General features: G+C 43.7%; 1 protein-coding gene and 1 long non-coding RNA gene across 2 annotated transcripts; both read right to left on the reverse strand.

The window, feature by feature from the left end:
• Positions 1-22148: 22148 nt before the first annotated feature.
• epha8 (eph receptor A8) lies at positions 22149-141237 on the reverse strand. The gene is made up of 19 exons (XM_090205752.1): positions 140914-141237; positions 86850-86914; positions 68110-68307; positions 61458-61607; positions 60399-60714; positions 31957-32112; positions 31316-31720; positions 30953-31077; positions 30309-30471; positions 29528-29702; positions 28134-28201; positions 27576-27701; positions 26361-26546; positions 26109-26170; positions 25316-25525; positions 25013-25162; positions 24627-24817; positions 23753-23911; positions 22149-23658 (listed from the first exon to the last, which is right to left on the reverse strand). Exons 1-19 carry the CDS (start codon positions 141002-141004, stop codon positions 23544-23546), a joined length of 3111 nt encoding a protein of 1036 aa, XP_090061878.1. The 5' UTR covers positions 141005-141237; the 3' UTR covers positions 22149-23543.
• An 85824-nt stretch (positions 141238-227061) lies between these two features.
• Positions 227062-229919, reverse strand: LOC149976065 (uncharacterized). Its single transcript, XR_016487992.1, has 2 exons — positions 227600-229919; positions 227062-227478 (listed from the first exon to the last, which is right to left on the reverse strand). It is a non-coding gene; the product is annotated as an uncharacterized LOC149976065 (long non-coding RNA).
• Positions 229920-233984: the final 4065 nt, after the last annotated feature.

Below are 233984 nucleotides of genomic sequence, written 5' to 3' on the forward strand. Positions count from 1 at the left end.
ACTCCCTTCACAGAACAGCGCAAACTGGCACTAACCAGAATAGAAAGAGAAGTGGGAGGCCCCGGTGCAGAACTGAGCAAGAGGACAAGTACATTAGAGTGTCTAGTTTGAGAAACAGACACCTCACAGGTCCTCAACTGGCAGCTTCATGAAATAGTACCTGCAAAATACCAGTCTCAACGTCAACAGTGAAGAGGCGACTCCTGAAAGTATCTCATCCGAGTGAACGAAACAGTGCCCCCTCTGTCTCAGTATGTGTAGCCCATCTATCTGATTCTGTCTGGTCAAAAAGAGTATGACACTGTTGTCGCCCGCAGCATAGAATGCAAGGGAAGCCAATGAGCGTGGTCTCCCTTGATAAAAATATATTACATAATAGCCCATCAGCATTGAGCTAAACTGAGTGAGCTCAGCTGTGAATGGTCCTGGCGCACCAAAAAAAAGTGCCAAAGGAATCCTGTTGGATTTGGCGTCACACCAATCACATCACAACAGAGGCCAAACGCCATGGACAGAAAAAAACTTGAATTGTTGCATCTCATTGTGTTGTTGGCCCCCGTTGGCTAGCTAGCTAGCTAAAATCACCACTTTCCTAAATTCACCATGGATGGAGATAGGGATATTTAACCTTTTATTTAACTAGGCAAGTCAGTTAAGAACAAATTCTTATTTACAATGACGGCCTACAATGACGGCCTACAACGCTTGGCCAATTGTGCACCTCCCTATGGGACTCACAATCATGGCTGGATGTAATTCAGCCTGGAATTGAGCCAGGGTCTGTAGTGACGCCTCTAGTGCTGAGATGCATTGCCTTAGACCGCTGCGCCACACGGGAGCCCAAAATTTGGACTTGTGGTTTTACTTAACTATCCGTACTGGCCAAGGATTATAATGGCAATTCTGATCCAACCATAAATTCATATATTGTGCCCCTTGCCTGAGAGGATGGAAGTTCAACATCTAGCTACAGTAGATGTAGTAGGCTGATGTTAGCTAGCTAGTCTGCCGCATTGTTGCCCATAAAAGGAAGTTAGGCTAGCAAGCAAGCATTTTAGCCAGGTAGCCTAGGACAACAAAAACTAAAAGTGTGTACTGTGTGACAGAGTCAAAGACCATTTAGGCAACATGAAAGAGGCGGATGGCATTGGCATTTCTCTAAAAGTAGGGTGTTAAAATGTTTTTTATACTTGCTCGTGTGCACACACACACACGCACACACAAAGTCTTGTGCAACTAACCTTGTGGGGACACACAATTCAGTCCCATTCAAAATCCTATTTTCCCTAACCCCTAACCTATACCCTAACCTTAACCCTTAACATGAAAACCTAACTTAAAACCCCAACTTTAAACCTAACCCCTAGCACCTAAACCTAAAACTTACCCTAGCTCCTAACCTTTAACATAATTCTAACCATAACACTAATTCTAACCTTAACCCTAAATCCCCTAGAAATAGCATCTGACCTTGTGTGGACAATCAAAATGTCCGTAGTTGGTCAAATGTTGGTTTGTTTACCATTCGCAACAATAGTTATACATGTCCACGCACACACACACAGAAATCCGTACCATGGACAGCCACATTATATTTAACTTACATTGACTGGACTAAATTGTTTTTGGTACCTTTTAGTTTCACTGGTTTTGTCTAAGCATAGGTGATTAGATGTTGAAGTTGAAATGGTGCTGGAATAGTGGAGGCAGTGCCTATTTTCTTTGCGACTTGCGGAATCTCTGTGGTTCTAAATCAATAGTTGTTTAGTTGTCTTATATCAGAAACATTAACTTGCTTGACCATGCTGTAGGTCATGTCACTGTTTGTTACATGCAATATGTTTTGTGGACTCCACCAGACAGATGTTGTGCTCCGGTTTTGTGATGAATTTATTCAGCCACTGTGTCTGCTTATTGTCTTGGCCTCAGACCTATATTTCACGGTCGCAAGACATATGAACTAACAGGTTATAGAGGAAACAATGCAATTATCACAACACATACTGTAATGAACACGATGGGAGACAGAGAGCTGGTTTCAAGCACAGGGCGCAGCAGGTGTTCATTGTAAAGGACCACAGGAGGAGGCAGGTAGCTCGGTCCAGGGGCAGGCAGAAGGTCATACACAGGGGGTCCGAAAAGGTAACTATACAGGCAGGGAAAAGGCTAGTAACGTCATCCGAGAGATCAGGAAATAGGTTGATAACAAGAAATCCGATCCGCTAAAGTACAGGCAGGGAATAGGCAAAAGGTGTCGTTAGTGAGGCAGATCAAAAACTATCATACAGGGGAGGAGTAAATTACAGGGAAACCAGAGCTCTGAATAGAAGTGCATCACAAAACAAACAATACCTCACAATGATGGATGCAAAGAACTGAACTAAATAGTGTGTGATAATGACATACAGGTGTGTGAACAGGTTATCAGAATTCAAGTGATTGGGGTCTGGAGAGTGAGCTGCGTTCAGGGGATCTACGTGTTTGAGAGTGTGAGCTGGAAAGGGGTCTGGAAAGTGAGCCGCGTTCAGGGGATCTACGTGCTTGAGAGTGTGAGCTGGAAAGGGGTCTGGAAAGTGAGCTGTGTTCAGGGGATCTACGTGTTTGAGAGTGTGAGTTGGAAGCAGACGTTACATGCAGTTGAAGTTGGAAGTTTACATACTCTTAGGGTGGAGTCATTAAAACTAGTTTTTCAACCACTTCACAAATTTGTTGTTAGCAAACTATAGTTTTGGTAAGTCGATTAGTACATCTACTTTGTGCAAGACACAAGTAACTTTTCCAGCAATTTTTTACAGACAGATTTTTTCACTTATAATTCACTGTATCACAATTCCAATGGGTCAGAAGTTTGCATACACTAAGTTGACTGTGCCTGTAAACAGTATGGAAAATTCTAAAAAATTATGTCATGGCTTTAGAAGCTTCTGATAGTCTAATTGACATAATTTGAGTCAGTTGGAGGTGTACCTGTGCATGTATTTCAAGGCCTACCTTCAAACTCGGTGCCTCTTTGCTTGACATCATGGGAAAATCAAAAGAAATCAGATAAGACCTCAGAAAATAATTGTAGACCTCCACAAGTCTGATTCATCCTTGGGAACAATTTCCAAACTCCCGAAGGTATCATGTTCAGCTGTTCAAACAATAGTACACAAGTCTCTAGAGTAATGCAAGGTCTCTTTCATGATCATGTGAAACGTCAATTGCTATGGAAATGCTGGGATGTGTTTTTCAATTATGTTAAAGGTCATTATGATGCAACTATGATGGTGATACGATATGGATTACAATTATGAATATTAAGGCTATACGCACTACATGTTACACACAGACACTCAAACATGCAAATTGGCAGAGTTATTACTTATTTGGACATCACACATTATTGTCTTACTCTTATACAGACATCATACACACTCTCATTATATCATATCCAATATCATACACATCAACCTACTCAGATTTGCTACACACACAATTGGTCTCAATCTTCTAACATCTGTGGCATTGGCTCACAGGCAAACAGGCAAACAGGCAAGGGAATAAAAAGATATTTCTGGAACCTATTTCTTGAATTGTAAATATCAGACATTTGAAAGCTCTAGTTTGACCTTCATAATACCTCTGATGGCAGTAACTTTACAAGCACTAATTATGGTCAATTTAGCCTGAGAATAGTATCTAGTTATGGTAAGGGGTGAAATAAGTATAGCCAGTTATAATTGTAACCATTTGGCAGATTATAAAAAAAGATCCGTTCTTACATGGCTAAAAGAAAAGGAATATAATATATACTGCTTACAGGAAACTCACTCTACATCCTTAGATGAAGTTAGGTGGAAAAGGGAATGGGGTGGTGAAATAATTTTCTGTCATGAACAAAGGAACTCAAAGGGTGTGATGATATTAATTAACAAAAATTTCGATCTGAATGTGCAAATAATCAGGAATGATTCGCAAGGAAGGTGGATTCTTTTGAATATGAAAGTGGACGAAAAAGAGATTTGGCTCATTAATCTATATGGTTCAAATCAGGATGACCAACACTTCTTCGAAAACATTTATACCAATTTATTGAACTTACAGGCAACAAATGTTATAATCATTATGGTAGGAGACTATAACACAGTGTTAAGTACCTCAATGAACCGTAAAGGTAATCACTCTACAAACTATCATCACCGTGCCCTTAAGGAAATCACAAATATTATGGACACATTAGAAATAGTGGATATTTGGAGACTAAAAAACCCAGACCTAGTGAGATATACATGGGGGAGACTTAATCAAGCTAGTCGTCTTGACTACTTTCTTGTCTCTTTCTCTCTTGCATCAAAGGTTAAAAAGGTTTTAATAGGAGACAGAATGCGATCGGATCATCATCTAATTGGCCTTCACATAACTCTTACAGATTTTCCACGTGGACGGGGATATTGGAAATTTTATCAAAGGTTAGTGGAGAACAACTTATTTTTAACTAAGACAAAATAGTTCAAACTGAATTTTTCCAGTATAATATAGGTTCAGCAAATCCCCTTATTGTTTGGGATACCTTTAAATGTACCTTCAGGGGTCATTCAATTCAATATTCATCAATAATAAAAAAGCAGGGAAATCTATGAACTAATAGTACAGGTAGATAGCAATAAAAACAATATTACAGGGATACAAAATAAGGTAAAGGAAAAACAAAAAGAACTTGAGGAACTCATTTACGAACGATCTAATGTAATCTATTACAAAAATAAAGCAAACTGGGTGTAATATGGAGAAAAATGCACAAAATTCTTCCTGAATCTCCAATACAGGAACGCTAACAAAAATAATTTGCAGAAACTTGTTACTGAAGATGGAGTCATCTATGATTCTCCAAATTATATTTTAAAAGAGGAAGCTAATTATTTTAGGCAGATTTTCTCTGTTCCGTCTCATCCTCTCCCACTGAATGAAGATTACGGTTAGGAATTCTTTCCAAATAATATAAAAAATGGAAAATTAACAAATCTACAGAAAGATCAGGGCGAAGGCCAAATTACAGAAGAATAACTTTTTGAGACTATTAAATCCTTTCAGTCTGGAAAACCCCAGGGCTTGATGGCATAATGGTAGAGGCATATCATATTTTTTTATATACTAAAAGCTCCGTTGTTAGATTGTTTTAACTACTTGTATAGAAATGGTAGTCTGTCAGGTACTCAGCAGGAAGGTCTGATTTCTCTATTATTAAAACAAGACCCAGATGGCAAATATAAAGACCCGGTCTATCTAAAAAACTGGAGGCCCCTTACACTTCAATGTTGTGATGCAAAAAATACTAGCAAAATGCATAGCACTCAGAATTAAAAGGGTTTTACCAGGTATTGTTCATCCTGATCAGACATTTTTTTTAACATAGACGATACATTGGAGATAATATACGACAACTACTAGAAATAATAGAACATCATGAAACATATAAGAAGCCAGGAATGGTATTTATAGCGGATTTTGAAAAGGCATTTGATAAAGTAAGACTGGATTTTATTTATAAATGCCTGGATTTTTTCAATTTCGGGGCGGCAGGGTAGCCTAGTGGTTAGAGCGTTGGACTAGTAACCGGAAGGTTGCAAGTTCAAACCCCCAAGCTGACAAGGTACAAATCTGCCGCTCTGAATCTGCCCCTGAATTTGTTCTTAACTGACTTGCCTAGTTAAATAAAGGTGGGTAAAAATAATGTATAGCAATCCCAGGTGTAAAATAGTAAATAACGGCTACTTCTCAGAGAGATTTGAATTGTCAAGAGGAGTTAAACAAGGGTGTCCGCTGTCACCATATCTATTCGTTATGGCCATCGAAATGCTAGCTACTAAAATCAGATCCAATAACAACATTAGAGGATTAGAAATCCAAGGCTTAAAAACAGAGTTGTCCATGTATGCTGATGACTCAAGTTTTATATTACGTCCCCAAGCTAGATCCCTGCAATGTCTCATTAAAGATAACTTTTCTGTACTCTCTGGACTAAAACCTAAAAAAAACCTCTCTGGACTAAAGTGTGCAATATTACATATTGGATCCTTAAAAAGTACAACTTTTACATTACCTTGCAGCTTACCTATAAAATGGGCTGATGGTGAAGTAGACATACTCGGTTTTCATATCACAAAATATATAAATAAGCTCTCCGCAATGAATTTCAATAGAAAACTTGTAAAAATAGACAAGATCCTGCAACCATGGAGAGGTCTATTTATGGAAAAATTGCCCTGATGAACTCCTTAGTCATATCTCAGTTTCCTCACTTACTTATGGCGCTGCCTACTCCTGATTCGATTTTCAAATCATATGAGCAAAAAATATTTCGCTTTATCTGGGACGCTAAACCAGACAAAATAAAACGAGCCTATCTATATAATGAATATGAATTCGGTGGGTTGAGATGATTAAATATAAAAGCACAAACCCTCTCTCTAAAAGCTTTACTCATTCAAAAGGTATTATTTGAACCCTAAATGGTTCTCAAGTAGATTAACAAGAAAATCTCATCCATTGTTTAAATTTTTTATTTTTGCCTTTGTGCAGATTTCCATGTCTCATTTTTGATTAATTGAAAATGATACTTTTTTCAAGTATCTGTCATTTTCAAACAAGCTTTGCAGAGCTGGCTACAATTTAAATTTCATCCCCCTGAAAAGATAGAACAAATATTATGGCTGAACTCAAATGTGCTGGTTGATAAAATACCTGTATTTATGGGAAAGATGTTTGAAAAGGGTATTTTGTTCTTAAATTATATGGTAAAGTGTAATGGTAGAGTTATGTCCTTGGAGTTGTCATGGAGTTACCAAAATTGTACGGGAAGGTCTGCTCATTCCAAGAGTACAACCAATTGATTACAGCATTGCCCCAAAAAGGCGGGTGGCAGCGGGGGAGGTAGGGAACTGGTCTGTCTGCCCAATATAAAGGTTCAAAACTGGTGGAGGAATAAAAATAGCATAAATAGGAAAGTATACCAGTTTAATTTGAGGACCAGGATGTTGACAACTGTGCCATACAGATTGCAAAATAGTTGGGAAGAGATTTTTGTTGTACCGATTCCATGGTACAGGGTGTATAAGTTGATATATAAAACAACGCAAGATTCAAGACTTCGTGCTTTTCAGCTAAAATTATTATATAGAATTCTTGCCACCAACAAAATGTTCAATATTTGGGGCATAAAATCATAGAAGCTTTGCAGATTTTGTTGTGGGGATACAGAATCAATAGACCATTTATTTTGGTATTGCCCTCAGGTAGCCTGTTTCTGGTCTCAGGTTCAGGAATGGCTACAATGCATAGCATTGATCTAAAATTGACCCTAGAAATAGTACTGTTAGGAGATCTGGAGATAAAGTGAAAATAAAGTGGTGATCCTAACTGACCTAAGACAGGGAATTTTGACTAGGATTAAATGTCAGGAATTGTGAAAAACTGACATCGTGGACATCATGGACATCGGCAAACCACTTGCTCACATGACGCCGTACATGCTGTCTGCAATCTGCCCAATACAGTTGAAACCGGGATTCATCCGTAAAGAGCACACTCATCCAGAGTGCCAGTGGCCATCAAAGGTGAGCATTTTTCCACTGAAGTCAGCTACGACGCCAAATTGCAGTCAGGTCAAGACCCCGGTGAGGACGACGAGCACGCAGATGAGCTTCCCTGAGATGTTTCTGACAGTTTGTACAGAATTTCTTCAGATGTGCAAACCCACAGTTTTGTCAGATAACCTGGTGGCTGGTCTCAGACGATCCTGCAGGTGAAGATGCCGGATGTGGAGGTTCTGCGCTGGCATGGTTACATATGATCTGCTGTTGTGAGGCCGGTTGGACGTACTGCCAAAATCTCGAAAATGACTTTATGCAAGAGGCTTATGGTAGAGAAATGAACATTAATTATCTGGCAACAGCTCTGGTGGAGATTCCTGCAGTTAGAATGCCAATTGCACACTCCCTCAAAACTTGAGACATCTGTGGCATTGCGTTGTGTGAGAAAACTGCAAATTTTAGAGTGGCCTTTTATTGTACCCAGCACAAGGTGCGTCTGTGTAATGATCATGCTCTTACATTTTTTAAATGTAACCTTTCTTTAAACGATGCAAGTCAGTTATTAAGAACAAATTCTTATTTACAATGATGGCCTACCCCAGCCAAACCCTAACCCGGATGACGTCGCCCTTGGGACTCCCAATCAGAGCCGGTTGTGATGCAGCCTGGAATCAAACCAGGGTCTGTAGTGACGCCTCTAGCACTGAGATGCAGTGCCTTAGACCGCTGCGCCACTCAGGAGCCCAATCAGCTGTCAGGTGGATGGATTATGTTGTCAAAGGAGAAATGCTCACTAAGAGGGATGTAAGCAAATTTGTGCACAAAATGTGAGAGAAGTAAGCTTTTTGTGTGTATGGAAAATGTTGGGGATCTTTTGTTTCAGCTCATGAAACATGGGACCAATGTTTTACATGTTGCGTTTATATTTTTGTTCAGTACAAGTTATGGGTCAAAAAATACTTGTTATTTTTATTGTATATCATGAGATTCAATGGTTGAACAGAGGTTGAAAAACAAAGATCAAAGGATGTTTGACATGTAAGTCCCCTGCTGATGTAGCATATATCTACCCTCTCTGGGATCTGATAAACTACTCACAACAGCACTCTGTACCCCCCAAGTCAACCATAACGCAAGCCGGCCTGTTCACCCGCTATCATCCAGAAGGCGAGGTCAGTACAGGTGCATCAAAGCTTGGACCGAAATAAGTAAAAACAGCTTCTATCTTAAGGCCATCAGACTGTTAAATAGCCATCACTAGCCAGCTTCCACCCGGTTATGCAACATTGCACTTTAGAGGCTGCTACCATATATACATAGACTTGGAATGACTGGTCACTTTAATAATGGGACACTAATAATGTTTACATACTGCTTTACTCATCTCATATGTATATACTGTATTCTATTCTACTTCATTTTAGTCAATGCCACTCTGACATTGATCAACCTAATATTTCTTAATTCCATTCTTTTACTTTCAGATTTGTGTGTATTGTTGTGAATTGTTTTTAGATACTACTGCACTGTTAGAGCTAGGAACACAAGCATTTTGCTACACCCGCAATAACATCTGCTAAATATGTGTATGTGATCAATAACATTTGATATGATTTGATTTGGACAGGCTGTGCAGTAGTTCAGAAATGACACAGGTTGAACTGACAGTGACGTGCAATTCTAGGCTAACTGTGACTAGCTGCCATCTAGTCACAGCTAGTTATTCACACTTCTTCTTTATGCTCTCTGACGTACAGTATTCTTCAAGTTATGGAGGTGGAAGTCAGGTATTTGTTGCTTGTTGTCAACAAACGCCTACACAATACACTTGTATACCGTTTTTATTGGATTCCACCTCCTGTCCCCTCCTTCCTTCATCTTTAAGGGCCCGATTCCGACCTCTGTTAAACACAAGTAAATGGAACGGAATTCCCTTTTTAATGCACTTTTCTCTCAATGCGTATTCTGACCTTGAACTTAAGCATGAGAATAGCATGCTATTCACCCACTATTCATTTTAGGTGAGATCGAGTAATTGAAGGTGTGGCGGATGTGTCTACAGATACCCGTATTCTGACCTTTACTTAATTCTCTAATATTGCCACTAAGGTGTAGTGAACCTACCAGTGCCAAGTGGGAAAAGTATCTACTTTATTTTCCGATAGAAATAACACCATTATCCATGCACTGTAATTTACAACTTGATAAGAGCTATTGAGAAGAGCTAGGTAAATGAGTAATCCATTTGAATAAGGGAATTGAAATGATAAATTAACCTTGTTTTAGATCTATTTTACCTTATAACCACTGGAGATAAATGTGAAACAAGTCATATGGCAGCAAACTAAAGTATATCAACATATCAACGTTCCCACAGTAAAGTTCATGAAATGCTGTGCCATTATCAAATTTGATTGGTCACATACACATGGTTAGCAGATGTTCATGCGAATATAGCGAAATGCTTGTGCTTCTAATTCTGACAGTGGAGTAATACTGTATCTAACAAGTAATCTAACAAATTCACAACGACTACCTTATACACACAAAATGTAAAGGGATGTTTAAGAATATGTACATATAAATATATGGATCAATGATGGCCGTGCGACATAGGCAAGATGCAGTACATGGTATAGAGTACAGTATATACATATGAGATGAGTAATGTAGGATATGTAGACATGATTAAATTGCGGTTATTTAAAGTGATTAGTGATACCTTTATTAAATCCATTTATTAAATGTACTGTATTAAAGTGGCCAGAGATTTGAGTCTGTATGTTGGCAGCAGCCACTCTATGCTAGTGATGGCTGTTTAACAGTCTGATGGCCTTGAGATATAAGCTGTTTTTCAGTCTCTCTGCCCCTGCTTTGATGCACCTGTACTGACCTCGCCTTCTGGATGATAGCGGGGTGAACAGACAGTGGCTTGGGTGGTTGTTGTCATTAATGATCTTTTCTTCTTCCTGTGACATCGGGTGCTGTAGGGGTCCTGGAGGGCAGGTAGTTTGCCCCCGGTAATGCTTTGTGCAAACCGCACTACTGTCACGCCCTGACCATAGAGATCCTTTATTCTCTATTTTGGTTAGGTCGGGATGTGACTACGGTGGGCATTCTAGTTTCTTTATTTCTAGGTTGGCTTGGTATGGTTCCCAATCATATTTAGGCAGCCTTTTCCCACCTGTTTGTTGTGGGATCTTGTTTTTGTATTGTTGCCTTTGAGCACGACAAATCTGTACATTCGTTTCTTTGCTCTTTATTGTTTATGTGCCGGTTCTCATAGTAAAAGATGATGAACCCAAATCACGCTGCAATTTGGTCCGATTCTTATAACAATGTTTGTGACAGAAGATCCCACCACAACAACACCAAGCAGCGTGCCCAGGTGGAGAAAGTATCATGGACTTGGGAGGAGATTTTGGATGGGAAGGGATCCTGGACTTGGGCCCAAATTATTTTTTGGGGGGTGGGGCACACAGGGTGGTCGGCGGCGGAGCCGAGGAATGAGCCAGAGACCGTCAGAGAGTCGAAGGAGGAACTCTACGAAAGAGTGGGGGGGGGGGTGTCGTACTGTCACGCCCTGACCTTAGAGATCCTTTATTCTCTATTTTGGTTAGATCGGGATGTGACTACGGTGGGCATTCTAGTTTCTTTATTTCTAGGTTGGCTTGGTACGGTTCCCAATCAGAGGCAGCTGTCTATTGTTGTCTCTGATTGTGAATCATCCCACCTGTTTGTTGTGGGATCTTGTTTTCTTTGAGCACGACAAAGCTGCATGTTTGTTTCTTTGCTCTTTATTGTTTTTGTTTCGATTCTCATAATAAAAGATGATGAACCCAAACCACGCTGCATTTTGGTCTGATTCTTATAACAACGTTCGTAACAACTACCCTCTGGAGAGCCTTGCAGTTGTGGGTGGAGCAGTTGCCCTACTAGTTGCCGTACCAGGCGGTGATACAGCCCGACAGGATGCTCTCGATTGTACATCTGTAAAAGTTTGTGAGTGTTTTAAGTGACAAGACAAATTTCTTCAGCCTACTGAGGTTGAAGAGGCGCTGTCTGTGTGGATGGGCCATTTCAGTTTGTCTGTGATGTGTATGCCGAGGAACTTAAAACTTTCCACCTTCTCAACTACTGTCCCGCCGATGTGGATGGGGGATGCTCCCTCTGCTGTTTCCTGAAGTCCACAATCATCTCCTTTGTTTTGTTGACGTTGAGGAGAGGTTATTTTCCCGAAACCACACCCCGAGGGCCTTCACCTCCTCCCTGTAGGCTGTCTCGTTGTTGTTGGTAATCAAGCCTATCACTGTAGTGTCGTCTGCAAACTTGATGATTGAGTTGGAGGTGTGCATGGCCATGCAGTCATGGGTGAACAGGGAGTACAGAACATGGCTGAGAACGCACCCTTGTGGAGCCCCAGTGTTGAGGCAACAGCGGGGTGGAGATGTTGTTTTCCTACTCTCACCACCTGGGGCGGCCCATCAGAAAGTCCAGGACCCAGATGCACAGGGCGGGTTTGGAGGGTACTATGGTGTTAAATGCTGAGCTGTAGTCAATGAACAGCATTCTTACATATGTATTCCTCTTGTCCAGATGGGACAGGGCATTGTGAAGTGTGATGGCGATTGCGTCATCTGTGGACTTACTGGGGCGGTAAGCAAATTATAGTGGGTCTAGGGTGACAGGTAGGGTGGAGGTGATATTATCTTTGACTAACTCTCAAAGCACTTCATGATGACATAAGTGAGTGCTACGGGATGATAGTCATTTAGTTCAGTTACTTTAGCTTTCTTGGGAACAGGAACAATGGTGGCCATCTTGAAGCATGTGGGGACAGCAAACTGGGATAGGGATTGATTGAATATGTCCGTAAACACACCAGCCAGTTGGTCTGCGTATGTTCTGAGGACGTAGCTAGGGATGCTGTCTGGGCCGGCAGCCTTGCGAGGGTTAACATGCTTAAATGTTTTACTCACGTTGGCCACGGTGAAGGAGAGCCCACAAGCTTTGGTAGCGGGCTGTGTCAGTGGCACTGTATTGTAGTCAAAGCGAGCAAAGAAGTTGTTTAATTTGTCTGAGAGCAAGACGTCGATGGGACTGGTTTCTTTTTGTAATCCGTGATTGACGGTAGGCCCTGCCACATACATCTCGTGTTTGAGCCGTTGAATTGTGACTCTACTTCGTCTCTATACTGACGCTTTGCTTGCTTGATTGCCTTGCGGAGGGAATAGCTACACTGTTTGCATTTGGTCATGTTTCCAGTCACCTGGCCATGATTCCACTGCCAATGTTTGTCTATAGAGATTGCATGGCTGTGTGCTTGATTTTATACACCTGTCAGCAACGGGTGTGGCTGAAATAGCCAAATCCACTAATTTGGAAGGGTGTCCACATACTTTTGGCAATGTAGTGTATTCAACTGGCAGTTTACTGTTGGTTCCATTCAGTTGGTATAGCTGACGTTGTAATTTCACTTAATTATATTGTTTCGTTTACCTTCATTTGCTTCCTCTGTAAAAGCTGTCACAGTCGTGTGGTTGTTGCTGAGGAACATTACTAACAGTTGAAAATATATAAGAAACATGTGGGCTAATTAAATTGTTATGGAGTGGCGCACAGACCAAGCCTTAACAGTTTGAAACTGACGCATGGAGCAATACTTGGCGGTGTCATCACACAGTTCCTTGGTTAGTATAGGCAATAGATGAGGGTATAGTCTACTCCCTATTATAATTCTATGCACGCTAATCTTCATTACCACGGGTTGAAGAACTGAAGAACTGAATGTGGCAATTTTCAGAGTGAATCAAACCACCATTTGACTTATTTCGTGTGTAAAGGCTCTCCAAACCTGTTTTTTTAATGATTCATACATACTATCCTAAACCTAAATAATCTACAGGAATAGTATTTTTAAATCAACCAATTGGTGCTGAAACGGAGAAGAAAATGCATATATTTAGATGGTTTTCTTTCATTGATCCCTAATATTCTGAACCTGTTCTTTAGGGTCTGTTGACAAAAAAAAAAAAATACACCGTATTTACTCAAAACCATATTAAAACAAACCTCCAAAAGAAAACATTTTGGCCAGCAAATGTGAGGATTTTCCGCTGTTGAATGAAATGTATTCAGAGTGCGCAAATGATCCACACCTGAAGATCGCGTTACGCGACTGAATAAGGTAACACCCATTCACATTGACCAGAAGCACTTCGTTACGTTGCGCCGAATGTCATTAATTTGAATGGGGACCGTCCACATCTGAGTGGCCTCCTTGCGGTTGAAGACTTCGTTGAGAGACAGACACCGCATACTTAGAATACTTCCAACCTCTGCGTCTTCGACAGTCCAGCCAGAGTCTATCTAAGAACAAGAAGTTACCAAACCAAAGAAGATGAAAATATCAAAGTTTGGTTTATAGTATAGCTAGTAACTTGTAAACAAGTAACGTTACCCTTTCATAAGTGAGTACTATTTTAATAGTATATTAAAATATAATACACATTTATACTTTGACTTTGACACATTTATACTTTGACAAATGGCATTTGTTTTTGATGATACTTGTTAGGTGGAGGCCGCTAGCTACAGTATAGCCTAGCTTTTAGCTAGCTAGATAGCTAGCTTGACTTGAAACAAGTTGAGTTTAAAGTAATTGCAGTTTCTGTACAGCACTTTGAGATATCAGCTGATGTACGAAGGGCTATATAAATAAATTTGATTTGATTTTGATTTTAATTAAATGAAACATGTTTTATCCTCAACTGAAACAGTGTTATCCTGTCTTGGAACAAAAATGTCATATTATACTATGTCAAATGTATTTTTTTCTCATAAATAAATGCGATCACCAGACACTAGGCGGCCCTCCTTCTTGTATCGTGAAACCCTCCCCATGCTCTCCGTCCAGTAGTGGAACGAGATTGCATGAAGATGACATACAGCAAAAAAAAAAAATACGTTTGAATACCAGATACTGAGATGTGCGTAGGAACGTCTTAAATTCCTAAATCGGTATTGGCCTCTAGCTGCCATGCAGCAACACTATTCAGTTCCAATGAAGATTCCCTACCTTTTACAGTACATTCAGTAGGGGATAAATCCTAACTCTAAATCTGCAGTTTATTGAATGTGAAAGTCTGAGTTAGGAGCATATACTTAAAGTTTCAAGAGGAGTGAGCTGAAGAGAAGAGGAGGGAGAGGATGGAGGGAAGGTAAAACAAGTCCAAAAAGCGTCTACCTCCCCCTCCTCATCCGTCTCTCTCTGAGCCCGTTAGGGCGACATGCCCACGCTGCTGAAAGAGAATCGGGTTTCTGATTAAGCCCCGTGAAGTTTAATCTGCGGTCAGGGTCTGTTTGTGTGTGATGAACATAGTAATCCACAAACAGGAGCCATTTCTTTTCCATGTCCCCTTCTCATCTCCATCTCTCCATCCTGCCCCTCCCCTTCTCATCTCCACCTCTCCATCCTGCCCCTCCCCTTCTCATCTCCACCTCTCCATCCTGCCCCTCCCCTTCTCATCTCCACCTCTCCATCCTGCCCCTCCCCTTCTCATCTCCACCTCTCCATCCTGCCCCTCCCCTTCTCATCTCCACCTCTCCATCCTGCCCCTCCCCTTCTCATCTCCACCTCTCCATCCTGCCCCTCCCCTTCTCATCCACACCTCTCCATCCTGCCCCTCCCCTTCTCATCCCCACCTCTCCATCCTGCCCCTCCCCTTCTCATCTCCACCTCTCCATCCTGCCCCTCCCCTTCTCATCCACACCTCTCCATCCTGCCCCTCCCCTTCTCATCTCCACCTCTCCATCCTGCCCCTCCCCTTCTCATCTCCACCTCTCCATCCTGCCCCTCCCCTTCTCATCTCCACCTCTCCATCCTGCCCCTCCCCTTCTCATCTCCACCTCTCCATCCTGCCCCTCCCCTTCTCATCTCCACCTCTCCATCCTGCCCCTCCCCTTCTCATCCCCATCTCTCCATCCTGCCCCTGCCCTTCTCATCTCCACCTCTCCATCCTGCCCCTCCCCTTCTCATCTCCACCTCTCCATCCTGCCCCTCCCCTTCTCATCCACACCTCTCCATCCTGCCCCTCCCCTTCTCATCCCCACCTCTCCATCCTGCCCCTCCCCTTATCATCCCCATCTCTCCATCCTGCCCCTCCCCTTCTCATCCCCACCTCTCCATCCTGCCCCTCCCCTTCTCATCTCCACCTCTCCATCCTGCCCCTCCCCTTCTCATCCCCATCTCTCCATCCTGCCCCTCCCTTTCTCATCTCCACCTCTCCATCCTGCCCCTCCCCTTCTCATCTCCACCTCTCCATCCTGCCCCGCCCCTTCTCATCTCCACCTCTCCATCCTACCCCTGCCCTTCTCATCCCCACCTCTCCATCCTGCCCCTCCCCTTCTCATCCCCACCTCTCCATCCTGCCCCTCCCCTTCTCATCTGCACCTCTCCATCCTGCCCCTCCCCTTCTCATCCCCACTTCTCCATCCTGCCCCTCCCCTTCTCATCCCCACCTCTCCATCCTGCCCCTCCCCTTCTCATCCCCACCTCTCCATCCTGCCCCTCCCCTTCTCATCCCCACCTCTCCATCCTGCCCCTCCCCTTCTCATCCCCACCGCTCCATCCTGCCCTCCCCTTCTCATCCCAACTCTCCATCCTGCCCCTCCTAGTCACCCAATTGTCTCACCCCTCCTCCCTATTCCTCTATTCCATCACCTCTTTACAGCCAATTACCTCCTCTTCTCGCTCCTTCATTACCACTCACCCCCTACCTCCTATCCATCCTCCCAATCTCTCATCCCCCTCTTTCTCTGATTCAGCATTGCCCCTTGGCTGGTTTATCCTCCTTATTATCATCATGTTCACTTTAGACTCTTATCTCCTTAAAGAGTGTGTTTTGGTTTTGTGTGCTCATAACCCCGGGGTGTGATCAATGTAACACTGAGTAGAGCGACGCTAGCTTGTGTTTAGCGTTTGCCTGCATCAGCCCTGTGCTGCACTGAACTATGCTGAGTGTGGGATAGCATAGCTTGCATCAGCCCAGTGTTGCTCCGAACTATGCTGAGTGTGGGGTGGCTTAGCATAGCTTGCATCAGCCAAGTGCTAGCTAATAGGGGCGTCGGTGGCAGGCTGCAAGGGGGAACATCAAAGCGATCGTTCCCCCCCCCCCCCCCCCAGAATGGAAAGTGAATGGAAAGTTGGGTGCACACAGCGGGGACACACACACACACACAAACTGAACACGTGCTGAGTGCATACAGCGGGTACGCGGGGAGAGGTGGCTGCTCACAACCACGCAGCATTTACATTTATGGAAATGATTCCTGATTAAACTAGAGAAACAGACGGTGTTGTTATTAAGTCATGAGGTATGGTTGCAGGCTCAGAGAGAAATGGGGAGATCCACACAGGAGAGGGGCAGGGAAATGGGTCACCCTCAGAGGAACACACGCAGGCAGAGTGATTGCTGAATCTTCTTCAAGTCATTGATTTACACGTCCCAACCTGCATGAATGTACATAATGTAGGCACACATGCACATACACTCACACACACACAATTGATTTTCTGCTAGTGCCCGTGTTTACACTGATATGAATGATGGCTTTGATATGTTAGGATCTTGGTCGGTTCTTTGATGTGTGTGAAAGCACATGATTACCCTGTGAACATCTTATTAATGTGATGTCTCTTCTTAAACCTTGGCAAATGCGACATGAATTATGAGATGTTCAAAGAGTCACACTCAAGTTGGATTAATAGTTTATTTGAAACAATGCCGCTTTTGGCCAGATATTGATCTCCTTTAGTGTCTGTGAAGAATCATTTGTCTTGCCTATGGCGTGCTGTGACAAAAACAGCACATTTATGCTATCAAAGCAATCACATTTTGGGAGATATTTGCTCTGAACAAGGACATGGAGGAGAGAGAGAAACGGTACAGCTTATTGACATGTTAATAATTCATAATGCAGTGCTGTTTTGGTAATATGTTTTATAAGGGACTTAGAAACCATGATTCCTCTCCAGGGGGTTCATTCAGCACAAATACTTATTTAAATGGATCAATAAATAAGTAAGCAAATAAAAGGAGAAAAGTGTCTTGTGCCATACTCTTGTCTTATCTTATTTAGAGCATTATTGAAAGTCATACTAAAGGTCTTACTGATGGACCTCCTGGCCTAAAGCAGCCATTATGGTGCCTCAAATAGAGGAAAGAAAACGGTCAACAAGGTTAACACCATTTCAATCTCATGCGCATGAATACAGAAGGCTACGGCTAGAATAGAATGGAGTAAAATAGATGACCTTAAAGCAATTTAGCAATTTCCCTTTTAGACACAATCCCTACTGCTAGAGACGGCAGCTGACAGAATGACGAAGCCCATTCGTTTTTAATGGAAGAAAAGGGTCTCGCGCCGAACTGAGCAAATCATCAGTGGCATTTGACCAACTGAGAAAACAACGTAGAGTGTCGTAATAAACTTAAAGGTAATCTGAATGAGTTCATGTGATTTTGTTCTGCACAAATATTAGAATGATTGGACATGGCCAACTGGTTAGCGCTTCAGTCGCTTATCATAGAGTAAATATTTAGAGAGCAATTGCTATTTATTTCAGGACAAGCATCATGTACTAGGTAGACACAGTAACCTACAGCTTACATCCTAGCCGTCAAGAGCGTGTTTACAGTATAGGCTGTTACAGAGAGGATGAGTGACAGAACGTCTTTGTGTATAGAACTTGGTGCTAAAAAGACATCTGCTTTTGAATGAAGCTTGTCTTGAGAAAGTCCTTGCAGCTCTAACATTGACAGTATAAAGTCTCCTTTCAATCTCCTTGCTATTTGATCTTCTATATGGTATTGACTGATACTGTACTACAACCCTGATCACACCTCATCTCCTGTACCTAGGCCACTGTCAGGAAATACAATGGCCTCACCACTGTGTACATACAAATGTTTATGTATTCATTTTTATATTTAAATGTAAATTTATATATGTATATTTACACTGTCAGGCTCTGTGTACCTCATGCATATACCATTAGGTCATGAATCCATAATATTTCTGTTTGTGTATAATGGTGCACATCTGTTTTCCTTCTGTCCTGCGAAGACTGTTAGTCCTGTTAGTGGTTAGAAGTTGTCTATAGGCACAGATCTAGGATCAGTTTATCTTCCCAGATCGCTAAACTTAACCATTATGCCTGGAGATTCGCAAAACTGATTTTAGTTCATTATTTTAGGGCAACTACTTCTTCTGAGAGAGAGAAATCGAGCGAGTGAGAGAAACAAGCGGAGAGAGGAGAGAGAGAGCAGACTTCTCCCTTCTAACAGTGAGTCATTGGGTTGTTTACTATGCAGAGAAAAAACTATTTTGAAGAGGAGAGGGAGACATGAGGAACTAAAACTGAACTGGTGGAGGGCTGTAACAATATGTGAGTTATTTTTACATCTCCCCTTTGCTCTGTTTGTGTATCAATCCCATTCTGAATGTGGTGACTATTCAGTTCAATCTAGCATTGCAGTTTTTTAACAGTGCCACTGATGAAGCCAGCAAAGTCTCTCGTAGTCATTTAGGTATTTAAAAATAGAAGGTATACAGTATTCTTTCAATTTTCAAAATAAGACTGATGGAGGAGCATCCCGAGTGGCGCAGCGGTCTAAGGCACTGCATCGCTGTGCTTGAGGCGTCACTGCAGACCGGGGTTCGATCCCGGGCTCTGTTGCAGCCGGCCGCGGTGCACAATTGGCCCAGCGTTGTCCGGGTACGTGTACGTGTTTTCCCTGACACATTGGTGTGTCTGGTTTCCAGGTTAAGCGAGCAGTGTGTCAAGAAGCAGTGAGGCTTGGCAGGGTCGTGTGTCGGAGGACACACAGCTCTCGACCTTCGCCTCTCCCGAGTCCGTACTGGAGTTGCAGCAATGGGACAAGACTGTAACTACCAATTGGATACCACAAAGTTGGGGAGAAATGAAGTGAAAAAAATAAAATAAAGACTGAGATGGAGGCATCAGTAGGAGATGAGCGCAGTTATTGAAGTGGTAGGAGATTCACACCCTGACCTTGTACATCTCTAAGCCTCCCAGCACTCTATCATGTACTGAACTGTCTCAATCTCCCCATTTGTCTTCAGATGTCAGACGAGGCTAGTGCAGCAGCCAATTAACACAACAGCTAACCCACAATCACACCCTGCTGCCAAATATATATACCTTGACAATAACATCTGAAACAACCAGCTAACAATACACAGTATTGTACAGTCCCTTCTGACTCTGTGTCTTGGCAAACATAATTGTTTCTTGGATGTGATGCATTGACAGCAGCGCATTAGGATACACGGTAATCTATATTTAGAGTTGCATTGTTCCAAGGTTGTTCACAAAGACTTCATTATATAGTGGATTAAATTTACATTGAATGCTTGCGCATTTTAATGAATCTGCATTGTTGATGGGCAGTTTTACATTAAATGCTTGAGGATTATAATGAATCTCTATTGTTGGCGGTTTCGTTTGCGATGAGAACCTGGGTATTAGCGATAACAAACAGCAAACACTCCCGTCATGACTCATGGCCCCTCCGAGAAGTCAACCAGGGGACAGTGTAGAACACTCACAGTCATAATGAGTGGGAGGGGCACTGCGTCGTCATGGGGATGGGTCAGCGACTGATAATTGGGCGTGGGACTCCATGGTAACAAAGCACATGGCCGTATTAATGAGATTAATAGTGTTCTGTTCAGTCTCGTTTCACCAATGAGAGGATTAGCTCCATACAGCTCTCCCGAAGGTAAACGAGAGGACAATTACTCAGACACCCTGACCAAGATTCAACACTGATTTTTTTTTACATTTTCTGTGGTTGAAATTAAGTTTAAGGGCAAAAGGAAGCACATACACACTAAGCAACAACAAGTCAAGCAGTATTGTTTCCGACCTGCAAACAGGCAGAGCTTTGTTCCAGCAGGCCCAGTCAGATAAAAGCATTTAAGACCACAATGTTGTGATTTTGCCACAGTGTAGGGGCTCGATTCAATCCGTATCACAGTTCCAAATTATACTGTAGTGCAATTGAAATGTAAAGGTAATTTCCGATAGAGTCGATCTAAGCAGCGTTTAAAGGGAATGCAGTCTCTGCCATCGTGGGAACATTACCTTTTATATTTCTACCACGCTATAAGGCGGAACTTTGGTGATAGGTATTGAATCGAGCCCTAAGATATGCCAGACCTTTAATTAGTGTCAATGTTGACATTTACCCTAGCCCTAGGTTCAAGTGAAATGGTTTTAAACGTACCTCAATCCAGGGATGGAAGGTGTAACTTCAAGGCCACATCCCGGATCAACCCTAACCCTAGCCATTACTGTAACCCTAACCCTATTCATTACCCTAACCCTATTCATGACCCTAACCCTATTCATGACCCTAACCCTATTCATGACCCTAACCCTATTCATTACCCTAATCCTATTCATTACCCTAACCCTATTCATGACCCTAACCCTATTCATTACCCCAACCCTATTCATTACCCTAACCCTATTCATTACCCTAACCCTATTCATTACCCTAACCCTATCCATTACCCTAGCCATTACTGTAACCCTAACCCTATTCATTACCCTAACCCTATTCATTACCCTAATCCTATTCATTACCCTAACCCTATTCATGACCCTAACCCTATTCATGACCCTAACCCTATTCATTACCCTAACCCTATTCATTACCCCAACCCTATTTATTACCATAACCCTATCCATTACCCTAGCCATTACTGTAACCCTAACCCTATTCATTACCCTAACCCTATTCATTACCCTAACCCTATTCATTACCCTAGCCCTGTCAATGTTGACATTTACCCTAGCCCTAGGTTCAAGTGAAATGGTTTTAAACGTACCTCAATCCAGGGATGGAAGGTGTAACTTCAAGGCCACATCCCGGATCAACCCTAACCCTAGCCATTACTGTAACCCTAACCCTATTCATGACCCTAACCCTATTCATTACCCTAACCCTATTCATTACCCTAACCCTATTCATGACCCTAACCCTATTCATTACCCTAACCCTATTCATTACCCTAACCCTATTCATTACCCTATCCCTATTCATTACTGTAACCCTATTCATTACCCTAACCCAATTCATTACCCTAACCCTATTCATTACCCTAACCCTATTCATTACTGTAACCCTATTCATTACCCTAACCCTAAGGCCGTGATTCAATACGATCGCAGGTTATAGTCATTGCAGCTTTTAAAGGCAATGTTGGGGAGATCCCTTTCACGGTAAACTCTGCATATGTCAGATCAATTGGAAATTGCCCTTAAAAGCTGCAATAACCCATGATCGGATTTAATCTTGGCCTAACCGCTTCATGTTTACATCGTGGATATACCCTAACCCTAACCATGAACCCTATCCATTACCGTAACCCCAACCCTGTTGTGTTAAATCAATTCTATTAATTCCTAGATTAGTCATGGTGTTGTGTTCCGAATCGCAATGTGTCAAATTCTGCAACATCCCAGGCGAGACAGGTCAGTTGTTGTGTTAAACCCGTTTTTATTCATTCCCAGATCAGTCATGGTAGTGGACTCTATCAGCATTGAGCTATGTATACAGAAGTGTACCGCTGTTTCAGTCACACACACACACACACACACACACACACACACACACACACACACACACACACACAATTGTTTTTCTTTATTGTGTTATCATGGACTATTTGCACATTTTATGATTCAACATTAGAAACAAGGATGATCCATCAATCTTTGCAAAAAGCCTGTGTCTTTTGAATTTAGTTTGACAGTTGTATTGCTGTGACTGTAGGTATGTAATGGTATAGACAAACTGAAGGATGTTTGTCAATTAATTAATCTAATAAAACATACTTTTATAAAATATGGAATTCAATATATATTTTTTAAGCATCTCCATAAAGATCCGGAAACATTATTAAAATGACACCATAGTTATGCAATGCATATTCAGGGAATATGAGGTTCTTCTCTAATAAAAAGAGACACAACCACCTATTAAGTCCTACAGAGTTGTACAAGAAAAACATTCTCTTGATTGCACAGAGAAACTAGGACCATAAATTAATATTGTTTTTGGGGTATTTAGATAAAAACATTCCACATACAGAACTTTTCCTATTCTTAGTTTTCCCCTTCTAACCACCACAGAGTCAAAACAGTGACACATCACATTAAGTCATCATCCATACATCTTCTCTACAGTAGTTGTGCGCTATGCAGCTGTAACAGGGAGAGAACACAATGCTTCTCTCCCATGGTCATTCAAAGGTTTACTGTGTGAGTTTGTCTCTCTTGTTGAAACTGGTCTCCTCCTCGATGGAGGAGACTTGGGACTTCTGAGTTTTTTGCTGTTTGTCCATTGTCAGGTGCAGGGTCTTCTTGTGCCATGTCGGTTTTGGAGTCGGGGGCCGGTTCTCAGGGGAACCATAAGAGAAGCTGTGTGTTCGGGGACACAGCTGAATGCTCCAGCCCCTGTCAGTCTCTCTCTTACTGTATGCTAGGCTATCACTCAGATCCATTATAACATATTCTTCTAATAAATTCATATTCATAAAATCTCTCTTTGTATACAACAAAATTAAAATTGTCTGTGGAGATTAAGGCAGTCCATCCATTTTTACAAACAAGACACAGAACTCACAAAACATATCTGAATAGGAAAAACAATGATGAAAATGTCCCATGGACTTGATAGGCTACTGTACTCGAGTCCCTTCATATCCGTCCTCTGGAAGTTTCAACCTCTCAAAGAAGAAGTCTTGAAAAGTTCACCAAAATGTCACCCAGACAATCTTATAGTAGTCATAGATCTATTCCCATGAAGTTCCACTAGGCCTCAGAAGCCTGGGGCTAGATTTGACATTCGGCTGGCTGGAGAAGCCTGGAGGCTGAAGTTACACATGCACTGAGGGCACACTCCTGTTGAGCACCTGAACACGCATCAGCTGTACACTGGTAATGATCTTCTTCTGGTGGCCCATCAGTGTCACCCCCAGTCTGTGTATATCCCTGTAGGACACAGAGATGGAACAAAGTCACACACACATCAGTGATCAGTGACTGTAGTGTGGTGTCAGCGTGGAGCTGTGGCCTGACCCCTTACCCTTGGTTCATGCTTATGACGTGGCCCAAGGTCTGGTAGCCTCCTACAGCAAAGTGGTCCTTGTATCGGCCCATCTTGATGGTATCCAGCCACTCATCCACGGAACTACAGCTGCTGAAGTCTGGGATACTTCTGTCCATCATGGGAGGTGTGCCTAACCTGGGGGATAGAGAGAGACAGAGAGAAAAGAGGGCGAGAGAGAGCGAGAGACCGCGAGAGACAAAATGGAGTGAAAAAAAGTGAGAGAGAGAGAGAGAGGAGGAAGAAAAGGTGGTAGGAAAAAGATAGAGAAAAGGGAGAGCGGAGGCATGAGGAAAGAGAGAGAAGAAAAAAAGGGTCTTGAAATGCAATAGCAGCTAAGGCAGAAAATCAATAGCAGTTAAAATGATAGAGAAGAGGTGGCTGCTCTGATTGCAGGATGGCTGGTTTGGCTAGATTAATACAGGGAGAAATCCTTAACACCCCCCCTTCCCTCCATCTCCCCTTCTTCCTCCTGACATGCACCAGGGATCCGGGACCCGGGATCTGAACGGAGCGATTTAACACGGGTCCAACTCTAGCTTCAGCCGCTATTCTCTCTGCTCTCTGATTCCCAAACGATCAATGTCAATATCACAGGCTCTTATTTAACCGAGAGCGCGTCAATCAGAGATGAGCTTATTGGAAAACGAACACGGCCGTTCCTTGCTCCCCTAAGGCAACCCGTCTCCCTCGCGTCAGCCGGGGAAGTTTGGGGGAAACTTTGGGCTGTAACTTTATCCCACAGCTTATGTATGACAGATGAGCTGAGAGTGGATTTGCAGCCCTTTGTCCAGACAATGGCTCCCAAGCAATCTGTATTGCCCAGGCGATGGTGGCCTAGCAGCCTGCTCACCTGCACAGCGTGTCCATGGACTTAAGGTTCTCCGGGTTCCGGATAAGCTTGTCTAGAACCGTAACAATCTGGCAGAAGCGAGGCCTCTCGTTCCGGTCCTTCTGCCAGCAGTCCAGCATGAGAGTGTGTAGAGCACCTGGACAGCTCATTGGAGCAGGCAGCCTGTAGCCCTCCTCTACTGATTTTATCACCTACACACACACACACACACACACACACACACACACACACACACACACACACACACACACACACACACACACACACACACACACACACACACACACACACACACACACACACACACACACACACATATATATACAGGTATCATTACACACACATACAGTACATGTGTTTTTTGTGTGTGTGTCCACTGTACTCACATCTCGGTTGGTGAGGTTCCAGTATGGCCTCTCCCCGTATGACATCACTTCCCACATGACCACGCCGTAGCTCCACACGTCACTGGATGAGGAGAACTTCCTGTAGGCGATGGCCTCCGGTGCTGTCCAGCGGATCGGAATCTTACCACCCTGAAGGGAACAGCACCAGACTAGAGCCGACACTGGCATTTCACCACGGAATAGAAAACAGAACCTGAACTAGAGAACTAGGGCTACAACAGTATTAGAACCTAGTGCATATTAGAGTTTTAGAATGTAGCTATCATGAGAGTGTGAACTCACGCTGGTGGTGTATGCTGCATCAGGATCGTCCTCCAGGACTCTAGACAGGCCGAAGTCAGACACCTTACACACCAAGTTGCTGTTGACCAGGATGTTACGAGCTGCCAGGTCGCGGTGGATGTAGCCCAGGTCTGCCAGGTAGGTCATACCCGCAGCGATGCCACGCAGCACGCCCACCAACTGGATTATAGTGAACTGACCATCATGTCTCTGAGAGGAGGAAGGGGAGAGAGGAGAAGAACAGGGTTGAGATGTAGAGAAAGATTGTAGTATTCGTTACAGGCATATGGATTGAGATCTCTGATGTCAAGTCTTTCAAAAACATTTTTTTAATGTGTTCACAAGAGAAAGAAAGTGAGGGAATCTGATAGAAAGAGGGAAACTGTATGTGAAAAAGAGATGAAATCCAAAGAAAGCGTTGTTTTATTTATACTGCACATTTCAGACATGGAATGCAACGCAATGTGCTTCACAGGAAAATATACTGAACAAAAATATAAACGCAACATGCAACAATTTCAATGATTTTACTGAGTTACAGCTCACTTGAGGAAATCAGTCAATTGAAATGAATTCATTAGGCCTTAATCTATGGATTTCACATGACTGGGAATACAGATATGCATCTGTTGGTCACAGATACCTTTAAAAAATGGGCTTCAGGAATTCGTCATGGAATTTTTGTGAACATTTTGGGGATCTTTTATTTCAGCTCATGAGACATGGGACCAACACTTTACATGTTGCATTTAGATTTTTGTTCAGTATATATAAAAACAGAAAATCAACAAACCCTCAGGAAAGAGTCCAGAGATCCATTCTCCATGTACTCAGTGATGATCATGACTGGTTTACCTGGAGGAATGGAGGGATGGGAGTAAGGGAGTGTGGGGGAGGGAGTGAGGCAGGAACCACAGTAACTAAACAGGAGTAACTTACACCAGATAATTTACTTATTGCATTTAATTGAATTTAGCTGAAAATAAATGTAATTGCACCAAACTGGAAATGGAGTTGAATCAAATCAAAACAAATGGAATCTTACTGCGTGTTACCACTCCCTCCAGGTGGATGATGTTAGGGTGGTCAAACTGGGCCATGATTGATGCCTCAGCCAGAAATTCTCTCCTCTGCTTGTCACTGTATCCTGCCTTCAGCGTCTTCAGAGCCACCGGGATGTCTCTCTTCCCTGGGAGACGCATCCGCCCGTAACACACCTCCCCAAACTCACCTGGAGACACACACAAACACACACACAATTAAGGTTGAGATATAGTATATGCCTCCCTGACAACACTAGACGGATGTATCCATTGATTGAAAAATGTATTCAAACAAAAACAAACAAATATTTGGTCACTTAGAAATGTCCTTGTTTTTGAATGAAAAGCTATTTTTTTTGTCCATTAAAATAACATAACATTTATCAGAAATACAGTGTAGACGTTGTTAATGTGGTAAATGACTGTTGTAGCTGGAAACGGCTGATTTTTTTTATGGATAATCTACATACGAGTACAGAGGCCCATTATCAGCAACCATCACTCCTGTGTTCCAATGACATGTTGTGTTAGCTAATCCAAGTTTATCATTTTAAAAGGCTAATTGATCATTAGTAAACCCTTTTGCAATTATGTTAGCATAGCTGAAAACTGTTGTTCTGATTAAAGAAGCAACAAAACTGGCCTTCTTTAGACTAGTTGAATATCTGGAGCATCAGCTTTTGTGGGTTCAATTACAGGCTCAAAATTGCCAGAAACAAAGAACTTTCTTCTGAAACTCGTCAGTCTATTCTTGTTCTGAGAAATGAAGATGCGAGAAGAAACTGAAGATCTCGTTCAATGCTGTGTACAACGAAATACTGTCTACACTGTATTTCGGATCAATTTCATGTTATTTTAATGGACAAAAAAATGAGCTTTTCTTTCAAAATCAAGGACATTTCTAAGTGACCCCAAACTTTTGAATGGTAGTGTATGTACGGTATATTTCTCCTTTGTGCTCTGAAAAGTCCTGGAACATGTCATTACATGTCTTTCCCTTTCCTCTTCTGTGTCTTATCAACAACTGCCATTCTAAAGGTCATTGTTAACAGACGTGATTATGACGCCTGTGTGTTGCCATTTCCTGCTGTGCCAATATGATGTTAGTATTCCCTGTGTGTTTGATTGATAGCCCCATGCGACGCTCTGATTCCACTGTGCCATCCCTCTCCACTGCACACCTCAGCATTTACGTCAGCCAATGATTTTCAGTTTACCTGAGCCAATGATTTTCTCCAGTTTGATCCTGGAAGCTTCAATTTCTCTGGCAAACTCATGGACGGCCTGGCAGGGGTCCTCGTAGGTGTGTGGGTCGATGTAGAAACGTGCGTCGGGGAATGACACTAAAATAAACAACATTAGCATCTGGTCACATACCACTGGATGGAAACAATATGCTTCGCGTGAGTGAGTGATGAGTGAGTGATTGAGTGAGTGATTGAGTGAGTGATGAGTGAGTGATGAGTGAGTGATTGAGTGAGTGAGTGAGTGAGAGAGAGGGAGGGAGGGAGGGAGGGAGGGAGGGAGGGAGGGAGAGAGAGAGAGAGAGAGAGAGAGAGAGAGAGAGAATATGCCATTTAAAAGTATGAACTTGGATACCCACATAAGCTTTGCAAGCATCTCTCAGAGAGAGAGAGAGAGATCATTTCTACCTGAACAAATCTGAATCAAAAGGGAAGTGAACTGTGTACATTGAGGATGAACATTATTACCACTTGAGTGAAGACTAGGAAGGGAAATATAATAATAGACTAGTAATAATAATACAAACGCACCATGGCCATTCTGGTAGTGCATCTTCTCCTCATCAGAGTCCTGGAAGGCCTTGCTATAGCCACAATGTCTGTATCACAAACACACAGAAACATGTAAATGTCACTATGTTGTGATGCTGTTTTCTACTTTGTATTTCCAAGTCTTCTCTGGTGTATGGTTTATATAGAGCATCACATTGTATGTTAAAACTCTTCAGTCTTGTCATAGCAGTTAAATTCACTCTAAAAGGCCTTTTTCACATGTAAGTCTTCAGAATAGTTCAGAGTCTAGACACTTCTCACTGTTTTCCTCTCTTTCTGTCTTCCAGCTCCAAACCAACTCGGCTTGAAAATGTTAACAAGTTGGAAAAAGTTAAACGCAATTAAATCAATTATTTGTGGAAGAGTTGTAGAACTCAGAAGAGGGAATTGAAGGAGAGGGATATATATGTAAAACACATTTGCATTGTTACTTAACCAAAATGAATTGCCATTATAATTAAACTCACTGTTTAGAACACTGAGGTATAATAAGAACTGGAGACTGTGTCCAAAATGTCTGCCCGTTGTTTTCAAGGTAATCTACTCACTTTCACATATGCTGATTCACCCACCGTCTACTGTAAATCCGAGTTGCTTTTTGTTTCTACGTACCAACATCACATGTGCACTAGCGCACAGGGAGCAGCATGAGCAGCGACAACATCATTACGTCATCCAAAAACATGGCAGACATTTTTTTAATACAGTATCTTCGGCTGTGAGTGATGAACATTTATTTTTGCCTCAATTATTATGTTAATAATTAAATTGATATTTGGTGCACAAAGGTGATGACGAAAGTGACTTACTAGGAATTTTCTAATCTGACTTCTAATCTGTCTTTCTGGGGCGGGCGTCAGTTAAACTGCAGTACTGAGGCAAAACTGTAGGTGCAGTCGAAACCTTGCTTCTCGACAGGAACCCTGGCCCCTTGGTTTAGAATGACAAAACTCAACTGGGTCTGAACATTTCCTGCGCAGAAACTCTGTGAGATGACTTGACTTTCCACTGTAAACGCAGGCTGTAATCTAGAGTGAGAACTACTCTGTAGTAATTTAAACCATTAGTGGAACAACGTTAGAGAGATTATCTCCTTACGTTTCCTGTTTGATGGACATATCACAGTGCTGTTGGGGTTTGAGGTTGCAGACAGACACACCATGGAAACAGTTACCGTAGCATAAGAGCCTATGGGGTTTAGAGGTGATCATATGGACTTCAACGCATAAGGTTAGTGGACATCACAGGCAGATAAAGAACAACAAAGTAATGCTAATATAAACATTTACCCTACTACAAATGAATCCTATGGAGATGATGGTAACATTTACTTGAACCCTCCTTGAGGTAGTGTAAAAAGATATCCCACATACATATGTGAATGACGTAGAGTCAGAGAGGACTCGTCCACATCACGGGTTGTGGTGTAGTGTAAGAAAGGGTTGCCTTGCCGTTTCCTGCAGATGACGATGGCCAGGAAGGTGACGAGGCCAGAGACCAGGACCATACAGATCCAGATGATGGTCATAGTGTCGTAGCGCAGAGGAACTGGACACACAACAACACAACCAGTTAGTGTCAGAGTGAGAGACAAAGACAGTGTGTGTGAGTGTGTGTGTTAAAACGTGAAATGTGTGTGTGTGAGACTGCATGCGTGTGTGTGTGTGTTCTATGCTCTTTGAGGCTTGGATCAGCAGCAGGTTTCCTGACAGGGGTGACCCTCACACAAATCACAGATCAATAACATTAAGGGATTGTCTGAAGACTTCCTGGTCCCACTGACACTGACGGCTCTTTAACCAGTAGCATGCTGTGCTGTCTGGGTTAAATACAACTCCCCTGTGGCTGACAGGTTTACACAGTAGTCCACATATCTAACAACAGACACTTCTATCAAGCCTCTCTATAGTTACTAGGAATGTGTACAAATACTTGTGCATCACTGGGTGGGCCCGGGTGGGTCGTGCATCGCTGTGTGGGTCCAGGTGGGTCGTGCACCGCTGGGTGGGACCAGGTGGGTCGTGCATCACTCAAATAGGTGGTGTTGGGTGAGGTGCGTTTTCACCCATAGAAATCAATGTACTTTGAAACCTCAGTGTTTTGTTGTTTTATTGATGGTCACTGCTCCATGGTGCTCTTCTCTGATTATCTTACTTGCTTTCCCGGTCTGGATCTCCACGTTCTGGCTGAAGCGTCCGCAGCCTGCCGAGGTTCTGGCCCGGACCTGGAAGATGTACCTGGTACCGGGCTTCAGACCAGACACCCGGGCCGTAGTCCCCTTGGCCTTCAGGGTGGAGTAACTCTGCTGCTCCTTATCCTGGTGGAGGAGAGAGGTTAGGGAGGAGGAGAGGAGGGTAGGAAGGGGTGGAGCACAGGAGAGATGATAAAGGCTGGTTATACAAAGCTGTGTTTACATTCCTGACTAACATCCACCTTAGCAGTAACCCCGGGAGTTTGGCCAAATTAAGACATTAACACAGCAGCCACACTAATCTGTCTGTACTATCAAGATGTGTGTGTTCATGACATTATTACTTCACTCTATACACACTCCCCTGTCTCCAGGGACCACTCCGCTGTGTGGTGTGATGTGGTATTTACATATGCCCTGGTCTGGTGTGTGTGCCTCCTGTGCTGGTCAGATCACTCATACCCCATTAGCTGTGTGTCAGAGCATGCAGAACAACAAAGCAATTAGCTTGTCTCCCTCCGCTTTCAGGCTTACCCACACGCTCACTGTCACTTTCACCTATCAGCCCAGATCAGCCACACCCACACACAGTATTTATCTACTGTACCTTCTCGTAGTATTTGATGTCATACTCCAGTATGACTCCGTTGGGCTGGTCTGGTTCGTGCCACAGCAGAGTGACACTATTCTGACTTGCGTTCTCTTGACGAATCGCAATTACCTGGGATGGGGCTGAACAGGAAGCAAGAAAAAGGAAGTACACAACACATAAATTAATAGAGAACCAGAACAGACAGGGCAGCCCTACATGTAAACAGCAATAAAATCCAATAGAGATCATACAGGATAATGTAACCTACTGTAGCTGTTGAGATGTTGTTTTTAATTCTAGGTAAACTATTTATTTTCTATGTAAATTGACCTTCATGAGTAAAATGTTATGTAATAAATCCATACAGGTATCCCCTACCTGCCTGGTTCGTAGTGATGTTGACAGAGGCGAAGGGCGGCGGCTCATTGCTCAGATGAGTCACTGCATTCATCGCTAGGATGCGGAAGGTGTAGTTGGCGTGGGCAACCAGGTTTAGAACAGTCACCCAGGGTTCGGTCAGAGAGCTCTGCCGGGGAACGAACCGCACCGGTACCACACCGGCACGGTCCACTGTCACTCCACCCCCTCCTCCCATCCCCCCTCCACCACTGGTTGTCCCTGCTGTACAGTCCTCACACTGCCCCCCCTCCCCAGAACACTTCTGACAGAGCACACTGTACAGCAGGTCACTGCGACCCCCAGAGTCCAGCGGTCGCCCCCATTCCAGATTCACTGACGTCCCATTAACTGATGATATCACGTTTACTGGAGTTGTTGGGGGGCCTGGGGAGAGGAGAGATGGGAAGAGAAGAATTAGAATTAGAAGGGAGGAGAGAAAGTTACGTTTCCATATGTTTTTTTCTTGCCTATCACCTGAAAAAGTTGGAGGTGCTTCTATTACCTCGTTCAGAAATCAAAATAGTTATTACAGATAATTATGTCTAAATCACCCAGGGCATTCAGAGAGATAGGTGCAGGATGCAGCATGTAGGGGTGTTGTGTGTGTGTGTGTGACGTACGTGTGCAGGGTGCAGCAAGGGTGTCGGTGGGGGCTCTGTAATGACTGGAGTCACAGGGGCAGGAGAGGGCAGCTCTGGTCTCTGAGTGGCTTTGTAGAGGACACTTCCCACACAACCCATCACCTGCTACTGGCTTATAGAAACCCACCTCACACGCTGTATGGGGAGAGAGGAGGAGGGGAGCGGGGTGGAAAGAGAGAGAGAGGATATGCCATTTTAAAATATGCTTTGAAAATATCAGCTTTGGTCTACCACACTATTTCTAGAGCAACCCCAACAGTCAATATGTAATTGGAACCCTGCATAAAAGCCCTGACTTGAGAGGAGGGGGAGAAGAAAGTTAAGACTTTTTCACACACACATTTGGGCCAAAGAGGCTGTGCACTGTTGATACTCCCGTAGGGAACATTAGAATCTAGACCACGTTTCAACCTTATTCAGCACACGTACTACATATTCACTTTCAACTCTGCACTGATGAATAATACAGGCTCCTCTGATAAATATATTCTCTTTAGAATGCAGAAACAGGGTGTATGGAGCTGTGGAAACAGAAACTTTCTAATATATCTGGCAACATCATGGGTTCATCTTAACTGCCTCAGTAAAACATTTAAAAAGGTTTGGCAAAATGTCTCTTATAGGTTAAGGATGACCTTCGTATAACCTTATTTTGACCATTGGCTCCAATAAATAAATAGATCAAAACATGTGTATTACACATCAAAATGTAAAAACTTTGGTAGTGTAGTTGTATTGTTCTGCACTCAATGTTGTTGATGATATTTCTTTATGCCTTTCCATAATTTATGAGTCTCTAAATACGTCTTAAATTTCCAATGAACCCTGACATGTAAGAGTGTCAGTAGCATATTGATAGTGTATACCATCTGGATTACACACACACATACACACACGGACGCACGCACACACACACACACACACATATGGACGCACGCACATACACATTCAGACACACACACATACAGAGACACACACACTGTCTGGATCACAACCAGATTAAAAGGCAGGGGCTGATATCGCACCTCTCTTTCACCGTCAGTGTCCCCCAAGGAACCAGAAACTACTTCTATTTGCAATATTTATCCCAGACTGCTTTCTCTCCTCCCTTTTATCCCGTTAATCCCACCATCCCTTGATGTTTTTTGTGAAGCTCCTGAGTTGAAAAGCAGGTCAGGATAAACATCGGAACAGCTCGCTCATCAAGGAGGGAGGCTGCTGACACTTTGAAGTCTCTGACAGATTTACCAGCTAGCACACTCAGCAACACACACACACTCACACACACACACACACACACACACACACACACACACACACACACACACACACACACACACACACACACACACACACACACACACACACACACACACACACACACACACACACACATGCATACACAGTTAGCAAAAATGATAATGCTATACACATGACACACAGCACATGCACCCAATAACACAAATAATTCAACAAGTACAATTATAAACTTGGTAACACACACACAGATAAAGTAGAATTGAAAGGAGGGCTGGTGTGGATGACCCCTGATGACCTTTCAAACCTGACTCACATTGGTCTGGCACTCTGAATAAAGTGAGGAAATGAGAGAGAGAGAAGAGAAAGAGAACGAGAATGGAAAGACTAGAGACAGCGCACTGTGTGTGTGCGTGTGTGTGTGTGTGTGCGCGCGTGTGTGTGTGTGTGTGTGTATTGTGTGTGTGTATTGTTTGGCACATCAGAGCCTGTCAGCCCAGTGCTGCCGATGCAGGAGTATTTGCATTACAATGAATCTTAATGGCTGTGTGCTGGCTTTGTGTGCTGACCTTGATTTATTCTCAGTATAAGTGGGTAAATAAACAACACGGTATAGAAAGAGGAGTTGGGAAAGCAAATCACAGACTTGAGGAGACTGAGGGGGAACGGGACTGGAGGAGAGTCTTCAGTGCCACCTGGTCTTCTGGCAAATGGTCATAAAGTGCTTACTGACATACTGTACATAGCTTTAAACAACATTGAGTTAGTCAAAAGCTGGTGTGGCCAAACTCAAGCAATTTAGCCAGGCACATGTACATGCACGCTTTCTAGTTCTCTTCTGGGACCAAACAGCGGTAACTAATAAGCAGGTAATACTGCCATGCTGGTAGGAGTGATGGATGATTGTGTCAGTAAAGTCATGTGGAAATGGGCCACTGGTGTCTGGTGTGAATATCTCCAAACTCCAAACTCCTAGATGAGGCCTGTGTCCCACTCTCTGAGTTACTAATCTGACCCCATACTGGAGGCTTTAGAATGATACACTACACCCTCTACAGCTCTGGACACAAGTACTGTATTGCACTATATAGAATGGAGAGTCATTTTAAATACAGACATAGTCTCGAATGAGATGTCCCGCTTTCAATTTAGATAAGCCTTATTGATTCAATGACTGAATCTGTCTAGGTACTGCTCAGAGCCAAATGACTGTGGACAGCGGAATGGATGGAGGGATGGATGGATTGTTGGGGAGTGATAGAGAATGGATGGATGGGATTGTTTTCCCTCAATGGGGGTCAGTAAAGGACAAAGAAGCTGTGATCATATCATTAAAACACAACCATTTCACTCATACATTAATATAACAGGCGGTAGCACAAAAACATTCTGAAGATATTATATTTGAAGGTAGACTGGACCATAAAAAATAAATTGGGAGTCTTATTGAACTGGGGTGGCAGGTAGCCTAGTGGTTTGAGTGTTGGGCCAGTAACCGAAACGTTGCTAGATCGAATCCCTGAGCTGACAATGTAAAAATCTGCCCCTGAACAAGGCAGTTAACACACTGTTCCTAGACCGTCATTGTAAATAATAATTTGTTCTTATCTGACTTTCCTAGTTGAATAAAGGTAAAAAAATAAGATAATCTCTGTCAATTTGCTCATTATTTAAATGCTTTATCATTTTGGAATAAACATTAGATCGGGTAGAATTACAGTATATACTGAACATGCAGGTGTTGAAATTGCATTCTGGGTGGAAAACAAAACCAACACTATTCAAACAGTCCATTAATAACGTATACTATACGCTAGTGTTAGAAGCAATCGTGGCAGCAGTACTCTGACATCAGAGCATGACTTCATTTCACCAAGAGCTTTGCATTCCCTTGAAGAGAAATTACACATCTGAAATTGTCCAAGTGGAAAACATGTGTTTATCCCAGAGGCTGAAATATGACCAGAATATATCTGTAGAATCATTTCCCCAGCTAATTAAATGTCCTAAGTATAATAAACAGAAACACAATAAAACCAACAACTTAGAAAAAGGAGGAAAGAGAGAAACCTTTTTCTTTAAATGGCAACACAATTTTCAAAGAGTGAGAAAATGTACAGACATAATCTGATGCACAGGCCAGGAGAGTAGGCTACAGTAATTGCTGATAATAACCCATCCGATAACTCCTGCTTTCCCAGTAGGTTTAAATCAATGGCATTGATGAAGTCATCACAAAAAGAGTGCTACACAGATCTAAACGTGTTTTCCTTTGAAAACGCCTCGTAATTACAAATCAAACTAGACCAATGCATGGTGGGTAATGAGCATTAAACTGGTGTTAATTATCCGATTGAATGGCTGTCACCATTCAACCGTGCCTGATGGAAGAGAGAGTGGAGAGAGAGATGGGAGAGGGGTAACAGGAGAGAAAGAGAGAGAGAAAGGGGTAGAAGACCGAGAGAATGATACAAAGAAAGAGGTGAGGACAGTCAGAAAGAAAGGAGCGAGAGAGGTGCACAAGGAAGAGGAGGTTGAGGCGGAGAAAGAGAGAGAGAAACTGGCTAGTTTCAATACCTCACAAACAAAAGGAGACTTTCAAAGAAATGTAGGGAGAGAGAGTAGACTAATGCCTGAGGCACACAGCAGGCAAATAAGTGAGGGAGAAAGAGAGAAGAAGTGAGAGAGAAGCCTTTGTCTCCTCTTTTGAGTCTGTTTCATGACTCGCTGTGAAGCATCAGAGAGGAAATTAATCAAGTGTTTTTGATTATTAATTTAATTCAAAAGGACAAAGTGGGCTGTGAGAGATGGAACAAAGACAAGAAGCATGTACGTGTCACAGCTGCCTCAACTGAGCATAAAAACTTATATTCTATATATTAAGTCATATTCATTCAACATGACAGTCTTTGATAAACAGTCTGAGTCCAGAGCAGTCCAGTCTAAATAGAAATTCAGGTGGAAATGGATGCTGTGTCGCATTGTCTAGCTATTATCTATCTATTGCACACAGCTACTCCCCGTATATTAGTTTGACAGCCTCAAAAGTGAGCGTAGTACAGGAGTGGATGCAGTACAGCACAACCATGTACAGTTGAAGTCGGAAGTTTACATACACTTAGGTTGGAGTCATTAAAACTCATTTTTCAGCCACTCCACTCATTTCTTGTTAACAAACTATAGTTTTGGCAAGTCGGTTAGGACATCTACTTTGTGCATGACACAAGTCATTTTTACAGCAATTGTTTACAGACAGATTATTTAACTTATAATTCACTGTATCACAATTCCAATGGGTTAGAAGTTTACAAACACTGAGTTGACTGTGCCATTAAACAGCTTGGAACATTCAAGAAAATTATGTCATGGCTTTAGAAGCTTCTGATAGGCTAATTGACATCATTTGAGACAATTGGAGGTCTAACTGTGGATGTATTTCAAGGCCGACCTTCAAACTCAATGCCTCTTTGCATGACATCATGGTAAAATCAAAAGCAATCAGACAAGACCTCAGAAAAAAATTGTAGACCTCTACAAGTCTGGTTCATCATTGAGAGCAATTTCCAAACACCTGAAGGTACCTCTATCATCTGTACAAACAATAGTATGCAAGTATAAACACCATGGGACCACGCAGCCGTCATACTGCTCAGGAAGGAGACGTGTTCTGTCTCCTAGAGATGAACGTACTTTGGTGCGATAAGTGCAAATCATGGGCCAGAATTCATCCAACTTACTGTGGGAAGCTTTTGGGAGGCTACCTGAAAACGTTTGACCCAAGTTAAACAATTTAAAGGCAATGCTACCAAATACTAATTGAGTGTATGTAAACTTCTGACCCTCCGGGAATGTGATGAAAGAAATAAAAGCTGAAATAAATGTTTCTCTCTACTAATATTCTGACATATCACATTCTTAAAATAAAGTGGTGATCCTAACTGACCTAAGACAGGGTATTGTTACTAGGCTTAAATGTCAGGAATTGTGAAAAACTGAGTTTAAATGTATTTGGCTAAGGTGTATAATCTTCCGACTTCCACTGCATTTCAAAACCTCTCAGTACACGGCATCCTTGGTGAACCGTAGTTATTCATGCAGGTTTGAAATCATTAATTCCACTCAACACATATTTCAATGTCCATAAAGGGCAATGTGTACCTGTTGCAACCCAACTTTGTTTTGAAATAGAGATACAGAGAATATTCAAGGTGATATAGTGACAGTGACTGTCAAAATGTCACCCTCTATTTCTGTGATGATAGTGGGTGACTCACTTGTCCCCTGCCCTCCAAGTGTGATACAAATACAGCTCCATCGATCACATTTCAGCACACGCTCACACAGGCCATTTCAGCAGGCAGGGGTCTGAAAGAGGAGACAGCTCCTGTGCTCCCATCAGTTTAACTCAACACAGTAAAGTCAGGGCAGGAAATCATTTCATAAAGTTCTCTAACTCCCCCTAGACCCAGGCTGGCTGGCAGTGCCTCAGTGATGTCTTGTATCATGTTTTTGTACTGTCATCTTTAATAGCTGTTAGATTCAGGGCTGGACTTGGGTGGACAGTATTGTTTAGGCCAGAGGTGGCACACACTCCATTAATAATTTACCCACTACCAACCACTCTTTATGACCAGTGTGTGCATGTCCATCCTTTAATACGAGATATATTGAATCCAGACAGACAGAGACCTAGACCGACAGAGTATTAAACATTAATAACATGGACTTCACTGTCAGAGAACAACGGGGCTTTGTGTGTGTGTGTGTGTCTGCACTCTGAGTAAGCCCTGTTGCTTTGTGCCATGATCTGAAAGCCTATAGCTGTCCGTACCTGCTGAGGAGATACGTGCCTGACCAATCAGAATGGAAATTGGGGGGAAGTTTAAGTGACACGACGTTGCCTCCTCTGGTCCAGTTATGATTAATTCTGTTATTGCTGCTCTCTCTCTCTCTCTCTCCCTCTCACCCACTCTCCCTCTCTTCCTCTCTCCCTCTCTCTCTCTCTCTCCCCCCCTCTCTCTCTCCATCTCCCTCTCGCCCTCTCTCCCTCTCCCCCCCTCTCTCCCCCCTCTCTCTCTCTCGCCCTCTCTGTCTCTCTCTCTCTCTCTCTCTCTCTCTCTTTCTCTCTCTCTCTCTCTCTCTCTCTCTCTCTCTCTCCCCCCTCTCTCTCTCCTCCCTCTCTCTATCGCTCTCTCTCCCTCTCTCCCTCTCCCTCTCTTCTCCTCCTCACTTACACTGCTTATGTCACAATGGCCCAGCAGTGAGAATCTTTTAATCTCCTCATCCCAGTTTAAAATGTTGGCCATAAAATAAGCGTCACACTTCTAACAATGAGGACCAGACTAACAAACAAAGACGGCTAATTAGTCCTGGCAAAATAACAACATTCCCAACCATGACACACACAAGCACACACACAAACACACAGACACACGCCCTCCCAATGCCCCCTTCTCTCCTCTCGCTGCTAGCAGCTGCTGTGGTTATCAGTGAGAATGGTGATTGTTGTTGCTGTTTTTGTTTTCTTGTTGTTTTGTTTTTGCACAACCCAATCTGTCTAATGGGGGACTGCACAAATTGGTATTGGCATGTCTGTGATATGTGTTCGTGTGCGTGTGTGTATTTGAGAGTGTATTTGAGAGAGGGTGAGAGGGTGTGTTTGTTTGGGTGTTTGTTTGCATGAGTGAGTTTAGAGTTGAGGGTTGAATAATTCCAACCGAACTAATGGTATTTGATAGGTTTATGATTAAATAATGACAATTAATTGATGAAATAATAATTTCCTTCCTGGGAGTTCACATGGAGGCGGAACACAGTTTGTATCGTGATGAAAGACTCTCTCCAAGGAGATGTTGACAGCTACTTGAGATAATGAGATCATACTGTATGTGTGTGTGTTTGTGTGTACTCCCCTCCATGTGCATTAGAGAGTGATTTCCTGCCCCAAGGGCATCACTGTGTGTGTGGGAGTTTACGTGGCCATGTGTCAGCTAACTCAAAACAGAAGCACTGCTGATGATCACCAGTTGTTTACACGCTCACAGAAGGACACATCTAATTTGACAAGTTCATATTCCATTTCTCAGGAGATTTTTTTCAATTTGGGCTCGTATCATCGCAACTCTGCATTCCCCCTCCAGTTAATTTCGACAGTGATTATAACTATATGATACACTCAAGTGGACCTGAGCCAGAGAGTAATGAAGTTCTCACCTAATTATCTTTCGCTCTATCTATTACCTCATTTTAATGATCAGGTTTTAGGCCCTGGAAATACGACAACCATGATTATATCAGCCATTTATCTAATGTCCTCGTTTAGATTTTAGGGTAAAGTGAAGATCATAACAGATCGAACTAGCTTCCCAGTCTGGTCTCACAGAAAAACATGATATTTAACAGAAATCTGTGCCACTCCATTTAGTATATGTTACTTTACGATACGTTACATTACATTGAACAGACGTTACATATTACACTAAATCCGGGACACTCAAATTAGTATGATACGTTACGTTTGGTATGGACAGTAGGTCACTTAAGGTAAAACCCAAAGGCTGAGTGTTTGAATCTCATCATGGACAACTTTAGCATTTTAGCTAATTAACAACATAGCATATCATACTTAAGCAATTGAATGTGGCATATCATACTAAAGCAGTCGAACGTAGGTTATCATACTAAATGGGTAAATTGCAATCAAGACGTTGTAGGACGTATAGGATACCGCTATTACATTGGTAGGCCAATGTAATGTATCCTAACGTAAAGTAAGATATCATACCAAATGGAGTGGCATGAAGTTTTGTAAAATATAATACACTTTCCTCTGAGACCAAGTACAATTTAAAGTCCAATTTATCCTAAAAATATACAAATAGAGGTTATATTGTTCATCAGATCTGAAGATATTGCCACATTTGTCCGCTCTATCCTTTCTGTCAAGTATCAAGCGACTACTTATACAACAATAGTGCCCCTCTGATGTCCCACTCCCAGCTGACTGTCAGGTGTTCCCCTCTGGAAGGACCCCAGGGACCCAGAGGTGCTTCAGGTGCTCCACCTTGACTCCCTGTCAGAGCAGGGCACACACAGCTCTTTGCCTGCTGTCTGACAGACTTGAATGTGTGAGCGTGTGTGTGTGTGTGTGTGTGTGTGTGTGTGCTTTTGTGCATGTGTGAGTGTGCGTGAGAGAGAGAGAAAGAAAGAGACACAGAGGGAGGAAGGGAAATGTTGACAGGCCAGTGAAAGGACAGGCAATATGAAAGGCCCCCTCCAGGGGGATTCGATCGTCTTTGTTTGATGAATTTAATAAATAATAAATGCATATTAAATTCTCGTTGTTGACTCGCAGGTCCTTTCTGTGATATTTTCTACAGAGGCACATTGACAGATAACGATCACAATATGTGGCCAAGTGTCATACTGTCTCCCTCTTTCTGTCCTTTCTCTTTCCCTTTTCTTTCCACCACACCCTCGCTCTCTCCCTCTTTCTCCCTCTCTACCCTACAAGATCTCACGGTTTTACCAATTTGACTTCAGATTCCAACGTTTGTCTACGTTTCTCCAAAATGTAAAATGTTGAAGTTTCAACAGTTTAGTTTGAGATAGGGTTACGTTTACAACAGAAACAACTTGACTGTTAAGTTTAGGCATTAATTCCAAAATGGTTAAGGTTTGGGATAGCGTAAAAATAAAAAAACAGGAGCCGGAGCTCGTGGTTTAGTGCTCACCAGTGCCCCTAGTGGCTGGTTTTAATGTCATCTCCCAACGTCCTGGGTACCTGGACAGACGTTGCATTTCATTTTGGATCTTGAGCGTTCTCTCTCTCTCTCTCTCTCTCTCTCTCTCTCTCTCTCTCTCCCTCTCTCTCTCTCTCTCTCTCTCTGTGACAGGGATGAGATTGTGCTGACAGGAGAGTCAAACAATCCCTCAGTGTCTGAAGGAGCCAATAATTGTTGTCTGCTTAAGAGGGAGAGCTGCCAGCCGCTGTGACACTCACACACGCACTCACGCACACACACACACACAGAGAGAGAGAGAGAGAGGACTGAAAATGCAGTTCAGTCTGAGAGGAGCTGTCGGAATTGCCTGACAATTTATGTAAATATGAAAAATGAAATCTTTCACTATTATATTTTTAGGTCCCTTGGAAAGGGTAACCACATAAAGCATTACCAAAAAAAGGCATACTCGGAACGTATACAGACCCCTTGACTTTTCCCACATTTTGTTACGTTACAGTCTTTTTCTAAAATGGATTCAATCTACACTCAATATCACATAATGACAAATTGAAAACAAGTTTTTTGAATTTATAGCAAATATATTAAACATAAAAAACTGAAATACCTTATAATCATAAGTATTCAGACCCTTTGCTATGAGACTCGAAATTGAGATCAGGTGCATCCTGTTAACGTTGATCATCCTTGAGATGCTTCTACAACTTGTTGGAGTCCAGCTGTGGTAAATTTAATTGATTAAACATGATTTGGAAAGGCACCTACAGGTATAAGGAAGACGGTGCATGTCAGAGCAAAAACTAAAACACGAGGTAGTAGTAAATGTCCTTAGAGCTCCGAGAGAGGATTGTGTCAAGGCAGAGATGTGGGAAAGAGTACCAAAACATTTCTGCAGTATTGAAGGTCCCCAAGAACACACTGGCCTCTATCACTCAAGTTTGGCACCACCAAGACTCTTCCTAGACTAAGCAATCGGGGGAGAAGGGCCTTAGTCAAGGAGATGACCAAGAACCCGATGGTAACTCCAGAGTTCCTTTGAGCTCCAGAGTTCCTCTGTGGAGATGGAAGAACCAGACAGAAGCCACTCCTCAGTTAAAGGCACATGATAGCCTGCTTGGAATATGCCAAAGGGCAGCTGAAGGACTTTCAGACCATGAGAAACAAGATTCTCTGATCTGATGAAACCAAGATTGAGCTCTTTGGACTGAATACCAAGCGTCACGCCCGGAGGAAATCTGGCACCATTCGTGAAGCATGCATCATGCTGTGTGGATGTCTTTCAGCGGCAGGGACTGGGAGACTAGTCAGGATCGAGGGAAAAATGAACAAAGCAAAGTACAGAGAGATCATTAATGAAATCCTGCTCCAGAGCACTCAGGACTGGGGCGAAGGTTCACCTTTTAACAGGGCAACGACTCTGAATGTCCTTGAGTGGCCCAGCCAGAGCCTGGACTTGCACCCGATCAAATATCTCTGGAGGGACCTGAAAATAGCTGTGCAGCGATGCTCCCCAACCTGATAGAGCTTGAGAGGATCTGCAGAGAAAATGGGAGAAACTCCCCAAATACAGGTGTGAAGCTTGTAATGTTATACCCAAGTAGACTCGAGGCTGTAATCTGCCAAAGGTGCTTCAACAAAGTACTGAGTAAAGGGTTTGAATACTTACGTAAATGTGATATACTGTATATATTAATTTTTGTACAAAAATGTAAAGAAATCTGTTTTTGCTTTGTCATTATGGCGTATTGTGTGTCAATTTTAGAGTAAGGCTGTAATGTCACGTAACAAAAGGTGGAAAAAGTCAAGGGGTTTGAATACTTTCTGAATGAACTGTATATAGAGTCCCAGTCAAAGGTTCGGACACACCTACTCATTCTAGGGCTTTTCTTTATTTTGACTATTTTCTACATTGTAGCGTAATAGTGGCGACATCAAAACTATGAAATAACAGATATGGAATCATGTAGAAACCCAAAAAGTGTTAAACAAATCAAAATATATTTTAAATTTGAGATTCTTCAAAGTAGCCATCCTTTGCCTTGATGACAGCTTTGCACACTCTTGACCTTGTCTCAACCAGCTTCATGAGGTAGTCAGTCACCTGGTATGTGTTTCAATTACAGTGCCTTGCGAAAGTATTCGGCCCCCTTGAACTTTGCGACCTTTTGCCACATTTCAGGCTTCAAACATAAAGATATAAAACTGTATTTTTTTGTGAAGAATCAACAACAAGTGGGACACAATCATGAAGTGGAACGACATTTATTGGATATTTCAAACTTTTTTAACAAATCAAAAACTGAAAAATTGGGCGTGCAAAATTATTCAGCCCCCTTAAGTTAATACTTTGTAGCGCCACCTTTTGCTGCGATTACAGCTGTAAGTCGCTTGGGGTATGTCTCTATCAGTTTTGCACATCAAGAGACTGACATTTTTTTCCCATTCCTCCTTGCAAAACAGCTCGAGCTCAGTGAGGTTGGATGGAGAGCATTTGTGAACAGCAGTTTTCAGTTCTTTCCACAGATTCTCGATTGGATTCAGGTCTGGACTTTGACTTGGCCATTCTAACACCTGGATATGTTTATTTTTGAACCATTCCATTGTAGATTTTGCTTTATGTTTTGGATCATTGTCTTGTTGGAAGACAAATCTCCGTCCCAGTCTCAGGTCTTTTGCAGACTACATCAGGTACGGCCAGGTCTTGGTAGATTTGCAGTGGTCTGGTACTCCTTCCATTTCAATATTATCGCTTGCACAGTGCTCCTTGGGATGTTTAAAGCTTGGGAAATCTTTTTGTATCCAAATCCGGCTTTAAACTTCTTCACAACAGTATCTCGGACCTGCCTGGTGTGTTCCTTGTTCTTCATGATGCTATCTGCGCTTTTAACGGACCTCTGAGACTATTACAGTGCAGGTGCATTTATACGGAGACTTGATTACACACAGGTGGATTGTATTTATCATCATTAGTCATTTAGGTCAACATTGGATCATTCAGAGATCCTCACTGAACTTCTGGAGAGAGTTTGCTGCACTGAAAGTAAAGGGGGCTGAATAAGTTTGCACGCCCAATTTTTCAGTTTTTGATTTGTTAAAAAAGTTTGAAATATCCAATAAATGTCGTTCCACTTCATGATTGTGTCCCACTTGTTGTTGATTCTTCACAAAAAAATACAGTTTTATATCTTTATGTTTGAAGACTGAAATGTGGCAAAAGGTCGCAAAGTTCAAGGTGGCCGAATACTTTCGCAAGGCATTGTAACAGGTGTGCCTTGTTAAAAGTTCATTTGTGGAATGTCTTTCCTTCTTAATAATGCAGTTGAGCAAATCAGTTGTATTGTGACAGGGTAGGGGTGGTATACAGAAGATAGCCCTATTTGGTAAAAGACCAAGTCCATATTATGGCAAGAACAGCTCAAACAAGCAAAGAGAAACGACAGTCCATCATTACTTGAAGACATGAAGGTCAGTCAATCCGGAACATTTCAAGAACTTTGAAAGTTTCTTCAAGTACATTCACAAAAACCATCAAGGGCTATGATGAAACTGGCTCTCATGAGGACCACCACAGGAAAGGGAGATCCAGAGTTACCTCTGCTGCAGAGGATATGTTCCGTAGAGATAACTGCACCTCAGAAATTGCAGCCCAAATAAATGCTTCACAGAGTTCAAGTAACAGACACATCTCAACATCAACTGTTCAGAGGAGACTGCGTGAATCAGGCCTTCATGGTCGAATTGCTGAATAAAAAATCTTGGCTAAAGGACACCAATAAGAAGAAGAGCATTGCTTGGGCCAAGAAACACGAGCAATGGACATTAGACCAGTGGAAATCTGTCCTTTTGTCTGATGAGTCCAAATGTTAGATTTTTCGTTCCAACCGCTGTGTCTTTGTGAGTTGCAGAGTAAGTGAAAGGATGATCTCTGCATGTGTGGTTCCCACCGTGAAGCATGGAGGAGGAGGTGTAATGGTGTGAAGGTCAGTCATGATGGGCTATTTGTAAGGGCTATTTGACCAAGAAGGAGATTGGTGGAGTGCTGCTTCAGATGACTTGGCCTCCACAATCATCCAACCTCAACCTAATTGAGATGGTTTGGGATGAGTTGGACTGCAGAGTGAAGGAAAAGCAGCCAACAAGTGTTCAGCATATTTGGGTACTCCTTCAAGATTTTTGGAAAAGCATTTCTCATGAAGCTGGTTGAGAGAATGACAAGAGTGTGCAAAGACATCATCAAGGCAAAGGGTGGCTTTATGGTTGTGTATATTTGTATTTGTTTTTAACAGTTGGTTAGTTACTACATGATTCCATATGTGTTATTTCATAGTTTTGATGCCTTCACTATTATTCTACAATGTAGAAAATAGTAAAAATAAAGAAAAACCCTTAAGTGATTAGGTGTGTCCAAACCTTTGACTGGGACTGTATATATTTATATTAAAAAGATACAAAATGAATAAGAAAATTCAGACACTTAAACTTCAAGGGCCGGTTTTCCAGATACATATTAAGCCTAGTCATGGACTAAAAAGCACTTTCAATGGAGATTTTCTATTGAGCTTGCTTTTTAGTCCAGCACTAGGTTTAATCTGTGTCTGAGAAACTGGCCCTAAATCAATGATGTATTGCCCTTATTTGGCAGTTACTTTAAACTCACATTGAAGGGATGCAGTCTGTAATGTTTTAAGCATTTAGCTCATTATCTGAATAGGCAATTGTTCTCCATAATCAATAGTTGAATTCTTTGGCCAGGCAAGCCTAGCCAGGATTGTTATTCTATATGCTAAATATTTCATTCAGCGAAGGGTCAATTGTACAGTATGTCCCTGTGTTCTGTTTCCTTATTAAATGAAGTTTTCCTAACTACAGTACTAACCCTCAGGGAAACCGGTATCCTTAGAAAAAAGGAAACTAGATGAAATTCCACAACACAGGATTTTTAAACAGATGGTGATCCACTAAAATAAGACCTCACCAATTAGATTCACTTAAAATATGTGAAGATATGTTTGTCTGAAATAGAAGATAATTTCACTGTTGCAGACATCATGCATTTTTTCACCATGTTTTCTGTCCAGCGTGGAAATCAGTGATGTGTGTACTTGATCTCTTTCATAGATTCATAGATCTAATGCCATGCCTGTCTGTGACAAACAAAAACACTCTCACAATGTGTTTACTATTGCAGTGAGCTAAACAACTGAGGTGGGCCGGTGGGAGGATAAGGATCTCTTGCTTTCTCTCACTCTGCCCCTTTCTTTCCCTCTCTCTCTCATTATCTCGTTCTCTCTTCCTCCGCTTTTTTGTCTGTCTCTCTCTCTCTCTCTCTCTCTCTCTGTCTGTTTCACTTTCTCTCTGTCTCTGTCTCTCTGTCGCTCTGTTTGTGTCTGTGTGTCTCCCCCCACCCTCTGTAACAAGGTCAGATAGGCTGGTTGACTTGAGTGAATGTAATCAGGCTAAGTGTGTGTGTCCCGTATCAGTGTGTCCTCAGTCGCTCTCTCTGTATCTCTCTCTATCTCTCTGTATGGGATTGAACCACTTTACTTCATTCTCCCCTAGCAGTCAAAAGCCCTGGGGCGGGCTTGCACACACACACACACACACACACACACACACACACACACACACACACACACACACACACACACACACACACTGCAGTGACATGCTCTATTTTGAATGTCACTTTTAGCGTGACAAGGGAGCTGTCGACCAGCCTTCTATATCGAAGTGAGGGATCCGTCTCTTCTCTCCTCTTCCATTCTCCTCTTTCTTCTCCCTCTATCTTTCTCTTCACCCTCTTCTATTTCCTCCCTGACACTTTTTTAGTGACATCACACAATCCTTCACGTAGAAGATCTCATGCACACACACATACATGGTGCATACAAACATACACACAGTTCATACTTTTCTCTTGTGCACGCACACATACTGCTTAACCACTTAACCCATCTCTCTCTCTGTCTCTCTGTCTCTGTCAATTCATTTAAGGCCTTTATTGGCATGGGAAACATATGTTTACATTGCCAAAGCAAGTGAAATAGATAATAAACAAAAGTAAAATAAACAAGAATAAATGTACCGTAAACATTACACTCACAAAAATTTAAAAAGAATAAAGACATTTCAAATGTCATATTATGGATTTATACAGTGTTTTAATGATGTGCAAATAGTGATGTGCAAAAAGGGAAAATAAATAAACATAAATATAGGTGGTATTTACAGTGGTGTTTGTTTTTCACTGGTTGCCCTTTTCTTGTGGCAACAGGTCACAGATTTGCTGCCGTGATGGCACACTGTGGTATTTCACCCAAAAGATATGGGATTTTTATCAAATTTGGATTTGTTTTGGAATTCTTTGTTGGTCTGTCTAATCTGAGGGAAATATGTGTCTCTAATACGGTCATACATTTGGCAGGAGGTTAGGAAGTGCAGCTCTGTTTCCACCTCATTTTGTGGGCAGTGAGCACACAGCCTGTCTTCTCTTGAGAGCCATGTCTGCCTTCGACGGCCTTTCTCAATAGCAAGGCTATGCTCACTGTGTCTGTACATAGTCAAAGCTTTCCCAAATGCTGCCACTGTGTACTCTCTGTTTATGGCCAAATACAATTCTAATTTGCTCTGTTTTTATGTAAAATTGTTTCCAATGTGTCAAGAAAATTATATTTTGGTTTTCTCATTTGGTTGGTGTTACGCCCTGATCGGTTTCACCTGTCCTTGTGCTTGTCTCCACCTCCTCCAGGTGTCGCTTATTTCCCCAGTGTATTTATCCCTGTGTTTCCTGTCTCTCTATGCCAGTTCGTCCTGTATGTTTCCAAGTCAACCAGCGTGTTCTTCCCGTGCGCCTGCTTTTCTATTCTCTTTTACTCGTGTTCCCGGTTTTAACCTTTGCCTGTTTGTCTGGACTCTATTCCCGCCTGCCTGACCATTCTGCCTGCCCTGACCTCGAGCCTGCCACACTGTATCTCCTGGACTCTGAACTGGTTTTGACCTTTTGCCTGTCCACGACCATTCTCTTGCCTTCCCCTTTTGGATTGTTAATAAACATCTTGGACTCTAACCGTCTGCATCTCGGTCTAGCCTTGTGCCTTAATAGTTGGGTCTAATTGTTTTGCTGTCCTGGGGCTCTGTGGGGTCTGTTTGTGAACAGAGCCCCAGGACTAGCTTGCTTAGGGGACTCTTCTCCAGGTTCATCTCTCTGTAGGTGATGCCTTTGTTATGAAAGGTTTGGGAATCACTTCATTTTAGGTGGTTGTAGAATTTAACATCTCTTTTCTGGATTTTGATAATTAGCGGGTATCTGCTTAATTCTGCTCTGCATGCATTATTTTGTGTTTAATGTTGTACACTGAGGATTTTTTGCAGAATTCTGAATGCAGTCTCAATTTGGTGTTTGTCGCAATTTGTGAATTCTTGGTTGGTGAGCGGACCCCAGACTTCACAATAATAAAGGGCAATGGGTTCTAAAACTGATGGCAACTGGACCTTTTTTGGAACACCATTATTTTTGTCTTACTGAGATTTAATGTCACGGCCCAGGTCTGACAGAATCTGTGCAGAAGATCTAGGTGCTGCTGTAGGCCTTCTTTGGTTGGGGACAGCAGCACTCATCAGCCAACAGTAGACTTTTGACTTGAGATTCTAGTAGAATGAGGCCAGGTGCTGCAGACTGTTCTAGTGCCCTTGCCAATTAATTTATATGTTGAAGAGGGTGGGCTTAAGCTGCATCCCGGTCTCACCCCATGGCCATGTGGAAAGAAATGGGTGTTTTTTTTGCCGTTGCAACGATGTGCCCTGAGAGTGTTACGGTGCGTGAATGAGGACCCAAAAGCGAATCAACTTAAACAGAGCTTCTTTAATTACCAAACATAGGTAGGCTCAGATGGACCGGCAGATTCCGACAGGACAGGACAAGGTTACAGCAAACATGACGACAGTCTGGTTCAGGCATGAATGACACAAACAAACAAGAATCCGACAAGGACAGGAGCAGAAACAGAGAGAGATATAGGGACCTAATCAGAGGGAAAAAAGGGAACAGGTGGGGAACGGGGTGAATGGGTAGTTAGAGGAGACAAGGGACAGCTGGGGGAAAGCGGGGGAGAAAAGGTAACCTAACACGACCAGCAGAGGGAGACAGGGTGAAGGGAAAGGACAGAGACAAGACAACATGACAGTACATGACAGTACCCCCCCACTCACCGAGCGCCTCCTGGCGCACTCGAGGAGGAAACCTGGCGGCAACGGAGGAAATCATCAATCAGCGCACGGTCCAGCACGTCCCGAGAGGGAACCCAACTCCTCTCCTCAGGACCGTACCCCTCCCAGTCAACTAGGTACTGATGACCACGGCCCCGAGGACGCATGTCCAAGATCTTACGGACCCTGTAGATAGGTGCGCCCTCGACAAGGATGGGGGGGAGGGGGGGAAGACGAGCGGGGGCGCGAAGAACGGGCTTAACACAGGAGACATGGAAGACCGGGTGGACGCGACGAAGATATCGCGGAAGAAGAAGTCGCACTGCGACAGGATTAATGACCTGAGAGATACGGAATGGACCAATGAACCGCGGGGTCAACTTGCGAGAAGCCGTCTTAAGGGGAAGGTTCTGAGTGGAGAGCCAAACTCTCTGACCGCGACAATACCTAGGGCTCTTAGTTCTACGCTTATTAGCAGCTCTCACAGTCTGCGCCCTATAACGGCAAAGTGCAGACCTGACCCTCTTCCAGGTGCGCTCGCAACGTTGGACAAAAGCCTGAGCGGAGGGGACGCTGGACTCGGCGAACTGAGATGAGAACAACGGAGGCTGGTACCCGAGGCTACTCTGAAAAGGAGATAGCCCGGTCGCAGACGAAGGAAGCGAGTTGTGGGCGTATTCTGCCCAGGGGAGCTGTTCTGACCAAGACGCAGGGTTGCGAAAAGAAAGACTGCGTAAGATGCGACCAATAGTCTGATTGGCCCGTTCTGCTTGACCGTTAGACTGGGGGTGAAAGCCGGAAGAGAGACTGACGGAAGCCCCAATCAAACGGCAAAACTCCCTCCAAAATTGAGACGTGAATTGCGGACCTCTGTCCGAAACGACGTCTGACGGAAGGCCATGAATTCTGAAAACATTCTCGATGATGATTTGTGCCGTCTCTTTAGCAGAAGGAAGCTTAGCAAGGGGAATGAAATGAGCCGCCTTAGAGAACCTATCGACAACCGTAAGAATAACAGTCTTCCCCGCTGACGAAGGCAGTCCGGTGACAAAATCTAAGGCGATGTGAGACCACGGTCGAGAGGGAATAGGAAGCGGCCTGAGACGGCCGGCAGGAGGAGAGTTACCGGACTTAGTCTGCGCGCAGACCGAACAAGCAGCCACGAAACGACGCGTGTCATGCTCCCGGGTGGGCCACCAGAAACGCTGGCGAATGGAAGCAAGCGTACCCCGAACGCCAGGGTGGCCGGCTAACTTGGCAGAGTGAGCCCACTGAAGAACGGCCAGACGAGTAGGAACGGGAACGAAAAGAAGGTTCCTAGGACAAGCGCGCGGCGACGGAGTTTGAGTGAGTGCTTGCTTTACCTGCCTCTCAATTCCCCAGACAGTCAACCCGACAACACGCCCCTCAGGGAGAATCCCCTCGGGGTCAGTGGAGGCTACTGAAGAACTGAAGAGACGAGACAAAGCATCAGGCTTGGTGTTCTTAGAGCCCGGACGATAAGAAATCACGAACTCGAAACGAGCGAAAAACAGCGCCCAACGCGCCTGACGCGCATTAAGTCGTTTGGCAGAACGGATGTACTCAAGGTTCCTATGGTCAGTCCAAACGACAAAAGGAACGGTCGCCCCCTCCAACCACTGTCGCCATTCGCCTAGGGCTAACCGGATGGCGAGCAGTTCGCGGTTACCCACATCATAGTTACGTTCCGACGGCGACAGGCGATGAGAAAAATACGCGCATGGGTGGACCTTGTCGTCAGAGAGGGAGCGCTGAGAAAGGATGGCTCCCACTCCCACCTCTGACGCGTCAACCTCGACAACGAACTGTCTAGAGACGTCAGGTGTAACAAGGATAGGAGCGGATGTAAAACGATTCTTGAGGAGATCAAAAGCTCCCTGGGCGGAAACGGACCACTTAAAGCACGTCTTGACAGAAGTAAGGGCTGTGAGAGGAGCTGCCACCTGACCGAAATTACGGATGAAACGACGATAGAAGTTCGCGAAGCCGAGAAAGCGCTGCAGCTCGACGCGTGACTTAGGGACGGGCCAATCAATGACAGCTTGGACCTTAGCGGGATCCATCTTAATGCCTTCAGCGGAAATAACAGAACCGAGAAATGTGACGGAGGAGGCATGAAAAGTGCACTTCTCAGCCTTCACAAAAAGACAATTCTCTAAAAGGCGCTGGAGGACACGTCGAACGTGCTGAACATGAATCTGGAGTGACGGTGAAAAAATCAGGATATCGTCAAGGTAAACGAAAACAAAGATGTTCAGCATGTCTCTCAGGACATCATTGACTAATGCCTGAAAGACAGCTGGAGCGTTAGCGAGGCCGAAAGGAAGAACCCGGTATTCAAAGTGCCCTAACGGAGTGTTAAACGCCGTCTTCCACTCGTCCCCCTCCCTGATGCGCACGAGATGGTAAGCGTTACGAAGGTCCAACTTAGTGAAAAACCTGGCTCCCTGCAGGATCTCGAAGGCTGAAGACATAAGAGGAAGCGGATAACGATTCTTCACTGTTATGTCATTCAGCCCTCGATAATCTATGCAGGGACGCAGAGACCCGTCCTTCTTCTTGACAAAAAAAAACCCCGCTCCGGCGGGAGAGGAGGAGGGGACTATGGTACCGGCGTCAAGAGCTACAGACAAATAATCTTCGAGAGCCTTACGTTCGGGAGCCGACAGAGAGTATAGTCTACCCCGGGGGGGGGTGGTTCCCGGAAGGAGATCAATACTACAATCATACGACCGGTGTGGAGGAAGAGAGGTGGCCCTGGACCGACTGAACACCGTGCGCAGATCGTGATATTCCTCCGGCACCCCTGTCAAATCACCAGGCTCCTCCTGTGAAGAAGAGACAGAGGAAACAGGAGGGATAGCAGACATTAAACATTTCACATGACAAGAGACGTTCCAGGAGAGGATAGAATTACTAGACCAATTAATGGAAGGATTATGACAAACTAGCCAGGGATGGCCCAAAACAACAGGTGTAAAAGGTGAACGAAAAATTAAAAAAGAAATGGTTTCACTATGATTACCAGAAACAGTGAGGGTTAAAGGTAGCGTCTCACGCTGAATCCTGGGGAGAGGACTACCATCCAGGGCGAACAAGGCCGTGGGCTCCTTTAACTGTCTGAGAGGAATGTCATGTTCCCGAGCCCAGGTCTCGTCCATAAAACAGCCCTCCGCCCCAGAGTCTATTAAGGCACTGCAGGAAGCTGACGAACCGGTCCAGCGTAGATGGACCGACAAGGTAGTGCAGGATCTTGAAGGAGAGACAGGAGTAGTAGCGCTCACCAGTAGCCCTCCGCTTACTGACGAGCTCTGGCCTTTTACTGGACATGAAGTGACAAAATGACCAGCGGAACCGCAATAGAGACAGAGGCGGTTGGTGATTCTCCGTTCCCTCTCCTCAGTCGAGATGCGGATACCTCCCAGCTGCATGGGCTCAGCACCCGAGCCGGCAGAGGAAGATGGTAGTGATGCGGAGAGGGAGGCGACGGAGAGCGCGAGCTCCTTTCCACGAGCTCGGTGACGAAGATCAACCCGTCGCTCAATGCGAATAGCGAGTTCAATCAAGGAATCCACGCTGGAAGGAACCTCCCGGGAGAGAATCTCATCCTTTACCTCTGCGCGGAAACCCTCCAGAAGACGAGCGAGCAAGGCCGGCTCGTTCCAGCCACTGGAGACAGCAAGAGTGCGAAACTCAATAGAGTAGTCTGTTATGGATCGATTGCCTTGACATAGGGAAGACAGGGCCCTGGAAGCCTCCTCCCCAAAAACAGATCGATCAAAAACCCGTATCATCTCCTCCTTAAAGTCTTGATACTGGTTAGTACACTCAGCCCTTGCCTCCCAGATTGCCGTGCCCCACTCACGAGCCCGTCCAATAAGGAGAGATATGACGTAGGCGACACGAGCAGTGCTCCTGGAGTAAGTGTTGGGCTGGAGAGAAAACACAATATCACACTGGGTGAGGAACGAGCGGCATTCAGTGGGCTCCCCAGAGTAACACGGCGGGTTATTGATTCTGGGCTCCGGAGATTCGAAAGCCCTGGAAGTGGCCGGTGGATCGAGGCGGAGATGGTGAACCTGTTCTGTGAGGTTGGAGACTTGGGTGGCCAGGGTCTCAACGGCATGTCGAGCAGCAGACAATTCCTGCTTGTGTCTGCCTAGCATCGCTCCCTGGATCTCGACGGCTGAGTGGAGAGGATCCGAAGTCGCTGGGTCCATTCTTGGTCGGATTCTTCTGTTACGGTGCGTGAATGAGGACCCAAAAGCGAATCAACTTAAACAGAGCTTCTTTAATTACCAAACATAGGTAGGCTCAGATGGACCGGCAGATTCCGACAGGACAGGACAAGGTTACAGCAAACATGACGACAGTCTGGTTCAGGCATGAATGACACAAACAAACAAGAATCCGACAAGGACAGGAGCAGAAACAGAGAGAGATATAGGGACCTAATCAGAGGGAAAAAAGGGAACAGGTGGGGAACGGGGTGAATGGGTAGTTAGAGGAGACAAGGGACAGCTGGGGGAAAGCGGGGGAGAAAAGGTAACCTAACACGACCAGCAGAGGGAGACAGGGTGAAGGGAAAGGACAGAGACAAGACAACATGACAGTACATGACAGAGAGTCGGGAAACAAGTTCAGGGAGTGAGTGTTTAAAAAAAAAAGTGAACATAACACAAAACAAGAACCTCGAACAACGCACAGACAGGAAACAGAAACAAAAACAATGACACCTGGTGAAGGAACCAGAGGGAGTGACATATATGGCAGGTAATCAATGAAGTGATGGAGTCCAGGTGAGTCTGATGACGCGCAGATGTGCGTAACGATAGTGACAAGTGTGCGCCATAACGAGCAGCCTGGTGACCTAGAGGGCCGGAGAAGGAACACACGTGACAACCGCATACTTGTTTGTGTACATGGATTTTATAATGTTGTATATTTTTCTCCCAACACCACTTTCCATTAATTTGTATAGCTGGCACTCATTCCAAATTGAGTCGAAAGCTTTTTTAAATTCAACAAAGCATGAGAAGACTTTGCCTTTGTTTTGGTTTGTTTGTTTGTCAATTGGGTTTGTAGGGTGAATACGTGGTCTGTCGCACGGTAATTTGGTAAAAAGCCAATTTGACATTTGCTCAGTACATTGTTCTCGCTGAGGAAATGTACGAGTCTGCTGTTAATGGTAACACAGAGTATTTTCCCAAGGTTGATGTTGACGCATATCCCATGGTTGTTACTGGGGTAAAATTTGTCTCCACTTTTGTGGATTGTGTTAATCAGTCTTTGGTTACAAATATTGAGGAATATGCCAGAGCTGAGGATGATGTTAAAAAGTTTAAGTGTAGCCAATTGGAATTTGTGGTCTGTATATTTTTCACTTAATTTAGGATACCACCAACCCCACAGGTCTTTCGGGTTGGAGTGGGTTTGTATTTTGTCCTGTAGTTCATTCAATGTAATTGGATAATCCAGTGGATTCTGGTAGTCTTTAATAGTTGATACTAAGATTTGATTTTGATCATGTACAGTACCAGTCAAAAGTTTGGACACAGATAATCATTCAAGGGTTTTTCTTAATTTTTTACTATTTTCTACATTCTAGAATAATAGTGAAGACATCAACTCAATGAAATAACACATATGGAATCATGTAGTGACCAAAAAAGTGTTAAACAAATCAAAATATATTTTATATTAGAGATTCTTCAAAGTAATCACCATTTGTCTTTGACAGCTTTGCACACTCTCTCTCAACCAGCTTCACCTGGAATGCTTTTCCAACAGTCTTGAAGGAGTTCCCACATATGCTGAGCACTTGTTGGTTGCTTTTCCTTCACTCTGCGGTCCAACTCATCCGAAACCATCTCAATTGGGTTGAGGTCGGGTGATTGTGGAGGCCAGGTGAGCTGAAGCAGCACTCCATCATTCTCCTTCTTAGTAAAATTGCCCGTACACAGCCTGAAGGTGTGTTGTGTTATTGTCCTGTTGAAAAACAAATGATAGTCCCACTAAGCGCAAACCAGATGGGATGGCGTATCGCAGCAGAATGCTGTGGTAGCCATACTGGTTAAGTGTGCCTTGAATTATAAATAAATCACAGACAGTGTCACCAGTAAAGCACCCCCACACCATCACACCTCCTCCTCCTCTGTGCTTTACGGTGGGAACCACACATGCAGAGATTATGCGTTCACCTACTCTGCATCTCACAAAGACACAGTGGTTGGAACCAAAAATCGTAAATTTGGACAAAATCAGACCAAAGGACAGATATCCACTGGTCTAATGTCCATTGCTTGTGTTTCTTGGCTCAGGCATGACTCTTCTTCTTAGTAGTGTCCTTTAGTGGTGTTTTCTTTGCAGCAATTTGACCATGAAGGCCTGATTCACGCAGTCTCCTCTGAACAGTTGTTGAGATGTGTCTGTTACTTGAACTCTGTGAAGCATTTATTTGGGCTGCAATTTCTGAGGCTGAACTTATCCTCTTTAGCAGAGATAACTCTGGGTCTTCCTTTCCTGTGGTGGTCCTCATGAGGGCCAGTTTCATCATAGCACTTGATGGTTTTTGCGACTGCACTTGAAGAAACTTTCAAAGTTCTTGAAATGTTCCGTATTGACTGACCTTCATGTCTTAAAGTAACGATGGACTGTCTTTTCTCTTTGCTTATTTGAGCTGTTCTTGACATAAAATTTACTTGGTCTTTTACCAAATAGGGCTATCTTCTCAGTACCACACCTACCTTGTCACAACACAACTGATTGGCTTAAATGCCTTAAGAAGGAAATAAATTCCACAAATGAACATTTAACAAGACCCACCTGTTATTTGAAATGCATTCCAGGTGACTACCTCATGAAGCTGGTTGAGAGAATGCCAAGAGTGTGCAAAGCTGTCATCAAGGCAAGGGTGGCTACTTTAAAGAATCTCACATATTTGCATACTACTAATTTGCATACTACATGACTCCATGTGTTATTTCATCATTTTGATGTATTCACTACTATTCTACAATGTAGAAAATAGTAAAATAAAGAAAAACACTTGAATGAGTAGGTTTGTCTAAACATTTGACTGGTACTGTGTATGTGTTTGCTGTTTGTACTTTGTTATCGAGCCAAAAGGATTGGAGAAGTGGTTTTGGATAGATAACGTTTCGTGTTAGTGTTTGTTTAGAGTTTTCCAATTTTCCCAGAAGTGGATAGATTCTATGGAATCTTCAATTACATTGAGCTGATTTCTGACGTGCTGTTCCTTCTTTTTCCATGGTGTATTTCTGTATTGTTTTAGTGATTCACCATAGTGAAGGCATAGGCTCAAGTTTTCTGGGTCTCCACGTTTTTGGTTGGATAGGTTTCTCAATGTCTTTCTTAGGTTTTTGTGTTCTTCATCAAACCGTTTGTCATTTTTGTAAATTTTCTTAGGTTGTCTGCTTGAAATGTTTTGATTTGATAGAGAAGCTAAGAGGTGAAATATACTGTTTAGGTTTTCTACTGCCAAGTTTACACCTTCACTATTACAGTGAAACGTTTTGTCCAGGAAATTGTCTAGAAGGGATTGAATTTGTTGTTGCCTAATTGTTGTTTGGTAGGTTTCCACACTACTTTCCCTCCATCTACAGCATTTCTTAATATTATTATGTTCCTTTGTCTTTGATGCCTCATTATTGAGTATTACTCTGTTCAAGTCAAGTGTGATTTTGCTGTGATCTGATAGGGGTGTCAGTAGACTGACTGTGAACTCTCTAAGAGACTCTGGGTTGAGGTCAGCGATAAAGTAGTCTACAGTACTACTGCCAAAGGATGAGCTATAGGTGTATCTACCATAGGAGTCCCCTCAAAGCCTACCATTGACAATGTACATACCCAGCGACCGACAGAACTGCAGGAGTTTTTGTTGGTTATGTTGTCGTAGTTGTGTCTAGGGGGGCATATGGGGGAGGGAATGCTGTCACCTCCGGGTAGGTGTTTGTTCACCTGTGGGCTGAGCGTGTCAGGTTCTTGTCTAGTTCTGGCATTTAGGTCGCCACAGAGTAGTACATGGAGAAGCTGTCATCGTTAAAGTATGGGGAAGTATGGGGATTCTATTGGTACCCTTTTCTCTGTTGAGATCATTTCCTTATTAATTTTTAGCCAGATGTAAAATGTTCCTGTTTTGACTCATTTAAAATAGTGGGTTAGGTCTGCTCTATACCAAATGAGCATATCCCCTGAGTCTCTTCCCTGTTTCACACCTGGTAGTTTGGTGGATGGGAATACCAGCTCTCTGTAACCTAGAGGGCAAACTGTGGGTTCGTCTCCTTTATACCATGTTTCTTGTAGGATGACAATGTCTGTATTTCCAATTTCTTTGATGAAGTCTGGGTTCCTGCTCTTTAGGCCAAAGGCAGATGACCTCAGACCTTGTATATTCCAGGATGAGATAGTAAAAGCTTTGAGTTCCATAGTGTCTAGTGTTGTTTTTGTGTGGTTTAGGCCTGGACCATCACAGTAGCTGTGAGCAGAGCATGTTGAGCATCTGATGCATACCTCTTAGGTCGCAGGATGGGGCTTGGGCGGGTGTAATAGTGGGGTTGGGCCTGTTGCTCTGCTCATGGCCTGGGCATATGTCCTGCTGTCATGTTGAGGTCCTTGAAGCAGGGGCGGAGTGCATGGGGTGGGCAGAAGAGGCATAGGTCTGATATGGGGGGGCCTATACAGGGTGTGGCCAGGGTTTGCTTGAGGTGGTATTTTAAATTTTTAAATTTACATTTTTTAAATTTTACCCCTTTTCCTCCGCAATTTCGTGGTATCCAATTGCTTTTTAGTAGCTACTATCTTGTCTCATCGCTACAACTCCCGTACGGGCTCGGGAGAGATGAAGGTTGAAAGTCATGCGATACACAACCCAACCAAGCCGCACTGCTTCTTAACACAGCGCGCATCCAACCCGGAAGCCAGCCGCACCAATGTGTCGGAGGAAACACCGTTCACCTGGCAACCTTGGTTAGCGCCCTGCGCCCGGCCCGCCACAGGAGTCGCTGGTGTGCGATGAGACAAGGATATCCCTACTGGCCAAACCCTCCCTAACCCGGACGACGCTAGGCCAATTGTGCGTCGCCCCACGGACCTTCCGGTCACGGCCGGTTACGACAGAGCCTGGGCGCGAACCCAGGGGTTGTACTGGTCTGTTTTGCGGGTTTGTTCTGTTTGGATTGTGTGGAATAGCTCTCTGTGCTCCACCATGTCTCTCTCCTGCTCTGTGGATGTATCCCTCTCAATGATGGAGTAGCTGGGAAGTTGTGGACCTGGGTGTGTTCAGTGCTGGTGGGTGACTATCCTCGTCTGCAGAATAGTTTGAGGAGGTGTGATCAGACTCACTCAGGTTGGGGAGTCGTCACAGAGAGAGAGCTTTCTCTCTCTTTGATCCCGTAAATGTCTTGCTGGAGCTGCATGAGGAAGCCCTGCACCATTACTGTCCCAGACTTGTACATGTTGACAGAGATAGAAAACTATACATTGAGGAAATTGAAACTGAGTTTCCACCCTGGGCCAATAACCTCTCTCTTGATATACTTGATATACTCTTGATACTGTGCCATGCCAGGTGATGGTCTGTGTGGAAAATAAAGTTGCTTACACTCCCCTCTTTGTAGCAGTCAGCAAATAGGTTCTCTAGATTGTCCTTGAGAAGCTTTGTTTTGTGCTCTCTCTCTCTCTCTCTCTCTCTCTCTCTCTCTCGCTCTCTCTCTCTCTCTCTCTCTCTCTCTCTCTCTCTCTCTCTCTCTCTCTCACACAGGGCTGTCAGCTTGCTCCGCATCTGACTACAATATCCGATAAACGTCAAATTTTGACAGTTAAGTTGATGCGTTAATTCAGAATGGTTATGGTAAGGGTTAAAGTTTGGGACAGGGTTAAAATGAAGGGCTGCAAAAATGAGTGCCTAGAACTGGGATTAAACACACAGCCCTCGGGGCCGGAGCTCGCAGTGTACACCCATCTGCCATTTCCGTCCACAACGCCCTAGCAAACCGCAACCCTACTTGATGGTAATAGCGCTCAATGTTTCCCCTTGCGGGAGGTTTTGAAGGTATCTCCTGACGTCCTGGGACCTGAAAGGACGTTGAATATCGTCTTGGATCTCGAGCGACCTGGCTGGTCTCGTGTCCTGGGATGTGCGTGACTGGAGAATTAGCACAATGACCCAGTTAGGTCACAGAGAGAAGAGTCCTCTGCACACACAAATGCAGCACACATGCACAGCAGCACACACACATACACGTCAGCCCACTACTACAGCTACTGCAGCTACCAAAAGGACTAGGCACTACTGTAATGCTATATGTTTATGTCTTGACTATACACAAATGGAGAGATTCACGAGACAAGCATCTAAAACATAAACTAAAACATTTTCTAGCTGACTGCTTTTCTGCATACATATTGATCTGAGTGCTAATGGGAGCCGCCAACTAATTATGGAAAGCGTGAGTGTCTACACGCCGCAACTACACACAAACACATAAGTTCCCTTCATCTCTCTGTGTGTGTTTGTGTGTGTGCCAAGAGCCGTCAATGCCTTGCTCCCCAGGAGAGTGTGTTTCCTTCAGGGCGTAAACAGGTATGTAGATGAGAGAAGATGTGTGTGTGTGTGTGTGTGTGTGTGTGTGTGTGTGTGTGTGTGCCTCAAATCGTGTTCTAACTGGACAGCACACAGAACCAAAACCAATCAGAATTAAGTAGAAACAAGACAGGTGAACCAGTGTTCCGTACCTCATTCGCCTCATTTGGCACATTTAGCCGACGGAATATTTAATGTTTAATTATCCAGGGGAAGTGATTAATAGTTTTTAATTACCGTAACCCTGGTCACCTAAAATATACACTGGTCCCTAAATGAGGTCAGTCCATCAGAGAAAATAAACAACACAAAAATTAAAAAGAGTCAAGAAAATAAAAAAAGACAAGATATTTTCCATGACTCACCATAGCTTATCATCTTAAAAGTAGTCAGGACTTGAGCTATTCAACCAAACCATCCATCAACTCAACCACACAAAACACACAGAAAACATCCAAGGCTGAAAATTGACCAAAAATGCACAGATTGAGCACAGGTAGGGCAAAGTATAGATAAAGTACTGCAGTACAGTAACATAATGTAAAACAAGTTAGTCTAACACAACATCAGTGACCCAGAGTGTAACTCACCGATGCAGGACTCCCTGTGCTCCTCGAACCCTGCACTGCAGACACACCTCCCGATGGGCACCAGCCACTCGCCCTCGGCGCTGCAGTACATCTTGGGCGTGTCTCTCTCCTCGGCGTGATCCACACACTGACCCCTGACCTCCACCAGGGAGGAGGAGTCAGCGCCCGTTACCACGTCAGTGAACACGGCCAGGTTGCGGCCCACACCCGAGCAGCGCTTGTAGTACACCCTCACAGAGGTCAGGGCGATGCACGCCCCAATGTCCTGGAAGGCCAGGTAGAAGCCTCGTCTAGTGAGGGGGCCCACACCTCGAACCTGGAGGAGAAGGAGATGACATTACCTCTCAATGTTTCATAAAAAAAAGTAAATGTGGGAGCAAAGTAAAATGTGGCACTGTGAAAGGCACGAGATCAGGTGAAGAGAACTACTTTCAGCACCATGGAGAGCTCCACTCACTTTAGCACCATGCTGGCTAAAATGTAGAAATCAACACTGCTCACTCAAAACAAGTCATTTTCCAAGTCTATATAAACCAACATAATTTTGCACTTTGGTTTCTTTTTTTAAGATATTTTTTTTTGTTTGTTGGTATTTTACCCCTTTATTTGTGATATTCAATAACGATCTTGTCTCATTGCTGCAACTTCCAAATGGGCTCAGGAGACGCGAAGGACAAGTCACGCGTCCTCCGAAACATAACCTGCCAAACCAGGCTTCTTAACACCTCCCACTTAACCCAGAAGCCAGCTGCACCAATGAGTCGGAGGAAACACCGTCCAACTGACGACCAAAGTCAGCGTGCAGGCACCCGGCCCACCACAAGGAGTCGCTAGAGCACAATGAGCCAAGTAAAGCCCCCTCGGCCAAACCCTCCCCTAACCCGGATGACGCTGGGCCAATTGTACGCCGCCCTATGGGACTCCTGGTCACGGCCGGTTGTGACACAGACCGGGATAAAACCCAGGTCTGTAGTGACACCTCAAGCACTGCGATGTAGTGCCTTATACCGCTGCGCCACTCGGGAGGCCTGCACTTTAGTTTCTAATAAGTGAGCGAACCTCAGTGTTGAGTTTGAGTCTCCTGACTCCCAGGTCCACTCCAGTGAAGCTCTCATCAGCAGCGATGGTGTCGATCTTGGTGAACTGGGTCTCTTTTATGGCCGTGCCCACCGCTCGGTCTGACTCATAGTAGTACAGGTTAAATGTCTCCTGTTCATCAGATAACAGAACACATGCACACAATTGTTTACAGGTTAACTGGGAGAAGAGACATCAAATTGTCAATGATGAGGAAATAAAGGACTGTACTCCTGGAAGTAAGGTTATTTCAAATAAATCTGTTTCTCTTTGATGAGACATAGAAATGACCAAGTCAACAAGTTGCATTTTAGGTGTCAAGGTCTAAATCAGGGATCATCACTTAGATTCAGCCTCGGGCCACATTTTTTCTTGAGTGGATGGTCAGAGATCCAGAACATACAGTGGGGAGAACAAGTATTTGATACACTGTCGATTTTGCAGGTTTTCCTACTTACAAAGCATGTAGAGGTCTAATTTTTATCATAGGTACACTTCAACTGTGAGAGACGGAATCTAAAACAAAAATCCAGAAAATCACATAATGATTTTTAAGTAATTAATTTGCATTTTATTGCATGACATAAGTATTTGATACATCACAAAAGCAGAACTTAATATTTGGTACAGAAACCTTTGTTTGCAATTACAGAGATCATATATTTCCTGTAGTTCTTGACCAGGTTTGCGCACAATGCAGCAGGGATTTCGGCCCACTCCTCCATACAGACCTTCTCCAGATCCTTCAGGTTTCGGGGCTGTCGCTGGGCAATACGGACTTTCAGCTCCATCCAAAGATTTTCTATTGGGTTCAGGTCTGGAGACAGGCTAGGCCACTCCAGGACCTTGAGATGCTTCTTATGGAGCCACTCCTTAGTTGCCCTGGTTGTGTGTTTTGGGTCGTTGTCATGCTGGAATTCCCAGCCACGACCCATCTTCAATGCTCTTACTGAGGGAAGGAGGTTGTTGGCCAAGATCTCTCGATACATGGTCCCATCCATCCTCCCCTCAATAAGGTGCAGTCGTCCTGTCCCCTTTGCAGAAAAGCATCCCCAAAGAATGATGCTTCCACCTCCATGCTTCAGGGTTGGGATGGTGTTCTTGGGGTTTTACTCATCCTTCTTCTTCCTCCAAACACGGCGAATGGAGTTTAGACCAAAAAGCTCTATTTTTGTCTCATCAGACCACATGACCTTCTCCCATTCCTCCTCTGGATCATCTAGATGGTCATTGGCAAACTTCAGACGAGCCTGGACATGCGCTGGCTTGAGCAGGGGGACCTTGCGTGCGCTGCAGGATTTTAATCCATGACGGCGTAGTGTGTTACTAATGGTTTTCTTTGAGACTGTGGACCCAGCTCTCTTCAGGTCATTGACCAGGTCCTGCCGTGTAGTTCTGGGCTGATCCCTCACCTTCCTCATGATCATTGATGCCCCACGAGGTGAGATCTTGCATGGAGCCCCAGACCGAGGGTGATTGACCGTCATCTTGAACTTCTTCAATTTTCTAATATTTGCGCAAACAGTTGTTGCCTTCTCACCAAGCTGCTTGTCTATTGTCCCGTAGCCCATCCCAGCCTTTACACAGCTTTCTGGTCTTGGCCATTGTGGAGAGGTTGGAGTCTGTTTGATTGAGTGTGTGGACAGGTGTCTTTTATACAGGTAACGAGTTCAAACAGGTGCAGTTAATACAGCTAATGAGTGGAGAACAGGAGGGCTTCTTAAAGAAAAACGAACAGGTCTGTGAGAGCCGAAATTCTTACTGGTTGGTAGGTGATCAAATACTTATGTCATGCAATAAAATGCTAATGAATTACTTAAAGATCATACAATGTGATTTTCTGGAATTTTGTTTTAGATTCCGTCTCTCACAGTTGAAGTGTACCTATGATAAAAAATGACAGACCTCTACATGCTTTGTAAGTAGGAAAACCTGCAAAATCAGCAGTGTATCAAATACTTGTTCTCCCCACTGTAATTAAGCAACAAGGCCTGAGGGGTTGTGGTATATGGCCAATATACCACAGCTAAGGGCTGTTCGTATGAACAATGCAACATGGAGTGCCTGGATACAGCCCTTAGCTGTGGTATATTGGCCATACACCACAAACCCCCAAGGTGCCTTATTGCTATTATAAACTGGTTACCAACTTAATTAGAACATTTGTTTTTTCATACCTGTGGAATATGGTCTGATATACTACAGCTTTCAGACAATCAGCATTCAGGGTTCGAACCACCCAGTTTATAACTACAAATAATTTGTTGACTGCACAGGAATTTGTAGAGACACGGGAAACTGTTGCCCATAAAACCCCAGCAACGTTGCAGTTCTTGACACACTCAAACCGATGAGCCTGGCACCTACTACCATACCCCGTTCAAAAGCAATTAAATATTTTCTCTTGCCCATTTACCCTCTGAACAGCACACATACACAATCCATGTCTCAGTTGTCTCAAGTGTTAAAAATCCTTCTTTGACCTCCTTTTCATCTACACCAGGTATTCCCAAACCAGGGGTACGCGCAATGCCGTTGGGGGTACGCGCAATGCCGTCGGGGGTACGCCAAATATATTTTTTTTACATTATTCTTCACGTTTTCAAACAGTACATTTATATTTTCCAACAGAGCTATACATTTGTTTTTTTTTCTCGCCTGAGTCGCCTCGTTTCACTGCCAACAAACAATATTATTAAAACCATGTAGTATTCAGCGAAATAACAACACAATGTCAAATACAGGTCGCCTAGTCAAAAAATGTAACATCCAATTACATTACAGTTACTCTCTTGCAGGAAAACTTCACTCTTTAGAAACGAAACATGACAATTTGAAAAATAAGCCACGGGAGTATTTTGAGCAAGAATAAAGACGACTTTCGAGTAGTAAGACATGTAGAAAAGCAACAGATACCATTAATATGAAGGGGCTAGAAGCTTCTTATATGGTGAGCTACCGAGTGGCTAGGACAGGCAAGCCCCGTACTATTGTGGAGGACTTAATTATTCATGCTGCCGTGGATATGGCTGGGACAATGCTGGGGGAAAAGGCCCCAAAAAACTATACAGACAATATCTTCATCAAACAACACTGTTTCACGACTCATCAGTGACATGGCAGGAGATGTTTTGAAACAATTACTGCTTCGGATACAAGCCAGTGAATTCTTTACTTTACAGCTGGATGAGTCAACAGATGTGGCGGGCCTGGAACAGCTCCTGTTATATGTCTGTTATCTTTATAGGGGATCAATTAAGGAAGACATCCTCTTCTGCAAACCACTGGAAACCAAGGTACTGGACAGCTTTGTGTCATCAAATGGACTTTAGTGGTCAAGATGTGTTGGTATCTGTACTGATGGCACAAAAGTCATGACAAGGAGACATAGTGGAGTGGTAGCGAGCGTGCAAGCAGTTGCTCCTGACGCCTCTTGGGTACACTGCAGCATCCACCAAGAGGCTCTTGCTGCCAAGGGAATGCCTGACAGCTTGAAATACGTTTTGGACACTACAGTGAAACTAGTTAACTTTGTCAAAGCAAGGCCCCTGAACTCTTGTGTATTTTCTGCACTATGCAATGATATGGGCAGCAACGTTTTTTTGAATTGATAGACGAGCTTAAAGTTTTCTTAACTGACCATCATTTTCACTTGTCTGACTGCTTCCATGATGATGAGTTTCTCACACGACTGGTTTATCTGGGTGATGTTTTTTCTCACCTGAATGATCTGAATCTATGATTACAGGGATTCTCCGCAACTATATTCAATGTGTGGGACAAAATTGAGGCTATGATTAAGAAGTTTGAGCTCTTTTCTGTCGGCATTAACAAGGACAACACACAGGTCTTTCCATCATTGTATGATTTTTTTGTGTGCAAATTAACTCAAGCTTACGGACAATGTCAAAAGGGTTATAGATATATTGAAGCACCTGAGTGATCCTGGGTGCGCAGTTACGCAGGTACTTTCCCGAAGTGGACGACACAAACAACTGGATTCGTTATCCCTTTCCTGCCCTGCCTCCAGTCTACTAACCGATATCTGAACAAGAGGACCTCATCGAAATTTCAACAAGCGGTTCTGTGAAAATTGAATTTAATCAGAAGCCACTGCTAGATTTCTGGATAGCGCTGCGCTCATAGTTTCTTGCCTTGGAAAATTGCGCTGTTAAGACACTGATGCCCTTTGCAACCACATACCTATGTGAGAGTGGATTCTCGGCCCTCACTAGCATAACAACTACAGTGCCTTGCGAAAGTATTCGGCCCCCTTGAACTTTGCGACCTTTTGCCACATTTCTGGCTTCAAACATAAAGATATAAAACTGTATTTTTTGTGAAGAATCAACAACAAGTGGGACACAATCATGAAGTGGAACGACATTTATTGGATATTTCAAACTTTTTTAACAAATCAAAAACTGAAAAATTGGGCGTGCAAAATTATTCAGCCCCCTTAAGTTAATACTTTGTAGCGTCACCTTTTGATGCGATTACAGCTGTAAGTCGCTTGGGGTATGTCTCTATCAGTTTTGCACATCGAGAGACTGAAATTTTTTCCCATTCCTCCTTGCAAAACAGCTCGAGCTCAGTGAGGTTGGATGGAGAGCATTTGTGAACAGCAGTTTTCAGTTCTTTCCACAGATTCTCGATTGGATTCAGGTCTGGACTTTGACTTGGCCATTCTAACACCTGGATATGTTTATTTTTGAACCATTCCATTGTAGATTTTGCTTTATGTTTTGCATCATTGTCTTGTTGGAAGACAAATCTCCGTCCCAGTCTCAGGTCTTTTGCAGACTCCATCAGGTTTTCTTCCAGAATGGTCCTGTATTTGGCTCCATCCATCTTCCCATCAATTTTAACCATCTTCCCTGTCCCTGCTGAAGAAAAGCAGGCCCAAACCATGATGCTGCCACCACCATGTTTGACAGTGGGGATGGTGTGTTCAGGGTGATGAGCTGTGTTGCTTTTACGCCAAACATAACGTTTTGCATTGTTGCCAAAAAGTTCAATTTTGGTTTCATCTGACCAGAGCACCTTCTTCCACATGTTTGGTGTGTCTCCCAGGTGGCTTGTGGCAAACTTTAAACAACACTTTTTATGGATATCTTTAAGAAATGGCTTTCTTCTTGCCACTCTTCCATAAAGGCCAGATTTGTGCAATATACGACTGATTGTTGTCCTATGGACAGAGTCTCCCACCTCAGCTGTAGATCTCTGCAGTTCATCCAGAGTGATCATGGGCCTCTTGGCTGCATCTCTGATCAGTCTTCTCCTTGTAGGAGCTGAAAGTTTAGAGGGACGGCCAGGTCTTGGTAGATTTGCAGTGGTCTGATATTCCTTCCATTTCAATATTATCGCTTGCACAGTGCTCCTTGGGATGTTTAAAGCTTGGGACATCTTTTTGTATCCAAATCCGGCTTTAAACTTCTTCACAACAGTATCTCGGACCTGCCTGGTGTGTTCCCTGTTCTTCATGATGCTCTCTGTGCTTTTAACGGACCTCTGAGACTATCACAGTGCAGGTGCATTTATACGGAGACTTGATTACACACAGGTGGATTGTATTTATCATCATTAGTCATTTAGGTCAACATTGGATCATTCAGAGATCCTCACTGAACTTCTGGAGAGAGTTTGCTGCACTGAAAGTAAAGGGGCTGAATAATTTTGCACGCCCAATTTTTCAGTTTTTGATTTGTTAAAAAAGTTTGAAATATCCAATAAATGTCGTTCCACTTCATGATTGTGTCCCACTTGTTGTTGATTCTTCACAAAAAAATACAGTTTTATATCTTTATGTTTGAAGCCTGAAATGTGGCAAAAGGTCGCAAAGTTCAAGGGGGCCGAATACTTTCGCAAGGCACTGTACATACAGGCACAGACTGTGTGTGGAAAATTATTTAAGGCAGACTCTCTCCAATACAACCCAACATTGCAGAGTTATGTGCATCCTTTCAAGCACACCCTTCTCATTGACCTGTGGTGAGTTATTCACAATTTTTGATGAACAAATAAGGTTTTATATGTAAGATGGCTAAATAAAGAGCAAAATGATTGATTATTATTATATTATTATTTGTGCCCTAGTCCTATAAGAGCTCTTTGTAACTTCCCACGAGCCGTGTTGTGACAAAAACTCACACTCATTCTTAAGTTTAATAAATGTATTGTTTAGCTTGTGTGTGGCAGGCTTACAATGATGGTAAAAAAAAAAACATTCGAGAGTGTGCTGACCCTGGTGCTAGAGGGGGTACGCAGCTGGAGGTTGAATGCTTGAAGGAGTACGGGACTATAAAAAGTTTGGGAACTACTGATCTGCACTGATGGAAGTGGATTTAATAGGTTACATAAATAAGGGATTTATCTGGACAGTCTATGTCATGGAAAGAGCAGGTGTTCTTAATGTTTTGTATACTCAGTGTAGATCTCTCTATTATGTGAGGGAATACTTTGGAACATACAGTATTTCCAACATTAAAATCACTTGGAGCTGATTTTCTGGTGTTTTTACAATCTTCATGTCCAACAATAAAAAATATTAAAAATTGGGGAAGTTGGTGAACCCTTGTCTAAATCTTCTCCCCCTCTGTCACCTGTCTTACTCTTTCCCCCCTCCATCTTGTACCTTGCAGGTTCCCAGTACTCCAGGCATGCTGTTACAGTCCCGGAGGGTGAACTTGACCTCAATGTAGATCCTCCTGGCTCCGTCACGAGCGATCCAGCCTGTCCTCAGCCAGTTGTTCTGACTGGGACTCATCACGTTACACACCTGGTAGGTGTGGATGGGGCTGAAATACTCATCCATCTCATTGATGGAGTCCCACTGCAGGAAGAGGAGAGGAGGATGCAGGAGGGAGAGAGGGGTGAGGAGTTAAGAGAAAAAGTTAGACAAGAAGGGAGAGGGAAACAGTCCTGTTCAATCTAATGTAGAGAATACCCACACTCCATTTTCTGTGTAAGTAGTTACTAAAATATATTTAGATTGAAACTTGTTTTTCTCTGAAAAAAATATATATTCATGACTTATTCCAGAAAACATGTATAAAACAGTGCAGGCTGAGTAACATCATAGGATGAACAGCCATGTCAGTCAGGCAGATCTGCTACAGTAACAGCATGGTTATGCTTACATCCACAGCTCCCAGTAATAGCATCAGTCAGAAACACATTGTGTCTGTGACAGTGTTGTTTGTGTTGTAATATGGAGACAGACATCTATACAACGGGCATATCAATTGCATATCAGGTCTAAGTGACTATTTCCGTAACGAGCGGTATGTCACTCTGTGTTTGATACACAACAACATTCACTCTCTAAAAGCAGGATGTTCCACTGTATATCTGCAGCAATGCATCAATGCTTTCTCTCAGTATAATGTATGCGTTATACAGTGGGGAGAACTAGTATTTGATACACTGCCGATTTTGCAGGTTTTCCTACTTACAAAGCATGTAGAGGTCTATAATTTTTTATCATAGGTACACTTCAACTGTGAGAGACGGAATCTAAAACAAAAATCCAGAAAATCACATTGTATGATTTTTAAGTAATTCATTTGCATTTTATTGCATGACATAAGTATTTGATACATCACAAAAGCAGAACTTAATATTTGGTACAGAAACCTTTGGTACAGAAACCTTTGTTTGCAATTACAGAGATCATACGTTTCCTGTAGTTCTTGACCAGGTTTTCGCACAATGAAGCAGGGATTTTGGCCGACTCCTCCATACAGACCTTCTCCAGATCCTTCAGGTTTCGGGGCTGTCGCTGGGCAATACGGACTTTCAGCTCCATCCAAAGATTTTCTATTGGGTTCAGGTCTGGAGACAGGCTAGGCCACTCCAGGACCTTGAGATGCTTCTTACGGAGCCACTCCTTAGTTGCCCTGGCTGTGTGTTTCGGGTCGTTGTCATGCTGGAAGACCCAGCCACGACCCATCTTCAATGCTCTTACTGAGGGAAGGAGGTTGTTGGCCAAGATCTCGTGATACATGGCCCCATCCATCCTCCCCTCAATACGGTGCAGTCGTCCTGTCCCTTTTGCAGAAAAGCATCCCCAAAGAATGATGTTTCCACTTCCACTTCACGGTTGGGATGGTGTTCTTGGGGTTTTACTCATCCTTCTTCTTCCTCCAAACACGGCAAGTGGAGTTTAGACCAAAAAGCTCTATTTTTGTCTCATCAGACCACATGACCTTCTCCCATTCCTCCTCTGGATCATCCAGATGGTCATTGGCAAACTTCAGACGGGCCTGGACATGTGCTGGCTTGAGCAGGGAGACCTTGCGTGCGCTGCAGGATTTTAATCCATGACGGCGTAGTGTGTTACTAATTGTTTTCTTTGAGACTGTGGTACCAGCTCTCTTCAGGTCATTGACCAGGTCCTGCCGTGTAGTTCTGGGCTGATCCCTCACCTTCCTCCTGATCATTGATGCCCCACGAGGTGAGATCTTGCATGGAGCCCCAGACTGAGGGTGATTGAACGTCATCTTGAACTTCTTCCATTTTCTAATAATTGCGCCAACAGTTGTTGCCTTCTCACCAAGCTGCTTGCCTGTTGTCCTGTAGCCCATCCCAGCCTTGTGCAGGTCTACAATTTTATCCCTGATGTCCTTACCCAGCTCTCTAGTCTTGGCCATTGTGGAGAGATTGGAGTCTGTTTGATTGAGTGTGTGGACAGGTGTCTTTTATACAGGTGACGAGTTCAAACAGGTGCAGTTAATACAGGTAATGAGTGGAGAACAGGAGGGCTTCTTAAAGAAAAACGAACATGTCTGTGAGAGACGGAATTCTTACTGGTTGGTAGGTGATCAAATACTTATGTCATGCAATAAAATGCTAATTAATTACTTAAAATCATATAATGTGATTTTCTGGATTTTTGAAGTTGAAGTGTACCTATGATAAAAATTATAGACCTCTACATACTTTGTAAGTAGGAAAACCTGCAAAATCGGCGGTGTATCAAATACTTGTTCTCCCCACTGTATGTAATGACTGGGCTGCCGAGTGGCGTAGCGGTCTAAGGCACTGCATCTCAGTGCAAGAGGCAACACTATAGTCCCTGATTCGAATCCAGGCGGAATCACATCCGGCCTTGATTGGGAGTCCCATAAGGCGGTGCACAATTGGTCCAGCGTTGTACAGATTTGGCTGGGGTAGGCTGTCATTGTGAATAAGAATTAGTTCTTAACTGACTTACCTAGTTAAATATAAAAATGTGATAAATGTGTTATGATTAGCCTAGCTGTCTAGAGGGAATACAAGCAGTAGCTACAAGTCATAACAGAGAGGTCTTCATCCACACACCTGTAGATTACTGTAATGACACCTAGATAGGGTTGTATAGGCTTTCTGCTGCCAATTAACTCATAACCCCTGGTATTCGTGCGCACCTGCCTGCCTCTATCCAGCAGTGACCAGGAATAGTAGACTGGTAACAATTAACTACCTTACTGTGATTGTTTTCAATTAAAATTGTAAAAAATAAACAAAAATAGGTTCTTAGCAAAGAGCCATTTCTCAAGCAAACATTTTGCTAGGGCTGTCTGGGAGTGGTCTAAGTGAGGAGAGGAAAACTGAAAATTAGCTGTCATTGGCAGAGAGATTTGGAACTCATTCTTATTGGTTTATTATCTAATTTATTACCTGGTTATGTCACCAGGCAGGCCAAAACTCCATCCCACCAAAACATGCTGAAATGTCAGGCAGTCTTTTCACACAGTTCCTATACTAAAAAGGTATTATCATAATTTTTGCAATTTCACAGCATTATTCTAACCTCATAATGTGGAAATATATATAAAACACAGGCAAATCATGTTTTTGACTGCAGTGGGCCTTTAAGGTTGCCTCCAGATAACATATATATACCACTGCAGCATTGGTCCAAATCCAGCCCACTGCTATTTCAGCACATGAAGACCGGGACTGCCCCACACTGCTGCTACTAAACACATACACAACCGCGGACACACACAGTGCTACAGACAAAGTACTATTCCAAGTCCGCATTCAAATGTAGGCCTGTTCCTACTTCAAAACGTTCAAGAGATGTAGATGTAGAACCCAGGTCAAACAGAGTAATTGACAATGAGGTTGGGAGGTAGTTTTTGTCCTATTTGGTAGAATTCCTCAACGGTTAGCAAAAATGATTATTTTTATGTAACAGTTTGAGAATCTAGAGAGTATAGATAATAAAAGAGAGAGGGAGAGCGAGAGTGAGAAAGAGAGAGAGAGGGAGAGAGAGAAAGAGAGAGAGAAAGAGAGAGAGTGTGCATGCGTGTGTGTCCATCCCTGGGGCTTAGCGGGTTCCTCCTGAGCTGAATGCATTATGTGAGTGTCTGAGTAATTGAAAGGGAAAGAGTTGACCTGGGCAGAGCTTTTGGCCGGAGTCAAATGAACTTGGCTCCAGCTAAGAAGACTGGGCTTCCCAAAGAGATCCACCACCTCCCTCCTCACCCCTCCTCCCCCGAGGCAGCACCACAGAGAAATCAATGCAGTAATTAAGATCTTGGAAGTCTCACCCGTCTCACCCCTTTCACCCCCTCCTCCCCCCCATCTTATCTGCTAAATTAAAATCGTCCTTGAACTCATGAAGCCCTGCTCTAATTAGCCGATCTAGGACCTCTCTATCTCTCTCATTATCCCTCCTTCCCATTAACATCTTCTTTCACACTCTTCTTTACTTGGGGAATGTATATTTCTGCAGGAGAGAACTTCGAGCAGAAGGGTGTTTTCACATAATGAATCAGACACACCTGGGGCGGTTCCTTGGCACGTTTGTGGCACTTTGAGAACCAGTGATGTGAATAGATTATGAGCCGTATGGGATAAATGAGAAGGCAATATGTTGTGACAGTAGGATAAAGGGTTAAAGAGACTGGCTGCTGTCAGCTCTACTTAGTTTTCCATGGACTGTTTGTTTGCCTTAGTAACAGGGAGATGAGATAACTATCGCCACGACAAAACATGTATAAACGGCCACAGAGACGAGTGGTGCTGGGTTTTTGAGAGAGAGAGAGAACATTTCCTGCCTGCCAACCCAGACAATTTCCCATCAGCATACATCAGCTGTGGCAGCCACAGACAACACACTTGTCCCATTCTCTCTCTCTCTCTCTCTCTCTCTCTCTCACACACACACACACACACACACACACACACACACACACACACACACACACACACACACACACACACACACACTGTCAGCTCACTAAATTACTTTTGTTGACACTAACATTGTATCTATATTACACAACAACATCAACATGTGCTTGTTGATTAAGCCGGGTGCACCAGAGACACAGACATACAGTACATGTAAAACCACATAGAACCACAGGCGATATTTTGATGGAATTATTACACTTCTGATCTATAATCATAATATCTCTGATTCATCCTTCTTCTTTTTCTGCCTTGGATTGTATTCTTTCATGCCTTTGTTTTATTCCAAGTCATTTAGCATTTCCATTTAAGCGAAATAATCCCTTTAAGCACAAAGAGCTAGGCTTGTGCTGTCTAAGTGACTGAGAGGAGGAGATGAGCAGTAACAAACGCAACACAAAGGCACTGTGATGAGATCTAATACTGAGAAACACTATCTGTCCATCTGCCTGGCAGAACAGCAGTACTGGTATAGATACAAAGTACAGTATGCACCAAGGAGAGCGAGAGAGAAAGAAAGAGAAAGAGAGAGAGAGAGAGAGAGAGAGAGAGAGAGAGAGAGAGAGAGAGAGAGAGAAAAAATACCTACACAGATTGTCAGAAAGAGTGAGGACCCAGTCTAAAGAGACTGATCACCTACACAGTGAGAGAGAGTGAGTACCTACACAGTGAGAGTGAGTGAGTACCTACACAGTGAGAGTGAGTGAGTACCTACACAGTGAGAGTGAGTGAGTACCTACACAATGAGAGCGAGTGAGTACCTACACAGTGAGAGTGAGTGAGTACTTACACAGTGAGAGTGAGTGAGTACTTACACAGTGAGAGCGAGTGAGTACCTACACATAGTGAGAGAAAAGGATTACAGGAAGTGAATAGTGTGAGAGTGAATAACTACAGATTGTCAGAAGGACAATGAGCACCTACCAGTGCCCTCAGAAAGTATTCATACCTCAGCCTCAAAACATGTTTTTAGAAATGTTTGCTAATTTATTGAAATAGAAATACAGAAATATCTAATTTACGTAAGTATTCACACCCACTCCTGAATTGTGCAACATTTGCCCATTATATTAAAAAAAGCTTATAGGTTATTGATTATTGCTAGGCAACCATTTTCTGGTCTTGCAATACATTTTCAAGTAGATTTAAGTCAAAACTGTAACTCGGCCACTCAGGAATATTCACTGTCTTCTTGGTAAGCAATTCCAGTGTAGATTTGTCCTTGTGTTTTAGGTTATTGTCCTGCTGAAAGGTGAATTGATCTCCCAATGTTTGGTGGAAAGCAGAATGAACCAGGTCTTCCTCTGGGATTTTGCCTGTGCTTAGAGAATGATACTCAGTGATGTGTTGTATTGGATTTGCGCCAAACATAACACTTTGTATTCAGGACAAAAGGCATTACTTTAGTTGTTTGTTGCAAGGATGCATGTTTTGGAATACTTGTATTCTCTACAGGCTTCCTTCTTTTCACTCTGTTCATTAAGTTAGTATTGTGAAGTAACGACAGTGATGTTGATCCTTCCTCAGTTTTCTCCTATCACAGACCTTAAACTCTGTAAGTGTTTTAAAGTCACTATTTGTCACACCCTGGTCAAAGTATTTTGTGTTTATCTTTATTTATTTGGTCAGGCCAGGGTGTGGCATGGGTTTTTGTATGTGGTGTGTATGTGTGGGGATTGTAGCTAGTGGGGTGTTCTAGCTAAGTCTATGGCTGTCTGAAGTGGTTCTCAATCAGAGGCAGGTGTTTATCGTTGTCTCTGATTGGGAACCATATTTAGGCAGCCATATTCTTTGAGTTTGTCGTGGGTGATTGTCCTTTGTGTCCTTAGTGTCCTGATGTCATTGTTCTGTGTTAGGATACACAAGTATAGGCTGTTTCGGGTTTTGTTAAGTTTATTGTTTTGGTAGTGTTTGTGTTTAGTGTGTTAATTCATTAAACATGGATTGCAATAGACACGCCGCATTTTGGTCCGACTCTCCTTCTCATAAAGAAAACCGTTACAGAATCACCCACCACAAAGGGACCAAGCAGCGTGTCAACAGGCAAGAACAGCCCAAAGTGGAGTACAGTATGGACTATACTTCTTGGGAGGAGATAGACAGGTGGGCGGTCGACCCAGGGAGAGTGCCGGAGCCCGCCTGGGATTCGATGGAGCAGTGCGCGGAAGGATATAGGAGAATGGAGTTTGCGAAGCAAGCAAGGCGGCGCGGACGGAGGCCCCATAGTCAGCCCCAAAAATTTCTTGGGGGGGGGCTCAGGGAGAGTGTGGCAGAGTCAGGAGCCAGACCTGAGCCAACTCTCCCTGTTTATCGTGAGGAGCCAAGGAGGAGACCAGAGCCGGTGTTGGAGGTGAGCGAAACAGAGACTGTGAAGGAGTTAATGGGGAAATTGGAGGAGAGAGAAATGAGGGAGTTGCTGTGTTGGTGTTTTAAACATGGAATTCGCCCGACGGAGCGTGTCGGGGATTTGATGGCACCTGGGTCAGCGCTCCATACTCGTCCTGAGGTGCGTGTTAGTCGGCTGGTTAAGATGGTGCCAGTCTCACGTACCAGGCCTCCTGTGCACCTCCCTAGCCTTGCACGTCCTGTGCCAGCACCGCTCTCAAGATCTCCAGTACGCCTTCACGGTCTAACCCATCCTGTGCCACCTCCACACCCCAGCCCTCCGGTAGCAGCTCCCCGCACCAGGCTTCCTGTGCGTGTCCTCGGCCCAGTACCACCAGTGCCAGCACCACGCATCAGGCCTACAGTGCGCCTCGCCTGTCCAGCGCTGCCAGAGCCTCCCTCCTCTTCAGCGCTGTCGGAGTCTCCCGCCTGTTTAGCGCTGTCAGAGCTTTCCGCCTCTACAGCGCTGCCGGAGTCTCCCGCCTGTTCAGAACTGCCAGTTAGCATAGAGCTGCCAGTTAGCATAGAGCTGCCAGTTAGCATAGAGATGCCAGTTAGCATAGAGCTGCCAGTTAGCATAGAGCTGCCAGTCTGCAAGGAGCTGCCAGTCTGCAAGGAGCTGCCAGTCTGCATAGAGCTGCCAGTCTGTAAGGAGCTGCCAGTCTGCAAGGAGCCGCCAGAGCTGCCTGTCTGCAGGATGCCGCCAAAGCTGCCAGTCTGCAAGGAGCCGCCAGAGCTGCCAGTCTGCAAGGAGCCGCCAGAGCTGCCAGTTAGCATGGAGCAGCCAGAGCCGCCAGTCAGCATGGAGCAGCCAGGGCCGCCAGTCAGCATGGAGCAGCCAGGGCCGCCAGTCAGCATGGAGCAGCCAGGGCCGCCAGTCAGCATGGAGCAGCCAGTCAGCATGGAGCAGCCAGTCAGCATGGAGCAGCCAGAGCAGCCAGTCAGCATGGAGCAGCCAGAGCTGCCAGTCAGCATGGAGCAGCCAGTCAGCATGGAGCAGCCAGTCAGCATGGAGCAGCCAGAGCTGCCAGTCAGCATGGAGCAGCCAGTCAGCATGGAGCAGCCAGAGCTGCCAGTCAGCATGGAGCAGCCAGTCAGCATGGAGCAGCCAGAGCTGCCAGTCAGCATGGAGCAGCCAGTCAGCATGGAGCAGCCAGAGCTGCCAGTCATCATGGAGCAGCCAGTCAGCATGGAGCAGCCAGATCTGCCAGTCGACCAGACTCTTCCAGATCTGCCAGTCGACCAGACTCTCCCAGATCTGCCAGTCGACCAGACTCTCCCAGATCTGCCAGTCGACCAGACTCTTCCAGATCTGCCAGTCGACCAGACTCTTCCAGATCCGCCAGTCGACCAGAATCTTCCAGATCCGCCAGTCGACCAGACTCTTCCAGATCCGCCAGTCGACCAGACTCTTCCAGATCTGCCAGTCGACCAGACTCTTCCAGATCTGCCAGTCGACCAGACTCTTCCAGATCTGCCAGTCGACCAGACTCTTCCAGATCTGCCAGTCGACCAGACTCTTCCAGATCTGCCAGTCGACCAGACTCTTCCAGATCTGCCAGTCGACCAGACTCTTCAAGATCTGCCAGTCGACCAGACTCTTCCAGATCTGCCAGTCAGCCAGGATCTGCCAGTCAGCCAGGATCTGCCGAAACCACCAGCCAGCCGGGTAGATTCATCAACCTGCCTGAGCTTCCTCTCACTCCTGAGCTTCCTCTCACTCCTGAGCTTCCCCTCAGTCCCGAACTGCCTCAGTCCCGAGCTGCCCCTCAGTCCCGATCTGCTCCTCAGTCCAGTGGGGTTCTGGGTGAGGACTACTAGGCCATGGTCGGCGGCGAGGGTGGACTATCCAGGGACGCGAGGAGAAGGGACTAAGACATTGATTGAGTGGGGTCCACGTCCCGCACCGGAGCCGCCACCATGGACAGACGCCCACCCGGACCCTCCCTATTGTTTTGAGGTGCGTTCGGGAGTCCGCACCTTAGGGGGGGGGTTCTGTCACACCCTGGTCAAAGTATTTTGTGTTTATCTTTATTTATTTGGTCAGGCCAGGGTGTGGCATGGGTTTTTGTATGTGGTGTGTATGTGTGGGGATTGTAGCTAGTGGGGTGTTCTAGCTAAGTCTATGGCTGTCTGAAGTGGTTCTCAATCAGAGGCAGGTGTTTATCGTTGTCTCTGATTGGGAACCATATTTAGGCAGCCATATTCTTTGAGTTTGTCGTGGGTGATTGTCCTTTGTGTCCTTAGTGTCCTGATGTCATTGTTCTGTGTTAGGATACACAAGTATAGGCTGTTTCGGGTTTTGTTAAGTTTATTGTTTTGGTAGTGTTTGTGTTTAGTGTGTTAATTCATTAAACATGGATTGCAATAGACACGCCGCATTTTGGTCCGACTCTCCTTCTCATAAAGAAAACCGTTACACTATTGGCCTCGTGGTGAAATCCCTGAGCGGTTTCCATCCTCTCTGGCAACTGAGTTATGAAGAACGCCAGTATATTTGTAGTTTTTGGGTGTATTGATACACCATCCAAAGTGTAATTAATAACTTCACCATGCTTAAAGGGATTTTCAATGTCTGTTTTTTATTGTTCTGCCTATAGGCATTAGAAAACCTCCGATCTTTGTGGTTGGATTTGTGTTTGAAGTTCACTGCCTGACCGAGGGACCTTACAGATTATTGTATAAGATGAGGTAGTCATTCAAAATCACGTTAAACACTATCATTGCACACAGAGACTCCATACAACTTATACTTACTGTATGTGACTTGTTAACAATTGTTTTACTCCTGAACTTATTTAGGCATGCCATAACAAAGGGGTTGAATACTTATTGACTCTAGACATTTCAGCTTTTCATTTAAAATCCATTTGTAAAAAATTTGAACAACAGATTTCCACTTTGACATTATGGGGTATTGTATGTAGGCCAGTGACAAACAAATCTAAATGTAATTGATTTTAAATTCAGGCTGTAACACAACAACATGTGGAAAGAGTCAAGGGGTGTGAGTACATCCTAAAGACTGTACACACACCGTCAGAAAGAGAGTGAATATGGCACACTTTCAGGATGTCTATATAACATCCATTCCCAATCCCCTCGTAGCGGATGAGTCAGAAGTAGAGTCACGTTTAGTACACTTGTCACCCAAAGACCAGCCCTAACAGTCAGAATCCTGCTCAGTGTCATCAAAGCTTCCACAGCCTTTTTTGAGTCGTCACATACACTGCTGCTACTATTTGTTATTCCTAGTTATATGTACTGTACATATCTACTTCAATTACCTCGTACCACTGCACATCGACTCAGTACTGGTACCCCGTGTATGTTGCCAAGTCAGCGTTACTCATTGTGTATTTATTATTACGCGTTTTACTTTTCTATTATTTCTCCATGTTCTTTCTCTCTGCATTGTTGGGAAGGGCCTGTAAGTAAACATTTCACAGTTAGTCTGCACCTGTTGTTTATGAAGTATGTGGCAAATAAAAGGTATTTTATTTGAGACTGCAGAAACACATAGGCTCCATCACAGAGGATAGAAACCACAGAGAAAAAGACTCTCTGCTCTTAGAGAGATTTCATTTCAGATTAGTGTGTAGCATGGACTAACCCTTTAAGCCAGTTAAAGAGAGAGGGATAGAAAGACAGAGAGAGACAGACTGACAGCGAGAGAAATGGTGAGGGAAAGAATGAAAGAGAGAATGAGCGGGAGAGGGAGAGAGAGAACAGGAAAATAAGAGAGGGAGGGGGAGAGAGAAAGTGAGAAAGGGAGAGAAAGATAGAGAGATGATGAAAGAGAGAGAAGGAAAGTATTCTTTCAGAAAGTATTCCTTGACTTATTCCACAAGTTTTTGTTACATCCTGAATTCAAAATGGATTCAATCGGGTTTTTTTCACCCATCTAAACACAATACCCCATAATGACTAAGTGAAATGTATTGAAAATTAAATATCCAATTTACATAAGTATTCACACCCCCTTTGCTACGACACTTCAAACTGAGTTCAGGTGGATCCATTTTTCTTTGATCATCCTTGAGATGTCACTACAACTTCATTGGAGTCCACATGTGACCAATTCAATTGTTTGAACTGATTTAGGAAGAAACATACCTGTCTATATCAGTCCCACAGTTGACAGTGCATGTCAGATCAGAAACTATAACATGAAGTCCAAGGAACTGTCCGTAGATCTCCGAGACAGAATTGTGATGAGGCATACAGTACCAGTCCAAAACATTGGACACACCTACAGTACTCGTTCAAGGGTTTTTCTTAATTTGACTATTTTCTACATTGCAGAATAATCGTGAATAAATAAAACTATGAAATAACATGCACGGAATCATGTAGTAACCAAAAAAGTGTTGAACAAATTAAAATATATTTTAGATTTTAGATTCTTCAAAATGGCCACCCTTTGCCTTGATGACAGCTTTGCACACTCTTGGCATTCTCTATTCTATAGATATGGATAAACTAATCTCTGTGTGGGCATGGTGACAGCGATAACATTAATTGCACAGGTCTAATATCAATGCGGTAGAAGGTGTAATGGTGTGACTCTGATATCCAGTGTGTGTGTGTGTGTGTGTGTGTGTGTGTATTCTTTAGATATAGATAAACTAATCTCAGCCTTAAAGCTCTCACGATCCAAGCCCATTTCAGAGAATGAAAACACTGTTTGTACTGTACACTGGTATTGACAGTATTCAGGAAGCTATACGTTATCTACAATGGAAGGTCACGCCATGTTCCCTCTCTCTCAGGTCTCTATCCCCTTCGTTCTCTCTCTCTCTCTCTATCTCTGCTAGTCTGTGTGTGTGTGTGTGTGTGTGCACGTGTGTGCCAGACCTGTGTTTTGGCAGGATTCATCTCTACTGTCCCATCAATCACACACTGTTTCAGGTAACAACTGCACCTGCTTCAGACCGATGGGGGGGGGTTCTCTCTCTGTGTGTGTGTGTGTGTGTGTGTGTGTGTGTGTGTGCACAGTTTTTTTGGGGAAAAGAGAAAGAAAGATGTATGAGAAAGATACAAATAGCATGTGTGATGATAATGACTATGGGGGGTTCGTGGGTTTTTGACACTTGGGCAAATCATCGTTTGTGCTTTGCGAGTTCATCACCTCCGCTCTTCACAATCCCCCCCCCCCTCACACACACACACACACACACCCAGTCCTGTCAGTGGTATCGATCGCATCATGGGTCGGCCGGTGGATGAACCTGTCATGGCCGATAAGGAGTGGACAGCAAGATAATAAAGTCTTCCTGCTCTGCCTGATGGCTCCTGACATCTCTGTGTGTATGTGTGTGTGTGGTGTGTGTGTGTGAGAGAGAGTTTTGCAGCTCTCTGCGGCTCCTGGGGCTGCCCACGGGCGTCCTCAGTGCAGCCTGACTAAATTGGATAGTAGGAGGCCCCCTGACGGGGAGGCGTGATACCTCATGATGTCATATAAATGAGCCGCAGACAGGGAGAGAGCTAGGGGCGCTAATAAAGACCTCTCAATCTGTCACGCACACGCACACTCACACACACACACACACACACAGGGCTAATCAGCAGTCTATTACAGTTTGTCATACATCCCATCGGTCAGTCCTGATAAAATCTATTTTAAGACCTTTCTCCTGTCAATCTAGATATTAGGCCCAGTCTTTTCCATGTACCTAATATCTCCATTCTGAGGTTATCTATTTCTGTCCTCTTTCTACGGGTATGTAGCCCACCGTACTGAACATCAACCATTCCCTCTCTGCAGAAGTGTAAGATAGCGTTCACACTTTGGCTGTTCTACACGCATTCTACGCTTCATGTTTCCTGGACACACAGTCAGCCACAAGCTTTGGAATGTTCCCCTCTTCCTCTATCTCTCCAGTGCTTACCTCTCCATCACTCCCTCTCTCCTTCCCTTCATCTCTGACTGGCGCTCACACATACATCGGTATGCTCTCTTTCCCCTCCCCTCTCTTTCTCTCTGTCTCTCTCCCCTCCCCTCTCTTTCTCTCTGTCTCTCTCCCATTCCCTCTCTTTCTCTCTGTCTCTTTCTAGGTCTGTCCAGGATTTCACAATCGATGAGCAGCAGGGAGACAATTTTAATCCATACCACAAACGCAGTAACACAAACACACACACACAAACCAGACACACACGCACGTGCACACACACAAGCATGTGTACAGACACACACACATCCACTCACACACAGACTAATCTACCAGGAGCCCAGCCATTGCTGCTGTTATTCCTTTTCCTATAGGCAGTGGGCTACCTCTCTATCTCTGCACACCTCACTCTCTGTCCATAGTCTCTTTCTCTCTCAATCTCTCTCGCTCAATCTCTCTCTCTCTCAATCTTAAGAAATTACCAGAGTTTTGTTTGTATGTATATGTGTGTGTGTGTGTGTGTGTGTGTGTGTGTGTGTGTGTGTGTGTGTGTGTGTGTGTGTGTGTGTGTGTGTGTGTGTGTGTGTGTGTGTGTGTGTGTGTGTGTGTGTGTGTGTGTGTGTGTGTGTGTGTGTGTGTGTGTGTGTAGTGGCCTATCAGTCTGCTTCGTTACAGAAGCTGTCATGACTCCCGTTTATCACAGATCCCATGGGGTGAGCCTTCCCTCCACAAGGGCATTGCTACCACAGCTCAGCAACTCACCACTACTGCCAACATACACCACGTACACACAAACACACACACACACACACACACACACATACACCAAAACACAGAAATGTCCACATATATATGTATTCCCATACTATCACAAAGTTACATTTTCTGCCAGTCATCTCTTTCTGTCCCTCTATTCCTCCAGTTTATTTATTCCTCACACATGTGTGTGAGAGGCATCACAATAAACATGCCACTGCAGGGATGTGAACACATACACAGGAATTCAAGGAATACCAAGTGATGAATATCAAGATAAATCCTCACATCTATCAAATCAAATGATCCAGTACATTTTGATTATACAGGTATCTCAAATGTTTTTAATTACCCAGGCTTACCCAAGTCTTGAGTGCAGTTATGTGTGGTAGAGAGGTCTTTGCTAAGCACTGCTATGGTTCTGACTAAGAGCCCTTCTAAGAGCCTTCTTAAACTGAGCTTTTAAGGGTATTTTCACCACTGAGAATGGATGAGACTTACATAACATATGTGATGCGGAGTAGAACTCCCTATCTGATAAACAGCTTCTATCTCAAGGCCATGTGACTGTTAAATAGCCATCACTAGCCGGCTTCCACCCGGTTACTCAACCCTGCACTTTAGAGGCTGCTACCATGTATACTGTACATAGACATGGAATCACTGGTCACTTTAATAATGGAAGACTAGTCACTTTAATAATGTTTACATAATGATTTACTCATATCTATATACTGTATGCTATTCTACTGCATTTTAGTCAATGCCACTCGGACATTGCTCGTCCTAATATTTATATATTTCTTAATTCCATTATTTTACTTTTAGATTTGTGTGTATTGTTGTGAATTGTTAGATATTGCTGCACTGTTGGAGCTAGAATAACAAGCATTTCGCGACACCTGCAATAACATCTGCTAAATATGTGTATGGGACCAATAACATTTTATTCGATTTCATCGCTTTTGATAGTTGTCTTGGAACGTTTATGCCAACTTCAAACTGACATCTCACATAGTTTGCCCAACTCAAGGTATTCCGTCGGGGGTACGCCAAATAAAAACGTGATTCACATAGAAAATGTAAAAATTCAAACACTACATTTATATTTTCTAACGGGGCTATACATTTGGGTGAATTTTCTTTCTCACCTGAGTAGCCTCGTTTCACTCCCAAAAATCTAATTAAACCATCTAGTGTTCAGCGAAATAGCAACACAATGTCAAATACAGGTAGCCTAGTCAAATAATGAACATACAATCACATTAACCGTTACTCTCTTGTGGGTGAAACCTTCACTCTTGTGGGTGAAACCTTCACTCTTGTGGGTGAAACCGTCACTCTTGTGGGTGAAACCTTCACTCTTGTGGGTGAAACCTTCTCTCTTGTGGGTGAAACCTTCTCTCTTGTGGGTGAAACCTTCTCTCTTGTGGGTGAAACCTTCACTCTTGTGGGTGAAACCTTCACTCTTGTGGGTGAAACCTTCACTCTTGTGGGTGAAACCTTCACTCTTGTGGGTGAAACCTTCTCTCTTGTGGGTGAAACCTTCACTCTTGTGGGTGAAACCTTCACTCTTGCGCAGACATTTAGAAACGAAACATGCCAATTTGAAAAATAAGCCACAGGAGTTTTTTGAGCGAGAATTAAGATGACATTTGAGTAGTAAGACATGTAGAAAAGCAATAGATACCATTAATAAGAAGGGTCTAGAAGCATCTTATATGGTGCGCTACCGAGTGGCTAGGACAGGCAAGCCCCATACTATTGTAGAGGACTTAATTCTTCCTGCTGCCGCGGATATGGCTGGGACAATGCTGGGGGAAAAGGCCCAAAAATCTATACAGACAATTCCTTCATCAAACAACACTGTTTCACGACGCATCCGTGCCTTGGCAGGAGATGTTTTGAAACAATTACTGCTTTGCATACAAGCCAGTGAATTCTTTGCATTACAGCTTAATGGAGTCAACAGATGTGGCGGGCCTGGCACAGCTCCTGGTATATGTCTGTTATGTTTATAGGGGGTCAATTAAGGAAGACATCCTCTTCTGCAAACCACTGGAAACCAAGACAACAGAAGAGGATATTTTTAAAGTACTGGACAACTTTGTGACATCAAATGGACTTTAGTGGTCAAGATGTGTTGGTATCTGTACTGATGGCACAAAAGCCATGACAGGGAGACATAGTGGAGTGGTAGCGAGCGTGCAAGCAGTTGCTCCCGACTCCACTTGGGTACACATCCACCGAGAGGCTCTTGTTTCCAAGGGAATGCCTGACAGCTTGAAAGACGTTTTGGACACTACAGTGAAAATGGTTAACTTTGTTAAAGCAAGGCCCCTGAACTGTGTATTTTCTGCATTAGGCAATGATATGGGCAGCGACCATGTAACGCTTTTACAACATACAGAAGTTTACTGGTTATCAAGGGGCAAAGTATTGACACGTTTTTTCGAATTGAGAGACGAGCTTAAAGTTTTCTTTACTGACCATCATTTTCACTTGTCTGACCACTTGCACGATGATGAGTTTCTCACATGACTGGTCTATCTGGGTGATGTTTTTTCTGGCCTGAATGATCTGTATCTAGGATTACAGACTGTGTGATCTGTATCTAGGAGTTGGAGCTCTTCTGTATCTAGGATTACAGACTGTGCAGAACAACATTGAGGCTATAATTAAGAAGTTGGAGCTCTTCTCTGTCTGCATTAACAAGGACAACACACAGGTCTTTCCATCATTGTATGATTTTTGTGTGCAAAGGAACTCAAGCTTACAAACAATGTCAAATGTGATATATTGAAGCACCTGAGTGATCTGGGTGAGCAGTTATGCAGGTTGTTGGGGAATAATCAAAATTAGTTGGTAACATAGGTAAGATGTTTTATATTCATTATATGTGTGTAAGTTACTTCTCATCAGGATGTTTATTTTTGTATAATACTGTGGCCATTTGCAGTCATCTGTTCTCTGTCAGGACTAAGTTACTTGGGCCGCAGAGAGGGGAGAGGTCAAGCGTGTATCTCTTGGCTCCACAATGTCTGTGTGCCAGTCAATGTGTCTCTGTGATCTTGTCAAGGAGGGGTGGATTTGATATATGCCTGTTGATATGAGGATTTGTTTTATGGTTCTGAGTTTGAGAAAAGAACATAGTTTAGGAGACAAAGCTGAACGATAAATTATGGCCAATGCTGTCTGGCTATGTGTGTCTTTGCTATAAAGGATCTCAGTTGCAATGTGTAAGGACTCTCAGAGAATTCATTTATAGACACTGAATTGATCTGAGAGTCACAGGGTTGTGATGGAGCTCATATAATTAAAGATGGACTTTATGATAACTCTGACTTGTGTGTGATTTGCTCTCATGATTTGGTAAATAAAAGACATTTCCACGACAAGGTACTTGGACGACACAAGCAACTGGATTCGTTAACCCTTTCATGCCCTGCCTCCAGTCCAGTTACCAATATCTGAACAAGAGAGCCTCATCGAAATTGCAACAAGCAGTTCTGCGAAAATTTAATTTAATCAGAAGCCACTGCCAGATTTTTAGATAGGGCTGCGCTCAGAGTATCCTGTCTTGGCAAATTGCGCGATTAAGACACTGATGCCCTTTGCAACCACATACCTATGTGAGAGTGGATTCTCGGCCCTCACTAGCATGACAACTAAATACAGGCACAGACTGTGTGTGGAAAATTATTTAAGGCAGACTCTCTCCAATACAACCCAACATTGCAGAGTTATGTGCATCCTTTCAAGCACACCCTTCTCATTGACCTGTGGTGAGTTATTCACAATTTTTGATGAACAAATAAGGTTTATATGTAAGATTGCTAAATAAAGAGCAAAATGATTGATTATTATTATATTATTATTTGTGCCCTAGTCCTATAAGAGCTCTTTGTCACTTCCCACGAGCCGTGTTGTGACAAAAACTCACACTCATTCTTAAGTTTAATGAATGTATCGTTTAGCTTGTGTGTGGCAGGCTTACAATGATGGCAAAAAACAACATTTGAGATTGAGCTGACCCTGGTGCTAGAGGGGGTACGTAGCTGGAGGTTGAACGTTTGAAGGAGTACGGGACTATAAGGGTTTGGGAACCACTGACCCAACTCTGCAGCCGGAGGAGTCTATTTTCTCATGTCTGTTTCTTATCAATCACATCATCAGACAATGAGCTGATTGGTTGATTGGGTAATTGTGTCCCAGTGGGGATTGAGGCATGCTGGGTAAATCACCATGGTGACATCTCTGACAGGAGCGTGGAGAGGAAAGTGACAGTTCTAACGCACATTCACGTGTGTGTGTTTGTGTGTGTGTGTATGTTTGTGTGAGCGTGTGTGGCAGGACAGGGACAACTCACTGCCCTGATCACTCTGAGAGTGGCTAATTCAATACCCCACGCATCATCCCCCACTGTTACAATATGCTAATTTACTGAGGAGGAAACAGGGGAGAGCTCTCTCCTCTCCTCCTTTTTCTTTCACTTCTCTTTCTCCTCCCTCTTCTCATTAGCTTCTCCTTCTCCTCCCTCCACCAGTTCTATTGGTCTCTTCTTTCTGCTACTTCTACAACATTTACTACTTATATTATTCATCCCCTTTCATCCTTTCCTGCTCAACCCCCCTCCCCCCATCGTCGTTCTTCCTCTGTCTTTTATCTTCCCCCTCTGCCTCTTAACAATAACTATATAAATGGATCGCATTTCTTCCCACTTGTCACTGTGTCTCAAAGTGATTTACACTTGTCTCCTCTTCCTTCCCCTTGTTCTCCTCCTCCTTCTCTCTGCCTCTGTCTTCCCGCTCCTCTTTGCTGTATTGTGAGATCAAACAATGTGTCAGACTGACGAGATAGGCGGAAAGGACGCTGATGGCAGAATAATGAGGACATCAGTGTACCAGTTCCATGCATTGACAGCATTTCACCACTGGGCACACACTGGTTGAATCATCGTTGTTTCCACATCATTTCATTTCAAATAGGCATTGAATTGACGTCTGTGTCCAGTGGGTCATTATTACACTTTACATTACACAAAAAGTTCTAGTTAATACACTTTACTACTCCACTGTATCTCTGCTTCAGTCCTGAAATGGAATACACGCCCGCCCGCACGCCCACACGCACGCACACACACAGGATAAATACTTACCCCATGTGATGGGTATGTTAGCCATCCCCAGTCCCCTGATATTGAGGATGTGTCTAGTAGATTCACTGCAAAACAGAAAGAACATCTGTGAGGATAAATATATATGAAATGTGTGTAGTACTCACAGTCACACACACTATAATGAACAGAGTGCATGGACAGCTGCAAAGACATCTGTGATACGTATTTGTACATTTGGAGACATCATTACATGGCTTTGTGTCTCCCACAGGTAGCTATCGTTCCCATTCCTGAGCTGAAGAATATTACACATTGGTAACAGTGAGTGTGTCTGAGCGCCAAGGTTATTATAGTTGTGTTTTATTTTGATTCGTTTTTCAATTTTTATTCGAAAATCAGTTTTTCTGACCTTATTTGCAAGTTTTATTTAGTTTATTTTCAGTTTTATTTTCAGTGTTAGGGACAGAAAGTACAGTCAGGTCCAAAACGATTGGAAACCTTGATAAAGATAAGGAAAAAAGACTGTATAAAAGAAATAATACAAATAGTCCCATGTTTGACAGTAGGTGTGGGGTTCTTCTCAGCTTATGCATCCTTATTTAGACCTCAAACCCACCACTGGTCTGCGTGGCCAAAGATATCTATTTTCATGTCATCTGATCATAGAACCAGTTCCAATCCAAGTGTCAATGCTGTTTAGCAAACTTCAGGTGTTTACATTTGTTGGATGGCATGACAATAATAATACGCAAGATGATGGGTTAGGTCATAGGTTAGGTTAGGTACTCTCTCTTGTCCATGCTACCACCAATCCAATGCTTTTTAACTTTAGTAGTACATGTAAGAAGGGTCAAGTACTGTCACCTCTATCTGACAGAAAGTACTCAAAGTAATCCCATAAGGGGTTTTGCTGTTTTCGACCGACCACTGGAAGTTTAGAGTTTAATGTTTGTATTGCTATTTCTCACACTCTGAAATTGCCCTTTGGCTACGCTAGCTACGTAGCGAAAATACAAAGTTAACAGGTGGAAGAGGGGATTTTTTGTAAGGAGGTCAATGGGAGAGTGTCAAATTTAGTGAACATGAAATAGAATTTCTGATTTGCTATGTGAGGCTTATTTGATTGAATAGAAGTTTTGTAATGTTCAGGTTGTTACAAATGTATAAGTCGACGCATGTGGCATCCCGGCAACTTTGAGAAAAACAATGTTATATCGGAGTTGTGCCTGTTGTTCACATGTGAATCTGCCCTCTCATTGGCTAGAATGTTATCGCCTGCACTTGCCTGCCTTCCACATTTGTGGAAAAGTATTCCCATGAGTCCAGTCTCTTGTTAGTATATACAATTTAGAAAAATGATTTTAGTTAGTTTTGTAGTCAAATATCATCGTTTCAGTATAGCTTTAGTTTAGCTTTCATTTTTCAAATGGTTTAATTATTTTATTTCAGTTAACATAACTAGTTTTAGCCTTACTTAGTTCAGTTTACTATAATAACCTTGCTGTGCACACACGTGTGTGGCTGCTGGGTCAGACTTTAATGGGCTAACTAATCACCTTCCCACTGTTGACGTTTCTCACTGGGTGATCAATAAAGTCGATCAGCACACACTCCCATTTACAACTCATACTTCTCCATTCCAACCCCAGCCTCAGCCATCCATCCAGCATGGAGACACATCCCAGCCTCAGCCATCCATCCAGCATGGAGACACATCCCAGCCTCAGCCATCCATCCAGCATGGAGACACATCCCAGCCTCAGCCATCCATCCAGCATGGAGACACATCCCAGCCTCAGCCATCCATCCAGCATGGAGACACATCCCAGCCTCAGCCATCCATCCAGCATGGAGATACATCCCAGCCTCAGCCATCCATCCAGCATGGAGACACATCCCAGCCTCAGCCATCCATCCAGCATGGAGACATATCCCAGCCTCAGCCATCCATCCAGCATGGAGACACATCCCAGCCCAGACAGCCATCCATCCAGCATGGAGACACATCCCAGCCTCAGCCATCCATCCAGCATGGAGACACATCCCAGCCTCAGCCATCCATCCAGCATGGAGACACATCCCAGCCTCAGCTATCCATCCAGCATGGAGACACATCCCAGCCCAGACAGCCATCCATCCAGCATGGAGACACATCCCAGCCCAGCCATCCATCCAGCATGGAGACACATCCCAGCCTCAGCCATCCATCCAGCATGGAGACACATCCCAGCCTCAGCCATCCATCCAGCATGGAGACACATCCCAGCCTCAGCCATCCATCCAGCATGGAGACACATCCCAGCCCAGACAGCCATCCAGCATGGAGACACATCCCAGCCCAGACAGCCATCCATCCAGCATGGAGACACATCCCAGCCTCAGCCATCCATCCAGCATGGAGACACATCCCAGCCTCAGCCATCCATCCAGCATGGAGACACATCCCAGCCTCAGCCATCCATCCAGCATGGAGACACATCCCAGCCCAGACAGCCATCCATCCAGCATGGAGACACATCCCAGCCCAGACAGCCAGCCATCCCCCGGGCTCATGTTAATGCAGGCTCCAAGGTGACCCGGAGAAATGTGGAGGCGTAGGTGAGTTTGTTTGGGAAGGTTTTGTATCTCTGTGTCACGCTGCTTTGTGTTGCACAGCTCAGCTCACACTGAATTGGGCTGTGACACCAGACATAGACACACGCACCTTTGTGACAGGTGTGATAGATGAGGTAGGATGCCTGAGGCCGGGGCCGTTGTCACAGCAACCTGGAGCGGAGCATCACAGCAGGTGATGTCACCTTGACCCAGTTTACCCTCCGAGCCCTGGGAGCCTAAACCTCAGTATGGTCTGTATAATATAATACATGCAATTCAGCAGGGAAGTGAGGTGTGTGTGTGTGTGTGTGTGTGTGTGTGTGTGTGTGTGTGTGTGTGTGTGTGTGTGTGTGTGTGTGTGTGTGTGTGTGTGTGTGTGTGTGTGTGTGTGTGTGTGTGTGTGTGTGTGTGTGTGTGTGTGTGTGTGCCTCAAATCGTGTTCTAACTGGACAGCACACAGAACCAAAACCAATCAGAATTAAGTACTGGTGGGTGAGGACATTCACAGCTGACTGCTCAGACCGATGGGATAAGCTCCATCCTGTCTTCGAAGTTCAGCCTGTGGCCACAAGGACTCAGACCGTTCCTGCTGGCCCATCCCTGTTAGCCTCTGCCTGATGGGACCTGCCGGTCTCAGGCCTGGGGTCCCTGCTGGCCCTAACTGCTAGCACCCTGTTATTTCCAAGCTCGAGGACCCCAATAACTACAGATCTTACAGACCTCAACTCAGGGAACCCTCCAGTCCGCTCCATGATGGACCCATCCAAAATCACCCCGGGTGAACCACCAGTAGTCACCCCCAACCTACCCCCTGACCTAGACATCCAGTTCCCCGCCACCACGGTAGGGTCAGGGTACCCCGCGACCACGGTAGGGTCAGGGTTCCCCGCCAACACGGTAGGGTCGGAGTGCCCTTCCTTCCCAGCAGGGTCAGAGTTCACTTCCTTCCCGGCAGGGTCAGATTTCCCTTCCTTCCCAGCAAGGTTAGAGTTCCCGTCCTTCCTGGTAGGGTCAGGTTTAGAGTTCCGTGGCTCTCTGCTAGACCTTCAGTGCCCTGCCCCTCAGGTAGGCTTTGAGTATCCTGCCCTTCAGTAGGTCAGACGTACCCCTACACCCCCCCTCCCCCCTAAGTGTGCTGCTCTGCTTAGAGCCCCCTATAGAGCTAAGACCTGAGTTAGTTGCCCCGTCTGCAGGTCTGCAGTCTCTGGCCCTGTACGGATCGCAGCCCCCTGCCTTAGTTGGTAGACAGTTGCCAAGCCCACCAGGTTTAGAACCTCCTGTCCTACTTGGCCCAACATTTGCTGCATCAGGCTTGCTGTCTCCAGACCTACTTAGCCTGCAGCTCCCTAGCCTTTCAGGCTTAGAGCTTCCTGTCTTGATAGGCCACACGTTTCCTGTGCTAGGCACTCAGTCTATATAACGAGGCACTCAGTCTATATAACTAGGCCCTCAGTCTATATAACTAGGCCCTCAGTCTATATAACTAGGTCATCAGTCTATATAACTAGGCCCTCAGTCTATATAACTAGGCCCTCAGTCTATATAACTAGGTCATCAGTCCTCAACACTAATAGGTCTGCTGTCCCCAGCCCTAGTCAGCCCTCAGTCCCTAACCCAGGTGAGTCATCAGGCTCTTACCCCACTAGGCTCAGAGTTCCCTATTCCTCCAGAAGGCCCAGAGATCTACAGTTGTTCTAGCTCTCAGTTGTTCTACATATCAGGTCAATAGTCAGTTTCCCCTCCTGCACTGGAAGACTCTCCTGCCCTTGCACCTGGGGAACCACCTGACCTCATCTCTGGGGCCCAGCCAGCCCCTGCCTCCAGATCCCTGATGAGCCTCGCCCAGGGGTCTCAACTTGCTCCACCATGGTAGCCATCGCCTTCAGCAGTGGTGAGAGAGTCACCAACCCCAGCAGCAGCCAGCCAGCAGCCAACGACAGTTGTGGCCGGTATACCACATTCCTCTGCCGCAGTTGGCGAGCCACCTCCTCCAGCCAAGGCCAGCCTCTGGCACCATACTCAGTGCCAACGGATGGATCCCAGGGGCCCTGCACCAGCTGAGTTACAGGGTCCCCTAGATCTAGCCCTAGCCAGGCCCAGAGAGAGCTATAAATCTGTGCCAGCTAGCTTCTCACTCTCTCTGGCAGTGTATTTCCTGTTTCAGTATGTGTAGATGTGCCAGTATTCAGTGTAATATTATTGCACCCTCTCTCTCTCTCTCTCTCTCTCTCTCTCTCTCTCTCTCTCTCTCTCTCTCTCTCTCTCTCTCTTTGTCTCTGTCTGTTTCTCTGTCTCTGTCTGTTTCTCTGTCTGTCTCTCTCTGTCTCTCTCCCTCTGTCTCTCTCCCTCTGTCTCTCGCTCCCTCTGTCTCTCTCCCTCTGTCTCTCTCTCCCTTTCAAATTCTTCAGCAAATAACACAAGCATTAATTGAGAGTCAGGTGAACTGCTGTTCGGTGGTCTGGGGAAATGCATCATCTAGTGAAGTTAGGAGGCTGCAGAATGCACAGAATAAAGCAGCAAGGATTGTTTTAAGGCGGAGATATGGTTCTTCTGTTGCAGTCATGCTCAGTGGTCTTGGTTGGTCATCAATCGACAAGATAATTGAAAAAAACATGCTTATTTTATTTTATAATATACATAATTTAAAACGGCCAAGTTCTATTCACAACGTTATTCAGTTGGTAAGAGACAGACATTCCGTAAATACTAGGAATAGATTGTCCACCATCTATGCGTTATCCAGACAAGAGAAATAGGCAAAAGAACATTTCGATTTAGAGCAATAAAGAAATTGAATAAATTAACTGAGCAAACTAGAAACCTTTCAATATATAAATTTAAACATTATTTTAAAACAATTTAAATATAGTATATAGAAATGTAGGACTATAGTAGATGAAGAATCAATATTTTTTAGATTGAGTATTTATTGGGTCATTATATTATTATTATATTATGTTTGTAATAGTGTGTTATATGTGAAAGTGTGTTTGTATTATAAATTGTATTTTAATGTTTAAGGACTCTTGGAAGATTAGTCCAAATGGGGCTAAAAAAATAAAATAAAATCTCACTCTGTCTCTCGCCCTCTGTCTCTCTCACTCCGTCTCTCTCCCTCCGTCTCTCTCACTCTGTTTCTCTCCCTCCGTCTCTCTCACTCTGTCTCTCTCCCTCCGTCTCTCTCCCTCCGTCTCTCTCCCTCTGTCTCTCTCCCTCCGTCTCTCTCACTCTGTCTCTCTCCCTCCGTCTCTCTCACTCTGTCTCTCTCACTCTGTCTCTCTCCCTCCGTCTCTCTCACTCTGTCTCTCTCCCTCCGTCTCTCTCACTCTGTCTCTCTCCCTCCGTCTCTCTCACTCTGTCTCTCTCACTCTGTCTCTCTCACTCTGTCCCTCTCCCTCTGTCTCTCTCCCTCCGTCTCTCTCACTCTGTCTCTCTCCCTCCGTCTCTCTCACTCTGTTTCTCTCCCTCCGTCTCTCTCACTCTGTCTCTCTCCCTCCGTCTCTCTCCCTCCGTCTCTCTCCCTCTGTCTCTCTCCCTCCGTCTCTCTCACTCTGTCTCTCTCCCTCCGTCTCTCTCACTCTGTCTCTCTCACTCTGTCTCTCTCCCTCCGTCTCTCTCACTCTGTCTCTCTCCCTCCGTCTCTCTCACTCTGTCTCTCTCCCTCCTTCTCTCTCACTCTGTCTCTCTCACTCTGTCTCTCTCACTCTGTCCCTCTCCCTCTGTCTCTCTCCCTCCGTCTCTCTCACTCTGTCTCTCTCCCTCCGTCTCTCTCACTCTGTCTCTCTCCCTCCGTCTCTCTCACTCTGTCTCTCTCCCTCCGTCTCTCTCCCTCCGTCTCTCTCACTCTGTCTCTCTCCCTCCGTCTCTCTCACTCTGTCTCTCTCCCTCCGTCTCTCTCCCTCCGTCTCTCTCACTCTGTCTCTCTCCCTCTGTCTCTCTCCCTCCGTCTCTCTCACTCTGTCTCTCTCCCTCTGTCTCTCTCACTCTGTCTCTCTCCCTCCGTCTCTCTCACTCTGTCTCTCTCCCTCCGTCTCTCTCCCTCCGTCTCTCTCCCTCCGTCTCTCTCCCTCCTTCTCTCTCCCCCTCTGTCTCTCTCCCTCCGTCTCTCTCCCTCTGTCTCTCTCCCTCTGTCTCTCTCCTTCTGTCTCTCTCACTCTGTCTCTCTCCCTCCGTCTCTCTCACTCTGTCTCTCTCCCTCCGTCTCTCTCCCTCCGTCTCTCTCCCTCCGTCTCTCTCCCTCCGTCTCTCTCCCTCTGTCTCTCTCCCCCTCTGTCTCTCTCCCTCCGTCTCTCTCCCTCTGTCTCTCTCCCTCTGTCTCTCTCACTCTGTCTCTCTCCCTCCGTTTCTCTCCCTCCGTCTCTCTCCCTCCGTCTCTCTCCCTCCGTCTCTCTCCCTCCGTCTCTCTCCCTCTGTCTCTCTCCCTCTGTCTCTCTCCCTCTGTCTCTCTCTCCCTTTCAAATTCAAGACGCTTTTTTGGCATCAAAAACGTTGCTTCAATATTGCCAAAGCAACAATTTATACAATATACAATGTAATAACAATAATGAAGAATAATAAGATAACATGGTAGTAAATAATAATACAAATAAATAAATAATGGAAATAACAACAATAAAATGGTAACATTGAATAGTAAAAATAATAAAACAATAAAAGGCTAAACATGGAAAATGAACATGTTACTATTATTACTACTAAAATGAATGCTACCACCACTATTATTAACATTAATACTACAACTAACCCTACTACCACCACTATTATTAACATTAATACTACAACCAACCCTACTACCACCACTATTATTAACATTAATACTACAACTAACCCTACTACCACCACTATTATTAACACTAATACTACAATTAACCCTACTACAACCATTATTATTAACATTAATACTACAACTAACCCTACTACCACCACTATTATTAACATTAATACTACAACTAACCCTACTACCACCACTATTATAAACATTAATACTACAACTAACCCTACTACCACCACTATTATTAACACTAATACTACAACTAACCCTACTACCACCATTATTATTAACACTAGTACTACAACTAACCCTACTACAACCATTATTAACACTAATACTACAACTAACCCTACTACCACCACTATTATTAATATTAATACTACAACTAACCCTACTACCACCACTATTATTAACACTAATAATACAACTAACCCTACTACCACCACTATTATTAACATTAATACTACAACAAACCCTACTACCGCCACTATTATTAACACTAATACTACAACTAACCCTGCTACCACCACTATTATTAACACTAATACTACAACTAACCCTACTACAACCATTATTAACACTAATACTACAACTAACCCTACTACCACCACTATTATTAATATTAATACTACAACTAACCCTACTACCACCACTATTATTAACAATAATAATACAACTAACCCTACTACCACCACTATTATTAACACTAATACTACAACTAACCCTACTACCACCACTATTATTAACACTAATACTACAACTAACCCTACTACAACCACAACCACTATTATTAACACTAATACTACAACTAACCCTACTACCACCATTATTATTAACACTAATACTACAACTAACCCTACTACCACCACTATTATTAATATTAATACTACAACTAACCCTACTACCACCACTATTATTAACACTAATACTACAACTAACCCTACTACCACCATTATTATTAACACTAATACTACAACTAACCCTACTACCACCACTATTATTAATATTAATACTACAACTAACCCTACTACCACCACTATTATTAACACTAATACTACAACTAACCCTACTACCACCATTATTATTAACACTAATACTACAACTAACCCTACTACCACCACTATTATTAATATTAATACTACAACTAACCCTACTACCACCACTATTATTAACACTAATACTACAACTAACCCTACTACCACCATTATTATTAACACTAATACTACAACTAACCCTACTACCACCACTATTATTAATATTAATACTACAACTAACCCTACTACCACCACTATTATTAACAATAATAATACAACTAACCCTACTACCACCACTATTATTAACACTAATACTACAACTAACCCTACTACCACCACTATTATTAACAATAATAATACAACTAACCCTACTACCACCACTATTATTAACACTAATACTACAACTAACCCTACTACAACCACAACCACTATTATTAACACTAATACTACAACTAACCCTACTACAACCACAACCACTATTATTAACACTAATACTACAACTAACCCTACTACAACCACAACCACTATTATTAACACTAATACTACAACTAACCCTACTACCGCCACTATTATTAACACTAATACTACAACTAACCCTACTACCACCACTATTATTAATATTAATACTACAACTAACCCTACTACCACCACTATTATTAACAATAATAATACAACTAACCCTACTACCACCACTATTATTAACATTAATACTACAACTAACCCTACTACCGCCACTATTATTAACACTAATACTACAACTAACCCTGCTACCACCACTATCATTAACACTAATACTACAACTAACCCTACTACAACCATTATTATTAACACTAATACTACAACTAACCCTACTACCACCACTATTATTAACACTAATACTACAACTAACCCTATTACCACCACTATTATTAACACTAATACTACAACTAACCCTACTACAACCACAACCACTATTATTAACACTAATACTACAACTAACCCTACTACCACCACTATTATTAACATTAATACTACAACTAACCCTACTACCATCACTATTATTAACACTAATACTACAACTAACCCTACTACCACCACTATTATTAACATTAATACTGCAACTAACCCTACTACACCCACTATTATTAACACTAATACTACAACTAACCCTACTACAACCACTATTATTAACACTAATACTACCACTAACCCTACTACCACCACAACCACTAGTAGAATGTCTACCTCTAATATCTCTACCCCAATACTACAACCATCATTACTACTACTACTACTACCATCATTAAACTACTACTCTTACCATCACCCATGCTACCTGTACCACTACTATTTGGAATAATAATCACAATAATGCTACTAATAATAATACAAGTAATATGTAAGTTACTGCTTACTATGCAGATGTTATTATTCAGTGTCCCTTGGGCTATGGCAAGAAAATATATATTTTGCTGCAAGAGGAGCCGTTGCTCCTTCGCCCATTAGTAGTTTTTGTTTTTCCTCTGGGTTTAATAAGATACAATTTGGAATAAATGTAGTAATTTCTGTGAATAATGAATCTCTTTGTGTGGAAAATTTCTCACAGTGAAGGGGAAAATGCATCTCTGTCTCTACCTCCCCTGTTGTGCAGTGACCACATGCACACTCCTCTTTGGGTAGCCGTGTCTTTTTATGTCTGCCGGTTTCTATTGCCAATCTGTGGTCACTCAGCCTGTACTTGGTAAGGATCTGTCTCTGCTTCGTATCTCTGACAGAGTAGAGATAAATCAGCCAATTCATATTCCCTGTATAGGGTCAGATAGCAATTTAGTCAGCTTTGAGATTTTGTTTCGTTCTCTCTCTCTCTCTCTCTCTCTCTCGCTCTTTGTCCCTCTCCCTCACCCTCTCTCTTTCTTTCTTTGTGTGTGTGTGTGTGTGCGTGTGTGTGTGTGTGTGTGTGTGTGTGTGTGTGTGTGTGTGTGTGTGTGTGTGTGTGTGTGTGTGTGTGTATGTGTGTGTGTGTGTGTGTGTGTGTGTGTGTGTGTGTGTGTGTGTGTGCATTGTTTGTGTTCCAGCCTCCTTATCCAGAGGAATTTATGTCTGCCCCAGGGTTCACTGTCACAACAGCTGATGTTCCAGACATTAAAATTAGACTGTTTACACCCTCCTATCTCTGTATCTCTGTATCTTGTTTTCTACTCTCTCTCTCTCTCTTTCCGCATCTCTACTTTCTCTCTCTCCCTCTATCTCTCGTATTGTAATTAGTTTGTGTGGCGATGGTCCTAATTTGGGCTTGCTGGTGCTGAGGAGGGCAGTGGGTCAGAACACTGTCACTGAGACAGATGGCACTGCCACCTTCCCCTCCCCCCTCATGCCCCTCTTGCTCCCTCCATCTTCTCTCTCCCTCTCTTCCTCAGGGGGTCTCTTTCCCATCGTCTTGCGCTGATGATGCGTTGGGCCCCTCTCTCAATCCAAGGTCACAAATGGATGTCACAATTGACCCTTTGCTAAGCCCACTTCACAATAACAGCACTTACAGTTGACCGGGGCAGCTCTAGCAGGGCAGAAATTAAACAAACTGACTTGTTGGAAAGGTGGCTTCCTATGACAGTGCCACGTTGAAAGTCACTGAGCTCTTCAGTAAGGCCATTCTACTGCCAATGTTTGTCTATGGAGATTGCATGGCGGTGTGCTCGATTTACATAAGTACATACTTGGGTAAAAAACTGTTTTTGCTTTGTCATTATGGGGTATTGTGTGTAGATTTATGAGGGGGGAAAAGCCATTTAAACCATTTTAGAATAAGGCTGTAATGTAACAAAATGTGAAAAATGTCAAGGGGTCTGAATACTTTCCGAATGAACTGTATGTTAAGATATCCTGTGGCATTAAAACGTTGCTCCACTTTTATCAAGGGGCCCAATGTGTGTCATGAAAACATACACCACACCATCACACTACCAACACCAGCCTGCAATGTTGACACGTGGTATGATGGATGCATGTTTTCATGTGGCTTTCTCCATACCCTAGTCTTCCCATCAGTATGAAACAGAAGGAACTGGGATTCATCAGACCAGGCAATGTTTTTCCAATTCTCCAGTGTCCAGTGTTCCTTAGCCCACTGCAACCACAGTTTCTTGTTTTTTGTTGAAAGAAGTGGAACTTCATAAGGTCGTTGGCTGCCATACCCCATTCGTGTCAAGGTACGACGACTTGTCCATTATTTTATGGGTCTTTGTGAACCAATGTTGTACTGGACTATCAGTTGACTAACTGTAGCCCATCTGTTGCTCTGCACGATGAGTCAGCCTCCTTTGTCCTCTTTCATAAATGTCAAATTTTTGACCACTGGCCGGCCGTTGGCTGGATATCCTTATGTTGGTGGGCCATTCTTGAAACACACAGGAAATTGTTGAGTGTGAAAAACGCAGCAGCAAAGCAGGTACTTGACAGACTCAAACTGGTGTGCCAAGCATCTACCACCATACCAAGCATCTACCACCATACCAAGCATCTACCACCATACCAAGCATCTACCACCATACCGCGTTCAAAGGCACTTCAATCCTTTGTCTTTCCCATTCACCCTCTGAATGGCACACATACACAATCCATGTCTCAATTGTCTCAAGGTTTATAAATCCTTCTTAAACCTGTACTCTCCTTCATCTACACTGATTGAAGTGGATTTAACAGGTTATATTAATAAGAGATCACAGCTTTCACCTGGAATCCCCTGGTCAGTCTGTCATAGAAAGAGCAGGTGATCCTAATGTTTTGTACACTTAGTGTATATACTGTATGCGACAGATCAGAGTGGCAGCAAGTCTCAAACCTTCAATGGTTGAGTGGCCATGTCATTTTGATCTGTTTTGCCCTGTCACTAAGTTAAGTTGAAGTGTTATACAACACTACATAGCAGTTTGTATAGTGAAATATATAATAAAATATTCACTATTACCAATTGCTGATTTTATTTTCAATGCAATTTAACCCTCCTGCTGTGTTCCGGTCGAATTGGACCGATTTACAAGTTTTCTCTCTGGAAAATGTCGTTAATTGAATCTGATTGTCATAAGGTTGCATGACTTAGTCCACACAGGGCATCTGAACAGACAAATACATTTTGATGATTTTCATTACATTTTGGATGTTTTATTTACCTTTTGTACACCTGTGGTGTTCCTGGTCAAAAATGACCGGTCGTTAGAAATGAATGGGTAAGACAACAATTATTGTATAAAATGGAGTTCATGGGAACCTTTCCCCAATATAATCTTTCCCCCACGGGAACCACACCTGTTGGCATTCTCATAAACAATCGCAACATTGGTTCAATAATATATAGAACTTTTCTCGCAGCTCTGGAATATAAAGCTTTTTGAGGCCTTGCTCACAATTTATTCTGTGGCAACACAATGACCAAACGATATACTGTATGTGGTGAGGAGGAGAGACTCCTTGTTAAACTGACACAAAGTAGTCTGTGATAAATACCACAATATGTTTCATCTGAGTATTTGTTGTAGTCAAAATAATAATCCTTACATTATGCTTTTTTTTTTTTAACTCAAAAACAAGTTGTATGAGCTCAGGTCAATGAGTCCTACAGGCCATAACTAGCAAATAGAAGTTGAAAACGTTTAATGTTCACAAGAACTTAATAAAAAGATCTAACACAATATTAGGTGATAATATATATATTATTATGGATATATAATCAGCTATAATGGGGTGCTCATTTTGAATTAATTAACATGAAGCGAACACAACAGGAGGGTTTTAACAATAAAGTACTGTATTGCTGTTTTGCTATATATGTAATACAGCATACTGTAAATTATGATGCATTGTGGAGAAATAGTGTGGGAGTAGAATGAATCACTGGCTCATTAACATATTTTAAGGCGTGACTTGTAAGTGGCAATATTTGTTGCACCAGTTTATGAGAGTCCTGTGTCAATTTAAGGGATATGTGGTAGTATTTCCAAACAATAAAATGGGACAGCACTCTGGCGAATAAACTTAAATGTACATATTTTTGATTGCCGCACAAACGTTTCAGGTATGACCCCTTCTTCAGCGTGCAAGGCAATGGCAATCAATTTCACAACAACACCAAACACAGGTGTGCATAATTATACATTCACAGTTAGTATTGGCCCAATTAAGAGAACCCAGCAGGGGGAGCTGTGGGGAACATGAACATCAAATAAAAACATATACAGACTCAATAAAGATACATTATGATGTCATAGCCTAAATGTTAGGAGGGTATTTTTGGCCAGTATATGTATAGCCTTCTACAAAAAAACAAGAAAAGGAACATTCCTCATTGAGGCCTGCTGCGGCAAGATTTCCCAAGCAGTCTATATGCCTCTCTTTGGAGAAGTCATTTATCCCTGTCTCCTCCTCTGTGTGGTTCCTTCACCAATTCATTACACATATAACGTAAGACACTTAGTTCATTGTTATTGCTATTGAAATGCATGGCAACAGGAGATCTTATGCTCACGTCTTAAGTTCACGTTTGGTCTCACCCACATAATCAAAGTGACAGGAACACTTAAGGAGATACAGTATGCAACATATTTTGTATGACATGTTATTCTACCTCAAACCTTTATCCTCTCACTGGAATGGGGATGAATAAGCCTGTTCGGGTATTTTAGACCCTATTTCTCCCCAATTTCGATCTTGTCTCATTGCTGCAACTCCCCAAAAGGCTTGAGAGGTGAAACATGACCCGTCAAACTGTGCTTCTTAACACACGCCCACTTAACCCGAAAGCCAGCCGCACCAGTGTCAGAGGAAACACTGTTCAACTGATGACCAAGGTCAGCCTGCAGGTGCCTGGCCTGCCACAAGGAGTGATGAGCCAAGTAACTAGCCCCCCCGGCCATACCTTCCCCTAACCCGGATGACGCTGGGCCAATTGTGCGCCGCCCTATGGAACTCCTGGTCACGGCCGGTTGTGACACAGACCGGGATCAAACCCAGGTCTGTAGTGACACCTCTTACACTGTGATGCATTGCCTTAGACCACTCCGCCACTCGGGAGTCCCACGAAAGGAGTTTTCAATGAAGGGGTATGATAACTACGACTTGTCCATTATTTTATGGGTCTTTGTGCACCAATGTTGTACTGGACTATCAGTTGACTAACTGTAGCCCATCTGTTGCTCTGCACGATGAGTCAGCCTCCTTTGTCCTCTTTCATAAATGTCAAATTTTTGACCACTGGCCGGCCATTGGCTGGATATCCTTATGTTGGTGGGCCATTCTTGAAACACACAGGAAATTGTTGAGTGTGAAAAACGCAGCAGCAAAGCAGGTACTTGACAGACTCAAACTGGTGCGCCAAGCATCTACCACCATACCAAGCATCTACCACCATACCAAGCATCTACCACCATACCAAGCATCTACCACCATACCAAGCATCTACCACCATACCGCGTTCAAAGGCACTTCAATTCTTTGTCTTTCCCATTCACCCTCTGAATGGCACACATACACAATCCATGTCTCAATTGTCTCAAGGTTTATAAATCCTTCTTAAACCTGTAATTAACATGAAGTGAACACAACAGGAGGGTTTTAACAATAAAGTACTGTATTGCTGTTTTGCTATATATGTAATGCAGCATACTGTAAATTATGATGCATTGTGGAGAAGTGGCAATATTTGTTGCACCAGTTTATGAGAGTCCTGTGTCAATTTAAGGGATAAAAAGGGATGAAATTGATTTTATTTACACAACTAAACGTGTATAGGGAACAGATCAGTGTAGCATCGAGTCTTAAACCTTTTAATGGTTGAATATTTACCCATATCCATATGATCTGTTTTGCCCTGTAATCGCGGCCAGTTTGGAAGCCTTTGTTTAGGCCTCTAGAAGTGCAAGTGATATGAAACACCTAGTATTCATTAATATGCTGTAATATGCATATGCATAAAGCCAACCTGCTAGCTCTTATCCTTATCCTAAAATACTGTAGAAATAATTTTCCTACAGTTTAATAGTCACTTTTATTGTATTGTACTGTCTTTCATTGCTCTGGTATCAAGTTACCGTGAACACCTCAGTAATGTATTGGCACTATCCAGAGACAGTCAGAGACATATGACAACATTTTCACTTACAGTTACAGAAACGGTTTACTTGCTAGGACTGTGATATGGTTTTTATCAACCTTGGTTGAATGCAATGACTGTCAGTTTGTAAGGATAAGAGCACCTGCTAAATGACCAAAATGTAAATGAAAAAATGTGACTTGCAAAGAACACTGGGTATATCGTTGGATATGTCGTTGCATGGATAATTCCAGTAATATAATGTAAATTAGATTACAGTAGCTGTACTGTAAAATAAATTATAGTTACTTAATGGCCAATTGCTGCCAGTAAGTTACTGTCAATTTTACAGCTGAGCTAACAGCTGAGCCAGCTGAGCTAGCAAACAATGTAACAAAAGTATAATTTGGGATTTGAAAAAAAACGTAATCATTTCAGGAATCACAGTAGCAAGTATCCCTGGTGCACTGTTCAATTATTTAGCCATTTAAACATTTATTTTTTAAAGAATACTCTCAGTTTTTGCCATAGCACTCATTGGCTTCCGTGTGATTTAAACATGAGCTTGTCCGAAGGGGTCGGACTCAATGACAATTGGTTGATTGGTTGCCCAAAATTCTGGGGTGGGGCTCATTTACCCGCCTTTAAGTATTAGTCAGCTCAAGTACATAGTGAACATATCAGCCCAACATGACTGGATCTAATCATTCTGCCAGGCACTGAGGGAATACTGCTGTTCCGTTGTTAATAAAGAACAAAAAACAAGACAAGTTTCTCTGCCAGACTTTCAGACATCATATCACGCCAAAGCCTTTGAAGACATAAGGCGTCTCAATGGTATTAATTTAATTTCCTCTCAAATGAAATATCCCTCTGTCTTTGAGGATGGTACAAGTAATTTAGTTAATTTGGTCTACCTGTCTGGAATATGACTTATACACAACAACCAACACTGTATGTTTCTCTTTAAAGTGACATAGATAGTGTGGAAGGAGCAGGCAGTGAGACAGTAATTAGAATGATTTGTTCCTGTCTACTCCTCTGGTTCTACTCCTGACTCAAAGAGAAGGCATAGAGACAGAAGATGTTAACTCTGATATATGAGAGAGAGAGAGAGGTCCAGAAAGACAATATAGAGACCAGATAGTAATGGGAAATAGCTAGCTCTTGACTGGTGCAGACACCCAAACATGCCCTGGAGAGTACCCTAACTCAATGCCAGGTCTGCAGACTGTTTCCCGAACACTGCCATGGAGAGAGTGAATAAGCTTGGATACTACTTGCAGTAGTTGTGACAGTAGTAGCGGCTCTGGTGCAGGTTCAATATTGTTATAGTAGTAGTATTACAGTATATTATGCTATTGTTATTTTCCAAGTACAACCACTCCAGTAGTGCCGACAGCGAGAGAATGCAAATTTAGCTTGAGGGACCAGGGTGCTTCTCCTAAAGGGCTCTCCGCTTGAAATTGAGTCCGTTCATCTTTCACGGCTCTCTGTTTATAACAGAAACACACAAAAATAAACCCTTCCCTCGTTCTCGCGTTCTCTCTCTCAATTCAATTCAATTTAAGGGGCTTTATTGGCATGGAAAACATGTGTTAACATTGCCATAGCAAGTGAAGTAGAATATAAACAAAAGTGAAATAAACAATAAAAATGAACGGTAAACATTACACTCACGAAAGTTCCAAAATAATAAAGACATTTCAAATGTCATATTATGTGCAAATAGATAAAGTACAAAAGGGAAAATAAATCAACATAAATATGGGTTGTGTTTACAATGGTGTTCGTTCTTCACTGGTTGCCCTTTTCTTGTGGCAACAGGTCACAAAATCTTGCTGCTGTGATGGCACACTGTGGTATTTCACCCAATGGATATGGGAATTCTTCAAAATATGTGTCTCTAATATGGTCACACATTTGGAAGGGGGTTTCCACCTCATTTTGTGGGCAGTGTGCACATAGCCTGTCTACGGCGGCCTTTCTTATTAATAACAAGGCTATGCTCACTGAGTCTGTACATAGTCAAAGCTTTCTTTAAGTTTGGGTCAGTCACAGTGGTCAGGTATTCTGCCACTGTGTACCCTCTGTTTAGGGCCAAATAGCAATCTAGTTTGCTCTGTTTTTTTGTTAATTCTTTTCAATGTGTCAAGTAATTATCTTTTTGTTTTCTAATGACTTGGTTGGGTTTAATTGTGTTGCTGTCCTGGGGCTCTGTGGGGTCTGTTTGTGTTTGTGAACAGAGCCCCAGGACCAGCTTGCTTAGGGGACTCTTCTCCAGGTTCATCTAACTGTAGGTGATGGCTTTGTTATGGAAGGTTTGGGAATCACTTCCTTTTAGGTGGTTGTAGAATTTAACATCTCTTTTCTGGATTTTGATAATTAGCGGGTATCGGCCTAATTCTGCTCTGCATGTATTATTTCACGTTTTACATTGTACATGGAGGATATTTTTTTTACAGAACTCTGCATGCAAGTCTCAATTTGTTGTTTGTCCCATGTTGTAAATTCTTGGTTGGTGAGCAGACCCCAGACCTCACAACCATAAAGGGCAATGGGTTCTATAACTGATTCCAGTATTTTTAGCCGGATCCTAATTGGTAAGCTGAATTTTATGTTCCTTTTCATGGCATAGAAGGCCCTTCTTGCCTTGTTTCTCAGATCGTTCACAGCTTTGTGGAAGTTAACTGTGGCGTGAATGTTTAGGCCAAGGTATGTATTGTTTTTTGTGTGCTCTAGGGCAACGGTGTCTAGATTAAATTTGTATTTGTGGTCCTGGCAACTGGACCTTTTTTGGAACACCATTATCTTTGTCTTACTGAGATTTACTGTCAGGGCCCAGATCTCGCAGAATCTGTGCATAAGATCTAGGTGCTGCTGTAGGCCCTTCTTGGTTAAGGACAGATGCACCAGATCATCAGCAAACAGTTGACATTTGACTTCAGATTCTAGTAGGGTGAAGCCGGGTGCTGCAGACTGTTCTAGTGCCCTCGCCAATTCTTTGATGTATATGTTGAAGAGGGTGGGGCTTAAGCTACATCCCTGTATCACCCCACTGCCCTGTGGAAAGAAATCTGTGTTTTTTGCCAATTTTAACCACACACTTGTTGTTTGTGTACATGGATTTTATTATGTTGTATGTTTTTCCCCCAACACCACTTTCTATCAATTTGTATAGCAGACCATCATGCTGAAATGAGACAAAAGCTCTTTTGAAATCAACAAAATATGAGAGGACTTTGCCTTTGTTTTGGTTTGTTTGTTCGTCTGTCAATTAGGGTGTGCAGAGTGAATACGTGGTGTGTCGTATGGTATAGACATTTGCTCAGTACATTGTTATCACTGATTTTCCCAAGGTTGCTGTTGACGCATATCCCACGGTAGTTATTGGGGTCAAATTTGTCTCCACTTTTGTGGATTGGGGTGATCAGTCCTTGGTTCCAAATATTGGGAAATATGCCAGAGCTAAGGATGATGTTAAAGAGTTTAAGTGTAGCCTATTGGAATTTGTGGTCTGTATATTTTATTATTTCATTGAGGATACATCAACACCACAGGCCTTTTTTGGGTTGGAGGGTTTGTATTTTGTCCTGTAGTTCATGTAATTGGAGAGTCCAATGGGTTCTGGTTGTCTTTAATAGTTGATTCTATGATTTGTATTTGATCATGTGGATGTTTTTGCCGTTTGTTCTTTGTTATAGAGCCAAAAAGATTGGAGAAGTAGTTTACCCATACATCTGTTCGTGTTTTTGTTTGTTTAGTGTTTTCCAATTTTCCCAGAAGTGGTTAGTTTATGGATTCTTCAGTTACATTGAGCTGATTTCTGACGTGCTGTTCCTTCTTTTTCCATAGTTTATTTCTGTTTTGTTTTAGTGATTCACCATAGTGAAGGCATAGGATCTGGTTTTCTGGGTCTCTATGTTTTTGGTTGGATAGGTTTCTCAATTTCTTTCTTAGGTTTTTGCATTCTTCATCAAACCATTTGTCATTGTTGATAATTTTCTTTGGTTTTCTGTTTGAAATGTTTTGATTTGATAGAGAAGCTAAGAGGTGAAATATACTGTTTAGGTTTTTTACTGCCAAGTTTACACCTTCACTATTACAGTGAAACATTTTGTCCAGGAAATTGTTTAAAAGGGATTTAATTTGTTATTGCCTAGTTGTTTTTTGGTAGGTTTCCACATTACTCTCCTTCCATCTACAGCATTCAGTTCCTTTGGCTTTGATGCCTGATGATTGAATATTGCTCTGTTCAAGTAGAGTGTGATTTTGCTGTGATCTGATAGGGGTGTCAGTGGGCTGACTGTGAACTCTCAGAGACTCTGGGTTGAGGTCAGCGATAAAGTACTACTACCAAGAGATGAGCTATACTGTAGGTGTACCTACCATAGGAGTCCCCTCGAAGCCTAGCATTGACTATGTACATACCCAGCGTTTGAAAGAGCTGCAGGAGTTGTGACCCATTTTTGTTCATTGGTCTCCTTTCTTTGTCTCTGTCTCTCTCGGTCTCTGTCTCTCTCTGTCTCTCTCTGTCTCTCTCTGTCTCTCTCTCTCTCTCTCTCTCTCTGTCTCTCTCGGTCTCTGTCTCTCTCTGTCTCTCTCTGTCTCTCTCTGTCTCTCTCTGTCTCTCTCGGTCTCTGTCTCTCTCTGTCTCTCTCTGTCTCACTCTCTCTGTGCTAGATAAAACCGCTGCCTATGAAGCTAGCGGTTGTTTTGGCTCGTTGAGGGATATGCAACATATTTCCCAGGGCAGTGGTCAACTTTTACCTGCCATTACTTTCCCTCGCCGCGCAACACAATGAGTGTGGTGTGTGTGTACTCCTCTGGATACACACTGCGGGACAGGAGAATGTATCAAATCAGCAGGCGAATGCCGACCGGTCACGGCCTGAAACAGCCCCTGTTTCTCCTGAGACATACGCCTCTCTCTCTCTCTCTCTCTCTCTCTCTCTCTCTCTCTCTCTCTCTCTCTCTCTCTCTCTCTCTCTCTCTCTCTCTCTCTTTTTTTTTTTAACAGCCCTGGTCACGGCAGGCCGAGCAGAGACGTGCGTCTCAGGAGAAACAGGTGAATTATAGGCTGGGCAGAGGGAGATGAAGTTAGGTTAACGCCTGCAGCGCAGAGTCCCCAGCACAACAACACGGTTAAAACCAAACAGGGAAAAAACATAAAGGAAAAATTACCTCAAAGAGTGAGCGTTATAAAGCAAATTTCCTCCAAAGGTTCAGGTTTCCTACAGAACATTGTTTTTCTTAAAACCTCCAACTTTTGAAAGTCTTCTGGAAGCCTCTCAGAAATACACAATTTCTCACGCTTTCTGTGCGATTTTATTGTTTGTATATTTTTAAATAAATGTCGACAACAGATCATCAACATAACGATTTTTGACAACTCAATTAGAATAGTTATCCAGAAAAATGTATTTAATGTTATGTCAGGTACAAAATTATTGGCAAGAAGAATGTTAATGCAGATTTAATTTTGCTTGATTTTATTGATATGAATCTTTATGGGTGGCAATCATTTTGATCATCTTAAAAAATATATATATATTTATATCTTTCTCTGACCAATTGTATTTGTCTAAAATAATATAATTTCCTCATATCTTTGAGCAGACAATATAGCTAAGTATTTGTTTTATTTATTTGATACATTCTTTTCTGCTCATCTTTATCGAGGGTACAAATAATTATGGACCTGACTGTTTATAGCTGGGATAAGAACAGCTGTGCACACGTGTGTTTTATTACCTGCTATGTCATCTCTGTAATGATTTAATCAACAACCCCCTCCCTTCTAACAAGCCTCTCTCTCCTCTCATCATCAGCAGAGCTCCTACCAAAGAGGAGGATAAAAGCTTCCTCACAAGATGAGAGAAAGAGGAATCCTACCATCCACTTCAAACAGGTTAGCGATGTGTTGTGTTTTTTCTTCTCTTGTTTTGTAAAGTGTTATTATTGTACTGTAGTCCAAATCTAATTCCCCACTCCCCAATTATGAGAATAACTCCACATCGCAAACTGCATTTCAGGTGACTCATACTTTACTTCAACTTCACATCACCACCCTTTCTCCACAATGTATCCATCTACACCATCTCTTACTCCTCTCCCTTTCCATCCCCATCCTCTCTCACTCCTCTCCCTTTCCATCCCCATCCTCTCTCACTCCTCTCCCTTTCCATCCCCATCCTCTCTCTCCTCTCCCTTTCCATCCCACATCCTCTCTCTGCTCTCCCTTTCCATCCCCATCCTCTCTCTCCTCTCCCTTTCCATCCCCATCCTCTCTCACTCCTCTCCCTTTCCATCCCCATCCTCTCTCACTCCTCTCCCTTTCCATCCCCATCCTCTCTCTCCTTTCCCTTTCCATCCCCATCCTCTCTCTCCTCTCCCTTTCCATCTCCATCCTTTCACTCCGCTCCCTTTCCATCCCCATCCTCTCTCACTCCTCTCCCTTTCCATCCCCATCCTCTCTCACTCCTCTCCCTTTCCATCCCCATCCTCTCTCTCCTCTCCCTTTCCATCCCCATCCTCTCTCACTCCTCTCCCTTTCCATCCCCCATCCTTTCTCACTCCTCTCCCTTTCCATCCCCATCCTCTCTCACTCCTCTCCCTTTCCATCCCCATCCTCTCTCACTCCTCTCCCTTTCCATCCCCATCCTCTCTCTCCTTTCCCTTTCCATCCCCATCCTCTCTCTCCTCTCCCTTTCCATCTCCATCCTTTCACTCCTCTCCCTTTCCATCCCCATCCTCTCTCACTCCTCTCCCTTTCATCCCCATCCTCTCTCACTCCTCTCCCTTTCCATCCCCATCCTCTCTCACTCCTCTCCCTTTCCATCCCCCATCCTCTCCCACTCCTCTCCCTTTCCATCCACATCCTCTCTCACTGCTCTCCCTTTCCATCCCCCATCCTCTCTCACTCCTCTCCCTTTCCATCCCCATCATCTCTCACTCCTCTCCCTTTCCATCCCCATCATCTCTCACTCCTCTCCCTTTCCATCCCCCATCCTCTCTCACTCCTCTCCCTTTCCATCCCCCATCCTCTCTCACTCCTCTCCCTTTCCATCCCCATCATCTCTCACTCCTCTCCCTTTCCATCCCCATCATCTCTCACTCCTCTCCCTTTCCATCCCCATCATCTCTCACTCCTCTCCCTTTCCATCCCCATCCTCTCTCACTCCTCTCCCTTTCCATCCCCATCATCTCTCACTCCTCTCCCTTTACATCCCTATCCTCTCTCACTCCTCTCCCTTTCCATCCCTCCATCCTCTCTCACTCCTCTCCCTTTCCATCCCCATCCTCCCTCACTACTCTCCCTTTCCATCCCCATCCTCTCTTACTCCTCTCCCTTTCCATCCCTCCATCCTCTCTCACTCCTCTCCCTTTCCACCCCATCATCTCCCACACCTCTCCCTTTCCATTCCCATCCTCTCTCACTCCTCTCCCTTTCCATCCCCATCCTCTCTCACTCCTCTCCCTTTCCATCCCCATCCTCTCTCACTCCTCTCCCTTTCCATCCCCATCCTCTCTCTCCTCTCCCTTTCCATCCCACATCCTCTCTCTGCTCTCCCTTTCCATCCCCATCCTCTCTCTCCTCTCCCTTTCCATCCCCATCCTCGCTCACTCCTCTCCCTTTCCATCCCCATCATCTCTCACTCCTCTCCCTTTCCATCCCATCCTCTCTCTCCTTTCCCTTTCCATCCCCATCCTCTCTCTCATCTCCCTTTCCATCTCCATCCTTTCACTCCGCTCCCTTTCCATCCCCATCCTCTCTCACTCCTCTCCCTTTCCATCCCCATCCTCTCTCACTCCTCTCCCTTTCCATCCCCATCCTCTCTCTCCTCTCCCTTTCCATCCCCATCCTCTCTCACTCCTCTCCCTTTCCATCCCCCATCCTTTCTCACTCCTCTCCCTTTCCATCCCCATCCTCTCTCACTCCTCTCCCTTTCCATCCCCATCCTCTCTCACTCCTACTCCCTTTCCATCCCCATCTCTCTCTCCTTTCCCTTTCCATCCCCATCCTCTCTCTCCTCTCCCTTTCCATCTCCATCCTTTCACTCCTCTCCCTTTCCATCCCCATCCTCTCTCACTCCTCTCCCTTTCATCCCCATCCTCTCACTCCTCTCCCTTTCCATCCCCATCCTCTCACTCCTCTCCCTTTCCATCCCCCATCCTCTCCCACTCCTCTCCCTTTCCATCCACATCCTCTCACTGCTCTCCCTTTCCATCCCCCATCCTCTCTCACTCCTCTCCCTTTCCATCCCCATCATCTCTCACTCCTCTCCCTTTCCATCCCCATCCTCTCTCACTCCTCTCCCTTTCCATCCCCATCATCTCTCACTCCTCTCCCTTTACATCCCCATCCTCTCTCACTCCTCTCCCTTTTCCATCTCTCATCCTCTCTCACTCCTCTCCCTTTCCATCCCCATCCTCCCTCACTACTCTCCCTTTCCATCCCCATCCTCTCTTACTCCTCTCCCTTTCCATCCCTCCATCCTCTCTCACTCCTCTCCCTTTCCACCCCATCATCTCCCACACCTCTCCCTTTCCATTCCCATCCTCTCTCACTCCTCTCCCTTTCCATCCCCCATCATCTCTCACTCCTCTCCCTTTCCATCCCCATCCTCTCTCACTCCTCTCCCTTTCCATCCCCATCCTCTCTCACTCCTCTCCCTTTCCATCCCCATCCTTCCTTTCCCTTTCCATCCCCATCCTCTCTCTCCTCTCCCTTTCCATCTCTCATCCTTTCACTCCTCTCCCTTTCCATCCCCATCCTCTCTCACTCCTCTCCCTTTCATCCCCATCCTCTCTCACTCCTCTCCCTTTCCATCCCCATCCTCTCACTCCTCTCCCTTTCCATCCCCCATCCTCTCCCACCCTCTCCCTTTCCATCCACATCCTCTCTCACTGCTCTCCCTTTCCATCCCCCATCCTCTCTCACTCCTCTCCCTTTCCATCCCCATCATCTCTCACTCCTCTCCCTTTCCATCCCCATCATCTCTCACTCCTCTCCCTTTCCATCCCCATCCTCTCTCACTCCTCTCCCTTTCCATCCCCATCATCTCTCACTCCTCTCCCTTTACATCCCTATCCTCTCACTCCTCTCCCTTTCCATCCCTCCATCCTCTCTCACTCCTCTCCCTTTCCATCCCCATCCTCCCTCACTACTCTCCCTTTCCATCCCCATCCTCTCTTACTCCTCTCCCTTTCCATCCCTCCATCCTCTCTCACTCCTCTCCCTTTCCACCCCATCATCTCCCACACCTCTCCCTTTCCATTCCCATCCTCTCTCACTCCTCTCCCTTTCCATCCCCATCCTCTCTCACTCCTCTCCCTTTCCATCCCCATCCTCTCTCACTCCTCTCCCTTTCCATCCCCATCCTCTCTCTCCTCTCCCTTTCCTATCCCACATCCTCTCTCTGCTCTCCCTTTCCATCCCCATCCTCTCTCTCCTCTCCCTTTCCATCCCCATCCTCGCTCACTCCTCTCCCTTTCCATCCCCATCTCATCTCTCACTCCTCTCCCTTTCCATCCCCATCCTCTCTCTCCTTTCCCTTTCCATCCCCATCCTCTCTCTCCTCTCCCTTTCCATCTCCATCCTTTCACTCCGCTCCCTTTCCATCCCCATCCTCTCTCACTCCTCTCCCTTTCCATCCCCATCCTCTCTCACTCCTCTCCCTTTCCATCCCCATCCTCTCTCTCCTCTCCCTTTCCATCCCCATCCTCTCTCACTCCTCTCCCTTTCCATCCCCCATCCTTTCTCACTCCTCTCCCTTTCCATCCCCATCCTCTCTCACTCCTCTCCCTTTCCATCCCCATCCTCTCTCACTCCTCTCCCTTTCCATCCCCATCCTCTCTCTCCTTTCCCTTTCCATCCCCATCTCTCTCTCCTCTCCCTTTCCATCTCCATCCTTTCACTCCTCTCCCTTTCCATCCCCATCCTCTCTCACTCCTCTCCCTTTCATCCCCATCCTCTCTCACTCCTCTCCCTTTCCATCCCCATCCTCTCTCACTCCTCTCCCTTTCCATCCCCCATCCTCTCCCACTCCTCTCCCTTTCCATCCACATCCTCTCTCACTGCTCTCCCTTTCCATCCCCCATCCCTCTCTCACTCCTCTCCCTTTCCATCCCCATCATCTCTACTCCTCTCCCTTTCCATCCCCATCATCTCTCACTCCTCTCCCTTTCCATCCCCCATCCTCTCTCACTCCTCTCCCTTTCCATCCCCCATCCTCTCTCACTCCTCTCCCTTTCCATCCCCATCATCTCTCACTCCTCTCCCTTTCCATCCCCATCATCTCTCACTCCTCTCCCTTTCCATCCCCATCATCTCTCACTCCCTCCCTTTCCATCCCCATCCTCTCACTCTCTCTCCCTTTCCATCCCCATCATCTCTCACTCCTCTCCCTTTACATCCCCATCCTCTCACTCCTCTCCCTTTCCATCCCTCCATCCTCTCTCACTCCTCTCCCTTTCCATCCCCATCCTCCCTCACTACTCTCCCTTTCCATCCCCATCCTCTCTTACTCCTCTCCCTTTCCATCCCTCCATCCTCTACTCTCCTCTCCCTTTCCACCCCATCATCTCCCACACCTCTCCCTTTCCATTCCCATCCTCTCACTCCTCTCCCTTTCCATCCCCCATCATCTCTCACTCCTCTCCCTTTCCATCCCCATCCACTCTCACTCCTCTCCCTTTCCATCCCCATCCTCTCTCACTCCTCTCCCTTTCCATCCCCATCCTCTCTCTCCTTTCCCTTTCCATCCCCATCCTCTCTCTCCTCTCCCTTTCCATCTCCATCCTTTCACTCCTCTCCCTTTCCATCCCCATCCTCTCTCACTCCTCTCCCTTTCATCCCCATCCTCTCACTCCTCTCCCTTTCCATCCCCATCCTCTCTCACTCCTCTCCCTTTCCATCCCCCATCCTCTCCCACTCCTCTCCCTTTCCATCCACATCCTCTCTCACTGCTCTCCCTTTCCATCCCCCATCCTCTCTCACTCCTCTCCCTTTCCATCCCCATCATCTCTCACTCCTCTCCCTTTCCATCCCCATCATCTCTCACTCCTCTCCCTTTCCATCCCCCATCCTCTCTCACTCCTCTCCCTTTCCATCCCCCATCCTCTCTCACTCCTCTCCCTTTCCATCCCCATCATCTCTCACTCCTCTCCCTTTCCATCCCCATCATCTCTCACTCCTCTCCCTTTCCATCCCCATCATCTCTCACTCCTCTCCCTTTCCATCCCCATCCTCTCACTCCTCTCCCTTTCCATCCCCATCATCTCTCACTCCTCTCCCTTTACATCCCCATCCTCTCTCACTCCTCTCCCTTTCCATCCCTCCATCCTCTCTCACTCCTCTCCCTTTCCATCCCCATCCTCCCTCACTACTCTCCCTTTCCATCCCCATCCTCTCTTACTCCTCTCCCTTTCCATCCCTCCATCCTCTCTCACTCCTTCCCTCTCTCTATCTCATCATCTCCCACACCTCTCCCTTTCCATTCCCATCCTCTCTCACTCCTCTCCCTTCCATCCCCCATCATCTCTCACTCCTCTCCCTTTCCATCCCCATCCTCTCTCACTCCTCTCCCTTTCCACCACCATCATCTTTCACTCCTCTCCCTTTCCATCCCCATCATCTCTCACTCCTCTCCCTTTCCACCCCCCATCATCTTTCCCTCCTCTCCCTTTCCATCCCTCCATCGTCTCTCACTCCTCTCCCTTTCCATCCCCATCCTCTCTCACTCCTCTCCCTTTCCATCCCCATCCTCTCTCTCTCTTCTCCCTTTCCATCCCCATCCTCTCTCACTCCTCTCCCTTTCCATCCCCCATCCTCTCTCACTCCTCTCCCTTTCCATCCCCATCCTCTCTCACTCCTCTCCCTTCCATCCCCATCCTCTCTCACTCCTCTCCCTTTCCATCCCCATCCTCTCTCTCCTTTCCCTTTCCATCCCCATCCTCTCTCTCCTCTCCCTTTCCATCTCCATCCTTTCACTCCTCTCCCTTTCCATCCCCATCCTCTCACTCCTCTCCCTTTCATCCCCATCCTCATCACTCCTCTCCCTTTCCATCCCCATCCTCTCTCACTCCTCTCCCTTTCCATCCCCCATCCTCTCCCACTCCTCTCCCTTTCCATCCACATCCTCTCTCACTGCTCTCCCTTTCCATCCCCCATCCTCTCTCACTCCTCTCCCTTTCCATCCCCATCATCTCTCACTCCTCTCCCTTTCCATCCCCATCATCTCTCACTCCTCTCCCTTTCCATCCCCCATCCTCTCTCACTCCTCTCCCTTTCCATCCCCCATCCTCTCTCACTCTCTCCCTTTCCATCCCCATCATCTCTCACTCCTCTCCCTTTCCATCCCCATCATCTCTCACTCCTCTCCCTTTCCATCCCCATCATCTCTCACTCCTCTCCCTTTCCATCCCCATCCTCTCTCACTCCTCTCACTTTCCATCCCCATCATCTCTCACTCCTCTCCCTTTACATCCCCATCCTCTCTCACTCCTCTCCCTTTCCATCCCTCCATCCTCTCTCACTCCTCTCCCTTTCCATCCCCATCCTCCCTCACTACTCTCTCTTTCCATCCCCATCCTCTCTTACTCCTCTCCCTTTCCATCCCTCCATCCTCTCTCACTCCTCTCCCTTTCCACCCCATCATCTCCCACACCTCTCCCTTTCCATTCCCATCCTCTCTCACTCCTCTCCCTTTCCATCCCCCATCATCTCTCACTCCTCTCCCTTTCCATCCCCATCCTCTCTCACTCCTCTCCCTTTCCATCCCCATCTTCTCTCACTCCTCTCCCTTTCCATCCCCATCCTCTCTCCTTTCCCTTTCCATCCCCATCCTCTCTCTCCTCTCCCTTTCCATCTCCATCCTTTCACTCCTCTCCCTTTCCATCCCCATCCTCTCTCACTCCTCTCCCTTTCATCCCCATCTCTTCCACCTTCCTCCCCTTTCCATCCCCATCCTCTCTCACTCCTCTCCCTTTCCATCCCCCCATCCTCTCCCACTCCTCTCCCTTTCCATCCACATCCTCTCTCACTGCTCTCCCTTTCCATCCCCCATCCTCTCTCACTCCTCTCCCTTTCCATCCCCATCATCTCTCACTCCTCTCCCTTTCCATCCCCATCATCTCTCACTCCTCTCCCTTTCCATCCCCCATCCTCTCTCACTCCTCTCCCTTTCCATCCCCCATCCTCTCTCACTCCTCTCCCTTTCCATCCCCATCATCTCTCACTCCTCTCCCTTTCCATCCCCATCATCTCTCACTCCTCTCCCTTTCCATCCCCATCATCTCTCACTCCTCTCCCTTTCCATCCCCATCCTCTCTCACTCCTCTCCCTTTCCATCCCCATCATCTCTACTCTCTCCCTTTACATCCCCATCCTCTCTCACTCCTCTCCCTTTCCATCCCTCCATCCTCTCTCACTCCTCTCCCTTTCCATCCCCATCCTCCCTCACTACTCTCCCTTTCCATCCCCATCCTCTCTTACTCCTCTCCCTTTCCATCCCTCCATCCTCTCTCACTCCTCTCCCTTTCCACCCCATCATCTCCCACACCTCTCCCTTTCCATTCCCATCCTCTCTCACTCCTCTCCCTTTCCGTCCCCCATCATCACTCCTCTCCCTTTCCATCCCCATCCTCTCTCACTCCTCTCCCTTTCCACCACCATCATCTTTCACTCCTCTCCCTTTCCATCCCCATCATCTCTCACTCCTCTCCCTTTCCACCCCCCATCATCTTTCCCTCCTCTCCCTTTCCATCCCTCCATCGTCTCTCACTCCTCTCCCTTTCCATCCCCCATCCTCTCTCACTCCTCTCCCTTTCCATCCCCATCATCTCTCACTCCTCTCCCTTTCCATCCCCATCTATCTCTCACTCCTCTCCCTTTCCATCCCCCTATCATCTCTCACTCCTCTCCCTTTCCATCCCCATCCTCTCACTCCTCTCCCTTTCCATCCCCATCATCTCTCACTCCTCTCCCTTTACATCCCCATCCTCTCTCACTCCTCTCCCTTTCCATCCCTCCATCCTCTCTCACTCCTCTCCCTTTCCATCCCCATCCTCCCTCACTACTCTCCCTTTCCATCCCCATCCTCTCTTCACCCTCCTTCCCCTCTCCATCCCTCCATCCTCTCTCACTCCCTCCCCTTCCACCCCATCAGCTCCCACACCTCTCCCTTTCCATTCCCATCCTCTCTCACTCCTCTCCCTTTCCATCCCCATCCTCTCTCTCTTCTCCCTTTCCATCCCCATCCTCTCACTCCTCTCCCTTTCCACCACCATCATCTTTCACTCCTCTCCCTTTCCATCCCCATCATCTCTCACTCCTCTCCCTTTCCACCCCCCATCATCTTTCCTCTCCCTTTCCATCCCTCCATCGGTCTCTCACTTCTCTCCCTTCTCCATCCCCATCATCTCTCACTCCTCTCCCTTTCTCTCCACCCCCCATCATTTCTCACTCCTCTCCCTTTCCACCCCCATCATCTCTCACTCCTCTCCCTTTCCATCCCCCATCCTCTCTTACTCCTCTCCCTTTCCATCCCTCCATCCTCTCTCACTCCTCTCACTTTCCATCCCCCATCCTCTCTCACTCCTCACTCCTCTCCCTTTACATCCCCATCCTCTCTCCACTCCTCTCCCTTTCCATCCCCATCCTCTCTCACTCCTCTCCCTTTCCATCCCCATCATCTCCCACACCTCTCCCTTTCCATCCCCATCCTCTCTTACTCCTCTCCCTTTCCATCCCCAATCCTCTCTCACTCCTCTCCCTTTCCATCCCCATCCTCTCTCACTCCTCTCCCTTTCCATCCCCCATCCTTTCTCACTCCTCTCCCTTTCCATCCCCATCCTCTCACTCCTCTCCCTTTCCATCCCCAATCCTCTCTCACTCCTCTCCCTTTCCATCCCCATCCTCTCTCACTCCTCTCCCTTTCCATCCCCCATCCTTTCTCACTCCTCTCCCTTTCCATCCCCATCCTCTCACTCCTCTCCCTTCCATTCCCTATCCTCTCACTCCTCTCCCTTTCCATCCCCATCCTCTCTTACTCCTCTCCCTTTCCATCCCCATCCTCTCTCACTCCTCTCCCTTTCCATCCCCTATCTCTCTCCCTCTCCCTTCCATCCCCATCCTCTCACCCTCTCCCTTTCCATCCCCCATCCTCTCTCACTCCTCTCCCTTTCCATCCCCATCCTCTCACTCCTCTTCCTTTCCATCCCCCATCCTTTCTCACTCCTCTCCCTTTCCATCCCCATCCTCTCTCACTCCTCTCCCTTTCCATCCCCATCCTCTCTTACTCCTCTCCCTTTCCATCCCCATCCTCTCTCACTCCTCTCCCTTTCCATCCCCATCCTCTCTCACTCCTCTCCCTTTCCATCCCCATCCTCTCTCACTCCTCTCCCTTTCCATCCCTATCCTCTCTCACTCCTCTCCCTTTCCATCCCCATCCTCTCTCACTCCTCTCCCTTTCCATCCCCATCCTCTCTCATTCCTCTCTCTCTTTCCATCCCCATCCTCTCTCTCTTCTCCCTTTCCATCCCCTATCTCTCACACCTCTCCCTTTCCATCCCCATCCTCTCTCACTCCTCTCCCTTTCCATCCCCATCCTCTCTCTCCTCACTCCTCTCCCTTTCCATCCCTATCCTCTCTCACTCCTCTCCCTTTCCATCCCCATCCCCTCACTGCTCTCCCTTTCCATCCCCATCCTCTCTCCCACCTCTCCCTATCCACCCCCATCCTCTCTCACCCCTCTCCCTTTCCATTCCCACATCCTCTCTCACTCCTCTCCCTTTCCACCCCCCATCATCTCTCACTCCTCTCCCTTCCATCCCTCCATCCTCTCTCCTTCCCTTTCCATCCCCCTCCTCTCTCACTCCTCTCTCTTTCCATCCCCATCATCTCTTACTCCTCTCCTTTCCATCCCCCATCCCCTCTCTTCTCTCCCTTTCCATCCCCATCCTCTCTCACTCCTCTCCCTTTCCCTCCCCATCCTCTCTCACTCTCTCCCCTTTCCATCCCCATCCTCTCTCTCTTCTCCCTTTCCATCCCCATCCTCTCTCACTCCTCTCCCTTTCCATCCCCCATCCTTTCTCTCCCTCTCCCCTTCCATCCCTCCTCTCTCCTCCTCTCCCTTTCCATCCCATCCTCTCTTACTCCTCTCCCTTTCCATCCCCATCCTCTCTCACTCCTCTCCCTTTCCATCCCCATCCTCTCTCACTCCTCTCCCTTTCCATCCCCCATCCTTTCTCACTCCTCTCCCTTTCCATCCCCATCCTCTCTCACTCCTCTCCCTTTCCATCCCCATCCTCTCTTACTCCTCTCCCTTTCCATCCCCATCCTCCTCACTCCTCTCCCTTTCCATCCCCATCCTCTCTCACTCCTCTCCCTTTCCATCCCCATCCTCTCTCACTCCTCTCCTTTCCATCCTATCCTCTCTCTCTCCTCTCCCTTTCCATCCCCATCCTCTCTCACTCCTCTCCCTTTCCATCCCCATCCTCTCTCATTCCTCTCTCTTTCCATCCCCATCCTCTCTCTCTTCTCCCTTTCCATCCCCATCCTCTCTCACACCTCTCCCTTTCCATCCCCATCCTCTCTCACTCCTCTCCCTTTCCATCCCCATCCTCTCTCACTCCTCTCCCTTTCCATCCCTATCCTCTCTCACTCCTCTCCCTTTACATCCCCATCCTCTCTCATTCCTCTCTCTTTCCATCCCCATCATCTCTTACTCCTCTCCCTTTCCATCCCCATCCCCTCTCTGCTCTCCCTTTCCATCCCATCCTCTCTCACTCCTCTCCCTTTCCACCCCCATCCTCTCTCACTCCTCTCCCTTTCCATCCCACATCCTCTCTCACTCCTCTCCCTTTCCACCCCCCATCATCTCTCACTCCTCTCCCTTTCCATCCCTCCATCCTCTCTCCTTTCCCTTTCCATCCCCCATCCTCTCTCACTCCTCTCCCTTTCCATCCCTCCATCGTCTCTCACTTCTTTCCTTTTCCATCCCACATCATTTCTCACTCCTCTCCCTTTCCACCCCCCCATCATCTCTCACTCCTCTCCCTTTCCACCCCCCCATCATCTCTCACTCCTCTCCCTTTCCATCCCTCCATCCTCTCTCCTTTCCCTTTCCATCCCCCATCCTCTCTCACTCCTCTCCCTTTCCATCCCTCCATCCTCTCTCCTTTCCCTTTCCATCCCCCATCCTCTCTCACTCCTCTCCCTTTCCATCCCTCCATCCTCTCTCGTTTCCCTTTCCATCCCCCATCCTCTCTCACTCCTCTCCCTTTCCATCCCTCCATCGTCTCTCACTTCTTTCATTTTCCACCCCCCATCATCTCTCACTCCTCTCCCTTTCCATCCCCCATCCTCTCTCACTCCTCTTCCTTTCCATCCCCCTTTCTCTCTCACTCCTCTTCCTTTCCATCCCCCTTTCTCTCTCACTCCTCTCCCTTTCCATCCCCCATCCTCTCTCACTCCTCTCCCTTTCCATCCCACATCCTCTCTCACTCCTCTACTTTCAGCCAGGCCGTTCAAGATTGACTTCGACATTGGACATCTATCCATGTCTTGAGGACGTTGGGAAATGCCTTAAAAAACGGCCACTAGGGGCATTAGTGAGCGCTATTACTATCAAGATGGCTTGGGCTTTGCTAGGGTGTTGTGGATGGGGATGTATGATAATTGTATGATAATCCCATGACTCTGGATCCAAAGGTTACGTGCTCAATCCCAGTCGTGGACATTTTTTATTTTATTTGGGGTTTTAACCCTATCCCAGACCTTAACCCTTACCTTAACCATTTGGAATGATTGTCTAAACTTTATGTTTTAACCCTATCCCAAACATTTGGAGCAACTTCGAAATTTGATGTTTCGAGAACATGGATTAATGTCTAATTTTGTAGTGAGACTGTGAGAGCATGTTGCTACTTTTCCGTTCCCCATTATTTCATAATCATCTCCTCATCTCTCCTTCCCTATCTCTTCATCTCCTAACTCTTCCTCCTTCTCCCCCTCATCTACACCCCCCCCCCCCTCTCTCCTAGTGTAAATGTGTTGTCCTTGGATCGCTGTCTCCTCAGGAATAAGAACACTACCCCAGGAGAGCTGGAGAAACAGAGGGATAATATGTGGGGTCTGTTTACCTCTCTGACTTAAACGTCCCCCAAACTGTCATTTTCATCTTTAACATTTAAGTCTCCTCCTACTCTCTGTCATAAGTGAGAGAACCAGTACCTGGAGGGGGTGAAGCTGTAAACAGAATGAGCAACTCCAGCCCTAAAACATTGCTCACAAGCCTGCATTAAAAATAAAAATAAATTATATCTGTGAATTTAAACAGGTCCTGTAAACTGTGAATATCATTCATGTTGTTACATTTTGTAGCGTCTCATCAAACTAGTGTCCGGGTTCCTTGTATGATTTCCCCTGCTATTGACCTTTAAATGATCTGCTCATGAAAACACTTCTGTACTGTACGTGAAGTGAATTGGGACAGGCACCTGGATACCATAACCAAACAAACACTCTCTCAGATACAACTCTCTATGGCCCTTCTATCTTCTACTGCTTTAACAGTGGTAAGCAGATAGAGACGAAGCTTCTGTGTGCTTCTGGGTGTGTCTCACTCTCCCTGGCTGCATGGCATTAGCTTTGCTGCAGGATGGAGGACTGGGGATGCTACAGGAGAGCCAGGCTCCCTCTGTCCCCAGAGAGAACAGCGAATAGCTGGGCATAGTACCGCCGAGGCCCTTAGGGAACACCTCCGTAAAGGTGTGGAGAAGAGGAGGAGAGGTATGCAACCCTATTTATAGACCAGGTAGAGATGGAGAAGATGGGAGAAAGATATGGAAATCCAGAGAGGACATATGAATAAAAAAAGAATTCCCGTGTTATGTCAGGATCACAACTTATTTATCTCATTATCACGTCATAACAAAAGGTGTTTTGTTGAGATCACGAGATAAACTTTATAAATCGGAGTGGACGTATTGATGATAGATTGATGGCTGAGGCGGCTGATCCCACGGTGGATCAGTGCATACATCTGTTTTGATTGCAACACTAAGGCATGGTATATTTCATGCTAACATCATGCTTCATTTGTGTTTGGAGCTCATGATCAGGTTTCAGTTCATATGTTAGCAAGCTAAATGTCAATCAACTTTGGTTATGTAGTGGTGATCTCGACATAACGGGGGAATCATTTGTTTTGTCCACTTACTGTAGAAAGACGAGAGAGAAAGAAGAGAGAGAGGAGAGAAGAGGGTGAATAATATGTACCAAATAGGGATGGAACATATTGACAAACTTAATGACATAATACAGGTACATACAGACATAGGAGGCTGCTGGTTGGTGAAAGTTTTAAGAGGTGTTCCTTAAGAGTTTTTTCATCACGATATTGTGTCTGTCTTAATAATAAATAGATTAACGATTAAAACAGTCACCTCAGACAGTTTGGATTTGATCCAACACAGGCCCTCGGAAGAAACTGAGGTACCGTGTCCAAAATAATACATGACATGACTCTTGAGACAGCTAGTTACATAAGCTTTAAAAAATATATATTTTAACCTTTATTTAACTAGGCAAGTCAGTTACGAACAAATTCTTATTTACAATGACTGCCTACACATCCCCATAAGCTAACCAAGTGCAGCCCAGTGTATTGATTTAACAGGGGAGTTCAGCGAAAGGTTACATGGTCTCAGAGAGAGGTGAGGAGAGTGGGAAAGAGAGAGAGAGAGAACAGATGAAAGATGACAGCAATCTTTCATCAATACAACCCTGACTCTCCTCCAAACTCTTTGTACTGTAACTCAGCTCCCCTCAGTCTATACTCCTCATCAATAAGTCAAAGTAAATATCTCTCATTTCTTTTCTCGATCTCGTTCACTTTCAGCCCATGGCTCTGCTGTTATGTTAGTTCAGACTGGGGAAGGTTTACTGTATGTCTCTGTTTCACATAGAAACCTTTCATCAGTTCAATGAATCATCGTATCACACAAGGACCTTTCAAAGTGTAGACCTGCCCAGACATGATCTAACACATTATGCTCCTGTCTACTGATGAGCCTTGATAATTGCTTTCAGCCATGTGTCTATGGTGTCACCTGTATAAGCCTATCCCTGTCCCCATCGAGACCTGTATCTGTCGCTGTGTGTGTGTGTGTGTGTGTGTGTGTGTGTGTGTGTGTGTGTGTGTGTGTGTGTGTGTGTGTGTGTGTGTGTGTGCGTGCATCCGTGCAGTATTAAGTCCTGCTGCATAACGCCCGACTGAGCCCACGCATGCGACACACCGCCACCAGCTGTCCATGTGCTGACACCATGACACAGAGGGACGCCATCCATTATTAGGAGGACTGATAAAACAGGGGAGGAATGAACAAGACAACAAATAGAGGAGAGAAAAACAGTGAAGCATGGCAGTGGATCAGAGGATAAACTCTTATCCGGTCTGTTATGACATGATGTCGGATTAATGCATTCCTTTTCCATCAGAGACAAAAGAGTTTCAAACTTAAAGTTGAATTCTGAACGTAGTTCTCAATTTTGTTGTCATACTGTGCTGGTCAATCAATATTATCTGCCCAACCATGAAGAGCTTATGTGCTGTCTGTTTCTAAAATTGTTTCAGGAGTAACCACTATGTTGAATGCTGAAAAAATAAACATTTGTTTGTGCTTCTTAAGAATTTGATCTTTATTTGATCTGATACAAGACAGGGTTTTGATTGTGTGTCTATAATGCTATGTAAAATGTCAAAACTAAATTATTTTGATACAATCAAATATTAAATGAATAAATGTATAGGTGCTGGTTCTCCGCATCGCCTCATTTCAACTAATAGTAAAGACAGTAAGAGGGTTAAAGGAATTAAGGGAATGTTACGTCTCTGCTGAGTTTCTCTCTGTTTCTCCGTCTCAGAGTGTGTCGTTTATAGGCTACCCTAGTTGGGTTTATCCTCCTTACAAAAAATAACAACTAACTAACACACTTGCCTGTCGTGAACTAACACTCACACTTTACTTTTTCCTACTAGCACTGACTTTTCTGATACCTACTTGATTGAGGAAAAATGTACTGACTATGACTGAGACACACTACATGACCAAAAGTATGTGGACACCTGCTCGTCGAACATCTCATTCCAAAATCATGGGCATTAATATGGAGTTGGTCCCCCTTTGCTGCTATAACAGCCTCCACTCTTCTGGGGAGGCTTTCCATGAGATGTTGGAACTTTACTGCAGGGACTTGCTTCCATTCAGCCACAAGAGCATTAGTGAGGTCGAGCACAGATGTTAGGCGATTAGGCCTGGCTCGCAGTAGGCGTTCCAATTCATCCCAAAGGTGTTCGATGGGGTTGAGGTCAGGGCTCTGTGCAGGCCAATCAAGTTCTTCCACACCAATCTCGACAAACGGTTTCTGTATGAACATCGCTTTGTGCACAGACCTTACCCAAACTGTTGCCACAAAGTTGGAAGCACAGAATCATCTAGAATGTCATTGTGTGCTGTATCATTAAGATGTGCCTTCACTGGAACTAAGGGGCCCTAACCATGAAAAACAGCTCCAGAACATTATTCCTCCCCCACCAAACTTTACAGTTGGTACTATGCATTGGGGCAGGTAGCGTTCTCCTGGTATCCGCCAAACCCAGATTCATCCGTCGGACTGCCAAATGGTGAAGCATGATTTATCACTCCGGAGAATGTGTTTCCACTGCTCCAGAGTCCAATGGTGGAGAGCTTTACCCCACTCCAGCCGACGCTTGGCATTGCGCATGGGGATCTTATGCTTGTGTGCAGCTGCTCGGCCATGGAAACCCATTACATGAAGCCTACCGACGAACAGTTATTGTGCTTTCAGGGGCAGTTTGGAACTCGGTAGTGAGTGTTGCAACTTTTTATGCGTTATGCGCTTCAGCACTCGGTGGTCCCATTCTGGTCCCATTCTGTGAGCTTGTGTGGTCTACCACTTAGCGGAGGAGACGTTGTTGCCCCTAGACGTTTCCACTTCACAATAACAGCTCTTAGAGTTGCCCCTGGCAGCTCTAACAGGGCAGAAATTTGACGGACGGACTTGTTAGAAAGGTAGCATCCTATGACGTTGCCACGTTGAAAGTCCCTGAGATCTTCAGTAAGGCCATTCTACTGCCAATGTTTGTCTATGGAGAATACATGGTAGTGTGCTCAATTTTATACACCTGTTAGCAAAGGGTGTGGCTGAAATAGCCGAAACCACTCATTTGAAGGGGTATCAACACACTTTTGTAGTGTTAGGGCAAAAACCAAAACGTGCTCCAAGGGGGGGATCAAGGACCAAGTTTGGGAAACCCTGCACTAAATGACAAACATATAAATGTTTTTAAAAGTCCACAGACAAGTGTAATTCCCCTGGGAACAGGTGTAATTACAGACAAGTGTAATTCCCCTGGGGACGAGTTTAATTACAGACGAGTGTAATTCCCCTCGGGAACTGGGCTACTAGGTAACTTAGGGGCCGAGCTTTGATGCAAGAGCGTGAAATAGACTTTATGAACCCTTTTCCCCAAATTCCCTGAATCCATTTCATTTATTCATATCTCTCTCTCTCTCTCTCTCTCTCTCTCTCTCTCTCTCTCTCTCTCTCTCTCTCTCTCTCTCTCTCTCTCTCTGTGTGTGTGCGTGTGTATAGGTTATGCATTATGAATGCTTTGGGTGCGTAAAGAGTAATGGTTGCGTGTGCCAGGCATTAATATCATTGTGCAGATATAGTCATGTGTTTGCTCCCCTCCCTCCCTATCTCTGTGTCTTAATTACATTAGCCTGGTGATTTATGGACAGATTACTGGCTATAAAATGCATTACTTCCTCATGGAAACAGTCCCAGTGAGGAATCCATCACACTGGATCACACTGAGTTTGTGGATCACTACATCATATCTGAGTAGTCAGCTTAAAAGCCAGAAAGATAAAGCATCTCCATACCTATTCTACTTTACATATTGCTTGTTGTAACAAGCACACATATTGCTTGTTGGAGTATTCAAGGACACATTAAGTGGACAAAGCAGCTCTTAACAAACAAACTAAAAGTTTGAGATGGGTTACGGTTGTCCTGTTTGACCTTATTAGTGCCAATGCGTCTCTGTCGTCGCAGCAAATGGAGCAGGTTGCCAGGTTTGCAGACATTTATCAGAGGGTATTAGACCTCCGCTAGGCTTCTATTAAACTTAATGAACATTTAAATCCCCTAATAGATTGGGCGGAATTGAGAGAGTCACAACTTATCAGGCAAGCGTTGTTGATAAAGACACTGACAGAATGGAACTTGTGTCTCCCTCTCATTCATTCTCTCTCACCCTTTCTCTCTCTCATTCCTTCTCGCCTACTCCTTTCTTACTATTTATTTCTCTCTCACTCTCTCTCTCTCTCTGTGTCTCTGTCTCTGTCTCTGTCTCTCTCTCTCTCTCTCTCTCTGTCTTTCTCATACTGTCTCTTTCATTCTCTCACTGGATGTTTTCCTCTCCTTCTCTGTGGTGTTGTGAGACACCATACAGCCCAGTCTCAGTCATCCATCAGTCCCCATGAAGGGAGCATCAAAGGCTCCTCACCAGGAGGGATGAGTTAACACAAACACAACAGCAGCCCATTATGGAACTGTCATAAACCGCCTCCAACTGTTTCTCTGCCTCGCTTTAAAATGTTCAGAGTAAGGCATATCACACCCCACAAGCTAGCGATGATGAGAAATAAATCACAAACTACAATGAAACAGCATGGAGGAGCAGCATAGCCCAGGCCCATGGATGCTGAACTTAGCATCAGCCCAGGCGCAGAGACCTCTCAAGGGAGTCTCTGTCTCCTCCGGCCTACACGTGTCAGAGCCAGGCTGAGGCCACATCTCTCAGGGTCTAAGGCCTGCCTGTATTGATCTGTTAGCTCCTATAATCCATCTGACATGCTGCTAACAAGGCTGATCTCTTAATAAGGGGACCCGGAGAGATGCGACCTGTGTTAAAAAACAATAGATAATTCTGTTGGACGGAAAAGTTCATGCCCTCTCTGTCACTGTATATTTGCCTGATGTTACCATGTTTGTGAGAAGGCAGTAATGATTCTCACAAAAGTTTAAGAAAACTGCACAGAAATGTGTTGCATGCAATGCAATTGCTTGCTGTCGTACTTAAACCTGCCGGAACCCTCTGACTTTGCAATACATTTCAGTATTGTTGGAAGGTCACTTGTGAAGGCCAATGCCTTTTTTCATATCTAGCTATATATAACTATTTATTTTCACAAAGAGAAACATTTTCTCAATCTATTATTAATATAATTTACTAGGTCCACAATTGTTTGTCAATTACCTCTTACATAATAAGTATCCTGTAATTGTTCCAAAGTAAGTGATTCAAAATAGAAAACGTTTAACAAACCATACATTAATTGATAGGTATTGCACCACAGTTGTGTTTTGTTACCATAGCTCCCAATGCAACTTCAGACCAAACTCTTTCTAGACTCATTCTTTATTGGCTGTACCCAAGTGCTCGCCAATATACAGTGAACCCTTTGGAATTACCTGGATTTCTGCATAAGTTGGTCATACAATTTGATATTCATCTAGGTCACAACAATAGACAAACACAGTCTGCTTAAACTAATAACACACATCAAACAATTATATGTTTGCATGTCTTTATTGAACACACCGTGTAAACATTCACAGTGCAGGGTGGGAAAAGTATGTGAACCCTTGGATTTAATAACTGGTTGACCCGCCTTTGGCAGCAATAACCTCAACCAAATGTTTTCTGTAGTTGCGGATCTTCTGGTCGTTTGGGTTGTTGTTCTGTTGCATCACATAACTTCTGATGTGCTTCAATTAGGTGGACAGATAGCCTTACATTCTCCTGCAAAATGTCTTGACAAACTTGGGATCTCATTTTTCCGTCGATGATAACAAGCTGTCCAGGCCCTGAGGCAGCAAAGCAGCCCCAAACCATGATGCTCCCTCCACCATACTTTACAGTTGGGATGAGGTTTTGATGTTGGTGTGCTGTGCCGTTTTTCATCCACACATAGTGTTGTGTGTTCCTTCCAAACAACACATCTTTAGTTTCATCTGTCCACAGAATATTTTGCCAGTAGCGCTGTGGAACATCCAGGTGCTCTTTTTGAACACTTCAGACGTGCAGCAATGGGTTTTTTTGGACAGCACTGGCTTCTTCCATGGTGTCCTCCCGTGAACACCCTTCTTGTTAAGTGTTTTACGTACCGTAGACTCGTCAACAGAGATGTTCGCATGTTCCAGAGATTTCTGTAAGTCTTTAGCTGACACTCTAGGATTCTTCTTAACCTCATTGAGCATTCTGCGCTGTGCTCTTGCAGTCATCTCTGCAGGACAACCACTCCTAGGGAGAGTAGCAACAGTGCTGAACTTTCTCCATTTATAAACAATTTGTCTTACCTTGGACTGATGAACATCAAGGCTTTTAGAGATACTTTTTAGTAACCCTTTCCAGCTTTATGCAAGTCAACAATTCTTAATCTTAGGTCTTCTTAGATCTCATTTGTTCGAGATGTGGTTCACATCAGGCAATGCTTCATGTGAATAGCAAACTCAAATGCTGTGAGTGTTTTTTATAGGGCAGGGCAGCTCTAACCAACATCTCCAATCTCATTGATTGACTCCTGACTCCAATTAGTTTTTGGAGAAGTCATTAGCCGAGAGGTTCACATACCTTTTGCAACCTACACTGTGAATGTTTAAATGATGTGTTCAATATAGACAAGAGAAATACAATAATTAGTGTGTTATTAGTTTAAGCAGTCTGTGTTTGTCTATTGTGGTGACTTAGATGAAGTTCAGATCAAATGTTAGGACCAATTTATGCAGAAATTCAGGTAATTCTAAAGGGTTCACATACTTTTTCTTGCCACTGGAGTCTCCAGATCATTGTTGTTCTCCTTCACTCATATACATTACTCAATAGTTTCTCACAGTAACTGACAGTTTGCAGAAAGAGATACTTTATCGACAAACTGGTGGATTATGAATGACATCTGAAAGGTGGGATTTCAGTCAACATCGATACTTCCTGCCTGGCCAGGTGGGATTCACACTGACAACTTTACAACTCAATCAAAGTTATAGTGGTGGATTTTCATTTTTGTGTATTCTGCCTCCTAAACAACATAATGAATATAGAAACAGCCATTATACAGAGAATGTTGCTGCCACATGCTGTAATTAACAGTTATCTCAATACAGACTTCTTTCTTTACTTCTAAAACCACTATTTGTTATTATTGGTGGAAATGTGGAATGTTCACATCGGTATTCTGTCACACACATTTCAGAATTTCATGACATATTTAGTGTGCATCCCTCTCAGAATACACACTTCTCCAGATGTTCAGCTAGTTTATAGGCTTTCAACAATATAAGCTGACATGAATAAGCCAATGTGTAAAGCTCAGTTCACCGTCCACAGCCACATAGTTATGGTAGTCTGGCGGCTCATTTTGACATATTTACAAATCTCATTCTAATAATAATAATGTTTATTTTATATGGCGCTATTCATTACAAAGAGAATCTCAAAGACGATGTAAAAAGAAACAAAACAAATGTAGAGATCAGGAGTTGTTCATCAGGCACATCGTTCAAATCAAATCAAATCAAATTTTATTTGTCACATACACATGGTTAGCAGATGTTAATGCGAGTGTAGCGAAATGCTTGTGCTTCTAGTTCCGACAATGCAGTAATAACAAGTAATCTAACTAACAATTCCAAAAACTACTGTCTTGTACACAGTGTAAGGGGATAAAGAATATGTACATAAGGATATATGAATGAGTGATGGTACAGAGCAGCATAGGCAAGATACAGTAGATGGTATCGGGTACAGTATGTACAAATGAGATGAGTATGTAAACAAAGTGGCATAGTATAGTATAAAGTGGCTAGTGATACATGTATTACATAAGGATACCGTCGATGATATAGAGTACAGTATATACGTATGCATATGAGATGAATAATGTAGGGTAAGTAACATTTATATAAGGTAGCATTGTTTAAAGTGGCTAGTGATATATTTACATCATTTCCCATCAATTCCCATTATTAAAGTGGCTGGAGTTGAGTCAGTGTCAGTGTGTTGGCAGCAGCCACTCAGTGTTAGTGGTGGCTGTTTAACAGTCTGATGGCCTTGAGATAGAAGCTGTTTTTCAGTCTCTCGGTCCCAGCTTTGATGCACCTGTACTGACCTCGCCTTCTGGATGATAGCGGGGTGAACAGGCAGTGGCTCGGGTGGTTGATGTCCTTGATGATCTTTATGGCCTTCCTGTGACATCGGGTGGTGTAGGTGTCCTGGAGGGCAGGTAGTTTGCCCCCGGTGATGCGTTGTGCAGACCTCACTACCCTCTGGAGAGCCTTACGGTTGAGGGCGGTGCAGTTGCCATACCAGGCGGTGATACAGCCCGCCAGGATGCTCTCGATTGTGCATCTGTAGAAGTTTGTGAGTGCTTTTGGTGACAAGCCGAATTTCTTCAGCCTCCTGAGGTTGAAGAGGCGCTGCTGCGCCTTCTTCACGATGCTGTCTGTGTGAGTGGACCAATTCAGTTTGTCTGTGATGTGTATGCCGAGGAACTTAAAACTTGCTACCCTCTCCACTACTGTTCCATCGATGTGGATAGGGGGGTGTTCCCTCTGCTGTTTCCTGAAGTCCACAATCATCTCCTTAGTTTTGTTGACGTTGAGTGTGAGGTTATTTTCCTGACACCACACTCCGAGGGCCCTCACCTCCTCCCTGTAGGCCGTCTCATCGTTGTTGGTAATCAAGCCTACCACTGTTGTGTCGTCCGCAAACTTGATGATTGAGTTGGAGGCGTGCGTGGCCACGCAGTCGTGGGTGAACAGGGAGTACAGGAGAGGGCTCAGAACGCACCCTTGTGGGGCCCCAGTGTTGAGGATCAGCGGGGAGGAGATGTTGTTGCCTACCCTCACCACCTGGGGGCGGCCCGTCAGGAAGTCCAGTACCCAGTTGCACAGGGCGGGGTCGAGACCCAGGGTCTCGAGCTTGATGACGAGCTTGGAGGGTACTATGGTGTTGAATGCCGAGCTGTAGTCGATGAACAGCATTCTCACATAGGTATTCCTCTTGTCCAGATGGGTTAGGGCAGTGTGCAGTGTGGTTGAGATTGCATCGTCTGTGGACCTATTTGGGCGGTAAGCAAATTGGAGTGGGTCTAGGGTGTCAGGTAGGGTGGAGGTGATATGGTCCTTGACTAGTCTCTCAAAGCACTTCATGATGACGGATGTGAGTGCTACGGGGCGGTAGTCGTTTAGCTCAGTTACCTTAGCTTTCTTGGGAACAGGAACAATGGTGGCCCTCTTGAAGCATGTGGGAACAGCAGACTGGTATAGGGATTGATTGAATATGTCCGTAAACACACCGGCCAGCTGGTCTGCGTATGCTCTGAGGGCGCGGCCGGGGATGCCGTCTGGGCCTGCAGCCTTGCGAGGGTTAACACGTTTAAATGTCTTACTCACCTCGGCTGCAGTGAAGGAGAGACCGCATGTTTTCGTTGCAGGCCGTGTCAGTGGCACTGTATTGTCCTCAAAGCGGGCAAAAAAGTTATTTAGTCTGCCTGGGAGCAAGACATCCTGGTCCGTGACTGGGCTGGATTTCTTCCTGTAGTCCGTGATTGACTGTAGACCCTGCCACATGCCTCTTGTGTCTGAGCCGTTGAATTGAGATTCTACTTTGTCTCTGTACTGGCGCTTAGCTTGTTTGATAGCCTTGCGGAGGGAATAGCTGCACTGTTTGTATTCGGTCATGTTACCAGACACCTTGCCCTGATTAAAAGCAGTGGTTCGCGCTTTCAGTTTCACACGAATGCTGCCATCAATCCACGGTTTCTGGTTAGGGAATGTTTTAATCGTTGCTATGGGAACGACATCTTCAACGCACGTTCTAATGAACTCGCACACTGAATCAGCGTATTCGTCAATGTTGTTATCTGACGCAATACGAAACATCTCCCAGTCCACGTGATGGAAGCAGTCTTGGAGTGTGGAGTCAGCTTGGTCGGACCAGCGTTGGACAGACCTCAGCGTGGGAGCCTCTTGTTTTAGTTTCTGTCTGTAGGCAGGGATCAACAAAATGGAGTCGTGGTCAGCTTTTCCGAAAGGGGGGCGTGGGCTCCTCCTCTGTCGGTAGGCTGATTAGTCCACTACTGAAGGGTAGCACCCACCTGGGTGATGCTTCAGCAGCTAATAGTGGAAAAAAGAGCAACACACCTTGGCAGTAGTCAGGAAATAGTCCCCCACGAGGTGAGCCTCTCTCAACCCCTCACACCTCAGACCACGTTGTTCATGGAACCAGGGCAGGTGGAAAAAAGTTGGGGGAAGCCAGTGCTGTATTGATACATCAATGAAATGATCTCCAATAACTACCTGGTCAAGCCAAACAAACTTGGCATTAGTACAGCAATTCCATGGGTCAAAACCATGTAAAGCAGGTCTCAATAGTGTGCAGCTATGCGGCTTTGCGGCTCTGAACTTTGTAGAATATCCGTAACAATACATTGCGTCCCTATGTCGTTAACATTATGTATCGTTTCCCCTGTCCTTCTGTAGAGTAGTGGACTGTAATAAACTCACTCATTGCCTAACTAGGTATATGGCCCATTCTCTGTGGGGGTTTTCATGTCCTGCAGTTTACCAGGCTGGAGGGGAAACTGCGCGCTTGCTTGCTGACAGACAGACAGACAGACAGACAAACAGACGTTGTAGGTGTTAAGGCAGACACACCTTAAACACAGACATGACGCGGATATTTTCATCTGATGTCAATGCTAAGTTTCCTACATCCCATTACATCCCATCCTGTCCTGACCACATTTAAATTCCAACCGTGGTACACCTACAGTAGGATTTACTAAATCATGCAATTATGTCAATGGGAGATTTGCAAGAAAATTGGGATCTCAAGTCAGGAATTTTCCAGGGCGTATACTGCTATTCAAAGGAAGAGAGAGATAAAGAGATGCATACAGATTCTACACTCATGTCGTAGTGGAATCCATTTCCCATTTCCTCTTCGCTTTCTCCTCCCCTCCCAACTGTTTCCTTGCTCCATGTCCTCATCTCTCTCTCTCTCTCTCTTTTTCTGTCATTCCTCTCTCTCTCACTAACACAGAAATACGCAACGACATTCTACAAACATGTAGTGATATTACTGCCTCTCAGGGGGAAGAAGGAATTTGATTTCAGATTTCACCATCTGCCTGCTTTTATAGAAATACACAAGTTAGTTGTCAGTAAAAGTCAAAATATGAACACACACATGCAAGTATGAACACACACACACGTATGCGTGCACGCAAGCACACAAACACACAGCCGCTACAGACTTTGATGGACACACTTATTATGGTGCCTGACTTCTCAGAAACGCACGCAGCATTTACTTCAGTGTGCACTGAAACACAGTAGGCCTGTGCACCTTTTAGGCCATGTGTAGATGATTGCTTCACTAGCATTCCCACAAGGAAACATTTGACAATATGCTGCCAGGCAAATACCATGTCAAACAATATTGCTGAATACAAACATTCATGCCTGTCAAAATAGCTGTACAAATTTAAATGAGCTGTCAGATAACAGTGTCAAATAACACTGTAACATGTCTGATGGTGCCTGTGTGGGCTATTGCAGGAGTCTGGAGACCATGGAACCAATTTAATCACAAACACGGGTAAAACACTGCCAAGTCTCAGTCTGCATCACGGTCGTGTCTGAGTTTTGATAACAAATTTACACCAGATGCTTTTAGAATGAAGGGTTCAGTATGTTCTGCAAATGAACTTGCGTCGATCACTCTCTTACCTGCAGAATGTCTGTTTTGTTTAAAAAATGGCTGCTAACATTGTTGATGTGTGTGTGTGTGTGTGTGTGTGTGTGTGTGTGTGTGTGTGTGTGTGTGTGTGTGTGTGTGTGTGTGTGTGTGTGTGTGTGTGTGTGTGTGTGTGTGTGTGTGTGTGTGTGTGTGTGTGTGTGTGTGTCTCGATGTGCACTGACAGTATAAACCATTAGGAACACCTTCCTAATATTGCCCTCAGAACAGCCTCAGTTCATCGGGGCATGGACTCTACAAGGTGTCGAACGTTTTCCACAGGGATGCTGGCCCATGTTGACTCCAATGCTTCCCATATTTGTGTCAAGTTGGCTGGATGTCCTTTGGGTGGTGGACCCTTCTTGATACAGACAGGAAATTGTTGAGTGATAAAAACCCATTAGCGTTGCAGTCCTTGACACACTCAAACCGGTGTGCCTGGCATTTACTACCATACCCCGTTCAAAGGCACTTAAATAATTTGTCTTGCCCATTCACCCTCTGAAAGGCACACATACACAATTCATGTCTCAATTGTCTAAAGGCTTAAAAACCTTTCTTTAACCTGTATCCTCCCCCTCATCTACACTGAAGTGGATTTAACAGGTGAGCTCAATAAGGGATTATAGCTTTCACCTGGATTCACCTGGTCAGTCTGTCATGGAAAGAGCAGGAGTTCTTAATATTTTGTACACTCAATGTATATTCAGTCTGTGTGTGTGTGTGTGTGTGTGTGTGTGTGTGTGTGTGTGTGTGTGTGTGTGTGTGTGTGGAGGATTAGCAAATTGGAGTTGTGCTCCTCATCAGAAGCAGGTATACGCTTGATTGAGTGCTAACTGTCATCTCTGAGAGCTTTAAACTTCCTCACTACATTTCATTTTCTCCGTCTTACTTTCATTTCTAAGGTTATCTGCTTTCCCGTATACTTGTAATATTTGTCATTGCCCTTAAGCTAAACCCCAGCAAAAAGTTAAATTAATTTTTCCAAGCAATTGTCGTCTGAAACTCTCAGAACATCCAACATAAGTGTTTTAAAAGGAATCTGCTCTCTGGGGGACATCTCTTTAGATGAAATACTGTTTTTTAATTATCAAATTATAATTATCCCCTAAAAAAGATTTGGTGCCATTGTAAGATGTTTATCAGAAAATATTTTACAGAATTAATGTTAAACAATATTAATAAGTTGGATAATTGCAAAACCACGTTCTATATTTGATCTCCTCTCTTTGTATATTCATACATAACTGTGTGCATTGATGATACGTGGTTTATGATATACATACATAACTGTGTGCATTGATGATATGTGGTTGATGATATACATACATAACTGTGTGCATTGATGATATGTGGTTTATGATATACATACATAACTGTGTGCATTGATGATATGTGGTTTATGATATAACATCACTGTGTGCATTGATGATATGTGGTTGATGATATACATACATAACTGTGTGCATTGATGATATGTGGTTTATGATATACATACATAACTGTGTGCATTGATGATATGTGGTTGATGATATTCATACATAACTGTGTGCATTGATGATATGTGGTTGATGATATACATACATAACTGTGTGCATTGATGATATGTGGTTGATGATATTCATACATAACTGTGTGCATTGATGATATGTGGTTTATGATATACATACATAACTGTGTGCATTGATGATATGTGGTTTATGATATAACATAACTGTGTGCATTGATGATATGTGGTTGATGATATACATACATAACTGTGTGCATTGATGATATGTGGTTTATGATATACATACATAACTGTGTGCATTGATGATATGTGGTTGATGATATTCATACATAACTGTGTGCATTGATGATATGTGGTTGATGATATACATACATAACTGTGTGCATTGATGATATGTGGTTTATGATATACATACATAACTGTGTGCATTGATGATATGTGGTTTATGATATACATACATAACTGTGTGCATTGATGATATGTGGTTTATGATATACATACATAACTGTGTGCATTGATGATATGTGGTTGATGATATACATACATAACTGTGTGCATTGATGATACGTGGTTTTTGATATAACATAACCGTGTGCATTGATGATATGTGGTTTATGATATACATACATAACTGTGTGCATTGATGATACGTGGTTTATGATATAACATAACCGTGTGCATTGATGATATGTGGTTTATGATATACATACATAACTGTGTGCATTGATGATACGTGGTTTTTGATATAACATAACCGTGTGCATTGATGATATGTGGTTTATGATATAACATAACCGTGTGCATTGATGATATGTGGTTTATGATATACATACATAACTGTGTGCATTGATGATACGTGGTTTTTGATATAACATAACCGTGTGCATTGATGATATGTGGTTTATGATATACATACATAACTGTGTGCATTGATGATATGTGGTTTATGATATACATACATAACTGTGTGCATTGATGATATGTGGTTTATGATATACATACATAACCGTGTGCATTGATGATATGTGGTTTATGATATACATACATAACTGTGTGCATTGATGATATGTGGTTTATGATATACATACATAACTGTGTGCATTGATGATATGTGGTTTATGATATACATACATAACCGTGTGCATTGATGATATGTGGTTTATGATATACATACATAACTGTGTGCATTGATGATACGTGGTTTATGATATACATGCATAACCGTGTGCATTGATGATATGTGGTTTATGATATACATACATTTGGGTCAAACATTATTGACACTCTTAATAAAAATGAGCAAAAGTAGCTATATAAAATAACTAATTCAAAAACTGAGCTATATTGCATGTTAATAATATAATTTCCCAATAATGTTTTTGTACTAATACAATTTCTCAGAGAAAAAAATGTAAAAAGCAGGGGTCAAAATGATTGACACCACTGAAGATTCTTATGAATAAAGTAGTCAAAAGTGTAGTATTTGGTCCCATACTCCCAACACGCAATGCCTACATCAAGCGTGTGACTCTACAAACGTGTTGGATGCATTTGCAGTTCGTTTTGTTGTGCTTCAGATTATTTTGTGCCCAATAGAAATTAATGGAAAATATTGTATTGTGTCAATTTGGAGTCACTTTCATTGTAAATAAGAATATAATGTGTTTCTAAACATTTCTACATTAATGTGGATGCTACCATGGTTACGGATCATCCTGAATGAATTGTAAATAATGATGAGTGAGAAAATTACAGAGGGTCAAATATCATATCCCAATGCTAACCTCTCACCATTTCAATATCATGGGAGGTTAGCATGTCTAGGGGGTATGATAGATGACCCTCTGTAGCATTCTCACTCATGAATTAATTTCGCTCCCCACTGTATATAAATCAATCCATTGTCAACTGTAGGCCAAATTAACATCGTCATAACTATCTATGTAACATTTCACAAAATGACATAGATATTTATTTGTAACCCTTATTTAACTAGGCAAGTGTTTTAACTATTTGACAGTATGGTTTGTAGTTACACAGAATTACATTGAGATGCATACAATTATTATAAAAAAACATGATCATGACCATAAGATTATTCACATTATATTCATAATCTAGCAATTAGTTAATACAATGTAATCAGAATTACATGAACCCACTGCATCGCAGCGCTAGCTGTGCCACCAGAGACCCTGGGTTCCGGCCCAGGCTCTGTCGCAACCGGCCGCGACCGGGAGGTCCGTTGGGCGACGCACAATTGGCCTAGCGTCGTCCGGGTTAGGGAGGGTTTGGCCGGTAGGGATATCCTTGTCTCATCGCGCACCAGCGACTCCTGTGGCGGGCCGGGCGCAGTGCACGCTAACCAAGGTTGCCAGGTGCACGGTGTTTCCTCCGACACATTGGTGCGGCTGGCTTCCGGGTTGGATGTGCTGTGTTAAGAAGCAGTGCAGCTTGGTTGGGTTGTGTATCGGAGGACACATGGCTTTCGACCTTCGTCTCTCCCGAGCCCGTACGGGAGTTGTAGCGATGAGACAAGATAGTAATTACTAACAATTGGATAACATGAAATTGGGGAGAAAAAGGGGGTAAAATGTTTACAAAAAAAATGTATTCTTTTTATTTTTAAGAATTACATGAGCATGTATTCCATAACAGGACATTTTCTGATGAATAAATTAAATGTTCATATGTATAATACATTCTATATAGTAATATTCCATCTCAAAGAACAAGTTGAATATTTCAAATTAGGATATCTGTTGAAATTAACCATAATTGAGAACAGTAAAGTAATTGAACAAGTTATGACTTGAATAATAATGTGAATGTAGATGAGAAACACTAATTATGGATCTGACTCAGAGTGGTACTTATATAGACTGGAACTGATTCAGACTGGAACTGATTCAGACTGGAACTGATTCAGACTGGAACTGATTCAGACTGGAACTGATTCAGACTGGAACTGATGTAGAGTGGAACTGATTCAGAGTGGAACTGATTCAGAGTGGAACTGATTCAGATTGGAACTGATTCAGACTGGAACTGATGTAGAGTGGAACTGATTCAGAGTGGAACTGATTCAGAGTGGTACTTATTCAGAGTTGTACTTATTCAGAGTGGAACTGATTCAGAGTGGAACTGATTCAGAGTGGTACTGATTCAGAGTGGAACTGATTCAGAGTGGAACGGATTCAGAGTGGTACTGATTCAGAGGGGCTCATCATTGGAACGTTTAAATGAACTTCGAACAAATACAGAAAACAACAATTGTGAGTTATTTGGATGTTGATCAACAAAATAAAATGTATTTAAAATAGAACATTTGACAGAAACATTATGAAAGGCCTCTTTTTCCAGGCAATTAGGGGTTCCATGATCCATGTTTATCTACCTTAGATATATAAATAAACTATTTTTCCTAAAACCACATTTACAATGAAAACTTGTTTAAATTAAATGAAATATGCTAATTCTGTAACCCCCTATTCTCTTTTTGTATATCCTGTTGCAATGTACAGTAGTACAGTATTATAAGGAGGTGGCGTGCTGTGTGTGATTGAGCAGGCCAATGCCCTGCAGCCAGCCTCCACTAGTGTGATTGGGGTCACGGGGGTTGCGTGATCAGCAGGTGAGTATTCAGACTAGATCACAAACACTGCATCTCCAACTGAAAGCAGGAACTTGAAACTAGTAGTGGAACAATGAGTGGTTATAGTCTATGTACTGTATATGGTATCATTTAAGTGGAGGAACAGATATACACATATGTCTGTTGTGTTTTTGTAATCATTGCTAGCTTCTAGACAGGGATATGGATGGAAAGAGAAGGGGGGCTCCTACTTTGTTGTCTCAACATCTTCTCTCTCTTTATATCCTCACAGCCTATCACTGACCTTAGAGCTCTCCTCTCTCTTTCTATCCACACAGCATATCACTGACCTTAGAGCCCTCCTCTCTCTTTCTATCCTCACAGCCTATCACTGACCTTAGAGTTCTCCTCTCTCTTTCTATTCACATAGCCTATCACTGACCTTAGAGCTCTCCTCTCTCTTTCTATCCTCACAGCCTATCACTGACCTTAGAGCCCTCCTCTCTCTTTCTATCCACACAGCCTATCACTGACCTTGGAGCCCTCCTCTCTCTTTCTATCCTCACAGCTTATCACTGACCTTAGCGCCCTCCTCTCTCTTTCTATCCACACAGCCTATCACTGACCTTGGAGCCCTCCTCTCTCTTTCTATCCTCACAGCCTATCACTGACCTTAGAGCCCTCCGCTCTCTTTCTATCCACACAGCCTATCACTGACCTTAAGAGCCCTCCTCTCTCTTTCTATCCACACAGCCTATCACTGACCTTAGAGCCCTCCTCTCTCTTTCTATCCTCACAGCCTATCACTGACCTTGGAGCCCTCCTCTCTCTTTCTATCCACACAGCCTATCACTGACCTTAAGAGACCTCCTCTCTCTTTCTATCCACACAGCCTATCACTGACCTTAGAGCCCTCTGCTCTCTTTCTATCCACACACCCTATCACTGACCTTAGAGCCCTCCGCTCTCTTTCTATCCACACAGCCTATCACTGACCTTAAGAGCCCTCCTCTCTCTTTCTATCCACACAGCCTATCACTGACCTTAAAAGCCCTCCTCTCTCTTTCTATTCACATAGCCTATCACTGACCTTAAAAGCCCTCCTCTCTCTTTCTATCCACACAGCCTATCACTGACCTTAGAGCTCTCCTCTCTCCTTCTCTCTCTGTCCTTTCTTCACTGCGCTAAACTGAGGATAAACTGCCATCCTTCCTTTCCCCTGTCATCCCTCTCTCTTCTGTGCTTTCTCTCTGTTCTGAGATAAATACTGAAATCTCTCCACCATCCTCTCTCCCTCTCTCTCTCCATCACTCTTTCCTGGGCAGTGTTAAGCTGATGCTGCCAGCGGGGCAAGAGCTCTGACAGTCACGCCAAGACCTGCTCTGAGTCTCAGGAGACAAGACGCATGACAAGAACAGACCCTTCCTGTCACACACACACGCACGCACACGCAGACACACACACATACAAGCATGCACGCGCGGACGTGCGCACACACACACACACACACACACACACACACACACATACTAGGTCAAACACGCACGCTCACACCCATGCACACAGGGGACACAGAGGATGAGCGAAACAAGTTTAACAAGTGAAAACAAACAGATGCTGCCACGAGATTGTAGGACGGAGGACAAGAAGAAGGACAAAAACAAACCCTGATATTTCTCACACGGTTATGGATGGAATTGTTTTTCCTAGCATCTGTTGTTGTCTTGGGACACCGTCAGAAACACAGTGATTCAGCTCATAGTTTTATCATGAATAGATTTCCAACTAAAGGAAAACTGTCCTTCAGTCCTGCAGACTGTCAAACAAAAGGAATTCCTGATTCCTCTCAGGTGATTTGGTCATCATCATGGTCTATTCTACTGAGGACTCTAGACTACGGATTTGAGGCATGATTATTGTAATCTACTGCATGTTGTCCCTGTGTCATTTAGAGCACAACAATCAATGTCTCGGTAATCTTCTATCCCTGGCCTACTGCCCATTGCTGATTGGTTTACATGCTTTTTCCAAGAAAACGTTTTGTTGAGGAAATATTGTACTTAGATGGCATGCGACGCACATATCCAATCTCTCTCATGCAGATACTCACTCATACACCAGCTCATGCATAACCAAGCAATATGAGCAATCTCTGCATGTGCGCAAACACGCACATAGACTCAACAGCACACACACACCGAGCATCCCCATAAGGTATTGCCTTCAGGGGAAACTTTCATCAGTTTGCCAGGATGAACTTTCTAACAGATAGGAAGTTCAGATAGGGCTTGACGGCATGTTTGTGTGTTTGTGTGTGTGTGTGTGTGTGGGGGGGGGGGGGTGTGTGTGTGTGTGTGTGTGTGTGTGTGTGTGTGTGTGTGTGTGTGTGTGTGTGCTTCAGGTAGTCTTGCTTTCATACTTCAGCTCAGCTCCACATGTGATAAGTTAATCCTGGCTGAAGGCATGAGACACAAATAATTCACGCCTGTCCACACGAATGAATGTGTGTGTGAGTGCCAGTGTGTATACACGTGATTCCCCTGCTGCCCCCCTCTCATTTTCGTACACAAGCACAGGCACGCACGCAGGCACAGACACACATACAGACACACACACAGACACACACACACCTGCTTTACCTTCATTGTTATTGTTGTTTCCGGCGTTGCCCAGTACTTGTAGTGGTATAGTCCATAGAAGCAGTGCTACGAGCCCTGGGTCTAAAGCCATGGTGCTCTCTCTCTCACACACACATACACACTACCGATCTCCCGCTCTTCCTCTTCCTCACTCCCTCTCTCTTACTCTCCTTCTCCGCCTCTTGCTGCCTCTCTCTGTGTCCCAGTGTTGAAGCGGAGCCTGAGCCAGCGCTGAGAGAGAGTGTGTGTGTGAGGGGCTGAGAGCTCATTGGGCTAGAGTTAGAGACTGCCTCTGTGCTTCTCAGCCTCTCTGTCTGCTCTCACACATACATACACACTCACCAGGCAGTGGGAGGGAGGGAACAGGCTGTCACTAAAACGTCATTAACCAATTAGAGCACAGGATTCGGCAGGTCCACTAAAGAAACACTCACACGATACCTCACCTTTACCCATCTCACTTCAGAGCCTCTCTCTCTCTCTGACACTCCCGCTGTGTCTCTCTTTCTTTTTCTCTCTCCCGCACGCACTTTTGACCATCTTTTACTCTCTGCCTCTGAATCTCAATCTCTCCTCTTTCCCTCCCAGCTATGTCGCCTTCCCGTCTTGGGCTTGCTTGCTCTCCCTCAACTACACCTCTCTCCTCTCTCTGACATCTCTCTTTTTTTCCATTTTCTCCTACAAATTCTTTTTTTTTAAATGCACGGAAGTAATTATCATTATATTTGTACATACAAATGTGTTGCTCTATTGTATATCAAGAAAACTCCACAACATAGAACATATTCCTTAAGCATTTCTTATTTTGGAAAAAGGTTGCCAATTAATATTAAAGGCCCAGTTTAGTCAAAAATGTGATTTTTCTGTGTTTTATATATATTTCCACACTATGAGGTTGGAATAGTACTGTGAATTGGGAAAATTAGGATAATGCCTTTTTAGTGTAAGAGCTGTTTGAAATGACTGGCTGAAATTTCTGTCTGTTTTGGTGGATGGAGTTCTAGCCATCCATTGTGATCACAATGCTGTAAATGAGTTAAGAAAGACAGGTCCAAATCTCTCTGCCAATAACAGCTAGTTTTCAGTTTTCCTCTCACTACTCAGATCACTCCCAGACAGTGCTAGCAAAATTCTTGCTTGAGAAATTGCCATTTGTTAAAAAGCTATTTTTTTTAAATATATTTTTTACAATTTCAATTGAAAACAATCACAGTAAGGTATTTAATTGTTACCAATAAATGATTTGATTATTGAGGTAAAAACAGCTGCATTGGACCTTTAACAGAAATCACAATTCACCACGCAGTATTTCTTTCAACTCTTTGTTTAAGTTGAGACAGTGGAATATAGTAAAATGCTCAACTGAAGGTCATCGATAATCAGTGGTGTGCCTACCAGCTCTCACAGTCTCACGGCAGAATTTGACTTTCATCCATGTTTCTCAAATGTGAAATTTCAAGGTGTTTAAGGCAAGGGTTAAGGTTAGGTATTAACTCTGAATGGTGTAGGTAAGGGTTAAGGTTAGGTATTAACTGTGAATGGTGTAGGTAAGGGTTAAGGTTAGGTATTAACTCTGAATGGTGTAGGTAAGGGTTAAGGTCAGGTATTAACTGTTAATGGTTAAGGTAAGGGTTAAGGTCAGGTATTAACTGTTAATGGTTAAGGTAAGGGTTAAGGTTAGGTATTAACTGTTAATGGTTAAGGTAAGGGTTAAGGTCAGGTATTAACTGTTAATGGTTAAGGTAAGGGTTAAGGTTAGGTATTAACTGTGAATGGTGTAGGTAAGGGTTAAGGTTAGGTATTAACTCTGAATGGTGTAGGTAAGGGTTAAGGTCAGGTATTAACTGTTAATGGTTAAGGTAAGGGTTAAGGTTAGGTATTAACTGTGAATTGTTAAGGTAATGGTTAAGGTTTGGGATAGGCCTAAAACCAAAATATCAAAACCAACTTTCAATCGCTGGATTCAAACTTGCAACCTGAGGCAGGTGTTTACGGCCAACCACCATCCCAGACCACAACACTGACACCTACATTGTGGTAACAGCGCTCAATATTGCCCCTAGTAGCCGGTTTCCACATCATCTCCCGGTGTCCTCAGACATGGATGGACGTGGAATACTGACGTGTATCCCGGGTGACCTGTCTGGGTGTGTAGGCTTGTTGTTGCTTCCTACAGCTTAATCCTAAATGTTCCCTATGGCATATATCTGATTCAGATAGTCAGACGTTCTGGTGGGAGTGTGTGGGAGTGTTAGATTCAAGGACAATGATCAGATATTGATCCCTCTGACAAAGGGAAACTTGGCAATGACATTATCACTGAAGGTTCACAAAGGAGTAAAACAGAGAGATAGGTGTGTGTGTGTGTGTGTGTGTGTGTGTGTGTGTGTGTGTGTGTGTGTGTGTGTGTGTGTGTGTGTGTGTGTGTGTGGGTGTGTGTGGGTGTGTGTGGGTGTGTGTGGGTGTGTGTGTGTGTATGCATCTGATTGCAGACTGAGTATTGTGTTTGCCCTGTAGCTAAAGGGTGACTGGATCAAGGGTTTTGGCTCCCCATCAATCACAGCATAACTTTTTGAGGACACTGCTCTGGGTGAAAGCGATGTAGCCTTTGTTTTAACCACCGCAATGAAGTGTCACCAACTTGTGTGTGCGTGCGTGTGTGCGTGTGTGCGTGCGTGCAGCTGGCCTTGCGAACGGGGAGACTGAGCAGGAGTAAGGGGGAGGGAAGGATGGAGGAGATGAGTGTCACAGCCAAATGCTGGCAGTGGTTGTGCCTGCCAAACGCTTCCCCTGGCAAATGGACACAGGGGGGGGTTGTGTGAGGCTACAAAGGTTCCCGCTCATCGTGTGCAGTGTGCCTACGTGCAGCATCCTGTTCTCTTGTACAAATATAAACACACACACACACAACCGTAGCTGTGCTGTGTGTGTTTGTTCTTTGTTCCTCTGCCACTAGGCTGCACTGTTATCAGTCTGCTTCTCTCCTAACTGTTACTGTACATATCCATCTAACTGCCACAACAGGAAGACAGTAGACTACTTCTCACGGAAGACAGCTCCCCTGGAGGATGGTTAGTCAATCTCACCTCAATCTGATCTTCAAACCTCTTCTTCATCTCTTCTCCAACCTTTCTTAATTTCACCTCAATCCCAGTCAAATACAATGCTCACTGTATTCACTGTGTCAACTAAGCTTATACCGTTCCCGCTTTCAGACCACAGTCAGTGTATTTTGACTGTTTCTGCTTGTCTTGTGTGAGACATACACAGATATTTGACACGTGATACACAATGGCTATTCTTAATAATCCATCCCATAGCACCAATGTCTCATTTGTCTGCCATAGAGAGTTTAGTACAGTATACTTCCATATATACCAGGATGAAGGCATTAAAACCATGAGAGTCCCGTTTGTTATCAGTGCGGGAATGTCTAGGAGTGTGAGTGCTGTCAGATATAATCTGTGTGAGTGCATCTGCAGGCACAGTGAGGTGAAGACTTTTGGAGGATGGCCTGGTGTCAAGAAGGGCAGCAAAGAAGCCACTTCTCTCCAGGATAAACATCAGGGACAGACTGATATTCGGCAAAAGGTACAGGGATTGGACTGCCGAGGACTGGGGGTAAAGTAATTTTCTCTGATGAATCCCCTTTCCGATTGTTTGGGGCATCTGGAAAAAAGCTTGCCCGGAGAAGACAAGGTGAGCGCTACCATCAGCCCTGTGTCATGCCAACAGTAAAGCATCCTGAGACCATTCATGTGTGGGTTTGCTTCTCAGCCAAGGGAGTGGGCTCACTCACAATTTTGCCTAAGAACACAGCCATGAATAAAGAATGGTACCAACACATCCTCCGAGAGCAACTTCTCCCAACCATCCAGGAACAGTTTGGTGACGAACAATGCCTTTTTCTGCATGATGGAGCACCTTGCCATAAGGCAAAAGTGATAACTAAGTGGCTCGGGGAACAAAACATCGATATTTTGGGTCTATGGCCAGGAAACTCCCCAGACCTTAATCCCATTGAGAACTTGTGGTCAATCCTCAAGAGGCGGGTGGACAAACAAAAACCCACAAATTCTGACAAACTCCAAGCATTAATTATGCAAGAATGGGCTGCCATCAGTCAGGATGTGGCCCAGAAGTTAATTGGCAGCATGCCAGGGCAGAGGTCTTGAAAAAGAAGGGTCAACACTGCAAATATTGACTCTTTGCATCAACTTCATGTAATTGTCAATAAAAGCCTTTGACACTTATGAAATGCTTGTAATTATACTTCAGTATTCCATAGTAACATCTGAGAAAAATATCTAAAGACACTGAAGGCAGCAGACTTTGTGAAAATTAATATTTGTGTCATTCTCAAAACCACGACTGTACACAGGGAAATACACTGTACAATAATTTCATGAGGGAGACTACACAGGGAAGTGAGAAAGAGGACGGTGGAAGAATTTATGTGTGAAGGGGGTGGGGAATACATAAGAGTGTGTGTGTATGTGTGTGTGGACTCAAGCCACACTGTGTGACGGGCATCTATATAAGTGCACCTGCGCTCACCTGGGGTGGTCGGTGGACAGCAGCTAGCATGATAACCTTGAAAGTGTGTGTGTGTGTGTGTGTGTGTGTGTGTGTGTGTGTGTGTGTGTGTGTGTGTGTGTGTGTGTGTGTGTGTGTGTGTGTGTGTGTGTGTGTATGTGTGTGTGTGTGTGTGTGTGTGTGTGTGTATGTGTGTGTATGTGTGTGTGTGTGTGTGTGTGTGTGTGTGTGTGTGTGTGTGTGTGTGTAGGGGGGCAGATGGTAGGGGGTAGTTTGTTGTGGTGTGTCGCTGTGCTTGCTGATGTGTGTTGGCTCCATATAACCAGTGACAGATTTGTTTAGAGCACTCTATGCCGATGGTTCAAATCAATTCATTCAATACAATTGCCATGGTGTAACAGCCTACCCAGGGTTTAGTTGTTTCCCCTTTGACTGCACTACTGACACTTCCTTGACCTTTTCTGATAAATATGCCATTCATAGGGATAGAAATGGTTTTGGAGCTATCAAACACTTTCCACTCCTCTCCTTTCCTTCTCCCACTACTCCTGTCCCATTCATCTCCCCACCCTCCCACCTCTCCTCCCCCCTCTTACCCCCCCCCCCCCCCCCCCCCCCGTAATCTCCGCAGGAGTCATTTTAAGCTGCTTACCCCTCCGCCGCTCTCATGTCAGGTACTGCCATCCCTCTCACCTCTCATCCGTCCCTCCTCTGATCCTTAAATACGGGGTCAGTGACACACTTATCAGGTAGCTCCAGCTTCAACATAGAGCTAGACCAAAGGTGGGGTGTACTACACTGCCAGTGACACACTCTTAGAGACACTCACACTCTATGAGGAACTCTCAGTGACACAGACACCATGATATACACAGTCTCAGTGACACAGACACCATGATATACACAGTCTCAGTGACACAGACACCATGATATACACAGTCTCAGTGACACAGACACCATGAGATACACAGTCTCAGTGACACAGACACCATGAGATACACAGTCTCAGTGACACAGATACCATGATATACACAGTCTCAGTGACACAGATACCATGACATACACAGTCTCAGTGACACAGATACCATGATATACACAGTCTCAGTGACACAGATACCATGATATACACAGTCTCAGTGACACAGATACCATGACATACACAGTCTCAGTGACACAGATACCATGATATACACAGTCTCAGTGACACAGACACCATGAGATACACAGTCTCAGTGACACAGACACCATGATATACACAGTCTCAGTGACACAGATACCATGATATACACAGTCTCAGTGACACAGACACCATGATATACAGTCTCAGTGACACAGATACCATGATATACACAGTCTCAGTGACACAGACACCATGATATACACAGTCTCAGTGACACAGATACCATGATATACACAGTCTCAGTGACACAGACACCATGATATACACAGTCTCAGTGACACAGACACCATGATATACACAGTCTCAGTGACACAGACACCATGAGATACAAAGAGATGCAGGTGTGCCACTGCAAAGATAAACAGAGACAATTGATTGTTTCTGATCATGTCAATGTGATCAGTGTGTCAAACTGCATCATGTCTGTTCACTGGGTAACCGTAATCCAAATGGCGACATTTGCACACGACATTTGCGTGTGCAGTCAGTCCCATGTAGGGCTCTAAATCAGCATTTTACATAGCACTGGTGCTCACAACTTTTTTCAATTTTTTTTACCCCTTTTTCTCCCCAATTTCGTGGTATCCAATTGTTGTAGTAGCTACTATCTTGTCTCATCGCTACAACTCCCGTACGGGCTCGGGAGAGACGAAGGTTGAAAGTCATGTGTCCTCCGATACACAACCCAACCAGCCGCACTGCTTCTTAACACAGCGCGCATCCAACCCGGAAGCCAGCCGCACCATGTGTTGGAGGCTACACCGTGCACCTGGCAACCTTGGTTAGTGCACACTGCGCCCGGCCCGCCACAGGAGTCGCTGGTGCGCGATGAGACAAGGACATCTCTACCGACCAAGCCCTCCCTAACCCGGACGACACTAGGCCAATTGTGCGTCGCCCCACGGACCTCCCGGTCGCGACCTGCAGTACAGCGCCCTTAACCACTGCGCCACCCGGGAGGCCGGTGCTCACAACTCAGTAGAATTTAGGAGCATCAGAAAATATATATTTTTAATATATATATTTGGAACCACCAAGACTCTTCCTTCATCTGGCCGCCCGGCCAAACTGAGCAATTGGTGGAGAAGGGCCTAGGTCAGGGAGGTGGCCAAGATCCCGAAGTTCCTCTGTGGAGATGGGAGAACCTTCCAGAAGGAATCTCTGCGGCACTACACCAATCAGGCCTTTATGGTAGAGTGGCCAGACGGAAGCCACTCCTCAGTAAAAAGGCACATGACAGCCCACTTGGAGTTTGCCAAAAGGCACCTAAAGAATCTCAGATCATGAGAAACAAGATTCTCTGGTCTGTTAAAACCAAGATTAAACTCTTTGGCCTGAATGCCAAATGTCACGTCTGGAGGAAACCTGGCACCATCCCTACGGTGAAGCATGGTGGTGGCAGCATCATTCTGTGGGGATGTGTTTCAGTGGCAGGGACTGGGAGACTAGTCCGAATTGAGGCAAAGATACAAAGATACAAAGTACAGAGAGATCCTTGATGAAAACCTGATCCAGAGCGCTCAAGACCTCAAACTCAGGTGAAGGTTCACCTTCCAACAAGACAATGACCCCTCCCCATCCAACCTGACAGAGCTTGAGAGGATCTGCAGAGAAGAATGGGAGAAACTCCCCAAATAAATGTGTGCCAAGCTTGTTTCATCATACCCAAGAAGACTCGAGGCTGTAAGCGCCGCCAAATATTTTTCAACAAAGTACTGAGTAAAGGGTCTGAATAATTAAGTAAATGTGATATTTAAGTGTTTTTATTTTTAATAAATTTGCTAAAATTTCTGAATCTGTTTTTGCTTTGCCATTATGGGGTATTGTGTGTAGATTGATGAGGGGATGGGGGAATTCATCAATTTTAGAATAAGGCTGTAACGTAACAAAATGTGGAAAAAGTCAAGGTGTGTGAATTCTTTCTGAATGCACCGTATGTAACCCTGTAAATACATTTGTTTATTATAAAAGATAAAATGTTGATAAAAATACCTGTCATTGAAATTACAAAGTAATTTGTGGAATATTAGGTTTCTACACTGAGTGAATGAGAGATGGCTGAGCTTGCTCTGTTGGAAGATTTGGCCGATGCTGCATTTTGCAGAGAGTGTGTTTTTAGAGATTTCAAAGTCCTGCATTTATCAGTCCCATCAGTAGCCTGATTTAAGATGTGGCAATGTAAACAGGATTATTTGGGAAATCATTATTCTTGCGAAGCATGTAAACGTTTTAAACAAACTATCCACAATAATCTCATTACTGTGTCCATGTAACCGTGCTCATTGTGTAAAAGCACTACTTTCCTATTGAGATGCATTACATAGAAATGTGTACACTGTCTCTTTAAGAACATAATTTTTGAGTGACAACATGCTAGAGATCAGTCATTCATTCTTTCTGTGCCCCCAAATGCTGGGATATAGTCTATTAGTTAAGTTACCAGGTTGTTAGCTAGCCCTTGATCATGACTCTCAGTTCCATTACATTACACACAACAGTCTTTGGACGAAGGCGTCTTCTGAAAAGGGGAGTTTTGTTAAGAGCCCTGACGCTCAATCTGAACATTAACACACGTCGCTTGTGGTACAGTTCTAAAGCATAAGGACCTTAAATTTGATATATTAAAAAATAATAATTGATACATACCTTGATAGGGTTAGTGTTCCCACACTAACCCCATCAAGGGTATGCTCCATTTTACAGCCTATCAAGGGTATGTGCCATTTTACAGCCTATCAAGGGTATGTGCCATTTTACAGCCTATCAAGGGTATGCGCCATGCGCCATATGCGCCATGTTACAGCGCTTATTTACGGATAACAGACGGAAGACAAGAGGCGAACGACCACCTGTGCTAATTAGCTATCTAGCATGCTCCGAACACCTCTGTGTAAACTCGGGAAGTCTAGCGAAAGTGTAGTTTCTTCAGATGAGCACTCGGAAATAACGATAGAGCGAAGCCCAATCATTACAACAATTATTATCTGGGTGATTGTGTTTCTAGGTACACTGATGCTCGCAAATTAAAATTCCAGGTAGCACAGCAAAATATTTGCGAGCATATGCAACCAGAATGTTTGTACTTTAGAGCCCTGTGGCCTCATTTATCAATCATGTGTAGTCATTTATCTGTGAGGAAACCATGTGTGGGATCATTTCCACGTAAAGTGGGACTTGTATCAATTTGAACATTTGCTTGAGAGTGCGCATAAATGTACGCACAGCCATGACCATGCGACAGTGCCAAGTGGTGGAATAACGGAACTGCTTCTCAAGCATAGAATGGGAAGTAGAAGTATAGAAGTAATCCTTTTCGATTTCTTTGTATTTCCATTGTGAATTCATGCAACATGTCTTTCTTGACATGCAATATAATTTTAGCACACCAGTGCATTTGTTAAGATAATAAAGTACAGTGATTTGTTAAATTAGAGGCGAGCGTGAAAGTGAAATGGAATGAGAGATGGCTGACCTTGCTCTGTTGGAAGATTTGGCTCAAGCTGCATTTCAGTGTGTTTTTCGTGATAGGTGGGACTTTTTCTGCAGCAAATACAGATTGGCTCATCATACTGTATATAGTTTCCCAAAACCAATCTTTTTTTGTGAGGATTTAAGACCTACTTTAATGCTGATCAGCATGTCACAGCGCTGGATGAGCCAATGTTCTGGATTCAATCATCAGCTAAATTAACAGTAACATACCATTTCCATACACCATCTCACAACGGGTTGAAGTCAAGAGCGGTATCTTTGCCATGATACCATCAATGGGCTCCCAAACACAAACAGCAATAGATGGCACCCACCCCATGTGAGCAGAAAAGGCTTCCACTCTTAATGTGCTGGTTATGTGATGCGCAAAAGATGCTGCTGAATGTGGTGGTGTAACGGACCATAGTTGATCCGTGATCCGTACACCCCTCCCCCCCCCCAAAAAAAAAAAACACACACAGTTCGGCACGCATGTGAACCGCTGATCATTTGCAAAGTTTAACCATCATAGTGTGAAATACAGTTTTACTGTCGCTGTTACTTTTTAAAGTAATAATTCCCTAAATATCGATGCAGAGTTGCAGTGAGAGGATAAAGACAAGACAGATGTATGCTATGTTTTACTCTGAAGCCTGAAGGTTTGATTATTTTTTTAAAGCAGTTGTGTGTACTGTTCACGTGAACGAGGCATGTTGAATCCCAACGAATCACTCACGGATGCTCACGTTGCAAAAAGCAAAGAAGAAATAACAGTGACAGCCATGGCTAGCGGAGGAGCTGAAGAACTGGAAAAGCCTCCTGCTTCATTCAAGTCTCATGCATGTTGGCTTCCCTGTCAAATATGATGATGGAAGAAGGGTGGTGGACAACACCATTACAGTGTGTAGGCATTGTGCCACAAGAAAGCCGTATGATCATGGAAATACATCGAGCATAGCCACATATTTATAGCGTCATCACCCTGGTGTTTCAGTGACGGGAGCCAACTCAGCCAAGATACAACTTCTCACCGCGCCATTTAAGCCCTTTGCTGCAGAATCAGACCGGACTAAAGCCATCACCAAATCAATTGGGATGTTTATCACTGCAGACATGAGGCCATACTCTGTTGTGGGAAAAAAGGGTTTAAAAATATGGTGAAAGTACTTGAGCCACGCTACGAAATCCCCTCATACCCCCACTTCAGTATGGAGATCATGCCAGATCTTTATGAACAGGAAAATATCAAAACTGTCGACAAATTATCCAAGGCATCCTCTGTTTCCCTCACCACATACAGGTGGACCTCCAGGGCAACGGAAAGCTACGTGACTGTGACTGTTCACAACACCACAGAGGAGTGGACCTCCAGGGCAACGGAAAGCTACGTGACTGTGACTGCGCACTACACCACAGAGGAGTGGACCTCCAGGGTAACGGAGAGCTACGTGACTGTGACTGCTCACTACACCACAGAGGAGTGGACCTCCAGGGCAACGGAAAGCTACGTGACTGTGTTGTTCACAACACCACAGAGGAGTGGACCTCCAAGGTAACAGAAAGCTACGTGACTGTGACTGCTCACTACACCACAGAGGAGTGGACCTCCAGGGTAACGGAGAGCTACGTGACTGTGACTGCTCACTACACCACAGAGGAGTGGACATCCAAGGTAACAGAAAGCTACGTGACTGTGACTGTTCACAACACCACAGAGGAGTGGACCTCCAGGGTAACGGAGAGCTACGTGACTGTGACTGTTCACAACACCACAGAGGAGTGGACCTCCAGGGTAAGGAAAGCTACGTGACTGTGACTGTTCACAACACCACAGAGGAGTGGACCTCCAGGGTAAGGAAAGCTACATGACTGTGACTGTTCACAACACCACAGAGGAGTGGACCTCCAGGGTAACGGAAAGCTACGTGACTGTGACTGTTCACAACACCACAGAGGAGTGGACCTCCAGGGTAACGGAGAGCTACGTGACTGTGACTGCTCACTACACCACAGAGGAGTGGACCTCCAGGGTAACGGAGAGCTACGTGACTGTGACTGTTCACAACACCACAGAGGAGTGGACCTCCAGGGTAAGGAAAGCTACGTGACTGTGACTGTTCACAACACCACAGAGGAGTGGACCTCCAGGGTAAGGAAAGCTACATGACTGTGACTGTTCACAACACCACAGAGGAGTGGACCTCCAGGGTAACGGAAAGCTACGTGACTGTGACTGTTCACAACACCACAGAGGAGTGGACCTCCAAGGTAAGGAAAGCTACGTGACTGTGACTGTTCACAACACCACAGAGGAGTGGACCTCCAGGGCAACGGAAAGCTACGTGACTGTGTTGTTCACAACACCACAGAGGAGTGGACCTCCAAGGTAACAGAAAGCTACGTGACTGTGACTGCTCACTACACCACAGAGGAGTGGACCTCCAGGGTAACGGAGTGCTACGTGACTGTGACTGCTCACTACACCACAGAGGAGTGGACCTCCAGGGTAACGGAGAGCTACGTGACTGTGACTGTTCACAACACCACAGAGGAGTGGACCTCCAGGGTAAGGAAAGCTACGTGACTGTGACTGTTCACAACACCACAGAGGAGTGGACCTCCAGGGTAAGGAAAGCTACATGACTGTGACTGTTCACAACACCACAGAGGAGTGGACCTCCAGGGTAACGGAAAGCTACGTGACTGTGACTGTTCACAACACCACAGAGGAGTGGACCTCCAGGGTAAGGAAAGCTACGTGACTGTGACTGTTCACAACACCACAGAGGAGTGGACCTCCAGGGTAACAGAAAGCTACGTGACTGTGACTGTTCACAACACCACAGAGGAGTGGACCTCCAGGGTAACAGAAAGCTACGTGACTGTGACTGTTCACTACACCACAGAGGAGTGGACCTCCAGGGTAAGGAAAGCTACATGACTGTGACTGCTCACTACACCACAGAGGAGTGGACCTCCAGGGTAACGGAAAGCTACGTGACTGTGACTGTTCACTACACCACAGAGGAGTGGACCTCCAGGGCAACAGAAAGCTACGTGACTGTGACTGCTCACTACACCACAGAGGAGTGGACCTCCAGGGTAAGGACAGCTACGTGACTGTGACTACTCACTTCACCACAGAGGAGTGGACCTCCAGGGCAACAGAAAGCTACGTGACTGTGACTGCTCACTACACCACAGAGGAGTGGACCTCCAGGGTAACGGAAAGCTACGTGACTGTGACTGCTCACTACACCACAGAGGAGTGGGAGATACAAAGTCCGATGCTACAGACACGCCCCCTCTATGAGAGGCACACAGGCACAAATCTGGCGCAGGTACTGCTCAGAGCAGTAGCAGAGTGGAAGCTAGAGAGGCCCATAGCAATATCCCAATCACCACAGATAATGCCAGGTAAATGCAGTGATAGAAGCTGGACTGGGGCCACAGATAGCTTGCTTTGCACATGTGATCAATTTAGCATCCAAAGGGGAACCGCTTCCTTGGGAGGATCAGGAAGTTCAAGTCATTGTCTGTTCAAGTCCCTGTCTGCTCAAGTCCCTGTCTCACCTAGACCCTGCCCTACACCGGAGGACATACAGTGATCTCACCACTGACTTTGAGGCCACTGAAGAGGTAAAATTAAAGGGAATTAGTTAAATAATAAATATATTGCAGTCTAATCTAAGTCTATGCTATTGCTATTATAATCATCATTTTTGATTGGAATAATAATGGCTTTTATTAAATGTTATTGCCACAATTATAGTTCTATAAAATATGAAAATAACTAATTAGTTAGTTAGTTTAATAGATCAAATATTATTTTCTGCAGGGTCAAGCCACAGAGTCGACAGGAGCAGACTCAGAGGCATCTCCTCCACAAAATAATTTGGCCATGAAGGAGCTTTTTGGGGAGACCTCGTGAGTAAGGACACAGGCAAGACGTTTTCCAACACCATCAAAGAGGAGGTGGCTTCCTACAAGGCAGCAAGCGACATTCCAGTGGATGGTGATCCACTAGCATGGTGGAACACAATGAGTGTAAATACCCTCACATTGCCATGATGGCAAGATGCTACCTGGCTGTGCCTGGCACTTCAGTTCCTAGTGAGAGGGTGTCCCCCACGGCAGGGGACATAGTGACTGTAAGAGGTCTTCCCTCTCCCCAGACAATGTAGACATCATCTTTTTGAAAAAGCAATGTGAAGTTATTAGCTCAGGTCTGCTTTGCTTTCTTGATGATGAAGACACAGGCTATTTTTACATTCACTTTTGTTCAAAGGAAGAAGGTATCATGCACTTTAATTTAACAATTGGGTATTGAATATTTTATTTTAAGATTTTATTTAATAAATGGAAAGCGAAGTTGTATTTGTCTCCCTTTTTTTTCCTGATGCGAAAAATTATCCGATCTGTGACTCAAAACCGTGATCCGATCTGTGACTCAAAACCGTGATCCGATCTGTGACTCAAAACCGTGATCCGATCTGTGAATTTTGTGATCCGTTGCACCACTACTTATTGGTGAGTGTTGCCTGCTCATTTGAAGTATATTTACTTTGTTAAAGCAACTTGAATTGTTCTAATGGTCCTCTCTCTGTAGCTATGTTTTTATTTTTACTGGTCCAGCCACAACTGAGGGAGCCAAAGAAAACATCTTGGTTGTACTCAATCTCTGACACCAGCACCTCTATTTCAGTCTCGGAAAAGTATTTGATTTTGGCCAATTGGGGGCTTTTTGAAATGCACTAACACTGAGGCTGATAACAATTTATATTTATCAATCTCTTACCGGTGTGTGTATGACGCTCATAGGAATGTTTGCTAAATCACACGGTTTCAATGTGTACAAACATTCTAAATTCCGTTCATAAGTAGTATTTTTGAGTAGTTTCTATGCAATATTGATAAATAAGGCCCCAGGTCCCATGCTTTGATTGGATCAAAAAACAAGTATAAATAAACTTTCTCTCCTCTGACTCTTTCTCTCTCTCTCTCTCTCCTTTCACAAACTCCCACTCTCTTAATAGCTCTTTATCTCTGTATTTTCTCTTTAGGCAAAGTGAAGTATTGCTCTTCCTCCATCTAAGGGGATGATGCTGTGTTGCATGAAAATGAGAGGCAGGATTCACTACTGTGATAAATACCGCCTGTCTCTCTCACACACGTGTGCCCGTGCACACACATTGCCTGCCCTCCAGGACACCTACAACACCAGGTGTCGCTGGAAGGCCAAGGAGATCATCAAGGACCTCAGCCACCCGAGCCACTGCCTTTTCTCCCCACTTCCATCACTCAGAAACGGGCAATAGAGGAGCCTCATGGAAAAAACGGTCAGTCTGGCCAAAAGCATCTACCACAAGACCATCACACTAAATAGCCACCACCAGCAGCTCCACCTGTCCACATCACATAAGGTTAGCAGTGTGGTTAAGGTTATGTTGAAAATCAGATAGTGAAAACTCTAAAACTAGATTAATAATCCCAATAAACACAAACCTGCGCAAAATTTACTAAGGAACACATCACATTGAATCGCATCGACAGAAGCCCCACTGAGTGATGGGGGATGATAAACACAGGAGCCTCAGCAGCTCTAATTGAGCCAAGATGGATGCCAGGTGCCAGTGTCCAGAATGCTGAAGTGTGATGACGTGCTGTCAAGCTGTGAGAGCTCGTTAGAAAGACAGGCCACAGCGTTGTTCTGTATGGTTATGTGCTAATAATGAGCAGCAATAATCATCATCTCTAATTACATTTGGCACTAAGAATCTGTTAGTCACACCAATCACCAATGCCTCTCCAAAAGCATCTGTTCCAAAGTACAGTGCCTTCAAAAAGTTATTTGTTCATACCCCTTGACGCATTCCACATTTTGTTGAGTTACAACCTGAATTCAAAATAGATTGAATATAAGATTTTCTCACACATCAACACACAATTCTTCGTAATGACAAAGTGAAAAAAATGTTTGTTTTTTTTGGGGCATAGTTATTGAAAATGAAATAGTGAAATATCTAATATACATAAGTTTCCACACCCCTGTTAGAATCACCTTTGGCAACGATTACAGCTGTGGGGTTTTCTGGGTAAGTCTCTAAGCGCTTTGCACACTTGGATTGTAAAATATTTGCACATTATTATACTGAAAATATAAAACAAATATAAATGCAACATGCAACAATTTCAAAGATTTTACTGAGTTTACAGCTCATAGAAGGACATCAGTCATAATTGAGATAAATTCATTAGGCCCTAATCTATTTCACATGACTGGGCAGGGGCGCAGCCATGGATGGGCCTGGGAAGGGATAGGCCCACCCACTTGGTAGCCACGCCCACCCACTGGGGAGTCTGGCCCAGCCAATCAGAAGGAGTTATTTCACACAAAAGGGCTTTATTATACTGTAGATAGAAATACTCCTCAGCACCCTCCCTCCCCCTCCTCAGCTGATCCCACAGGTGAAAAAGACAGATATGGAGGCCTTGGGCTGGCATGGTTACACATGGTCTGTGGTTGTGAGGCTGGTTGGATGTACTGACACATTTTCTAAAATTATGTTGGAGGCAGTTTATGGTAGAGAAATAAACATTAAATTATCTGGCAAAAACTCTGTTGGACATTCCTGCAGTCAGCATGCCATTGCATGCTCCCTCAAAACTTGAGACATCTGTGGCATTGTGTTGTGTGATAAAACGGCACATTTTTGAGTGGCCTTTTATTGTCCCCAGTACAAGGTGCACCTGTGTAATGATCTTCCTGTTTAATCAGCTTTGTGATATGCCACACCTGTCAGGTGGGTGGATAATCTTGGTAATGAAGAAATGTTCACTAACAGTGATGTAAACAAATGTGTGCAACACTTTTTAGAGAAATAAGCTTTTTGTGCATATATAACATTTATGTGATCTTTTATTTCAGCTCATGAGAAATGGAACCAACAATTTACATGTTGCGTTTATATTTTTGTTCAGTATATTTAAACACTTTTTCAAGCTCTGTCAAGTTGGTTGTTGGTCATTGCTAGACAGCCTTGCCATAGGATTTCAAGCAGATTTAAGTCAAAACTGTAACTAGGCCACTCAGGAACATTCCATGTTGTCTTGGTGAGTGACTCTAGTGTATATTTGGCCTTGTGTATATTTTGCATTTCAGCAGGTTATTGTCCCACTGAAAGGTACAGTTGTCTCCCGGTGTCTTTTAGAAAGCAGACTGAACCAGGTTTTCCTCTAGGATTTCTCCATGATCCTTGCCGATGACAAGCATACCCATAACATGATGCAGCCACCACCATGCTTGAAAATATGAAGAGTCGTACTCAATGATGTGTTGTGTTGGATATGCCACAAACATAACGCTTTGCATCCAGGATATAAAGTGAATTTCTTTGCCATATTTTTTGCAGTTTTACTTTAGTGGATTATTGCTGACAGGATGCATAATTTTTAATATTTTGTCTGTACAGGCTTCCTTCTATTATATTCTATTGTGGTGTAATGACAATTTTGTTGATTCATCCTCAGTTTTGTCCTGTCACAGCCATTAAACTCTGTAACTGTTTTAAAGTCACCATTAGCCTCATGGGGAAATCCCTGAGCAGTTTTCTTCCTCTCTGGCAGCTGAGTTAGGAAGGACGCCTGTGTCTTTGTAGTGACTGGGTGTATTGATTCACCATCCAAGTGTAATTAATGATGCTCAAAGGGATATCCAATGTCTGCTTTTTATTTATTTTTACCTATCTACAAATTGGTTGCCCTTATTCGCAAGGTATTGGTATACTTCTCTCGTCTTTGTGGTTGAATCTGTGTTTGAAATTCATTGCTCAACTTTTTTATTTTTTTATTTTTTTATTTTACCTTTATTTAACCAGGCAAGTCAGTTAAGAACAAATTCTTATTTTCAATGACGGCCTGGGAACAGTGGGTTAACTGCCTGTTCAGGGGCAGAACGACAGATTCGTACCTTGTCAGCTCGGGGATTTGAACTCGCAACCTTCCGGTTACTAGTCCAACGCTCTAACCACTAGGCTACCCTGCCGCCCCACTTAGGGACCTTTCAGATACACTGAACAAACAAATACTGTATACAAAAGTATGTGGACAGCCCTTCAAATGAATGGATTTGGCTACTTCAGCAACACACGTTGCTGACAGGTGTGTAAAATCGAGCACACAGCTATGCAATCTCCATAGACAAACATTGGCAGTAGAATGGCCTTACTGAAGAGCTCAGTGACTTTCAACGTAGCGCCTTAATAGGACGCCAGCTTTCCAACAAGTCAGTTCGTCAAATTTCTGCCCTGTTAGAGCTGCCTCGTTCAACTGTAAGTGCTGTTGTTGTGAAGTGGAAACTTCTAGGAGCAACAACGGATCAGCCACAAAGTGTTAGGCCACACAAGCCCACAGAACGGGACCACCTAGTGCTGAAGTGCGTAGCGCCTATAAAACATCTGTCCTTGGTTGCAACACTTACCACTGAGTTCCAAACTGCCTCTGGAAGCAACGTCTGCCCAAGAACTGTTCGTCGGGAGCTTCATGAAATGGGTTTCGATCAGCCGAACACAAGCCTTAGTTCACCATGTGCAATGCCAAGTGTTGGCTGGAGTGGTGTAAAGCTCGCCGCCATTGGACTCTGGAGCAGTGGAAAGGCATTCTCTGGAATGACGAATCACGCTTCAACGTCTGGCAGACCGACAGATGAATCTGGGTCTGCCGGATGCCAGGAGAACGCTACCTGCCTGAATGCAGAGTGCCAACAGTAAAGTTTGGTGGAGGAGGTCTGGGGCTTTTTTTATGGTTCAGTCTAGGCCCCTTAGTTCCAGCGAAGGGAAATCTCAACGCTACCAATACATTCTAGACAACTCTGTGCTTCCAACTTTGTGGCAACAGTTTGGGGAAGGCCCTTTCCTATTTCAGCATGACAATGCCCCTTTGAACAAAGTGAGGTCCACGTAGAAATGGTTTGTTGAGATCAGTGTGGAAGAACTTTACTTTATATTAAAGTACTTTAAATACTTTATTACTTTAAAGTACTACTGAAGTCATTTTGAGGGTATCTGTACTTTACTTTACTATTTATATTTTTGACTACTTTTACTTTTGCTTCAATACAATACTAAATATTGTACTTTTTACTACATACATTTTCCTGACAAGCCAAAGTATTCGTTACATTTTGTATGGTTAGCAGGAGAGGAAAATGGTCCAATTAACGCACTTATCAAGACAACATGGCTTGTCATCTCTACTGCCTATGGTCTGGCGAACTCTCATATTTTAGCAATTATATTTACTCAAGTATATTTAAAACCAAATACTTTTAGACTTTTAGTGAAGTACTACTTTACTGGGTGACTTTCACTTTTACTTGATTAACTTTCTATTAAGGTTTCTATACTTTTACTCAAGTATGACAATTGGGTACTTTTTACCACTGCAGAGCCCTGTTCTCAACCCCATCGAACACCTTTGGGATTAATTGGAACGCCGACTGCGAGCCAGGCCTCATCACCAAAATTAGTGCCCGACCTCACTAATGCTCTTGTGGCTGAATGGAAGCAAGTCCCCGTAGCAAATTTCCAACGTCTAGTGGAAAGCCTTCCAAGAAGATTGGAGGCTGTATAGCAGCAAAGGTGGACAAACTCCATATTAATGCTCATGATTTTAGAATGAGATTTTTTGACGAGCAGGTGTCCACATTATTTTTGTAATTTAGTGTATAAACGCAACATGTAAAGTGTTGGTCCCATGTTTCATGAGCTTAAATAAAAGATCCCAGATATGTTCCATACTCACAAAAAACATATTTCTCTCATTTTGTGCACCAATTTATTTACATCCCTGTTAGTGAGCATTTCTCCTTTGCAAAGATAATCCATCCACCTGACAGTTGTGGCATATCAAGAAGCGGATTTATCAGCATGATCATTACACAAGAGCACCTTGGGCTGGGGACGATAACAGGCCACTCTAAAATTTGCAGTTTTAGGTAGCTATTGTTGTGTCTTTGGCTATACCGGATTAAGTGATATGACATGCTATTCTATAAAATAATTTCTCCGTAATTAATATTACCTGATTGAGCTAATCATGTAAATGTAATTAACTAGAGAGTCGGTGCACCACAAAATAATATTCATAGAGCTGTTATCTTCCGAATAAACTCTTAAAAACCTAGTACTATGTTACATCAATAGCAGTCAATATTAATCGTCACCTTAATTCAGTCTCATCTGAAAGTTGTAAATTCTTGGTTATCTTCACGAACCCTGGCTAACAAGTTGAATCAGCAATACAAAATTAGGTTTAATTATTTATTTACTAAATACCTAACTAATCACACAGAATTACACGTACACATAATTAATCATAACTTGATTACAAATTACTTCATAAAGGAAAACATCCCTAGCGGGCGGAACAGATATGACAGCTGGTTACACAAAAGAAAAGGGCTGGGTTTGAGTGAAAGAGCGGGAAGACTGAGGGACAAAGGAAGAATCTGTGCTATCGTAAATACAGTATCTTATGCATTCTAAATTACAGCCCATTTGGAAAAGGAAAATGCTATAAATATTTACTCTGAGCTGCGCTTCGGTAGGTTGGTGGTAGATGGAAGGCCGTGTTGCCAAACCGAGTCCTTTGTCCTTTGAAGAATGACTCTGGTGGTCAATTGGATACGTTGTAGTAACGTCGTTGTGTGATAGATGGATACTCTGTCTGTTCCTTCCTAACCCTCGTTTGCAGTTGCTGTTGCTAACTCAATGGCTAGGAGGTATCACTTCTGTAGTGAATAAGAGTTCAAAGTTCATACCATTCGCAACTAAAGCTCAAGCTGATGTTGGCTTCGTTCTGTAGTTATTATCTGAAACATTCTGACATTGGACCGTCATCCTCACATCCTCGGAACAGGAGGTTATATTGTCATCAAGGCTTTATATTGGAAGGGAGAGGAGGGCGTGTTTTTCATAGTTTACAACCTATGTCTCTTCACGTGGGCGGGCCACTGAGTCGGGCCTAATTCACTCATGAAAACCCAATTCTCACATTTTAGAAGCTAAAATCCCATTTCATCCCATCACGAATAATTTCATATTCAAACCTTTAAATTGAACAACAATTCCATGTGAATCCGATAACTCTGATGTGTAGACTTTCCACTGTAGAGTTTATGTCATCTTATCATTGATGAGAATGTCTCAGATGACAACCGAACTGACATCATATCCATTAAGTACCACCGCATATGTTCAATTGGTCAGATTACCAGAATATAGTTAATTTCCCCCCACCTTCTGATCTTCCCAGAATCTCTATGTTAACCAAGTTGTTTGCAAATGTAACATCAGTAGGGTAGAGAGAGGAAAAAGGGGGGAAGAGGTATTTATGACTGTCATGAACCTACCCTCCAGGCCAACGTCATGACACCATCCACCTGACGGATACATCTGATAATACAAAAAAATAACCAGTTAAAATGTAGCAATACAAGTAATAATGTATACATACCCATATAATCTGTAAATGTGTCTGTTGTCTGGGTATTTTGTTAGTGGTGTGTTTACTAACCACGTTGATGATCCAATAAGATCCCAGAGCAGCAGAGACCGTGAGAGGGTCTTAACCAGCCAGTTCATCAATAATGAGTTCACACTGATTAAACAGAGCGCTAGGTGTGTGTGTGTGTGTGTGTGTGTGTGTGTGTGTGTGTGTGTGTGTGTGTGTGTGTGTGTGTGTGTGTGTGTGTGTGTGTGTGTGTGTGTGTGTGTGTGTGCGTGCGTGCGTGTGTGTGTGTGTGTGTGTGTGTGCGGGCACACGTGCATGCATGTGAGTTTGTGTGAGGGGTTGAAAGGGTCAATTTTGTTTATTTCCTAAAGAGTGTTTCTCAGCTTCCAGCATTCTCTCACTATGAGGGAACACTCTGTACTGTACATCTAACAGCAAAACATATAGAGACTGGTGTAGGGCTCATTTGGTTGGGCTTCCTAACAAGCTCAGACAATATAGAAGCAAAGCAATAAATTATTGATCATCATCATAATGTGTTTTCATTCTAAACCTAACACTGTGATCATACTCGTTTGGTTTAAATCAATTCTTTAGATGTCCTGTGGTCTTGACATTTCAATTAAAAAGAGACAGAAAGACATCAGAAAACATTGCCACACAGATCACACTGTACCACATGATGGTAGGAGAGCGAACTGTTATGCTGTTGTGTAGAAAACACTGGTGACTTGTCTTGACTTGTTTTGAGACCCTGAATGTTGACAGACTGACAGGGTTCTCCATAGAGACCCAAACAGACTCTCTCTCTCTCTCTCTCTCTCTCTCTCTCTGTTGTTTCTGTCTCTGTTTATATGTGTGTGTGAGTGTGTGTGTGCATGTGTGCGTGTTTGTGTGCGTGTGTTATAGGGAGATATGGGTCATGGCATGTTGACCACACGTCCCCTAAATACTCCTGGGAACATTGTAGCCTACGTGACTAGACTCAGGGTAGGGGAGAGATGGAAAGTGAGAGAGAGAGACGAACAGATGGCTGGATGGACAGACAGAGAAAGAGACAGGGAAAAACTCCCAGTGTGAAATCAAGTCCTACCCCTAACCCCTGGACTCTTTGCAAAGCTCTGAAAGGCTGAGGAACAGGCCGGGTTCTGGGTTGGGAGATGTGGAACTGAGGAGAGGATAATTAGAGAACCTATGTGTCACTGTTACCTTACGTTCCACACTCTTGAGAACGGCATTGTTATTCAGTTTCTTTAGGTTTTTATAAATCTTCCAGTGCCCATTTTCAGTTAAATACAGAATCAATATGGGACAAACTTTATAGGAGAATAAAGGGAGACGGAAATAGATTGCTGGATTCCCTGACAGGCAATCTGTCATTAGGGAGGAATACATCTCTCTCTCAATTCAATTCAAAGGGTCTCTCTCTCTCTTTCTCTCACTCTCTCTCCACAAAGGGAACAGGAGCAGATGCAAAGGAGAGGCAGAGAAGAGAGAAACAGAGGAGAGGGCAGAGAAGAGAGAAACAGAGGAGGGACAGGGGTGTTGGATAAAAAGAACTGTCACCATACTGCTGAGCTCTTTGTCACTTCGAGAAAGAGAGACAGAGAGACAGAGAAAGATACAGAAAGAGACAGAGACAGAGAAAGAGAGGGAGTGAGAGAGAGAGAGAGAGAGAGAGAGAGAGAGAGAAAGAGAGAGAGAGAGAGAGAGAAAGAAAGAGAGAGAGAGAGAAAAACGATCCTGGAGAGCGAGGGGCGGAGGGGGGTGCAGTGAAAGCAAGTGGGGAGTGAGGGATTATGGGTAACCGTGAGAGGCTGGAGGCTGGGAGTGTGGCATCATGGGAGGTGAGGTGAGGGAGAGTTCAGCCTGGTAGATCAGTATGTTCCTGGGATCAGGGATGAGTCCACAGTTTGGCATTCCAGCACATGGATGGCCACAGTCCGATAATACACAGACTGAACGCACACACACAGCTTAATCTACCCCAACCACAGCCAGTGGGTTTATCTATCTATGTATTCATTTATTTGTTTACTTGTTTATCTGTGAATGCCAAGTCTGGAGATAAAGCGTCTTTCCCAAAGTGGAGGGACAATAACACAGACACTACAAAACTGTGTGTGGTTGGCTTCAGTCCATTTGCTTGATCAACTCGCTATAGTGATTTAGCAGAAGCCAGGAAACCCTCAAACACACACACGTATACACCCGCACGCACGCATCCACACACACATCCAAACACAAGCAGCTTAAAAGCATGTTTCTAAACATATCAGGTTCTAGTTTAATGCTACTACAGGTGTAGGATCTTAATTTGAGCCAGGTTGCTATGGCAGGAAAATAATCCTGCAGCAACACGAAATGCTAATTATTATGTGGATTATAATTCCTGGACATTTGTGTTGGGGTTGATACAATTTTTGTAAGGGAAAATCAAGTCTGAAACTGCTCCTGCAACAGGTTGGTCAAATTAAGATCCTACATTTGTAGGGTCAACATTGTTTAAATTACGTCATTACCCAGAGGCATATTCCCATATCTTCCTTTGACAATGTCTTTGACAGCCAAGGTTGACTTAAAGATGACAGAGTGACAGGCCGTGATCATTTTAAAAGCTAGATAACTATTAGCATGCTTTACCTGCTCTGAGTTCAAATAAGGACCATGTCGCATCTTAACACACACAAACACATTCGCACACCCACTTGTACGTGTGTGTGTGTGTATATGTGTGTGTGTGTGTGTGTGTGTGTGTGTGTGTGTGTGTGTGTGTGTGTGTGTGTGTGTGTGTGTGTGTGTGTGTGTGTGTGTGTGTGTGTGTGTGTGTGTGTGTGTGTGTGTGTGTGTGTGTGTGTGTGTGTGTGAGCATAGCAGGAACAGTGGAGTAATGTTCCTCAGCACACAGCTGCTAACTGACAACAAAAGGCCTGTCAGTGTGATTAATGGCAGGGGAAGTATGTGTGTTTCCTGTTTAATACTGTATAGGAGGAGAGGAGAGGTTTAGGAACCACACTAATACATGGGATTTACAGTTTTTCTCAATTGCTGAAACACTAAAACCCATTGGCTGAACAAAGTTCTCAGTTGCCTGGACTCATTTAGCTAATTATGCAGTCTGTTGTCAATACCTTAAACCATTTCACATGGTTAAACGCAATTTGCAGATTTCACTTAGACTTTTCAGCAAAACTCTAAACACATTCTCATTCTCAAAACACATTCTGCACTCTAATGCACATGCCATCCATACTGGAAAACACAAGTAGCAACAATCAAATACAAATAGAGAAGACATGTCATTGACTGAACACAACCACTCAAAATGGATTTAACCTGTTTCAAATGATGCGACACAACCAATATAAGCCAGTTCAGAGAGCAAACAGGTTGTTGAAGGTGGGAATGAGAAAGTCTGAGAATGGATACTGTAGTACAGTGCATTGTAGGCTGTATACTGTACAATGGATGAATTGTATGGCCCTGAACATTGTGCTTTCCATTTATTACAGTTTTTCTCAGTCGCTTTGGTGCATTTCTTAGATCAAAAGTGCAATTCTTGATACTACTTGTACAAATTCCAAATCATCTAGTCACTTGTGCACATCATTAAAGCAATTTCTTATTCCTCTGAACAAATTGCATTTGATAATGTACAAGTGTCAGCTTTTTTCCACATTATCAATTGCTCATGTCATGTTGATCAAAATATAGTAGATGGTTCTCTATTGAATAGTCTTACCCCTCAAAACATCTAGGCATTAGTTCCTTGCATAAGCCATTACATGCAAAATTGTTGAACTATTTGTCATAAACTGTCAAGCATAGTTTTACACATTTCTATTAGACCTTTTGTACAAAAACGTGAATTGATGAATCGTGCAGGTGAAATTGACCCTCACTCATGAAGGAATGTAAAGTGTTAGTTCAACCAACAATCAACCAGTTGTCTAAATTGCTCAAAGGTGCATCTCATGAAGAATCAATTGGCAAGCATATATAGACAGACCACAACACAGAGTTGCAATTTTCCAATAATGGATGGACCAGGAAACGAACAGGGTCAACAGCCAAGAGGAGGAAGAAGAGGAGCAAGGATGCGTGGTGGAAGGCAAAACAGAGGAAGAGGCAGAAGAGGACATAGGCGCATATCTGATCACATAAGGGCCACTATTGTAGACCATGTTGTCAATCATGGCCTTACAATGGCTGAGGCGGGTCAAAGGGTGCAGCTGAATATTGGGAGATCAACCGTGTCCTCAATAGTTCAAACGTTTCGAAGAGAGAACAGGTCTGTCCACCAATGTACAGTGCACTGTTACTGTATATAAGCAGTATACTGTATACTTTCTACAATGCTTCATAATACAGTTGTCCACTTGTATTTCACAGCATACAGAGATATACTCTATACATATACATACTGCACCTTACATGCACACACCTGTATGTTTTACAGTAAAATGTGTGTTCGCATAGTTTTTGTCTATGTGAAAGTGTGATGCATCACTGCATTTTTCCCCACATAGGACTGCAAGATTACCTCAAACCGGTGGCAGAGGACGCCTTTTCACACCTCAACAGGAGGAGGCTATTTGCACCATGGTCCTACTAAACAATGCCATGAGACTCAGGGAAATACAAAGGACCATTATAGAAGACAACGATGTCTTTGAAAACATCCATACGGTTAGCATCTCAACCATCGACAGGGTGCTGCATAGAAACCAGATGAGTGTGAAACAGCTGTACCGTGTACCATTCCAAAGGAATGAGGACAGAGTTAAGGAGCTATGGTACCAGTATGTACAGGTAAAACATGTATCTATGTAACTACTTTACAGCAACATTTTATAGTGATACATAGTACACTGAGCATAAACAACATACATTTCCATTGCTGTGGAAGGAACATGCAATATATGTACATTTTATGTCACTCTTCCTTACCAAAACAAATTCAACTGTGTGTTCTGGGATATAGCGTATAATGGAGTTGGAATCAAGTGAACCCTCTCACAACTGTGTATACGTGGATGAGGCTGGCTTCAACCTGACCAAATGCAGAAGGCAGGGTCGGAATATCATCGGTCACAGAGCTACTGTGGATTTGCCAGGTCAACGGGGAGGAAATATCACCATGTGTGCTGCTATTTCGGAGCATGGTGTCCTAACCCATATCCCCCTTATAGGGCCATACAACACCCAGCATCTACTCAACTTTTTAGAAACTCTCTACAGGCTCTCATCCCTGATGATGAGAGGGGTCTGTTTAGAGAGGATTTGCCAAAGTATGTGGTCATTTGTGATAATGTGAGTTTCCATCGATCAAACATCATAAGGCAATCATTTGTGACCCACCCGAGGATGCTCATAGAATTCCTCCCACCTTATTCACCCCTTCCTTAACCCAATTGAGGAGATCTTTTCAGTATGGAGGTGGAAGGTGTACGATCGTCAGCCACACACACAGATGACCCTGCTGGCTGCAATGGATGCAGCATGTGAGGACATCACAGTAGACGCCTGCAGAGGATGGATAAGGCATTCCAAAAGATTCTTTCCACGTTGCATTGGAAGGGAAAATATCCGGTGTGATGTGGATGAGAATATGTGGGCCGACAGACAGGAACGTCTGGATGTGTAGAGACAGCACAACAGTGCTGCGGGCAAAGTTGTGCCTTAGGGGTGGTTTCCTGTGTTTCTTTCTAATTTAGTTTTTTTTCCTTTGTGCCCCTTGGGTTGTCCAGTCTCTTTCAATCAATAACCCACATACAGTAATATGTAAATAGTACTGTTGAAATTGATATATGCCATAGAAGTGCAGCCTTGTGCATTTTCAATACAGTAACTGTCATCCAAACTGTAGCCTAAGATTACATCAGGTAATACTGTCAAAGTACACAGTTACATTGACAACATGCCTAAACATTTTGACGACCTTGTTCGTGAACAATGACTCAATGACTTTTCATTCTGATGACACTGACATGATCATTGGCATGAATATTTACTTTTGAGAGATGTACTAAGGATTTTTAGTGACTGACTAGCTTTAGAAACATATCTATTGTATATTGCAGTTTGTACAAATTGTTCTGAGAAATGCACTTATTATTTTGCACATGTTAGGGATGATGTGAAAAATGCACCAAAGTGACTGAGAAAAACTGTAACATTACTGACTGCTGAGTAGATTTTGACTGGTTGCAGGTTCATATCAACAAAGAACAAGAATTACAGCATCACAGAGACAAAGGACAAGTTTGTGAGATGCAGGGTACAGTACTGTAAAAATAGGGGTACAAGGAGGAGGAAGAACATAAAACAAAATTGCAAAGAGCAAAGCAGAGTAGTAATTTCTGATCAATTTTGAGCTACTATGATAGAACATGTTTTCGTTCATCAAAAGACAATGACGGAAAAATATGAATATTTTTTTAGATTAAAAATGTACTTCTCCCTGCGAATGGTATGTTTTGAACAATGTGTTTTCTATTTTTCCGGTGTATTGTTTACTGACTGCTTGAGAGTGTATATCATTTTGATCACTTTGTTTATGATTTGAAAGCAGTGTTTGATTTTGAACACAGGTAAAACTGTTTTGAGGCGAATATTTCATTTTGCAAGAGGAGTCAGAGGTTATGTAAATAGTGCTTGAAGATGAGGTTTTGTGTTTAATGTATTCAGGAAATGGAGCAAGGTTTCAGAAATTGTGCTTTAGCAATTGAGAAAAACTGTAAGAATCTTCCAGCCAATGAAAAAGGAGTTTAATACCAGATAATTTTCCTGTAATCATGAGTGTCAGAGTCACAAAATGGCAAGGAAAGAAGTAGGAAGAGATAGAGATAGACTTTAGTTTATTATCGATTCCACTTGCTTTGACAATGTGAACATGTTTACCATGTCAACAAAGCCTATGAGAGAGAGAGAGAGAGAGAGTTACCTGGGTCGTGTTAAAGTACAAACAGGAGAACATAAGCACATTGAGAAATGAATAGTAGCAAAATGACAGCAGTTGTTGTGATTGTTGACAGCATGTCTGGGAACACAGTGTGTGTGTATTGTTGTAGTCGAACAAAGCAAGTGTTTGTGTGTAATTTTTTTCCCAAACACAGCAAGTGTTTGTTATTGTGGTTGAACACAATGTGTGTGGCTGGTGAATGCACTGTGTGTGTGTGTGTGTGTGTGCGTGCACGCGTGCGTGTGTGTGTGTGCGTGCGTGTGTGTGTGTGATTGTGCAGAGCAGAAAGAGTGTGGTGAGAAACATAACAGCGGCCAAGTCCCTCTCCTGCCTGCCCTGAACATTGGGGAGACTGAGCACAATTAAAACAACCCTGCTGCAATTATTAGAAGCCTCTTTCCTTCCCTTCTTCCCCCTTCTCCTCTCTTCCCCCTCTCTTTCCCCTTTCTTCCTCTTCTCTCTCCTCCTCCATCTACAAAATAGAGATAAAGACTAGCCCTGGATGCTTGTAATCTTGCACCGAGCTACTTTCAGAATTGGTGGAATTGCAGAAGGGAAAGAGGGAGAGAGGGACTGGGAGAGTTTGACGTTGAAGCGGAGGAGATGAGGAGAGAGAGGAAAGGAGGCTGGGTGTTCCTAATCTTAGCCGGCGGCGCGCGGCTCTGTCGATCTCACAGCGTTTAGGAGAGGCTTATCTCTAACTCCAGCTCTGACGGTACACACACTGGCCTGACACACACACACACACTACACACTACACACTACACACTACACACTACACACTACACACACACACAAACAGGGTACCGAGAGACAAAAAGCGGAAATGGAGAGAATGGAGATGAATAGAAATTGTAGATGTTAGTCATCAGCCAGACAGACAGAAAAGTAGTGGAGAGGAGGACAGGAGACAGTAGTCAGGGTCAAGTCTATACCCTGGAGGATGCTTGACTCTGCTCTCTCTCTCTGTCTGCTCTACCGTTCTTGCTATAACATCTGCTCTCACCCCATCTATATTATGCTTGGTATATCGCTCTCTCTCTCCCCTTCCTTCCTTCCTTCCTTCCTTCCTTCCTTCCTTCCTTCCTTCCTTCCTTCCTTCCTTCCTTCCTTCCTTCCTTCCTTCCTTCCTTCCTTCCTTCCTTCCTTCCTTCCTTCCTTCCTTCCTTCCTTCCCTTCCTTTCTTCTCTCCCTCCCTCTGCCTCTCTCTCTCCCTATTTCTCTCCAGGTCAGTTACTGGCAGAGCCCAGCTATTCACAGACTCCCCACTGACCTGCATTAACACCCAGCTGTCCTAATGCTGTCCTGTCCTCCCACTCTCTCCGTTCTGTCCATCTCGCCCTCTTTCTTCTCCCCCCACCTGTCACCACCCTGAGCCATCCGTCATCTCAACCCTCTCCAGCACCTAACCTTTCCTTCACTCACCCCTCATTCCTCACTCCTCACCCCTCATTCCTAAACCTCTCCTCTCACCCATCTTCTGCCATGTCCAAAGTTTGTGTTTACAAACATGTCTGTGTGACTCTTGCATGTTTGCGTGTGATGTGTTCATACGTAGTTTACATACATGTTCCTATAGAGTTGATATGCATGGGTGACACATGTCTATATGATCATATGGGGTGTGACAGGAAGCTTGTGGATAGAACCCCCCCCCCCCCTTCCTGGTAGGAATGTGTACAGTTCATTAGTTCATCTTACATAACTATGCTAATGAGTCGCTGGTTTTATTGGCCTAATTACACCAGTGGGGATTAAAGCAGATAAAACATGAATTACATAAGAGAGCAGAGAGAGGAGAGCTTTAACATCTGCTCTGCCACATCGTTAACCCCGCCAGCAACGTGGTGTTTTGCTACCGCACAGCCGCTGTCTCAACCTCACAGAGGGAGGTGTGTGTGTGTGTGTACCCTTACAAAACAAATCTAATGTCAAATATGCAGTTTCAAATATGCAGTTTCACGTTGAGCTTAAATTTCACACGTGTTACCATGTTTAAACATGTATTACATTCAGGTGAAAATCTGACTTTCACATGTGGAATTGAATTGCATTTCCAGAAGTGAAAGTGAGATTTTCACGTGAACGTTTTTCACACATGAAACTGCAAATTCGATTTTTTGATTTTTGCATGTGAACATGCAATTTCACATGTGAGACTTTTCACTTTCACATGTAAGAAAACTCTGCATTTGAAAATCTGACTTTCACATGTGGAATTGGAAGTTCACATGTGGGGTTAAAGTAATCCTCACATATGAAACAATTGTGTTAACATGTTGCAGTAGCAATGTTTCCACTGGTGGAATTAGGGTGACCACATTTAAAAAGCCCAATTGCAGGACAAGGAAACGATTTTGAGGGACATTCGCAGAACAGTGGACAGAAAACATTTTTGTGAGGCAGGTTAATGGATCATGTTCAAATGGCGCCATAGTTCTATAAAGGTCACTACTGCATGTTGTCGCTATCGCTAGTTGCTACATCCATTTTTGGACTTATAAATGAGTGTTATGTCCCCAATGATACTGTATGTACCCATTGAAGAATATAATGTATCATGAACTTAGTTCAACTGTCGTACCCCATCAAAACTCTAAATATAAGCTTGTTTTATGTAAACAATGATTGTATAACATAAAATCATGGTTAAAACTATCATTTAGATATCACTGATGGTTAGTCCTTGCATCCATAGCGTAGTCTATGGATTTGTGAGTGGTTGCATGTCTCCGGGCCTATCCTGCCCCTGAACAGGCAGTTAACCCACTGTTCCTAGGCCGTCATTGAAAATAAGAATTTGTTCTTAACTGACTTGCCTAGTTATATAAAGGTCAAATAAATAAAAAATCCCTCAGCTTTTTACTGAAACTTTGTTAATGTTTCAACTAAGGATTAAATACCTTTAATATACCTTTATAGTGTTATTATATGGTGCAATCATATAGTTTGTCAGTTACTTTGTGCCATTAATAACAAGCAAAACTTCTCAAGTTGAGAACAAAATTCTTAGTATTGTAAACTAAAATAAATATATTGAAAGCAAAACATGAACCCAAACGTATTGATAGCGAAACAAAATATTGCTAGGAAATAACAAATGAATTGTAATCGGATGCAAAAACAAAAAATCCAGTGAAAATGTTTTTATGATAACGCGATTAAATAAAATGCCTCGTCTTCGGTTATGTTACCCTGGCCTTTGCTTTAACTGCTTTTTTTTGCCAGTTGCAAGTTATTGCACATTCATTCATTCCAGCAACACAGCACCCTCCTTCCCACTGCTGGTTTGCCTCTGAAGCTAAGCAGGCTCGGCCATGATCAGTCCCTAGACCAGAGACCAGATGTACATGGAAGCGAAGAAAAAATACACTTGTGAAGAAAATGTCACATTTGGGGATGTTTTAAAACACTTGCAACTTCACATGTGTCTGAAACGTCTGACTCATGAAGATTTCAACAAAAAGATCTCAGGATTTTACCAATTTGACTTAGGATACTGTCGCTTATCCACACTTCTCCAAACACCAAATTTCAAAGTTGCTCCAAATATCAAATTTCTAAGGGGTTTTGAGATCCTGTGTTGACTCCTCCATGCTATCAGTACCTGTACATTAAATGAAGCCTATTGGTATTGATTTGGGTATTTGTCTTGGGACCAACCTCGGACAGATGCCCTTTAAATTCACTACAATATCATTAGCAGAAAAAATAGGATTGCTCTGTCTCGTATCTTGAGTAAAGTTGGATTTAGACACACATAGAGAATCTATTGGATATGTTTATGAGAGGAGATTGCTAAACAGGCCAATTCATTGGTTCCTTCATTACCGCTGGCTTTGTGTGTTGAGTTTCATCAAGGACGAACCCTGGGGCTGGGAAAGTAATTACCTGGGATGATGGAGTCATTCACACAGATACAATGGCAGAATAACTCCACATATCTGTCTGTGTGTGTGTGTGTGTGATTTAAATAAGCCCTCTACCCAGCACTGTTCTCAGCATAGCCCAGGGCAAAGCAACATTTCACAGTAGCCTGTTTCAAAGTGGGAGAACACAGAGTTTACCCCAGGTCTAAATTGGTTCCAGAACAGGGTCGATGTTTTGCTTCTAACTGGGGTGCAACAATGGGTTGTTGTAGGGTTAAGGGGAGGCAGTGTGAAAGGTGGGGCCAGTTATTCATTGGCTAATCCGAGCCCGGGGCTAATGATAACCCTGGGTTACGTGTGGAGAAAAGCCTTTTTATGATTGCTTCGTCTGTACATCTCTCCTTTAATGGTTTATAGACTGTCAAAGATGGATGAAAATAATGATTCTGGAAAGAAAAGAGAAGAGAGAAAACTTGCATTAAACCAATTAACACATTGTGCCAAAAAATGTAATAAAAAAAATACAACAAAAAGAGGTGTGGCAAGGTAATGGAATGGCGCCATTGAGTGACCTTAAAGTGTAGATGTTTTACCAAAACCAACTGTACCATTTAAAGTGCATAGATGTACGCTTTAAATGAAAACATTTCCTATAAATGTTCATTGCCATTGAGCATGTATTGTTTTGCCATTGAGAGTATGTGTTTAGACTAGTGCTAGACTATATTTAGTGCAGAGTAAAATAATGCTGATCCTCTAAGGATTCCACAGCATTTACTGTAGAACACCAGTGACTTTGAAGCATCCCAGCATGCACTCTGCTAGTCCTGGTGAAACAGCTGTTAATAACGTCCTCTCAACTATGATTCACAAAGGATTGTATCCTCTAAAACACATATGTCAGAGTCAAGGCCCGCGGGCCACATCCGGCCCGCAAGAAGGTTTTTTACGGCCCCTGGGATGATCTTGATTTATTATTAGAACCGGCCCGCAGCAAGCCGGCAGCCCGCAGATCTTTTACACGCACCAATACTACATTTCCCACAATGCAAAGGTGACGCACCGAGCAGTAGGCTGCTTCATTTCAATATTTATTGGCACAGCAGTCGTCAGCATCACAGTAAAATTAACTTTCAGATACCCATCAAAAATGGCAAAACGGAAGGTGGATACTGAGAACCGGGGGTTTCAAACAAGGTGGGAGTCGGAGTATATGTTCACGAAGGTAGCTGGAAAACCTGTGTGTCTTCTGTGTGGAGAAAGTGTGGCGGTACTGAAAGAGTATAATCTGAGACGACATTATGAAACGAAACACGCGGACAAAAACAAGAATATGGACATGGAACAAAGGCTACAAAAGGCCAGTTTTATTTTGGCAGAAGAGATCGCTAAATCAGCCCGGCCATTTACGGAGGGGGATTTCATCAAAAACTGCATGATTAAAGTTTGTGACGAAGTTTGCCCAGAAAAAAGGCAACTCTTTTTAAATGTGAGTCTGAGCAGAAACACCATTGCAGAGAGAGTAGACCAGTTGTCCATCAATCTAAAAGAGCAGCTTGTGAAAAAAGGGAAAAGATTTTATTGCATATTCCTTGGCTGTGGATGAGAGCACCGACATTTCTGACATTGCCCAGTTGTCAATTTTCATCCGCGGAGTGGACTCCAACCTAAGCGTGACAGAGGAGTTTTTGGCTTTACGTCCTATGCATGGCACAACTACGGGGCATGATTTGTATGAAGAGGTGTCAAGATGTGTAAATGAGATGGAGCTGCCTTGGGAAAAACTCGTGGGTTTGACAACCGACGGAGCACCTGCGATGTGTGGACACAGGAGCGGACTGGTGGCGAAGATACGGGAAAAGATGCAAGAGGAAAACGCGACAGGTGAGCTGACAGCTTATCATTGTATCATACACCAGGAAGCGTTGTGCGGTAAAGCCTTGAAAATGGAGCATGTAATGAGCATCATCACGCGCACAGTTAACTTTATCAGAGCCAAAGGTTTGAATCACCGCCAGTTCAAGGCATTTCTGACGGAGTTAGAAACGGAGCATGGTGATTTGCCTTATCACACAGAGGTGCGATGGCTAAGCCAGGGAAAGGTGCTTCAAAGATGTTTCGAGCTTCGTGAGGAGATTTGTCTGTTCTTGGACAGCAAAGGGAAAGACACAACACAACTCCGAGACGAAATGTTTCTGTGTGAAATGGCTTTTCTGTGTGACATTACGAGTCATCTGAATGCAATAAACTTGCAGCTGCAGGGTCGGGATCGTGTCATCTCTGATATGTACAGTACAGTGAAGGCATTTAAAACCAAACTGACTCTGTGGGAGACGCAGATGCGGAAAGAAAATTTGAGCCACTTTCCCAGCTGCCAGACCATGAAAGAGAAGCTCTCTACCAGTGCGTTCCCGAGCACACAGTTGGCTGATAAAATAGGTATGCTTGCCGCTGACTTTCGACGCCGATTTGCTGACTTTGAAGCACAAAAAAGCAGGTTGGAACTGCTCGGTAACCCATTTGCTGTTGACGTGGAAAGCTCACCACCAAACCTCCAAATGGAGTTGATTGACCTCCAATGCAATGATGCACTGAGGGCAAAATATGCGGCAGTGGGTGCTGCGGAGTTCGCCCGTTTCCTCCCCGGCACAATGCCCCAGCTGCGCATCCAGGCTGCTCAAACGTTGTCTATGTTTGGCAGCACATACCTGTGTGAACAACTGTTTTCTTTGATGAACCTGAACAAAACATCACACAGAAGTCGACTTACTGCTGAACACCTCCACTCAATTCTGAGGATTTCTTCAGCTCAGAGCCTTACCCCGAACATTGATGAACTTGTGGAAAAGATGGGACACCACCAAGTATCACCCTCAACCTCAAACAAGTGAACATTACTGTGCAATCACATATTTAGAGTTTTTACTCAGTTCAAGTTTAAAAGTTAAAATTTAATATTTGTTTTCACTGCATGTTACTTCTCCTTAAACAAAGTGTTGTTTTTGATTAATAGATTTTTGCACTTTATTTTTTTGTATTTCAATCCAATTATATTTTTAAAATATTTCAGTTGAGTGGATGATAGAAAATTGCTATTATTGTTTTTTCTTTGAAGTAAATTTAGCCCACTTTTGCTAAAATAGAAAATATAGTCTACTGATGGTGCCTTGAATACCGGTTTCTTTCATTTAATGTTCATGTTATGGGGATATTTATATAAAGGAAATTTGTCTTTTGTGTCTGTTGAAAATTAAAGATTACTGACAGAGCCATAAGAAAATATTGCTTTATTTATCTGATCATATTGTAATATATTTGTTAGGTTTTCAGTAGGTTCAATTAGGTTCACTAGACTATATGCGTCATTTAAAAATTTTTCAATGAACATTCGAACAGTCCGGCCCTCGTCTTGTAGCTGATTTTTTTATTTGGCCCTCCGTCCATTTGACTTTGACACCCCTGCTCTAAAAGTAACATTTTAGGAAAAAATGGGTACCACACGTGCACTGTTAGATCCACATACATTTTATGATTGCAGTATTTAGTAGTTTCAAAGGTAATACATTTGGATGTTTTTAATGGGTTACCCCTTTTTGGTGACCAACGCAATGTCATCGACACACACATTGGGACACCCTGTCACCTCTAAGGTCAGTGGGGTGTTTTGTTATTTGTTATTTTTATCTCTTACTTTTTTTAAGTATTCTCTTAAAACTGCATTGTTGGTTAAGGTTTTGTAAGTAAGCATTTCACCTGTTGTATTCGGCGCACGTGACAAATAACATTTGATTTGGATTTGTTTGTGCCTGCGTCCCGTGCATGAGTGTGTGTTTACAGAGTCAAAACAGGATTATACGTGGTCCTAATGAACTTCAGCCCAGTAGCCTCCCCATGACTCTGTCCTCACTGTTGGCAGAACTAAACAGCTATTGTCCCAGTTCACTGTGCCTAAAGTCCATTATGAACGCTGCTCACAGGCAGGCTGTCCCCATGGAACACTCACATAAACTACAAACACTACATTGGAATTATTTCACAGAGGAAGTTAATTTAAGAAATAAGGAAATCCACAAATACTGTTTTTCAAAGTTCACTTAATTTATGTTATTGTAACGGATTTCCTCCTCTTCGTCTGAGTAGGAGTAAGGATCGGACCAAAAGGCAGCGTGGTAAGTGTCCATGTTGATTTATTCAAAAACACAACTGAACTCTGGAACAAAATAATAAACGTGACTCAACGAAACCGAAACAGTTCTGTAAGGTGACAACACACACTAGACAGAAAATAAACACCCACAAAACCCAGGTGGAAAAAAGGCTACCTAAGTATGATTCTCAATCAGAGATAACTAACGACACCTGCCTCTGATTGAGAACCATACTAGGCCGAACACAAAAACCAACATAGAAAAACAAACAGACTGCCCACCCCAACTCACGCCCTGACCATACAAAAACAAAGACAAAACAAAGGAACTAAGGTCAGAACGTGACAGTTATATGTTTTGAGTTAGGTTGCTGTTTTGCTACTGTGAAACTAGTATCTGACTGGGTATTGAACCTAGGTTGCTAGAGAAGCAGAGAACTACTTTCAAATGATGATAAACAGTAGCTGTGTTCGAATACTCATACTAACAGCACTAACCGTACTATTTGTGATGTAAATTGAGTTTATGGTATGCTTATTGGTCATAGTATGGATATAGTTAGTATGCTAAAAGTTCCCGGATGTCTTACTAAATTTGCCTAAATACGAAATATACACTCAGTGGACACTATTTCTGTGCATTTAGGGCCCATAATGCAATTATTCACAAAATGGGCGTGGCTTCACAGCGTTTTCAGATGCGAAGAAAATGGCGGAAAATATGCAGCCAAAGTCCGACGAGAGTGCATACAAATTCATTGCTTTAACTAATTATAACAAATGTTAAGAAAATGTTGAGCAATGTAATAAAGTCATGAATTTTCAAATAAGTTACATTACACGTTATGTTGGCTGACAATTTGTTAGCTACGCTATCCTTATGAACAGCATATCATTACAGCGGTATCTATCAGGTATGTTAGCTACCTATTGTAACGTTAGTTGGCTACTAGTACATCGAACTTAACAGTGTATTTACTTCATGCTATCCAACTAACTACCCAACGTTTATTGACTTGATTATTCACGTCATTCATAGCTTAGCTAAGTGGTATAGTCGTTCGGGTCCGTTCGTAAATTCCCTCTTGCTATTTACGCCGATTTCAGAGCACTCTTGTCTGACTGCCAGAGGCAGAGTACAGAATAACTGATGAATTTACAAACGCTCAACACCTGTTGAATGTGACCGGTATCAGTAAACGTCGCTTAATTAAATTGTTGCCAGCACCACAGTTACAGTCATCAACACTATGGATAACATGAAAACTGACTAACCAGCTCTGCTAGGGCGAGTAAAATGGTCAGAGAGAGGTGTTCATTCATTTGTGTCTGGAAGAAGCTAGCAAGTTAGCCAGTTAGCTTGGGTGCTTGACTGCCGTTGTGAGGTCAGAACTCTTGGATCAACCCTACTCCTCGGCCAGGGCGTCCAGTGTGTGCTCTGAACGCTCCAAGAGCAAAACGTTCTGAATTTATGAACGGACAATCTGACAACGCCCTGAATTTACGAACGCCCAGAGCGCACTCTGGCACTCCAGATTGAATTGACAAACACACCCGAAGTCTAGCTAGTAATTTGTTATGCTAACAAGCTAGCAAGAGGTTGCATAGCAACAGCATCAACTTCCGGTAGACAGGCGTAGCACTAGTACGATCAACTGATACGATACCGTTCATTTACAGTATTCTAAAATCAATTAATAGTATATAGTAGTAGTATATACTCATTAAGTATCCAGTATACAGTATGTTGGTATGGGTATTCAAACGCAGCTCTTGCCTGTGTGTGCATGTGAGTGTGTGTGTGTGCATGTGTGTGTGTGCTTGCGTGTGTGTGTGTGCTTGCGTGTGTGTGTGTGTGTGTGTGTGTGTTTCGTGGCACTGACGTCCATCAGATATGGCATTCCTCATTAGATAAGTCCCCTTGGTGTCAGCCCTGTCTGAGTGTGTTTAGAGAGAGTGTGTGTGTCTGCTTTGGGAGTGTGTGTCTGGAGATAGCTCACCCTCAATTAAGCCTGAGAACCGCAGTATCACATCATTATCTCTCTGCAATTGAGAGTGAAGCAACTGTGTGTGTGTGTGTGTGTGTGTGTGTGTGTGTGTGTGTGTGTGTGTGTGTGTGTGTGTGTGTGTGTGTGTGTGTGTGTGTGTGTGTGTGTCTGCAGAGATAGTGTAAAATGATGATGATAGATATTCAAACTGCCGCAGGAGAAGAACTATGGTTTTGGAGCCTTACTGCAGTGGTTTCTTAACTTCTTTCATTATGCTCTACTCCACTTGAAGGCTTTTCACAAAAATAAAAACATTGTCTTACATCACATCCCAGTATGTAAAAAGGGTACATACAGACAGTGGGTCACAATTCTGACCTCTGTCTTTCAGGGATTGGTTCAACTATGCCAACTATGAGAAAAGCAAGTGCTCTTATGTCAGTAGAGAGGCTCCCCATTCAAGGAGAGGGACATTCAAATACAGAGTTTACAGTGAGGAAACACTTTAGTCATTCTGAAATCAGAAGACCTGATTCCTGCTTGGACAACGACTTTGTGTGTTTCTGTGTGAGTGTGTATATGTTCATTAGTGGCTGAATGTCTGCATATGTGAGAATGTACTGCATGTCTGTATATGTGTGTATGTACTGTATGTCTACATATTTGTATATGTACTGTATGTCTGCACATGTGTATGTCTAAATATGTGAGTATGTACTGCATGTATGCATATTTGTGCATGTCTGCAAATGTCTGCATGTACTGCATGTCTACATATGTGTTTATGTACTGCATGTCTACATATGTGTGTGTGTACTGCATGTGTGTGCATGTACTGCATGTCTGCATATGTGTGTATGTACTGTATATGTATGTATGTCTGTATATGTGTGTATGTCTGCAAATGTCTGCATGTACTGTATGTCTGCATATGTGTGTATGTGCTGCATGTCTACATATGTGTGTGTGTACTGCATATGTGTGCATGTACTGCATGTCTGCATATGTGTGTGTGTACTGCATATGTGTGCATGTACTGTATGTCTGCACATGTATATATGTGCATGTCTGCATATTTGTGTGTGTTCTGTGTGTCTGCATATGTGTGTATGTACTGTGTGTCCTCATATGTGTGTATGTCTGCATATGTGTGTATGTCTGCATATGTGTGTATGTCTGTCTGCATATGTGTGCATGTACTGTATGTCAGCATATGTGTGTATGTACTGTGTGTCTGCATATGTGTGTATGTATTGCATGTCTACATGTGTGTGTATGTCTGTAGTGTGTGTATGTCTGCATATGTGTGTCTATCTGCATATGTGTGCATGTACTGTATGTCAGCATATGTGTGTATGTACTGTGTGTCTGCATATGTGTGTATGTATTGCATGTCTACATGTGTGTGTATGTCTGCATGTGTGTGTATGTCTGCATATACGGGGCGGCAGGGTAGCCTAGTGGTTAGAGCGTTGGACTAGTAACCGGAAGGTTGCGAGTTCAAACCCCCGAGCTGACAAGGTACAAATCTGTCGTTCTGCCCCTGAACAGGCAGTTAACCCACTGTTCCCAGGCCGTCATTGAAAATAAGAATTTGTTCTTAACTGACTTGCCTGGTTAAATAAAGATAAAATAAAATATGTGTGTATGTACTGCATGACTGCATATGTGAGTATCTCTGCATGTACTGTGTGTCTGCATGTACTGTGTGTCTGCATGTACTGTGTGTCTGCATATGTGTGTTTGTACTGTATGTCTGCATATGTGTGTATGTACTGTGTGTCTGCATGTACTGTATGTACTGCATATGTATGTATGTCTGCAAATGTATCCATTTACTGTGTGTCTGCATATGTGTTTATGTCTGAATATGTGTGTATGTACTGCACATGTGTGTCTGTCTGCATATGTGTGTGTGGTCTGCATATGTGTGTATGTACTGCATGTCTGCATATGTGTGTATGTCTGCATGTCTGCATATGTGTGTATGTCTGCATATGTGTTTATGTACTCTATGTGTGCATGTACTGTGTGTCTGCATATGTGTGTATGTACTGTGTGTCTACATATGTGTGTATGTACTGCATGTCTACATATGTGTGTATGTACTGCATGTCTGCATATGTATGTATGTCTGCATGTACTGTGTGTCTGCATATGTGTGTATGTACTGTATTTCTGCATATTTGTGTATGTACTGTATGTCTGCATATGGGTGTATGTACTGCATATCTGCAAATGTGTGTATGTCTGCATATGTGTGTATGTACTGCATGTCTGCATATGTGTGTATGTCTGCATGTCTGCATATGTGTGTATGTCTGCATATGTGTTTATGTACTATATGTGTGCATGTACTGTGTGTCTGCATATGTGTGTATGTACTGTGTGTCTACATATGTGTGTATGTACTGCATGTCTACATATGTGTGTATGTACTGCATGTCTGCATATGTATGTATGTCTGCATGTACTGTGTGTCTGCATATGTGTGTATGTACTATATTTGTGTATGTACTGTATGTCTGCATATGGGTGTATGTACTGCATATCTGCAAATGTGTGTATGTCTGCATATGTGTGTATGTACTGCATGTCTGCATATGTGTGTATATGTACTGCGTGTCTGCATATTTGTGAAGGTACTGTGTGTCTGCATATGTGTGTATGTACTGCATATGTGTGTATGTACTGTGTGTCTGCATATGTGTGTTTGTACTGTATGTCTGCAAATGTGTGTATGTCTGCAAATGTCTGCATGTACTGTGTGTCTGCATATGTGTGTATGTACTGCATATGTGTGTATGTCTGCATATGTGTATATCTACTGTACGTCTGCATATGTGTATATGTACTGTATGTACTGCATATGTGTGTATGTACTGCATGTCTGTATTTGTGTGTATGTACTGTATGTCTACATATGTGTGTATGTACTGCATATGTGAGTATGTGCAGCATGTCTGCATATTTGTGTATGTACTGCATATGTGTGTATGTACTGCATGTCTGCATATGTGTGTATGTACTGTATGTCAGCATATGTGTGTATGTACTGCATGTCTGTATTTGTGTGTATGTACTGTATGTCTACATATGTGTGTATGTACTTCATATGTGTGTATGTACTGCATGTCTGCATATGTGTGTATGTACTGTATGTCAGCATATGTGTGTATGTACTGTGTGTCTGCATATGTGTGTTTGTACTGTATGTCTGCATATGTGTGTATGCCTGCAAATGTCTGCATGTACTGTGTGTCTGCATATATGTGTATGTACTGTATGTCTGCATATGTGCATGTGTACTGCATATGTGTGTATGTACTGCATGTCTGCATATGTGTGTATGTCTGCATATGTGTGTATGTGTGGATGTACTGCATGTCTGTATATGTGTGTATGTACTGCACATGTGTGCATGTACTGTATGTCTGCATATGTGTGTAGGTACTGCATATGTGTGCATGTACTGTGTGTCTGCATATGTGTGTATGTACTGTGTGTCTACACATGTGTGTATGTACTGCATGTCTACATATTTGTGTATGTACTGCATGCCTGCATATGTAAGTATGTCTGCAAATATCTGCATGTACTGTGTGTCTGCATATGTGTGTATGTACTGTATTTCTACATATTTGTGTGTATGTACTGTATGTCTGCATATGTGTGTATGTACTGCATATCTGCAAATGTGTGTATGTCTGCAAATGCGCGTATGTACTGCATATGTGTGTATGTACTGCATGTCTGTATTTGTGTGTATGTACTGCATGTCTGCATATGTATGTATGTACTGCATATGTGTGTATGTACTGTGTGTCTGCATATATGTGTATGTCTGCATATGTGTGTATGTACTGCATGTCTACATATGTGTGTATGTACTGCATGTCTGCATATGTGTGTATGTCTGCATATGTATGTATGTCTGCATATATGTGTATGTCTGCAAATGTCTGCATGTACTGTATGTCTGCATATGTGTGTATGTACTGCATATGTGTGCATGTACTGCATATCTGCATATGTGTGTATGTCTGCAAATGTCTGTATGTACTGCATGTCTACATATGTGTGTGTATGTACTGCATGTCTGCATATGTGAATATGTCTGCATATGTATGTATGTCTGCATATATGTGTATGTCTGCAAATGTCTGCATGTAGTGCATGTCTACATATGTGTGTATGAATTGTATGTCTGAATATGTGTTTATGTCTGCATATGTATGTATGTCTGCATATATGTGTATGTCTGCAAATGTCTGCATGTACTGTATGTCTGCATATGTGTGTATGTACTGCATATGTGTACATGTACTGCATGTCTGCATATGTGTGTATGTCTGCAAATGTCTGTATGTACTGCATGTCTGCATATGTGTGTATGTACTGCAAATGTCTGCATGTACTGTATGTCTGCATATGTGTGTATGTACTGCATATGTGTGCATGTACTGCATGTCTGAATATATATGTGTATGTACTGCATGTCTAATTCTGTGTGTAGGTACTGCATGGCTGCATATGTGTGTATGTCTGCATATGTGTTTATGTACTGTATGTTTGCATGTACTGCATGTCTACATTAGTGTGTATGTACTGCATATCTGCATATGTATGTATGTCTGCAAATGTCTGCATGTACTGTGTGTCTGCATATTTGTGTATGTATTGTATGTCTGCAAATGTCAGCATGTACTGCATGTTTGCATATGTGTACATGTCTACATATGTGTGTATGTCCGCATGTGTGTGTATGTCTGCACATGTGTGTCTGTCTGCATATGTGTGTATGTATTGCATGTCTGCATATGTGTTCATGTACTGCATGTCTGCATATGTGTGTATGTCTGCATATGTGTGTATGTACTGTATGTCTGCAAATGTGTGTATGTCTGCATATGTGTGTATGTACAGCATGTCTGCATATTTGTGTATGTACTGTATGTCTGCATATGTGTGTATGTACTGTATATCTGCAAATGTGTGTATGTCTGCATATGTGTGTATGTACATTATGTCTGCATATTTGTGTATGTACTGCATATGTGTGTATGTACTGCATGTCTGTATTTGTGTGTATGTGCTACATGTCTGCATATGTGTGTATGTACTGCATGTCTGCATATGTGTGTGTATGTACTGCATGTATGCATATTTGTGTATGTCTGCATATGTATGTATGTCTGCAAATGTCTGCATTTACTGCATGTCTACATATGTGTGTATGAACTGTATGTCTGAATATGTGAGTATGTCTGTGTGTGTGTATGTACTGCATGTCTTCATATGTGTGTGTATGTACTGCATGTCTGCATATGTGTGTATGTCTGCATATGTATGTATGTCTGCATATATGTGTATGTCTGCAAATGTCTGCATGTACTGTATGTCTGCATATGTGTGTATGTCTGCATATGTGTGTATGTACTGCATATGTGTGTATGTCTGCATATGCATGTATGTCTGCATATATGTGTATGTCTGCAAATGTCTGCATGTACTGCATGTCTGCATATGTGTGTATGTAATGTATTTCTACATATGTGTGTATGTACTGCATATTTGTGTATGTACTGTATGTCTGCATATGTATGTATGTACTTCATATCTACAAATTAGTATATATCTGCATATGTGTGTATGTACTGCATATCTGCAAATGTGTGTATGTCTGCATATGTGTGTATGTACTGCATGTCTGCATATGTGTGTATGCACTGTATGTCAGCCTATGTGTGTATGTACTGCATATGTATGTATCTGTGTATGTATTGCATATGTGTGTATGTGCTGTGTGTCTGTGTATGTGTGTATGTACTGTACGTCTGCATATGTGTGTATGTACTGCATATGTGTGTATGTGTGTATGTACTGCATGTGTGTTTGTGCTGTGTGTCTGTGTATGTGTTGTCTGTATGTACTGTACGTTTGCATATGTGTGTATGTACTGTATGTTTGCATATGTGTGTATGTACTGTATGTCTTCATACGTGTGTATGTACTGTATGTACTGCATATGTGTGTATGTTCTGTATGTCTGCATATGTGTGTATGTACTGCATATCTGATCAGTTGCAGTGTTACATGGAACACACGACAGACACTGATAACGGAATTTGTCACTCTGCAAGGACCTCCAAGCTGCTGCTGCTCTACATGAGCCACTGCACTCAAGAGCACTGTGTGTGTGTCCGTGTTAGCGTGTGTGTGTGTGTCTGTCCATGTGATTGTGTGACTGGATATAATGTGATGGGTTGTGTTTGTATTTACAGTATGACAGTATTTGCAAGAATATAATGCATACCGTATATGAATGTTTAGTGATACTGCATGCGTGTGGGTGTGTTTGTTTAGAGTTCTGGCATGATTGCGTGTGTGTGTGTGTGTGTGTGTGTGTGTGTGTGTGTGTGTGTGTGTGTGTGTGTGTGTGTGTGTGTGTGTGTGTGTGTGTGATTTCTTGCTAGCGTGAGCAAGAGTGTGTCCTTGTTGCTTCCGTGACTTGCCAGGGAGCCCCTTGCTGTTCTACTGAGTGCCTCCTCTTCAGACGCATTAAATTGTGATGGGAGTGTGTGTGCGTTCCTGTGTGTGTGTGTGTGTGTGTGTGTGTGTGTGTGTGTGTGTGTGTGTGTGTGTGTGTGTGTGTGCATGCAGGTCAGGGAGCAAGAGAGAGATTTCAGGTGCACATACCATGGGTATATCATGGGTTTCTATACACACAAGTCATTCAGTGCCTCTGTGGCTGTGATCGTGTGTGCGTCCATCAGGTCCATTTTAGTAAGTTGCGTGCCGTGTTGGCTGCTCAACGAGATCTCATGGTTTTACTAACATTTTTCCAAATGTCATTTTTCAAAGTTTCTCCAAACGTCAAATTTCAAAGTTTCTTTGATGGTTTAGTTTGGGACAGGGTTGTGGTTACAATAGAAACAACGAAATGGTTAAGTTTAGGCATTAATAGCGTAATAGCACTCACCTTTGCCCCTAGTTGACAGTTTTTAAGTCATCGGCCGACGTTCTGGCTACCTGAACAGACATCGAATTTCGCCTTGGACCCTGAGCCATCTGGTTGGGCTGCTGGGAATGGAGGAGTGAGGGAAAGGAGGAAACTAGGATGGAAGGAGGGAGGAGGAGGGTACATGGTGGGTAATTGGCTCTTAAGTGCTGCACATGCCTTTACCCAAGAGTCTCCTCTCCACTGCTCTCATGGCAGAGGCAAACTCCAACCACTTATCCTCTCCACTGGCAGTCACCTCAACACACACACACACACACACACACACACTTCCAAGACTGCCTGAGGGACCAGAGGAGATGCAGTGGGGCTGATGGACAAGTCAGAGGGAGGGCCATGGGAGCACTTGAAGGACACTAGGGAACATAAACATGGCTGTTACAGGAGACTACATTCATATTTCTGCTGTCTGAACCCTTACTGGACATATTCAGTCATTCATAGTTCCACTCCATAGTATATGTTAATTTACAAAGTCAACCAATATATGCAAATCCCATGAACCTACTTTGTCACAACAGAAAAAGGTCCAATCTTGTTCAAGCATACAAGCTAAAATAGCACAGATGAAAGATACGGGCAGCGACAGTAGTCAGCCAATCACTTCCTTCAAGAAGAATCCCTGACAACAAATCCAAGAAGAAGAGTTAATAAACCAGGAAGTAAGAAGCTAGAAGCCTGGATGGAGAAGGCTCCCCAAGAACTTTGTATTCTAGCCAGTGAGATGAAAAAAGTTGTTGTGTGACAGTGAGCAAAATAAATCGTTGTATCTGTGAAGTTTTGTTCAGGGCCACATGAAAAAACATTCAAACTTCCTCCTTCTGCATCTCTCCTTCCATTTCTGTCTCCCTTTCTCCCACCCAACGACCCACTGTCTCTCTCTCTCCTCTCACCCTTCCTCTCTCTTCCATACCTTCCCTCTTTTCTTCTCCCCCTCTCTCCTTCATCCTCTCACGCACACACACATGTCTAAGTGTGACATTGAGTGAGAGAAGCACTCTCACAATGTTACTTAACAAACTCACTCAGGCATGCACACATATTTTAAGTGTCTGACCTGATTTTCATTCATGTGTATGCAAGTCTACATTTTTGGAGATTTCAGTAAAACATGCCATACATAATTGACTAAGTATGAATGTTAAGAAAGAAGTAGAAATGAGAAATACTCAATTATGTCCAATAATCTCACAAACCATGGACATGTATCAGTATTCTACAGCCTCCCACACATCATCACTTTATTATCAGTATTCTACAGCCTCCCACAAATCATCACTTTATTTACTTTATTATCAGTATTCTACAGCCTCCCACACATCATCACTTTATTATCAGTATTCTACAGCCTTCCACACATCATCACTTAATTATCAGTATTCTACAGCCTTCCACACATCATCACTTTATTATCAGTATTCTACAGCCTTCCACACATCATCACTTTATTATCAGTATTCTACAGCCTTCCACACATCATCACTTTATTTACTTTATTATCAGTATTCTACAGCCTTCCACACATCATCACTTTATTATCAGTATTCTACAGCCTTCCACACATCATCACTTTATTTACTTTATTATCAGTATTCTACAGCCTCCCACACATCATCACTTTATTATCAGTATTCTACAGCCTTCCACACATCATCACTTTATTATCAGTATTCTACAGCCTTCAACACATCATCACTTAATTATCAGTATTCTACAGCCTTCCACACATCATCACTTTATTATCAGTATTCTACAGCCTTCCACACATCATCACTTTATTATCAGTATTCTACAGCCTTCCACACATCATCACTTTATTTACTTTATTATCAGTATTCTACAGCCTTCCACACATCATCACTTTATTATCAGTATTCTACAGCCTTCCACACATCATCACTTTATTTACTTTATTATCAGTATTCTACAGCCTTCCACACATCATCACTGTATTTACTTTATTATCAGTATTCTACAGCCTTTCACACATCATCACTTTATTATCAGTATTCTACAGCCTTCAACACATCATCACTTAATTATCAGTATTCTACAGCCTTCCACACATCATCACTTTATTTACTTTATTATCAGTATTCTACAGCCTTTCACACATCATCACTTTATTATCAGTATTCTACAGCCTTCCAAACATCATCACTTTATTATCAGTATTCTACAGCCTTTCACACATCATCACTTTATTATCAGTATTCTACAGCCTTCCACACATCATCACTTAATTATCAGTATTCTACAGCCTTCCACACATCATCACTTTATTTACTTTATTATCAGTATTCTACAGCCTCCCACACATCATCACTTTATTTACTTTATTATCAGTATTCTACAGCCTTCCACACATCATCACTTTATTATCAGTATTCTACAGCCTTCCACACATCATCACTTTATTTACTTTATTATCAGTATTCTTCAGCCTTCCACACATCATCACTGTATTTACTTTATTATCAGTATTCTACAGCCTTCCACACATCATCACTTTATTTACTTTATTATCAGTATTCTACAGCCTCCCACACATCATCACTTTATTTACTTTATTATCAGTATTCTACAGCCTCCCACACATCATCACTTTATTATCAGTATTCTACAGCCTTCAACACATCATGACTTAATTATCAGTATTCTACAGCCTTCCACACATCATCACTTTATTGTCAGTATTCTACAGCCTTCCACACATCATCACTTTATTGTCAGTATTCTACAGCCTTCCACACATCATCACTTTATTATCAGTATTCTACAGCCTTCCACACATCATCACTTTATTTACTTTATTATCAATATTCTTCAGCCTCCCACACATCATCACTTTATTTACTTTATTGTCAGTATTCTACAGCCTCCCACACATCATCACTTTATTATCAGTATTCTACAGCCTCCCACACATCATCACTTTATTTACTTTATTATCAGTATTCTACAGCCTCCCACACATCATCACTTTATTATCAGTATTCTACAGCCTTCAACACATCATCACTTAATTATCAGTATTCTACAGCCTTCCACACATCATCACTTTATTGTCAGTATTCTACAGCCTTCCACACATCATCACTTTATTTACTTTATTATCAGTATTCTACAGCCTTCCACACATCATCACTTTATTTACTATATTATCAGTATTCTACAGCCTTCCACACATCATCACTTTATTTACTTTATTATCAGTATTCTACAGCCTTCCACACATCATCACTTTATTATCAGTATTCTACAGCCTTCCACACATCATCACTTTATTTACTTCATTATCAGTATTCTACAGCCTTCCACACATCATCACTTTATTATCAGTATTCTACAGCCTCCCACACATCATCACTTTATTATCAGTATTCTACAGCCTTCCACACATCATCACTTTATTTACTTTATTATCAGTATTCTACAGCCTTCCACACATCATCACTTTATTTACTTTATTATCAGTATTCTACAGCCTTCCACACATCATCACTTTATTTACTTTATTATCAGTATTCTACAGCCTTCCACACATCATCACTTTATTTACTATATTATCAGTATTCTACAGCCTCCCACACATCATCACTTTATTTACTATATTATCAGTATTCTACAGCCTCCCACACATCATCACTTTATTATCAGTATTCTACAGCCTTCCACACATCATCACTTTATTTACTTTATTATCAGTATTCTACAGCCTTCCACACATCATCACTTTATTTACTTTATTATCAGTATTCTACAGCCTTCCACACATCATCACTTTATTTACTATATTATCAGTATTCTACAGCCTTCCACACATCATCACTTTATTTACTTTATTATCAGTATTCTACAGCCTTCCACACATCATCACTTTATTTACTTTATTATCAGTATTCTACAGCCTCCCACACATCATCACTTTATTATCAGTATTCTACAGCCTCCCACACATCATCACTTTATTATCAGTATTCTACAGCCTCCCACACATCATCACTTTATTTACTTTATTATCAGTATTCTACAGCCTCCCACACATCATCACTTTATTATCAGTATTCTACAGCCTTCAACACATCATGACTTAATTATCAGTATTCTACAGCCTTCCACACATCATCACTTTATTGTCAGTATTCTACAGCCTTCCACACATCATCACTTTATTGTCAGTATTCTACAGCCTTCCACACATCATCACTTTATTATCAGTATTCTACAGCCTTCCACACATCATCACTTTATTTACTTTATTATCAATATTCTTCAGCCTCCCACACATCATCACTTTATTTACTTTATTGTCAGTATTCTACAGCCTCCCACACATCATCACTTTATTTACTTTATTATCAGTATTCTACAGCCTCCCACACATCATCACTTTATTATCAGTATTCTACAGCCTTCAACACATCATCACTTAATTATCAGTATTCTACAGCCTTCCACACATCATCACTTTATTGTCAGTATTCTACAGCCTTCCACACATCATCACTTTATTGTCAGTATTCTACAGCCTTCCACACATCATCACTTTATTATCAGTATTCTACAGCCTTCCACACATCATCACTTTATTTACTTTATTATCAATATTCTTCAGCCTTCCACACATCATCACTTTATTTACTTTATTATCAGTATTCTACAGCCTTCCACACATCATCCCTTTATTTTCACAAATTCTGTGCATCAAATCATGCCTCTCATGTCAAGTCCCTAGCAAGCACACAATAATGCAGACACACGGACACACACACACACAAACAAGCAAACAAACAAACCCACATATGTACATACAGTGGGGCAAAAAAGTATTTAGTCAGCCACCAATTGTGCAAGTTCTCCCACTTAAAAAGATGAGAGAGGCCTGTAATTTTCATCATAGGTACACTTCAACTATGACAGACAAAATGAGGGAAAAAATCCAGAAAATCACATTGTAGGATTTTTTATGAATTTATTTGCAAGTTATGGTGGAAAATAAGTATTTTTAAGTGGGAGAACTTGCACAATTGGTGGCTGACTAAATACTTTTTGCCCCACTGTATATCCCTCAGAGTTTACAGTTTTTTACGATTGCTTACACACTAAAATTTAACTTTTCCCACAATTAGCAAAACCTTACACTCAAGGAGCAAAACACAAGGCTAGATTTGCACAACTGCAAGCACATTGTCAGCTTTACACTAGATGCAAAACATTACACACAGTGATTTGCGAAACACTAAACACACTCAGACACAGAAGTATATCATGATGTCACTTCCTTGCCATTCCAAAGCACTGACTGTCAAATTACCACACCTATGAGCCAATCTGTTAAACACAGCCATCAGGTGCACAAACACATGACTGCTAAATTGTAGACACACCAATCAGGTTTAAGCACTATAAAAAATGCAGCAGGTAGGTTCACCTGCCTTCAACCAAAATGGAAGGAGTCAGAAGAGTGAGGGTGAGAGGAGGAGCACACAGAGGAAGAGGCCGAGCCAGAGCTCGAGGAAGACCTGAAGCAGGAGGAGAACCTGCACAAAGAAGAGGACCAAACTTATCAAATTACATTCGTGCAACACTAGTGGACCATGTTGTGAACCACAGATTGACGTTGAGGGAGGCTGGACTGAGAGTTCAGCCAAATCTGAGCAGATATACAGTGGCATCTGTCATAAGGACTTTTCGACAGGAAAACAGGTAAAAGATCTGTCTGTGATACCCCTTCCTGTGACATTGTACAGTAAGTTACATGTATTATTCTCTACATAGGTTCAAATGAAACAACTTAATCGAGTGCCTTCTGAGCGGAATTCAGAGCGGGTCAAACTGCTGCGGCATGAGTATGTGGAGGTTTGTATTGTTCACTTTAGCACTGTGATGTTGCATACTGCACACATGACTTTTTTACATTGACTGTATACTAGATCTATCCTGAACTACACAATCTTGTCTTTCACTGTATTTCAGGGAGTTTTGCAGATGGATGCTGAGGAAATCCTGCATGAATTCATATATATTGATGAGGCAGGGTTCAACCTCACAAAAGCAAGAAGGAGAGGCAGAAATATCATTGGCCACAGGGCTATAATCAATGTCCCAGGGCAACGTGGGGTAACATCACCCTTTGCGCTGCCATTTCACAGCATGGGGTTGTCCTCCGTCATGCCAAAATGGGCCCTTACAACACCTCACATTCTCGCATTTCTGGACCGATTGCACCACATCATCTCAGCAGGTAATGAAATGCACTAGATGCAATACACGGACATCTGGGATAATGTGTCATTCCACCACACTGCTTTGGTCCAGAATTGGTTTCAACACCATCCACAGATGACAGTACTATATCTTCCACCATACTCTCTGTTTCTAAACCCTATCGAAGAGTTTTTCTCTGCATGGCGGTGGAAGGTTTAGGATCTCCAGCCCCAGGCTCAGGTACCCCTCATTCAGGCCATGGAGGACGCCTGTGACCAAGTCCACGCCGCAGCTGTGCAAGGATGGATTCGACATTCAAGACGGTTCTTCCAGCGTTGTCTTGCTAATGACGATATTGCTTGTGATGATGGATTTCTCTGGCCAGAACCAGCTAGGCGAAGAGATAATGTATAGTATGTTTACTGTAGTATTTTCTGTACAATATTGTCAGTTTTTTTTCAGAATTGTTTTATGTTGTTGTTTACTGTAATTGTAACCTGTACTGGGTACAGTATTTTACGTTTGTCTGTTTGCTGAGCTAACAGTGTTATGCACACTACTGTAGTAGCATGAAAACTGGGACATGTTTTGTTGTGATTCTCCATGTTGACATGTTGACTGATGTGGGTATATGGAGAGAAATAAATGATGATTTCCTCCGTCTGCAGCGTTGGTCTTGTGTAGTGTTTGTATAGTTGCACTTTCTCTGTGTACTTCATTTACAGCACTCTAATCACTGACAATTAGACTTGCTGAAAGTGTTTTAGGTTAGCAACAGCAGTGTGTAACTGGTTCAAAAAGATTGAAGTCGTCTGAAATGTGTGTTTCGTATGGTAACAAAATATTATTTTTATGAAGTTGTGTTTAGTTTTGATAAAAGTGTTCCATTTTGCAAATGATCTGAAGTGTTGTGCTACTTTAGCGTAGGGTTGTGCTACTTGTGTGTAGTGTTTTGACAAACTGGGCCCTGTTTTCAAAATTGTGCTTAAACAATTGAAGAAAAACTGTAATGATGCCATAAATAGACCTCTTCTCACATTGACACACCATCTGTGAAATGTGATGTGCATCAAACACCATCTCTTTCTCTCTTTTTCTCGCATGACATCCCTGCTGGCTGTATCTAGATTTCACCCTTGGCGGGACAGTGTCTAGAGATCTCTCTGATTTAGAGTCACGAATGGGTGAGGTGCCTTTACAAACTACACCTTGAAACATTCTCCGGTCATACACACAAACAAACACCCATACAAAGCCAACCCCCTGCAGTGGGCTCAGCAGGGTTACACACGCTCGCTCAGAGCCCTAGATCCCTGCACGCTAGACAAGTAGCAAAGTTCTATACACACACTGCACACTAGCCATTACAGTTGTACACACACACACATATACACACACACACACACCCATGCACACCACACAGTAAAGTTGTCCACCCTGAAGCCTTTTAGTTCCTCTCTAAAGTGTGATCCCTCTGTCATGTTGACCATACTGAGGGAAATAGGGCATGTTTAAACGGTCTCATCTGTAGTAAATTGTTATTTTATGCTATGGGCTTACATGCTACATGCTTAACCCACATTCACCTCAGCAGTGTGGGTTATGCAATGGCACGCAGACTATATGCTTCAGGAACATGCTACACAGAGAGGTCTCTGACAACATGCAGATGACTGATTACGGTGTGTGTGTGTGTCACGATCAATAACCCCCATGTCACCTCGAAAACATGACACGTCAGACTCATTAATGATTTAGCATAAATCAGGTCCAACTCTGCACATGCACTCGCTTTTCTCTCATTTAAACCTTCCTCGTTTCATCCATCCTTCCCTCCCAGACAGCTTTCGACTTGACTACTTCCTAAGTATTCAATGAGAGATAAGCTGCTCTGGTCTGCAGTCTTCTTAAAGGGCTACTGGAAAATATTCCTCAACAGTGTAGCAGAAAAGCTTGTGTTTATGACTTTTCTAAAACAAATTTATTTCGGACCTCTCGATAATCCTCGGAAATCCTTTCAATTAGAGAATGGGGGAGTTCTCCCATTACTGGAAACCCCAGTCTCAGGCAGGTGCAAGGAGAGGGAGATAATTGGCCAGTACAAATGTAAAAAGGGGAGCGGAGGGAACCAGCGTGTTGTGATGTGTGTTGTTTTTTTGGGGGGGGGGGGGGGGCGGCTAATCCGCTGGGACAGGTTTGTTAGGTTTCTTGGTTGATAATTGGATGCTTGCAGGCCCATTTTGTAGATGCAGTATAAACGTGGTTCCCATAGCTTAGTTGGTTGTCAACACCACAGTTGTGGGTTTAATTCCATCTTGGGCCACATATTCTGAATAGATGTTTTAGAACTCTAAGTCGCTTTGGATAAAAGCGTCTGCAAAATGAGCATATTATTTTTATTATCTGTAATTATTATCACTAAAATCCCCTCTCTCTTTTTCATATCAGGGCCATAACAATGATGATAATAGGATCACTATAAATCCCTGGGGTCTGACTGTCCCTGTAGGATGCTCTGGGAGTAGTACTCTGTTCTATCATTCCACTCTATTCCCTACATGCTTTTTGTTGGCATACTAATGCACACATGAGCAGTTAAGAATGACGGGTATCGGACCAGGGTTGTCCGTGCGACTCAAGAATGCCTTACTCCACTGAGATAATGCTCAAGTCCTCAAGACTCAGATGCAAGGTTACTCATCAAATGAGCCTCTACACAGACACACAGGAAAATACACACATACACACCCATATGCACACATGCACACACACTTTCAAACCCAATGGCACAGTATTGTTTGAAGCCCCTGTGTGTGCTTCAGAGAGCTCTTCGTTAACGAAACCTCCAGATGAGAGCCTGTTCATTCCATCTGTGGGGAAGAAAGAGGAGCCAAACGATTGTCTTCCAGTGGGAAAGACATCACTGATGGATCAAAACCGTCACTCCTTTTATCAGCCATCGTTTTATATTTCATTCTCTAACATTCATGTTTCTTAATGTGGAATGAGATGCTTCGATGAGATGCTTCAGTTCCTTCACAGAGATATATATTGGTGGGAATTCATTGGGTTTGTAATCAGGAGTTTTTAATGACACACACCTTACATCGTTTTTAGTTACACACATGTGCATACACACTACTGACACTGGTGTAATTGCAACACACTCACTAATATAGCAAAGTTATAGTAGTGAAACTATTTTCAGAAAAACCTTGTGTTTCTAATGTACCACTGCCTGTGTGTGTTTGTCCATTCAACTTTCTCTCTATAACAAATCTGATATGGGAGAAGAAAGGTTCTGAACAATGCTAGCCGGAGGGAGAGAAGGGGCTACACACACACACACACACACACACACACACACACACACACACACACACACACACACACACACACACACACACACACACACACACACACACACACACACACACACACACACACACTCTTCCCCTACGGGGAGGCTGGGCTGATGGGATGCCAGTGTGTGGACAGTGTTAATCTCTCCGTTCCTCTCCTCTCTCTCTGTTTTCTGATCTTTCGTTCAGCATGAGTATTAGACCCCTGAGAAACACCTAACCTCAGCATGAACCTGCAGAGCAGCTCAGATATGACAGCTCACACTCCCTCTGATCACACACACACAGAGAGACACACACACACACAAACAAGCAAACACACACACACTGCACTGATCATTCATATGCACACATACCTTTCTCACTAGCACACACTCTCACACACACATTCTAACACTCAGTCATCACAGGAGAGTTTAAGTTGGAGAGGGGCCTTTGACAGCAGGAAGGAAGAGAAGACAGGAGGGAAAAGAAGAGAAGAAAAAGCGAGGATCTGTGACCTTTAATTGTGACGAGTGTGAGAGCACTGACATAAGACTGCCATTTCTCTTCTCCATCTTATAATTGCTTCCTCTCCCTGCCTCTTCCTCTTTCTCTCCAACTCCTTGAGGATGAGTCGTGCTGGTTTTCAGATGGAAGGGCTCTGTGTATGCGCGTGCTTGCGTATGTGCGTGTGGTATGTGCATGTGTGTTTACGACGAGGCTCGATCAGCAGCGTGGACGCTTTGATCCAATACTTCTTTTTATCCCCAGATGAGAAAGAAGCGCTGGACGGGGGGCGGGGGGGGGGGACGGGGGGGGGGGGGGGGGGGGGGATAGAGGTTTGGAGGGGAGCTTTTGACATAAACACGATAATGAGCGTACGGCCCATTTGGATTGGCTGTGATGCTTAGAATAAAGTATTCTAATAGAAACAGGAGGTTTTTGGTTTTCAGTAATTGATGCTCCAACGTGTCTCCAATAAGTGTACCTCAGTGGTAGGTGCTGCTAGGCTCTCTCTCTCTCTCTCTCTCTCTCTCTCTCTCTCCCTCTCTCTCTCTCGTTCTCTCTCTCTCCCTCTCTCTCTCGTTCTCTCTCGCTCTCTCTCGCTCTCTCTCTCGCTCTCTCTCGCTCTCTCTCTCTCACCCTCCTCTCTCTCCATTCTCAGTGGTGTCATGTGTCTCTCTGTTGAGGCCTGAGAGTGCATCCCTTTGATCCCCCTTCATTCCTCCAACCCTCCTTTTCTTCTCTCTCCCTTTCTCCATCCCCATTCTGGTACTATGGGAGCCAGACCAGGATATAATGACCGCCTTGTGTCTGCCTAGTGGGGCTGAAGCCTGGGAATAGGTTTGAGGCCTCTCCCATCCTCAGTAACACCTTTCCAGGCATACCTGGCTGCAAGCTTATCCGTAAGAATGTCCAGCTGCGTCTGAGGGCCTGTTGTTCTGACTGCTCTAATGCTTTTCTCAGATTCTAAGGTGTACGCTGTAGACTAGAAGAGCTGTGCTAGGGGAGTATAAGCTGTTCAACATAACAGAAACATACACAGGAATATTTTTTTATGGGAAATACTATGTGTCCCTATGTGCTCTTGATCACATTGATGTGCATTGTGTGGGAATTATGTTTAATCCCTGAGAGAGAGAGAGAGAGAGAGAGAGAGAGAGAGAGAGAGAGAGAGAGAGAGAGAGAGAGAGAAAGAGAGAGAGAGAGAGAGAGAGAGAGAGAGAGCTGTGAACGGGGTTCAAGGGATGACAGAAAGGACACAAGATCAGAGTGCTTTAAATGGACAAGTAAAATCAGATTTTTGATCTGTAAATAACTCTGCAATTTTTTGACCAATCCCTTAGCTTTTATCAAACTAAGTTAAGATGTACCATGGGCCTACATTCCAAAGTGTGTGTCATTTGGTCCTACGGTTGATGAGAAGAAGATTTTTTGAAGTATGTTTAGCATAGCATATTAGTGTATGTGCTAAAAGGCATCTACTGCATGGCCGTAACTACATCTTTTACTAATTAAAGAAAATATATTATAGTACAAATGCAGTATACATGTTCTACACAATAAAGAAAATAAATTACTTGTCAACATCTAAATATTGCTCACAGCGTAGATCGAAGCTCAGAATGCTTATATTCTTGATCTGACTGAGTTGTAATCGCACCTAACTCAGCACTGTCCAGGTTAGGGGAGGGTTTGGCCGGCCGGGATGTCCTTGTCCCATTGCGCTCTAGCAACTCCTTGTGGCGGCCGGGCGCATGCACGCTGACTTCGGTAGCCAGCTGTATGGTGTTTCCTCTGACACATTGGTGCGGCTGGCTTCCGGGTTAAGTGAGCAGTGTGTCAAGAAGTAGTGCGTCTTGGCGGGGTCGTGTTTCCGTGGACACATGGATCTCAACCTTTGCCTCTCCCAAGTCCATAAGGGAGTTGCAGCGATGGGACAAGACTGTAACTACCAATTGGATATCACGAAATTGGGGAGAAAAACACGGTAAAAAGTACCAAAAATAAAAAAGAAAGCCCCCCACCCCCACCCCAACCCTCCAGACCAAACCCTGGTTACGACCCTGATCTACTTGTATAGTGTGGCCATCTTTGAATGCATATACGTCATTTTTTCAACTCTTTAGGGACTATGGTGATGAGTCCAAAGACCAAATTTGGAGTGAATCTGACATGAGAAGAAGATTGTTTATGATTATTTAAAGCGTTATGTTTTAAGATATTAATGCCAAACTTAACTTGGTTCATCGTGGTAATGTTTCGGATGGCCTTTAAATGTTTCAAGCTGATTGGACATTGTGAAGTGGATTTACAAAGAATTGAAATGGACATGTAAAATCTGATTTCATGATTTATCAATATCTCAGCCAAATTTGGTGTTATTTCCAAGATGGAAGAAAATCTATCCTGATGGACCTTGTGGGTTCTTGAGGCAACTTACATACAACATTCAAGTCTCTTGGTCAAATGGGGTGGAGGGTATGAGGGTTTAAGTGAGACTTCTTATAACAGTGGCACCTATAGGCCAATCAGGGTCATTCCTTTTGACAAAGTTACTCATGGCCTTTAGTTTCTGTGTCCCAAATTAGAAAAAAGTCACCCATCTTTAATTGAGTTATTTGACCATGTCAAGTTTTTTTTAAATCCAAGAATAGCAATTGGTTTCACAGCTTAGCTGGGGAGACGGTAAGAGTGTGAAAGACAGGGGAATGAGAGATAGAGGTACACATAGAGAGGATAAAACCTTACTAAGATGCTGTCAGTTGGATCTGCTGGCTCTGTCTAAAGTCCTGATTTATTAACAGAGCCTTCAGAAAGTATTCACTCCCCTTGACTTGTACCACATTTTGTTGTGTTACAGCCTCAATTTAAAAAGGATTCAACTTTTATATTTTTTTCGCCCAATGATGTTAAAGTGGAAATATGTTTTTCGAAATGTTTACAAATTAATGATAAATTAAAACTGAAATGTCTTGAGTCAATAAGTATTCAACCCCTTTGTTATGGCAAGCCTAAATAAGTTCAGGAATTGTTATTAATAAGTTACATGGACTCAGTCTGTGTGCAATAATATTGTTTAAATTGATTTTTAAATGACTAGCTCATCTCTGTGCCCAACACATACATTACAAGTATATGTAAGGATTTTAAAAAAGCAGACACTGAATATCCTTTTGAGTTTGGTGGTTATGAATTTCACTTTGGATGGTGTATCAATACACCCAGTCACTACAAAGATACAGGTGTCCTTCCTAACTCAGTTGCCGGAGAGGAAGAAAACTACTCAGGGATTTCACCATGAGACTAATGGTGACTTTAAAACAGTTACAGAGTTTAATGGCTGGATAGGGAAAAACTGAGGCTGGATCAACAACATAGTAGTTACTCAACAAAACTAACCTAATTGACAGAGTTAAAAGAAGGAAGCCTCTACAGAATACAAATATTGCAAAACATGCATCCTAAAACACAAGGCCAAATCTACACTGGTGTTGCTTATCAAGAAGACAGTGAATGTTCCAGAGTGGTCAAGTTACAGTTTTGACATAAATCTACTCTGGAGCTTTTTGGAGTGTCGGCTACTGAGCTGCATACAGTATGTGTTGTTTCTAGGGGGGTTGGGGACCATCACTGGAGAGGTACAGAATGAGCAGACGTTTTGTTCCAACCCAGCTCCTGATTCACCTGATTCAGCAAGGCCAGCAGAGAGATTGATGGCTGGTTGATACAGAACCCAAACTATGACCAAAAAAATAGTATCTGTTTCTTTCCCTCACCACAGAAGTGAGATGCATCCAATTTTCCTGATTTCTCTATTTCTTTTAACGTAGGGCCTACAGCTTTGAACATACAACACAATGTTGTAGAGGTGATGTGCCAAAATACATTCTTTATACACAGTATAAATGTTGCACTGTGTTAGTGCAGAATGTGTGAGGTGAGAAAACAATCTATCAAAAAGTGTCACAGATCCTTTTTTTGTCTAGAGAATTACAAAGTCTCATGAAAGCGTTATTAATTCAATTCAATTCAGTATACTTTATTGACATGGAAAGTAAAACGTTTACATTGTCAAAGTAAACCATTTATTTTTTTATATACAAGTTATTATTTATCTATTCTTTCTATGATCTGATCCATAAATAGAGACGAGAGAGGGACAGAGTGAGAGGGGGAACAAGAGAGAGACGTAACGAGATAAGGAGAGGATTGGGGGCAATATGCTGCAATGACAATTATGTGTGAGACGTCACTCAGTGATTGGCTCAATACATCACTTTCTGAGCGACGCATGCACGCATGCACACACACAATTATACAGCAACTACAGTGTTTTCAGAAAGTATTCATACCCTTTGACTTATTGTACATTTTGTTGTGTCACAGCTTGAATTCAATTCCCTCTCACTCATTTACACAAAATACCTCATAATGACAAAGTGAAAACTTTCGCAAATGTATTGAAAATTAAATACATAAATATCTAATTTACATGTGTGTTGACATATGTTAGAATCACATTTGGCAGCGATTACAGCTGTCTCTAAGAGCTTTGCACACTTGGAGTGTTCACTATTTGCACATTAATCTGTGAACTCCGGAGAATGAAGTTGAAGAAAGCCCAGTGCCCTGGGGAGAGGCAGAAGTGGAAAAAAAACAGACGAGTACATTAGGCTACATACAGTGATGCCTAAATCCATTTTTTTGTAAATTGAAACAATATTCCCCCTATGTGTAGGAGGATGGGAGAAGGTGGGTGTGCGGAGGTGTGGGGTTTAAGTTGTGTGTGAATGGATGAGTGGGTGGGTGGGTGGGTGGATATATAGAGGGGTGTAAATGTATCTTTGAAGAGGGGAGGGAGGAAAAGACAGAGGATGGGATAAACTGGCCTGGGTGGGTAAGGGAGGGCATGGGGGGGAGGTGGTGATAAGCTTGGCTTGGGGAGGAAAAGTGGGTAAGGATGGGAGGGTGGGACAAGCTTGGCATAGGTGGGAAAGGGGGAGTAAAGCTGGGAGGTGGGGTTAAGTTTGGCTTGGGTGGCGTAAAGAGGGGAGAACAGGGAAGGGGTGGTGGAGAGGGATGGATTTGGTTTTGGAGAGAGAGAAGGAATTAATTATACTACAATGTAATTGTATTTATTTTTGTTATGACTAGTAAATCAGTTGCAAAATAATAAGTTCTGGACAGATTAGGAAAGGATGCAACTCATTTTATTCCTTGTTTGTTGTTACAATTAATATGTAATGGTGGTTATTGGTGAGAATGGAGAGGGGCTATAACTGGGGATTGGGATGGGGTGACTGGGAGGGTATCAGACACTTCTGAGGTGTGCGTGGGGCCTCCACTCATCTAATTTCAGTCTATCGGAGGGCCCACTCACCCCAAGTAGACCCCCACCAGCCACTATACTTTCATTTAATTTATCAGGTAATACAATCCAACACAGCGCTTAAGCGGCAGTCTTCATTCCAATGTATGTTCAAAGTACACTACATGACCAAAAGTATGTGGAAACCTGCTCGTCGAAAATCGCATTACAAAATCATGGGCATTTATATGGAGTTGGTCGCCCCTTTGCTGCTACAACTGCCTCCACTCTTCTGGAAAGGCTTTCCACTAGATGTCAGAACATTGCTGCAGGGACTTGCTTCCATTCAGCCACAAGAGCATTAGTGAGGTCGGGCACTGATGTTTGGCAATTAGGCCTGGCTCGCAGTTGGCATTCAAATTCATCCCAAAGGTGGTCAATTGGGTTGAAGTCAGGGCTCTGTACAGGCCAGTCAAGTTCTTCCACACCGATATCGACAAGCCTTTTCTGTATATATCTTGCTTTGTGCACAGGGCATTGTCATGCTGAAACAGGAAAGGGCCTACCCCAAACTGTTGCCACAAAGTTGGAAGCACAGAATCGCCTAGAATGTCATTGTATACTGTAGCGTTAAGATTTTCCTTCACTGGAACTAAGGTGCCTAACCCGAAGCATGAAAAACAGTGTTAGGTGGAGGGGAACAGGTGAACCCAAGAGCAGACTCAGACGAGGATGAAGTAACCAAGGTATTTATTGGAACACAGGGGGAAGATGGCGTGCAGGACAGGGGAAGCTCTGGCGGGTTGCTGGAGACTAGGTGCGGAGGCTGAGGCTGGAGCGAAAGGGGTTGGGACAGGGTAAGCAGGTCCGGAGGGGAATCCAAGGGAGTAGTAGAGTGGGGAATCCAGGACAGAGTAGCAGGATGACGAGACGTGGGACAGGAGACAGGGACCAGAGTCAGAGCGGGCAGAACTGCAGCGGAGAGACAAACAGCTTCAGGCAGGGTAACAGGCACAGCAGGGTAACACACACAGTAGACTGACAGAGCAGAGATTATGATCTGGCAGTGTGGAAGTGGCAGGACTGAGTATTTGTAGAGGTCTTGATTATGGAACGGGTTGCAGCTGGTGGGGATCTGCTCTGACTCTAGCACACCTGTCTCCGCCCACACAATCACACACACAGAGAGAGAGAGAGGGAAGGGGACACAGGATTAGCAGTAGAGGGCGTTGCAGGAGCAGATATGACACCCAGATCATTATTCAGCCTCCACCAAACTTTACAGTTGGCACTATGCTTTGGGGCAGGTAGTGTTCTTCTGGTATCTGCCAAACCCAGATTTGTCCGTCGGACTGCCAGATGGTGAGGCGTGATTCATCATTCCAGAGAACGCCTTTCCACTGCTCCAGAGTCCAATGGCGGAAAACTTTACACCACTCTAGCCGACACTTGGCATTGCGTATGGTGATCTTAGGCTTGTGTGCGGCTGCTCGGCCATGGAAACCCATTTCATGAAGCTCCCGACAAAAAGTTACTGTGTTGACGTTGCTTCCCAGAGGCAGTTTGGAAGTCCGTAGTGAGTGTGGCAACCCAGGAAAGATGATTTTTACGTTCTAAGCACTTCAGCACTCAGCGATCTCGTTCTGTGAGCTTGTGCGGCCTACCACTTCGCAGCTGAGCTGTTGTTGCTCCTAGACATTTACACTTCACAACAACAGCACTTAGAGTTGACCGGGGCAGCTCTAGCTGGGCAGAAATTTGACAAACAAACTTGTTGTAAAGATAGCATCCTATGACGGTGCAACGTTGAAAGTCACTGAGCTCTTCAGTAAGGCCATTCTACTGCCAATGTTTGTCAATGGAGATTGCATGGCTGTGTGATTGATTTTACATACCTGTCGGCAGAGGGTGTGGCTGAAATTGCTAAATCCACTAATTTGAAGGGGTGTACACATACATTTGGATATATCTTCTGATATAACTGACCAATATTGAAACCTTTTTGCCCCCTTTGCTAAAGATATTTTCAGAATACTCAGAAATCTCAGGATATAAAATGAATGTGGAAAAAAATGAAGTCTTGCCATATAAGTCAAAACTGTAACTCGGCCACTCAGGAACATTCACTGTGTTCTTGGTATGCAGTACCAGTGTAGATTTGGGTTTGTTATTGTCCTGCTGAAGGTGAATTCATCTCCCAGTGTCTGGTGGAAAGCAGATTGAACCAGGTTTTCCTCTGGGACTTTGCCTGTGCTTAGCTCTATTCTGTTTATTTTTATCCTACAAAACTCCCTAGTCCTTGCCGATGACAAGCATATCCATAATATCATGCAGCCACCAGCATGCTTCAAATATATGAAGAGTGGCACTCAGTGATGTGTTGTGTTACATTTGTCCCAAACATAACGCTTTGTATTCAGGACATAAAGTTTCTTTCTTTCTTTTTCTTTCTTTCTTTTTTGCAGTTTTACTTTAGTGCATTATTGCAAACAGGATGTATGTTTTATAAGAATTTTATTCTGTACAGGGTTCCTTTATTTCACTCTGTCATTTAGGTTATTATTGTGGCATAACTACAATGTTGTTGATCCAACCTCAGTTTTCTCTTATCACAGCCATTAAACTCTGTAACTGTTTTTAAAGTCACCATTGGCTGAGTGGTTTTCTTCCTCTCCGGCAACTGAGTTAGGAAGGACGCCTGTATCTTTGTAGTGACTGGGTTTATTGATACACCATCCAAAGTGTAATTAATAACTTTACCTTGCTCAAAGGGAAATTCAATGTCTGCTTTTTTTACCCATCTACCAATAGGTGCCCTGCTTTGCGAGGCATTGGAAATCCTTCCTGGTCTTTGTGGTTGAATCTGTGTTAATATTAATTACAGAGAAATTATTTTATATAATAGCATGTCATATCACTTAATCCGGCATAGCAAAGACACTACACTTGCCATAAAAAGTTGTTGAATACCTATTGACACAAGACATTTTATTTATTAATATAAAAAATGTATCTAAAAACATAATTCCACTCTGATATTATGCGGTATTTTGTGTAGGCCAGTGACACAAAATCTCAATTTAATCCATTTTAAATTCAGGCTGTAACACAACAAAATGTGGGGAAAGTCAAGGGGTGTTGTAAGGGTTGTGGAACTGGTGGCAGTGAAGTCAGACGCAAGAGAGTAGAGATAGGTAATAGCCGGAGCTGTTTAATTACAAAACCCACGGCATTACAAAAAGGAACCGACCTGGGTACAAAACCCAATGCGCACCAGTAACATAGAGTACACGCACTTACAAACGGTTGATACCCCAGTACACACTGGAAGGGGGAGTGATTAGTGGAGGATTGGCGGATCGAGTTCTGGGCCATCTCTGCCCAGGGCACAAACGCTGCCCACTCCCCCGGCCGGAACTGGCAATAAGACCTCAGAAACCTACCCATATCCTAGTTAACTCTCTCCACCTGCTCTCAGGGTGAAAACCCGAGGTAAGGCTGATCTAGAACCCCAGACGTTCCATGAACGCCCTCCAGACTCTCGAAGTGAACTGTGTGACTCGTGTGACCCTGATCAGACACTATGTCCTCAGGCACGCCGTAGTGTCAGAAGACGTGTGTAAACAAGGCCTCCGCAGTCTTTAGGGCCGTAGGGAGACCGGGCAACGGGAGGAGACGGCAGGACTTAGAGAACCTATCTACAACGACCAGGATCGTGGTGTTTCCCTGTGATGGGGAGATCGGTCAGGAAATCGATCGTCAGGTGTGACCATGGCCGCTGTGGAACAGGTAAGGGGTGTAGCTTACCTCTGGGCAGATGCCTAGGAGCCTTACACTGGGCGCACACCGAGCAGGAGGAAACATAAACCCTCACGTCCTTAGCCAAAGTGGGCCACCAGTACTTCCCACTCAGACAGCGCACTGACTGATGCCTGGATGACCAGAGGAGGGTGACCTGTGGGCCCAATAGATCAGCCGGTCTGGAGGGGAGCGGGCTCTGCACGCAACGCCTGCTCAATGTCCGCATCCAGCTCCCACACTACCAGCACCACCAGGCAGGAGGCTGGGAGTATGGGGCTGGGATCCATGGGCCACACCTCTGTCTCATACACCCGGGACAGTGGATAAACCTCCAGTAGTAATTGGCATACCCTAGAAACCGCTGCACCTCCTTTACCGTGGTGGGAGTCGGCCAATTACGCGCAGCTGAGATGTGGTCACTCTCCATCGCCACACCTGAGGTGGAAATGCGGTACCCTAGGAAGGAGATGGACTGTTGGAAGAATAGACATTTCTCAGCCTTGGCGTACAGGTCATGCTCCAACAGTCGACCGAACACCTTGCGCACCAGGGACACATGCTCGGCGCGCGTAGCGGAGTATATCAGAATGTCAACAATATACACCACTACACCCTGCCCGTGCAGGTCCCTGAAAATCTCATCTACAAAGGCTTGGAAGACTGATGGAGCATTCATCAACCCATACGGCATGACGAGGTACTCATAATGCCCTGAGGTCGTACTGAACGCCGTCTTCCACTCGTCTCCCTCCCGGATACACACCAGGTTGTAAGCACTCCTGAGGTCAAGTTTGGCGAAGAAGCACGCCCCGTGCATTGACTCAATTGCGGTGGCACAGATAACTGTACCTCACAGTTATCTGATTAAGGCCTCGATAGTCAATACACGGGCGCAGCCCTCCCTCCTTCTTCTTCACAAAAAAGAAACTCGAGGAGGCGTGGGAAGTGGAGGATCGAATATACCCCTGACGCAGGGATTCAGAGACATATGTCTCCATAGCCACCGTCTCTGCCTGTGACAGAGGATACACGTGACTCCTGGGAAGTGCAGCGTCTACCAGGAGATTTATTGCGCAATCCCCCGTCAATGGGGTGGTAATTGAGTCGCCTTCTTTTTGGAGAAGGCGAGAGCCAAATCGGCATATTCGGGGGGAATGCGCACGGTGGAGACCTGGTCTGGACTTTCCACCGTAGTAGAACCTACGGAAACCCCTAAACACCCCCCCCCCCCGAGCACTTTCGCGACAACCCCCTGAGAGTCCTCCTTTGCCATGACAAGCCAACCAGGGTAGGCCTAGGACCACAGGAAATGCAGGAGAGTCAATGAGAAAGAGACTGATTCTCTCCGTGTGACCCTGCGTCTTCATGCCCAGAGGAGCGATGGCCTCCCCAATCAACCCTGACCCTAATGGTCTACTATCTAAGGCATAAACTGGGAAGGGCATAGCCACGGCAGTGTGACCTCTGCGGCCACAGATGGTGCATGAGACGGAACCTCCTCCGGTCTCCCTGAGCGGAGCACCTCCCAACTCCCAGCACCTCCCAACTCCATGGGCATCGGAGTGGTGTTGCTAATAGACCCCGATCTGAACATCCGCAGGTAGCCAACAGGTTATCCCGCCGAATGGATAGGTCTACCAGCTGGTCGAAGGTGAGGGTGGTTTCCCTGCAGGCCAACTCTCGACGGACACCCTCGTGTAAACTGCAGCGATAGTGGTCGATCAGGGCCCTGTCGTTCCATCCCGCTCCGGAGGCCAGGGTTTGAAAGTTTAAAGCGAACTCCTGTGCGCTCCTCGTCCCCTGCCGTAGGTGGAAAAGGCGTTCACCCGCCGCTCTGCCCTTGGATGGGTGGTCGAAGACTGCCTGGAAACAACGGGTGAACTCCTCAAAGTGGTCCAGCACCGCATCTCCTTCCACCCACACAGTGTTGGCCCACTCCAGGGTTTTCTCCCGAGAGACAGGAGACGAGGGCGCACACCCTCTCACGGCCCGAAGGAGCTGGGTGGACGGTTACCAGGTATAACTCCAACTGCAGCAGGAAACTCTGGCAGCGGGCAGCCGTCCCATCGTACTCCCCCTGGAGGGTGAGGCATATCCCACTGGAACCGGGTGCAGGGGGAGTGAGTAGTGGAGGCCACTGTTGTGCTGGGGGTGGCACTGGAGAAACTCCCTGTCTCTCCCAGCGGTCCATGGTATGGACAACATGGTCCGTGGCGGTGCCGAGATGGTGGATCATCGCCTCTTGCTCCAGGATGCGCTCCTCGGCCACTATACCAGGGGCACCTGCTCCTGCAGACTCCATATGGGTGGTGTGGAATTATGTAAGGGTTGCGAAACTGGTGGCAGTGAAGTCAGACGCAGGAGAGCAGAGATCGGTAATAGCCGGAGCAGTTTAATTACAAAACCCGTGGCAATACAAAAAGAACCTACATGGGTACAAAACCCGACGCACACCAGTAACATAGCGTACAAGCACTTACAAACAAACAATTCCACACAAGGACATGGGGGGAACAGAGGGTTAAATACACAACACTTAATGAGGGAAATAGAAACCAGGTGTGTAGGAAAACAAGACAAAACAAATGGAAAATTAAATGTGGATCGACGGTGGCTAGAAGACCGGTGACGCCGACCGCCGAACACCGCGGGAACAAGGAGAGGAAACCACTTCGGTGGAAGTCGTGACAGGTGTGAATACTTTCTGAAGGCACTGTCCATGGTAGAGTCCTATTTGCCTATGATAGATTGGCAGATAAAATAAGGGATGCTCCTCCTTGTCCGAGTTGCAGCACACTGAACTAAATGTGACAACTGTATGTCATAGCAAAATTGATGGATGTATTTGGTTATTCAAAGCTCGTTGACAGAACAGGGTCTTCATGAAAGTTTCCTGGTTTAGAAGCAGAAGTATCACTTCAACTTTGACACGATGGACTTGTAATTCCTTCTGGTTCCTATGATGTGACTTTTTTTGAGTATAGTGAAGGTATGACAGTTGTTCTGACAGGCCTTATTTTTGTATTGAGCAAATGAGAATTATCTTTTCAATTTCCCCACTCCTCATGTTCCTCCCCAATTGAGTAACTGTCAAACCCTCCCTATTCAGTCTATGTGAACTGAGAGAGATCAAAGTCCTGTCTCTGTGCATGCCTGTCTACATACATACACACACGCACATTCTAGGGCTGCTGGGACACATAATCACAGTGCAATTGCCTTGGTAAACATGCAGAGCAGCTCCATACAGGGCACTCTGCTCTCTCTACACACACACACACACACACACACACACACACACACACACACACACACACACACACACACACACACACACACACACACACACACACACACACACACACACACACACACACACACACACACACACACACACACACACACACAGGGAGAGAGAGCGAGATACTTTACAGACGGATGGTGCCTGTTTGAGTAAAAAAAACAATTAACTGTGGAGACGGAGAGCGCGGGGCCAAAATCTGCTCTGGAATTGTTTCTTTATTTGAAAATTGTGTTAATGCTGGTTTAATGTGTGTGTGGGGGGGGGGGGGGGCGGAGGGAGGGGGGGGGGGGGTGAAATAGAAAATGGTATAGAGAGTGAAAGAAAGACTAGAGAGGCAGGGAGAGCTAAATGGAAAAACAGAGGGTAAGGAAGACAAACATAAAGAGAGAGAGAACAGGGTAGAATAGTTCAAAGAGGAGTCCTCGTCCCTTCTGTTTCCCTCCTCGTCTCACCCCCTTTAACCTTGACCTACCTGTCCTGTCTGCTCCTGTGACAGCTGCTCACACAGTCATGAAACACACACATACATACACACAGACACACACACGTACACACACACACATGTACATGAACACACACTGGGATGATGAAATCTGTTTGAAGAGGCCATTTGTAATTACACACACTGCAGGACAGTGGAAATGGATTGTGACTCCACACACACACACACGCACACACACATACACACACATACAGTGTATACAGGACGTGTCTGGGATCCATACTCATCTCCCAGGAGAGAGCAGCTGTGTGGTACACGGTTATCAGTCCGGATGCATTCAACCTATATATATCCATCGTTTACTATGGCATATATATCTGTATAGGGATAGAAGACACAAGTCTTATATAGGACACACACTGATTTCTACAGTAATACTGTACTTTTTCCATTCTTTTTGCCCTAGCTCTAGTGTGCAAGTTTGTGTAAGGCTAAATGTGACATCTTTGCTAACTCAGGTTTTACACAGTGAGAAAGCCACCCTGCGATAGCCTGGAGAGAGCTTGGGGCTAACCCTGAACACCAGATTAAGGAACGTTTTTTCTTTCCTCTCTCTGCATCTGTTTTCTTCTATTCCATGTTTTGCTAATACAGGAAAACTAAAACTTCTCCCTCTATCCTCCTTTTTTAGTACATATTGAATAATCAGTCCTTGTTCAAGGTACAGCAATCATTCACTACATTGATCCTTTGTTCTAATTTCAAGAGGAATTGGATTGTACTTTCTCTATTGAAACGTGACATTTGGTAGCTACACAGTACAACTACACTCCTTCCAATATCCAAAGTCCTCTTACCTCTTCTCTTCATAACAACTTCATCCCCTGCATGATCCTAGAGTATTTAGCATCCTTGCAGCTGTGATTTTATCACTGTTCCAGGTCAGTCAGAAATGGGAAATCATCCTTTAGTTCCAGTGGATACATCCAAGGATGGCACCCAGTGGCAACAAAGACCACTACACAAACACAGCATTTAATTCTCTTTCTCACATTCTACCCAAATACATGCCTGCATTTGCTCTATACAATTCAATTCAACAGCTGATTCAACAGCATACCACCCTGCATCCCACTGCTAACTTGCTTCTGAAGCTAAGCAGGGTTGGTCCTGGTCAGTCCCTGGATGGGAGACCAGATGCTGCTGGAAGTGGTGTTGGAGGGCCAGTAGGGGGCACCCTTTGCTCTGGTTAAATAAATATCCCAGGGCAGTGATTGGGGACATTGCCCTGTGTAGGGGGGTGTTAATGGGTGTCCTGACTCTCAGTGGTCACTAAAGATCCCATGGCACTTATTGTAAGAGTAGGTGTGTTAACCCTGGTGTCTTGGCTACATTCCCAATCTGGCCTTAATGCCACCTAATCATCCCCAGTTTACAATTGGTTTATTCATCCCTGTACCTGTTCCCCAAGTTGTTGCTGTAAATGAGAATGTGTTCTCAGTTAACTTACCTAGTAAAGTAAGGGTTAAATAAAAAACAAGCCTTTATGGAGGGGTGAATATTAGACATTTAGAGAAACAAGATGAACATCTCAACCATGCCCCCCCCCCCCCCCCCCCACTGCTGTAGCACTGTTTGTTTACTTAACATAATTAATGTTAATCTGAATCCTTCATGTATCAAAGCTATATAGTTGAGGGATCGTCCTCCCTCTCTCCCCCTTCTTCCTCTGTGTTCTGTTTTTAACTAAGATCATACTTGTGTGGTTGTTTCATGCCATTCTGTTAAAGTTTCCAAATAAAGAGCAGTTGAAATGGAGTTCAGTGTTTTATCCCAAATCTCCACACTTCCATAAGGACCTGGGTTAGCTTCCCACTGTCATGAATCAGGATCAGTCAGAACGTTCAACAACAGACAGCTTCATGTGGTTGGTTCTCCTGCAGGGGTTAAAGGAACAGGTTTATAGAGGCTGCAGCTCCTCTTCAGTACACATTTGCTGCTGGGTTTGTATCTGTGTCAGAGAGCCACCATGTCCTCTCTTTCACCCCAAAAACAGACACACTCACTCTCTTTCCCCCGTCTCTCTCTTTCATTATTTCTCTCTCCCTCCACCCCCGCCCCTCTTTGATCCGTGCCTGCAGACACACAGGGAAGATGACAGCTCCTCAACAAGCGTGGAATGAGGGAGAAGAGAGGAGAGGGGGAGAGGTGGAGGAAAGTGGAGAGGGGGAAAGAGAGATGCTGAGGTGCTCATCATGAGGTGAGACATGGACTCAAACAGCCCTGGAGCTGGGTTAAATGCAACACATTCTGCAAGGTACACATACGCACCCACGTACACAGACAGACAGACAGGACAAACCATGTCTCTACAAGCTCAGGAATAGATGGAGAGAACTTTTCTCCTAGGCTCCTCGTTCAGATGGTCAGATGTTCCAAACAAACTGTCCAGCAGCCTACAATCCCCCATGTAATCAGGAGAGGGATTAGACCAGCCGTGAGTGTGTCTCTGGGACCATGTTGACTAGCACGCAGCATATGGGTTAGAGATTGGAGAGGTGTACAAACCAGACACACACTCTAACACATATACCCAAACAAATGCTACAAATACACACTTACTCTAACCACCATCAACAGAACTATGATCATTTTTTGCTAAATCTCGCCCATCCGTGGATTGGGCATAGGAGGTGACTATTGTAGACACATTGGCAGAAATACAGTGTGACTGGCTGGTGAATGCACTGTACGTGTGTGTGTGTGTGTGTGTGTGTGTGTGTGTGTGTGTGTGTGTGTGTGTGTGTGTGTGTGTGTGTGTGTGTGTGTGTGTGTGTGTGTGTGTGTGTGTTTGAGTAAACAGGATAAATGCCTGGGTTTAGCAAGAAGTTGGCAGCGACAGGGATTTCTGTGTCAGTCAGCTTTTCAACAACAAGGGTTCATTTACCGGTGAATGTGGCCTATGAACACCCCCCCCACACACACACACACACACACACACACACACACGCGCGCAAGTGGACATACAAATAAATGATGCACGAGCATTATGCGTTATGAGTCCAATATGCCGTGTCTCAGCCACTGCACCTAACCTAGCAAAACAACAGCTCACACTTCCTCATACACCCAGTGAAATACTGAAAAAAGCAAGACAAATATGAATTGAAACAATGGCAGTGCACTCAGTTTTATCGACTGTCCCACATCTGAACCCCTGATTCTGCAATTCACACTGTACCATGGGGAGTCTGATCAAATACACTCCAATTCCCTACTGCTCCCTCTCTCTGTACACAAACACATACACATACACAGTAGCATATGGGGGGTAGGCTTGAATATTAATAGTGGACTTATTTGCAATTCAAGCCGAAGGACTGTAAGCAAATCTGTTCTCTGAGAGAGTGGGGATTTGTGGGGGAAACACGTGCAGTCCCTAGAGTCAATTCAACCTCTTCACTGAAGGCATTGTGTTAGAATATTCTTATATCAATGAAAACAATAGTATTTAAATTAACAGAATTCATCTAGGCTTAGGTTGCATCCTTGTTTGTAGAAATGCTGTGTTCAGATGTTTGTGTTAGAGTTTAACATGGTAAAAACAGTCAGAATTCACTTTAAACACAGTTTTGCTTGTCAAAATTGACTTCCTTTTCAGAGACGGTGCATGGCAGGTACAGTAACTTCCGCTGGCTTTTACAAACTCACTCTCTTTAAGCCTATAGTTGTTGTTCCTCTGAAACTTTGCAAATGAAGCAAAGTGAAGATGGAACATCTATCAAAGCACAAAACAAAGCAAATAATGGGAACTGAATTTTAATCAACCAATGAGCAAATGAACTAAAAGCAGCAGCGAGTAAACATTCACCCGGAGTTATCAATCTAGCTTCTAGATAGGCATCCATCAGCCATCAGAGGCAGCTGCTTATTGGACAGAAATAAAATCAGCATCATTACCAAATCTCCCAAAACAGCCAATCAATTACAGGGAGCTCTTATCCAATCAGCTAATGGGATGACAAATGACTCATCAAATCATGGGCAGAGTATTGATCAGTCAGGAGGGAGGATGTGGTCATCAAATGAAGCCCTAAAAGGTGACCTGTAGAGCTACAAGGTGAGCTGGGCTGGGCTGGGCTGGGCTGTGTGTGTGTGTGTGTGTGTGTGTGTGTGTGTGTGTGTGTGTGTGTGTGTGTGTGTGTGTGTGTGTGTGTGTGTGTGTGTGTGTGTGTGTGTGTGTGTGTGTGTGTGTGTGTGTGTGTGTGTGTGAGCTGGGCTGGGCTGGGCTGTGTGTGTGTGTGTGTGTGTGTGTGTGTGTGTGTGTGTGTGTGTGTGTGTGTGTGTGTGTGTGTGTGTGTGTGTGTGTGTGTGTGAGCTGGGCTGGGCTGGGCTGTGTGTGTGTGTGTGTGTGTGTGTGTGTGTGTGTGTGTGTGTGTGTGTGTGTGTGTGTGTGTGTGTGTGTGTGTGTGTGTGTGTGTGTGTGTGCGCTTGCAGGTGTCAGGCTGGTGTTTCCCATGTCTTAATGAGACATCTGAAGTCATCAGTGGTCTGATTAGGCCACTCCAGCTCACTCACTTATCAAAACCTAGAGAGCCACGACACCTGCCAGATCTGTGTCCACTCGAGACTGTTACGTTTGTGTGTGTGCATAATGGACTGTTATGATTAGTTCCATCTCAAACGTACCTCAAATTGATTTTGACTAATCAATGACATTTAGTTAGATTCCTTTTAGGATTGCAGTTATGGCACTAACTCATACATCAAGTATTAATGAAGATCACATAGAGATCAAACTACTGCAGTTAAAAAGGGATTTGGCTGAGCAAGGTCAGTAGTTGATTAAATATGCACAGAGCAACAGATTACTTAAACCAGCAAAATGAAACCTTTCATAGATATATTATCATTTTGTTGTCAAGATGATGAGGAGGATGAATCTCTGAATAAATGCTGATCTTCAATAGAGAAAAGCATTCAAACTCTTTACTTCATTATATACAGAATTGGAATAGGCCTCATTCTCGTATGGGTTCTAACTCACACAGTCATTCATTAGAATATCATTTATTGAAATGTTCAACAAAGAAAATCACATGCTGTTATTGGTACGAGAATTAGAATGGAAGGGTTAAATGGAGAGCTGGTGACATGACGAGAATAGCCATCTCTGACATAACACTAGCTAGCGGAACGCAGCAAACTGCAGAGTTCTCTGTGGGACAAATACAAACACACATAACTCAATCACTCTCTTTCTCTCTCTGACTCTCCCTCGCTCCCCCTCTCTCTCCTAAACTAGGGTCCACTCCTCCACTGAACCGCCCAGAGCAACTCATTTAGAGGGAGTACAGAGAAAGCAAGGGATAAAAAAAACCAGAAGGCATGTGTCTTTAAATAGGAAATTCATTATATAGAATTATAGAAAGAGTATTTTCTTTCTTTATCTCTCTTTCTTTCTCTCAGTCTTAAGAGCACCAAAAGGACAAACACATAAGTTGTTGAAGGACAAGTTGAAGCTCATCAACAGGGAACCCAGAATTCTCTCAGGTCAGCAAACAATTGAATCAGACTTCCCGAATCAAAGTTTGAATTTGGTCATGGGCATCCTCAGATTTGCTGACTTGAGGATAGATCATAGTAGGCTACGGGATGGGAGAACTTGATTATGCTGTTTTGCCAATGGCAGTCTTGCACTGCCCCTGAGTGGTTTAATAGTGAAGTGAATTCAACTTGAAAAAAATTATATTAACAAACAAGATTAGACAGTTATATGGATGGAGTGTAGTATAATTTTTCAACCACTAAGTGACAGTACAACACAGGGAAAGATGTATTACTGATCCAACAGCTCTACTGGGATTTTGGCCTGGTTCTATTCCAGTCCTTAGCCACTTTACTTAGCTCTTATCCCAGGCGTCGGAAATTCCTTAGAAACTAGCTTTCATCCATTCATGTCAGAGATTGCTCTGATTTCCCAGACCTAAATCTGTTACTGATTTTAGGTTCAAGGGAATTGAGAGTATTCTTGAAATGGAGTACCTGTTCATGGCAGCTCAAGAACCCATAGAGGCTGATAAGATATGTAAAATGTCTAGGGGCCTCCTGAGTGGCGCAAAGGTCTAAGGCACTGCATCGCGGTGCTTGAGGCGTCACTACAGGACCGGGTTTGATCCCAGGCGGTGTCACAACCAGCTGTGATCAAGAGACCCGTAGGGTGACACACATTTCTCCCAGTGTCATCCGGGTTAGGGGAGGGTTTGGCCATGGGGGCTTTACTTGGCTCGCGTACTCTTTGTGAGGGATTATTTTTCCACTGTGTTTATGTGTGGTAGTGTGTTTCGTGTTGGGTTTTTCTCCGGACTCCGGACCTGTTTTTGGGCTAATCGTGGAAGTGTGCCCGTTATTTGGCGTGTACGATTTTCCCTGTGCCGAAATATAGGCACTATTCTGTGCCTTCTGCCTCCTACGCCTGACTCCGCACCTACTACGCTTGAGTGCGTCACAGAAGCCCGCACCATTAAGAATGGAGTCAGCAGGAGGAGTGGCCACCCGCCTTCCATCGATGGAGGAGCGCGTCCTCCATCATACCATCATCCTCCATCGGATTGGGTCTGTGATTGACCAGATGATGGAGAGAATGGACTGATGGGAGAGGAGTGGTCTTCCCACTGCACATCCAGCTCCTTCGACGAGTCAACCTACTCCTCCGGCGGCGTCCGGCTCCAGCGCACTTCGTCTTGCGCCCTCGAGGGAGTACGATGGAGCAGCAGTTGGGTACCAGGGGTTTTTACTCCAGCTCGAGTTGTACCTGGCTACCGTGAGGCCGACTCCCTCGGGGGAGGAGAGTGTGAGCATCCTCGTCTCCTGCCTGACGGGCCAGGCTCTGGAGTGGGCCACCGCTGTCTGGAATGGACCAGACTCGGCGAGGGATGACTATCCAGAGTTCACCCACCGTTTCCGGGCCGTGTTCGACCACCCTCCGGAGGGCCGAGCGGCGGGTGAGCGGCTATTCCACCTTAGGCAGGAGACGAGGAGCGTGCAGGACTTTGCGTTGGAGTTCCAGACCTTGGCCGCTGGGGCCAGGTGGAATGACAGGGCCCTGATGGACCACTACCGGTGCAGCCTCCGGGAGGACGTCCACAGGGAGCTAGCTTGTCGGGACGCCACTCTCTCCCTCGACGAACTCATAGACATGTCAATCCGGCTGGACAATCTGCTAGCTGCCCGCGGGCATTCAGAAAGGGTCCTGTCAGTTCCACCCGCTCCCATTCCTATGGAGTTAGGGGGGGCCGCTTCGAGGGGTACCGGAGGAGGCTCCTCCTGCACCAGCTGTGGTCGGAGAGGACACACGTCCGACTGGTGCTGGAGGAGCCCGTCTGGTAGTCGAGAGGGCAGGCAGAACACTTCTCGGTCCCCCCAGGTGAGTCAGCATCAAACTCACCCAGAGCCCCCTGTTGGGATTGTATACATTTTTTTCCTTTAATTTTCTCCCTCTCTCCAGCATAAGGCGATAGTCGATTCAGGCGCAGCTGGGAACTTTATGGATCGCGGACTCGCCCGTAAGCTGTGAATTCATCTGGTGCCGATAGATCCCCCCTTCCCTGTGCACTCCTTAGATAGCCGACCATTAGGGTCAGGGCTGGTCAGGGAGCCCACGGTTCCACTGGACATGGTAATGCAGGGGGATCATAGGGAGCAGATTAGTCTCTTCCTTATCGATTCACCTGCGTTTCCAGTGGTGCTGGGGGTTCCCTGTCTGGCCAGTCACAATCCCAGTATTTGTGGAAACAGGGGGCTCTCCAAGGGTGGTCAGAGGAGTGTTCAGGTAGGTGTATGGGAGTTTCCATCGGTGCCACGTTGGTGGAGAGTTCAGACCAGGTTTCCACTGTGCGCATTCCCTCTGAGGATGCCGATTTGGCCTTCTGTATGAAGAGAGCGACCAAATTTCCACCTCATCGACAGGGGGATTGTGCGATAAACCTCCAGTTAAACGCTGCTGGAGGTAAACGCTGCTTCCCAGGAGTCACGTGTACCCATTGTCACAGGAGGAGACGTTGGCTATGGAGACATATGTCACGGAATCTCTGGGACAGAGGTACATTCGGCCCTCCATGTCACCCGTCTCCTCAAGTTTCTTTTTGTGAAGAAAAAGGAGTGAGGTCTGCGTGCATTGATTATCGATTTCTCAATTCCATCACAGTGGGGTTTAGTTACCCGCTACCTCTCATCGCGCGGGCTTATTTTTCCACTGTGTTTATGTGTGGTAGTGTGTTTCGTGTTGGGTTTTTGTCCGGACTAGTTAGGTCCTGTTTTTGGTCTAATCGTGGAAGTACGTCCTGTTATTTGGCGTGTACGATTTTACCTGTGCCGAAATAAAAGCACTATTCTGTACCTTCTGCCTCCTGCGCCTGACTCCGCACCCACTACGCCTGAGTGCATCACAGGTAAAATACAAAACAAAAAATATACAGTGGGGGAAAAAAGTATTTAGTCAGCCACCAATTGTGCAAGTTCTCCCACTTAAAAAGATGAGAGAGGCCTGTAATTTTCATCATAGGTACACTTCAACTATGACAGACAAAATGAGAAAAAAAATCCAGAAAATCACATTGTACGATTTTTTATGAATTTATTTGCAAATTATGGTGGAAAATAAGTATTGAGCCCCACTGTATATATAAAATATCTATGGATGCAAGGCAAGGTAGCAGAGAGTATCAATTCCTTTTTTCCATGTACCTGATGTTCACTGAAAAGCTGAAACACTGAAAGATGTCATCTTTGACATTTTGCTAAGGTGAGTGTCAAACTGTTTCTTCTAAACCAGGTATTCCCATACTGCAATGCTGTGGGTGGTAAACCAAATATATATATATTTTTTTATAATATTTTTTTTTACATTAGTTTCTCTTCACATTTTCAAACAGTCAAACAGATTTTCCTACGGGGCTATACATTTGGGTTAGTAGTCTGAGTAGCCTTCACTGCCAAAAATAAAATTAAACCATCTAGTGTTCAGCAAAATAACAACACAATGTCAAATACAGGTAGCCTCGTCAAATAATTAACATCCAATCACATTAACCGTTACTCCCTCGCGGGAATTCCACCACTATGTAGCCAAACATAGCTGCTGCTCATGTTGGTATCTGTACTGATGGCGCAAAAGCCATGACAGGGAGACAGGGAGACATAGTGGAGTGGTAACACACATGCAAGCAGTTTCTTCCAACGCTACTTGGGCACACTGCAGCATCCACCGAGAGGCTCTTGCTGCCAAGGGAATGCCTGACAGCTTGAAATATGTTTTGGGCACTACAGTGAAACTGGTTAACTTTGTTAAAGCAAGGCCCCTGAACTCTCGCAAATGTTCTGCACTATCCAATGATATGGGCAGCAACCATGTAACGCTTTTACAACATACAGAAGTGAGCTGGGGCCGGATTCACAAAGGTTACTTATGAAAAAATGTAAGAAGTTTCTTAATGAAAAAAATAGAAAGTTCATAAGATAGTTTGTAAATGCAATTCCTCAAAATGTTCTTAGGAATTCATAGTTTTCTTAGGAACTTTGTAAATATCTTTCTTAAAAACGTATTATTTAGCATTGACATTAGTGACGTGCTTGAAACCAATAAATAAACCCCTATGTGATCGGATTTGGTTATTTAGCTATTTTCCATACATTATAGCCATCAGACTATAGCTATATCAAAATCAAAAATGGATAACCAGCCAGGAAAAGCTTGCTGTTGGGGAGACTTGATAACTGCGGGGTAACTGCAGAGACCAAAAAGACAGGATGGGCAAGTGGCCAAGTCTGTCTCTGCCATCAGGGGTATGGCAAGGGACAGTGATGCAGTAAAAAATAAGTGGTCCAACATCAAGTCTGCTATTAAGAAGAAGGGAGCAGAGAGACCATGTGGACCAGCTGGAGGAGAAGGTGTCGTCCATCATAGAGAAGGTGGTAGAGGGACTGTGCATCTGGAAATTTAGTTTGCTACGTTAGCTAGCTAACGTGTAAAGACATTATAGCCAAAATAGCTAACGACAGTAAAGTTAGCTAAGTTAGCCAACTACTTCTTTGCAAATTCACAAGATATTGCTAGCTATTTAACACTTCCAGAATATTGTAATATATTGTTAACTAGCAAGCTAGATAATGCGTGTTTAATTTGTATTCTTGCTGTATTTAAATGTCCGGTAGCCAACTGTGTCTGTGGCGCAAGAAAACATTCATGGTTACAAAAGTATCCATTCGTCTCAAGACAAAGGTTTACCTAAAGTTCAGTACATTTCCAAGAAATCCTAAAGCATTATTTTCAATCCCATTTCTTCTTAACTTTTCTAATAACTTTATTGAGGAATAGCAACTTTGCTTAACTTCCTTCTTAAATCTATAGTTAAGGAAAAAAATGGCAGTTAAGAAGAAATTTCTTCTTAAGAATGTTTTGTGAATCCGGACCCTGGTTATCAAGGGGCAAAGTATTGACATATTATTTTGAATTGAGAGAAGAGCTTAAAGTTTTCTTTAATGACCATGATTTTCACTTGTCTGACCGCTTGCATGATGTCCAGATTCTCACACGGCTGGCCTATCTGGGTGATTTTTCTTGCCTGAATGATCTGAATCTAGGATTACAGGGACTCTCCGCAAAAAATATTCAATGTGCAGGACAAAATTAATGCTATGATTAAGAAGTTGGAGCTCTTCTCTGTCTGCATTAAGAAGCACAACACACACGTCTTTCCATCATTGTATGATATTTAGTGTGCAAATGAACTCAAGCTTACGGACAATGTCAAATGTGATATAGCGAAGCACCTGGGTGCTCAATTAGGCATGTACTTTCCGCGATGCATATAAGGCCCTCCCCCGCCCTCCTTTCGAAAAAGCTGACCACGACTCCATTTTGTTGCTCCCTGCCTACAGACAGAAGCTAAAACAAGAAGCTCCCACGCTGAGGTCTGTTCAACGCTGGTCCGACCAATCTGATTCCACGCTCCATGACTGCTTCCATCACGTGGACTGGGATATGTTTCGTATTGCGTCAAACATATTGACGAATACGCTGATTTGGTGAGCGAGTTCATTAGAACGTGCGTTGAAGATGTCGTTCCCATAGCAACGATTAAAACATTCCCAAACCAGAAACCGTGGATTGATGGCAGCATTCGCGTGAAACTGAAAGCGGGAACCACTGCTTTTAATCAGGGCAAGGTGATCGGAAACATGACCGAATACAAACAGTGTAGCTATTCCCTCTGCAAGGCAATCAAACAAGCTAAGCGTCAGTATAGAGACAAAGTAGAATCGCAATTCAACGGCTCAGACCCAAGAGGTATGTGGCAGGGTCTACAGTCAATCATGGATTACAAAAAGAAAACCAGCCCAGTCACGGACCAGGATGCCTTGCTCCCAGGCAGACTAAATAACTTTTTTGCCTGCTTTGAGGACAATACAGTGCCACTGACACGGCCCGCAACCAAAACATGCGGAGTAAAACATTTAAACGTGTTAACCCTCGCAAGGCTGCAGGCCCAGACGGCATCCCCAGCCGCGCCCTCAGAGCATGCGCAGACCAGCTGGCTGGTGTGTTTACGGACATATTCAATCGATCCCTATCCCAGTCTGCTGTTCCCACATGCTTTAAGAGGGCCACCATTGTTCCTGTTCCCAAGAAAGCTAAGGTAACTGAGCTAAACGACTACCGCCCCGTAGCACTCACTTCCGTCATCATGAAGTGCTTTGAGAGACTAGTCAAGGACCATATCACCTCCACCCTACCTGACACCCTAGACCCACTCCAATTTGCTTACCGCCCAAATAGGTCCACAGACGATGCAATCTCAACCACACTGCACACTGCCCTAACCCATCTGGACAAGAGGAATACCTATGTGAGAATGCTGTTCATCGACTACAGCTCAGCATTTAACACCATAGTACCCTCCAAACTCGTCATCAAGCTCGAGACCCTGGGTCTCGACCCCGCCCTGTGCAACTGGGTACTGGACTTCCAGACGGGCCGCCCCCAGGTGGTGAGGGTAGGTAACAAGATCTCCACCCCGCTGATCCTCAACACTGGGGCCCCACAAGGGTGCGTTCTGAGCCCTCTCCTGTACTCCCTGTTCACCCACAACTGCGTGGCCACGCACGCCTTCAACTTAATCATCACGTTTGCAGACGACACAACAGTGGTAGGCTTGATTACCAACAACGACGAGACGGCCTACAGGGAGGAGGTGAGGGCCCTCGGAGTGTGGTGTCAGGAAAATAACCTCACACTCAACGTCAACAAAACTAAGGAGATGATTGTGGACTTCAGGAAACAGCAGAGGGAACACCCCCCTAGCCACATCGATGGAACAGTAGTGGAGAGGGTAGTAAGTTTTAAGTTCCTCGGCGTACACATCACAGACAAACTGAATTGGTCCACCCACCTCTTCAACCTCAGGAGGCTGAAGAAATTTGGCTTGTCACCAAAAGCACTCACAAACTTTTACAGATGCACAATCGAGAGCATCCTGTCGGGCTGTATCACCGCCTGGTACGGCAACTGCTCCGCCCACAACCGTAAGGCTCTCCAGAGGGTAGTGAGGTCTGCACAACGCATCACCGGGGGCAAACTACCTGCCATCCAGGACACCTACACCACCCGATGTCACAGGAAGGCCATAAAGATCATCAAGAACAACAACCATCCTGTTAACCCCGCTATCATCCAGAAGGCGAGGTCAGTACAGGTGCATCAAAGCTGGGACCGAGAGACTGAAAAACAGCTTCTATCTCAAGGCCATCAGACTGTTAAACAGCCACCACTAACATTGAGTGGCTGCTGCCAACACACTGACTCAACTCCAGCCACTTTAATAATGGGAATTGATGGGAATTGATGTAAAATATATCACTAGCCACTTTAAACAATGCTACTTAATATAATGTTTACATACCCTACATGATTTATCTCATATGTATACGTATATACTGTACTCTATATCATCTACTGCATCTTTATGTAATACATGTATCACTAGCCACTTTAAACTATGCCACTTTGTTTACATACTCATGTCATATGTATATACTGTACTCGATACCATCTACTGCATCTTGCCTATGCCGCTCTGTACCATCACTCATTCATATATCTTTATGTACATATTATTTATCCCTTTACACTTGTGTGCATAAGGTAGTAGTTTTGGAATTGTTAGCTAGATTACTCGTTGGTTATTACGGCATTGTCGGAACTAGAAGCACAAGCATTTCGCTACACTCGCATTAACATCTGCTAACCATGTGTATGTGACAAATAAGATTTGATTTGATTTGATTTGAAACAACTGGATTTGTTATCCCTTTCATGTCCTGGCTCCAGTCCACTTATCGATATCTGAACAAGAGAGCCTCACTTTGAAATTGCAATAAGCGTTTCTGTGAAAATGTAATTTAATCAGAAACCACTGCCAGATTCTTGGATTGGGATGTGCTCAGAGTATCCTACCTTGGAATATCTCGCTGTTAAGACACTGACGCCCTTTGCAACCACGTACCTACAGTTGAAGTCTACATAAAAGTTTACATAACAACTTGTTTTTCAACCACTCCACAAATTTCTTGTTAACAAACTATAGTTTTGGCAAGTTGGTTAGGCCATCTACTTTGTGCATGACAAAAGTAATTTTCCAACAATTGTTTACAGACAGATTATTTCACTTATAATTAACTCTATCACAATTCCAGTGGGTCATAAGTTTACATACACTAAGTTGACTGTGCCTTTAAACAGCTTGGAAAATTCCAGAAAATTATGTCACGGCTTTAGAAGCTTCTGATAGGCTAATTGACATAATTTGAGTCAATTGGAGGTGTAGCTGTGGATGTATTTCAAGGCCTACCTTCAAACTCAGTGCCTCTTTGCTTGACATCATGGGAAAATCAAGCAAAATCAGCCTAGACCTCACCCCAAAAAAAGTAGACCTCCACAAGTCTGGTTCATCCTTGGGAGCAATTTCCAAATGCCTGAAGGTAGCACATTCATCTGTACAAACAATAGTACGCAAGTATAAACACCATGGGACCACGCAGCTGTCATAATGCTCAGGAAGGAGATACGTTCTGTCTCCTAGAGATTATCGTACATTGGTGCGAAAAGTGCAAATCAATCCCAGAACAACAGCAAAAGACCTTGTGAAGAGGCTGGAGGAAACAGGTACAAAAGTATCTATATCCACAGTAAAGCGAGTCCTATATCGACATAACCTGAAAGGCCACTCAGCAAGGAAGAAGCCACTGCTCCAAAACCGCCATAAAAAAAGCCAGACTATGGCAAACCATAGTCTGGCTTTTTTATGGCGGTTTTGGGGACAAAGATCATACTTTTTGGAGAAATGTCCTCTGGTCTGATGATACAAAAATAGAACTGTTTAGCCATAATGACCATCATTATGTTTGGAGGAAAAAGAGGGAGGCTTGCAAGCCGAAGAATACCATCCCAACCTTGAAGCACGGGGGTGGCAGCATCATGTTGTGGGGGTGCTTTGCTGCAAGAGGGACTGGTGCACTTCACAAAATAGATGGCATCATGAGGTACGAAAATTATGTGATGTCTTGAGATGTTGCTTCAATATATCTAGTCAGGAAGTTAAAGCTTAGTCGCAAATGGGTCTTCCAAATGGACAATGACCCCAATCATACTTCCAAAGATGTGGCAAAATGGCTTATGGACAACAAAGTCAAGGTATTGAAGTGGCCATCACAAAGCCCTAACCTCAAACCTATAGAAAATTTGTGGGCAGAACTGAAAAAGCGTGTGCGAGCAAGGAGGCCTACAAACCTGATTCAGTTACACCAGCTCTGTCATGAGGAATGACCCAAAATTTACCCAACTTATTGTGAGAGGCTTGTGGAAGGCTACCCGAAACGTTTGACCCAAGTTAAACAATTTAAAGGCATTGCTACCAAATACTAATTGAGTGTATGTAAACTTCTGACCCATTGGGAATGTGATAAAAAAAATTAAAGCTGAAATAAATAATTATCTCTTCTATTATTCTGACATTTCACATTCTTAAAATAAAGTGGTGATCCTAACTGACCTAAGACAGGGAATTTTTACTAGGATTAAATGCCAGGAATTGTGAAAAACTGAGTTTAAATGTATTTGGCTAAGGTGTATGTAAACTTCCGACTTCCACTGTATGTGAGAGTGGATTCTCGGCCCTCACTAGCATGAAAACTAAATACAGGCACTGACTGTGTGTGGAAAATGATTTAAGACTGAGACTCTCCAATACAACCCAACATTGCAGAGTTATGTGCATACTTTCAAGCACAGGTTCTCATTAACCTGTGGTGAGTTATACACAATTTTAGATGAACAAATAAGGTTTCATATGTAAGGAGGCTAAATAATATTATTGATTAATATTGTTTGTGCCCTGGTCCTATAACAGCTCTTTGTCACTTCCCACGAGCCGGGTTGTGACGACAACTCACACTCATTCTTATGTTTAATAAATGTATCGTATAGCAGGCTTACAATGATGGCAAAAAACAACATTTGAGAGTGCGCTGACCCTGGTGCTAGAGGGGTACGCAGCTAGAGGTTAAATGTTTGAAGGGGTACAGGACTATAAAAAGATTGGAAACCCCTGCTCTAAACAACCGTGGCTACATTGAACATCGAAACCAATATTGAGAAAGAAAGCAGAAGAAGGGGATGTAGAGGGGAGAAACTCTCTCACCTGGTTACCATAGAAACGTCTCTTCTCCTTACTCCAGTATCAGCCCTGAGCACAGACAGCCAGAGCACAGTCTGATCTCACACAGAACACTCGAGAAGACAGACAGCATGCATTTTTAAAACTGCTTCACCTCATACATTTACAATCCACAGGTCTCATGTACACACCTTCCGTACACACCACACAATGCCTCTGACTGTAACACACCTCACAATGTTTGTCATGTATCAGTGAATGTATTTTTTATTCAATACTACACTTAAAATGTCAATGTTGCATTGCTCACAATGTTATTTTATACATGTACACAGTATCATAATCATGGATCTCTACGCAGTTATGCTCACTACATAGTTCTAATAACATCTATCAACACTGCAGCAGTTTAGTCCAATTCTCAGCTCTGCATGACTTCAAACCATAACTGAAAACATTTCACATGCACACACGCGCGCACGCCCACACACACACAGCTCTTTGACAACACTTCCCTCTCCAAGCCAGCACTGAACACAGCCTACAATTTGAGCAAAGCCTACTCTTAGTTACCGCACGTGTGGGGGCAGACTTTAAATTACACCAGCCTAAAAAACTAAGGTTTTTGTTAAGATCCTGTGTTACTTCTAGTTTTTGTCAAGCTCCAGTGTTACATCTACCTGTGTGTAATTCATCTCCATTTGACATAATTAACTGTCTATCTCAGATTCGTCCATGACTGGTGCACATAAATGATTGACACTAGAGGTTAGAGGAATGAAAGGAGAAAGAGCAGGGGTCCACTCAGACGGTCTGATATGAATGTCTGATAATGGTATGACTTTACAACAGCCTTCTATATTTCCATTGGATCCAGGGGATGTTACTCTATTGGTATGTTTTGTGCTCAACAATTGGGCTTATTTATTTAAGCACACAAACCAAAATCAACAAAAATCTGTCAAGGGACAAATCTAACAGAAAAACTGGGTCTGTAGTCAGTGATGTGAAACGTGAATGGTGCAGATAGAAACAGAATGAATAAATCTGACATGATTCCATATTCTATGACAAATACCCCTATCTGTTCTACATGAAACATTTGCAGTACCAGTCAAAAGTTTGGACACGTCTACTCATTCAAGGGTTTTTCTTTATTTTCAACATTTTCTGCATTGTAGAATGCTATTGAAGACATCAAAACGATAAAATAACACATATGGAATCATGTAGTAACCAATAAAGTGTTAAACAAATCAAAACATATGTTATATTTTATATTCTTCAAAGTAGCCACCCTTTGCCTTGATGACAGCTTTGCACACTCTTGGCATTCTCTCAACCAGCTTCACCTGGAATGCTTTTCCAACAGTCTTGAAGGAGTTCCAACATATGCTGATACCTTTTAGGCTGCTTTTCCTTCCCTCTGCGGTCCAACTCATCCCAAACCATCTCGATTGGGTTGAGGTTGGGTAATTGTGAAGGCCAGGTCATCTGATGCACCACTACATAACTCTCCTTATTGGTCAAATAGCCCTTACACAGCCTGGAGGTGTGTTGGGTCATTGTCCTGTTGAAAAACAAATGATAGTCCCACAAGCGCAAACCAGATGGGATGCCGTATCGCTGCAGAATGCTGTGGTAGCCATGATGGTTGTGTGCCTTGAATTCCAAATAAATCACAGCCAGTGTCACCAGAAAAGCACCCCCACACCATCACACCTCCTCCTTCATGCTTCACGCTGGGAACCACACATGTGGAGATAATCCGTTCACCAACTCTGCATCTCACAAAGACACGGTGGTTGGAACCAAAAATCTCAAATTCGTGCTCATCAGACCAAAGGACAGATTTCCTCCAGTCTAATGTTCATTGCTTGTGTTTCTTGGCCCAAGCAAGTCTCTTCTTCTCATTGGTGTCATTTAGTAGTGGTTTCTTTGAAGCAATTCGACCATGAAGGCCTGATTCACGCAGTCTCCTCTGAACAGTTGATGTTGAGATGTGTCTGTTACTAAGCATTTATTTGGGCTGCAATTTCTGAGGCTGGTAACTACAATGAACTTATCCTCTGCAGCAGAGGTAACTCTAGTTCTTCCTTTCCTTTGGCGGTCCTCATGAGAACCAGTTTCATTATAGCGCTTGATGGTTTTTGCGACTCCACTTTAAGAAACTTTCAAAGTTCTTGAAATTTTCCAGATTGACTGACCTTCATGTCTTAAAGTAATGATGGACTGTCGTTTATCTTTGCTTATTTGATGTGTTCTTGCCATAATATGGACTTGGTCTTTTACCAAATTGTGCTATCTTCTGTATACCACCCCTACCTTGTCACAACACAACTGATTGGCTGATTAACGCATTAAGAAGGAAAGAAATTCCACAAATTAAATTTTAACAAGGCACACCTGTTAATTGAAATGCATTCCAGGTGACTACCTCATGAAGCTCGTTGAGAGAAGGCTACTTTGAAGAATCTCAAATATAAAATATATTTTGATTTGTTTAACACTTTTTTGGTTACTACATGATTCCATATACTGTATGTTATTTCATAGTTTTGATGTCTTCACTATCAAAATACAATGTAGGAAATAGTAAAAATAAAGAAAAACCCTGGAATTAGCAGGTGTGTCCAAACTTTTGACTGGTACTGTATATCTAAACATAGTGTAATGTTGCATCCTGAACAGGCCACTTGACCCTGAGTTATTGAAACCTCTACTACACAACCATTTGGATCGTTAGTGATGGACATCAGTTATTTATAATCCCTTTTCCCCTGAAAAAAACTCTGTCCATTCTACTCGTGCAGACTCTGTGGAGTAGGCCTACTCTTTATTCATATTCTAATCAAATCAAATCAAAGTTTATTTGTCACGTGTGCCCGAATACAACAGGTGTAAACCTTACAGTGAAATGCTTATTTACAGGCTCTAACCAACAGTGCAATTTTTAAGTTAAAAAAAGGTATTAGGTGAACAATAGATAAGTAAAGAAATAAAAACAACAGTAAAAAAAAACAGTGAAAAATTACAGTTATGGGACTATAACAGTAGTGAGGCTACATACAGACACCGGTTAGTCGGGCTGATTGAGGTAGTATGTACATGTAGATATGGTTAAAGTGACTATTCATATATGACAAACAGAGAGTAGCTGTAGCGTAAAAGAGGGGTTGGCCGGTGGTGGGTGGCGGGTGGCGGGACACAATGCAGATAGTCCGGATAGCCAATCTGCGGGGGCACAGGTTAGTCGGGCTAATTGAGGTAGTATGTAAATGAATGTATAGTTAAAGTATCTATGCATATATGATAAACAGAGCGTAGCAGATAGTCTGGGAATCCATTTGATTACCTGTTCAGGAGTCTTCTGGCTTGGGGGTAAAAACTGTTGATAAGCCTTTTGGTCCTGGACTTGGCGCTCCGGTACAGCTTGCCATGCAGTAGTAAAGAGAACAGTCTATGACTGGGGTGGCTGGGGTCTTTGACCATTTTTAGGGCCTTCCTCTGACACCGCCTGGTATAGAGGTCCTGGATGGCAGGCAGCTTAGCGCCAGTGATGTACTGGCCGCACGCACTACCATCTGTAGTGCCTTGCGGTCGGAGGTTGAGCAGTTTCCGTACCAGGCAGTGATGCAACCAGTCAGCATGCTCTCAATGTTGCAGCTGTAGAACTTTTGAGGATCTGAGGACCCATGCCAAATCTTTTTAGTTTCCTGAGGGGGAATAGGCTTTGTAGTGCCCTCTTCACGGCTGTCTTGGTGTGTTTGGACCATGTTAGTTTGTTGGTGATGTGGACACCAAGGAACTTGAAGCTCTCAACCTGCTCCACTACAGCCCCATCGATGAGAATGGGAGCATGCTCGGTTCTCCTTTTCCTGTAGTCCACAATCATCTTCTTAGTCTTGGTTACGTTGAGGGATAGGTTGTTATTCTGGCACCACTCAGCGAATTCTCTGACCTCCTCCCTGTAGGCTGTCTCGTTGTTGTCGGTGATCAGGCCTACCAAATCAAATCAAATCAAACCAAATGTATTTATATAGCCCTTCGTACATCAGCTGATATCTCAAAGTGCTGTACAGAAACCCAGCCTAAAACCCCAAACAGCAAGCAATGCAGGTGTAGAAGCACGGTGGCTAGGAAAAACTCCCTAGAAAGGCCAAAACCTAGGAAGAAACCTAGAGAGGAACCAGGCTATGTGGGGTGGCCAGTCCTCTTCTGGCTGTGCCGGGTGGAGATTATAACAGAACATGGCCAAGATGTTCAAATGTTCATAAATGACCAGCATGGTCGAATAATAATAAGGCAGAACAGTTGAAACTGGAGCAGCAGCACGGTCAGGTGGACTGGGGACAGCAAGGAGTCATCATGTCAGGTAGTCCTGGGGCATGGTCCTAGGGCTCAGGTCCTCCGAGAGAGAGAAAGAAAGAGAGAAGGTGACAATTAGAGAATGCACACTTAGATTCACACAGGACACCGAATAGGACAGGAGAAGTACTCCAGATATAACAAACTGACCCTAGCCCCCCGACACATAAACTACTGCAGCATAAATACTGGAGGCTGAGACAGGAAGGGTCAGGAGACACTGTGGCCCCATCCGAGGACACCCCCACTGTTGTGTTGTTTGCAAACTTAATGATGGTGTTGGAGTTGTGCCTGGCCACGCAGTCGTGGGTGAACAGGGAGTGCAGGAGGGGACTGAGGACGCACCCCTGAGGGGCTCCAGTGTTGAGGATCAGCGTGGCTGATGTGTTGCTACCTACCCTCACCACCTGGGGTGGCCCGTCAGGAAGTCCAGGATCCAGTTGCAGAGGGAGGTGTTTAGTCCCAGGATCCTTAGCTGAATGATGAGCTTTGAGGGTACTATGGTGTTGAACACTGAGCTGTAGTCAATGAATAGCATTCTCCCATAAGTGTTACTTTTGTCCAGGTGGGAAAGGGCAGTGTGGAGTGCAATAGAGATTGCATCATCTGTGGATCTGTTAGGGCGGTATGCAAATTGGAGTGGGTCTAGGGTTTCTGGGATAATGGTGTTGATGTGAGCCATTATAAGCCTTTAAAAGCACTTCATGGCTACCGACGTGAATGCTACGGGTCTGTAGTCATTTAAGCAGGTTGCCTTAGTGTTCTTGGGCACAGGGACTATGGTGGTCTGCTTGAAACATGTTGGTATTACAGACTGAATCAGGGACATGTTGAAAATATATGAAGACACCTGCAAGTTGGTCAGCACATGCCCGGAGCACACGTCCTGGTAATCCGTCTGGCCCCGCAGCCTTGTGAATGTTGACCTGTTTAAAGGTCTTGCTCACTTCAACTATGGAGAGCGTGATCACACAGTCATCTGGAACAGCTGATGCTCTCATGCATGCCTCGGTGTTGCTTGCCTCGAAGCGAGCATAGAAGTTATTTAGCTCCTCGTCTTGTAGGCTCGTGTCTCTGGGCATATCGTGACTGTGCTTCCTTTTGTAGTCTGTAACAGTTTGCAAACCCTGCCACATAAGACGAGCGTCGGAGCCGGTGTAGTATGATTCAATCTTAGCACTGTATTAACGCTTTGCCTTTTTGATGATTCGACGGAGGGCATAACAGGATTTCTTATAAGCTTCCGGGTTAGAGTCATGCACCTTGAAAGCGGCAGCTCTACCAATTAGCTCAGTGCGAATGTTGCCTGTTATCCATGGCTTCTGGATGGGGTATGTACGTACAGTCACTGTGGGGACGACAAATGAAAATATTTGCAAATTATGGTGGAAAATAAGTATTTGGTCACCTACAAACAAGCAAGATTTCTGGCTCTCACAGACCTGTAACTTCTTCTTTAAGAGGCTCCTCTGTCCTCCACTCATTACCTGTATTAATGGCACCTGTTTGAACTTGTTATCAGTATAAAAGACACCTGTCCACAACCTCAAACAGTCACACTCCAAACTCCACTATGGCCAAGACCAAAGAGCTGTCAAAGGACACCAGAAACAAAATTGTAGACCTGCACCAGGCTGGGAAGACTGAATCTGCAATAGGTAAGCAGCTTGGTTTGAAGAAATCAACTGTGGGAGCAATTATTAGGAAATGGAAGACATACAAGACCACTGATAATCTCCCTCGATCTGGGGCTCCACGCAAGATCTCACCCCGTGGGGTCAAAATGATCACAAGAACGGTGAGCAAAAACCCAGAACTACACGGGGGGACCTAGTGAATGACCTGCAGAGCTGGGACCAAAGTAACAAAGCCTACCATCAGTAACAAACTACGCCGCCAGGGACTCAAATCCTGCAGTGCCAGACGTGTCCCCCTGCTTAAGCCAGTACATGTCCAGGCCCATCTGAAATTTGCTAGAGAGCATTTGGATGATCCAGAAGAAGATTGGGAGAATGTCATATGGTCAGATGAAACCAAAATATAATTTTTTGGTAAAAACTCAACTTGTCGTGTTTGGAGGACAAAGAATGCTGAGTTGCATCCAAAGAACACCATACCTACTGTGAAGCATGGGGGTGGAAACATCATGCTTTGGGGCTGTTTTTCTGCAAAGGGACCAGGACGACTGATCCGTGTAAAGGAAAGAATGAATGGGGCCATGTATCATGAGATTTTGAGTGAAAACCTCCTTCCATCAGCAAGGGCATTGAAGATTAAACGTGGCTGGGTCTTTCAGCATGACAATGATCCCAAACACACCGCCCGGGCAACAAAGGAGTGGCTTCGTAAGAAGCATTTCAAGGTCCTGGAGTGGCCTAGCCAGTCTCCAGATCTCAACCCCATAGCAAATCTTTGGAGGGAGTTGAAAGTCCATGTTGCCCAGCAACAGCCCCAAAACATCCCTGCTCTAGAGGAGATCTGCATTGAGGAATGGACCAAAATACCAGCAACAGTGTGTGAAAACCTTGTGAAGACTCTGTCATTGCCAACAAAGGGTATATAACAAAGTATTGAGATAAACTTTTGTTATTGACCAAATACTTATTTTCCACCATAATTTGCAAATAAATTAATTAAAAATCCTACAATCCTACAATCCTACGATTTTCTGGATTTTTTTCTCTCTCATTTTGTCTGTCATAGTTGAAGTGTACCTATGATGAAAATTACAGGCCTCTCTCATCTTTTTAAGTGGGAGAACTTGCACAATTGGTGGCTGACTAAATACTTTCTTGCCCCACTGTACATATTCTAATAGGTTAATCAAACAGTCTCAGCACAATCCTCTCATTCATCATAAGACCATCTCTTCAAATTTCAAGGATTTTTGTAAACAAAGAAAAGCATATGACTAAACAGCAGGAAATGTTTTAAATAAAGATTGTTTTTGAATAGCACGCCCTTCATAGTACTATTGTCTTGTCATCAATACAGCACGAAGGTATTTAGTGTAAGAATAGCCCATGTTCATCAGCTCAGTATATAGGCCAAGAATGTACTGAGGACCTTATGTGTTATGTTCAGAGGTAAATTGGCTCTGGCAGACAAAACAGCCAAAAACTTAATCTAAACGTAAATCGATTCTCAATTATGATACAGTTCTAGAAACTTAAAGCCCTGTAATTTCATATCACATAAAAATTATTTCATACATATAAATATAAATTTACTGCACAATGTTTTAACCGTTTTAATTGTTTCAGTGTTTTAATTTTAACACAGTTGCAGCCGACAATATTTTAAAGTTACAACACGTTTCTGGCGTCCTTCTGTTACACACAGGTATTCGGAGAAGCTATAGATACAGTGCCTTCAGAAAGTAATATTACCCATTGACTTATTTGACATTTTGTTGTGTTACAGCCTGAATTAAAACTGGATTAAATGGATTAATTTTTTTCACCCATCTACACGCAATACCCCATAACAACAAAGTGAAAACATGTTTTTTTACATTTTTGCAAATAAATATTGAATTTACATAAGTATTCACACTCCTCAGTCAATGCTTTGTAGAAGCACCTTTGGCAGCGATTACAGCTGTGAGTCTCACGTCGTAAGTCTCTAACAGCTTTGAACACCTGGATTTTACAATAATTGCACATCATTCTTTTTAGAATTTTTCAAGCTCTGTCAAGTTGGTTGTTGATCATTGCTAGACAGTCCTTTTCAAGTCTTGCCATAGATTTTCAAGCCAATTTAGGTCAAAACTGTAACTAGGCCACTCAGGAACATTCAATGTGGTCTTGGTAAGCATCTCCAGTGTATATTTAGTCTTGTGTTTTAGGTTATTTTCCTGCTGAAGGTGAATTTGTATCCCAGTGTCTGTTGGAAAGCAGACTGAACCAAGTTAGCCTCTAGGATTTAGCCTGTGCTTAGCTCTATTTCGTTTATTTTTATCCTACAAAATTCCATAGTCCTTGCTGATGACAAGCATATCCATAACAGGATGCAACCACCACCATGTTTGAAAATATTTAGAGTGGCACTCAGTGATGTGTTGTGTTGGATTTGTCCCAAACATAATGCTTTGTATTTAGGACATAAAGTTCATTTCGTTGCCACATTTTTTCAGTTTTACTTTAGTGCCTTATTGCAAACAGGATACATGTTTTGGAATATTTGTATTCTGTGCATTCTTCCTTCTTTTCACCACATGAGTGTTGTAAAGTAACTACAATGTTGTTAATCCATCCTCTGTTTTCTACTATCACAGCCATTAAACTCTGTAACTGTTTTAAAGTCACCATTAGTCTCATGATGAAATCCCTGAGCGGTTTTCTTCCTCTCTGGCAACTGAGTTAGGAAGGACGCCTGTATCTTTGTAGTGACTGGGTATATTGATACACCATCCAAAGTGTAATTAATAACTTCATCATGCTTAAAGGGATATTCAATGTCTGCATGTTTTATTTTATTTTACCAATCCACAACTAGGTGCCCAATGTGAGGCATTTGGAAACCTCCCCTGTCTTTGTAGTTGAATCTGAGTTTGAAATGATCTGCTCGACTGAGGGACCTTACAGATAATTGTACGTGTGGGGTACAGAGATGAAGTCATTCAAAAATCATGTTAAACATTATTATTGCACACAGTGTCCATTCAATGTATTATGTGACTTTTTAAGCACATTTTTACTCCTGAACTTATTCAGGCTTGCCATAACAAAGGATTTGAATAGTTATTGACTCAAGACATTTCAGCTTTTGATTTTTTCTTAATTTGTAAACATTTCTAAAAACATAATTCCACTTTGACATTATTGGGTATTGTGTGTAGGCCAGTGACACAAAATGTAAATTTAATCAATTTCTAATGTACACTGTAAAACGCCTATATTTTGAAAAAGTCAAGGGGTGTGAATACGTTCTGAAGGCACTGTAGCTAATTAAATCAGGTGGTCGCATTAGTCTTCCATACACAAACATTTTTAAATGTTTTTTGTTTTATTTCCCCTTTATTTAACCAGGTAGGCCAGCTGAGAACAAGTTCTCATTTACAACTGCGACCTGGCCAAGATAAAGCTAAGCAGTGCGACAAAAACAACAACACAGAGTTACACATAAATAAACGTACAGTCAATAACACAAAAGAAAAGAAACATAGAAAAATCTAGGTACGGTACATGGCCTTGTGGGAACCCTAGCCTTTTAACGATGTGTAGTAGTTCAACATTATTTTGTATTATTATTTCTCGTCGATATGAAAGTTAATTTCCAAATGTTTCCAAAACTGTTCTGTCTAAATGTATTTACGTTTAGACAGGGCTTATTGGCAGTGTCTATGCATTTGCAGTATATGGTATGTTTAG

Source organism: Oncorhynchus mykiss, chromosome 17, assembly GCF_057628025.1.
Source record: "Oncorhynchus mykiss isolate SJ-2025 chromosome 17, ASM5762802v1, whole genome shotgun sequence".
In the NCBI taxonomy this organism is placed as follows: domain Eukaryota; kingdom Metazoa; phylum Chordata; class Actinopteri; order Salmoniformes; family Salmonidae; genus Oncorhynchus; species Oncorhynchus mykiss.

Bases quoted from the DNA above. Each gene is read 5' to 3' on its own strand.
- epha8 (XM_090205752.1), bottom strand. From the start codon at position 141,004: ATGGCTTTAGACCCAGGGCTCGTAGCACTGCTTCTATGGACTATACCA. The intron at 30,472-30,952 runs GTACAGTAGATA...CTCCTCCACCAG, and splicing joins ACATCAAATACTACGAGAAG to GATAAGGAGCAGCAGAGTTA. The intron at 29,703-30,308 runs GTAAGATAATCA...TTGTGTGTCCAG, and splicing joins GATCCAGACCGGGAAAGCAA to TTCCTCTGCGCTACGACACT.